Here is a 288358-nt window from a genome sequence, read left to right as displayed (position 1 = left end):
ACAATCATTATATTTAATTTTAGAATATTTTCGTCACCTCCACAATAAATGTGTATTCTTTTCCGATCATTCCTCATCTGTCCATGAACCTCAGGAAACCACTAGTCTACTTTTTGTCTTTACAAATTTGCCTGTTCTGGATATCTGGATATTTTGTTGAGTTAAACAATATGTGGTTTTTGCGACTAGCTTTTATCACTTAAAATGTTTTAAGGTTATATTTCATTGTGTGGATATACTACATTTTATTTATCCTTTCATCATTTGATAGACATTTGCATTGTTTCCACTTTTTATCTATTACAAATAATGCTGCTATAAACATTTGTGCACATATTTTTGTTTTTACACATGTCTTCATTCATTTTGGGTAGAAAGCTAGGAGTAGGGTTGCTGATCATATAGTAATTCTATGTTTAGCTTTTGAAGAAATGTCAGGCTTCCATTTTCCAATCAAAACTTTTATTTATTTTTAAAATACAAATAATATACAAGCACAAATTCTATTAACTGTAAAAAGTGATGCTGTTATGTTTTCCATATAAACTCTGGAGAACTTCACTATACAGCTAGGAAAGAAACAGTATGATTAAGGCAAATAACATATTAGTACAATCAGGAAAGTAATATGTAAAGAGTATGATAATTTTCCTATATGTGAAATCCTGGTGATGGGGTAGGATTGGAGTCAGCTTTGAGGTGGAAATGCTATGTTTGTGATAGCTGATTTCAAAACTAGTAGAAATGATGAGAGGTGTGTAGGATTCCTAAAGGGTGAGAAGGCCAGATGAATTTAAAATAGGGTAGGGTACTTGATATGTAAGTTTGAGGTCTATTAGCATATATATGGCATTCAAGTCATAGGTAAAAATAATATTACCTAGTGAGTGAGTGTAGATAAAGCAAAAGAGATACAAGGACTGAGGCTTATAACATTCCAAGAGTTTAGGAAACCATGAGACCTCAACTTGAGAGAGTTAAAAGCAGTAACCAACGAGCCTTCAGGGAAACTAGGTGAGAGTGCAGTCTTAGAAGCAAATTGAACAAAAAGCTTTGGAGAAAGAGTTACTGACTGTGTTAAATGTTATTGAAAGGTTGAGTAAGAGAATTGATTCTGTGCTTTCTTTGCCACAGAGAGATCATGTGTGACTGTGGGTGGTTTCAAAAGAGTGGTGATAAAAATCTGATTGATGTGGTTTCAAGAACAAATAGAACCAGAGGGATCTGAGAGAACTTCCTTACTCTTTGCTGCAAAGAAAGGCAGAAAAATGGAGTATAACCTAGGAGTTCAGTGGTCCAGGTCGTTTTTGTTTGTTGTTTAATTGAATGGCTTACTCCATGGGTTGATAATAAAGAAAATGATAGACTATAGAAGCAATCATTGATAATGAATTAAGACAATAAATAATTACTGGAGCAAGTCCTTGAAAATAAAAGAGGATGAAATCTAGGGCACAAGTGGAAAAGTTGCCATTAGATTAGGACATGGCCACTGATACGGTTTGGATCTATGTCCCCACCAAATCTCACATCAAATTGTAATCCCTAATGGGGGACGTAAGGCCTGGTAGGAGGTGATTGTATCATAGGGGTGTATTTCTCATGAATGGTTTACCACCATCTCCTTGGTACTATCCTTGCAATGGTTAGTGAGTTCTCATGACATCTGGCAATTTAAAAGTATGTGGCACCATTCTCAGCCCCTGCCCCTCTCGTTATTGCTCCCACCATGTGAGATGCCTTGCTCCCTCTTTGTCTTCCACCATGATTATGAAGTTTCCTGAGACCTCCCCAGAAGCTGAGCAGAGGCCAGCACCATGCTTTCTGTATAGCTTATGGAACTTTTAGCCAATTAAACCTCTTTTCATTATAAATTACTCATCTCAGGTATATATAGCAATGTGAGAACAGACACTGACCACACAGAAACATGAATAACCGTCAGAATATGTTATGAACACCTCTATGCGCACAAACTAGAAAATCTAGAGGAAATGGATAAAATCCTAGACACATACACCCTCCCAAGACTCCAACAGGAAGAAATTGAATTCCTAAACAGACCAATAATGGGTTCTAGAATTGAATCGGTAACAAATCAAGTTTTTTAAAAAGCCTAGGACCAGATGGATTCACAGCCGAATTCTACAAGAAATACAAAAAAGAGTTAGTACCATTTCTACTGAAACTATTCCAAAAATTTGAGGAGGAGGAACTCCTCCTTAACACATTCTATGAAGCCAATGTCATCCTGATATCAAAACTTGGCAGAGACACAACAAAAACATAAAACTTCAGGCCAATATCTTGTATGAGCATTGATGCAAAAATCCGCAATAAAATATTTGCAAACAGAATCCAGAAGTACAACAAAAAGCTTATCCATCCCTGGGATGCAAGGTTGGTTCAACATATTAGAATCAATAAATGTGATTCATTACATAAACAGTAATAAAGAAATAACCACATGATATTCTCAATAGATGCAGAAAAGCCTTTGTCTAAAATTCAACTCCCTTTCATGATAAGGAATCTCAGCAAACTAGGTATTGAAGGAAAATACCTCAAAGTAATACGAGCCATCTATGACAAACACACAGTCAACATCATGCTGACTGAGCAAAAGCTGGAAACATTCCCATTGAAAACCAGCATAAGACAAGGATGCCCTCTCTCATCATTCCTCTTCAACATAGTATTGGAAGTCCTGGACGGAGCAGTTAGGCAAGAGAAAGTAATAAAAGGCATCCAAATAGGAAGAGAGGAAGTCAAGCTATTCTTGTTTGCAGAAGACATGATCCTATACCTAGAAAAACCCATAGCCTCAGCCCAAAGCCTCCTTAAGTTGATAAACCCCTTCAGCAAAATCTCAGGATAAGAAATCAATGTATGAAAATCACTAACATTCCTATACGTCAACAAGATAAAAGGCAAGAGCAAAATCAGAAATGCAGTCCCATTCACAATTGCCACAAAAGGAATAAAATACCTAGGAATACAGTTAATCGGGGTAGGGGTGGAAAGCGCTTTACAATGAGAAGGACAAAACACTGCTCAAAGAAATCAGAGATGACACAAACAAATAGAAAAACATTCCATGTCCATGGATAGGTAGAATCAAAATTGTTAAAATGGCCATACTGCCTAAAGCAATTTTATAGATTCAGTGCTATTCCTATCAAACTACCATGACATTCTTCACAGAACTAGAAAAAACCTATTTTAAAATTCATATGGAACCAAAAAGTCCAAATAGCTAAGGCAATACTAACCTAAAAGAACAAGGCTGGAGGCATCATGTTACCCAACTTCAAAGAATACTATGGGCTACAGTAATCAAAACAGCATGGCAATGATATTAAAACAGACACATAAACTAATGGAACAGAATATACAGCCCAGAAATAAGTCTGCACACCTGCAACTATCAAATCTTCGACAATGCTGACAAAAATAAGCAATGAGGCCAGGATTTCCTATTCAATAAATGGGGCTGAAATAACTGGCTAGCCATATGCAGAGGATTGAAACTAAACTTCTTCCTTACACCGTATACAAAAATCAACTCAAGATAGATTGACGACTCAAATGTAAAATCCCAAACCATGAAAACTCTGGAAGATAACCTACGTAATACAATTCTAGACATAGGAATGGACAAATATTTTATGATGCAGATGTCAAAAACAATTGCAGCAATAGCAAAAATTATCAGAAGAGATCTAATTAAACTAAAGAGTTTTGCACAGCAAAAGAAACTATCAACCGTGTAACAGACAACCTACAGAAAGAGAGAAAATTTTTTTCAACTATGCATCTGACAAAGGTGTAATATCCAGCATCTATAAGGAACATAAATTTAAAACAAAAAAGGCCCCATTAAAATAAGGGCAAAGGACATGAACAGACACTTTTCAAAAGAAGACACATACTTCCAACAAGCATATAAAAAAGCTCAACATAACTGATCACTGGAGAAATGCAAATAAAAACCACAGTGAGACACCATCTCACACCAGTCAGAATGGCTACTATTAAAAAGTCAAAAAATAACAGATGCTGGCAAGGTTGTGGAGAAAAAGGAATGCTTATACACTGTTGGTGACAGTGTAAATTAGTTCAACAATTATGGAAGACAGTGTGGCAATTCCTCAAAGACCTAAAAACAGAAATACCATTCTACTCAGCAATCCCATTACTGTGTATATCCAAAGGAATATATCATTCTATCATAAAGACACATGCATGTGTATGTTCACTGAAACATTATTCACAATAGTGAGTGGAATCAATTCAAATGCCCATCAACGGTAGACTGGATAAAGCATATCTGATACAAATACACCATGCAACACTATGCAGCCATAAAAAAGGATGAGATTATGTCCTTTGCATGAACATGGATAGCCATTGTCCCTAGCAAACTAGTGTAGAAACAGAAAACCAAATACTGCATGTTCTCAGTTGTAAGTGGGAGCTAAATGATGAGAACATACGGACACATAGAGGGGAAAAATAGACACTAGGACCTACCTGAAGGTGGATGATGGGAAGATCTAGAAGAGCAGAAGAAATAACTAACGAGTACCAGGCTTGCCACCTGGGTGATGAAATAATCTATAAAACAAACCCCCATGACATGAGTTTCCTATATAACAAACCTGCATGTATACCCCTGAGCTTATTTTTTTTTTTAATATAGAACATGGACAGGTAAGTGGAAGAATATTAGTAGATCTGGTGGGAGAAGTAAAATTAATTTTACTTCTGATTGCTTCTATTTTCTTATTAGTATAACAATCAGTTATAAGTGAGAGGGGAAACAATGTGTTAAAAGTCTGAGGCTTGAAGAGAGATAAAATATTTAGGAAATGAAAGGATAAACATACTCAGAAAACACAGCGGATTGGCAGTCAATCAAAGTAAATAGGTATACCCAATGCCTGGTACATTGCAAGGACTGAATATTTGTAAGTAGTTTTATATTACTTAAGCCCACATTTTTTGTGACCACTTCTGATGTATATATCCCACTCATATTACACATCTATGCACCCGCATAATTTGTTGTTTTGCTTTAAGATATCTTCAAAGTTAAAGGGCCTTTTCTCCTTTTTATTCATCTTCTGAACCCTTACACATTCTTTAAAATGCAATTCGAAATCCTTCCACCAGGAAACATTCTCTGTTCCCTGTTAGCAACAACTAATTTTCATTTATTCTTGCAGGCAAAGTGAAATTCACTGACACAAAATTTTTATACCATTACTTTGCTTAAAATTTTCCAAAACCTCCTCTTGCATTAAAAAAAAAAAAAAAAAGATCCACATTTTTATATCTATCTACAAAGGCTCTACTTCGTCCTCTTCCATTGCACCTTTCTCCACCTTCCTCAACAAGTAGAACTTGTTCCTGCCTCAGGTCCTGTCATCTCAACAGGTACAACTTGTTCCTGCCTCAGGAACTTTGTACTTGATGTTCCCTCTATGCGGATCATGCAGGTCATTGCATAGTTGATACCTTCTTATTATTCAGGTCTCAGTTCAATTCCTTTTTTCTCTTCTTTCAGAGGTACTCTGAATGACTACACTATCAAAAGTTGCCTAGTATGTCATTTGCTGTGAAGGTAGCCTGTCTTATTCTCTTACAATTATCTATTTATGGTCTATCTATGCCATGAGTATGTAAATTTATACCTCATAAATATAGGTACTACTTCTATCTGGTTCACAGCTACACATTAAGGTCATAGAATAATACCTGAGACAAAATATGTTGTTAATACATATTTGTTTCAGAAATAAATATTGCACGACCCTCCAATGTATTTAGTTTGCTGCATATATCTATGTAGTAGCAGCAAGGTTTTGCTAGTAGTAATATGTATTACTAAAGATAATAGATCTTTACTTTTTTTTACAGCAGGTGAACAGCCACCAGCACAGCCACCAGCTGACCAACAGCGACCTCTAGACTGAAGTTGTTTTGAAGATAACAATGGAATATGAATTGCAAGAAAAAAAACTCCATTGTAACCTTTTCTAAAGACAACTTCATTTTCAATTTGATTTCAGCATGATGCTAGAAGAATGGTCATGCTTGGGAAAAGCATTGAATATCTCAGCAACTCAAATTCCTTGACATAAACAAACCATCTGGTGGAAGGACAACCTCCAGTGATGCTTGGTTTCCAAACAAACTTTCCATTGTTCCGAATAAGGAAACTTGAAGCATCTACTAGCATTTTCCCTCTATTATCTCCTAGAATCAGTGCCCACATATTTTCTCTTAGATATTCCTAGGACTAGATTCAGAAACTTCTCCTGGTTTGGCTATCTCTCCTGTGTGCTGTCAGTGCAATAATTTTAATGGGTATAAACACACCTGGAGGCCAGCAGAGCCGCTCCCAATTCCCTGTTCCTCTTTGGCTGCCTGCCCAAGGAACCGGCAATGCTGACCTCAAACATAGTGTGACACTTGACTTCACCTTTTTTTTTTTTCTTTTTAATTATCTAAAGAAAAGTCTGTTTATCTCTAAACACATTTTGTTTTCATAGTCTCATCATTTGGAACACCTGGTTAACTGTTACAAAATCCATAATGTAAGTTACAAGTGGGTATTTGGCTATAAGCTAAGTCTGTTTTCTTTCCTTTCTTTCATTTTTTTTTTCTTTCTTTCTCACATGTATATTTAGTACTTACTGTGTGCTGAGGATAGCAATCAGTATTTGTGACAGAGAAATGATTACCTGAGATCTTGCCTTTGAACTTAAGGTTAAAAAACAGGAGAAATGTGAAAAGACAATATTAAACAATATTGTATTTGCTATAATAACCATATCAATAGGGGCTTATGGGAAGACAAGCTCTTCCTAGTAAAAAGCCTTCAGAAGGAAGTTTGTACTGGAGTTGGGTGTGAGCGTGGCCTGGCCTTGACTTGCTTCCCCAGTTGATTAGCAGAGTTCAGGGGCTGTCCTGAAGGATCATCAAACTTAAAGTCCGTCTCCAGGAAACATTGTTTTCCTAGAACCTAAAACCAAAGTTTGACATATCTTTGTAGAGAAATTAATAGTAATTTTCTTTCCAGCAATATTACTTGTCTTTATGCAAATGATCAAAATCTTGAAGGGATGCCTTATCCAATTTAAAGACAAAAAGTCACTATGTCTTGAGCATATCCTATAAATGACATTTGAAAACAAGTGGAACCCATATTATTAAGTTCCTTATATGTCATGCTAACCCATTTGAAATTTCTGCTTTAAAAAGCATGAGTCCAACAGAAGTTTTTAGTCAGGTTTTCAGTTGTTCCTTTACTAATGAATGGCAAATGTCAAAACTTGTTTTGTCAAGAATTGGTAATTTCAGCATATGCTTGGTACAAAATAGGAGCTTAATATACATATTTATTGAATTAATAAGCAATCACATATTTATGTACCAACTCTGGTTAGCCAGATATGTGCTGTGTTTCATCTTCTGTTTCATATAAATTTGATTTCTGCACTGCCCTAAATCAAGATTCCTAAAATCATTTTTTAATATCTCACAACATAAGTAATATGAATCTCATCCTTCAAGCTTAGTAAATGTTATTTTATACTGCTGCTACTAATAATAAATATCTAAAATGTATATTGTGCTTTACTATTTTCAAAATATTATAATCTTCTTTATCTCATCTTATCCCTGCATTGATTTTATGGAATTAGTATTACTATTTTACTAGAGAGAACTCTGAGTTAAAATACGTGTTAAAGCAAGTCATATAGCTAGTCAGTGGCTGAGACAGGACTAGATCAAAGACTCATAGGAATTCATTGATTAACTTTTCTTTATCGAGAATTATCTGTTTAAGAGACCATTTGAGTGTGATATTTAAAAATTGTTTTTTGTTTGTTTATTTGTTTGTTTTTTAAGAAAAAAATTACTCAGTCTTTAGAGAAGGCTGCTCTAAGTCAGTGTATCACAAAGTGGTAGTGAGATAGCAGGGGATAGAGAGGTTTAAGAAAATTATCAGAATCAGTTGGCCCCCATTCCAGTCCCACCCAAAGAAAAATCTCTAGATGGGTCCTAGTATCTCTATATTTATATCTCCTGAGTGATTCTGATGATCAGACCTGTTTTATATTCCCTGGGCTGGCTGATGTCTATGATTATTTACTTCACTACAATTCTTTGAGTTTCTATTTTTTTTTAAGTTGTGGCTATTTTTTCTTAACTGATATCAGAACCCTATCATTTTTCTTAATTGATATTAGAAGCCTGTCATAAATTCTCTCTTTGCCTCATTTTTAGTTCCACAGTCTGTGAGACAAATGAAAAGCCATGTGACCTTTTCTGGACAAAAAGAAGGTACTGTCAAATTCTGCAGATGTGTACTCCTAAAGAAGCCAGATGCTAGGAAGTAGAAAATGGAAACTAATTGTGGCTTATTAGGCTAAGACATTTTCTGTGAGTCAATTAAGCCACCAATCTGACCTGGTTTCACATGAACAAAGGGACCTTATTATACCATGAACTTATATAAGGTAGTACTAAAATGTGTGCTTTGGTTGTCCAGAAAATAGGGAAAATTGAGTTGTTTGTGCCAACCAAACCTGAGTCAACTCTCTCCTGCTGACTTGGCCCATATCAGACTGTCATCCTGCTGAACACCCTCTATCTTCTCATAGGAGAGCTGGAATTTATAGCGTAGAGAAATCACAGCTGGATCAGCAGATTGATCAAATATTTCACAGGTGGTCAGTAGGTCTGGCAAAGTTTGGGAGTTACCTTGAAGCCAAACACAAAAGCTGGCTGTGAGTCAGGTGCATTTTCTGTGGCTCCAATACCTGAATATTTATTCCTGCCTGCAAGAGACTAACAACTAAATCAAACTATATTCCAAATCAAATATCTGTGCTAGTAGGAGATAAATTTAAACTTGATCTCTACTCTAAACCTACCTACCCACCCCCCAATCTAGTAAACCATCAGATAAGAACATATCATTAAGAATAAAGTATTGATTTTCTGTATTAGCTCAATCTGTCAGATATTCAGATGTTACATTTTTTTCTCAAATAATCTTTTCCATCAAGTGTGAGCAGATGTATCATGAAATAATAAGATGGGTGTTGGGATGAGGCAGTAGTTCTCGTAGCATTTCTCATAGTAGTTTGCACAGGTAGAATCAGTATCACCTGGGACTTGATTAGGATTGCAAATTGAATTTTCAGTCTTACCACAATGCTGGAACATTCACATTCTCCAGAATCATCCAGAGAGCTTGAAAAATGGAGAGTACAGTCCCTATCCTTAGAGTTTCTGATTTTGTAGGTCTAGGGTGAGACATGAGAATTTGCATTTTTTAAAATTTTTTTTCGAGGGTCTCCCTCTGCTGCCCATGCTGTTGTACAGCTTATGCTAGAGTGCGGTGGCTTGACCCAGGACCCAGTGTAGCCTCAGGAGCCTTGGCCTCCAGTGCTCAAGTGATCCTCCCACTTCAGCCTCCTGACAGCTGGGACCACAGGCACACCACCTCACCGGCTTTTTTGTACTTTTTGTAGAGACACAGTTTCACCATATTGTCCAAGCTGCTCTCAAACTCCTGGGCTCAAGTGATCCTCCTGCCTTGGCTTCCCCAAATGCTGGCATTACAGGCATGAGTCTCTGTGCCAGGTCGGAATTTGCATTTCTGACAAATACCCAAGTGATGTTGAAGCTGCAGGGACCACATTTTGAGAGCTGCTGTTTTTGAGAGGTGGATATAAACCTTCGTGAAATATGAGATTTATGAGTGGAACTTTTATAATTCCTCATGCCAGCTTTCACTTCAGACTAATTAAATCAAATTATCAGGATGGGGAGAGTTTTGGACTCAAGATCAGTAATTTTTAAATCTCCACAGGTGCTTGTGCTAGACAATCATGTTTGAGATCGGCTGCAATATAGAAGACACAGAATCATGAAAAAGGAGGATGGAAAGTATCAGATCTAACAAGGAGGAGAAGACGTAGTTTTTACTGAGCCAGCCGTTATTTAAAATATATTTTATCCTCACTTATGACTTTTATTATTTAAATATATGTAGCTACAAAATCTGTAGTTATTAAATAAAAACCTTTACATTCTCCTGGCCAGACACACCCATATATTCTCTCTCATACACACAAAAGTACACACACACATACACACACACACACAAATCCACCTAAGAAAAAGACACTACAAAGAAGTAAATACTAACATTACAAATGGCTTCATTCTAGAGCTGACTAGTAAGTAATTATCCAAAGAGAGAAATGCTTTTAAATGTATGCCTGTGGAGCATGTGTTCTTTCTGTGTTCACTGTGTATCTCAGAACAACACATGGCACGTAGTAATCTTTCACTAAATATTTAAGTAAATAATGAATTAATGTATCTGAGATGCATCAGATTTTAAGTAGATATTTCCAGAACTTTTATATGGCGACAATGTTTTTAGAAGTGAGTTTTTGCTGGCTATATGCTTTCCTATTTTCAACTTAAGACATTGACAGTGCTTGGGATAGTACTTTTGTGATTTCATTGGTTTTCAGAAAAATCCTTGCTTACGTGCAACAAAAATACCAAAAAGGCTCATGTTTTTCTTTCCTCTTTTTTTTCTTGTTGAGAAGTCATTCTTTGATTTGCTTTTTAGGCCACTATCTGTGAAAACAAATCAAACATTCATCATGTGCCATCTAACTCAAAGACATGGAACTAAATTGCTAAAAGAGGCTCTTCATGTTCCTTTTTTTTTCTTTTACAACAAAAAACACTGCACTCCAAGCCTTAAGCACAATTCTTATCTAACACGGCTATTCGCAAACTAAATGGATAAACTACAATAAGGAACACACTGTTACAATCAGGCTCTCCTTTGAGGTAGGAATACACAATTAGAGATATAATTCTCTAAGAGTGACTACCGGCTTTCTCCCCACAATTTCCAGAAACTGTGCTTTTATTACGGCATTTGCTGCCTGTTTGGTAATTTCAGTAGAGTCTCACATTGCTACTAATGTAAAAGGTTTGTCAGATTTTCCATGGTGAACTTCATTGTGTTGAGTGTTTAAACATTTCCAACTGTGTCAGACTAAAATTCTTCCCTGCAAGTTCCCATCTCAAATTCATTTTTCAAAATATTAAAAATGGTAAACAAATCAGTTTAGCATATTTCACTCTGAAATTCAAGAAACAAGTGAAAAATACAAATTGGGGCAATAGGGTTTGCCTCATTCACCAAGTGCACACAAATTTGTGCATGCATGCACTCACACAAATACATACATTTCACCTAAATATAAAAGAAAGAAAAAGAGTGGAAGATTTTTCTGGATAAAGAGGAAAACATTACTTAAATTTTTTAGGGAGCTCAGTGATTGCTCAGATCATGCGAGCCATTAAAATATTTGCTTAGTGACAATAATATTTTTACTGAGAACAGAAGTCATGAAAAAAGACCAACATAATCTGTTGCTGTTAGTATTTATTGACATTTTATTCTTTAATACATCATGTCTTTTAATCATTTATTGTTTCATCAATGACCCTCATGGCAAGAAGTATGACAGAGCACTTCTTTTGAATGAACATTATCCTTTCTTAGAATGCTAGCCAATCCCAACTTCCCCAGATCCTAACCTCTGGCTATCCACTCTTCACTTACAGCAGGGTTAGTATTTAGTTTCCCACCTAGATACAAACTTTATCCAAAATACAATAAATTGATGTAAGATGTTGTTGTGATACATTGAAGTATATTATAAGGTCAGAGGAGAAAAGAAATTTTCCTGAAAATACTTAAATTTGGTACTCTCAGAATATAGTGAGATAGAATATCATCTCTAAGACCTCTTGTATATCCTCGAGTATATGAATAACAGCAGCTTTATAGTGCTTTTCATATGCAGTACTTAAATTCAACACTCATTCTTTTCTCTTAACTTTTGACACAGTATAGTAAGCAAGTCTTCTTATTCTGATGTTTTGACATCTGGGCCTTACTGACTCTGGAAAGATTACTCCTTTCAGGGCTACCCAATTTGTAGAGATAGTGTGGGAAGAGGTAAAGGAGCAGAAAAGATAACTATTTGGTACTGGGCTTAATACCTGGATGACGTAATAATATGTGCAACAAATCTCTATGACACATGTTGATCTATGTAACAAACCTTCACATGTAGCCCCAAACTACAGTAAAAACCGAGAAAAAGAAAACAAGAATAAATTAATTGTGTGTACTTATACATAAAATATATTTATAGAATGATGTTCATCAAGCCATTTTAAATGGTTTCATTAACATTATATTTGAAAAATAAAGACAAAAGAAAACAATTTAAAAATAAATAGCCTGGGCACAGTGGCTCACGCCTGTAATCCCAGCACTTTGGGTGGCCGAGGCAGGTGGATCACGAGGTCAGGAGTTCAAGACCAGCCTGACCAAGATGGTGAAATACCGTCTATACTAAAAACACAAAAATTAGCCAGGCATCATGGCAGGGGCCTATATTCCCAGCTACTCAGGAGGATGAGTCAGAGAACTGCTTGAACCCAGGAGGCAGAGGTTGCAGCGAGCTGAGATTGTGCCACTGCACTACAGCCTGGGTGACAGAGCAAGACTCTGTCTAAAAAAAAAAAAAATTGAATAAACTCAAGGAAAAAAAAAAAAAAAAGCCTGCCTGCAAATGCACCTTTCTTATGCAAACCAACCAATCTGAAGCCCATATTTCAACCACCTTCTTTACTGGGCTGTTACAGAGCTCCCAAACACAGTGATATGGTTGCGCTTTGTGTCTCCACCCAAATCTCATCTTGAATCGTAATTTCATAATCTCCATGTGCCAAGGGAGAAACCACCTAGAGGTAACTGAATCATGGGGGCAGTTTCCTCAATGCTGTTCTCATGATAGCGAGAGAGTTTTCATGAGATCTGATGGTTTTATAAGGGGCTCTTCTCCCTTCACTCAACACTCCTCCTTCCTGCCGCCTTGTGAAGAAGGTGCCTTGCTTCCCCTTTGTGAGCCACCATGACTGTAAGTTTTCTGAGCGTTCCCCAGCCATGCTGAACTGTGAGTCAATTAAACCTCTTTCCTTTATAAATTATCTAGTCTCGGGTATGTTCTTATAACAGCATGAGCATGGACTAATACATGCAGAGTCTCTATCTCCCTGGCCTAATCACCCCACAACCATATACCAAACACCTATGGACATACTCTAGGGCCAGAGCCTGCAAAATTTTTTCAAACTAACCAATCCTAAGCCTGCTTACCCTGCCTTGCCTTGACTCCTTGTGAAAACTAAAATAGACCCCCTTGCTCACATTTCCTATTGTATCTTCTGCCTCCTGGCCAACCCTGGTGACTCTCTATGCTGCCTCCTCTTGGGAATTATGAGTAATAAATTAATAAACTCTTTAATAACAATCATCTCCTGATCTGTTGGTCTCACCATACCTGAATAATAATAAGGATACCTTTTAAGAAACATGATGTGAAAGACAAAGTGTGGTTTGGGGTTAGAAATATAACTAATTATTTCAACCAAATTATTTCATGCCAAGTGCTCTTAGACGTTCATTTGTTCAGCAGTCTTTTAAAGTCAGTTCTTCCAATAAAGGATAACATGATGAACAGGGAAGATATAATCTGAGTCTTGGAAAATGTACACTCAACTGTGATATGCAGATGAATGATAAGACAATTACAATATGATGTGATGAAGAAAGGGATGGAGACAATGAGAACACCATAGTGCAGTGCTTCCCATAACCTTCAATGTTGAAGGAAATCTTCCCTTGACATTTAAGGACAAAAGACAAAGTGTAGAAATTATGTGCCACCAATATTTTCTGAATATCACCTATTTAGATAATCCCTGAACACCAGTTAATAACTGAACATCAACTTCATCATTTGTAAGATTGGGATAAAAATATTTTCTGCAGTATTATTGTAAAGAATGATGAGATATTATAATTACACTCTATAAAATATAATAGGAATCTATAGTTGAAGACACCAAACCCATATCCTTCTCTTACTGACTTCTATTCTCACCCTTCACTTTCCTATAAGTCTTGCATTTAACACCAGTCTAGCCCATATAGAACCAGCTTCCCCTGTGCTTTGCATGACTAATCCAATTTAACTGATGCTATGACTTCAGACTGTATACCCTTGGGTGGGAAAACATGTGTTAAGTATTCTTTTAGCAGTCTGCCAAATCAATTCAATTGCATGTTTTGGAACACTAGACATCTATTTACCTAAAGTAAAACAGATCAGCAAATAATCTCTAATCAACCTGATATGTGTATAGCAAATACATTTAGAAATTTAACTAGATGACCACAGTGACAACCAACATTTATGATCAAATACTACCATTAGGAAAATTGGTAGGTAACACATTTAGCTCATGCAGTTTACTCCCTGAATTCCACTCTGTACACATACACAAACATATTTTACTAAACCTTAGAAGCCCTATTTTGCTGGGAAAAAAAAAAAACAACTTTTAAAATTACCTTCAAGGCAAGATCTTTTAAATACCAAGATACTACCTAACAAGTCTTTTAAATATACCTTGCTTGTACATAAAAATTATCAATAACAGCACTACATACTTTTCATCCATTCATTAATAAATACACATTGAGTGTTGGGTGGTAAGGACGGTGCTAGGAACTGATAATTCAAGAATAACAAAAGTAAAAATTTTCTTACTATGATAGAACTTACCATACAGCGGGAAAGATGGCAAACAACCGTGGAACGTGTAAAACTGCCATCATTATAAGGATGGATGATCAGGTAATAACATCTAATAAGGCGGTCTGGGGAAACCTTCTCAGATGATGATTGAACTGAAATATTGAGAATGATTAGAAGTTACCTGAGAATAGCGAAAACCGTGTTCTGGCACCTGTGAAGGACATGGCAGAAAAGCACATGGTGTGTGTAAGGGATCACTCTACGTCGTAAGTAGATGGAATAAAAACATATTGTGAGATGAGGCTTGAGTGGGAGGACCAGACCATCCACAGCTTTGTAAACTTTGCTGAATAATTTATTATTTTTCTCCTGAGAAAGGGGAAACATTGACCAAACTTAAGCAGGGATGTGATTTAATCAAATTTACATTTTTTAAAACATCACTCTGGCCTTTGTATGTAGATTTTATAGCATTTGGATGCGCTGGTCTGGAAATAAAAGTTTGTAGGTTGTATGTGCATTAACAGGTAACTGAAATACAAATGTCTAATGAGAGAGTATAGAATAAGAAGTAGAACTAGGCCCAACCCTCGAAGAACTCCAAAGCTGGTGACTAGATAAAGAAAGTTAACAGAAAAAAAAAAAAATTCCAAAGAGGAAGGAAAATCACTGAACAATACTACTTAAAAACCAATGGATGAGATACCATTGGTACCAGCTCAAGCTGTAGTTGGTCTGTAGTTGGTCTCACCGACTCAGGAGTAGATGCTGTGAAGCTAATGATGCCCGAGGCTTGAGGCCCTTCAGAGGCCTACATGGGCTCTATGAGTTTTGAGAGATACAGAGAATTACAGAGTTTTCCAGCTGGGGACAGCAGCCAGGTTAAAATCAGAAAATAAATATTTTCAATAGACAATTTTTAGAGCAGTTTTGGGGTTACAGCAAAATTGAGTGGAGGGTACAGAGATTTATCCTATACTCCCTGCCCCCAACATTTTTGCTTATGTAAGAATTTTTACAAATGCGTTAAAAATTCCTGGAATTAAAAGGATCTGACTCTTCAGGCCCATTCACTGGTTGAGACTTATTTCTCATAATAAATAAATAATTACATTTTAAATCTAATTTTACATTTGGTATTTTGTATTCTTTTTCTTATAAATCACATAAGCTCCATGGGGACACCTGATTCCACTGCTACATCAGCCCCTTCAGAATCCCAGTATTTAGCTATGTACACATTGCTATTTGATAATCTCTTCTTTGTCACCATATCAATGAAAACTTCCTCCTAATAGCAAGTGTCTCTAGAAGGATCCTGGTCAGTCCCTGCTGCCTTGGTCCTACCCTTCTGCCCTAAGTGTCTGAGGTGGAAGCATATAGATAGACATACCAGCATGGACATAAAGTGTAAAGATTTTGTATCACATGTTAATGCGAAGCAGAAACCATCCACCATGGATAAGTCACTGAACAAGCAAGCAGACAAAATGCTGTCAGCTGTTTGATAGAAACCAAACTTTGCCACTCGGGTGGCAAAGATTGAGATTATGTAAGGGCCTGACAGCGTAGATTCCCATTTACCAAGGCCAATCTATCTCTGGCTCCTTCTGAATATCCAAACCCATCAGAACAAACACCAATGTTGAGCCACCAACGTAGCACTATCCATTGATATGATCAAATGGCCAGTTGGTGGCAAGTGGACTATATTGCATCACTTTTATTTTGTTCAGTAGCCCAGTAGTTTGTTATCAAAGAGACAGATACTTAGTGTGTCTCTGTGTGTGTGTGTGTGTGTATGTGTGCCACCAAGCTCCAAGTATGCATGGTTTACAGAATTCCTGATCTACAGGCATGGAATACCACACAACATAGCATCTGACTGTGGGATCCACCTGTCAGCAAAAAAGTTATGGCAATAGGCCCAAAACAATGGAATCTGCTGGTTATATCACGTGCTATATCATCCAATAGGTAACACCTTCAGGAATGCTGGAACAGTCTTCTAAAGGTGCAGCTGAAAGACCAGCTCAGAGGAAGCCCTCTGAAAGGAGGGAGTGCCACCTGTCAGCGTGAAGTTCATTATATTGGAGACTTCAGTATGGTACTGTGTCCCACTTCCTAAAAAACCCCACATACAACATATATCCAGGGTACAAGATATGGAATCAGGAATGTCTCCATTGACCATAGCTCCCAGTGATTCACCTTTTCACAACTCTGGTTTCTATAGAATTGGAGGTTCTGATTCCTAAAAGGAACAAACTTCTACCAAGAGACAAAGCCAGAATCTCAGTGAACTACAAGTTAAGGCACATTGTACCCAAGGGCAAGTATGAAAAAACAGAAATCGCCATATTGTCAGGGATAATGTATCCCAATAAGCAGTGGGTAAGGAATCTTTTACACAATAGAAACAAAGAGAAATATTTGTGCAACCCAGGTGGTCCTCATGGGAGCACCCTAGTAATCCCTTGTTCCATTGTAATTGTAAATGGATGTGTGCCACAACCCCAAACAGAGAACAGTGTGCCTATCAAAGGTTCTGTCCCTTCAGGTATGAAGGTTTGGATCACAAACTGTGCACAAAGGCCAGTAGAGATGATTGAAGATGTGAGGAATTCAGAATGGATAGTAAAAAGAAAGATGAGAGCTCTGGCTAGGGATCAACTGCAAAAAAAAAAAAAAAAAGGAAAAACAATGGGTTGTAGTTCATTGAATCCATTAAATTCCATAAAGCTTTCCTCTTAGAAAGAAAGGGGAGCAATGGAGAGAGTCTCCCAAATCTGTGTGGGGGAATTGAGAAGAATAAGAGAAGGCTCCGTGAGATCATCAGATTGTAATGCATGCAAATTTGATACATAATAAAGGAGAAAGGGAGAGAAAGTTGGATGGAAATGTCCTGATTGTCGGACAGTCTCAGGCCGGTTCAGCAAAATTTTGGAAAGCCCTTGAGCCAAAGTTGTCCGTCAGAGTAGCTTGGCATCTCCCAGTCATGAGCCTGCCTTGGTCTTCCTACTGTATCAAATCATTGGCTGAGAATAGCCCTTTGGAAGCATTGCTTCAGGAAGCCACAGGTTTCAAAGCAGAGCAGCTGGTGCTGTCAATTGATTTGCTTCCTGTAGTTGGAGGTCAGCAAGCACGTTTTCATGGCCATCACAGTCATTTATTTATTTAAATTGCAGTGGTCATGTGAAGCATAAAATCCACCTGACTAGTGTTAAGAAATTCTAGGTAAAACATATAAAAATTATCATCTCAGTAGCATTCCCAGAAATTTCTTAGTTTGGTCTCTCTACATCATCTTCTATATTTCTTCAAATACCTATTCTGTCTCATCATGGCCCATAAAGTACTCCTGTTTTCATTAGTTCTTAGTTAGACTGCAGAAGCAAACTTCTAATAGATATCCCTAAATCTGGTCTTACCTTTTTCTAGAACATTTAGCAAACAGCTCTTGATCTAATTATTCTAATAAATCAATTTGATTGTTCACTACTCTGCCAAAAATTCTTAAATGTTTCCCATCTGTGATGGTTAATATTAAGTGTCAACTTGATTGGATTGAAGAATGCAAAGCGTTTTTTCTGGGTGTATCTGGGTGTTTCTGGAGATTGCCCAAGGAGATTGACGTTTGAGCCAGTGGACGGGGAAAGACGTGTATGCCCTCAATGTGGATGGGCACCATTCAATCAGCTGCCAGTGGGGCTAGAAAAGCAAGCAGAAGAAGGTGAAAGGAGCCTACTTGCTGAGTCTTCGGACCTTCATTTTTCTCCTGTGCTGGATGCTTTCTAACCTCAAACATCAGACTTACGTTTGTTTTTTTTTGTTTTGGACTCTTGGACTTATACTAGTGGTTTGCCAGGGGCTTTCAGGCCTTCAGCTAAATTAGACAAAACATGTAACACACAAAAATATCTTCTGTACCTGGGAAATGCCTGCTAAACCTTAGCTATGTTTTTATGTGTAGATGTATTACATGTATAAAACTCATGAATTTATTTTATGTTATAAGAACACTGGACTCAGTAGGAATTTTGAGAAATAGGTTGTGTTGTCTTTTCTTTGCAACAATAATGATAATGATTAAGATAAATAACATTTATTTGAAATATATAAAATATCAGCCCCAAAATGTCGGTATAAAATTGTAAACGCTACATAAACATATGAAAAAAGTGTAATAATAAACTATTTTAAAAGGATATTTTGTTGAGGGAAAAACGTTCCCAGTGAATTGTATTGTTTTTTGATAACCATTGAATTGTCTAGACTTCAGAGATGCCTACTTCCCTCATGGCTGTCACCAAAGCCTTTCTTGCTAGCTCAGATATGAGACTATAGAAGTTCCCCCTTATCTGCAGTTTCACTTTCCATGATTTCATGATCTGAAAATGTTATAGTATTTTCAGAGTGAGAGACCACATTCATATAACTTCTAATATAATATATTGTTATAATTGCTCTATTTTATTATTATTGTGTTAATCTCTTACAGTGCTTAATTTATAAATTAAATTTTATCATAGTATGTATATGTAAGAAAGAAACATGGTATATGCAGGATTTGGTGTATCTGTGGTTTCAGGCATTTACTGGAGGTACTGGAGGGTATCACTTTGGATAAATAAGGGCTGCTATATTTCAATATTATATCTACTTTGATGGAAGAGCAGGTCATTGAGTCCACTCTCTAAATTGTCTCAATATTCTTTGTATACCAAAAGTTGAAAATTTAAGAATCGATTAAGCACTTCAGTAAGCATTTCTGCTTTCTTCTTCCCAAAATTAATTTATAAAAGTTTCATATTTTTAAGAGAACATGGACTAGACTGGGTGTGGTGACTCACACCTGCAATCCCAGCACTTTGGGAGGCAGAGGAGAGCGAATCACCTGAGGTCCGGAGCTTGAGATCAGCCTGGTCAACATGGTGAAACCTCATCTCTACTAAAAATATAAAAAAATTAGCTGGGCATGGTGGCGGGTGCCTGTAATCCCAGCTACTCAGGAGGCTGAGGTGGGAGGATCGCTTGAACCCGGGAGGCGGAGGTTGCTGTGAATTGAGATCATGCCATTGCACTCCAGGCCTGGGTGACAAGACCAAAACTCAGTCTCAAAAAATTAAAATAAAATAACAGGGACTAAAACTTACATACAGACTGCTTTCCATATCCCAGCTCTGTTTTATAATCTCTTACCTCTTTATAAATCATTTTTGTTTATATAAAAGTTAAAGATTTATCATTTCCATTTATGTTCGCATAACCCTGTGAGATGAACAGGCCAGATCTTAATATCCTCATTTTACAGATCAGGAACCTAAAGTTAGACTCCTTTTCCAAAGTTAATGAAAGCAGTGAGTTACTGCATCCCAAGTAGAATTCAGACCTCCTCACACAAACACCCTTTTCCTTTCATCATATGCCATCTATTTTCATTTCACACCACTCTCGATTTTATCTTTTGGAATTATGCTGTATATTTGACCCTGCCAATAATACTCAGATATACTATAAACATTAGATATTTAAAAACAAAAATATCTTATTAACCATATAATGTAACTCTGATCATGATGTTATTCAATGTCGATCAGTAATATCTTAGTTTAAACCCCGAAGTACAAAAGGAATTTTAAAAAATACTTCTAATTATTCAGTGTTCAATAGAGCATATTTTCACAAAGTTCTTTGTCTTATATATTTTAAGCATCTGTAGATTTCCTTCTAAAAAAATAAACTAAAATACTGGTTCTCTGATTTTTATTCAAGGATATAGACTTTGATCATTCATAGAGAACTGATATGTTTTCTATCTTACTCATGCTAAGACACAAGATTCTCTTCATTTCATATTTAAAAATTGCAGGTTGAAATTAAGGAGAAAAATAGCTTTTTTCTTCCCTGTGTTTATTCAATGGGTTCAACTCATTAAGTGGGTTCATGAGCACCATGGGCAGCAGGTCGGTAGTATTTCAGCTGTCAGTCTAGCCTCTGACTTCACTGTGTTGTACAGACTATCTCTAAAGGGGTCCTGCATTTATACATTGAATATAAATACTGATGTACATCTTTTGGAGGCATCATTCTCTGCTTCAGAACTTATGTAGATGGGATTAAAGTAGGTTAAAGCAAGACAAAAGTGAATCCTTGTGCTTCATAAGATTTAAGGCATTAAATAGAATAAGCATGGGAGTCCAGAGATTCAAGAGTTATAGGAAGAAACAAGAATGTATTTAAATACAAAAATCTCCCTTCCCCAAACCTACTTGTTTCTCTTTTCTTTAAATTAATGTCTTGGTCTGTTGCCCAAACCCTAAAGCATGGTACTTTCCTCTGTCCATTTTCTTTCGTCTTTTCTTATCTTCCTGATAATTTCAAAATCCTTGAAGCTCTGATTCTCTGCCTTTAGCCAAATGATCTAAAGGAAGCACATAAAGACCACCCAGAGCAAAGCAGATCCACCCAACATGAGCTGATGTTGATATGGCCAATCTCAATTCTCCTGGTTCCTGGGAAGCTTTGTATTAAAAAATGCTGTCACATATTTTTAATTTCTCCAGTGAGCCAGCTCTCCCTCTGTGCTGCACTACCAAAGGACTAGATAATATCAGAATGTGAAAGAAGACACGCTGTTCCAGAACTCAAGTTTTCCTTTCTTCTTGATTCAAGAGTAAATTTGTGAACATGGGGTACTGTGTCACATGAGGAAATGAATTAGATTAACAAAGAATTAAGAACACAATATTATATTCACAGTTAGACCACTGTCATGTAGACTGAATTGTACATAATTATTCTAATGTGATTGAATTGGGAAGATTCAAGCACTGTGGCTAAATCTGTGTAATCTTTTTTGTTCTTGTTGAAGTAGTTACTTTGTATATTTGAGCATTGTCTTTTTGTCACCTTTACTTGAACCAAATTTATTCAAAGTCAATGGTAATTTCTACTCCTAGAAAGACACTGACATTTTAAGTCATTTCTTTAGGAAAAACTTAAAGTAAATCAGCAGAGTAAACAGACTACAAGACAGGGTAACCACAGACTTTTTCTATTGGAGAAAAATAGAATTAAAGTGAATCAATGTTTTTAATATATTTCCAGTAGTCAGATCAACTTCATGACTGATCTGCTCAGCTAAATAGGAAGCAATTTGTAAATCAGTTTACTGAAAAAGCAAAACATGATAGTGCCAGTCAGCTTTTCCCTGAATTTATTACCTAACTGTTTTAGATCTGCCTTCTCTAACTCTATAATTAGATAATGGCTTTAATTAAGCCAGTGAGCTTTTAACTATAGCAAAAGCTGCTCTGATGCAGTTTTCAAGCCAACTTAATGATAAATCAGAATAAATACAAGCAATCTCACTCACTCATATGACCAGCAATCTCCTTTCTTCCCACACTATCACTAACATATGCATAACCAGAAGGGCTTAGAATCAGTTCATCATATTGGTAGTTCATTAGATTTGATCTTGGGACTACTGCATTTTACTCAACAATACAATGTAATTCTGCTGCATCTCTTACAGAATTTCCAACACATTTTCAATTGTTATGTATTCCTAGATTATTCAATTGGATTATCTTTCTTGTTGTTAGTTATTGTCTTTAGCTCTTGTTTCAAAGACGCACCTAGCTCCCAAATACCCCTACAGTAAGGTTCCTTCTTTCATTTTGCCTGTCATACCTTGCTTAACCAAAATACTGTATCTGATCTCCAATTCATGCCTATGGCCTTGGTAGGGGACAAACCACCCAGAGGCTTCACCTCTTACACTCTGTACTGTGCCCAGTGAAGACGGCACAGGGACCGAATGATGTATACTTTAGATTGGACTACTAGCCTTTAGAAGCCTTAGCCATCTCATCTAAATTGTATGTTTCCCTCCCACTAAGATTGTACACATTTTCTAAGATATGCTCATACCCTACTATTATAGAAGTAGCTTTCTGAATTCATGGCATTTAAAATTTTAAGTTAAACGACAGTCAGAAGATTAGCATGTCTTCATGTGTTTTCTTTAATTCCACTAAAAATGAGAGGAAAGCTGTATGGTAAATACCCTATATGAAATAAATAATAAAAATAAAACAATGAGAAAGTTATAGTACACAGAGGGAATGATCATAAACAGATTTTTTTCAAACATGATCGATGCAAACAAAAATATTTAAAACTAAAATAATTTAACATTAATGATCTTCCACGTCATTTAAAACAATTTCATTTTACTTTATTCTAAACTTCTTGGGTACAACAAGAGCATAAGATTTGTAAATAAGGAAGGGAACATAAGACATTCCATAAACAAAACATGAATGGTAGAATTAAAAGTTATCAAGAAGCTTTAAATAAGTAGACCCATTTCAAAGATTTCAAAAGGAAACTGTAAAAACTATATTCCCTAGTGTAAACATTATTGCTTCTCAATAACTGATTAAAATATAGGAGGCAGAGCAAGATGACAGAAGAGAGAGCTTCACCAAACACCTTCCATGCAAAGACACCAAGTTAACAACTATCTACACAGAAAAGAAAAAAAAAAAAAAACACCTTCTAAGAACCAAAAATCAGGTAGGCACTCATACTACCTGGTTTTTTTATTTGTTTGTTTTTGTTTTTGTTTTTGACACAGCCTAGCGCTGTTGCCCAAGCTACAGTGCAGTGGTGTGATCTCAGCTCACTGCAACCTCCACCTCCCAGGTTCAAGCAATTTTGCCTCAGCTTTCCAAGAAACTGGTACTACAGGAACACACCATCATGCCTAGCTAATTTTTGTATTTTTAGAAGAGACGGGGGTTTCACCATATTGGACAGGCTTGTCTCGAACTCCTGACCTCGTGATCTGCCTGCTTCAGCATCCCAAAGTGCTGGGATTACAGGCATGAGCCACTGAGCCTGGCCAGTACCTGGGTTTAACTTCATTTTGCTGAAAGAGGCACTAAAGAGATAGAAAAAGCAGTCTTGAATCGCCAAAGCCATCACTCCCCCACTCTATGCAGCAGCAGTGTGCTGAGATCATCTCTGGGCATTGGGTGAGGGCGAACACAGCAACTGTGAGCACTGAACTCAGTTCTGTCCTGTAGAGCAGAAAGAAAAGCTGAACCAAACTCAGCTGATGCTCTCCCACAGAGGGAGCCTGTAATCAGCCCCAGCCAGAGGAGAATCACCTTTTCATGGTCTGAACTTGTGTGCCAACAAACCTTGTCACTCAGGGCCAAAGTTCTCTCAGTCTCTCAGTAAATTTGAAAGACAGTCTAAGTCACAAGGACTTCGGCTCTTAGGCAATTCTGGGGCTGAACTAAGCCCAGATACAGTGGAGTGGGAGGGCACACAACAAACTGAGACACTAGCTGGGGCAGCCAAAGGAGTGCTGGCATAACCCCTTCCCTAATCTCAGGCTGCACAGCTTGTGGTCCCAAAAGGGACCCCTTTTTCTACTTGAGGAGAGGAGAGGGAAGAGTGGGGAAAACGTTGTCTTGCATCTTGAATATCAGCTCAGCTATGGCAAAATAAGGCACTGATCAGAGTGATAAGGCCCCCATTCCAGGCCTTAGCTCCAAGATAACATTTCTAGACACACCCTGGGCAAGAAGGAAACCCATAGGCTTGAAGAAAAGGACTTAGTTCTACCAGCATTCATCACGTGCTTCCTGAAGAGCCCTTGGACCCTGAATAACCACCCAGGTACTCCCCGAAGGGTGTTGGGTGAACCTCTGAGGCTTACTGGCTTAATGTACCAACACAGCCACAAGGGGGAAGAGCACTAAGGAGACTCTTTGGGTTCACAATTCCAGGATTTGACTCTTTGATGGCAATTTCTGGACCTACCATGGACCAGAGGTGAATCCCAGGCCAGGCAACATTCACCACAAGCTGACTTAAGAGATTTTGGCCCTTAAGGGAACATGGGTGGTAGTCTGGCAGTACTCCTTGTGGCCAAAGATGGCAGTGGCTGCTCAGCAAGTCTCCTCTGCCTTTGGAAAGGGGAGGGAAGAGTGGAAAGGACTGCATTTTGTGTTTTAAGTGCCAGATCAGCCACAATACAACAACATACAAGGTAGACTTCTAAAGTTTTAAAATCTAGCTTAAGAATCCTGAATGGCACTTCTGGACCCACCCAGGACCTAAGGGACCCTGCCGCCCTAAAGGAATAACACAGGCTTGGTTGGTTTTGCCACCTGATGATTGTAGAGCCCCAGGACCTTGAATAAACACAGACAGTAGCCAAAGAGTAGTTACAGCAGGCCCTGGGCAAGTTCCAGCACTGTGCTAGCTACAGGTCTGACCCAGTACAGTAACAGAGTAATAGTGGTGGTGCTCACAGGGGTGCTTGTGTCACTCCACTCTCCTCCCAGCTTAAGGTGACTCAGAACAGAGGAAGAGAGAGAGAGAGAGAGAGAGAGAGAGAGAGAGAGAGAGAGAGAGAGAGAAACTCTGTATGTTTGGGAGAAAGTAAACAAAGAAAAAGAGAACAAGAATCTCTTCATTGGAATCTATAGAATTTCCTCAGATCTTATCCAAGACAATCAAGACAGTACCTCTATGAGTCCACAAAAATCACAGTGCTACTGGGTTGAGGTGCTCCTTAAAGCAGAAACAATTTAGATCATAACACACAAGTTCTTTCAAATATCTGGAAAGCCTTCCCAAGAAGCGTGGCAAAAAAATATGCCCAGACAGCAAAGACTACAATAAATATCTAACTCTTCAGTGCCCAGAAACCAAAGAACATCTACTTGCATCAGCACCACCCAGGAAAACATGACTTCACCAAATAAATTAAATAAGGCACCAGGGACCAATACTGGAGAAACAGAGATGGGAGATCTTTCAGGCCAAGAATTCAAAATAGCTGTGTTGAGAAAACTCAAAGAAATTCAAGATAACATGAAAAAATTCTGAATTCTATCACATAAATTTACCAAAGAGATTGAAATAATTTAAAAGAATCAAGCAGAAATTCTAGAGCTGAGAAATGCAATTGGCACATTGAAGAATGCATAATAATCTTTTCATCACAGAATGGATCAAGAAGAATAAAGAATCAATGAGCTTAGAGACAGGCTTTATTTGAAAATACAAATCAAGAGGATAAAAAAAAAAATGAAGCATGCCTAGAAGGTCTAGAAAATAGCATCAAAAGAGCAAGTTTAAGAGTTACTGGCCTGAAAGAGAAGGTAGAGAAAGAGATAGGAGTAGAAAGTATATTCACAGGAATAATAACAGAGAACTTCCCCAATTTAGTGAAAGATATTGATATCCAATTACAGGAAGGTTATAGAACACCAAACAGATTTAACAAAAAGACTACCTCAAAGCATTTAACAATTAAATTCCCAAAGGTTAGGAATAAAGAAAGGATCCTAAAAGCATCAAGAGAAATGAAACAAATAACATGCAATGGAGCTCCAGTACATCTGGAAGCAGACTTTTCAGTGGACACCTTACAGGCTAAGAGAGAGGGGCATGACAAATTAAAAGTGCTGAAGGAAAACAAGTTTTACCATAGAATAATATATTTGGTGAAAATATTCATCAAACATGAAAGAGAAACACTTTCCCAGGCAAACAAAAGCTGTTGGATTGTATCAATACCAGACCAGTCTGACAAGAAAAGGTAAAGGAAATACTTCAATCAGAAAGAAAATAACATTAATGAACAATAAATAATCACCTGAAGGTACAAGACTTCCTGGTAATAGTAAGTACACAGAAAAACACAGAATATTTTGACACTATAACTATGGTGTATAAACTATTCTTATCTTAAGTAGAAAGACTAATTGATGAACCAATCAAAAGTAATAACTACAACAACTTTTCAGGACATAATCAGTAAAATAATACAAAAATTAAAACAACAAATAAAAGGTGGAGGGATGAAGTTAAGGTGAATTTTTATTAGTTTTCTTTTTGTTTGTTGATTTGTTTATACAAATATTATTTAGTTGTTATCAGGTTAAAATAGTTGGTTATAAGACACTATTTGCAAGCTTCATAGTAACTTCAAACAAAAAAACATACAATGGAGATGCAAAACATAAAAGGCAAGAATCTAAATAATATCACTGGAGAAAATTACCTTCACTAGAGGAAGACAGCAATGAAAGAAAGAAGAAAGAGAATATTACAAAACAATCACAAAAAAAAAAAAAAAAAAAATGACAGGAGTAAGTCTTTCCTTATCCATAACAACATTGAATGTAAATGGACTGAACTCTCCTATCAAAAGACATAAACTGACTGACTGGATGGAGAAACAAGACCTATTGATCTGTTGCTTAGAAGGAACACACTTCACCAAAAAACACACAAAGAGACTGAAAATAAAGGGATAGAAAGAGATATTTCATGCCAATGAAAACCAAAAAAGAACAGGAGTCACTGCACCTATATCAGACAAAATAGATTTCAAAACAAAAACTATTTGAAGAGACAAAGAAGCTTACTGTATAATGATAAAGGTGTCAATTCAGCAAGATAATATAAGAATTTTAAATATATATACACAAAACACTGGAACACCCAAATATATAAAGGAAATATTATTAGGGCTAAAGAGAGAGGTAGACCTTAATACAATAATAATTGGAGACTTCAACATCCCTCTTTCAGCATTGGACAGATCTTCCAAATAGAAAAATCAACAAAGAAACATCAGACTTAATCTGTACTCTAGGTCAATTGGATCTAATAGGTATTTACAAAATATTTCATCTAAGAGCTGAAGAATACACATTCTTTTTCTCAGCACATAAATTATTCTCAAGAATAGACCATGTTAGGTCACAAATCTAGTCTTAAAACATTGAACAAAATGAAATACTATCAAGCATCTTTTCTGACCACAATGGAATAAAACTAGAAATTAATAACAAGAGGAATTTTGGAAACTATACAAATACATGAAAATTAAACAATATGCTCTTGAAGCACATATGGCTCAATGTGGAAATTAAGAAGAAAATTGAAAAAGTTCTTGAAACAAATAATTATGGAAACACAACATACCAAAACCTATGGGTTGTAGCAAAAGCAGTACTCAGAGGGAAACTTATTGCTGTAAGTGCCTAAATCAAAGAGAAGGAAAAAAACTTTAGATAGCTAGTCTAATTATGTATTTTAAATAACTAGAAAAAGAAGAATAAATTATACTCAAAAGTAATAGAAGAAAAAGAAATAATAAAGATCAGAACAGAAATAAATGAAATTGAAATAAAAAATTAAAAAGATCAATGAAAAAAAATTTTGATTTTGTAAAAATTAAACAAAATTGACAAACTTTTACCCAGACTAAGTAAAATAGAGAAAAGATCCAAATAAATAAATCAGACATGATAAGGAGAAATTACAAATAATACTGCAGAAATTTAAAGGCTCATTAGTGGCTACTCTGAGCAACTATATATCAATAAAATTGAAAATCTAGAAGGAATGATATATACAACCTACCAAGATTGAGCCAGAAATAACTCCAAAATCTGAACAGACAAATAAAAAGTAATGAGATTGACTCTGTAATAAAAAAAGTTTTCCAGTAAAGAAAAGCCCATCACCTGATTGCTTCACTGCGGGATTTTACAAAACATTTAAAGAAGAACTAATACTATTCCTATTCAAGCTATTCTGAAAAATAGAGGAGGAAGGAATACTTCCAAACTCCTTCTAGAATGCCAGTATTACTCTGACACCAAGATCAGACAAAGACATATCAGAAAAGAAAAGTACAGGGCAATATCTATGATGAATATTGATGCAAAAATCCTCAACAAAATACTAGCAAACCAAATTCAACAATACATTAGAAAGATCATTCATCATGTCAAAATGGGATTTATCCCTGGGATGCAAGGAGGATTCAACATATGCAAGTCAATCAACATGACATATCAACAGAATGAAGGATAAAAACCATATAATCTTTTCAATTGATGCTGAAAAAGCATTTAATAAAATTAGACATCCCATCATGATAAATGCCTTCAAAAAACTAGGCATAGAAGGAACACATACCTTAACATAATAAAATCTGTATACAAAAGATCCACAGCTGGTATTGTACTGAATGGGAAAAAGACTGAAAGTATTTCCTCAAAGATCTGGAACACAATGATGCCCACTGTCACCTCTGTTATTCAGCATAGTACCAGAAGTCCTGGGTAGAGCAATCAGACAAGAGAAAGAAATAAAAGGCATCCAGATTGGAAAGGAAGAAGTCAAATTTTTCTTCTTTGCTAATGATTTGATCCTATATTTGAATAAAACCTAAAGAATCCACAAAAAATTATTAAAACTGATAAATTCAGTAAAGTTGCAGAATATGGTATCAACCTACAAAATTTAGTAGCATTTTTAAATAGCAGCAGTAAACAATGTGAAAAAGAAATAAAAAACCAATCCTGTTTAAAATAATCACACATAAAATTAAATACCTATAAATTAACTGAACCAATAAAGTGAAAGATCTCTATAGTAAAAACTGTAACACACTGATAAAGGAAATTGAAGAGGACACCAAATGTGGGAAAAATATTCTATGTTCATGGGTTGGAATACTTGGATGTTGTTAACATATCTATACTACCCAAAGCAATCTACAGACTTAATACAATCCCTATCAAAATATCCATGATATTCTTCACAGAAATAGAAGAAGCAATCCTAAAATTTAAGCAGAACCACAAAAGACCCATAATAGCCAAAACTATCCTAAGGCAAAAGAACAAAACTGAAGTAATCACATTACTGGTCTTCAAATTATACTACTGAGCTATAGTAACCAAAACAGCATGGTACTGGCATAAAAGCAGACACAAAAAACAATGGAACAGAATAGAGAACCCAGAAACAAATCTGCACACTGGGAAAAGACAGTTTCTTCAATAAATGTGCTGGGAAAACTGAATGTTCGTATGCAGAAGAATGACTCTAGACCCCTATCTCTTTCTAAATACAAAGATCAAGTTGAAATGGAATAAAGACTTAAATCTGACCTCAAACTGTGAAACTACTATAAGACAACATTGGAGAAAATCTTCAGGATTTGATCTGGGCCAGGATTCCTTGAGCAATACCCTACAAGTAGAGGCAACCAAAGCAAATATGGACCAACAGGAATGCATCAATTTAAAAAGGTTCTACACAGCAAAGGATAGAAAACAACAAAGTTGGCTGGGTATGGTGGCTCATGCCTGTAATCCCAACACTTCAGGAGGCTGAGGCAGGTGGATCCCTTGAGGTTGGGAATTTGAGACCAGCTTGGCCAATATGGCGAAACCCCATTTTGACTAAAAATACAAAAATTAGCTGGGCCATGGTGATGTGCACCTGTAATCCCACCTACTCGGGAGACTGAGGCAAAAGAATTGCTTGAACCTGGGAGGCAGAGGTTGCAGTGAAACGAGATTGGGCCACTGCACTCCAACCTTGGTGACAGAGTGAGACCATGTCTAAAAAAAAAAAAAAACTCAAGAGACAACCACAGAATGGGAGAAAATATTTGCAAACTACCCCTCTGACATGGGATTAATAGCCAGAATATGTAAGGAGCTGAAATTCTTGTATAGGAAAATCTAATAATCTGATTTAAAAATATGGACAAATGATTTAAATAAACATTTCTCAAAAAAAGACATACAAATGACAAACAAGCATATGAAAAGGTGCTCAACATCACTGATCATCAGAGAACTGCAAATAAAAGTACAATAAAATATCATCTCACCCCAGTTAAAATAGCTTTTATTCAAAAGGCAAGCAATAACAAAGGCTGGCAAGGATATGGAGAAAAAGAAACCCTCATACACTATTGGTAGGAATGTAAATTAGTACAACCATTGTGGAGAACAGTCTGGAAGTTTCTCCAAAAACTAAAAGCTGAGCTACCATTTGGTCCAGCAATCCTATTGCTAGGTATATACCCAAAATAAAGGAAATCAGTATATCAAAGAGAGATATCTGCACTCCTATGTTTGTTGCATTGTTTATGATAGCTAAGATTTGGAAGCAATCTAAGTGTCCATCAAAGATGAATGGTTAAAGAAAATGTGGTACATATACACCACACAGTAGTACTATTCAGCCATTAAAAAGAATGAGATCCAGTCATTTGCAACAACATGGAGGGAACTAGAGACCATTATGTTAAATGAAATAAGCCAGGGACGGAAAGACAAACATCACATGGCTTCACTTATTTATGGGATCTAAAACTCAAAACCATTGAAGTCATAGGCATAGAGAGTAGACGGATGGTTACCAGAGGCTGGGAAGTGTAGTGGGGCCTGGGGGAGAGGTGCTGATGGTTAATGTGTACACAAAAAGTAGTTAGAAAGAATAAACAAGGCCTACTATTTGATAACACAATATGGGACTAGAGTCAATAATAACTGCACATTTTTAAATAACTTAAAGTAGTAATTGGGTTGTTTACAACTCAATGGATAAGTGCTTGAGGAGATGGACACCCCATTCTACATGACGTGCTTATTTCACATTACATGCCTGTATCAAAACATTTCTTGTACCCCGTAAATATATACACCTACTATGTACCCATAAAAATTAAAAATTATAAATTATTAGTATCAAATTAAAAAACTAAGTTAGGACTTCTATTTCCACATATTAAAACTTAATAAAAAGTATTGTTTTTAAAAGAATGTTATATTAATAGAGGGCATAACCAAAAAAGGAGGTACAATTACAAAAAAAAAACTTCCAGAAATAGATCTGCATGTATGTGTGATCTCAAAGAATGACAAAGCTGTTATTTCAAGTCAGTGGGAGAAAGCTGACTGAGTTAATACGTGGTTCTGGAATTGGATTAAACCTATTATAATTCTCTCCCTGGGGCTGTGGAAACTGGCTGTTTCCTCTGATGTACTTGGCCTTGTAAAAGAAGGTAGATATCTGAATTAAAATCATCTCCCAAATTGCCAGGAAAAAAAAAAAGTGGGTAGTAGGGTAGATTTCAAGCTGGCAATCAACAGCATCTGATACAAGAAACTTTGTATTCAGACCGAACTAATTCCATTCTAAACTATATGACCTCAAGTAAATTATATTTCTTGTAAAGCTAACCATTTCAGTGAGAGTTTCAAAATTATTAATATAAATTTAATCATGTTGTTTTTATTTTTTTTTATTTTTTTTATTTTTTATTTTTTTTTTTTTTTGAGACGGAGTCTCGCTCTGTCACCCAGGCTGGAGTGCAGTGGCCGGATCTCAGCTCACTGCAAGCTCCTCCTCTAGGGTTCACGCCATTCTCCTGCCTCAGCCTCCCGAGTAGCTGGGACTACAGGCACCCGCCACTTCGCCCGGCTAGTTTTTTTGTATTTTTTAGTAGAGACGGGGTTTCACCGTATTAGCCAGGATGGTCTCCATCTCCTGACCTCATGATCCGCCCATCTCGGCCTCCCAAAGTGCTGGGATTACAGGCTTGAGCCACCGCGCCCGGCCAATCATGTTGTTTTTAATACTTTAATGTTCTCTTTATTTATACTAATTACCTCGTTCTTACAACTTATGTGTTTTCTCTGTGCTTCTTTAATTCTTCCAGTTTTTCACTTTCAAAGTTGTGTCTTGCTTATAGGGCTTTACAAAGAACCCGCTACTCGTTTAATGACCAAATCTAAAGTTCTAATACACAATTTATTAATTTTCTCTATTACTCAAAATATTTTCTTTTTACATATTATTTATATAATTTCCAGCAGTATGAGATGAAGACCAATAAATTTTGCCTGCTGTATTCACTATTACCACGCATGTACGGATGTTTAGTCATCTTGGAATAGTTGTTTGAGGGTTTAAGTTTGTTCTCTTTCTTGAGCAATGGATTTCTTCAAATATTTAGGATCTGGGGAATATATACACATATATAGTATATATATTTTATACAACACATATACGTATATAATGCCTATGCATACATGATATATGTATATACTATATAATGTGTATACATATGCATTTGACATTAGTGATATAAATAGCCTATGCACCTGCCACTCTTTTCATATAAACATGTAGCATCCAATTACTACACCATAATAGTAGGACTCATGAGTTTCAAAGTCTCCAGTACTCTGATCGTTTAGAATGTCAGAACTACTTCAAAGTGCTCTGTGGCTTTATCTCTGAAAATGGGACTAAGCAGCTCTTCCTCAGCCTTTAAATCATAACTACATCAAACTCCCATCAGCAACCTTATTATCTCTGGCCCCACTGCAAGGATCTTGGAGTTCAGATTCTAAAGTTATTCCAAGGATGGGGCGAAACATATCTTTTTAAAGGTTTTCTACTTTACTTTCATGTAGTAAATAATTCCTCATATCTATTGGATATTGACGTCATTTTTGTCCTGTCTGTATTTTCTTTCCAGAAACTACTCACAGACATAGTATATTGATGAGTCCCAGAAAATTGGTATTGACATGGATTTATTTACTTCTTGTTCTGTTTGTTATTTTTGCTTTAAATATCTATGGTCAATTTGGTGGGATTTGGGGGAGAGGCAAGTTAAGGCATTGGTTCAGTCGTCTATTTTGCATTTAATACCTGTTGTTTGGTGAGAAAATGGTTCTCAAACTTCTATAATTACCTGAAAGACACAGATTGTTGGACCTATCTCTCAGAGGGGTGTGAAGCCTGATAATCTATATTTCTATAAAATTCCCAGGTGATGCCAGTGTTGCTGGTCGGGGATTCACATTTTGAGAATCACAGATTTAGACAACTCTTCAAGTAGACTGAGACATCTGTTCAAGTAGACCTAAACAGATATATATTCTCAAATTAAACTGCTGGAATCAGAGCTGAAGGCTTCAACAGATGCCTGGATTCAGAGTTATAAGACTGATTCATCTTACTGAAAACTGCATGCTGGTTACCTGTGCTAAAACAAAAAATAGCAGAAACTGGTGGTTTAGAAGGAAGGCAGGTTTACATTGCTTTGGGGATTATTTATTTATTTTTGAAACATTCATTTTCAAATGAAGAAAACTAGAATCAGTGAAATAAAGGCACTTTCACAAAGGTGACTTATGAAAATCCAAGTGACACATTTGGGACAGGAGATAAATTAACTGACCTGTTTTGTCTTTTGAAATGTAGGACTTTGCAATGAATTAAATAAGTGTATGAACTTTCCATGCAGTAGGATTATCCTGAATTTTATCAGAAAATTCTTGGGAACTTGAAATTAAGGTTGTCTTCTAGTAATCAAAGGACCTGTCCTCTGTTTGTGCTTGTTTTTCCATTTGTGACTCAGAGCACTTTCATAAACATGTTAGTGGCAACTCTAAGCTTACATGTGCCAATAAATATTCACTCCCCTTGTCTTCTTTTTTTTGACCCTTTGCCTTTTTTCTTCCTGTGTTTCAGTGAAGACCTCCTTATGATTCCTGTCTGGGTCACAGGATTTGTCCTTTTCCCTGCTGTTACTTAATTGATAGTTTAAACTAGATTATATTTAAATATTACACATACTGCTTACCATTAAGTTATAATTACAGTGAAATTTAAGCTAGAATCAATATTAAGTATTCACCCAAACCATTACATTTAACTTGATTAATGATTGCAATTGATGGATGCGAATTAAGAATGGCAGGGCATTTAAAATCATTACAATGATCAGCTACACTTAATTTTCACAGCAATACCCCGTTAGAATGCTTCACATGTAGCCTTGGTCTTAGAGTTGAGAGCTCAATCTTAGGATCCAGAAATTGTAATGAGAATTTTAAGGCAATACTGTTCTATTCATTGTTTAAAATACCCAAACAGGGCCGGGCGCGGTGGCTCAAGCCTGTAATCCCAGCACTTTGGGAGGCCGAGACGGTCGGATCACGAGGTTAGGAAATCGAGACCACCCTGACTAACACGGTGAAACCCCGTCTCTACTAAAAACACAAAAAACTAGCCGGGCGTGGTGGCGGCGCCTGTAGTCCCAGCTGCTCGGGAGGCTGAGGCAGGAGAATGGCGGGAACCCGGGAGGCGGAGCTTGCAGTGAGCCGAGATCTGGTCACTGCACTCCAGCCTGGGCGACAGAGGGAGACTCTGTCTCAAAAAAAAAATAAAAATAAATAAAAATAAAATAAAATAAAATAAAATACCCAAACATAAGAAGCCTAATTTCTTTAAGTTACTAAGAATACTTTGGCTTTATTGACTGAATTACACAAGTATTTTCTCTTATCTTTGAATTTCCCCTGAAGCTGTCAGATAACGTTTCATAATAATACACATAAGAAGAAAGGGGTTGACATGGGGTATGTTAAAACTACCATATTTCAACTATTCAGGAGCAAAATTTATATTTTGCTAAACTCGTTCATAAATAAAATCCAAAGACAATAATTTATAGCCTTGCTTTCAAATTTGGGCTTTGCTTAGCTCATCTAATAAGTAGAGGTGAAGGATGAATACAAACATACTATGCCTCAGACTTTAAATTGGCCTCCAAAGGTGACATACAGCTCAGTGTAATATGACATTTGGAATTATATTTGGTCTTTTTTTTCTCAAATACCAATAGAAAGATTACTTGATTAGGATATATAAATTAAACTGAATTTTGTATTTATAGTGAATTCAACAGCTTTTTAAAGGAAAAGATAATCAATTTGTCATAAAAATGAAATTGGATTGAAGGATTGATTTGGGGAGCATACAATCAATATTTTCTGCTGGATATTTCTTTTTCTTTCTCTACTTTTCCAGAGCTGAAAAGATTTCTGGTTTCTTAACTAGCTCTTGTTTTGGCTTTATTCATATCAAAAATGGAAAATAGCCAGTTGTGGAGAAAATGTTGATGGTTTTGCAAGGTACAGGAATGTAGTTTAAAGTTTAGCTACATATAGAGTCAGCCTTTTTCTCTGCCAAAATGAATAAACCTCTCAGTGAACCGCTGAAGTTCACCTTGAAGTTCATGGTGGAGTCAACAGAACATTTAAGCACAAAGGGAAAGCAGAGGAGAAGTAAACAGATTTTTGCCAATTACCAGTTACAGGGAAACATTATTAATTCTAACCGCACTGAACTAAGACCTTGTAATGTCATTTTAAGTGTATTCTTGGGGTGGAGTTAGGAAAGTAAGATATCTTTGCTAGCTGAAAATATTGCCTGGACATTTCAAAATGTTTATAAAGCACGTTCTCTGGCATAGATTGTTGAGGAAATCAAACCGTTTTCAAACACTTAATATAACATCAATCTGCATTGGAAAAATAAGGTAGTTCTGTATTATTACTCTTTAGCAATTGAAAACAGGCTAAAATTTTTTCCCATGGATGGCTTCAATCAAAATTCTATACATTCAAAGCAAAAATAAGTAATGTGTAAAAATTCCATAATTACCTAATTATCTTCAAAGGCATTTTCAAAAATGGATTAAAAATAAAGATATTTATTTCAAAATGCATTTCTAAACAATTCTGTGTATTTTGAAATAACATGCTATTTTTCTTATTGGCTTGTATTATAAAAATTTAAATATATCATATTATATAACATCAGAAGTATAAAAAATTGAATTGTGTTTTATATGTGACAGTAAGTAATATAGTAATTTAATGATTCTGATATTATATATCTCTTTTGGAATGATGTGAAAATAATCTGGTGCCAGCAAATAGCTATTGTGTTTACAAAATAAGCAGAGACTCCAGTGACTGTATCTTAAACTCAGAGTTCTCTAATGTTTGGCCATACTATTGCAGAGGTGCGGAACCAGAAGCTGGCTTGCAGAACTAGAGTGAGACTTGAGAACCCTGTGAGACTGTGCCGTGCCCTGATCCACAAAGCTGTCAATGCACAGCATCTTCAGATCTCAGCAAAAGTTCACTATAGGGTGTCAAGCACTAGGTGTCTGAAATGTATTATTTCTAATATAAGTGCCAAATTAAGTTTTCAAAAACAAAGTCATTTGCAATTGTCACAGTGTATACATATGCAGTTTATTAAACTTTGCTTTATGCGATAATGTTTTTAATTTGGTGACAATATCTGAACATATTTAGGATATTCGTTATGACTGAAGCAATGTTTCCATTTAGTGATAAAATACATATTCATATATTAAACCTAATTTGGGTAATGATATGTGCAATAATCCAACCTTGTTTTACTAATTCAATATGAATCATGTGTTTTAGGAATTGTTTATCATCTGTGATAGTCTCACCCTCCATGATAATCACAAAAATGTGATGCTTTGCATAAATCATTATTAAATTTTAGGTGAGAATATTGACCATTTATAAATATGCCAGCAATAAAATGTTTTTCAGAATCCTTATTAAAGTCATTTCTTCCTTCTTGACTTAAGGTCCGTAAATTACTCTTGTTCACAGAAAGGAAAATTGCTTTCTAGGACAGTTTAATATTTCAGTGTCACTATAACAAGATATCTAATGGTCTCATATGAATAACATGATATTCTTCCTTGGGTTTAAATAACAAATACTTATAGATTGCAGTGCATTCACTGACTTGTTGTTTGTTTGTTTAGTAATATGTATTCTTTTTGCAATTTTTGGTTCCTAAAATGGTATTTTGGAATTTCAATTTATAAAGTAATATCTAAACTCTGAGGATCAAAGAGAGTTAAAATTATTTCCTTTTCCAAAAATGTTAGCAAAGTGGAAAAAAGTCTTCCTGTTGCATAGAACAAGAAGAAAATTTGCAGCTCCTACTAATAATATCATTGAATTTAGAGATTTTTCAACCACAAACTGGATTTAGTTACCAGCGTGGCTACAGGGTAATTCTGAATAAATTCAAATATCCTGGAATATATATACTTAGCACTTCTATGATAATTTTTACTTCAAATGAACAATAAAAATATGATGTCTTTAAATAAAGAGTTACTTAAAAATTATTTCCCCCCTAAAGCTGGCTGAAGGCTTTTTTGCTAATGTTGGGACTTTTAATTTATTATTAATATTAATTTTGATTTATAAGTCATAATTATACACACTTATGGGGTAGAGTGTGATTTTTTTATATATGTGTAAATTGAGGCATGAATAAGTAAAGCTAATTAGTATATTCATCACCTAGCTTACCTATCATATTTTTATGGTGACACATTTGAAATTTATCTTAGTTATTTTGAAATATATAATTTACCTACAACCACCATGCTGTGATATATAACTCAAAGCCTATTCTTCTTCTATTTTAAACTTTGTGTCTTTTGATCAATATTTTCCCATCTTCCTCTACCTTTACCCTTCCCAGCCTCTGGTAAGCATTATTCTACTCTCTACTTCCATGAGTACAACTTTATCAGATTGCACATAGGGGTAAAATCATGTGATATTTGTCTTTCTATTCCCCATTTGTTTCTCTTAGCGTAACGCCCTCTAGATTCATGCAGCCTGTTGCAAATGACAGGATTTCCCCATTTTGTAAGTCTAAATAGTAGTTCATTGTGTACATATGCCACATTTTTTTAACGATTCATCCATTCATGGGCACTTAGGTTGTTTGCTAAGCTTAGCTATTGTGACTCACACTACAATTAACATGGGAGTGTAGACATTACTTTGATATGTTGATTTTAGTTCCTTTGGATATATACCCAGAAGTGGGATTACCAGACTGCATGGTAGTTCTATTTTTCATTTTTTGCGGATCCTCTAAACTATCTCCCATATTGGCTATACTAATTTACATTGCAACCAATAATGTGAAGGAGTGCCCTTTTCTCTCCATCGTCACCAGCACTTGTCTTCATCTTTTTGATAACAGCCATTCTAGCAAGTATAATATAATCATTCACTGTGAATTTAATTTGCATTTTCCTAATGATTAGTAATGCTGAACATTTTTTTCATGTACCTATTGTCATTTGTGTATCTTCTTCTAAAAATGTCTATTCGGGTCCTTTGCCCATTTTTAAAAAATTATTTCTTTTCTTGCTATTGAATTGTTTGGATTCTTTATATATTTTGGATATTTAGCCCTTATCAGATTTATGGTTTGCAAATATTTTCTCTTATTTTGTGGGGTGTCTCTTTGCTTTGTTCATTATTTACTTTGCTGTACAGAAACTTTTTAGTTTGATGCCATTTTGTCTTCTTATTTGGGGTTTTGTTGCTTGTGTTTTTAGTCATAACAAAAAAATCATTGCCCAGGCCAACGTCAAGGAGCTTTTCCCCTACATATTCATCTAGTAGTTTTACAATTTCAGGTATTGAAGTTCATTTTGAGTTCACTTGTCTGTATCACATAAAATATGGTTCTAATTTCATTCTTCCCCTTATGAATATCCAGTTTCCTCAATATCATTTATTGAACAGACTATTCTTTATTGTGTGTTCTTGGCATCTTTGTCAAAAATAAGTTGACCATAAATATGTGGATTTATTTCTGGGTTTTTTACCCTGTTGATGTGTCTGTTTTTATTTCAGTACTATGCTGTGCTGATTACAATCCCTTTATAATATGTTTTGAAATTAGGTCGTAGATGCCTCCTGCTTTGTTCTTTTTGGTCAAAATTGTTTTAGCTATTCAAGGCCCTTTATAGTTGCTATGTTTTGGGATTTTTTTTCCAGTTTCATATAAAACGACACTGCTCTTTTGACAGAGATTGCACTGAATCTGTAGATTGTTTGGTGTATTATTCACATTTTCACAATATTAATACTTTCAATCCATAAACATAGGCTATCTTTCCATTTACTGGTGTTTACTTCAGTGTTTTTTTTTTTTTTCATCAATATTTTACAGTTTTTAGTATATAGGTCTTTCACCGCTGGTTAAATTTACACATAAATATTTAATTTATTTATTGCTATTGTAAATGGGAGAGTTTTCTTAACATTCTTTCCAGATAATTTTTTATGAATATATTGAAATGGTACTAAATTTTTGTGTTTTTATTTTTATGTTCTGCAATTTTACTGAATTAGTTTATCAGTTCCAATCCTTTTTTATGGAGTCTTTAGCGATTTCTATATATAAGATTATTTCATCAGCAAATGGAAACAATTCCACTATTTCTTGTCCTATTAAAAATGGCTTTTCTTTCTTTCTCTTGTCTAATTGCTCTGGCTAGGAATTTCAGTACTATGTTGGAAAGAAGTGGAGAGAGTGAACATCTTTTTCTTTTCCCTGGTCTTAGCGAAAAAGTTTTCAACATTGCACCTTTGAGAATGATGTTAGCCACAGGTTTGTCATACATGGTCTTTATTATATTGAAGTATATTAGGTCCTTCTGGACCTAATCTATTGAGTGTTCATGTAATAAAAAATGTTGAGTTTTGTTAATTACTTTTTCTGCACTTTTGAAATGATCATATACATTTTATGCTTCAATTTTTAATGTGGTTTATTACATTTATTGATTTGCATATGTTGCACCATCATTGCATCCCAGGGATAAATTCTACTTTATTTTATGATTGTTATGATGAATGATTCCCTTAATGTGTTCTTGAACTTGGTTTGTTTACATTTTCTTGATAATTTTTACATCTATGTTCATCAGGGATATTGGCTTATAATTTTCTTTTCTTGTTGTGTCGTTGTCTGACTTCAGGTTCAGTGTAATGCTAACCTTGTGATGTGGTTTGACTGTGACCCCACCCAAATCTCATTTTGAATTGTAATTCCCATAATCCCTAAGTGTCATGGGAGGGACCCAGTGAGAGGCAGTTGAACCATGGAGTGGTTTCCCCTATCTTGTTCTTGTAATACTGAGTGTATTCTCATGAGATTTGAGAACTTATTTTTATAAGCATCTAGAATTTCCCTTGCTGGCAGTCATTCTCTCTCCTGCCACCCTGTGAAGAGGTGCCTTGCACCATGATTATAAGCTTCCTGAGGCCTCCCCAGCCATGCTGAACTGTGAGACTGTTAAACCTCTTTCCTTTATACATTAGCTAGTCTCGGGCAGTTCTTTAGCAGCATGAAAATGGACTAATGTACCTTATAAAATAAGTTTGGGAGTATTCTTCCTATTTCAAGTTTTTTTGAAGAGAGTAAAAATAATTCTTATTAATTTGTCTTGAAATGTTTGATAGATTTCAGTAATGAAGCCATTTAGTCTTTGGCTATTTGTGAAGGGTGATATTTTATCATTGATTCAGTGTCTTTACTTGTTGCTTATCTGTTCAGATTTTCTCTTTCTTCATGGTTCTGTCTTGGTAGGTTGCATACGTCTAGGAATTTATTAATTTCTTCTAGATTATCCAATTAGTTGGCATACCATTGTTCATAGTAGCTTTTATAATCCTTTGTATTTTCGTGGTACCAGTTGTAATGTCTCCACGTTTATTTCTGAGAGTATTTGAGTATCTTTATTTTTATTCTAGTCCAGCTAAAATTTTGTCCACTTTATCTTTTCAAAAAGCCAACTCTTAATTTAGTTGATGCTTGCTCTTTTTTGTTAAGTCTCGATTTCCTTTACTTTTACTTTGATTTTTGTTATTACCTTCCTTCTGCTTAGCTTGCTTCATTTGGATTTGGGCTTAGTTTGTTTGTTTTTTTTTCTAAAACCTCGAGGTATATCTTTAGATTGTTTCTTTGAGATATTTCTTCTTTGTCTCTTAACAGTTTTTAATTTAGTCTATTTTGTCTAATATAAGTATAGTTTTACATGCACTCTTCAGGTTTTGATTTGCATGAAATATTTTTTTATCCCTTTACTTACAGTCTATGTGTGTCCTTACCACTAACATGGTGCTCCTACAAGCAGCATCTGATGAAATCTTGTTCTCTTAAATCCATTCACTCACTTTACTTTTAAATTGGAGAATTTAATCTATTTACATTGAAAGAAACTTTTGATAAACTCTTGTTATTGAAATTTTGTAGTTTATTTTCTGTTTGTTTTGTAGGTTCTTTGTTTGTTTCTTTGTCTTTTGCTGTCTTCCTTTGTTGTTTAATGGTATGCTTTAACTCTTTTATATATTTTATGCAACTACTTTGGATTTTTGCATTGTGGTTACTGTGAGAATTACATATCCTTAAAATAGGCTACTTCAAGCCAATAGCAACTTGCCTTTAGTAACTTACTGCATTTTTACTCCTTCCCCCTACCTTTTATAATTTTGTTACCAAAATTTATGTTTATTTTTGTAATTTATATCCCTTAACAATTTGATATAGCTATAGTTAGTTGTTTTTATGTCTTTGTTCTTGAAGCTGTCTATAGGAATAAAATTGCATTACACACTTTTCTTACACTATTAGAGAAACCTGAGTATAACTATGTATCACTAATAAAATTGAGGGTTTTTTTTTTGCTTTCATTCTTTATTATTAATTAGCATTATTCTGTTTTATTATCTTAAAGAATGACCTTGAGCAACTCCTGTAAAGCAACCCCACTGTTAATGAACTCCTATAGCTTTTATCTGGGAAACTTTTTATGTTTCTCTCATTTCTAAACGACAGCTTGGCTGGGTAAAGTATTCTTGGGTGGCAGTTCACTCTTTCTTCAGGAATTTCTTTTTTAAATTATTTTTTAGTTTATATATAATAATTGTACATACTTAAGAGATGCATGTGAAATTTTGTTATATGTATGGGGTATGTAGTCAAGTCAAAATATTTAGGGTATCTATCACCTCAAGTACTTATCATTCTTATATGTTGGGAACATTTCAAGTCCTTTCTTCTAGGCATTTTGAAATATACAATATATTTTTATTAACTTTACTAAACTGACTGTGCTATTGAATATTAACATTTATTCTTTCTATCTAACTCTATGTTTGTACCAATTTACCAACCTCTCTTCACCCCTTCTCTCACATACAAAACATTCCCAGCCTCTGGTATCTGTTATTCTACACTTTATTTAAATAAGATAAACTTCTTAAACTCCTAAATGTAATATGTGTCTTACTGTGCTTAATTTATTTCAGTTAACACCATGACCTGAAGTTTTATCTATATTGCTACAAATGACATGAATTCATTCTCTTTTTATGACTACACACACACACACACACACACACACACACATATATATATATATATATATATATATTTTTTTTTTTTTTGAGACTGAGTCTCACTCTGTTGCCCAGGTTGGAGTGCAGGGGCATGATCTTGGTTCACTGTGACCACTGCCTCCTGGGTTCAAGCAATTCTCCTGCTTCAGCCTCCTCAATAGCTGGGACTACAGGCATATGCCACCATGCCTAGCTAATTATTGTATTTTTGGTGGCAATGGAATTTCACCACGTTGACTAGGCTGCTCTTGAACTCATGACAGGTGATCCACCTACCTCAGCATCCCAAAGTGCTGGGGTTACAGACATGAGCTACTGCACCCAGCCAGCCAGATAATATTTAATTGTGTATACATACCAATTTTTAAAATCCAATTGTCCACTGATGAGCACTTAGGTTGATTACATATCTTCTATATTGTTAATAGTGTTGCAATATAGGTTTACAGAAATCTTTTTAATGTGTTGATTTCTTTACCTTTGGATAAATAAGCTGTTGTGTGATTGCTGGATTACAAGTAGTTTTAATTTAGGCTTTTGAGAAATTCTCATATTTTTTTCCATAGTGACTATATTAATTTACTTTTCCAACAACAATATATAATGGTTCTTTTTTTCTACATCCTTGACAGCATCTGTTATTTGTTATCTTTTTAGTAATAGGAACTCAATTTGGGGTGAGATTGTATTTCATTGTGGTTTCATTTGCATTTTCCTGATGATTAGTGATGTTGAGTATTTTTTCCACACACCTGTTGCTCTTTTGTGTGTCTCCTTTTAACAAATGTCTATTCATATTTGTTTCCCAGTCTTTAATGGAATGTTTTTAACTGTTGAGTTTTTTTAGTTCCTTATATATTCTGAATATTAATCCATCATCTGATGAATACTTTGCAATTATTTTTTCCAATTCTACAGGTGGTCTCTTTACTCTGTTGATTGCTTACTTTGCTGTGCAGAGGCTTTGCAGCTTAACATAGTTCCATTTGTCTAGTTTTACATTTGTTATATTTGCTTTAGAGGTCTTAGCCATAAAATCTTTGCCTAGAACAATATTCTGAAATGTTTTTCTTACATTTATTTCTAGTAGTTTTATAGATTTTGGTTTTTCATTTACATTTTAATCTACCTTAAGTTGGTTTTTGTATTTGGTGTGAGATTGGAGTCCAGTTTCATTCTTCTGCATATGAATGTCCAATTTTTTTCAGCATTGTATGTTGCAGAGGAAATCTGTTCCCCAATGTATGCTCTGGGCACCTTTGTTGAAAATCAGTTAGCTAGAAATAAGTGGATTCTTTAGCTGGGGCATTCTATTTTGTTCCATTGGTGTATGTGTCTATTTTAATGCCAATAGCATGTTGTTTTGGTTACTATAGATTTGTCATATATATATATACACACACACACACACACATATAAAAAATATATACTGTTTTTCTTTCTTTTTTTTTTTCTTTTGCGACGGAATCTTGCTCTGTCGCCCAGGCTGGAGTGCAGTGGCACAATCTCGGCTCACTGCAAGCTCTGCCTCCCAAGTCGACACCATTCTCCTGCCTCAGCCTCCTGAGTAGCTGGGACTACAGGCGCCCGCCGCCACGCCGGATAATTTTTTTTTTTTTTTTTTTTACTTTTTTAGTAGAGATTGGGTTTCACCGTGTTAGCCAGAGTGGCTTCGATATCCTGACCTCGTGATCTGCCCACCTTGGCCTCCCAAAGTGCTGGCATTACAGGTGTGAACGACGGCGCCCAGCCAGATTTGTCAGATTCGTCATATATTTTAAGATCAGGTAGTGTGATGCCTCCAGCTTGTTTCTTTTTTGGTCAAATTTCCTGAATTGCTTTGGCTACTAGGGCTCCTCTTCAGTTCTATATTAATTTTAGAATTGTTTTTTCTATTCTGTGAAAAAATATCATTGATATTTTTGTAGGGATTGCATTGAATCTGTAGATTGCTTTGGACAGTGTGGTCATGTCAATGATGTTAATTCTTTTAGTCCATGAACATGTGATGTCTTTACATTTATTTGTGTCCTCTTCAAGTACTTTAATTAAAGTTTTGTAGATTTCCTTGTAGAGGTCTTTTACCTCCTTGGTATAATTTATTCCTAGTTATATGTTTTTGTATTTATTATAAATTAGATTTTCTTCTTGATTTCTGTCTCAGTTCATTATAGGTGTATAGAAGTGCCATTCATTTGTGTATGTTGATTTTGCATGCTGCAACTTTACTCTTTATTTATTGGATATAAGAGTTTTGTGGTGGAGCCCTTAGATTTTCATAAATATAAGATTATGTCATCTGAAAAGTGGAACATTTGATTTCTTCTTTTTCAACACTTTATTTATTTATTTATCGGCCTGTTTGTTCTGGTTAGGATTTCTGGTACTATGTTTAATAGAAGTGGTGAAAGTGGGCATCCTTGTCCTATTCCAATTCTTAGAGGAAAGGCTTTCAGCTTTTCCCTGTTTGGTATAATTTTCAGTTTGGGTTTACCATATATAACCTTTTTTATGTTCTTTCTATGTCACCTTTGTTGAGAGTTTTTATCTAGAAGAAGGAAAGTCGAATTTTATAAAATGCTTTTTTTTCAGCATCTATAGAGATGTTTATGTTTTTTGTCCTTTATTCTGTTGACGTGATGTTTCACAGTTATTGATTTGTATGTGTTAAACTATTCTTGCATTCCTGGGACAAGTTCCACTTGGTCACAGTGTATTACCTTTTTGACGTACTGTGAATTTGATTTGTTAGAATTTCATTGAGAACTTTTGTGTCTTTTTTCATCAGACATTGACCTGTAGTTTTCTTTTTTGTTGCATTTGTATCTGGTTTTAGTATCAGGATAATGTTAACCTCATACAGTAATTTAGAGAAAACTTCCTCTTCTTCAAGTTTCTGGAAGAGTTTGAGAAGAATTCACGTTAGCTTTTGTTTGGTAAGTTCAAAAGAATTCAGCAGTGGTGCTCTCCAATACTGATCTTTTCTTCAATGGGAGATTTTTAAAGTATTTATTAAATATCATTACTCATTATTGGCCTGTTTAGGTTTTCAATTTTGATAGGTAATATTTGTTCAGAGTTTTATCTTTTTTTTAGATTTTCCATTTTGTAGTGTATAGTTGTTCATACACGTGTTAATGATCTTTTGTATTTCTCTGGTGTCAGTTGTAATATCTCCTTTTTGTTTCTGATTTTGTTTAGTGAGGTCTTCTTTCTCCTTTTTGGTTAGTCTAGCTAGGAGTTTATCAATTTAGTTTATCTTTTTTAAAAAGTAACTATTGTATTGATGATTTGTATTTTTTTTAGTTGGTATTTTGTTTAGTTTTGCTCTGATTTTTATTATTTCTTTCCTTCAACAAATTTTAGATTTCGTTTGTACTTGCTTTTCAAGTTTCTTGAAGTGCATCATTTGATTCTTTACTTAAAACCTATTTTTATATAAGCATTTGTCTCTATAAAGTTTGCTCTTAGAACTGCTTCTTCTGTCACACACATTTTGATATGTTGTATTTTGATTTTTATTTGTTTCAATAATTACTTTGATTTTCTTATTATTTTCTTTTTAAACTCATTGGTCATTCAATTAGCATATCATTTAATTTACATTTATTTGTATACTTTAAAGAGTTCCTCTTTTTACAGACTTCTAGTTTTGTTGCATTTTGATCTAACAAAAGTATTTAGCAAAATTTTAATTTTTAAAGTATTTATTGCGAGTTTTGTGTCCTAACATATGATCTATTCTAAAGAGTTTTTCCATATTGCTGATGAGAAGATGTGTATTCTGTAGCTATTGGAATAAGTGTGCTGTATATGTTAGGCCTATTTCATCTACAGCACAGTTTAAATCCAATACTTCTTTAATATTTTTCTACCTAGATGACCTGTCTAATGTTGACAGTAAGGTTTTAAAGTCTCCAACTATTACTGTGGAGTCAGTCTCTCTACTTAGGTCTAATATTTTTCCTGTATATCTGGGTGCTCCACTGTTGGGTGCAAATATGTTTTGAATTGTTATGTCCTCTTACTGAATGTATCCCCTAATATTTATATAATGACCTTTATATAATTATTTATATAATGACCTAATATTTATATAATGTCTCTTTTCACTGTTTCCATTTAAGGTCCATTTTATCTGATATAAGTATAGCTATTTCTGCTCATATTTTTGTTTTTGTTTGCATGGAATATCTTTTTTCATCCCCCTTTTTTTTAGTCCATATGTGTCTCTATAGAGATGAGTTCCTTGTAGGCAGCATACAGTTGGATCTTTTTTTTTTTTTTTAAATCCATGGAGCCAGTCCATATTTTTTAAGTGGAAAGTCTAATCTATTTACATTCAAGGTTATTATTTACAGGTGAGAACTTATTCCTGTCATTTTATTAATTGATTTCTGGTTGTTTTGTAATTTTTAATCTTTCTTTCACTCTTATTTATTTTTATTTAATAAATTATTTATTTTCTTGAGACAGAATCACACTCTGCCTCCAAGGCTGGAGTGCAGTGGTACAATCTCTGCTCACTGCAATGTCTGCCTCAATTGTTCAAGCGATTCTTTTGTCTCAGCTTTCTATGCAGCTGGAACTACAGACACACACCACCACTCCCTGCTACTTTTTGTATTTTTTTTTTTTTTTTAGTAGGGACAGGATTTCGCCATGTTGGCCAGGCTGGTATTGAACTCCTGACCTCAGGTGATCCACCCACCTCAGCCTATGGTTTGGTGGTTTTCTGTAGTGATAACACCTGAGTCCTTTCTCTTTCTCATTTGTGTGTTTGCAGTGAGTTTTATACTTTCATGTGTGTTTATGATTGTAGAAATTACCCTTTTACTTTCACATGTAGTACACCGTTAAGCATTTTTTGTAGGACTGGTCAAGTGGTGATGAATTCTATTGGATTTTGCTTGTTTGGAAAATATTTTATTTCTCTTTAATTTAGGAATAGTAATTTTGCTGGGTATAATATATTTGACTGACAGGTATTTTGTTTTTCTTTCAGCACTTTGAATATATCATCCTCCTCTCTTCTGTCCTTTAGGGATTCTGCAAATAAATCTCGCAGCTGTATTAGGACTCCTTTAAATGTGACATAATTATCATATCTTGTTTCTTTCCTTTTTTTTTTTTTTGGCTTTAAGTTTTCACTATTTGAATCTGATGTGTCTTGGTGTGTTTGGATTGGATTTCACTGATGAGCTCTGAACTCCTTGTACCTAAATGCTGTTTTGTCTCCCCAGATGTAGGACATTTTCAGTCACTATTTTTTAAAGTACCTCTGTAGGCCTTTTCCTTTCTCTTCTCCTTCAGTTACTTCTACTATGCCAAGGTGATTCCATTCTATGTCTCATAACCCCTCTAGACTTTCTTCATTCTTTTTATTCTTTCATTATTTTTCACCTCTGATTGAATCACTTCAAATACTCTGTCTTTGAGCTCTCTGATTCTTTCTTTTGATTGGTCAAGTTTACTGTTCAAGCTTTCTGTTGAATTTTTTTCAGTTTAGTTATCGTATTCTTTATCTCCACAAATTCTATTTGGTTATTTTTTCCATTTCTTTGTCATATTTTCCATTTTGCTAATGAATTATCAAATTTTATTTAATTTTCTATGTATATTTTCTTATAGTTCCCTTAACTTCTTTATAAGTTTTAAATTTTTTTCTGGGTATATTATTGGAGTTTTCTTCATTTCTTTCAGTGGTGTCATATTTCTCTGATTGTTCAAAATCCTCATGTCTTGACATTGATGCTTGTTGTTTGAGAATGTGGTCCCTCTTCTGGCCTTTGTAAATATTCATAGATGGTGCTAGATCTTTACTGTTTAGTTTTGCCTGGGATTCTGGAAGGAATAGCTGGTAGCAATCTCAGAGAGATAGATCTTTGTGCTGGGTTGTGTAATTGGAGTGGGACACTTTCTATGCTATGAAATTAAATGGTATTGCTGACTGTATTCCATGGTCTGGTGGAGACTGCTAGCTGGACTCCATGATTCTTTCTGTTCAGGTAAGATCACAGGTTGTCTTCACTTTCCAAGTGGTACTATTGTTTGAAATCTGTGGTGAGGCAGGGCTGTGTAATGGACTCTGAGATGAGATGAGGTCTCTTGGATTTTTGCTTAGCTACACAGGATGAGCAAGACCAGAGGCTATGCTCCACAGATATGTGTGGACTAGAGTTTGCTTCCCAGCCTGTGGTAAGCTTAAGCAGAACACAGAGGTTTGGCGGAGTCACTGCTCTGCAGCTGAAGTTGGGTGACTTGCAGTTACTTCTCAGCCTAGGAAATACAACACAAGCTCTGGAGCTTAACTGGATCACCTTACCACCACTATGGTTGGGTGGGACCAAATGATTTATCCATGGGTAATCACTGACCTGTGGTAGCTTAATAATTATTGGATTGTGGCTTTTCTTGATTTTTCAATCTAAAAAGATGTCTCTTTCTCACTCCCAATTTCTGGGATACTGAGTATGTTATTCTTGCCTGTAAATAGTTGCTAGTTATGTTTATGTGTGGTAGGATTCAGGAGAAGCCAAGAACTCCAGTTTCACCATCTTGTTGTCATTATTCCAGAAATTTGGCCACATTTTGAAAGCGTTTTTTTCCTGTTAGTGAAAACCATTTTCTACATCATTTCAAAAAAAAAAAATTACTTGCAATAGCATTGTAACAAAATAAATGAAAATCAAAGCAATTATTAGTATTTATAGACAATAAACCATGTTCAGACAAAGAAAGAATAGATTTACTATTTAATGAAGAGAGTGTATTGTTAATAGCTAAGAAAAAATTGAAAACTATACAACAAATTTTACACCTGTGTTCTCCAGTTACAAAAACTAGAAAGGGCAGAAGAAATAAAGCAAAAGTAAAACTTAGATGAAGAAAGTATAAGAACTCATGTAATTGTGTAGATTAAATTAGGACATTAATCTCAGTAGATATATTCTGCAATGTCATTGAATTCATAGGTGTAATTTCAGAACACCTGTCAGTTATCCCAACAAAATCATAATAAAGGGGAAATATGCCATAAGACTAATGATAGGTAAATGCTTTCAAAATAAAAGAATATAATTCAGTAATGACAGGCAGATTTGGAGAAAAATTTAGGGCAGATTGTGTGTTTACAAAAGTTTTATTAGCATCATGAGAGGTGTGGTTTCAAAGGAAGAAAAAATATGAGAGATATTCAAGATTCAATAGGATGTCATTAAAATGAATACAGACTTGTTGCCTAAAGCTAAAGAAAAGCAGATTCCACTAAGGAATCAATAAAGTTTGCTAAGTATAAATAGGTTTTGAAGAATTTCATCTAACTATGTCAGACTAAAGAATGCCATATAAATGATATGCAACTTGGAGGCCCTGTTGTCTATAGAATGTCAATCTATAACAAAAGAAGCATCTTGAGTAGAAGTAAACGGTCTCCAATCTTTAATAAATAATGTCAATAATGTGAAATTATCTTTTCAAATTCCACTACTTTTTAAAATTAAATACAAAAAATGAAGTAAATTATATCTAGAGGACCAATGCCAATATATTCACAGATTTTTAATGATCAGGACTAGTCCTAGAAGGGTTGGGCATCATGGCTTATGCCTATAAAACCAGCACTTTGGGAAGCTCAGTTGGGAAGATAATTTGAGACCAAGAATTCAAGATCAGCTTGGGCAACATACTGAGATTCCATCTCTACTATAATAATAAATAAATAAGAATTGATCTGTTAAGTAATCTAATATACTTTAATTTGAATTAAAATATACAATTGTTGGATTTGGATTTCTGATTATATCAGTTAAGAGTATATTTGTTGATGTTTGTACATACCACTGGGATAATGAAAAGATCTGTATTGATAAAATGTATTTATTTAGTTCATAATATTACATGAGCTATTTAAGACTTGGAATGTTTTTCTTGTTAGGCTTGCTGGTTATCCCTGTTTAGCACTTCAACTTATTACAAAATAAGTTGTAATAAATAAATAAAATAAAATAATAAAAATAAAACTTATTAAAGTTGAAATGCATGAAAATAAAAATGTTTATAGATATTTGATGAACTAAGTACATGGGACTAATTTTTTATAAAATTAGTTTAGCTTGTGCAACAAAAATTTTTTTCATATTACTACAAAATAATACAGCTTCTTCTATTTTACTATACCTAAACATAGTGTAATAAGATATATAATTAGAACTTGAAAGTTTAAAAAACTAAATTTCAAATTTTACATTTAATGAATTAATGTTTATTTATGCCGAGGGAAATTATTAACCCTTCTGGCACATAGAGCCGTTTTTCCATCTTCAGAAGTTCACACAGGAAGATTGGTTTGTAATTGCTCTTCACCATAAAGATTGAAAACATCTGACAATTAAAAAATCAGATAAATATATAAAGCAATCATTTTTCAATGTTGGAAAACAAACACCACAAGGCTATAATCTGAGAGAAGAGAAATGAATGTACTGAGTTCTACAATGCCCCAGCTTGTTAATTATAGAGAGTTTCCAGTTGAAATTCTGATGGTCTTACTGAGTTGAGCATACAGAGATGAGAATTTAGGAAGTTCAAGGCAGCTAGAATTTGGGAAGCATATGGGCATGGTGGTGCACGTCTGTAAGCAATAGGTTGACCACTACTAAGACTCACAAAAACTGTTAATAGCATGTGCTCTTAATGGTCATGGTAGAAAGATATTGCAATATAAAGAAAAGTGGACTGAGTCTTCTACCTAGTGACTTCTGTCTAGTGTCATGCTTTAGTAGTTGGGATTAGATTAGTTGCAGAAAGAAAGTCTATGCTGAATCTTTCCAAACAAAGCTTAATGCTAGTTTTAAAGGGGTCAAACTGAGCCACAAACTACTTATCTATGTACCAGAAAAAGATCTAACACTCTTTTAAAAAATTCAATAAAATCCAGAAAGGAACATCATAAAATTTACAGTATTCTTACATTCAATAAAATATTATCAGACATGTAAAGAAACAGGAAAATATGACCCAAACCAGGAAAAAACTCAAAGTATAGTATCACATAATACATTTAGGGGAATAAGTATTTCACAATACAGAAGGAAATTATCCTTGGTAAAGCAGGAAGTTAAAGGAGAAATTAGTAAGGATTTTATATATATATAAATATATATATATATAGTAAGTATATATATACAGATATAAATAATTATATATATATAGTAAGTATATCTATATATATATAGTAAGTATATCAAAAAAGTATGCAGGTCAGGCCGGGCACAGTGCCTCACGCTTGTAATGCCAGCACTTTGGGAGGCCGAGATGGGCAGATCACGAGGTCAGGAGTTCCAGACCAGCCTGGCCACCATGGTAAAGCCCCATCTCTACTAAAAATGCAAATATTAGCCAGGTTTGGTGGCATGCGCCTGAAATCCCAGCTACTCGGAAGGCTGAGGCAGGGGAATCACTTGAACCTGGGAGGCGGAGATTGTAGTGAGCCAAGATTGAGCCATTGCACTCCAGCTTGGGTGATAGGGGGAGACTGTCTTAAAAAAAGAAAAAATACATAGTATGCAGGTCAAAAAACAATCAAATTTAGTTCCAATTCATCTAAAAAAGTAAAAAGAGTACCTTTAAAAAATGTTTTCCCATGAATACCTGATAACTGTTATCAATAAGTAAGGTTTTTTTCTTTAGGAGGAATTCATGTAGATTTTATGGGAGGGGGGATATTTCATTTTAAGAGATAACATGCTTTAGCATTAAGTTGTTTAATAATAAAATGAGATGTCTTTTGAAATCTTACTAGTGATATTTTTCCAGTACAGGCAGGATGCCTTCTCTAAAAAAAGTCTATCATTCTATGAAGAAATAATTCATGCAAAGATATGGTAGTATATAATACACTGAATATTTAGGAAATAGAAAATACTAATGGATAGCATAATCACATATTCTAGTGCCAATGAGAAGTGCTCGGAGATTTTGCTATCACAATGAAGAACTGAGATATATATTGACATTTTAACTAAATCCTGCTATTATGATGTAGAGTGTTATAGACCTATACAAGTAGTCCTACTTGAAATAATTCTAGGCAGTGACAAAATTTGGTGACATTTGTTGAAAGTCAACATTAAGGGCGACCATCCATTGATTCTCTGGCAAAAACAAGGAAGAATAAAAACATACAACTAAAATTAACAAAACATTTATAACAGCTATTATGCTTGACATATTTTATGTAATTTATGCATTCTTTTTAATAAGATAAAAAGCAAGCACTAAATCTTGGAGAAGCACATAATTTACCAAAACAATTCTACCTCTCAGATCTAGTTTAATTCTAATTTACTTCTGGCAGAAAGTCATACTATTCTTCATCAGTCGAGCCAAAATGGATACAAAATGCACATATTTTCTTGGGAAATCCACAGGAAAACAATATTGCTTAATTCTTTTAACAGAGTTATTTTCAATAACTCTTTCTTTTAGCTCAAGACCCTAGTCTCTCTTACCATGAGGAGATACAGTCCTCTAAATTTTTATCAGTAATTGGTCTTTCAGTATAAATGAAGGCCACAAAGGCAAGTTTTGATAAAGGAGGCTGGGAAAGAAAATGTATGTCGCCAGACGGCTGAATCACAGGACAAAATTGGAGTCCACAGTTGGAAAAGATGGATACGGGACAGAAGAGGAAACCTGAGAAACACATGGAAACTGCTTTAAATATTTGTCTTAAATATAGCTGTTCATTATTTTTCAATTATCTGCATGACATTCTATAAAATTATAATCATATGTTTTGAGTTAACACCATTCTTACCGACAATACAAGTACTGTAGCTTCTAATTCTTTCCCAGAATGTCTTGAATATATGATTGTAGGATGTGTATATAAAATACACTGCTCTTGTAAAATGTAAATCTAGTAACCAGAAGTTGTGTCTTTTGTGGGGAGGTACCTTGTATATATATTTTTTTCAATTAATAGGAAGAATTAAATGTATTTAATGTGTACGATATGATGTTTTGAAGTATATATACATTGTATTAATAGAATGGCTATATCTAGTTAATTAATACATGTATTACATCACATAGTTATCCTCGGTTTTTAAATTATTTTTTAGTGAGACCACTTTATATCCACTCTCTTAGCATTTTTCAAGAATACAATATATTTTTAATTATAATCAATTTATTGCAGTATTATTCACAACTGCCAAGATATGGAGCTTTTGCTCCTCCTTTGCCTTCCACCATGATTGTGAGGTCTCCCCAGGCATGTGGAACTGTTAATTTATTAAAGCTCTTTTTCTTCATAAATTACCCAGTCTTGGGTATGTCTTTAAAGCAGTGAGAGAACAGACTAATAAAGCAAACTGGTACTGGGTAGTGGGGCTCTGCTGTAAAGAACCCAAAAATATGGAAGCAACTTTGGAACTGGGTAACAGGCAGAGGTTGGGAGAATTTGGAAGTCTCAAAAGAAGATATTAACATGTGGGAAAGTTGGGAGCTTCCTAGAGACTTGTTGAATGGCTTTGAACAAAATGAAGATAGTGATATGTACAACACAGTTCAGGCTGATGTGGTCTCAGATGGAGATGAAGAACTTGTTGGGAAGTGGAAAAAAGGTGACTCTTTCTATGCTTTAGTAAAGAGACTGGTGGCATTTGCCCCTGCCCTAGAGATCTGTGGAAGTTTGATCTTGATATACAAAATTTAGGGCATCTGGTGGAAGAAACTTCTAAGCAGCAAAGTGTTTGATAAGTTACTTGGGTGCTCTTAAAAGCATTCAGCTTTATTCATTCACAAAGATATGGCTTGGAATTAGAACTTACATTCAAAAAGAAAGCAGAGAGTAAAAGTTTTGAAAATTTGCAGGTTGACAACGTGATAGAAAAGAAAAACCCATTTTTTTCTGAGGAGAAAGTCAAGCCCACTGCAGAAATTTGCATAGGTAACAAGGAGCCCAATGTTAATTGCCAAGATAATGGGGAAATGGGAAATATGCGCCTGGAAAAAACCATGCACCTGGAAAAAACCATGCACGTGGAAAAGCCACAGATACTCAACATCAGCTGTGAAAGCAGCCAGTTGCGGGGGGGGGGCTGTACCCTACAACACCACAGAGGCAGAACTGTCCCAGACCATGTGAACCCACTTCTTGCATCAGTGTGCCCTGGAGGTGAGACATGGAGTCAAAGGAGACCATTTTGGGGCTTGAAGATTTGAATGCCCTGCTGGTTTTCAGAATGGCATGGGGCCTGTAGCCCCTTTGTTTTGGCCAATTTATCCCATTTGGAAAGGGTGTATTTACTCAATTCCTGTATCTAGGAAGTATCTAACCCACTGTATCTAAGAATTAACTAACCTGCTTTTGACTTTACAGGTTCATAGGCAGAAGGGACTTTCCTTGTCTTAGATGAGACTTTGGACTATGGAATTTTAGGTTAATGCTGAAATGAGTTAAGACTTTTGAGGACTATTGGGAAGTCATGATTGGTTTTGAAATGTAAGAACATGAGACTTGGGAGGGGCCGGGGCAGAATGATATGGTTTGACTTTGTCCCTACCGAAATCTCATCTTGAATTGTAGCTCGCATAATTCCCACCTGTCATGGGAGGGACCCAGTGGGAGATAATTGAATCATGAGGGTGGGTTTTTCCTGTGCTATTCTTGTGATAGTGAATAAGACTCACAGGATCTGATGGTTTTATAAAGGGCAGTTCCCCTGCACATACTCTCTTGCCTTTGCTTCTCCTTTGCCTTCTACCATGATTGTGAGACTTCCCCAGTTATGTGGAACTGTGAGTCTGTTAAATCTCTTTTTCTTTATAAATTACCCAATCTTCAGTATTTCTTCATAGCAGTATGAAAATGAACTAATACAGCATATACTTTTAAAAATCTGTATATAAATGCCTAAAAAAAACCATTAATTTCATCTTACCATTCAAACCATTTTTTCAGGACCATTTCATATAGGTGTTAGAAAATTTTTAGAATATCATTATAGAAAACAGTGTATATGCATATACCACCATACATATACATCATATTTGGACTAATGAAAGCATACTACTCCACATACTACTTTGTGTCCTGATTTTTAATGTAATAAAAAATATATATTTACTCATGAAATTGTCACAACAACATTATGAGATAATTACCGTGATCTATCTCCATGGACAGATGAAGAAAATAAAATGCCTAGCAATGAGATGTTCAGTAACTTGCTCAAGGTAAGCTTTTATGAGGCAGAGTTACAGTTTAAGAACTAACATTCTTGACTCCACTGTTTGTGTGCTTTACTCATTATAATGTCTTAGTAATCATTCTCCATCAAAAAATAGAGCTTTAAAAGATCATTTTTTAACGACCATATGGTTTCAGAGATAATTTTTGAATACTTGATTATTTTCACAAGTTATTGAATAAGTATTTAGCATTGTCAGCATCCTTATGGTAGAGCAATAGGAACGAGACACCACCTGAGAAGCTTATCAAGTTGGCTTTCTAACTTGGCTACAATTGTTCTAACTTAATGAAATCCAACTTAGTTAAATGTAGCATCGAACTTAGTTAAATTGATTATTGATGCTAGCTGTCTCCACATGTTTTTAAATGACTAAGTTGGACAAAGTTTGTAAAATAGGAGTAAAATCATCCTTAACTGTCTCAAGGTGTACCCTTAGGATAGTGGTCAGAGAGTGCCCATACAGTTGCTTGCTGTTTTCTTCTAGTTGTTTATATTATGGCTATCACAGTGACGTTTTCCACAAGCTATGGAAAGCTATTTCAAATTAAACCTCCTGGCCAACTGTTCTCTTCCTTCAGATGAGGGCTTTGGACCCAAATCTGAGGTGTATGGTAAGAAATTGTAAATCAACCTATCTTGGATATGAGGATTTTTCTCTAGTTGAAGGCTTAAAGAAGACGATTGATGCTCTGCTTGGTTATTTTAAAATATTCTGTCAAAAACTTTCAAAAATGAGCCCCAAAGTCACCCTTTCATCTTCAACAATACCTATCTTAATGGCTATCTTTGTTCAGATAAGATAAAATGGAGTTTAATTTTCTTTTCTTCTGCAAAAGTAATGAGAACAATCCAAAAGTTACTTTAAATTTACTTATGGTGAGTAAAATAAAACTTTATGCAAAGTATAATGGGTATAGTAAAGGAAATTGCTAAGGATGACACAGTTCTCAGAAAGCCAAAGTATTCCCTAGCTTGTTCTCTCCCACATGGGAAGGGTGGTAGGCTCCTAATAGAGGAGCTGAGGAGACAGAGTATTTTGCCAATTATTGCTTTTCACATTTCATTTAATTTCTTACTACCAGATTTAATAAATAAATTCAAATTATTCTTCAAATTTTGATTTTTAAGAATGGTAATTTTACTTTATATTAAAATCCTTTATAAGTTGAATATTAAATATATTACCCTTTCTCTGCATTCTCCAACTTTTCTTTCCCTAAACATGTATTGCTTTTCTAATAAGAAACATGCACCACTTTGCAAATATTTCAAAGTATTTGAAAGTGACATCTCAAGATTAATAAATAGTCCTTAGAGAGTGTACTTGTGGCCTGTAAACAGCTATGGAATCTCTAATAAGCACAAACATCTTTTGCTTTTGATATTAAGCTTATTACAGTTACTCCATAGCATAGTTCAAAGCTACAGAAAAATAATAATATTTATTTTAATAATGTTCTAAAAATATAAACAACTACTCCAGAAGACACACTATTGTTCTTTCTACTTTTACTATAGCTGTGCATAAACTCACCTGTTTATGGCAGATTAATATTATGCAAGAAAAATGTAATATTTAAGAAATTTACAGGTCAAGAATATTTTTTATCCAGTTCTTATATGTGTTCTTTAACTTTTTGAATGCTATACATTTTTTTGAACTGATAAAATATGTATTAATGGTATACTTCCCCTCTCAAAAGACTTTATCTCTAAACGGGGAATACAAGTCTTTCAAAGAAATGACATTTTACCAAAAAGCTTGATCTTTCGTGACATACCATCTAACTCTCACATCGGGTGTAATTTACCAAATAGGTTTGAAGGCATTTCAGAAAAGTACAGGAGCCATGGTCTGCATTACTGATGGATTTATCCAAGTACTTGATAGTCCATTAGGAGAATGATTCATCTGAAAGCAAGGGCAGACCAATATCCATACAGCGCTTCAAACACACAACCAATTTGAGAAGCAACTAGACCGCTGTTACCTACTTAGAGTCTGCCTGTGACCATGTAAGTAATGCTTCAGATTTCCACTTCTACCAAGATTGTATTTGCTACTTTAAAAATTGCTATTTTCCCTTGAAGAGAGGAATGTCACTTATCCTGTTATTAGAAGGAAGCTAAGGAATATCCAATTCAGTGAAAAGAGAGGCATAGAGGGAAGGGAGAAAGAAGTGCTTGGATACAAACAGCAGTATTTGAACTAATGAATCAAAAATGCCTGCAATGTCTTAGATGATATTGTTATATACCTTAATTCACAGTACTCAAAAAAATCCTATATCTTTTTTCCTGTACTCTATTTTTCCAGGTGTTTACACACAGAATCTTAAACTTTCACTTTTATAATAAGCCATAATCACACTACATGATCAGGTAGTCCTACAAATACAGTTACAGATAATTGCAGTTGTATTTGTATTAAGTGTTAAGATATTTATTAATGCTCAATGGTGAGTAAATTTTGAACAATTAAAGTACTCTCAAATTTTATTTTTAACTTTTCAATTACAAGTTTCAAAAGAAAGCGTAGTGATCCATATTTTACTTTAATGATCTAATTGCCTCGTTTGCTTGCAATTTACTTATCCTTAGCTCTAAATCTTGTAAATTTCTGACTATAGGTTTGTATGGACTCGTTTCCCACAACTCTTCTTCAAGTCATTCCAAAGTTGGCTGAATACTATGCCACTGTGTTTCCCACCTCCAGTATGTATATTCATATGGTAGGTTATGTGAATGGTGTCCCTTGGAGCTACGCAAGGCACAGTCCTTTACATAAACTGCAATTGAAATATGCCTTCTGGATTTATACAGTAGTCATGGCTAGACTAGGGGTATGACTAGACTCATCACACCTTTTTTTTTTTTCATCTGTTCTGCTTATGTTATATATCCTGTGCCAGTAACCTCACCCCCAAACTTCCAGGTTACTTAAGGAAGTAAAATTCCTCTATATTCCCAATGCTCAAGTTAAAGATTGCCATGTCTGTAAAGCACACCTGATGAAGCTATGTTCTCTTCTGTGCTCCCATGGCCATTTATTCCTACAGGAGGTATATTAGTCCATTCTCATACAACTATGAAGAAATACCCAGGACTAGGTAATTTACAAAACAAACAAACAAACAAACAAAAACTTTAATTGACTCAGTGTTTCGCATTGCTAGGCAGGCCTCGGGAAACTTACAATCCTGGTAGAAGGCAAAGGAGGAGCAGGCATCTTCTTCACAGAGCGTCAGGACAGAGTGAGTGCCAGCAGGGGAAATGCCAGACACTTATAAAACCATCAGAATTCATGAGAACTCACTCATGAATTCTTATCATGAGAAGAGCACGGGGAAAACTGCAGACATGATCCAATTACCTCCACCTGGTCCCGCCCTTGACACATGGTGATTATGGGGCTTCTGGGGAGTACAATTCAATATGAGATTTTTGTTGGGGACACACCAAACCATATCAGGAGGTCAGCATTTCCTGTACTACTTTGTCTGTAGGTGTATGTCGCATGTGTGCTTTAGCCTTTCCTACTTCAGAATGAGATATTTCAAGACAGGTATCTTATGATTTGTTACTCTTTGAACACATATGTCATGGTTCCTGCTACATGGTTGGGCTAGAAATTGTTTGCTGAATTAATTTCAATAAGCTGAGAGTTCTTACAAGACAGATGAAAGTACTTCAAGAACCCCATTAGCCTGTAGGGTTTAAAGAAAATATCCCCAAATATCTACTTAAAATTTCATTCTTAAAAGGTATTCGGACTTTCGAAAGCATCGATTCTGTTTCATTTATTTTATTGAAGTCACTCCTTGCACAATATCAAATACAGAATTACCAGACTCATAGACAGGTTCCCTGGAGCAATGCATGCCTATCTCCCTGCTTAATTACATCTTCAGTGGTCACAGCAATGCAAAGCTAAACCCACAAAACGTACATAATTCTCTTTTTTAGTAATCCTCACAGAGAATAGGCCTGCCCTTTATAATACAAATTAAAACTTGCACATCAGAAATTCAGAGCGTTATTCTCTTGAAGACCAAAAAATATAAAGTAATCCTCTATTAAATGCAGAATTGGTCCTTGTTTTAAATAATCCTCTGTGGTCAACATATGGTAAGACATATGGCTCCCCATTTTCTAGTGTACACAAGAATTTCACCATGGTAATGGTGAGCAGATGGATCAGACAACTGATCATTTTTAAATTAAATCATACACCAAAGAAGGCTTAGAGTGGCTCTAAGAAAGACTATCGCAATACAAATAGTTAATTGATCTTTAATTATTAGACATCAAGGAAAATTGTAGATGGCCTTATAGGTACCATTTGGGCAGCCAGTTCCAAAAAGCTGATACATGAAGAAATATATACAAGGAAGAGAAAGCAAGCTCTGAGACAATGGTAGACAGTTTGGGTTTAATGGATACTTATGGAGAACCTATTATAATGCCAGGTCCCCTTATACAATTGGAGTTAAAACTGAAGAAAGCAGACAAAAATCTCTTCCTTCATGAAGCTTGTAATCTACTGGAAAGATAAATTTACCATGGATAAATAGGTTGGGGATTGATTATAAAATAAATGAACACTACACATAATTTTGTTCTTCCTAAACCAATCCCTGTCCTCCTTTTTTCTTTTTTTTTAACAGAAGTCAGCCTTTACTTTATTCTAAGGCAACAACAAACAGCAATAGTTGTCTAATGCTTCCTGGCACAACAGAGTTACATTAGCCTATGCAGTTCAAACTGCAGCCTTTGTTTATGCTTCACCATGTGATGGAGACACCAACAGACCCCAATAGATTGTGTTCACGTGGAAGCCAATTCCAACAGTTAGAAGCTGATCTGGCAGACATCCTTCCCTAAAGACTCTAACATCTGAACATGCACTTTTCTAGATGCTTGCACCTTTTCACACTGTAAACACAAGCTTTCTGTCAAACACTGGTGTTAAATAATCAACATCCTTCCCCAGCCAACACTTACTTGTATAGCAAAACATGTCAATGAGTCTCTCAACACTGATTACCAGCCACACTATTTCCAAAGGAAACAGGGATACTAACCCTGCTAGAATTTGTTCATTTTTTCTTATGCTAAATCAACACTAGAAAGGATGGAAGAAATCGGTTATCTTGGACTTTGAATTTAAAGACACCATCATTAATGCATAAAAACCACTTGTGTTAGAAGTTCACTGTTTTAAAAAAATATTTTTTAAAACAAATTTCATTACAACAATCATAGTGAAATTCCTTCAGGGTCTAATTCTGCATATACAAGAGTAAAGTGATGAAATTATTTGTTTTTCAAGATAATGTAAAATTAATTGATTTAACTTTTTCTGAGGGCATTGAAAGATTCATTAAAATAACACACAGCAAACAGAGATGACAAAGTGCTAAAGAACTTGATATTGTTCAAGAAGTTTGCATAAGTGTTTAAATTTTTATAACTCAGACTCCCTTGCTACCTACTTTTAGAACATGGTGAGGATGAGAAATGTAATTATCTGATCTAAATAGACACTTTTCTCTCTCTTATTAGACTCTAGTCTCTTAGAGTAACGCCATCTATTAGAAATATAATACAAGGCACAAAAGTATTTTAAAACACTTAGTAGCGATAATTTTTAAAAAGCAAAAACAAAGTAAAATTAATTTAAATATGAATTTTATTTAACACCCTTTATCCAAATGTTAACATTTCAACAAGTGTTCATTATAAAAAATCAAATGACATATCTTGGCCAGGCGTGATGGCTCACGCCTGTAATCCCAGCACTTTGGGAGGCTGAGGCGGGTGGATCATGAGGTCAGGATATTGAGACCATCCTGGCTAACACGGTGAAACCCCATTTCTACTAAAAATACAAAAAGTAGCCGGGAGTGTTGGCAGGCGCCTGTAGTCCCAGCTACTCGGAAGGCTGAGGCAGGAGAATGGCATGAACCCGGGAGGTGGAGCTTGCAGTGAGCTGAGACTGCACCACTGCACTTCAGCCTGGGCGACAGAGCGAGACTCTGTCTCAAAAAAAAAAAAAAAAAAAAAAAAAAAAAAGAAAATATCAAATGACATGTCTTAACTTTTCCTTTTGTAGTTCTGATTCTACATTTTCAAGTTCTGGTGTCAATTTTATATTAACAGTACATGTAAATTCAGACTGGCCACATTTTAAGTGCTGAATAGTCCCATGTGACTAGTGGCTACTCTATTGGATGGAGTTTTACAGGATTGAACCTATACCTGTGTCACTGATAGGTACAATGCCAGGACAACTTTTGTGTCACATCAGGGCCTAAAAATAATATAACGATGAAAGACATTTGTGAACTAATGTACAATTTAGATGCATGTCATGTGATAATTTATCACATCATCCCACAGTGAAAATGTTGATTTATGTTCCAATAGTAAGCAATGGACTACTGCTTACTGGTGGAGGAAGTGTAATATTCACCAACACTAAGAGGTGTTTAGAAAAAAAGACATTTTAAGACACCAGTGCTTTCCAATTTCCTTTCCCCTTTACGTAACTTGAAAACAACTGGGGAAACAAATGTCAGAGTTTTAGAACCCCAATCCCTAAGAAGTAAAAATGAAGTAAAATAACCAAGGACTAGTCAACATATTCAGAAGTATCGTTACTTAACAGATATGTCAAGTTTTGGGATGCTGCTTTAAAATTCAGGGTGTATCTTTCCCAGAGTATTTCCTCTAGAATAATTCCTTTCACTTTCTCTTTCATGTGATCCAAATGTCTTAAGCCTGATCATCTCATGGCTGTAAATGATTAGTCATAAATGTATTTACTGGCTTTGGCTCACATTTGCTCATGCTATAGCTTTGGTTTCCTGTAAATTATCCTTTAAGTTTTTTTTTCATGTGTCACAAGGTGTGTCTCACTGGTGCTCAGAAACCACCAGCATGCATTCCCTGTCCTCGTCCAGCTTTCTTTTGTGGTGTGTGGCTTTCCTCCATACAATGTTTGAAGGTAACTTGCCCTTTTGATGGGCCTTTCTATGGGGTATTTTTTTTTAACACCTTTGAAGCATATGTAGCAGTAAAATTGTTGTTTTGTCCTGCCATCAACAAGGCAAAGGAGTCTTCTTCATATGGCTGTCCTAACAACTTATGTTGCCAAAACTGATTTTGTACAATGCAGAAAAGATTGCCCTCTCCCTGGTGCTATGTGAGTTACTGTTTTAACTGGACCTTAAGGTGATTCTGAATGTGTCTTGTGTCTTACTTGCTTCTTAGCAAAATGGCCACTTAAACTTCTACTGGAAGCTTCTCTTTAGTGGGTCAGTCAGAGTAGGTCCCCAAGGCCAAGTGGTAATTTCATACCATCTTGTCTTCCAATTCACCATAAACCTGATTTTCCTCCTACTATTCATTGCTTGTTGTATTCCCAGTGCCAACAAAGGGGCTAAACTTACAGTAGGCAATAAATAATTTGAATAAATAATTAAAACTTTTTTATAATTCCACTTTCATATTATCTCTATAAAATAATATTTACTTGAAATTTCTTATTTTGACATATTTTAATATTACTTGGCATAGGTGATTCTAAATGATTTTTTAAATGAAAATGGCTTTATTATTTACTTTATTGGTGAAAGCAAGAGAAATTCATTGCACAAAATAAATCAAACTATAAAGATCTCTATAAAATTTCTTGCAATCCCTTACAGTGAAAATTTCTGTAATGGCTTGTTTAAAATCCTTTGAGAATTCTTTGTGTATTCTCTTTCTCATGAAGATTATATATTATATGTTGCATAATATGCCTTTTCATTTATTTATATATATAGTAGATATAATATCCACTTTGAGATTTTTAAAATGCCTAATATTTTATTATATATATGAACCATGAATAAAAAATCAATTCCTATGGTGAATAATTTGTCTCTACTTATTTTTCCTTAAAATTTCACTGTGAAAGATACATATCATAATGTATAGAAGTTGGAGTTTGTTACTTGTAATACCCTTTCAACAATGTCATCAATGTAAAACCTTTGTGTAAAATGTTATCACATTGTTATTTATTTATGCTTCCCTTTTATGTATGTTGTTTAAAAATGTTAAAATAATACAAACAATTTATCATTACAATGTCAAATTTGAGCATTTTTTCACATGCTTGTTGACCGTGTGTGTCTTGCTTCAAAAAGTGTCTGTTCATGTTCTTTTGCCCACTTTTTAACAGGGTTATTTTTTGCTTGCTAATTTGTTTCAATTTCTTGTAGATTCTAGATATTAGACCTCTGTCCAATGGACAGTTTACAAATATGTTTTCACATTCTGTAGGTTTTCTGTTTACTCTGTTGATAGTATCTATTACTGTGCAGTAGCTCTTTAGTTTAATTAAATCCCACTTATCAATTTTTGCTTATGTTGCAATTGCTTTTGGTATCTTTGTCATAAAATCTTTGTCCATTCCTCTGTGCAGAATGGTATTGCCTAAGTTTTCTTCCAGGGTTTTTAAAGTTTCGAGTTTTATATTTAAGTCTTTAATCTAGTTTGGGTTAATTTTGTATATAGTATAAGGAGGGTTTCCAGTTTTAATCTTCTACATATGGCTAGCCAGTTGTCCCAGCACCATTTATTGCAAGGGAGTCTTTTCCCCATTTCTTGTTTTTGTCAACTTTGTCTAAGCTCAAATGATCCCACGTGTATGGCATTATTTCTGGACCCTCTATTCTGTTCTATTGGTCTATGTATGTTTTTGTACCAATACCATGCTGCTTTGGTTACTGTTGCCTTGTACAATAGTTTGAAGTCAAGTTTCTTTTTGGTTAGGGTTGCTTTGGCTCTTTGGCTATAGGGTGCTTTGGTTTCATATGAATTTTAGAATCGTTTATATAGTCCTGTGAATAATGTCATGGGTAGTTTGCTAGGAATAGCATTAAATCTGTAAATTGCTTTGGGTAGTATAGCCATTTTCACAATAATGATTCTTCCTATTCGTGAGAATAGAATGTTTTTCTATTTGTCAGTGTCATCTCCAGTTTCTTTGAGTGGTGCTTGGAATTCTCATTGTAGAAGTATTTCACTTCCCTGGTCAGCTGTATTCCTAGGTATTTTATTCTTTTGGTGGCTATTGTGAATGAGATTGCATTCTCGACTTGGCTCTTAGCTTGGATGTTCTTGGTGTATAGAAATGCTACTGATTTTTGTACATTAATTTTGCATGCTGAAACTTTGCTGAATTTGTTTATCAGATCAAGGAGATTTGGGGCAGAGACCATGGGATTTTATAGTTATAGAATCATACTATCTGCAGAGAGAGATGGTTTGACTTCCTCTCTTCCTATTTAGATGTTTTTAACTTCTTTCTCCTTTCTAATTGCTCTGACTAGGACTTTTAGTACTATATTGAATGGAAGTTGTGAGAAAGGTCGTTCTTGTCTTGTTCTGGTTTTCAAGAGGAATGCATCCAGCTTTTGTCCATTCAGTATGATACCGGCCATGTATTTTTCATAGCTGGTCCTTCTTATTTTGAATTATGCTCTTTCACTGATAATTATAGAAATGCCACTCAAAATCACAATAAGACACCATCTCACATCAGTAAAAATGGCTATTACTAAAAAGTCAAAAAATAACAGATGCTAGCAAGATTGTAGAGAAAAGGGAACTCCTACACACTGTTGATGGGAATGTAAATTTGCTCAACTATTGTGGAAAGTAGTTTGATGATTTCTCAAAGAACTTAAAATGGTATTATTATTTGACGCAGCAATCCCATTATTGGGAACATACCCAAAGGAATATAAATTGTTCTCCTATAAAGACACATGCAAGCATATGTCCATTGCAGAACTATTCAGAATAGCAAAGACATGCAATCAACCTAAATGTCCATCAGTGATAAATTGGATAAAGAATATGTGTTATATATACACTGTGGAACACTATACAGCCATAAAAGAAAATGAGATCATGTCCTTTGCAGCAACACTGATGGAGCTGGAGGCTGTTATTCTAAGCAAACAAACACAGGAACAGAAATCCAAATACTGCATGTTCTCACTTTTAAGTGAGGGCTAAATGTTGAGTACACATGGACACAAATAAGGTAACAACAGACACCAGGGACTACTTGAGAGTGAAGGTTGGGAGAAGAGTAAGGATCAAAAAATTACCTGTTGAGTACTATGCTTATTACCTGGATGATTAAATAATCTGTTTACCAAACCCCTGTGACATGCAATTTACCTGCATATAAAACCTGCACATGTACTCCTAGACCTAACATAAAAGTTGAATAAAATGTCAAATTTAGTATTCATGTTTATCGTTTCTGAGATGTTAAAGAATTTTTTTAATTTTTCAAATAATAAAAGGAAGAGTAGTGTTACCCTCATTAAAATAAAAATAACAGTAATAGGGTAGAATAAGAAGGCTGTACAGAACCCTCTAGTTATCATCCTCAACCCCCACTACAGAAACACCAAATTGAATTATCCACACAAGAAATCACCATCGTATGTACCAAAATTTAAGTAAGTAATCACAGTACCTGGTTTTAACATCATATCAAGGACCGAGGTATTGAAGAGGCATCTTTCCTGTATCCCCTGGCAGCAGCCATGTGGCACAGAAAGATAATCTGTGTGTGTGAGAGACGGAGAGTGAAGGGGTAGTGGGATTTGCTTTGGAACTACGTACTGCACAGTAATAGTGAGAGGCAAAGCCAACTGGGCTTCCTGGGTTGAGTGAGGACTTGGACAACTTTTCTGCCTCACAAGAGGATTGTAAAATGCACCAATCAGCACTCTGTAGCTAGCAAGAGGATTGTAAAATACACCAATCAACACTCTGTAAAAATGCACCAATCAGTGCTTTGTACCTAGCAGGAGGATTGTAAAATGCACCAATCAGCGCTCTGTAAAAATGCACCAATCAGCACTCTGTAAAATGTACCAATCAGCGCTCTCTAAAAATGCACCAATCAGCAGGACTATAAAAGTAGCCAATCACTGGGAGGATTGAAAAAAGGGCACTCTGATAGGACAGAAATGGAACATGGGAGGGGACAAATAAGGGAATAAAAGCTGGTCACCCCAGCCTTCAGCAGTAACCTGCTCAGGTCTCCTTCCACGCTGTGGAAGTTTTGTTCTTTCACTCTTCACAATAAACCTTTCTACCGCTCACTCTTTGGGTCACTGCCATCTTCAAGAGCTGTAACATTTACCGCAAAGGTCTGCGGCTCCATTTTTGAGGTCAGCGAGACCATGAACCCACCAGGAGGAACCAACTCCAGACACAACAGCAGAAAACAACATGGGAGAATTCGGGAGAATTCAGCCAGAGCTCATAGAGGGAGCATTTACACCAGCTATCTGTCCCAACAGTCAGAACCTGAGTTCAACCTAGCCCCAGCACCAAAAGATAAAGTGTTCTAGGGTTCTAAATAAATTTCAAAGGCATTTTTTCAACATATTTACATAATTTGTCTTCCAATGGCTGTAGAATACGCACTCTTCTTCTCAGCACGTGGGTCAATCACAAGGACAGACCATATATAGCCAAAAAACAAGTATTAAAACATTCAAAAACTTGAAATCACATCAGGTATCTTCTCGGAACACAATGCAATAAAACTGAAAATCAATAACAAGAGAAACTGAAAAGTAAAACTAGAAATACAACATACCAAAACCTATGAAAAGCAGCAAAAGCAGTACTAAGAGAAAAGTTTTCAGGAAAAAGTGCCTACATCACAAAAGTAGAAAAGCTTCAAATAAACAACCTAATGATACCTCTTAAAGAACAAGAAAAGCAAGAGCACATAAAATCCAAAATTAGTAGAAAAAAAAAAAATGAAGATCAGAAGAGAAACAAATACATTTGAAACAAAAACAATACAAAGAGCAACAAAATGAAAAAGCTGCTTTTTGAAAAGGAAGAATAGAGAAAATCTTTAGAAAGAGTAGCTAAGAACAAATAAGAGCACAACAAAATAAATTAAGATTAGAGATGAAAAGGTATTACAACTGATACTGCAGAAATTCAAAGGATTATTACAGACTACTATAAGTAAATATATGCCAGTAAATTTAAAAACTTAGAAGAAATGAATAAATTCTTACATCTACAACTTGCTGAGGTTGAACTATGAAGAAATTCAAAATCTGAATAGACCAATAACAAGTATTGAGGTCAAAGCTATAATACAAATTATCCTATGAGAGAAAAGTCTGGAACCTGTTGGTTTCAGTCTGAATTTTGCCAAATACCAATTCTACTCAAACTATTCTGAAAAAGAGGAGGAGGAAATACTTCCAAACCCATTCTATGAGACCAGTATTACCCTGATATCAAAACTAGCCAAAGACACATCAAAAAAGAATACTATAGACCAATATCTCTGATGAACACTGATGCAAAAAGTCTCAACAAAATATTATCAAACCAAATTTAACAACACGTTAAACATATCATTTATCATGATCAAATGAGATTTATCTCAGGGATACAAAGTTGATTCAACATAAACATATCAAAGTGACATATCATCACAACAGAATGAAGGACGAAAACCATATGATCATTTCAATTAATGCTGAAAAATCATTTGATAAAATTTAACATTCCTTTATTATAAAAACTTTAAAATCTGGGTATAGAAAGAACATACTTCAACACAAGAAAAGTCATATATAAGAGGCCCACATTTAGTATTATACAGAATCAGTAAACTGAAAGCCTTTTCTGTAAGATCTGGAACAAGGCAAGGATGCCCACCTTCATCACTGATATTCAACATAGTACTGGAAGTCGTAGCTAGTGCAAACAGACAAGTTAAAGATATAAAGACCATCCAAATTGGAAAGCAATAAGTCAAATTATCCCTATTTGCAGATGATATGATCTAAATCTGGAAAACCTAAATATTTCTCCGAAAAACTACTAGAAGTAATAAATTTAGTAAAGTTGCCAGGTACAAAATCAACATAAAAAAATCAGTAGGCTTTTAATATGCCAACAGTGAACAACCTGAAAAAGAAATCAAGAATGCAATCCTATTTACAATAACTACACGTAAAATTAAGTAACTTAGAATAACCAAAGAAGTAAAAGATCTTGTATTAGTCCATTTTCACACTGCTGATAAAGACATACCCAAGACTGGGAAATTCACAAAAGAGGTTGATTGGACTTACAGGTCCACGTGCCTGGGGACCTGTAAAAATCTAAAAATTGAACTACCATATGATACAGCCTCACAATCATGCCAGAAGGTGAAAGTCACTTCTTACATGGTAGTGACAAGAGAGAGAATGATAACCAAGCAAAATGGGTGTCCCCTTATCAAACTATCTCATGGTAGTGAGACTTATATACTACCACGAGAACAGTATGGAGGAAACTGTTCAATTATCTCCCCATGATTCAATTATCCCCCATTGGGTCTGTCACGCAACACGTGGGAATTATGGGAGTACAATTCAAGATGAGATTTGAGTGGGGACACAGAGCCAAACCATATCAAATCTCTACAATGGAAACTGTACAACACTATTAAAGAAATTGAAGGGGACATCAAAAAATGGAAAAATATTCCATGTTCATGGGTTGAAAGAATCAATATTGCTAAAATGACCATACTACCCAAAGGAATCTATAGATTTAATGCAATCCCTATCAAAATACCAATGACATTATTCAAAAAGTAGAAAAAAGAGTCCTAATATGTATATGGAAACACAAACAATCAGAATAAACAAAGCCATGTGAGCAAAAAGAACAAAACTGGAGGAAGCACATTACCTAATTTCGAATTATACTACAAAGCTACAGTAACCAAACCAACATGGTACTGACAGAAAAACAGAAACACAGACCAATGAAACAGAATAGAGAAATAAAAAATTAATCCATGCATTGATAAATTGTAAACTCATTTTTGACAAAGGGCCAAGAACATAAATTGGGGAGAAGACATTCTCTTTAATAAATGGTGCTGGAAAAAATTGATATCCATATGCAGAAGGATGAAACTAGACCCCATCTCTTATCATACACAGAAATCAAAATGAATTAAAAATTTAAATCTAAGACCTGAAGCAGTGAATCTACTAAAAGAAAACTTCGAGGAAACTCTCCGGGACCTTGGCCTGGGCAAGCACTTCTTGAATGATAATCCAAAAGTACAGGCAAAGAAAACAAACATGGACAAATGGGTTCACATAAAGTTAAAAAGTTTCTGCACAGCAGACCAAACCATCCACAAAGTGAAGAGACCACACACGGTATCCAAGAAAATACTTGCAAACTATGCATCTGACAAGGGAATAATAACCAGAATATATAAGTAGCTCAAACAACTCAATAGGAAAAAATAGTAATCTGATTAAAAATGCACAAAAGATTTGAATAGACATTTCTCAAAAGAAGACACACAAATAGCAAACAAGCATATGAAAAGGTGCTCAACATCATTGATCATCAGAGAAATGCAAATCAAAGCTACAATGAGATTTCATCTCACTCCAGTTAAAATAGCTTTTATTCAAAAGACAGACAATAATGAATATTGGTGAGGATGTGGAGAAAAGGTAACTCCTGTACACTGTGGTGAGAATTTAAATTAGTATGGTCATTATGAAGAACAGTATACAGGTTCCTCAAAAACCTAAAAATGGAACTACTATATGATACAGCAATCCCACTGCTAGGTCTACACCAAAAAGAAAGGAAATCAGTATATTAAAGAGATATCTGCATTTCCTTGTGTATTGCAGCACTATTCATAATGGCCAAGATTTGGTAGGAATGTAAGTGTCCATTATCAGACAAATAGATACAGAAAATTAGAGTACTATTTAGCCATAAAAATGTATTAGATTCTGCCTTTTGCAACAACATGGATGGAACTGGAGGTCATTATGTTAAGTGAAATAAGCCAGGCACAGAAAGACAAATTTAACTTGTTCTTTATGCTTTGTAGGAGTTAAAATTTAAAATAACTGGACTCATGGAAATAGAGAGTAGAAGGATGGATATCAGAGACTGGGAAGTGTAGTGTCTATTGGGGAAGTGAGGATGGTTAATGGGTACAAAAATATAGGTTGATGGAATGAGTAAGATCTAGTATTTCAAAGCACAACAAGGTTACTAGTCAACAATAGTTTATAGTACCTTTCAACATAACTAACATAGTATAACTGGAATGTTTATAAAACAAAGAAATAATATATGCTTGAGGAGATGGAAACTCCATTTTCCCAATATGATTATTATGCATTATATGCCTGTATCAAAATATATCATGTACCCCATAAATATAAACACCTACTATGTACCCACAAAATTTAAAAATTTAATGAAAATAAAAATGTCAATATCATTGAAGTAATATTTTATATATGTGTGTGCATATATATATACACACATACATACCATATTCACACACACACACACTATATATATAGTATTACTAGAAAAATAATACTGTAGCTTGATCATCTCTTGACATAGATACATATAAGTCTACCTAATTCTTTTTAATGACTTCATAATATTTCATTCCATACATCTACCATAACTCATATTGTAATAATTGACTTTGAAAATGTTTAGTTTATGTTGTACTAAATAGCATAATAAAATATCCTGATGTATGTATCTTTATTCTTTTGAGTGAATGTAACTATGTCACACAGGTTTAGCAATACAATTGCTATATCAAATAGATCATGTTTTTCAATTCTGATGGCTATTGCAGAAATGTCTAAAAAATTTATGCACTTGCCAAAAACATATCACAGTGTCTGTTTCTTAATATCTGAAAACTGGAAAATGATGAAAATTTTTTATATTCTTTTTAATGATTAATTAAAATATTTTAATGACCTCATAGTATTTCACTTCATACATCTACCATAACTCATATTCTAATAATTGAATTTGAAAATATTTAGTTTATACTCTATTAAATACCATAATGAATTATCCCGATGTATATATCTTTATTCTTTTGAGTGAATGTAACTATATCATACAGTTTTAGCAATACAATTGTTATATCAAAGAGATCATGTTTTTTCAATTCTGATGGCTCTTGCAAAAATGTCTAAAAAATTTATACACTTGCCAAAAACATATGAGAGTGTCTATTTCTCAGTATCTGAAAACTGAAAACTGATGAAAGTTTTTATAGTTGTCAAATAGGTGGCAAATCATTTATCTTCTCACTTTAACATTTCTGAATATAGGACTACTATACTGTATTTTATATTTCTCATTTCCTAGCTTTTAAAAAATATTTTTACTACAAATTATACGTGCCAATATTTATTTATTTGTTTATTTATTTACGAGACACAGTCTTACTCTATCACCCGGTCTGGAGTGCAGTGGCGTGATTATGGCTCATTGCGGCCTTGAACTCCTGGGCTCAAGTGATCCTCCCACCTCAGCCTCCCAAGTAGCTATGATTACAGACATGTGCCACCATATCCAGCTAATTTTTATTTTTATTTTTTTTAGAGACTCTCACTTTGCTACCCAGGTTGGTCCTGGATTCATGGCCTCAAGCAATCCCTTCCATCTCGATTTATGTGGTCAGGCATGAGCCACTGTGCTGGGCTGTATATACCAATATTTATAATGTTCCAGATTTTCAGTTCTTGAATCAAATAATGTCATTGCAAATTTATTTATATTATTTATTTTCTCTTTCTCTGTATAATTCAAAAGTATTGATACATATCATGGTAGTTAATTAGTTTCTTTGTGCCATTGTGGCCCAGTATTGAATATATTACATTTCCTTTAATCCATCCCCGTTTTACATTTGAGTTCTTACTTTCCTGCTGCTCGAAATAATGCTGCTATTGGCATTCTTCTATCTCCTGGTGCAAGTATATAATTATTTTATCAAAGGAATATAATTTTTAACATGTGTAGGTAATTCTAAATTATTTTATTATTATTATTATTATTATTATTATTTTGAGACGGGAGTCTCACTCTGTCGCCCAGGCTGGAGGGCAGTGGCGCGATCTCAGCTCACTGCAAGCTCTGCCTCCTGGGTTCAAGAGTTTCTCCTGCCTCAGGCTCCTGAGTAGTTGGGACTAGAGGTACCCGCCACCATGCTGGGCTAATTTTTTGTATTTTTAATAGAGACGGGGTTTCACCGTGTTAGCCAGGATGGTCTCAGTCTCCTGACCTCGTGATCCGCTCGCCTTGGCCTCCCAAAGTGCTGGGATTACAGGCGTGAGCGACTGCACCCAGCCCCCAAATCAATATCTTTTCTGTAAGAAATTGTCATGATATTTTCTGACTTTCCAATTTTTGTCAATTCAGTTGTTAAACTGGTTTCTTACTGTGGTTTAATTTGTTTTTCTATGATTTCTAATAAGGTTGACGATTTGTTTTTATTTGTATTGGCTACTCATATTATTGATTCTAGGCAATGTCTTTTTTTCATATTTGGTCAAATTGTTTTTTTTTAATTGAATTTTTAAAGTGGTACCTGTTTTATATCTGCCTATTTTTGGTTATATGTGACAAGTTTAATCTCTCATTTAGAAAATTCAGTTTTCACTGTTAAAATTTATAGTTTTAAAAAACACATTTTAGTATGATCTATTTTATTAATGTTTTTATTTTTGTAGACGTTTCTGTTGACATTTTCTTCCAGAAATGATTTTCTACCTTAACATAGAAACTGTTTTCTTTTTCTTTTAAATGCTTTATAACATTATCACAAAGAAGTGCTTTTCTCACGAAGTGTGTGTATAATAGAAATCCTTTGTCATTATTCCACGTGATTTGGTGATTGCCCCAGTGCCATTATTGAATAGATCTTCTTTTCCCATTGATCTCACTGCTGTTATATATTGAGTCTTCAGATGTTTGTGTGCCCTTGACAATATATTTTTATTCAATTTCTCTCTTTTGGTTTCTCTATTTGCTCTCCCTTCCCAGTACCAACCTTGGAATATCTATTGTATAACATTTGCTACTTATAATCCTGTGCCATCGTCATTTTATCATTATTAATTTAGCTTCATTATAATTTTTATATCAGTTACAGCCAACCAACCTTAACATTTTGCTTCAAAAATGTTTTGGCCTACTCTAGTACTTCTACAGCTACTTTAGAATTAGTGTGTCAAGGACCATAAAAAATTATTTTGGAATTTTCCTTAGAATTTCATTGAAAGTATTATATTATAAGTTAATTAAGAAAAAGTATCATCTGTACTAATGGATAATATCGCACGTGAACACGAAGATATACCTCCATTTCTCTCAGTTCTTTTGCAGTTTTACTCATGAACATATCACATCCTATTTGTTACATGAATTTAACAATTTTTTTTACATTTTCTGTAATTAAGAAATAATATAGAAATAGTTTTTAATTTCTAAAACAAAGGATTTACTTATATTTTAATTTTCATATTTAAGTTAATATATCAGAAATCAATTTAAATTATTTAATTATTTTAAAAATTATATTAAGAAAATTAAATTCCTTTTATTTCAATTAAATTTGTGCTGACAGAATATTATCTGCATAACAATCTTTTTAATGTGTTGAGATTTTTATGATGTAGAATATGATAAATTATCATTAACATTGCCTCTGAGCTTGAAGAGAATGAATATTCTTCAATTGTTAGGTGGCAGGATCTACAGATGTTCATTATTTTAAGTGTGATAATATGTAGTTTAAATCTTCTTTATCTATATGAATGGTGTTAACTATTTAATATATCATCACTAGAATGTTAAATTCTCCAAATATATTGTTAATTTTGTCCATTTTTCCTTATAATTCTAATCAGATTTATTGATTTTCTTGGTTTTTGAAACTATATGATTAGACCCATGTAAGTTCTGAATTGTTACATATTCTTGATGTATTTAAATGAGATAACATTTATTCACAACTAGAGGGACTGTTTTCATATCAATAATGAAATCATAATTTTAATTATTTTGAGAGATATTTTTATTATTTCTAGCCTATGACTTTATTCTTTCTATTTATCTTACTTTTTCTGTATTTACTTCTTTGCATCTTCCTCAATTTTGGATTTATTGAATCATCTACACTAATACCTATATATACACAAAAATGTACACTATGTATGACACACATACAATAAGATGCATAAAATGTTAATAAGATAGTTTAATTAATGTTGATGTATGCACCTGTGTTATTACCACTCTTTTTGAAATATTTGAAAACATTAGAATTACCTCAGCATATTTCCTCATGCTCAATGCTGTTAATCCCTGCAATACTTTCACTTTTGGACACCTATAGATTAGATTATTATGTATCACCATAAGCTACATTTTCCTGTTCTATCTTCATATAAGCGGTATCACATAATTGATATTATTGTGTATCTAACCTAATTTACTCAATATAACAATGAAATTGAGAGTTACTTTAATTAGAATCATGCTAGTGGATGTAAAATGACATGTTATTATGACTTCAATTCGCATTTTTTAATAATAATATTGAGTTTATTGGTTATTTGTCTTTTTCTTGAAGTGTTTATTCACAGTATTTTTTATTTATATTGGATGGTTGAGTTGTAAAAGTCACAAATATATTTTAGATATACACATTTTCCCTGATATTGTGTTATAAATATTTTCCCCAGTGTATGACTTGTCTTTTTATTTTCTTAGTGGTATCTTTCAAAGAGCAGTTTTAGTTTTGATAAACTTGAATTTATTATTTGTTTCTTTTATGATTCATGTTTTCTATATTATAAAAAGATTGCCTTTGCCAAGGACATTATAATATTTTTCTCCCATGGATATGCAATTGTTTTGTTACAGAGCAATTGATGGGCTTTCTGCCTGGCATGCATAGAGAAGGCCAATATCATAGCACCAGCTTTTGAAAAAAGAAAAGCTTTATTGTGAGTCAACTGGCAAGGAGACAAAAGGAGAAGCTCAAATCTTTTTCCCTGAGCTGGGGTTTGGTTTGGGTTTTATAAGCATAAGGTAATGAGGTGTGATGTGATTGGATCTTACAATGAGGTGATGCTAGGAGGCACGATTTGACTTGATCCTGAATCCAGTTATGTAGTGTCCACTTCTTAACTCAGTCCCTGCTCCTGGGACCAAACACTTAGGTTCTCCCTGTGGTTGCAAAGTTGGTTCATCTGGACATGCTCAGGTTAAGTGATCTTCAACCTGTCAGTCCACAGAAACTGAAAAACAACTTACAAGTGCCGGGCGTGGTGGCTCACGCCTGTAATCCTAGCACTTCAGGAGGCCAAGGCAGGTGGATTGCCTGAGAAAAGGAGTTTGAGACTAGCCTGGGCAACATGGTGAAACCCCATCTCTACTAAAATACAAAAAAGTAGAGGGCGCCTGTAGTCCCATCTACTGCGGCGCCTGAGGCAGGAGAATCACTTGAATCCGGGATGCGGAGCTTGCAGTGAGCCGAGATCCTGCCACTGCACTCCAGCTTGGGCAACAGAGCGAGACTCCGTCTCCAAAAAAAAAAAAAAAAAAAAAAAAAAAAAAAAAATCACAACTTTCTTACATGAAAGTTGAACCAGATTCATCTGGTGCAGTTATAGTTTCAAAATAATTTGTTAAAATGACACCATATATGAAATTCTATTTCTATCCTATGGATCTATATGTCTATCTTTTTTGTTTGTTTGTTTTTGAGAAGGAGTCTGGCTCTGTTGCCTAGGCTGGAGTGCAGTGGCTGGATCTCAGCTCACTGCAAGCTCCGCCTCCCGGGTTCATGCCATTCTCCTGCCTCAGCCTCCCGAGTAGCTGGGACTACAGGCGCCCGCCACCACGCCCGGTTAATTTTTTGTGTGTTTTTAGTAGAGATGGGGTTCCTCCATGTTAGTCAGGATGTTCTCAATCTTCTGACCTTGTGATCCCCGGCTTCAACCTCTCAAAGAGCTGGGATTATAGGCGTGAGCCACAAGCGCCTGGCCTTATATGTCTATCGTTTTGCCATTTATGCTCTGTCTTGATGAGTGTAACTTTATGATAAGTCTTGAAATCAGGTACTATGAGTTTTCTAAGTATTTTTATAAAGGTCATTCATGGGCTTTGCACTTTTAATATCATTTTAGATAAATTTTATAATCAGAAATAGTATACACTAGAAGACAATATATTGATATTTTCTAAACAATGAAAGGAAGAGGGAGGAAAATGTTGAGTCAGAATTCAATATCTGGTGAAAACATCTCCAAAAACAATGGTATTGCCTAGGTTTTCTTCTAGAGTTTTTATAATTTTATGTCTAACATTTAAGTCTCTAACCCATCTTAAATTAATTTTTGTATAGGGTGTAAGGAAAGGATTCAGTTTCAACTTTCAACATATGGCCAGCCAGGTTTCCCAGCACCACTTATTAAATAGGGAATCCTTTCCCCATTTCTTGTTTTTGTCAGGTTTGTCAAAGATCAGATGGTTCTAGATGTGTGGTGTTCTTTCTGAGGCCTCTGTTCTGTTCCATTGGTCTGTTTCTCTCTTTTGGTACCAGTACTATGCTGTTTTGGTTACTGTAGCCCTGTAGTATAGCTTGTAGTCAGGTAGCGTGATACCTCCAGCTTTGTTCTTTTGACTTAGGATTGTCTTGGCAATGCAGGCTCTTTTTTGGTTTCATATGAATTTTAAAGTAGTTTTTTTCCAATTCTGTGAAGAAAGTCATTGGTAGCTTGTTGGGGAGGGCATTGAATCTATAAATCACCTTGGGCAGTATGGCCATTTTCACAATATTGATTCTTCCTATCCATGAGCATGGAATGTTCTTTGATTTGTTTGTGTTCTCTTTTATTTCACTGAACAGTGGTTTCTAGTTCTCCTTGAAGAGGTCCTTCACATCCCTTGTAAGTTGGATTCTTAGGTATTTTATTCTCTTTGAAGCAATTGTGAATGGGAGTTCACTCATGATTTGGCTATCTGTTTGTCTGTTATTGGTGTATAAGAATGCTTGTGATTTTTGAACATTGATTTTGTATCCTGAGACTTTGCTGAAGTTGCTTATCAGCTTAAGGAGATTTTGGGCTGAGACAATGGGGTTTTCTAAATATACAATCATGTCATCTGCAAACAGGGACGATTTGACTTCCTCTTTTCCTAACTGAAGACTCTTTATTTCTTTCTGCTGCCTGATCGCCCTGGCCAGAACTTCCAACACTATCTCTAGTAGATAAAATGGGCCCCAAAGACTAAATTTGTATTAAAACAGGGAGAAGCTGATGAGAAAAAGCAGGAATTGAATTTGTGGTAGAAGAGCGAGGCGTCAGGTAAAGACAGATTTCTTGAAATTATATTTTGGTGGATTTTGCAGTCCAGTAATCCTGGCTTCCACTACTTACCTACTTACATAAGCTCTTTTATTTTGGGCATATTATTTCAATTTCATGACTGAATTTTCTTATTTGTAAAATGGGAATAATTAATTCAGCTTCCTGGAATTTTATAAGATTATGAAAAAGAAATGTTATTAATTCCCAAAAGTAACAACAAGAATGTCTGCTACAGAAGATAGACTTGAGGGTTGTTAGCCCATCTTTTTCTGTTGCTTGTTGCGTGCTCTTATTTACTTTATGTCTGGAATTATGGAAAGTGGTTTGCAAAACTTAATATGAATCAATGATTTAGGTTGCATGCAAAATAAATAAGAGTTTAGGAAATAGTAAGCTAATATTCATAACTAACCATTGTATTTTTTCTCCTGAAGAGTCATTCAAACAAAGAAATAATAGACATTCAAGTGATAAACCTAGACAGTGGTCATCACTATATGGGCACTGGCAGGGAGCACAGGAGATACAAAAGCTGAGTGTAGATTTTGCATATTTCAGAAACTTGCTTACAGTATCATTTTCACTAATATAAAATAAACACATTTTAATTTATAGGAATTTTTAAAAATATGGGTCCTATAATTTAATAATGTATGAAGGTAAAAGTGGGCCAGGTAACACCTAAACACACAATGAGTTATGTTATAGAATGGGAAGCCTATGATTAGAGAACCCAAATCCTTTATAGTAGCCAGTAAACCTGCCTGATGTTTGCTCCAAAAGTATATGTTATCTTTATTATACTGGATAGCAAACAAATCTGCCCTTTGTTCTACAAGGAAATACTACCTCTATCTTCCAAGTATCTTCACTATACAAACATACTTGAAAATATAGGTCAAAACAAAAGCAGTCAGTATTTCGATAGACATGCAGAAATGACAGATTTAATAAAAGACATATACACACTGGAGAATTTTTTTCCAAGAGTGTCCAATTAATAACTCTATCACACAATATAAGTGTACCCAACTTTTGTTATTGGTAGCCTTCTGAGTTTCTCAATAATTATTTTTCTCTCTCCACTGTGGAAAATAAAAATAATAGGTTTTATACCCATTGAGCATCATTTCTGTAGTCCCTACTTTTCTGACTCCATGTAAACATTGAGGATTGTGAAAGAAAAATAAATTTGGGGGCTTCAAAATTACTAAGCTAAGGGGAAACGTCATTCTTGGAACTGCTTAGGGCAAACCTGCCTCCCATTCTATTCAAAGTCATCCATGCATCTGCTCACTGAGACAGATACATATCTGACTGCCTCTTTTGGAAAGGCTGATCAGAAACTCACAAGAATACAACCATCTATCTCCCAACTACCTGTGACCTGGAAGCCCCCTCCCTGAATCAAGTTTTCTCCCCTTTCTGGACAGGACCAATGTACATCTTATGTATATTGATTAGTGTCTCATGTCTCCCTAAAATGTATAAAACCAAGCTGTGTCCTGACTACCTTAGACACATGTCATCAGCACCCCCTGAGGCTGTGTCACAAGCACACATCCTCAACCTTGGCAAAATAAACTTTCTATATTAACTGAGATCTGTCTCAGATATTTAGAGTTCGCAGGATTAAATAGTAAACTAAGCAAACCTTTGGCCTAAGGTGCCTCGCAGTCAAGAAAATGAGCTAGATATGTAGTTAAGTCATGAGTTGCATTATAACAGAAGTACATACAAGGTTAAAATAGTAGAAATGAAGCACTCAGTTTTGCTTAGGAGGTCCCTTTCCGCATGGTTCTCTATCTAGAAAAGCAGACTCTTAGTTTTTCAAAGGAGGTAAATTTCAGGCTGTGTTTTGAAGGATAAGTAGATTTTTAGTAAATAACGTAGAGGGAGGGGATAGGAAGAAAAGGTGCAGGCAATAGAAACAGGCAAGATGTGCTTTAAGAAAAGCATGATACATTATAGGATTTGTAAAGGCTTGTTATATCTAGGACACAGGGTACGTATGAGAGGATAGAAAATGTTTCTGAAAATTATAGGCAGGCTACATCAGAAATGACATTCCATTCTAAGGTATGTGGGCTTTGACCTAAGATAGCAGAAACCAATAAAAATTTAAGGAAATATATCAATTTGATATGACATTACCACTTTCCAGTCCAGGGAGAGTAATGGTGACTCCTTATTCTGTATATGCATAGCCCATTACCTGATACACAGATGTTAATAAAAACTACAAGAGGTAATTTCTTACTCTTCTTGAAATCTAGTTCAGACAAATTACAGCGAATTCTGATAGCAAAAAAAAGGAGGTGGAGAATTTTGCTTGCAATTAAGGTTTTAAAAAGCTGGTTCATTCACACATGGTTGGAAAAGGTAAGATACTTAAGGTTCTTCATAATTTAGTCACAGTAGCACTGGCTTGCAATGGTAGTAGGAGTAGTAGGCCAAAGAGCCTATTTTAGTTGCCTCAGATTAGTCAAGGTTTACTGCCAATGTGCCCTTCATTATATAGGGTTAGTTGAATGTATTTCTGACTATTATTTTGGAGTGGTCAGGAAAGGTATTGAAAAGGCAGCTCAGTGAAATCAAAAGTGACCAGATGTTTAGGGATTATTTTCCCCAAGTGCATCAAGTATATGCAGACATTCAGGGAAAAAGTTTTTTTTAGGAGAAGCAAAACAAAACAACAACGGAAAACTGCACCTATCCTTTAAAGAGCACTTCTAAAAAATACTACTTGTCACTTTTGAGCACACGCAATGTCCCAGACATTAAAAGAATGATAAGAGTTTTATATATATTTAATATAATTATTGATATGACCAAAACAAAATAGGTATTTTTTTTACACTTTTTTTTTTACAACTGAGGAAACTGAGACACAGGTGTCAAATTATTTTCTTCAAAGTCATAAAAGGACTAAGTCAACACTCAGAGATTCACAATAAGATACTCTGCCTCTGGGAGCCATATTCTTAAAAGCAGTTGCTTGAATAGAAGACAACGATCACATTGAAATTTCAAACACAGTTGATAGCTATAATGTAAGCTATCAGCCACTTTACATATTGCTTGTTGATTATCCCCTTTATTTCTAAGGCCTACAGTCTTTAATTTATCTAGGGCAGAGTGTAAGAAAAAAAGACTTTTCTATTTGAAAGTGGGTTTTGCTTGGGAATTGTACAGAGAGACTCCTTACCAAGACGAGTTGTGACACAGAGCTGTTTAGTTTGGGGAACATCTCCCAGCTGCACTGTGGAAGCAAGTTTGGTAGGGATGGGCAATGTTATACACAAGGAGACTGGATATTCTGTAAAGTGAAAATCAATGTGTATTTAAAGAAGTTAGTGACAGAAATAGAAAGGCACAAATTATAAGTGGTATCTTGGCGATAAAACCAGAAAACTTAGTAAGTAATTAAATCATGAATTTATAAAAAGAGTAAGTAGGTCCTGTGATGACTGGAAAAACTGTGTTCTCAATGTAGAAGAGTTTCCTCAAAAGAAAGAGGAGGCTTCAGGGATTTCTATCGTTGAATTACTGTTGCCTGTTGGAAATGCAAGTAGAGATGTCCAATGAGTAGTTTTGAACATGTCCTTGGTGAAAGAGTAAAATCTAGGATGGATCTGAAATGGGTAGCCACAAGTCTATTTTGAGTGTGAGAAGCCACAGGAATGGGAAGATTACCTAGAAACAGGGTGCAGAATGAAGCAAAATAATTCTGAGGAACTCTGAGGAATGTCCTGGTATCAAAAGAAGATGGGAATCAATATTCATAGAGAAGAGATTGGAAATAGCATAGTCTCATAGACACCAAAGAGGTTTCTAAAAGCAAGATGCTTTCAACCAAGTTTGACTCCGATAAGAAGTAAAATTATTTTACTAATTGTGCCAAATATAAGATAGCTGGTGACCTTAGTAAGTGGCTCCCACAAGTCCTTTAAAAGGCACTTGCTAAGGCCACCAACAGTAAATTTGTGTAAATATGAATTAAAAATGTAAGAAAGAATTAGATTACTTTTTCAAGAAGTGAAAGTATTAGATAGAAGAATAATAATAGAGTTATATAACTAGGGGACACATTGTTAAAGAATATTTTTGTTTTACAGACAAAATATCTGAAAAAATTTTAGAGATATAAAGAACTGGTATAAAGTGGCAGTTTGAAGTTAGGAAACATGATAATTTATGAAGCATAAAATGTCTTAGAATAGAGCTGGAACACTAATATTCCATTTTATTCAGATGTGTTTACATTATTATCCCTGGTTTACAGATGAGAAGGCCGAGATGTGAAGCAAAAGACTCTAACAAAGGAACTTACCAAAAAAAAAGTGTGAGAGAGAAAGAGAAAACTCAAATATGAATTAAACCATTAAGGTTTGCTTTTCTATTATACAATGCACTACAATAAAAATATAGAATTGTAGCCTGGGCAACATGGCAAAACCTCATCTCTACAAAGAATAAAAAAACATTTTATATACAAAAAATTACCTGGATGTATGGTGGCACACACCTGTAGTGACAGCTACCTGGGAGGCTGAGGTGGGAGAACCACTTGGCCCAGGAGATCGAGGCTGAAGTGAGCTGTGATCATGCCACTCCTCTCCAGCTTGGGCAACAGAGTGAGACCCTGTCTCAAAAAAAAAAAAAAAAAAAAAAAAAAAAAATATATATATATATATATATATATACACACACAAAACATTTATATATAAAAAGTATATATATACTTAGATGTTTATATATAAAATATATATGCGATTCAAAATTTGTATGCTGCCATATGTACACACACATACACACACACATCACACTGACAACATAAAACAACATACACGTTCACTTAACTAAAAAGTATTTAGTTCAAACCACACTTCAAGAGAAATCAATTGTCTCTTTCTCTTTTTGAGCCCCTATATTATTTAAATTTTCAACCAACTATATTTCTTCAAATTGACTACTTTGATATTTAAAATTATTTAAATGAGCTTATACATGTGTACTCAAATAATGTCAGTTTTAAAATGATCACTATGTATTCCATTTTATTTGCTATGCAAATGTTGGTAACCTATTATAGCCATTCTTCCAACAGCAAAAAATAAAAATAAAAAATAAAATGGCCATTATAGCTGTTCTTCTATACAGTAGATGTGTATAAAAATGTAGGTATGTATCACCTTACATTAGTGGGTGCAGGGGACATGGAGAGTGAGATGTACCACCATCTCCTCAAATGTCTTGCAAACTGATTTAAAAAATATATATACTCAGCATTTGTTGGACGTTCTTTTCATCCCATTTTGTTTGCAAACAAGTTTATCTGCGTGACTTGTCCAATACCAGGTGTGGGTATGGCTGCTAAATTTGCATTGATTTATTTAAAGTACTTTTTGTGATCAAATGCAGATATTTGCAAGAAGGCTAGCTGAAATGAAAAGTCTATTTGTAGCCAAGTAACAAAATGAAGGAAGGCCACATCCATGACTTTGACCTTATTAGCATGGTGTTCTGAACCACTCCATTAACTGGCCACAGAGATATTGATAAATATGCACATATATAAAGACAGAGTGCCTAACATAACATGTTCTAACAGATTCTTCTATGAAGCAATTTGCATTTTCAAAAATATATGAATCTATTCATATTTTCAAAGTTGATAAGAAGATACTGTAAAAATATCCCTTTAACTTTCTACTAAATTAAATGTCAATGGAAATAAAAGAGCTGACATTTGAAATACAATAATCTATGCTCTTTGTTTAGACAAAATGTAATCTCTATTATACAAAAATGAACACCAGATTTCTAGTAAATTATTTATATTGACTGATACACATGATGGTCAGAGTTGCAGATACTGTCCAGCCAAAGCACCAGAATAAGCAATGGTATCAAGCACTATCAATAATGAGTTGCTTCCCTTTTAGGTTTCCATATTACTTTGTTCTTATATATACTAGTAAATGTCCATGCTGTATTATAATTTTTCTGCTTACATTTTATGCCATGAAGGGATGAGTCTCTAAATAGCTGTACCATATCTTTGTCTTCTTGAAATTTCTGTCATTTTCCAATGTTTCTGCCTATAGTATATTTTCAGTGAATGCTAATTTTATAAGGCAGTGGATTAGTATTTCATTCTGTCTTTCTATTATCATCATAAATAATCATAAGACATTGTAATAGACCTTATAAAGACTGCAACAAAAACATATATTCACATAATAAGAAAATATTTATGGTGGAGGTTTCAGTTCTACCAGTCTGGTCTGATTTAGAAACTGAATTATTTTTAGATGTGGCTCCAATATATTGCTTTTTTAGTTTTTATTTTAAGGTATTCAGAAATAGGTATTTAATTGTTGTATCAGTTATGATAAAGTTGTCTATTGCTGCCCCTAGAAGATAACTATTTGATCATTAATCCATAACTGGATACTCATCCAGTCCTATACATTTCCTCCCACTGAGGGATTAAGTCGTCTTACTAAGATTTTGTTGTTAATGTTTTTCTTGTCCTTTTTTTTTTCTTTTTCCTTTTCTTTTTTATTTGGCTTAAAGAGTCCTGTAATAACATGGATTAAACACAGAAATATATACATATTGACATCCATCTAACCAATCAGGATAAGAACAACAATACAGTTTTGTCTTACTTTATTGATTAGAGACATTAGAAAAAGAACAAAGGTTAATTTAATGCAATATTGGTTAGAAGATTGGAAATACTTTCCTTTAAAGACCAAAAAGACAATTATCATAATAGGATTCTCACTTTGCCTTAAAACAAGTCAGAATGATTCCATTCTATTTCACAAATGGCAGCAAATCTCTTAGATTTATTGTAATATTTTAGGCAAATAAATCTCTATAAATTTAGCACGCAAAAGACTAAACATGAGTCATAAAACTGAAAACAGAAGTGTAATAATAAATCAGAGCAATTATTTCCATCTCCATGGAATCTCAGGATTGCCAGGCCTTACAAGGTCCCTATGATAATGAGAGGGATTAAAGTAATTCTCTAACTAAGCATGCATGTCAAGGAAGTCACTCTACTCTGCCCATAGCCCAATTAACTAGCTTTGGATTCCGAGAGGTAATGATCAGCTAATTAAATTGTCTTTGAACGATCAACAAGAAAACTGCTTCTACCACATTTACTCACCTCTTTTTCAACAAGAATAATGCTTCATGATTTAATTGTCAACATCATTGACCTAATGGAAGGATCAGAGAAAATTCCTTAAAAGGTCTCAAAACTCATTACTATGGACATTTTTTCCCCTGAAGTAAAAATAACAATCATTTGTTTAGGCCTACAAGGTGAACCTAGGACCAGCGGAAGAGGGCTTATAGATATAAATACGATATCCTACTTTAAAATCCAATTTTGACCTGTAAGGTGAGAAATAATGGAATACTGTTCACATTTCTTCCTTTTAAATGCAATCAGTCTGGGTTCTAAATGGGAAGAGGAGAATAGAAGAGTTTTTTTTTTTTTTTCTCCCCCTTCTTAACATAGATAATGACTAGTTATTATTTAAGTCCACTCCCTGTATCAAAAACAAGTGACTGGAAGCCCATGATTCTTAACACTATAATTCTTTACTTTCACTAACTTTGCTTCTGTATTTTAAGGTAATACTAATCATCATCAAAATTATCATTATCACCATCAATTCAAAATACAGTATTTATTGAGTACTTATTATTTGCCAAACTACACTAAATAATTAAAATATAATATCTACTTAATTCTTAATTTACCATTGCTTTCTCCATTTTAAACTGGAAGAAACTGAGGCCGATGAAGAATAAGTTGTAAATCTAAAAAACTGAGTTGAACACAGAACGGTCCAGGAACCTGCTTTTTAACCACTTCCCCAAAATATAACGTAAATGGCTGAGCTATATCATGACGGGGAAAATAAAATTGCAATTACATAGCTAGAAGTACAGTGTCTTCATACATAAGAAACTGTAAGAAAAAAAGCCATAATATCCAAAATCCACTCTGCTTGCCTTTGTTTTAGCCTGTTTAATGGTCTAGCATCTCTCACTTTTTGGCCAATTCTAATGAGAGGTTAAAATAATCTGCAATAATAAGAATTCATTGGGTACAGAGTTAGATTTCTTTTAACCACAGAAAATAGAACCCTCTAATACTTTACACTACTATAATGTGCATCCATATGTTATTCTAAAGAGCTTTAAAGGAGAAAAACTGATCTGCTATGAAAAATTATACAAAGATTGCCAAACAAAACACACGTGCTTTGACTCTTGAAGAGAGCATTTCCTAAGATATGTTTCTACTCTTTAGCTGAATGTTAAATATTATCCATATATTCCTCCCAAAGAGGGAGATTTAAGACAGCAATTAATGTCGATTCTAGATCACATAGTTTGGTTTATAGCTCCCAGGTGATGGCTAGAAAATGTGACATTTATTTCTGCAGACTAAGAACATACTGAAAAACACACTGATGACTGCAAGTCTGTTTAGAAGGTGGAATGCAGCTAGTTGGAATGGAATAGGGTTGGAAAGTAGAGGAGGGACATCTGGGATAATTCAGTGGAAATTGTGCTCTTTCTAGAGAGGAATCAGGATAATTCTCAATAATAACCAAGAAATTGACTAGAAATTATTAAATCTAAAAGAGGAATCACTATACATACCAATGTTCTTGTCAGATCTTGTTTGTGTGTATTGAAAATCATAGTTTCATTTTAATATGTGAAACACTCCTTATAATACAATATAGGTTCAGCAGAATATTATACAAATGGAATGAATCCCCCTCCAAATAGGAGTACCTTACTTAATAATTATGCACAGAATTGAGAAATTACCTGTGAGCAGGAAACAAACAAACAAACAAACAAAAAAACACACTTCACGCAGATTATCCAGCAACAGCCTCCACATATGCACGCACACACACTCTCGAACTCATTATAACATGGGCGTGTATACACTCACACGTGAAAGTAAGAGATGCATATGTGATTTCCGTTTTCTAGATTAATAGCTAAAAATATAATAATGCAAATAAATGGACTACCACCTGTTAACAAAGTAAGTACGATGATCCTAGGTATACCCTGTTCCTTGGTCTACATCATTAAACTATATTTCTTCCTTTTATTGGCTTCAACCACCTGTATTGCATCCTCTAAAGGGCAAGAATAAATACTTGCTTAAATGAGAGTTGGTGCTATTTTGTTTAGAAGAGTGAAAGCAGAGAGGCTTTATAATGCAGAATACAATAGAGACAAACTTAAAATTTCAGAGGCAGTTAGTGAAGAATCCTGTTTTAGATAAGCTGATACTAAAAAAGTGTACAGAAAATGATGCAGAGTTTTTCTCATTCTGTGTAGGATATTTTCATCTCTGTTATTTCAAATCTTTCACAATTCTAAGTGTTTCTAAAATCCCAAATGCAGCAAGTAAGGAGATTTTCAGTTATATAATACAGTTTTTCTTTCTCAGGGAAATGTATATCACGTGAATAAGGTAAGGATGACAGGGAACATATAACAGTAAACAAAATATAGCAAACCAAGTATTTCTTAATTTAATGACATTCTTACTCTGTAATAATCAGTCCTAATTTTTCTTTTATCAAACTACTTATGTAGTGTTATGAGCTCTACTTGGAAAGCTAATTTATCTGTTTTATTTTCTTCCAAGAAGTCTAGGAGCCTATTTAGGCATCTATAACAAAAAACATTGGATCTTTCCAAATTAGACTTAATAAATCCTCATTCTCTACTCACTAGAAAAAAAAAAAAAAGTCATGAAGGAATGAAAGAGTATCGGCTTAAATCTCTGTCAAACATCACATTTAATTTGCAGGAACATTGAGAAATGTGAAACTATCCTATAACAGGTTTGACTTTTTAGTCCAAGAAACATTAAACAGACCAAATTGAATGTGCAGTCAAGGAGGAAGTGGAAGCCGCTCTGTGGCAGGATGCACATCCACAAACACTTGTGAACGAAGTAAACATTGGTTCTAGGTTTTCTTTTTAGAGTTATTTGAGTATCTAGTGATGTTAGAAAATAATGAAGTTTTTCATATCAGGAAATGTTCAGTACAAAATCCTAGCCATCAAATTAGAATTCACACATATACTCACACATGCATATATCAAGAAACTTGGGAAATTATGCTATTCATTATTTAGAATTTATTTCTTCTTATTCTTAAATCAGAATTATGGAATCTGTGAGCCAGGAACGTCATCAAATAAATTATCTCTTTTATTTAACTTACAATCAGTTTTCTCTTACCTTTGAAACCATATACTTCCAAACCATCTCATTTTTTTATTCTTTTCGGGTTTTGCTGATTAATTCCAGATTATATTTCCGTCAAAAATTATTTTTTAATTGATTTCAAAAAGAATCATGGGGAGAATTTATAGTGCTCTCTTCACATAATAAGAAAGATTACTTTGACAGATGGTCCTTCTGTGTTTATTAGTAGGTGAAGCTGAGTTTGAACACCTAAGAGTTAAGAGTGGAAACTGAAGAATTCAGATGTTATCCAAAAATATCCTTCAGCCCAAACTCATTCCACTTTCCTACGTTTTATTCTTTAACAATATTTCTTCCAGAAAGATAACAGTTTCTCAAAAAACTCTTATATACTTTTCTGTCTTTAGTAAGTGCTAGATGAACCAAAAAGGAGTGACACATTATTGATTACAATCTGAATTTCTAATAAGAACCCAAAGTATATGTTTAATTCAAAAACACCTAATCAAATGGTGATATGCATTTGATAGAAATTGTACTTTGAATACCCATACAACCATTTTGTTTTTCGCCTTCAGTTCAGCATTTAATACATTATATGAGATATTCAATACTTTATTACAAAATAAGCTTTGTAGTAGATGATTTTTTTTCCCAATTGTAGGCTAATGAAAATGTTATGGCTCACATTTAAGGTAGGCTAAGCTAAGCTATGATATTTGGTAGGTAGGTGTATTAAATGCACTTAATGATATTTTATGATGGGTTATCAAAATTTAACTCCATTATAAGTTGAGGAGCATCTGTAAGCATATTTGAAGTTATTTCCAATAATTTTTGTTGTAATACTGTCTTTAAATTTATATTTTATAAGGTATATTCTATGAGAACTTATCCTTTGTAAACATTAGCAAGTGTTACATATCTACACAAGGGTATTCCATTATATGACGGCATAAAATATATATACATGGATAAGTGGATATGGGTTTCATGAGTTGTTTTGCGTATTCTGTCTAACTTAGTTTATAAATTATTATTAAAATTGTAACAACAGAATGGAAATCAATTGACATTTTTCAACCAATTATCAGTTTAAAGGGAATTTGTGTTCTCCATGATAAAGGCAATGACATTTACTTGTGATTTTTAAAAGTAAGCCTAAAAAACTTCTGAAATCAGTTTATTTTCCTTGACGTTTACCAAATTTATTATATATAGCTCTGAATTATTTTATTACCAAGATAGACAATTATGCTACTATTGGATTATTTGTATTTTGTCCATGTATATCAAAGCACTTAGTAAACATAAAGTTCTTTTTTCAAATAAAGTCTATAAAAATGTGTTGACTTATTAAGGCACTGCCTCTGGGAGGCAAAGGTTACTAAAATGGATTATTCATTGGCTTGATATTCAAGACTACCCATTTACTTATCCATTGACCCACTGTCTCTAAGGCAACAAGAGCTGTAGCATAGCATTGTGAGCAAGCACCCATTAAGAAAATGCTTTTCACACAAGAAAGCCCATCTGATTCTTAAACACGTTCTAACAGAAGAGATCTCAAATGCTCATAGAAAATTGTCTTGTTTCCAGTAAATGGAACCACCCTTCAAGTATGTTTACTGAATGCAGTAAGGCAACTTGTGCCCATATATGAAAAGTTCCCACCTTTTGAAAAGTATGTCTAGAGCCTTGTAAAGTACAGAAACATATGAAGATTTCTCACTTTTATTCCTTCAGAAAATTAAGATGGAACTTTACAAAAGGTCATAAGAAAAATCAGTGAAAGCTTTTATGGATAGTTTCTACTTCCCTGAAGTAGAATCTGTCAAGAGATGTATCAGATTACTACCATTGAAACAACTGCTTAGATTTAGTTCAACTAGAATCACTAAAGATACATATTCCCTGATTTTTAATAAAGAAAAAAACTAAAATTGTACCTAATATCTTACATACAAAGTTTTAAAGTACAGATTAATCTGTTGCCTACAAAGTAAACTGCATATTACCATATATATGTATATTCTCATTGTGCTTTAAAATTTGAGAGCTTACTGTATGCAATTGTATTTAAAAGCTGTCACAAATTATGCATTTTTCAAAAACCCAGCAACACAGCAAAATGTAATGTTGTATAAATCAACAAGAACATATTTCAGTGCTATTGTGAACCATTTGATTGAGGGACACTATTTTAATGATATATCTTCAGACTAATTATTTCCTTCAGTTTAATAAAGAATATATGTTGTTCCAGTCAAAAAGTTTACTTATATGCACATTCACGTAATTTCAGAATATTTTAGAAAATTTTTTAAAATGTTGGCCTCATAGTATTAAAATATGATAATTATTACACAAAGTATACACAAAGTTTTCTTTTTATAAAACCTTACCCAAATAAAAGAGATCAAAGTGAGTTTAAAGCTATAGGTGGTAACGAAAACCTAAATGGAACACAATGGATGTATAAGCCTAATTTCAAATGACCAATACGATTTATACACATGTAGTATCTACATTTATATAATTGATAGGTAGCCATTTTCAAGTCTTTCAGAGAGATGTTTATGATACATAGTTAACTCATAAAAACGTGTTACAAAAGGCCATTTGCAGATGATCATTCATAAATGGAAATATTTGGAATACATAGAGACGAAGTATAGGAATAGCATTTTGAAGCATTTTTTAAAGTTCGGTTATTGGTTATCTAATTCTATTTCACATCCTTTATCAGCAACAAAACTGGGAGTTTGTGCTAAAATGTTGCAGAGAAAGGATGATAAATTATCATATACTACTGCAAAATAAGCTAATTCATGACATTTAAATTCTAGGTAAGCTTGGAATTCTTAGTTATTGCCATGAGGAAAAGTTTTTGCGTGACAAGAACCTGATTTCTTTTTTTTTTAATTTGAATGTTTAAGCCTTACAAAGTTCCAAGATAAGCCATATGGTGTACATGAAGAGGTAGTATATGCTATCACATAAATAAGATTTTCCATAAACTCTGGGTTTGGGAAGCAGAAGGGAATGTACTGAGAAGTCCTATACCCCGTACCCTGTACCCATTCCCCAGCCCCACATTTCTGCAGACTTCATCTATTGAAGAAGGGATTATGAAATTGGTACACGAGTTTGAGTATCTGAGCACAAATGAGATGTGTATCTTTCTTCTTTAGGGGAGTCCATGAAATACTAGGATCTAGAACAACCTATCCCCCCAAAATCTTCTCAACAACCATATGATGACCTAGGAGTGACAGATGTAGTGGCATGGAGTGCCTAAAGATTAGTTCAAAAACAGTCTGTTATATTTTCTAAGGTCCCAGAGTGACAGAGACCAAAATCTAACATTTTTACACCCTCAAGAAAGAATGAAAGCCCAAGATAAAAGTGAATACCTGAGGCAGCAAAGCAATAAAAGCTAGAGATTTTGCCTTCTTCAGCTTCTGTATTGAGAACATTATTTTCTGTATGTGGTGTGTATATGTGTACATGTGTTATTAGAAATGTAGAAAGGCTACTATAAGACAAATGCTGAAATGTTAAGAGTGGTATTCTCTTGGTGAATAAATAAAGCAATCATGTATGATTTTTATTTTCTGCTTGTTTCTATAACTTAATTTTCATATATTTCCTTTGTAATAAATTTAAATTAATGTAAAAGCTAAATTGCTAGCTACAAAGATCGCCTGCTTTGTACTCCTTATTATCATAAATTTCTTTTTTAATAAATACAAATTAACAATTAAAAGTAAGGGGGAAACCGCAATAATGACACCAAGAACTATAAGCCAATAGAAGGAATGGGCTTCTTGGAATAATTTACCAGAGATTGAATAAGGTAATTTTTCTTATCCAGCTGGGAAAAGAAAAATAATGGAGTAACTTTCTATGTGTGAAGACATTCCTTGATTGCAGCCATCAAGGAGCATATGTAAAATTAATCAGGAAAAATATAGAGAGTTCACCCAATGACGCAACCTGTTAATTTGGAGCAATCTTTTGAAAATTGTCAATAAAAAGAAAGTAACAAATGTGCATAATAATAAAATAACATCAATATTTTAATTATAAAGACCTAAACAAGTTTATAAATTAATGCAGGTTTAAAAAAAAAAAAAAAAACAGATAAACAAACATTACCTTTAGCCCAACAGTAATAACGTATTATGTTCCTAGATAGTTCATGGCATCCTAAAATTTTCTATGTCAGTAATGGTTAGGCATTACCATCTCCAAATACACATCCATTTACTCTCAATGTAGTTTCACATAGTTTTAAAGGATGTGACATCCTTTAGTCCTAACTTCCCTGGTATCAGATTATGCCTGCCATTATTTCTTTCCCATAGAAAATAAGAAATCATCTTTGCTGTCTAAATGTATCATATTAGGTTATTTCTGATATCTATTATTCTCCTTTAAACTCGATTATGTTTTTTATTATTTCTGAGAGTTCTCTTTTTCTCTGAATACAGAGGTTAATATTTTTCTACATTAAAATAAGCAACATAGACATAGAATAAAGAACATAGAAACATAGAAACAGAGAGGAGAAGGGTGGTTACCGTGGTTCTGGGCCTAAGAGAAATAAAGAGAGATGATCCAATGGTACAAAGCTGCATTTATAAGACGAATAAGTTTTGGAGAGCTAATATACAGCATGATCATAAATAGTAATAATGTATTATATACTTGAAATTTGCTGATAGAGTAGATCTTAAGTATTATTACCACACACACACAAAAGGTAACTATGTGAGGTGATAAATATGCTAAGAAGTTTGGTTGTACCAATTATTTCAGGGTTAACATATATCACAACATCACATTGTACGTCATAAACACATACAATTTTTATATTTCTGCTATACTTCCATCAAACTGAGAAAATACATATAAATAAAATCAAGCAAATAATTCATCAGGTAAAATAAAAGAGGGGAAGTTGAAGGAAATACTTTGCATAAATATCAGTGAATAAAATCACAATTTGGGATGAAATATTTTTATTAATGGGAAACATCAGAAGATTATAGGGAACACATGGTTTATATAAGGCCACCTTGAACAAAAATAAAGTGTTACAAAATGAGAACTTGGCCAGGCTTGGTAGTTCACACCTGTAATCCCAGCACTTTGGGAGTCTAGGAGTTTGAGACCAGCCTGAGTGACATCATGAGACTCTGTCTTTAAAAAAAAAAAAAAATAATAAGAAATTAGCCAAACATGATGGTACCTGCCTGTAGTCCCAGCTATTCAGGAGACAGGAGGATTAATTAAGCCTAAGAGCTTGAGGCTGTAGCAAGATGTGATTAGGCTACTGCACTCCAGCCTGGGCGACAAAGTGAGACCCTGTCTCAGAAAAAAAAAAAAAAAAAAAAAAAATGAGGGGGAACCCTTTTATTTCAAGTCACTGATTACATAGTGCCTCTCTATGTAGGGAAGATAAACATTCCAGTGTTCATAGACCACGTGGAGGAAAGAGTTCAAATGAACTTGTGAAGATAAACCTGGAGAGACTAAGCAGAGCAAATTGAAAAACTATGGAATTGAAGGCTTTGTCCTTGGTCTTTGTGAAGATAATTTTACTTTCTCTGTCTCCCTCTGATGCAATATAAGTCATAAAATGTTTGTGACCTTAAGGATCTTCTTTAGGTTTAATCCATGGCAATAAGCATAACATAAATAGAAATATACAGACTACGCCTACTACATGTTCTCCATTCTGAAGTGCATAAACCAAGTGTGCTGAAACAGTGAATAGAACCCTTTCAGATCCATAAGTTGTAATCATTATTAATTAATTCTCTTTCATTTTTATCATGCCATTCTGTACTTGATCTTTGTAGAAAAGACACAGAAAACTGGTCTTACAATCCACAAATCTCATGAGAACTTCTGTTTTGTGAGGCTCTGGGATCCAGTTTTTCTCACTTGACAGCATTGCTGTAGATAAGCTTTAATTAAATCTTCCGACATTTTACTTGGCTGAACTGAACTTAACCCAGTCAACAGATTTCTATATGTTACTTGAAGTTTATTTATCTAATACATGGATTTTAAGTAGACAGTATATGTAAAAAGCATAAATTAATAAGTTGGCCAGAATTACTTATCTCAAGGTACAATGTGCACCATATGACTGCTTTGCTCCAAGCTAATATGTTATAATTGAATCATCTCCATATCTAATAAAACAGGAAGTCAAAAGAAATAGTCACGTATAATTTAACAAGCGTTAGGTTTGTGTAGAAATATTTTATGGCAGACTGAGGGGAACAATACTGACAGTGTATATCACTGTAATGATAAATCATACTGGTTTTGTTCAAGAATGATGATTGAAGCTCAACCTGCAAATCTAAGGCAAATCAATGTAGTGATTTTAATTTCATTCCTTTAAAGCACTTATTCATATTTGAAAATTCCCCTCCCCAATGAAAATCATTACCTGCATTCGAGCTACTTATGTAGTTTGAATATATAAAAATATATACAATAAAAAGTCAATGCTAGGCACACAATGAAATCCCTTGGAATATTAAGGTCATTCATTAGGCGTCATAGAGAAAATTGTAATGTGACTTTGTATATCCATTGATAGTGAATAAATGGCTAATTTCACTATATTCACCATATGCACAACATTGGTAGATATAAATTTTATTTCACAAGCTATGGCTATTAACCTTCAGGATTTTAGAAATCAAGTCACTAAATCACTCAGGACACATATATACACACATTTGACATGAGAAACTAAATAGAATCAATATTCAGGCAACTGATTGCAATCATGGAAGAGGCTCTATATTTACGGTGAAATCTGCTCTATTTTATTATACTAAACCCAGTAAAGCAGAATGGTGCAGGGCCATAACTAGCCTACTTGAATTATTTTCTCTTATTTGTCAATTTCATGAGCAAAACACCATGCACGTGGTAATTAAGGCACATGTCTTAAAATAAATAAAATTTAACTCCTAACATTCTACACAAACCTGCTTTACCCATGACCTTTCTCCTTCATGTTGATGATTATTCCATCCTTCCAGTTGCTCAAATCAAGTAACCTAAAAGTCATTCCTGACACACCTCTATTTTTTACGTCTTCCATCTAATTTATCAGGCAATCCTCTTGTCTCTAATTCCAAAATATACACAAAATCAAGTGGCTTCTAAGTACTCCCATTTTTAACTCCACTTTCACCTGCATGCTACAGTAGCTTCCTAGCAGGTCTCCCTGTGTACCCCCTTCAACCTACTCTCCACATGGCAGTGAGCCTTTAAAAATCTATAGTTCTTCTTTTTTTTTTTTTTTTTTGAGATGGAGTTTTGCTCTGTTGCTCAGGATGGAGTGTAATGGCATGATCTCGGCTCACTGTAACCTCTGCCTTCCAGGTTCAAGCGATTCTCCTGTCTCAGCATCCCAAGTAGCTGGGATTACAAGCACACTCCACCAAGCCCAGTTAATTTTTTTGTATTTTTAGTAGAGACAGGGTTTCACTCTGTTGCCCAGGCTAGTCTCAAACTCCTGAGCTCAGACAATCCACCCGCCTCCGCCTCCCAAAGTGCTAGGATTACAGGCGTGAGTTACCTCGCCTGGCCTATAGTTCCTCTCTTAAAAACTTTCCAATAGTTTTTGGTTTCATTAGACTGAAAGCAAAAAGTTTTTAAAATAAATTGTAAGGCTCCACATGAACTTTGTTTCCAATTCTGAACCTCATTTTCTACCAGAGGCTTGTGATATCAGCTCTCTTGTACTCCCTCTGATATACTTACCTCACGTGGCCAGTGTCATCTAGTCAAAACATGAATCAGATGATGTTTCTCTCCTACTTCAAAGTCCTTAAAGCCTTCCACTTTCTGTAAAAATAAAATCTGAGCTTTTGTATAGCATATAGGTTTTATACTCCCTTATCCACTCTGACTTCAACCCTGGTCATACCGGCTATATTTTTTCTCAAACTTGCTAAGCTGACTCCTCCCTCAGAGTTGGAGTTGGTGTAGCCCATTTCATTTGTATGAAATATACTTCCTCAGATAACTACAGGTCTACTGTTTTCTCCTTTGGATCTTAGCTGAGATCATTTATGTATGCTATCTCAGAAAATAGTTAATGACCACATATTATGTATGTGATTCTGATTATGAACATTCATAGGAAGTATTTCGACCTTTTAGTGAGACAGGAATTTATGTTAAGACTGATTTATAACTACAGAGCTAATACTTCTTTTAATTCTCATTTATTTTAGGTTTAGAGTAACTGATCTTCAGGAATACTGGATCAGAGTCCATAAGCATACTCCCTATAGTGAACGTTTTATTTCTGATAGCCTGGGGAAGAGTGTTTTATAATTAATAATTATTTTGTCTTTCCAATTATACCATATGTTGTAATTGAAAATATAGTACATAAGAGTATGCTATTCTGCAGAACACTGTTGATCTGGGCCCTCATCCTTACTTGGGTGAAGATTGCTCAATGGCCTTTGTTCCTCACATCACTCTTACATGGCTTCAAGAGCAATGAAAAAAGTACCTTACGATAGCACTGCTTTTGTTTATTCTTTTAATAAAAGTTATTATTAATAAAATTCCTCTTCAATAACCCTCGCATGTTGCCTCAGAAGATCTTCCTTAAGACAACTGGTGAGTATCAGCTTTTAGAGCAATCTGATAATGTCAGGAAGTCTTCATTTTACATGTAAAAAGATATATACATGCAGTGAGTTAAACATTATTAAGATAGACAGATAGAAAGATAGATAGATACATACATACATACATACATAGACAGACAAACAGATAGATATAGAAATTTGGCAAGAGTTAAGGAAAATATACTTAGCACTATTTTTTATTTCTATAACACATTCGTGCTACAATGCTGAAGTTTTGTAGCTATTTACATGACCCCGATACTAGGAATAATGGCATATGGGAGAAGTAGCCCTGAAATAGATATTTGTTATTTTTCACAAAATGTTCACAACCATAAATAGTCAATCACCTTAAATATAATCTTTTGATTATATTATTTGTTAATAACATCAACAAAGACTGTATAATTAAGGCATTAAGTTTATATAATTGAGTAAAATTCACGACATGTCATTTCATTACTAATTTCACGAAGTTCACAGTCTGTTAACTCAGGCTTAGTATTTTTAAAGAGTAGTAGCGGTATTTCTCAGTATAATCAGTATTATCATCATTATCATCTTTTTAATTAAAGAGCCCATTCTTCCAATTGCCATGCATTTATGCGCTATAGAAAATGTAGCAGTATAACATTGTCTTATTAATTTAAAACTAGTAACTTTTTGTTTGGGATTCATTTGTACAGGAATAAGTTTGGAGTAATGTTTTCTAAAAAGGAATATGATTGAGATTTGGTTTTCAGATCAGTTCCTCAAGGTCAGAGTAAAGAAGTTTTGTCACTGAGAAGTACTCTGCTTTATTTCTTCGCAGGTTTCTTTCATAGGATGCTAAAATTACACATTGTTCCACATGCAGAATATGTGTACAAAAATGTTCAGAGCCCCCAAACCTTAAAATGCAACGGAAATACATTGAAACGGTAGTAAACAGTTAAAAATGAATAAATATGTATTTATCTAGAAAGTCATTTACTATACATTTTTAGACAAAATAGTTTTTAAAATTACAAAATTACTTGTGAAATATGAGTCAATTTGTATTTTGAAAATAATATGTGTAAGTATATAAGTAAACAGCATGTTAATAATGATTACTCCTGAGTGATGTAATTGCAACTTTTAGATATAGGTATAGATATTTGAGTACATGATAATTTTATTCAGTGGATATATATGTGTGGATATAATTTTAAAAACTATTTAAAAAAAGAACACAACAAAGATGCAGAGAGTTAATTTATGTCATCTACATTTTACGCCGTGCTACTAACCAACAGACTGTGTTGGCTGTAATGCTGAAAGATTTTTAAAATTCGATAACTTCCTTCCATCAGTGACCAGAATCAAAAAGGGACTTTAGCCTAATATCCTGATCAAAAGGTGACACCACTAGAAGTGCAGTGCTCACTCCCCCTGCTTCTAGAATAGTCCTGCTGTATCAGCACAACAGCAACACAGAGGAATGAAAGCAGAAGAGATGGGCCTCGCCTGTCTGTGATATTCCACATAACCCTTACCCCTGTAAAATTGCTTTTATCATTGAACCTTAACTGCGTTGCAAACTGAAAACATAGTGAAATCATTACATATACAAAAGGAGTTCCCCTTTTTGTCCTGTTATTATAGGAGCTCCGATTTTTTGTCTTGTTCTTGTAAAAACAGATGATTGACCTGAAGCATAGAGAAAGAACATTTGCATGATTTTGCATCATTTAGTTTGCATGTGGTTGTTTTCATTGCTTCAACTTTAACATTTGTGTTTTCAGTGAAGAAATGTTTAATTCCTAAGAAAACTATTAATAGACTCTCCACATTAAATCATTTTATAATTGTGCTGGTAAAGGTTGAATTTGGAGCATATGGTTTATAAATGTGTCTTGAAATGACCCTTAGTGGAGTATGTATCAGCACTGAAATTCTTAGACTTTCTAGAACCAGCTTCAGTTCCTGGCAAGATGGACATAGCTCCTTAATTTTCTGAGAGATTAGATACATTCCTCGTAGTCCAGTTTATTTGGGTCTTTTGGAAAGAAAAAAAAATCCTATTTCCAAAGTTCTGAATTAATCACCTAATTAATGATGAATTTCTCACTGGAGTTTTTTCTTAAGAATGATCATTTTTAAAATCCTAAAGCTTCTCAGAACTCGACATTTTTTAAAATGTGAAATATTTTAAATGTATGGAAAAGAATATAACACACTCTTATGCACCAAACACTATCAATTAGCAGATGTTAATATTTTACTATATTGGCCTCAGTTTTTTTTTTTTTAATTTATTTAAAGACAAAATATTTGAGATACAGTTTAAATCTCATATCGGTTTTGACCTTACTAAATCCATTGTATATTATTTCCAAAATTGTTTTAAACTTTCATCACACATTCATATTCATAAACAGTATGACCAAAGATGGAGTTTTTTCTTTCATTGTTTATATTCAAAAAATTGTTTTCTACGGTTTTAACTGTATCTAAATACAGTCAACATTACACAAACCCTTTGGACACATCATGATTTTTTTTTAGCTCAACAGCATGCTTTGGCAATGTATCTATGCTGTTACTTGTACCTCTACTCAATTTAGGTTCTTTAATATATTCCTTTGTATGTCTTAACTTTTCGTTTATCACAGTTGGTATAGCTATTGAATAGAAGATTCATTTTATTTCATTATTTCAGCCTTTCATTCATTCATCACCTCAGTCCTTTTTTTTTGAATTATTTCTCTTCATCACATTACCCTAACTCACCCTATCTACTTATAATGGAAATCATACTAGACATATGCTAAATCTCACTTTATTCCCCATATCTCTTACCAACTCTTTTTATTGTTATCTCCTTGTGCTGTGTTCATGGTAATTGTATCCACAGCTCCATCTATTTAGCTCTTAAATTCATCTTTGTGTTTTTATTACATATTGAACTTAAGCAAAGAGAAAGAATATTTGTAGTGTTATCATAGTGAACTTGTATATATATGTATATGTATATTACACACATATCTATGTATGTACTACTATAATAATATGCTGGTATTATGTATAAGATATATACATATATACACACATACACATACACATAAATATATAATATACCAGTATATTAATATACATGTAAATATGCATATATCTATACATATATGCATCTAATAAGATGCATTAATGTGCTACATTTTTATAAAAATATGCTTTTTATATTGGTTTTCAGGGTTTTTAAAATTTTTGTGGATACATAGTAGATGTATATATTAGTACGTGTATAAAATTTTTGTGGGTACATAGTAGGTGTATATGTTTATACATGGGGTACATGAAATATTTTGATACAGGCATCCAATGCATTGTAATCACATCAGGGAAAATAAAGTATCCATCACCTCCAGCATTTATCCTTTCTTTGTGTTACAAACTATCCAATTACACTATTTTTATTTTAAAATATACAGTAAATTATTGGTGACTGTAGTAACTGTGTTGTGCTATCAAGTACTAGATCTTATTCATTCTATCTGACTGTAATTTTGTACCCATTAATCATTCCTACCTCCCCCCATTCCCACTACCTTTTCCAGCCTCAGATAACCATCATTCTACTCTACTCTTTAGCTCCATGAGTTCAATTGTTTTAATTTTTAGCTTCCACGAATAAGTGAGAACATGCAGAGTTTGTGTTTCTGTGACTGACTTATTTCATTGAACATAATGTCCTCCAGCTCCATCCATGTCTCAAATGACAGGATCTTACTCTTTGTTATGGCTGAATAGTACTCCATTGTGTATATGTACCACATTTTCTTTACCCTTTCATCTGTTGATGAACACTTAGGTTGATTCCAAATCTTGGCTATTGTGCATAATGCTGCAATACACATAGGAGTGCAGCTATCTCTTCAATATACTGATTTTTTTTTAGGTACATATCTAGCAGTGGGATTGCAGGATTATATAGTAACTCAATTTTTAGTTATCTGAGGAGCCTCCAGATTGTTCTCCACAGTGGCTGTATTAATTTACATTCCCACCAACAGGGTACAAGTGTTCCTTTTTCTCCACATCTTTGACAGCACTTGTTGTTGCCTGTTTTTTAGACAAAAGCCACTTTAACTGCAGTGAGATGATCTCTCACTACAGTTTTGATTTGCATTTCTCTGATGATCGATGATGCTGAACACCTTGTCATATGCCTGTTTGCTGTTTGTGCGTCTTCTTTTGAGAACTTTCTATTCAGGTTTCTTGCCCATTTTTTTTTCCGTTTTTTTTTTTTTTTTTTTTAATTATACTTTAAGTTCTAGGGTACATGTGGATAACGTTCAGGTTTGTTACATATGTATACCTGCACCTTGTTGGCATGCTGCACCCATCAACTCGTCGGCACCCATCAACTCGTCATTTACATCAGGTATAACTCCCAACGCAATCCCTCCCCCCTCCCCCCTCCCCGTGATAGGCCCCGGTGTGTGATGTTCCCCTTCCCGAGTCCAAGTGATCTCATTGTTCAGTTCCCACCTATGAGTGAGAACATGCGGTGTTTGGTTTTCTGTTCTTGCGATAGTTTGCTGAGAATGATGGTTTTCAGCTGCATCCATGTCCCTACAAAGGACACAAACTCATCCTTTTTGATGGCTGCATAGTATTCCATGGTGTATATGTGCCACATTTTCTTAATCCAGTCTGTCACTGATGGACATTTGGGTTGATTCCAAGTCTTTGCTATTGTGAATAGTGCCGCAATAAACATATTTTTAATCACATTATACATCTGACACTTTTATGCTTTTTTAACAAACATTTTATAGTTTCTGTTACCTTGAAGTATGGCTAGTACTTGTTTTATTCTTTGCTTCTTCAACATGCAATTATAATAATGATGATAGTAATCTACTTCTATGGAACACCTACTATATGATAGGTATCATTCTAAGTGCTTTATACACATTTACACTTGCAATTATTAAAACAACTCAATATAGCCACTTTTATTATCCAACTTTGCAGATAAAGGAACTGAAATTTAGAAGACTGCATGGCTAACAAATACATGTGAAATATACCTTCAAAGCCCTTACTCTTAACCAGTAGGCCATGGTTCTCCTAATTATGTATATATGCATATTTTATTAATTCAGTTCATTGGTCTTTAGTTGATTCTTAAAGATTGATCTATTAATCAGAGACATTCAGCCAAAATATATACAGATAAAGACTGTATATAAATATTATTTAAATATGTATTTATGTATCAACACAGTTGTATAGAGGAATTGTGTAAGATACATGAAATTATTGTGGTCCACCCATTAGAATTTAAGTTGACTAAAGCTAGAGGATAAACCATATACTCCAATCAACAAGTTCAATAATACGATATTTCTATTTAATTTGCTTTATCAAAATATACATAGACATAAAATTTTACGCTTGGAAATATTCGCTTTACTTTCTTGCTGAAAAATGTTTGTCCATTTGTAAATCTTTCTCAATTCTAAGATAAAATATTCAGAATAATCTAATAGAATCAGTTGTCAGCCATAGATAAGTAATTGTTTTTGATTTCAAAGTACTTTCTAATAATGCAGCTTTGGGCAGAATCTTAGTTTTAATTTAATTTACTTACATCATTCATGAAAATTAACCTGTAAAATTATGTCAGTTTCAAAGAGAAAATCATATAACCAAACAATTGTTTGTTAATAAAATACTATTTCTTTCCTAAATTAATGCAGTGAAAGTAGAAAAATAAATAAAACTTATCTTGACCCAAGGAGAAACTGGGAAAATATCCTTGGCTGTCTGAGATGCAAAAATTTATTTTTGAATAAAATCATGGTAAGTGTTCTAAAAACTTTTAGAAACAAAATTAGAATTTTAAAATATTCAGACCTAATTTGTTTTATGAAAAAAGGTATAAATATGACTTGTTTGCTTACATTTTTATTACTAAGGGAATATCCTTTAGGTGAGGCAGGTTCACAGTTTGAAACTTAAATGACTCCAAGGAGGCTTTCCGGTTTGTGGGCAGCGGTAGAAGGCATATGACTTGAAGAATCTCAGAGAAGGATCTGGGAAATGAATGCAAGGTCAGCCCTATGTATATAAGAGTTCAAAGAAAGCCCAGCCTCCTTAATTAGTACCTATCATTTAAGGAACCACCTATATCTGGATATGTGAAATAATTAATCCATTACAGTTAAAGCAATTTTCAGTTAGATATTATGTAACCAACAGTATAAAATGAGACTTGGCAAACGTTTTCTAAGGACTCTATCACAAATATTTCAGACTTTGTGGGTCATAAGATCTCTGTCACAACTACTACACCCTGCTGTTGTAAAGCAAAGTCAGCTATAAACAATGTATCAATGAATGAGCATGGCTTTCAATAAAACTTTTTATTTACAAAAAAGAAGGTGGTCAGTGGCTATGGCCTGGGGACTGTAGTTTGCTGCACCCTGAAATACAGCATGCTAAATTTTATCTATAATTTGAAAATATCACCAAATACCCTAGTTTCCCAACTAAGGAAGCTGAGATGGAGTTTAAATAACTTGTTCACAGTTACAAGCATATCTAAAAATTATGCAGAAGTTATCTCTTAGAAGTGAAGCAGTATTACTTGGGTTTCCATGTGATGAAGGATTCACACCCAACATCCTTAGGAATGACAAAAAAGGGAAGGGATTTTCTCATTAAATGTCAACTTTGTCATTATTCTATTAAAATGACAAAATAGGTACATGAATATATTAAGACTTTGCATATTTCTCTTTCCCAAAGCTGAAATACCTTTATTGCACTTAATAGGAAAGAATATGACAACATTATTCCTTCTTTGGTGTCCAAAGGGGAGGGACAATTTTCACCGACACCATCAACTTTCATTCAAGAGAAGTCAGTAAGTCCAGCTCTGAATTGCTGTTTTGCCACAAGCATTTTATTGCTCTTTCCCCCATTATAAAAATGGCAAAGTGCTCTGAAAATGAAAGTATTTCCTCAGGGACAAATTCATAGAGATTTATTATCTTGCCTCAGAGGGATGGGTTTGAGTCATTTTTATAGCCAAAAGTTACTTTTATTTTCAGCATTGGAAGTATTTCTCTGCAGTCTTGAAATGTGTAAAAAGATCATTCTCCTGAGGACTTCTGCCACAGATACAGCCACCAAGAAACTATCACAGGATATTAGCCAAGTGCTTTGGTAGCATTTACTGACTCTCAGCAGGAAATATGAATATGCTCCCAGGCAGCATCTGAAACTCTTGTGAGACACCAAAAATACATAGTCCTGGGCCTTTCACTCCTTACACTTCTTGGACTACCGAGTCCTGGGTCTTATACACTGTATTTGTCAGGGTTCTCTAAAGGGACAGATCTAAGAGGATATATGTATATATGAAGGGGAGTTTATTAGGAAGAATTGACTCACACGATCACACGGTGAAGTCCCAAGATAGGCCATCTGCAAGCTGAGGAGCAAGGAAGTCAGTCTGACTACCAACACTTCAAAAGCAGGGAAGCTGACAGCGCAGCCGTCAGTCTGTGGCCAAAGGTCTAAGAGCACCTGGCAAATCACTGGCGTAAGTCCGAGAGTCCAAAAGCTAAAGAACTTGCAGTCTGATGTTCTAGGGCAGGAAGCATCCGGCACAGGAGAAAGATGAAGGCCTGAAGTCTCAGCAAGTCAGGTCATTCCACCTTCTTCTGCCTGCTTTATTCTAGCCATGCTGGCAGTTGATTAGATGTGCCCACCCATATTGAGGGTGGGTCTGCCTCTCCCGGTCCACTGACTCAAATGTTAATCTCCTTAGGCAGCACCCTCATAGACACACCTAGGAACAATACTTTGCATCCATCAGTCCAATCAAGTTGATGCTGAATATTAACCACCACACACACCTTACCTCAGTTACACTGAGCTACACTTTTCAGAGATGACTTTTGGATACCTGTATATTTTAAGCAATTCTTTCAATGACTCTCATGCACAGCCAGCATTGAGAACCACTATTAAAAAAGAACAAAGCAATTTACTTGATAACATGTAATTTTAAACAGTCAATATCTAAACAATGGTTATTTATCAGCTTATAAATAATGCTGTGTCTAGAAAATATGCAAAACTATACACCTTCATAACATTCATCAGACTATCAAAGGCAGCATCTGAAGCTGATGGCATAGGTCCTGTCAGGCTTTCGTGAGATCTGCCCTTGGGTGATTCCCTTAGGCTCTATCTAACACAGTGTTGATTTCGCTTTGTTCTGGGAAGACTAATGTCAGAATGGTCTTCGGTTTCCCATGCTGGGTCAGTTAGAGCTACTCTTAAAAAGGGGAAATCTGAGCAGTTCCAGAAAGTACTCCCGCCACAGAAGTATATACCAGCCAACAATAAACAAAATGCCTTGCCAACTGCCTGTCATATCTGCATTATGATTAGAACAATTTTTGAATACTAAAGATAATTGATCTTCAGGGGTTTATCCTTAGCAGGAAAGTATACCTATAATACAACTCTTTTGAGCCAAAGAGATCCCATATAAAAGGTGCCTATCCCTAGGGTGAGACTCACATGGAATCTACCAAAGAATGCTTTATGAATTTATCAGGCACACACAAAGTAATAATTTATGTTTAGATTTATCATCTCTCTTTCTTCACGGAGAATATAAGGGTACTATATGAACTGGCAGACTTCCAGTGCTTAGCCAATTGTCTGTATCCATAACTGTGATGACAGCTGTGAAATATCATTCTAACAAATTTGGATACATTTCAAATTCATTCCATTCATGCTGCTGTCACAAAATACTGGAGACTGCATGATATATAAACAACAACATTTATTTACCACAGTTCTGGAGTCTGGGAAGTCCAAATCAAGGCCCAGGCAGATTTGGTGTCTGGTGAGGGCTGCTCTCTGCTTCTAAGATCATGCCTTGGTGCTCCATCTTCCTGAGGTGATGAACGCTGTATCCTTACACTGTAGAAGGGACAGAAAGGCAAAAAAAAAAAAAAAAAGAAAAAAAAAAAAAAAAAAAAACTAACTCACCTGCTTGAGCCCTTTAATAAGGGCTTTAATCTAATCCACAAGGGCTCCACCCAATCACCTTCTAAAAGTCTCACATATATATATCATAAAGTGTACTTAATCATTTCACAAAACCCCTCCTCCTCCAGCATCCCCACCCTCAATAAGTTTCACCACAATCTATCTAATCACTGCAGTCACAATCTTGGGAGTGACCCACATCTGTTCCCTCTTCTCATCTTCAATAATCTAATCATATCTGAGCCATCTTCTACAGCCTCCTTTAACATTGTCTTGCTATAGTTCAAAGTATCATCTTTTCTGGTTGGTAGTGTCAGTATCCTCTTAAATGAGCTCCTTGTTTCCATCCTTGCTTGTCTCCTGTCTGTACTCAGCAACTGGAGTATGAATCAGTTGTTCTAATCACTGCTTACAAGCTTTCAGTGGACCCCCATTCTCAAAATATTTGCATATTTAAAAAAAAGCGGTATTGCTTGGTTCTGGCCTTCCTCTAAAGTTGTATGGCTTGCCATTCTCCTGGAGCTACCTAGGCTGCCGTTATCTTCTTTTATGACCTCCTCCATTTACTCCCCTAGCTGTCCTTTTTGTCTGGCACACTCTTCCTTCCATGATTCTCTTGTAATGCTCTTTATTCTTTTAAAATTTTGAATTTCAATGCTACTTTCTTCAGGGAAGTGCTCCCTGTATTCCCAGAGAAGCTGAGATGCTTATTTTCCTCCTGGAGAATTTTTTACTTCCGTTTTTGTTATGCTACATGTGTAATAACTGGTACACATTACACATGTTATAATAGTAGGAACTTGTGAGTGTAGGGAGCTTGTTTGTCATGTTCTTTGCATTGTCTCTAAGACCTACTTTTATCCTTAGCCCTAATTCATATTTTTGACTGGACAAATGAGAGAGTACATGATGCTCACATATGTACTCCTTCATGTTCACCAGAAAATTATTTGTGTTTTTTGGTTCATAATTGTTAGGAAGAAAGAATGAAGCGTGTATTCTGCATATCTGTGGATTTATGATCATATTGACCCATATTGGACATCATTGTCAGTAACAGTTTTCAGTTAACACCTTACAATGTATTATTCATATATTTGGAGAATACGGTGAAGGGGAAACTGAGAAGAATTTAAAGGGAAGATGGGGGAAGATAATAGACAACTTGTTCTTTGTCATTGAATTTGTCACTGAATGCCAGTTAGTTTACTCATATTTCCCAGTGCATGTTTCAGAATATATAGTAGTTCTCACTTATTTGGGAGGAACACATTCCAAAACCCCTAGCTGATGCTTGAAACTGCAGATATTACTGAACCCTGTATACCTTATATTTTTCCTATACATATAAACCTATCATAAAGTTTAATTTATAAGTTAGGCAGAGTAAAAGTTTAACAATCACTAATAATAAAATTGAAAATTAAGGAAAATAAGGGTTACTTGAACACAGATGCTGTGATATTGTGGTAGTGGATTTGATAACTGAGATGGCTCCTAAGTGACTAATAGGCAAGTAGTGTAGATAGCCTGGATACACTGGACAAAGGAATAATTTTGAGCAGGATGAACAGGATGGCACAAGATTTTATCATGCTACTCAGACTTGTGTGCAACTTATAACCTAGAATATTTTTATTTCTAGAAATCTATGTAATATTTTTGGACCACAGTTAACCTCAGGTAACTGAAACCATGAAAAGTGAAACCGCAAATAAGGAGGGACAGGTGTACACACTCTGTGTGTGTGTGTGTACATGTGTGCATGTGTGAACACTTCATCAGACACAAAACTATGGTCAAATCAATTACTAGCTGTCTAACTGTGATCAAATGACATACATTTTCTAAACCTGTTCAACACTACCATACCGTAAAAAAAAAAAAAAAAAAAGAGAAATAAGCAAGAAGAAAAAGGCAACAGGTACCAAGTAAGTTCAAAACCCAACAGAGAAAGCAATATTAAATCTCAATGCTTGAGAATAATCTTCATCCCCATGTCTAATCTTCCAGACAGACTGAGGCATGGGTTGGAAACCTAAGGCTCCTAGTGGACCTGCTCTCATGGATTTGTTGGATACAGCCACTCCACATATATCAGGAATTGGAGTCAGGTGCCCGCAGCTCACCCAGGCTGGCATGGTACATTGGGAGCCTTACAGGTCGGGGTTCTTAAGGACAACCTTGACACCATGGTTCCACTAAGCATTGCCATAGTTGAGGCTCCCTTCAGTGGCCCCAACCAGGGCTCTGCTAGACATTGTCCTAGAGGGGACACTATGAGGTTGACCCACTTTTGTGATAAATCTCTGCCTGGGCCTTGAGACTCACTGAGTAACTTTCAAAATCCTGGTGGAGAAGTCATGCCTCCACAACTCATGTACTCTGCACACATGCAGAGTTGGCACCTTGTGGATGCCAACAAGACTTACTGCTTGTACCCTCTGAAACTGAGGCCTGTGTAACACTTGGGCATTCTTGAGCCACAGCTGGCATGGTCAAGGAGAGCTACATTGAAATGTGGGGAACTGAGACTTGAGGTAGCCATGGGAAGTGATCCCCAAGTTCCCATGGGTACCCTGGAACCCTCCAATTTCCAATAAAATAGTTCTCATTTCTGTCTAAACCTCACCAGAATGGCTTTTACTCTTCATGTTTCTACCAACTTTCTGTTAATGACTACATCTATAATCTCTAGGACCAATGCTTTCTCTGCAGCTCTCTTTTAAGCCCTCACCAGAGTTTTCTTTAATGCTTCATACATGGCAACACAGACTTTTTCTGTGGCTTTTTCTGAAGGTGTTTTTTTTAGCATTCACTTCAAAACTGTTCCAGCCTCTACGCATTACCCAGTTGTAAAGATGCTTGTACATTTTCAGGTATCTGTTACAGCAGTACACTCACTTCTCAGTACCAATTTCTGTTGTCGTCTGTGCTGCTTTCACAAAATATCAAAGGATGGGCAATTTATAAATAATAGAAATGTATGTCTCACATTTCTGAAGGCTGGGAAGTTCAACATCAGGGTGCTATTATGTTTCATGTCTGGTGAAGGCTGCTGTCTCTGCTTCCAAGATGGGGGAAGCCCTCAGGATGTAACTACTTCCTCCAAAGGCCATCCCTCTTAACATTGTTGCATTGGGAATTGGGTTTCAATAGGAATTTTAGAGTGAAAAATATCATTTAACCATAGCATAGGCAATATGACTGGAAGTTTCAGAATATTTCACATGAATCAAAGAATAGTGAATATTTTTAACTCTACTAAATTTTTATGGTTTCCACCTACATTGATCCATGATGCCCATTGATTTGTTCTCAGTCCCTTTACCTACTTTATGGAGAATAGATACAAAACAAATGCCTTCAATAGATATAGCACACATTTTACCAAATAAAACTTTTTTTTTAAAGCTGATAAAAAATGCATTGTGTGTTATGTTTGTATTAACTGAATTATCTTCATATCCAAACTGTTTGGTCTTACCAAATTAACTTTGAATTTCTGCTTTATCAATTTCTAGACTATTCAGAAGCATAAATTCAAATGTCAAATCTAAAGCAAAATTAGTGCGGTTATAACAAAACACACTCATTTAGATCTAAAATGTGATTCTTACTCTTACGAACACTTTCAGAGCAATATTTTAGAGAGAACTTATAAAGAAGCCTTTTTCCTCTACATTCACTTCTAAAACTTTGAGTAAAAGACCCACAGCTTTTTTTTAATTTTTATTTTTTTTTAGCTGTTTTGGAAAAGGATGGGCTGTGGATTTTTGTACAACGAAATTTAATTTCATTCAAACATAGGGATTTTAAATATATCTTTATACTGTAATTTCTTGTCACCAGAGGACAGTGCCTGTCAACGCTTCTCTGGCTGTCAGAACCTTGCTATGGAAACATTATGTGGCGTTTCTTCACTTGATCTAAATAAAAAGATGGGTTGGATGCTTTTTTGGGCTCCAAGTGTTAATTGCATCCTAATAAAATTATCCAGTTAAACTGTCTGCTTCGTGGTACATTGCCACAGAGAAAGGATTTCCAAAGGAAGCCTGTTCAGTCGATTGTGCTTTTAGATGATTAATTGAAATGAGAAAAATAACCCCCAAATGAGGATTCTGTAATGCTGACTTTTTAGCTCTTTTTAATAAAAAAGTTTCTAAGATTACTTGCAGCTGATATGAAATTCTCCTTCAGCTGAGTGTATGTCATTGCTTCTCAGTTCATCAGCTTTGACTTTGCATTTGACCAATCCCTTTGAATGTTCGAGGAGTGAAACCATGAGGATAAAAGTTATTAAGATACCTTGAGAAAACAATTAATTCACTTACACTAACTGAGAATGTATGTATAAAAAATCTGTGACTTTTGTTAGCTTCAGATTGGTGATGATTTATTGTGTTTGTTAGTGTGCTTGCTGTGTTTTATTTTGGTTGTAAGAGCCCCATTTATATCTATCTTCCAGAGATCATTTAGCTTTTATTGACTTTTGGAAGCAGGTAATCAAAGTGTTAGTTTTTTTTGTATCGATATTCATATATTATCAGTGCCTTATTCCCTAAATTCTTAATATTCTGATATTGATTTCATATTCCTTTTCATCTGACATTAGTTACAAAATAAAATTACACTTTTCTCATTCTTAATTAAACATTTTAAAATAATTCATTATATCAGAAATTGATCCCAGCCAAGAGCCAAGTCTTTCTTCAATCTATGGTATGCCTTTCTCCTGTTTTACTCTGATATTCTGTAGAAGCAAGTGTTTCGCTTATAACATATATTCTTTAAGATCATAACCTGTTATTAGTAAAAATTCAACAACACGTTTTAGTCCACCCTAAACATACTTATCTATATCTTCAAAAATATAAGCTTCGATTCACACCATATATATTTATATGCTTTTACAAGTCCTATTGCAGCCTGAGAATAAAAGCGTTTCCCTCAACAGGGCTATTTAAATGATAAGGAAAAAAAAAAAAAAAAACTTGCAAGAAAATTACTTGTTGATTTTCCACCAATTTTTTTCTTTTGAAACAAACTTTGCTATTTAATTTTAATGACAGTTTCTCCATAATCTTATACATAGATTCATTTTAATAAATTTCAGTGCCCCTTAAATTATTGTAATTTTTATTTATTTATATAGTTCACATTAAGCAAGTCCTGCATGATGATTCTCACTCATGTCCCTCTAAAAGGATTGTGGGAATAAAACATAGTCTTAAAGCTATTTGATTTGTATAAAGTAACTTTTTCAGCTATAAATGTCCGAGTGAGATGCTTATTGGAGACGCGAGGCTTTCCATTCAATATATGAACACTGAAAAAGTATTTGTTTTCAGACTGTTTCTGTATCTGCACAGTGCAGATGACGCTACTTCCTTCTCTGCCTGTGATCCATGGACAGGTTCACATTTGACCCTACACACAAATCAATCTTGAGAAATCATTTGACAATCCACTAGGCTGTAGTCTCACTAAGAGGGAAGATTAAATCATATTTTTTCTATTATTAGACTGGCCTATAATAGATGCTTGATTAATATGGTAGAAAATATAGTCAGTATACAATTGTCTAAAACAGCCTAATATGTAGTTTAGGAAATAGTCAAACAAAAGCAATTAAATTGGGCTCAGGCTTTTCTGTGTCCGGCTTTAATTGCCTAACTTTTAGAAAGTAAGGTCATATGTTAAGATGTCTGTCTAAAGAGTTACTTACATTGCAGCTGTTATCTAGTTGGGGTCCAAGTAAACAAAGAAATGCCACTCCAGTTTGCCACTCCAGTTTCTAATTTGAAGATGAGGAGCCTGGATACACAATATAGAGGAGATATTAAAACTATACAGTCAATGAGGTGGGATGAGATAGCTTGTGTTTTAATACCAAAAACCATTGACTTTCTATTAGTAATTATATCACTCTTGGTTTCAGTAATTGTATCCTAGTTATACAAGATGTTAACATTAGGACAAATTAGGTGAAGTGTGTACGGGGTACTCTCTGTTTCTGCAACTTTTCCATGAATCTAAAATTATTTCAAAATAAAAAGTTGAAAAATAATCAAAAAATGGTTATAGCACACATTTACATAACATTTAGCAGGACTTAAGTTTACTTTTTTAAGTACTACACCTGTATTAACTAATTTTACCATACAGAGATAATGTTTCAGATTCAAAGTGTCAGATTACAAAGTCTAAGGTAAGTCATTTAATATTTTGCCATTATTAAAATGTGTCCTTTAAAATACTCTGATGCATGAAGATATTTGTAGCCAATTGTTACCAAAGAAAATATTATTAAAATATGTCTGAAGTTTTATACACACACACACACACAATATGTATAATTACTGAGTCACAATAATTTGAAAAAAAAAAAAGAGTGGCAACTTTATAAAGTACAATGAGATAATGATGAAATTGGCAGTTGTAAAAGGAAAGGGCTAGGCAACAAAACCATCAGATTATACATGACACTAAAATCCGATTTATGCAAAAGGAACTTTAAGACTCCCTGATTACGAAAAGAAACATATTAAATTTGAGAAATGCTTCAATCTTTTAGCATCATCCTTTTAATTTTGACCTCTTCGCCATTCCACCCCAATCATTTCACCTTCTCAAATTCATAGTATGAAAAGAGAAAAAAACTGATCAAACTTTAAAGTGCCATATATGGCTATGTCCTAGACTGATCAAACAATTAACAGATTGATCTATTATGTGAACTTCATGCAGGTATAATTTCCCATAGACAACAGGACACTCTGAAGCATGACTCTATTTGGAGCTGTTTCTTTTTATTTTTTTTTTACCCCTTTTTAGGTTCAGGAATACAAATGCATGATTGTTATATAGGTAAACTTGTGTCACAGGGCTTTTTTGTACAGATTATTTCATCACCCAGGCATTACCAGGTATTCCGTTTAGTACCCAATAGTTATTTTTTCTGCTTCTCTCCCTCTTCCTACCCTCCACCCTCAAGTAGGTCCCATTGTCTGTGTCCTTCTTTGTGTCCATGGGTTCTCATCATTTAGCTCCCACTTACATATAAGCAAGAATATAAATTATTCTACCATAAAGACACATGCACATGAATGTTCACTGCAGCACTATTCACAATAGCAGACATGGAATCAACCTAAATGGCCACCAATGACAGATTGGATAAAGAAAATAAGATATGTATACACCATGGAATACTATGGAGTTATTTCTTAATGTTGCTTTCGTTTTAAGAAGACTGAATTATTGAAAGCAATGTTGACATGATTCTGAAGCTCAACTTTAACAGCTGAAAATAATCAACATTTATTTGCCTAAAGAACTGTAAGGAAGTACTCCATCCAGATGACAAAACCATTTAAAATTGGAAATTAATTATCCTAGCCACTCATTAACATACTGTGCATGCAAGTATGCATGTCTTTTGTTTGTTTGTTAGTTTTTATAGAGACAGAATATCATTCTGTCACTCAGATTGGAGTGAAATAGCATCATTACAGCTCACTGCAGCCTCAAATTCCTGGGCTCGAGTGATCCTTCCACCTAAGCCCGGTAGCTGGGACAATACGTACACACCAACACACCCAGGTAAGTTTGTTAACATTTACTTGTTGTAGAGATGCGTTCTCACTATATTGCCTGGGCTGGTCTCAAACTCCTGGCTTCAAGAGATCTTCCCATTTGGCCTCTCACTGAAAGCCAGTGCACCCCAGCTCCCAGAGCATCTTTGAATCACATTTTACCAAGGTAGGTATATAAGAAATGGTCATTTATTTTTAGTAGCTCAACTTAAGATCTGACCACTGAATCCTTAAGATTATAATCTTAATTCTATTTTGTTACCTCTTCTGCTCACCCTTTCTTTTTTCTTTAGTCATACCAGAGATTTAGAGTCCTAAACTGTACTAAGACACAGGGGAGCTTATTGTAGACAAGAAGTGAAGTGGGGACTCTCTGGATACTGAGATTACACAGCTGCACACATGTTACTACAAGATATCCACTGTCCCTGCCATCAGGCCCTTAGTAGCTTTAGTGTCATGCATGCAAACAGACCAATGATCCAATTTTTCTAGAGTAATGACCATTCAGCTATTCCTTTTGCACTGTTCCTAAGGAACGATTCACATTGCCCAGAGTCACAGACCTCTCTACTGTGCATAGCCACAATAAATCTCTTTTCAGCTTTAGAGGGAGAATGCTTTTTTCCTTGTGCATTTTTTTTTCATACTAAACTTATTTTCTTTCACACTCCCTATATCACTTCTATCTTCTCAATCAGGTATAGAAATTCTATCTAGAGCTTAAGTTTTGGAGGTAAGGTGGATTGAGTGTACCGATAAGGAGAGCGTTAAGAATCCCAAACTTTTGAATAGTGCCCTTGGTCTTGCTTCATGTCTTCCCGAGGCCCTGCCATATATCTTGCCTGAGAAAGGAAAATGTCAAACCATACAGATAAGAAAAGCATGAAATAACATACTCTAAAATATTACCCAGCCACAAACGATATTTTTTAAACAATTTGAACGCTATCATCCACTTGTGGGTATTCACCAAATGCAAAATTTTATTTAGAATAAACTGTGGATAAAGAAGACAGCAAGTTAGCACCACTACCATAAAAGTTAATCATACACACCAGGGCTGGAATTTTCCTTATCATTAAACCATATCCCATATGCAGATACCTGAGGAAACTCAAACAGTAATATTAATAATCTTTTGTTGCTCCAGGTACAACTAAATCAGCACAAACATCATAATGTTCTGCTATGAGCTATTTCACAAGCTTTTCAGGCAGCCTTTGCTTTCTCTTCCTCCCTTCGATCTGCATTTTTAAATCAATCAATATGCATTGGCCAGTCCTCTTCTCCCTCACTCAACTAATATCATGAGAATAATTGAAACAACTGTTTTTCTGCTGAAATCACCTATGCTTTTTGTTTCCCTTTACACTATGCAACATTAGGATCCCTTTGGAACAAAAATCTCAAGCTTTGCAAGTTTGTAGACTTGAAATGTTTAGAGTAGACTGTAAAGAGTGCAAATACAATTGCTAATGTTTGTAAAAATATCAGCACTATCTGTTTAACAAAATAGGCCATTTCCATCCCTTCCGTGTATAATCCATTAAGTTATGATTCCAGAGTTAGAATTTTGAGAAGCTTGATGGTTAGGTTCATGTCCCCATAACAGCTATTTCCCAAGGCTCTGGAAAGAAAGCGGTATAATTAGATTACTATCACAAAGTATCTTGTTTTAAATTTAGAACTTTTGAGACTGGTGACTTTTGAAATAAGAATAATAGTCAATATCCTGAAGGAATTGGTAGGCTGGTAGATTGTTTATAGCTATGAGAATGAGAAAGAGAGAGAGAGAGAGAGAGAGAGAGAGACTACCTTCCCTCTAATATCCTTTTTATTTTCTTAAGAAATGAAGTCATATTCAGAGGCAAATATTTCTAACACCAATCTGCAGGATATACTTCACATAAAAGTTATTATATACTAGAATAAAGATGAAACAGTTTTGAAATATGAACTATAATTTGATGTATGGCTTAATACCATGTATTTTTAAAATTGATGAAGTGAAGGAATAATTTTTACTTCTAAGCCACCAGAGAATACAAGACATCATTTTCTTCTGTGTTGTATAACTATGAAATAAAAGCAGTTATCCTTTGGAGCTCCTCTTACAAAGAAGTAACTGAGTCAACTGGAAAAATGCTGCTACTGTCAGAGTGTTAGCTAGCGAAATGACAGAATATGAGAAAATGCCAGGACAAAAATGGATGATTTCAAACAAAGTATAAAATACGTATTGTAAAATAAGGCAATAATTGTTTGAGTCTCTTACTAGAAAGTAAAGTAAGTATTAGAAAAATATTCCAAGGGATAAAGACAGAATGTGTGTTTTAGAGAACACTAGGTAAAGAATGGCAAGTTACAAGAGGTGATCTGTGTGTGACAAACACTTACTCTAACTTTAAACAAGATAGTAGATGCTCTGGAATAGAAGAAGCATATGCCATTATCTAATTGAGTATTATGTTATAATAATAACTGTGTTAAGACCAGGGAAGGAGAAATCATAACAAATCAATAATTAATAAAATATTGGTGATTTTCTACCAAAACAAGGGAAATTCAGATAAACATTCAGTGTAACAGAACATTTTAATTACTTTCAAATTTAATCACATAGTTACTTCATGTATTGTTTTTGCCAAGAACATTTGTTATGAATAAATTATCCAGAGACTTTAATGTGTTCATTACTGGTTAGTAGATTAAGTGTAAATACGTATCCATTTCTAGGAATCATGCAGGAATTTTTTCAACATTGTTTTAAAATACAAAAAGAAATAGGTAAGATAGCAGAAATATGCAGTCATCTCATTGTGAGAATAACTTCACAACCCAATAAATTAATCTAATGAAAAAGAAAAAATAAAAATAAAGTGAACATAGTTTTGCAATAACATATTAGACTATACACTTAGCTAAAAATATAAAAGTCTGGTAAAGTGTCACTCCCGGTTTAAGTGAAAACAAGTCATATAGCACAGAAACATTTTATTTTGTTAAAATCTATTAGGAAATTGAGGCCAAAAAAACCTGAATGAACTAAAATCCAAAAAAGTTATAATCTTCTGCCAGAGGAGAAAAGATCTTAATCACCTTCATGGTGGAGCAGTGGAAGGGGGGGGAAAAACACCACAGATGAGGGTTAGAGGAAACTTGGAGTAGTAGAGGAAGGATTGCACAGACAGCCCTTTGAGGCATCAGTGCATTGCAGAGAATTGTAGACAGAAAAACAGAACGAGGAAAAATACATCTAAGACATTTGAGCCCCTTCCTGAAGAGCCTATCCCCTGCTGCAGCGTTCCCCACTCCAAATCTGGGGAATGGGCAGCCGGAGTGAAGAGATCTGAGAGACAGACCTCCATGGCAGGAGAGAGCTCCTCACCAGCTTCAAAAGCTGACAGCCAGAATCTAAGGCAGAGTGAATATTCTCACAGTTTGGAAAGCTTGTGGCTGGGCTATGAAGCATAAAGAGATCTTTGGAGTGTTACCAGACTCAAATCCCAAGTCCTGCTGAAAAGAGACTCATATCCAGTGCTAAAATTATTTGAATACAGCAGTAAATGTTTCTAGCTAAAGAAATGACAAAGCCCAGGCCCGGCTTAAGTACAGATTAAGACTGCTGCCTAACAGAAAGCTGCACCCTTTTCTAGGTGTAAATAATAATTTATTTCAGTCTCTGTAGTTCTTTTCCACATAATATTCATAATATAATAAAATATTGTAGGACACATAAAGAAGAAAATTAATGTTACTAAATAAAGAAAACTGTCAAAATAACCAAATATAAAGATGGACCAGATGTACAAATAGCCTGAAAGAAGTTTATAAAATAACTATGATGATATATCAGGGTTAGGGGGAAGATGATACCTGTGAATAAATGAAAATTTTCAGCAACAAGTAGAAACTTATGGAAAAGACCCAAATATGAATGCTATGAATAAAAGTTACAATATGAGAATTTGAGATTTAATTTGATAGATTAGAAAACTTGATGTAGAAGAAGAAATTATCAGTTAACTGAGGAAATTTCAATAGAAATTATTCAAACTAAAACAAAGAAAGCAAAAGTGTAATAAAAACAAAAAGACTTGTAGGACAGTATCAATCAAATGTTTATATAATTTTAGTCATAAAAGGAATGAAGAAAGAGAATAAAACAGAGGAAATAGCTGACGATACAATAGTAAATAATTTTTTTTTTTTTTTGAGACGGAGTCTCGCTCTGTCGCCCAGGCTGGAGTGCAGTGGCCAGATCTCAGCTCACAGCAAGCTCCGCCTCCCGGGTTTACGCCATTCTCTCGCCTCAGCCTCCCGAGTAGCTGGAATTTTTTAATTCATAAAAAATATCAATCCACTCATCTAAAAAGTCTGTGAACCCCCAAGCAGAATGAATACAAAGAAAGCCTCACTTTCACGTAGCATAGGCAAACTACTGAAAACCAAGCATAAAGAAGCACTCTAAAAGCAGTTGGGGAAGTGAGTAAATTCATTACATGTGGGTATATAACACTAAGAAAAATAGCTGACCTTGCTTCATAAACAGTGAAGATTAGAAAAAAATATGGGACATCTTTATTTTTTTGAGATGGAGTCTTGCTCTGTGGCCCAGGCTGGAGTGCAGTGGTGCATCTCAGCTCACTGCAAGCTCCACCTCCCGGGTTCACGCCATTCTCCTGCCTCAGCCACCCAAATAGCTGGGACTATAGGCGCCTGCCACCACGCCCGGCTAATTTTTTTTTGTATTTTTTAGTAGAGACTGGGTTTCACCATGTTAGCCAGGATGGTCTCGATCCCCTCACCTCATGATCCGCCCGCCTCGGCCTCCCAAAGTGCTGGGACTACAGGCGCGAGCCACCACACCTGGCCGGGACATCTTTAAAGTGCTAAATTTAAAAAAAAATTTACAATTCTATACTGCACAAATTTTCTTCAAAAAAAACAAAAGGTTAAAGACATTTATATGTGGACAAAACTATTGAGAATTCATTTTCAGTAGACTTGTCCTAAAAGCAATACTTAAAGAAGTTATTTAGGCTGAAGCAAAATGATTTCAGATACAAAGGCTGATCTGTGTGACAAAATGGTAAGATCAGAGTAAATAGTTTGATAAAAATAAATAACTTTTAAATCTGATTTTATTAAATATTTGTTTATTAGTTTTGTATTGCTGCTATCACAAATTATCACAGTGCAGTGGCTTAAAACAACATGAACTTGTTATCTCACATCTGTGTAAATAAGTCGAACCCTGACCTTACTGGGTTAAAATCAAGGTGTTGGCAGAGCTGTATTTGTTTCTGAAGGCTCTAGGGGAGAATCCATTTTCTTGCCTTTTCCAGCATCTAGAGTCTGCCTTCCTGCTTTCTTTAGCACATGGTTCTCATTCACCATTTTCAGAGACAGCAACAGTGGGTTAGGTCTTCTTTGGAACACATCACTCATCTCCTCTGCCTCTTTCTTCCACTTTGAAGGACCCTGGTGGTCACACTGGGCCAACCCAGATAATCCAGGACCAACTCCCTATCTTAGGTCAGAGGGTTACTTCCCTGGTCTGTTTGTGCTGCTATAAGAAAATACCACAGACTGAATAATTTATAAAGAATAAAAATTTATTTTTCACAATTCTGGAGGCTGAAAAGTCCAAGATCAAGGTGCTGGTATGTTTACTGACTGTCGAGGGTGACTCTTGGCCTCTGAAGGAGACGAATGGTGGGTCCTCACGTGCTATAAGAGATGGAAGCGTAAAAGATATAGACACAAGTTGCCTCCACCTTTCATAAAACCCTAATTCTACATAAGATGGCTTTGCTCTCATTATTTAATTATCTCCTAATGGCCTCATCTCTTAATACTGTTGTATTGAGGGTTAAGTTTCAACATGAAATTTGGAGGAAACACAAACATTCAAGACCTGGTGACCATTTTTTTTTTCTCAGATATAAAATACATTTATTTCATCTTAATCCAAAAAGTCTTAACTTATTCCAACAACTACTCAAAATTTCAGTCCAGTATCTCACTTAAATATCATCTAAATCAGATGTGGGCAGAACTGAAAGGTGTGTTTCATCCTGAGGCAAATTCTCCTCTAGCTGTAAGCCTGTAAAATCTAACAAGGCGTGTGCTTCCAAAATATGACGATGGGATTGGCATAGGCTAGACATTCCCATTCCAAAAGGGAGCAAGCAACAAGAAAGAAGAAAGCGCTGACAGTTTTCAAGTATGTCTAAAACTCAACAAGGCAAGCAACATTAAATCTTGAGACATGAGAATAATATTCTTTGACTCCATGCCCTGACTTCTGAACATACTGGGGTGGAGGTTGGTCCCACAATTCCCATGACTTTGCTGAGCCCAGCCCATGCAGAAAATCTCACTTGTTGGAGTCAGATGCTTGTTACTCTCCTCAACTGGCATTACAGGCTGGTGGTTCTACAGATCTGGACTCTTGGGAGCAGCCCTGTGCCCACAGCTCTACCAAGCATTGCCCTAGTGGGAGATCTCTGTGGTAGCCCCTCTTCTGCAGTGGCTCTGTGGCCCTGTGTCCCTCTGATGTGTCCTTTGAAATGTAGATTGAGGTAGCTATGTCTGTATGACTCATGCATTCTGATAATCTGGAGTTAGCTCCATGTGGCTACTGCTAAGTTGTAGCCCTTGTGCCCTATGGTGTGGTGGCCCAAGCTGCACCTGGGTCACCTTGAGCCAGCTGCAAAGCCAGGCATGCTGTGCTGGTATATGATGAGCACAAACTTGAGGTTGTCCTGGACAGCAAACCCTGAGGTCCCATGGGAACACTGGGCCCCTCCCTTGAAACCATTCTGTCCTCTCGTTCCTGGCATTCTGGGCTTATAACGGAAGTAGCAGTCTCCAAGTTCTCCAAAATGCCTTCAGAGTCAGTCTTTCATTTTCCTGATAAACAGCATTTGCCTTCTTATTCATAATAATCTTGTCAAATGTTCACTTGGCCAAACCCTTAGTGTCTTCTCCCAAACATACCTTTTCATTGTAATCTGGCTAGGGTGAGAATTTTCTAAATATTTGAGTTATGTTTCTCTTTTAATTGTAAATTCCATCTTTAAAACATGTCTGTCTTCTTGCATTTTACTATAGGAAGTTAAAATAAGCTATGCAACACCCTGAACACTTTGCTTAGAGATTTCTTCTACTACCAAATATCATAATTCACTGCTTATAAGTTCTGCCTTTCACAAGATACTAGGCTATGGAGATAATGCAGCCAAGTTCTTTGCCCCTTTGTAACAAGGATGGCCTTTGCTCCAGTTTCCTATAAGATATTCTCTATTTCCAAGACCTCATCAGAATGGCCTTTACTGTCCACATTGCTACCAATATTTTGATCATGACCATTTAGATAATCACTAAGAAGACTGAGGATCTGTCTACAGCTCTTCTTTTCTCAGCCCTTCATAAAATAGTGCTTTATGGCCTGGCCTCTACTCATTACTCACTTTCAAAGCTGCTTCCACATTTTTAGGTATGTGTTTATAGGAATATCCACCTTCTTGATACCAATTTCCTGGTCCATTTTTGCTGCTATAGCAAAATACCATAGACAAGATAATTTATAGGTTGGTGCAAAGGTAATTAAGGTTTTGTTCATTAAAAGTAATGGCCAAAACCGCAATTACTTTTGCACCAACTAATATAAATCACAAAAAATTATTTCTCACTTTTCTCGAAGTCCAAGTTTAAGACACTAGCAGGTTTTGTGTCTGGTAAGGGCTGCTGTCTGCTTCCAAGATAGCAACATGTTTCTGCATCATTTGGAGTGGAGTCTGCCTTCATAACTTAATCATCTCCTAAAAGTTCTACTTTGTAATATTGTTGTTTTGGGCATGAAATTTTAACATGAATTTTGGAGAGGACACAAACATTACCTTAAATCTCCTTTGCTAAGTAACATAATATACTCATGAGTCCTGGGCATTAACACAGAGACATCTCTTTAAGGCTATTATTTTGCATACCATAATATGTATATTTTATATGTAGTATATGTTTAAAACATAAAATGTTTATTAGATATTATTTTATTTGAACTCTTTTAAAAATTGACTGCTCAAAAGTAAAATAAAAATACAAGAATAATATGTTTACTGAATGTATAGAAGCATAATATATGACAACAATGAGGAAATAAATATGTTTTTTAACGTTCTCTCATTGTAAAGTAGCTGATAATTTTTGAAGCTAGACTGTTCTTAGTTGAAATGCATTTTGTGATCTCTAGAGAAACTATCAGAAAAAGATACAAATAAAAAGGTGATAGACACGCAAAAACAAATCCTCAAGTCATCCTTCAAAAAAGATCAGAAAAGGATGAACAAAGAAATAAATAATTAAATGGATAAATAGAAAATGATCTAGGATGTCAATAGTTACATTAAATACAGATGTTTAAACCACTACTTAAAAGAGAGACAGCTAAAAAAAGGAAATCTACTAAATGTTGTTTACAAGAAATACACGTTAAATATGAGCGAGACATGTTAAAAAGAAAATGATTAGTATATAGATAATAATAACATCAAATATTAATATTTTGTATAGCTATTTTAATGTACAATGAAATAAAAATGAAGAAAAAGAAGCACATTTGTTTACATGTTCTAAGCTGTACACAATCATTCTTCTAACTACTTAATGACTAAATTAATTTTACAATTAAGTAAATAAAACATCTTTATTCCTACTCTTTTGTTTTGTGTTTTTGAGGCAGGGTCTTGTGCCATCGCCCAGGCTGGAGTGCAGAGACATCACAGTTTATCATAACCTCAAGCATCTTGACTCAAGTGATCCTCCAACCTCAGGCTCCCAAGTAGCGAGGACTCCATGCATGGGTCACCATGCTCAGCAAATTGTTTTTCATTATATTTTACGGACAGGGTCTTGCTATGTCCCAGGCCAGTCTAGAACTCCTGGCCTCAAACCAACCTTGGAAGGATTGTCCCAAAGTTCTGGGATTACAGGCATTAGCCACCACTCCCAGCCACCACTTGGATATATTAAAATCTCAAACATTTAATAGAGAACCAAAAGCCTCTCTTTATATATTTTAAGCCCTAAATCGCAAATTAATAATCAATTGACTATTTAAAATGTAAGAATATAGAAACCATTGTGCCCTTCAAATAGAATAAATATTTTCAGTATTAATTTAACTATAGCTTCTCTTTTTATAAGTGACTCCTTCAATTGTATTGACAAATCTTGAAGTTAGATCCCATTATCAACATGTAAACAGCAAATTCTTCCAGCACCAATATTTTAGGACTTTAAGATTTATGAATCCCATTTCTACAAAGTAAATTTTAAAATTAGCAGGCATGGAGGTGTGCACTTGTGCTTCCAGCTACTGTGAAGGCTGAGGTGAAAGGATTGCTTGAGCTTGAGAGATAGAGGCTGCAGTAAGCCACAATCACACTACTACACCCCAGCCTGGATGATAGAGTGAGACACTGTTTCATTTAAAAAAAAAAAAAAAAGAGTTATGATCAGCGATCACCAAAAAATATGATGTCAGTAACAAATTTTTCTTATAATTTAAATATGTACAAGAGGCATATATATAAAATAATTCTACATGGGTTATTATATAAAAGTGTTTTAGTATTAATTAATTATCTGTCACATATAGTACTTGAGCTTTCTTTTACCCTTGGAGAAGATCTATGAAATTTTGTTTGTGGATTTGTAGATATGTCTGTGATTAGAGTTAATAAGCAATTTCAAATAGAGAGGGGTTCTAGGATTAATCTCCACTCTTCACCAACTACTTTCTCCCATTAGGGGATGTCCTTCTACTTTATTATCCACTTCCATTTGTATAAGAACTATAATAAATATGTGATTACCAAACATATGATATATTGGGAATATTAGAAAATGTCTACACTGTGGTCGTAAGTTGAAGTCACAGCAGGTTCTCATTTAAATCAAGTGGAAATGTAGGGGAAATTTATCATGTCTTCAAGTTTATAATATTTTGCTAATATTCTACAAGCTTTAAACTTCCACTGTGGTTTTGGAAAGATCGGTCATATATTTACTGGTAAATCAAGGCTTATATAAATTTATCAAATTTTTCCCCAGAGTCAAAAGCTTGAAGAGATCTGTCCATTTCTACTGTAGGGAACCACTATTATAAACTGAAAGAAAACCCAATGTAGTCTCATAAACTTTTCATTAACTTCTTCAGGCTTTTCCAGGATCAGTGACAATTGATGTTTTCTAAGAGAATGCATGTGTGTAAATGCAAAGAGAAAAATAAGTGTCATCATTTACATTATATATGAATTTGAGATAACCTCAGAAAGTTTCATTCCTCTTACTCTCTCCCTTATTTGTATAGGATTTACAGGATGATTGGTTTTTATAATTTATAATTATAAATAAATATAAATATTTATAGTTTTTCAATATAGAATTGACCCTCTTCTGATGAATGAACCACCTCTAATATTTATGCAATTATTGACTGGTTGTATATTGCAACCGTCCATGACTCACCCAATTATATTAATTTTTAAATGATCTTTCTCATTGAGCCAATAAACTTAACTGTTGATGCTCATTAGATTCTATTCTTATGTAATTTACAAGTGCTAATTGTGGTAAAAATGACTAATGTTTCACAAGGTTTCTGGTTCTCTTCTCCTGCCAGAAACATGCTGTTTGAGTTCTGCCCTGTATTAGGAACTGAATGTTTATGCCTCCTCAATACTTACGTTGAAATCCTATCCCTGAAGATGATGGTATTAGGAGGTAGGGTCTTTGGAACGTAATAAGGATTAGATAAGGTCAACAAAATGGATCCTTTGTGAATGGAATTCGTTCCCTTATAAGATTGCCTAAGGAGTGTGCTTCTTCTTTTTGCCATGTGAGAATACAGTGAGAAGATAGCCTGCTGTGAACTAGAAAGTGGGCCCTCACCACACACTGAATTGGCTAGCGACTAGATCTTCGATTCCCCAACCTCTAGAGCTGTGAGAAATAATGTTTGTTGTTTAAGCCACCCAGCTGATGATATTTTGCTATAGCAGCCCAAGTTAAGACACCCCATAACTAACTTTGAGCAATGAAAAGTAAGCAGAACTTATATGCATTATTTCTAGGTAGAAGACTTACAGAGCCAGCACATGATTCTTCATGATTTTCCAAGTTTACAGGAAACAGAGCAGTATGTTTATATGGCAATGAGATCAAAGCATCCTGAAATGCTGAGCCAATTAATGATAGACAACTGAAACTGAGAAGAGAGCAATGGGAAGGAGGGGGGATGTGTGTACATGCTTGTGTATATTTTATTTAGTCAATGAAGATTTATTGAGACTCTACTATGTGCCATCACTTTAGATACAATACTGAATGGAGCCTCATCCCTAGGAAAATGGTCCTTTGATAAGCAAGAAATAAACATTTTTTGTGTGAAGGCACTAATCTTTAAAGATTATTTGTTAATTGGGCATAAAGTAACCTAATATGACTAATGCAATCCTAAAAGTTTAAACAGTGAATTTCGAGTTTATGTGACTCAAAAGTCATTACAATTTTTCAGTTCTAGATAGATCATACAGATGACTAGGTTAGAAAAAAATGTAATTTTATAATTTAACAGAAAACAAATTCAAGATCAGTTAGGAATAAAAATAGAAACACAGTGTAACACAAACACAAATCACCCAAATCACCTATAATCTCACCATCTGAAATAACCTTTCAAATTGTTATTGTATTCTCTCTCTCTATATATATATAGATATATACACACACACATTTAACTAATAAAACTTTTTAGTAGTAAAATTGGAGGCAAAAAGACTCAATAAGAGATTCAAAAAGATTCAAAATTGATGCCAAAGAGATTCATTGCAAAGCTATTCAATAGATTTAGGGCAAATAACAGAACTGAACTAGAATAGTGAGATTAGAAACGAAAAAGAGTTAAAAAATTTTAGGAAGCAAAATCAAAATGATCACATGTTGTGGTAGGATAGTGAGATTAGAAATCAAAAAGTATTGAAAGATTTCAGGAAGCAAAATCAAAATGATCACATGTTGAGATTGCAGCAAAACCGAGGATTACTACAAGTGTGCTATTAACTCATACAAGGACCATATCTTCAACTGAGACAGATATTTTAAAAGAAAAAAACTGATTAAGTCCTCTCCATGGCCCAGGAACATTGCTTTTTAAAATTTTAAGTAGAACCCTTAAAATGGGCTTGACCACTCTTATTCATGTTATACCCTCACACCAATATTTTGTTTCCCAAGGACAAAAATCTATATATATTGGTCTAAAATGCAAGACGACAATTTTTAAAAAATGTAATGGCAATGTGGCCTCATTAGTTCCTCTAAACCCAAATTACAAATTTGTAAATAGCACGTCTTATAGTTATTTTGAAATGATTATAAGGCCATTGAATTTCTCTTTCCTGCCAGATGCTCCATCATTTGAATATTTTCCACAATTTATAAAAAATTATTTTATATCTGCAACTGCATGGAACATATCTCCTCAAAAACTTAACTTCAAGATTTTTATACTTACCAACTATTCCAACATTTCTTTAGCCATATCTTTTAACTAAACCACATCCATTATTCTGTCTTGAACCATGTCTATCTTAATTGAAACATACCTGTGTCTTCAATATCAATGCTATCAGGTTTTCTATCCATGCATTTAGTTTGTAAACACCACAGCTCTGTAACGTTTTCACCAATTTAAAAAATCAATTCTATTTTTATTTGCTATCCTGTAAAATCAAGATGACATTTGAATAGCAATGTATTTTTAATTAAAACAATCAAAATTTGAGGACAAAAGAAAAACATTTCTCTTGGTTTATTAGTCTAATTTGTCAATAAGTTGAACTATGTCAAGCAAATGTCAAAAGAATGGTAACACATGGCCCACACATCTTTTCCCCTCCAAATATGCACAGCGCTATCTTGGTAGCAAAAACCAAGTTTTAAAACTGTTCTTTGTCTTAGAAATTCTTCTGTGTTCAAGGCTTCTCAATTAAAACACACTAGCAAACTTCTACAAAGTTATATGCATGGCATTAAGCAATCTTTTGTTCTCCAAAGTATAAATAATTTAGGGTCATTGTGCCCCACACTGAAGATAAAAATAAAGATATCTCATGTTAAAAGAAAGTACTTTGTTTCTAAGTTTTAATAGAAAGATAATTGAAAAACTCCTGTTCTCTAAAACTCAATTCCCACTTTAACGATCATGCAGAATATGCTTTGTCTTGATATCTTCACAATGTTAGTAAGTCAGAAATACTCTTATAGACTGAACGTTTACGTCCCCCTCAAATTCATATATTGAGGCCTAACACCCAATGTGATAGTTGTATGTGGAAACTTTGGAAAGTAACATGAATGGAATTAGTATCCTTATAAAAGAGCTACCAGAGGGCTTCTTTACCCCTTTAGCAACGTGAGACCATGCTTCACACGTAAAGATAAAAAAGCGAAAAGACAGTTGTCTATGAACCAGGGAGTACACCCTCACCAGAAACTGAATATGCTGCTGCCTTGATCTTAAACTTCTCAGCCTCCAGAACTGTGAGAAACAAATTTCTATTTTTAAGCCACCCAGTCTATGGTATTCTTATAGCAGCCCAAATGGACTAAGACAGAAGTTGGTACACAAGAGTTAGGGTGTTGCTATAACAAATACCTAACAATGTGTGAGCAACTTTGGAACTGGGTAATGAGTAGAGACTGGAAGAGTTTTGAGGTTCATGCTAGGAAAAGCCTATGTTGTTGTGAACAGACCATTAAGGGTGATTCCGGTAAAGGCTCAGAAAGAAAAAAGGAGAGTTCTAGAGGAAGTTTCAGTCTCCTTAGAGAACATCCCAGTAATTCTCAATAGAATGTTCATAGACATATGGGTGGCAAATGCCAATCTGATGAGGTCTCAGATGGAAATAAAGAATGAATTATTGGACTCTGTAAGAAAGATTATTCTTCTTTTAAAGTGGTAAATAACTTGGGTGAATTGTGCTCCTGTTTTAGCATTTTGTGGAAGGTATAGCTTGCAAGTGGTGAAACTAGATATTTGTCTTCAGAAATGTCTAAGTAAAGTGCTAAAGCAGTGGACTGGCTCTTCTTGTCTGCTTATGGTAAAATTCAAATTCAAGATGGAAATGTTAAGCAAAAAGGAACCAGAAATTAAAGATTTGGAAAATTCTCAGGCTATCTATATTGAAAAGAATGAGAAAAGCCTTTGCGGAAAGGTCACCCCAAGAGTGACCAAAGTCTCTTTGATAAGGAGACCAATCAGCCAACACAATAGAAGCCCAGGACTACTGTTCAAGACAATGAAAGAATAACTTTAAAGGCCTGTCACTCATTCCTTCTTTCCTATTTCTCCCTTTTAGAATGGAAGTGGCTCTTCCATGCCTGTTTTCCCCATTGTATTTTGGAAGCATACAATGTTTGATTTCACAGGTTCACAGCTGGAGGAAAAATCTGCCTCAGGATAAATCATACTTTGAGTTTCACTCATATCTGATTTAGATGATACTTAAATGAGATGCCAAACTTTCGATTTTTCAGTTGACTCTGGAAAAAGTTAAATTTGGCCACCAGGACTGTTTGAATGAAATGAGTATTTTGTAATGTTTTTTACATATGAGAAATAAGTTAATTTGGGGGGCCCAGGATAGAATGCAAACACTTATGTACCATAAAATTTGTATGTTGAAACCTAATCACCAGTGTAATATTTAGAGGTGGTGCTTTGGAGAGGTGATTAGTTCATGAGGGCATAGTCATTATAAATGGGATTAGTACCCTTATAGAAGATACCCAGGGAGTTATCTTGCTCCTTTGGCCATGTTAGTATGTCTGGAATTGGTGGGTTCTTGGTCTCACTGACTTCAAGAATGAAGACACGAACCCTAGCGGTGAGTGTTACAGTTCTTAAAGATGGGCTGGAGATCGAGACCATCCTGGCTAACACGGTGAAACCCCGCCTCTACTAAAAAATACAAAAAACTAGCCGGGCGAGGTGGCGGGCGCCTGTAGTCCCAGCTACTCGGGAGGCTGAGGCAGGAGAATGGCTAAACCCGGGAGGCAGAGTTTGCAGTGAGCTGAGATCCGGCCACTGCACTCCAGGCCCCGCAAGACTCCATCTCAAAAGAAAAACAGGGCTGTCCAGAGTTTGTTCCTTCAGACCTTCAGATGTGTCTGGAGCTTCTTCCTCCTGGTGGGTTCGTGGTCTTGCTGTCAGGAGTGAAGCTGCAGACCTTCGCGGTGAGTGTTACAGCTCATAAAGGCAGCGTGGACCCATGGAGTCAGCAGCAGCAAGATTTACTGCTAAAAGCCAAAGAACAAAGCTTCCACAGTGTGGAAAGGGAGGCCAGCAGGCTGTTCCCTTATCTGGCCCCACCCACATCCTGCTGATTGGTCCATTTTACAGAGAGCTGATTGGTCCACTTTACAGAGAGCTGATTGGTCTGATTTGATAGAGTGCTGACTGGTACCTTTACAATCCTTGAGCTAGACACAGAGTCACCGAGTGCTAGTTAGCTAGATACAGAGTTAGCTAGATACAGAGTACCAACTGGTGCCTTTACAAACCTTGAGTTAGACACAGAGTAGTGATTGGTGTATTTACAAATCTTGAGCTAGACAGAGTGCTGATTGGTGCATTTACAATCCTTGAGCTAGACAGAGTTACAGAGTGCTAGTCCTCCAAGTCTCCACTAGGTGAGCTAGATACAGAGTACCAATTGGTGTATTCACAAACCCTGAGCTACACACAGTGCTGCTTGGTATATTTACAAACCTTGAGCTAGACACAGAGTGTTGATTGGTGCATTTACAACCCTTGAGCTAGACACAGAGTGCTGATTGGTGCATTTACAATCCTTGAGCTAGACAGAGTTACAGAGTGCTAGTCCTCCAAGTCTCCAGTAGGTTAGCTAGATACAGAGTACCAATTGTTGTATTCACAAACCCTGAGCTAGACACAGAGTGTCTATTGGTGCACATATGATCCACTGGCTAGATATAAAAGTTTTCCAAGTCCCCATCCAGTTTAGGAGCCCAGCTGGTTTCACCCAGTGGATCCTGCACCAGGGCTGCAGGCCTAGCTGCCCGCCAGGCCCGAAAGAAGCCTGCACTCTTCAGCCCTTGGGCTGTCCATGGGACCAGGCACCACTGAAGAGGGGGTGGCACCCGTCCGGGAGGCTCAGACCCTGCAGGAACCCACCGCAGTGGGAGGAGCTCAGACACGGCGGGCTGCAGGTCCCAAGCCCTGCCCCACTGGAGGCAGCCAAACCCTAAGAGAATTTGAGTGCAGTGCCAGCAGGCCGGCAACGCTGGGGGACCCGCACAACCGCCACAGCTGCTGGCCCAGGTGCTAAGCTTCTCAATGCCCTGGGTCAGCCGCTCTGTGTGCTGGGGGCCGTGGAGCCCGCACCCGCTGGAACTCACACTGACCCAGGAGCGCAGCGCGCAGCCCCGGTTCCTGCCCTGCGCCTCTCCCTCCACAACTCCCGGCAAGCAGAGGGAGGGGGCTCTGGCCTCAGCCAACCCAGACAGAGGCTCCCACGGTGTGGCGGCAAGCTGAAGGGCCCCTCAAGCGCCGCCAGAGTGGACACTGAGGCCGAGGAGGCGCTGAGAGTGAGGGCTGCTAGCACTTTGTCACCTATCATTAGGACACGCAAGAAAAAAAAAGCAGCTAGGAAGCAGGCCCTCACCAGATGCTGAATCTGCTAATGGCTTGATCTTGGACTTCCCAGACTCCAAAACTATAAGACATAAATTTCTGTTGTTTATATTCCATCCAGCCTATAGTATTCTGTTATAGCAGCTAGATGAAGAATTCCCATTTTTGTAAACCCTTGTTCAGCTTTTTCTATTTCTATTATTGGCAAACAACTGTCAGTTATTTGGAAGGAGTAGGTTGGCAGTAGGGTTCTTAATATTGACTATACTTTTAAATAATATTGTTCATAAAACATATCTCCTGTTGCAGGTTCAGGAGAGAATATTTTTCTTATAATTTTTCCTCTTTCATTATTGAACCTCCTTTCCTTGTCTGTGTTACACTCTTCAAATTTTTATTCTGCACAGAAATATAGTGCTTATTCCTGTCTCATGATGTGAATTGCTGTACAGAAGCAAATTTTGCAATAGCATACCCCGAGCTCTTTACTCCTAAGAAATAGCCATTCGTTCCTAACACTTTCCAGTGTGTTATACATATGTTGTCTTCTGGTAAAATCTGTTGGCTTAGGGCTCTATTTTTTTTCAGTATATTTATTTGCTTTCATTGTTCTGATGCTGAGTTTGACATTCTGCTTTTTTATGCATCTTTCCCGAGTCTTCTGCTCAGCTTTATTCTACATCCTTCCTTGCTGCCTCTGTACTGGTTATTCATACTCTGGCAATGTGTGTTTGAAACCCTGGCTTCAAATTTGTCTCCTTAATCACTTGTTGAGCAGGGCAGCAAATATTCTCTCTTGAAGCCATTTGAAACACTCTCCTACTTTGAAACGTATTAATACTTTTCAAAAAACACAGTAATGTTTGCCAACCTTATGTTCAATAATATGAAAATCTGCTTTGGAAGAAATTATGTATATGACTCAGCTTGTATACTACACACATTAATAAGTGCCCTTGAATCAGTCCTTGAATTCAGCTATTTTGTATCAGTAACCTTCCCTCTGGTCACTATGTCATTAGAGTGAACTTTATTTTTGGATTGTGCTTATCAAACCATGCCTTTTTGATGTTTGCTCATGTCATGCCTTGCTCGTCTTCTCATGGTTTCTATCATGTTTCTGCTTTAGCTCCTACTGTCCTGCTGAGTAATCAAACAAATCTCTAGATACTGTGGTCTTGCTGCTCATCTCAGTAAAGGAAAAAAACAAATAACAGCTGCTGAAATTGTGAACCTTCCTTCCTAGCTGTCAAATTTAGTGAAAACAGATGCTTCAAGAAGTCGTTTGTAATTCAAGCAGGCAGAGAGGAGAAAAAGAAACCCCTTATTTGCTGAAATTAGAGAAGTTTTGCTAGGTCAACCTAACTTCCATCTTACACACTGGCTGAAAGAAACAGTGTATCCTTATTGTCTTGCAAGTGCCCAGAACTACCTTTCCAGAATAGGGTCATCTCTTAATTAACAATGCCTAAAAATATGTCCATGAAAAGTATATGTTATAGAAGAAAAATAATTATAACTAAATGAAGTAAATGTTTTAAAATATGAATTATTCTTCTAGAAAGATAAAGCATTTCTCTTTCTACATGTCTTGGCAAGAAACAGAATACCTAAACCATGGGAAAGAATATTAAACCAGCTATTGGGAGATGTCAGGTCTGGCTAAGTAAGATCCCACAAGTCATTTGTACCCATGACCCTTATATTTTTTAATGGTGAAATGAGTGTCACTGAATCTGATAACATCCAAATTTTCTTACAACACTAAGTTTCCACAATTTAGTAAATTGAATGCCACTTTTCATACTTTATCAGCAAATGATTGCCACATAGCATCGTCATTCTAATGAGGCCAAAAGTTTGATAATATATGATAACAGAAAATGTTATTGAATTTACCAAAACATTGCCTGTGCCCAGTTTTTTTAGTAAGAAACATTTAGCATAAAGCCTATTATGACTGCAGTTAATCTTGTAGCTAACCAGCTAATAAGTGTGTCTACTCTTTCATACAAGTGGGGGTAAAACCCCTGAAAACAATAAGAGACACAAACTTAAGACATCCATTCCTTTGTTCGTCTTGAAGAGAAAATACAAATTCTAAATATATTAGTGGCCTTATACAATTAGAGAATTATAAAGGAACCTTAGCATTCAGGGATGTGGAAGAAGAGAAGATGGTTATGAGTCTGTTAGAATTTCAGAAGGACCAAAATATAGAAATTCAAAACTGGCTGGCCCCTGGGAAAAAAAAAAACAGTTTTGGGGAGACCATTAAAATGATTAAAAGTGACAGGATGGTAAATAAGAAAAGAATGAAACTTCCTCTGAACTACAGATAATCACCGTTCATACGTATTTCTCAATTAACATATATTTGTTGAACACTGAGGAAAGTTAGTCACATCTAGACTTTCCTGTAATCATCTTAATTTCCCATTACAGGTCCCAAGAAGTAGTAAGATTAATATAGATGGTCATAAGCAAGGGGCATTTACTGAATTCTGTTGGTATGCATTGAAGCGTAAGTGCAATTCAGTTAAAACCTTATGCTTCCATTGAGATGTACTCTGATATTTTTTCTTGGGATCCAGCTTCTTCAAAATTCTTGACTTTTTGGTCAACATTTAAGAAGTTCTAACTCCTTAGTGGATTGATGCAACTAGATGGGGTCTTAAGTCTCCTTTATTCTAAAAGAAGCTTTCCCCTCTAAACTTCTTCTCATAAAAAACTAATAAAAATTGATAATAATCAAGATAAGCACCAGGATAAACAAACTTATACAGGCATCTATGCCTTAGAGAGAAACTCAATTTTTCCATCATTTTCCTTTGTATGCTTTTCTTAGTGTCACCTACTTCTCTACTCGGTATGAAGCCAAGTGCAAAATAGCATCAGAGGATGCCTTTACTTACATTTTCATAACATTTTACCTAACACTGGCAAGTTGTTTGCTTATTTCTCCAAGGATCATCCCTAGATCACTAAGCAATTTCACTGGAGATGCATTCAATAAGCAAACAAAACAAAAACAAAAATCTTTATAGTAATAAACATATTTTATTTTTCCTAATGTATCCAGTTTCATATTTCCTTCAAGGACCTGTGGTTGTAATATATAGCCATTTGAAGGCTGTGTTCAGGGATCCTGAATGACAACCAAATGCCATACCTTCATAACTAATTGCTTTCAAAAGAAAAATAAATAAATATCACTCACTGTAGCCTTTCCTTTAATTTATTCAAATTTATCCAAATCTTCAAAGATAAGGAGGAAGACTCAACTTTAAAAAATGCAGCCCCAGGACAATCCAACTGTGACCTCTGTTGAAACTGCTATTGTGGAGATCAATGACCATTAATCTACTAAATGTACTAATCTAGTCTCAGTTCTCTTCTTACATATCCTATCAATAATATTTGACACAGTTAATCACTCTCCACTCTTATAAACTCATTTTTCACTTGGATTCCAAAACAGCTTATCAGTTTTGTTTTCCGTTTACCTTTACCTCTCCCTAATATCTCTTCCTGTCTTGTTTCTTGGTTCTTACTTTGCTCCCCAATCTCTTAGCATTGAAGTGCTCATAGCTCAGTGTTAGCATTACTTCTCTATCGACACACACTATTCTGTTCACATTATTTAAAGCTTATGATGCTCAAAGTTTTATCTCCATCCTAGACCACTAGTCTCAAATCCTGACTTGTATATTCAACTTCCAATGCAATATCTCCATTGGGTATTAAAATACATCTCAAATTTTATCTCAAATTTAATTTTCAAATTGAATTGCTGATCTTAATTTCCAAGCCCGTTTTACCTGTAGCTTTTCACATCTCTCTTAAAATCAATTCTGTCCTTCTAGCTGCTCAGGCTGAAAAGTCAAAGACTCACCATTGATTCATCTCATTCTCTCACACACCGCATCCAGTCTGTCAAGAAATCCTGTGGGTTTTATATGCAATATGGATTCGTATTCTGATCCCTTGTCAGCACCTCACTGCTATCACTTTGGGTCAAACCATATCATCTCTTCTCTAGATTATTGCAGTGCCTCTTAAGTGGTCTTCCTGCTTCTATCGTTCCCCCATCTGGAGTTTATTCTCAACATAGCAGCAAAAGTAATCTTTTAAAAATATTTATCATATTATGCTCTCATCTGCTCAGGTTCTTCAATGTTTTCTTTTCTCACTCAAAATGAATGACAAAATCCTTACAATAGACTATAAAGTCTTACATTATTCAGCCCCCTCATAGTTTTCTGACTTTATCTCATTCTACCTATTCTCTTCATCTGTTTTCCTGGAATCTTCCTGTGCATATCTGCATGACTCACTTCTTCTTTTATTTTAAAACTTTACTTACGTTCTCAATGAGGACAACCTTACCTGATTTACAGAGGCAATCATTTTGGTACACGTTTAGTTCATTCTTCTCTTAACATCTGATCAGCTTCCAACAGACATATATTATTTATATATCTATTAGGTTTATTGCCTGACACCCACTATAAGGACAGGGATTATTATCTGCTTAAGACTACAATGCTGAACAGAATTACTCAAAAAATAGGTATAGAATCAATGAATAAATTAAAACAAGTGAAGACTCTATGGGGGGCTGACCATACCTAATAGAGTAACACTGACCTCAAGAGGAAACACATATAGCAACTTCAAATGTAGTGCCCCCAAAAATCTAATTTGCGCCATTAAATCCAACAAGTAGTGGGATTAGAGTAGAATTATTCTTTGCTATTTATGAGGTTTGACTGCATGCAGTCTACTTTCCATTATTCACACATTAGTTTTATAATTCATTTTCTTTCTTGGTACAAATGTTGCCTAGCATCCATTCCTCTGTATTCCAGTTTATCTCTAACTCCAACTCCAATATTTTACTTAGTTCAGTTTCCTAAATGTAAACTTATTTTGTGCAGCGTATCTCAGTCTCAGATTGGTGTGTTGTCCCTTACTTTCTATTTACTTCTGATTACTTCTAGAATGAACAAGGACTTGCTTAACTTTGTATGACTCTATTTCGTATCTTCACACATTAAAACCTGTGTAATCTACTGAGAAAAAAAAAGTGCAATAATAACAATAATAAGCACCCATTTTTGTTTGTTTGTTTTTGTTTTTTTGAGACAGAGTCTAGCTTTGTTGCCCAGGCTGGAGTGCAATGGTGCGATCTCGGCTCACTGCAACCTCCACCTCCTGGGTTCAAGCGATTCTCCTGCCTCCGCCTCCCAAGTAGCTGGGATTACAGGCGTGCACGCCACCACGCCAAGCTAATTTTTGTAATTTTAGTAGAGATATATTTCACGATCTTGGTCAGGCTGGTCTTGAACTCCTGACCTCAGGTGATCTGCCTGCCTTGGCCTCCCAAAGTGCTGAGATTACAGGCGTGAGTCACCGCACCCAGCCCAGCACCCATTTTAAAGTTACATCTACCCTGTGGGTTGGATAATAGTGTTACCATTTTCCAGATGAACAAAGTGAGATCCAGTTTTTAATTGACTTTTCTGACTTCACTTAGCTCGTGTGTGTCCAGCTTTCAATGCCAGGTATCTGTGCCTTCAAAACTGAAGTTCACTGTACAGTGTTACATTGCCTCTTTAATGCATATATGCAAACTCACACTCCAGTGCTTTTTCCATTACATAGGCATTCTTCCTTCATGTTTTAGGAATATACCATTTGCTGTCTCTTCACCCTTAGGCATTCAATAATCATTTATTCCTCACACTTCGCTTCAAAATCTATTTTATATACAATGCATTCATTATGCATGCTGAAATTGCAGCCAAAGTAGGAAAACATCCAAATATCTGTCAATAAAAATATGTGAATATTTGCTAGTGTTAGAAACAGTCACTTTTCCACAGATGACATGTTTTTTTCTTTTAAATTAAGGTTACTGCCCAGCCCAAACATGATCTCATCAATAGCTTTAGGTTTTTGTCTTTTTATTTTTTTGTAATTGTCTTTTCATGAGTTAACAATTCAGTTAGCAGCAAATATAACACAGGCATTCAAATCAATATAATATTTATATCCATTAAATTTAGATTACTTCCCAATAAAGAAACATGTTTTTTCTCCCTTTGACCTCAAAGGAAAAAAAGAAAGCCTCAAAGCTCAGAATATTTATACTGCTCTTATTGAAAGTGAAATAATATCTGAATGTAGGCCAAAGTCACATTTTTCTTTTCATCTAGAATAGGGAAAAGAAGCTTTCTGGATGTCTTTTAATCCTGTCTCTGGGAAAAGAGTAGCTGATTGTCACTTTGACAATCCTGAATCTGATTCTGTGAGGTGAAATGAAGAAGGGATAAAAACTAGACCTGTTATACATATCCTCCCACTCCACTACTGCATGATTAATACAAAAATAAAATCATTTACTCATAGTGAAGCTGTTACTGAAACCCCAGGGGTTCCATCTAGGTCCTGTTGTTCACCATACAGAAAGCAGATAACTGAGGCAGTGAGTACTGCTAAGAAAGAAGGCTTTAATTGGGTGCTACGGCCAAGGAGAGTAGATGGGAGATCAGTCTCAAATCCATCTCTCTGACTGACTAAAATTAAAGGTTTATATAGCGAGGAAGAAATGTCACCATGTATGGGAAACCGGGAATTAAGGAGGAGTAAACAAGAGGAGTTGGTCAACCGGAAGAAGGTGGTCAGTTAGGCAATCATGATGGGTGAGGGATTTGACATCTCATTGTCCAGATACAGTGATCCGGTCAGTTTTAACTCCCTGATACTATCTAGGAAGCCTGATGATTGGTTTCCTGACAAAGGAACTCAGGTAAGACAAATGTAACCTTCTTAAGTTTTAAGACTAGGAGAATCCATTTCCATGTTTATTCAAATAAACTACAAACATCAGCTTTATGGAACAATTGAGTGAGTTTCAAAGCTAATCAAATCTAGAACTTACAAAAGCCTTGAAAATTCTGTGATTTCTCTAAATGTGTCCTCTAAAGTCAAATCCCCAATTTCAACTTTTGATTTTAAAATTAGAAATTACATTTTGATTGTCCACATGGCAGCTCAACTAATTTAGCATGCTGATTTAAAAAAAAACTAATCAAGCTTTACATGTTGTTGTCTAATCATGTGTTTAGCTTTCTACTTGACTCTGGGGAAACTAAAATATATGAAGTCTATTTGCAAAGAAGGACAATCAATGTAGCACACAGGGAAAGAACAGTTAGAAATCATTCTATTCAAGAAAAAAAAATCACTAGATAAATGGGGAATATATACGTTAGAAAGGAGGAAAGGCAAAGGCAATCAGCAAGAAGAATGAGCATAGATAAATTTCATTGTTTTAATCAAATAAGTAACATGAAAGTGGTGTTTGAGGAAGACGAAATTAATAATCTGATCCAGAGAAAGAATGAAATTTGCTGAATCAGAAAAAAAATGCTTTCGAATAAGAAATTAAAGTTTGGATTTATAGTAGCAGAAATGAGATTTTATATGAAAGAAAAAAATCTATAGTATATGGAAAAGAGCTTGATGAGGAATATAAGAAATAAATATGAGTCAGTGAGAATCTAAGATAGACTTTTACACAAGACAGCCTATGGGTCCAAACCTAGGAAAAGAGCTCATGAGTTTGGCTTAAGAAAAGGACTGGAATAAGATAGTCAATGTAGCTATAGAGATGATCTGGAAGGTGGCATGCAAGGACAAAGCCAGAGCACAGAGTAGGACGCACCATAAAACTGGAACATCAGTGAAAAGGAATTCAGGCTTCAGATTGGCATCACGTTTTCTGATACTTGATTATCATTCTTATTTTAAAGCATTCTGTTTGTGGCTAAAAATGAATATTTATCTTATGCCTCAGTAAGTTAGAAAAGAATAGGGGAAAAAAAGTATAAATAAGAAAATAATAAAAAAGAATAAATTAATCAAATATTAAATAAATGTGGAATTAAAAAAGCCAAAATTAGTTTTATATCTGTTTAAGATAAAAAGAAATGTCATTGAAAAGAAAACAAAAAATTGGGCATTTCTATAGATTTTAAAGCAGTACATTGATAGCATAATATTATAAACATCTTGATAATAAATTTTTAAAATATAATAAGACAAAAATTTTCTGGAAATAAACACATTTCTGCTAAAATTGAACAAAGAATAGAAAATCTGAATAATTATATATCTAATACAGAAATTATATTTGTTAAAATGGATTGGTTAGCTCTGAAAAAAAATAAGAGAAATATCAATAATCTTCTGCAAAATATTCTAGCAATAAAAAAAGAGGAAATAGTTTCCAAACCATTATATGAAACCAGTATATAATTGATAGCAAAATTTTACAAGTTAGAAAAAGAAATAAATATTTTCATGTTCATGAGATAAAATTTTTTTAAAATAACATATTAACTAAATTCATCAAGTTACCAAAAAGATAAGGTATCTCAAATGAGGTGTTTCTCTTTTCGAAATGACTCTTTGTTTTAATAGAAAAAAAGTCTACGTAATCCACCACGTAAATTAAAAAATAATAATAATAAATAATATGATCATCTCATTAGACAAATAATAAGCACTTGAGAAATTTAAGGCAAACTTCCAAAATGATTCTTACCTCCCATAATCTCTTCCTCTAGAATGTGGACTGAACTTATGAATGCAATGTGATACCACCCCCATGATTTGGTTACTTTACATAGCAAAGGGATTTACAGATAAAATTAATGTCACAAATTAATTGACATAAAATATGGAGATTAACTAGGTGAGCTTTACCAAATCACATGAATAGTATAAATAGTATAAAATATAAGACATAATATAAGATATATATCATATATATAGCTTATATATATTAATAGCTATGTATAAGCTATATATAGTATAGTACATAAGCTATATATAGTAGCTTACATATATACACTGTATATATATAGCTTATATATATAGCTATTGTTTTTTCACTCCAGCAATACAGTTTATAAGATTAATGTCAATTTGATTGTTACCCTTTTGTAACAGATCTATTTTTTTCATCTTGAAGTTTTTTTTTTAATTATTATTTCTTTGATTATTTCTTTGACATCCAGAAATTTTTGCTATATTGGGTCTAAGGATAAATATTTTTGTAGCTATTCTGTATAGCATTCTATGTATTCTTGTAAAATATTCTTGCATTTCTATCTATGAAAAGAATCATTTTTTATTTTTTTAAATAAATACATTATTTCCTCTGATTTCTCTTTTTTTTCCATCTGAGATCCATGTTGATTGATGCAGGCACTTCTACTTCTATATTTTGTGTTCCTTAACAATTTCCACATCCTATCTTATTATCCCTTCCTAATTTTCCTAACCCAATTTTCTAATTCACAATTTTCTCTATTTTTAACATGTTTGCTATTCAGTTCACCCAGTGAGTTCTTTTTCAACAATTATGTTTTGGTGTCATCATTTCTATTTTGTTCTTCATTACTTCTTGTTACTGCTTTATTTTTCCAATTCCCTTTACCTCTACAAAAATGTTTAACAAAATACTGTTTTATAAGTAATAGTTTTGTTAGTTCATTTCCCATTGTGCTTGTAGATTCCTTCCTTCCCTCCTTCCTTCCTTCCTTCCTTCCTTCCTTCCTTCCTTCCTTCCTTCCTTCCTTCCTTCCTTCCTGCCTGCCTGCCTGCCTGCCTGCTTTCCGTTCTGCCTTTCTTCCTTCCTTCTTTCCACTTCCTCCCTCCTTTTACCCCTTCCTCCCTCCCTCCCTTCTTTCCTTTTTTCTTCCTTCTTTCCTTGCTTCCTTCTTTCCTTCCTTCCTTCTTTCCTTCCTTTTTCTTTTCTTCTTTCTTTACCTCTTTTCTTTTTTTTTTCTTTCTCATGTTCCAAGACACATAGAGTTACCTTGTAAGCTCATTACATATTCCTTTTGTGTTTTCAGAGTAGGTGTCTATTAATTTCTGGGAGAAAGATGTTGGTGAAAGTCTGGATCTTAGTTTGTGTTTATTCAGATGAGTTCAGGTTTAGTGCCATTAGTTTTGTTCTTGTTCGCTGAATTTCATCCTCAAGTATCTTCTGATCCCTGTATGAAATTTCTGGTGTCAGGAGGAAACTTCCTCCTGTGGCATTTGCTCAGCCTGTGGAATGACAGTAGTTCACAAACCAAGAAGTAGGGCTGAAGTTGTTGCTATTGTTTCAATTGCTCTCCACCCAGAAATGATCCAGATTCCAGTGCTGTCTGGATGTTCCTCTGTCCTGAGGTCACCATAGATTGGTACTGCTTCTATTTTGCTCCATTGGCAAAAAGTTTGGTAACAGTCTCTCCAAGATCAATGAGGAATGGTTTTTTTTTTTTTTTTTTTTTTTTTTTTTTTTTCAGTTAAAAAGTTCTTCCTTCAAGCCTGTAATCCCAGCACTTTGGGAGGCCAAGGCGGGCAGATCACGAGGTCAGGAGATTGAGACCATCCTGGGTAACACGATGAAACCCCATCTCTACTAAAAAATACCAAAAAAAAAAAAAAAAAAAAAAAATTAGCCGGGCGTGGTGTGGGCGCCTGTAGTCCCAGCTACTCGAGAGGCTGAGGCAGGAGAATGGCGTGAACCCGGGAGGCAGAGCTTGCAGTGAGCCGAGATCGCGCCACCGCACTCCAGCCTGGGCGATAGAGCGAGACTCCGTCTCAAAAAAAAAAAAAAAAAAAAAAAAAGTTCTTCCTTTTGCTCATGCCCTTGATTGGACCTTGTACATCTTCTATTCTGGTCATCTAAGCATATCCCTCCAAATCCCTAAAATTCCTGTAATGACAAACCTTGGCACCTTGTGTCTCCACAAGGGTTTCTCCCAGATTTTGTGTCAATTATCAAGCACCACTCTAAATGTATCTATTCTCTATAAATTCCGTGGCATCTCCAGGTCTGGATTCTGACTTCTCCAGAACGAGTGTTTCTTAGGATATTTTCTAGTTTCATATCCATAACTTTAAAACATAATTTTATGCATGTGTCTCCTCATTATACTGTGAAACTAGGAATAGAATTTAATTATTTTGCATGCCCTACATCTAGTAATATGCCTGAACATCTTTAGGAACTTAATACATATATATTGAATGCATAATCTTTCCGTGTTTTATGAGAAAAATATTTCTTCACCCAAAATGTACAAATTAAGGACATACATTTAATAGGTTATTGATTGACATTTGTTAATATCTCAACTTCTATAAAAGGAGAACACCTTCACATGAAGAAGCCAGATTAATTTCTACTTCAAGTCACTTGGACTTCCCTTGAGTTTTTTCAGATTATTAACATAGCCTATAGAAATACCTGATTAGAGAAATTATTCATAAGTTATTGTTCCCTCTTTTTTTAAAAAAAAAAATCAAATAGGAAATTGTGTGGAATCCTCTGTCTTTAGGACTTGTTTAACAACAAATAACAATATTTAATAAAAATATCTGGGAAACTTGTGCATCCTATAGGAAATGATTAAAATTATCTAATTAATGAGGAAAGGTTGTAGAAATTGCAATAATGTAAACAAAGCAAGGAGAATGGATAATGTATTACATGTATTATATTCGTTGACAAAATGCATTAAAAACAGTGAGGAAAATGTGTTTTTTAATGCTTAAGATATAAGATTAGGCAAAAAAAGAAAAAGAAATCAGAACAATGTTCACAAAATGATATTAATAGAACTAAAATTATTCTATATATTTGTGTATATACATTCAAAGGCATTGAATAAATTCAGGAAAAAATATTCCAAAGGTTAAACAAAGCATACTGGGAAGGAATAGTATTTGACAGCAGGGTTGTGAGAATATTGCCTTAAATATGTATTTTCTGTTTTTCATGGGTTTTTTTTTTATTAATTATATCTATTTATCTCTGTATGTGTGTACTACATAGAACTGTCAAGTTATTTAGAGTTATAGAAATTGAAGAGACAGAGAAAATTGATAATGGGTACACTGAATGAATTGTGGAGACCTGCCGACATCTAGCTTCCCTAATCCCTTCTTGCTATCCAGAGTTGGAAACCCATGCCAAGTAACATTTTTGGACAGGAAATGGTCATTATTTTATAGCCACAGTACCAATCACCACATCAACATTGCCTTCTTCCTAACAAAATGAAAAAGTTCCTTACATTATTTCTTGCCAAAAAATGGAACCTTCTACTATATTTAGAATTGTTTTAAAATAGCAATAGAAAAAAAGGAACAAGGTGGCAGGTTGGCAGTGTTTCTTCTACAACTAAGTAAAGAAAAAAGCTCACAACTCTGGAACTAAAGGGAATCCTGCTCTTGCTTCTTTCCCAGGCTCAGCTCCCTCTGGGAAAATGGCCCTTTGGGAGAAACCCTAAGTGGCAGTCACCCAAACTCTCCCTCTGTAGACTAAAGCAATGGGCAAATTGCCCCAGTAGAGAGTAAAGAAATGGAATATAGAAGAAGTTTTCCCTCTCCCATTCAGCAAAAGCACGAGCCCTCAGGGAAATATTCCTTGTGGGCCAAATGCCAGGACAGAAGAGCTAGAAACCCCTGCTTAAGATTCAATTGAAAGTAAGGTTCTATTCAAAGATGTTGGAATGTAAAAAAAAAAAAAAAAAAAAAATGAAAAGGAGTTCATCGGAATGTGAAGGAAAGGGGGAAAACATTGAGGCAGGCAGATACATAGAAGTAACAGATAAGATCTGTTAAGACAGAGTTTATAAAAACTTTCTACAGTGACTAATAATATTACTTGGAGCTACAGGCAATGAGAGAATCGTGATTCTTTACAGAGAGAAAAAAGATTCTTATTTTATGTTAGTGATGGTATTTCCTGGACGTCTGCAGCATTTTTTCTTCTTTCACATTCCAACAAGAGATTTTTCTTTTCAATTTGTTTTTCCTTTAGAGTCAGCTATATTTGGAAACAAACTATACTTTGATACATGATTTACTTATGTGATAGGACCTTGAGACACTCCTTATTTTCATGGACAGATGTGAATCATCTGGAAGAATCTAGAGGGAAGTAATTAGAATAATTAAATAAATGACCTATGTATTTCACGCCCTCCTTCTCCCACACCACCTCCAGTGGCCAAGTCACAGCCCTTTAAAAGAAAACAGGAATTCTGTGAGGATAACATGAAATGTGTAGCAATTTACTGATGGAAAATTCATTGGGGTGAAGTTCTTCAGAAATGAATCTTTGAAAAGGCAAAATGTTTACTGTAGTACCCTTTCTGGTCTAATGATGCCCAGTTTGCTTTCAATTATTATAGCTCTATTGCAAAATATCCTTACAGCAAAACAAAGAGGCTAGGAAGGCAGATGAAGTTGGAGTAAATGTCTAATTGCCAATGGGAGCTTGTATCATCAAAAAAAAAAAAAAAAAATTCCTGGCCTATTCACTTGAAAGATAAAGGAAAGCGTGCATTGCATTTGAACTCTCTAGTCTGGTACGAGGTTGTGTCTTCTGACTTCAAAGAATTAGATCATTCTTTTTATCTGGCCACACACGAAGTCTCTGAGTCAGATAAGAAATCATTTTATGGGAAAAGGGGAGTTTCCCAAGGTGTTCACAGCATAAATCATATAAGAATAAAGTATACACGTATGGGAAAATTAAGCGACTTGGAACTTACTATTTATTTTTCTTCCCAGAATCTCAAGTTATTTCCCTGGCCTTAATAAGACTGTGATGCTGAACCTACTCAAAGAGAACAGAAAAAGAAAAATTAATAGCCTCAGATAAGTAACAAATTGATTGCAAAAGCAATATATGATCCAGGGAGTGTTAGGCACCATGTCATTGCACAAGTTCAAAATCGGCACTTTATTATTATTCTCTAATGATTTCATACAGAAACGCTTACGGTAATATGTAAAGTTCTGCTGCAACACTGGAAGGCATTATCTATTTGTTTTTAATTACCTTATGCAATATTATTCCAGCTTTGTGCTCTGATGGCTTCTGTTCAAATGAGAATTTTTTCCTTTTTTAGCAGATTCCCTTTGGGAGTTACAGCAATAGCGAGAAACGGTACACAGATAACAATACTCAGAGTGATAAGAGTTTAAAGTACAGTAATTATAATTAGCAAAGAGATAATGACATTTGAAAAAAAGGATGAACAAAAAACGACACGACCATGTGAGCATGAATTTACAGAGTTTGTTGTGCCCAAATATTCTTCCAATAATTGCTGTAAAACTATAGCTCTGGAGTTCTGCTTCTGAGTTCAAATTATTTACAATTATGCAAAACTAACTCACTGGAAAAAGACATGTGCAGGGCAGAAAGATTAATTGCAGAAGCACCATGCTAACTAAAAGTTGAAAGGTCCATATGAAGAGCCCTAAGACCCTCAAAACCTTGTATTACCAATGGCTATTGTTCATCAACCACTGTTAAGTTCTATTTCAGCTTTAAAATATAAATACCATGGAAACTGTCATGGTTTCAGAATTTCTTCACGGAAGAGGCTTAAGAGCTGCAAATTGCCCGGAAAGGGGAATTGCATACAGCGATGAAAGATTTGGAGGCCCACTGACTTCTCTTGTTTTGTATGATATAAATATACAAATCTAGTTTTAATATAGTGATAGTAGGAAGTCTAAAAAGTATTTTAAAATACAATAAAAATATTTCATACTTAATTTTTAACTGTGAAATAAAACAAGGATACAATTATAAGCATATTTTATTTACTTCAGTGTGATAATCAAGATTTCTAGAATCAAAATATATTTCTTTTTTTCTAATAGCTAAGTGACAAATTAAATAGTTTCTTCTCTGTCCATATTAAGTGGTAAAATCAGTTAGTCTAAGGACTTTACACAAATAATTTTTCAGTTTTTATGTCAATTATTATGGTCAGTATTCATATTATTTCCCTTTTACTTTATGTGAGCTGCTGTATGCAAATATACCTCCCAGCAATAAATGATAATATTAATTATCAACAAAATAAATTAGAGTATTCAAGAGGAAATGCCAAAAAAGTCCACTTTTGAACTGAGTATGCTTATGAAATAAGTCACCATTCTGGTGGCCTCAGACATGCAAGTAACCAACTCAACTGACAGAAATGACTCTCTGTAGTGCTGGAATCTTTAAGCTGGAAAGAAATCAAGTCTTGAAAGGTAGAATCTACAAGTCATCACTAAAAGAAGGGTCACAAAGGAGTTCTTGGCGAGGGAAAATGGTAAAGTCCAATCTTAAGATTAAAGATGATGGCTTCAGTCTACATCATCATTTATCAGCTTAGAAGAAAGACAGAAAGAAAGGAGTCCATCACCATAGTAATAAGTATATGATATTCTAATATTTGTTTATTTTATTATTAACCATTTCTCTGTTTAATTCAGTATTTGAGGTCTCAGTACTAAATAGTGATGTGTCTACTTTTAAGAGAAGAAAAAATTAAACATAAGAAGAAAATATGTTCTGACACAGTTATGCTTAGTGAATAAAATAAACAACTCCAATACAAGCATAGGGAGGAGTAGCCATGAAAAATTGGAAATTAGACCTGGGGTCATTCCTAGATGATGTTAAGTATGATTTGAGCATTGCTATTGGGATGGGACTATAAGTTATTCTATTCAGCCACTTTTCAATTGGTATACCTTGAAAGAAAATCCAAATAAAAGTTAGCTATTCTTTTTCTTGTCTTCCTTTGGAAGTCTTTGCTTTTCTTAGATGTCTTGGCACTTGAAATGATTAAAAATATGCATTTATTGAGATTTAGCCTCGTACATAGCTAGGTGATGATAATTTGATATTTCAAGCCATCTTAGAGAAACATGAAAACGTCAGAATTATTGCATTTACAGATTAAAAAAATGGAAAAGTAGAACTGAGATATATCCAAGATTATACAATGTGATGAAACTTGGATTTACTTGTGTGGTTGCTGATTTTTAAGTCCATGGTATCCCAGTAGATCATCCTAAATTAAAGGTAAGTGTCATGAGAAAATTATTAAATCCAAGAAATACAAGCTATGAGAGGTAAAACTTGTTTTATTATTCAATTGTTTATTTGTTTGCTTATTCAAAGAAATATTTATAGATTTATCTTTTGTCCATTCATTTCACAATATATATTGTGGTATACCAGACATGTAGTTGAAATATAGAAAAATAAAATCTATATCTCTATTAGAGATACAGAAAAAATAAATATATAAACAGAAAAAAATATAAAAACAAAACATTTTAATTATGTGATTTCTGAAAACATTTTTAGTACAGGTTTCCATTAGAATTATCAGTCTGTCACAATTCTAAGCAACACCCAGTATGGGTCAGCAAAGAAAACATGGCTCCATTCTAAGGATTTTTCAGGTTCATGTAAGCACTATCTAAATAAAGCAAAGAAAACCCATCAAAACATGCACACATTTACACAAATACACATATTTAACACATGTACACCAGGGACATTCTTACTGCATACTGCTTCTAAGAATTTCTATTTTTTATCTTACTGACTATACTACACTGTGACTTTATCAAGATAAGTTATTTAATTTGTGAAATGTTGTACAATGGGAAGAGAAGGTATAAATTTTAAAATCATGAAGATTCTTCAGTCTGTTTCCTCCTTTGAAGGCACATTATTCTTCAATAGGGTAAAAAATATCTTTCAGAATTTGTATTTTTGAAATCTCATGAGCCTACATTTATGCCAACTCAGAGCCTATAAAAATTCTCTGAGCTAAAACATCTGGAAATTGACTATGTCATTCATAAGTTGAAATACAGCTTTATTTATTTTAAAGTTGCCAGAAGACTGTTTTTCATATTTCTACACACTAAAAATACCTGACAAAAGTTTCTGTGGCCTTTGCAATGTGTATAAGTTGATTATAGTACTTTGTTGACAGACTGCTGGTTTCAAAGTCAGAATGACTAGCACATTGATTTTCTTGTGAGTGATTAAGTCACCCCACCTAGCAGCCTCACTGAGACCTATGCATCCAAGCCAAGTGATGCTCCTAACAAGCTGTGACACTTGCACTCACCATCAATAGATATTAGGGACTACTTGCAGGAATTTTGGTATTGCCACTTAAAAAAAAAAAAAAAAAAAAAAAGCCCATGATTACTATCAGACACCCTGTCATGTCATAGAGTTAGCTATTTTTTTTTTTTTTCTAGATTTTGGAGAACAGTCTACTACTTGAAATTTGATAGATTGTCTCATCTGGTGCTCATAATACCTCCGTAAGAAAGAAAAAGTGGTCATTTATAAAATGAGGTAACAAGTTTAATATGATCAAGTGGCTTGAGTATAGTCCCTGCTGATGAGGACTCCCAGGCCCGTCAGCTGGGATAGTGTACCTGAGCAATGAACCCGGGAAGCTGACCTTCAGCACATCCTGAGTAACATGTTGAGGCAACCTGATGTACAGGAAAACATCTAGGCAGAGTTTCCATAACTGCAGAGAGGTGCCAAGAGAGGATGAAAAATAAAACTTATAAGGATGCCAAAAAGAAACTTTTTAAGAAACCTGAGCAAAACTGTGAAGCCTTTTCAGCAACAGCCAGGGCTCTTATGGAGAACTGAAGTCCAGAGAACCTTGACCAATTCATGAGAATGGATGATAAATTATGAACCGAATCTTTATTGTCTTCCAAAACAAAAGTTGAGACATGCGTTACAGATTTAGAAAACACAGAGGCAAGAGAAATCAGAGTACAGGATCAGAGTTGAATCTTAGGTCTTCTTATCTGGCCTCTTTTTAATTTTTTTTTACAGGTGAGGAAAATAGAGTATAAGAGTTAAACAGATAGCAAACTTGATAAAGCAAGCTAATGGTGGAACTTAGACTGAAAGCCTGATTCTTTATCCTAATCCAGTGCTCTTCTTACCACACAGCTCAGCTCTAACTGTCTGCTACATATAGGAAGGCAGTTACAGCTTCTAGAAATTCCTCCCATATTCTGGTCCCAGAATTTTTGCATTAGATATACTACAGGGTGGTCTTCTCTTTCTGTCTCTCTCAAGATTTCAGTGCTTTGGACTGGGTTTTTTCATGAAAACACCGAAAGATCTTGCATTGAAGTGCAAAACAGCCATTATTCACACATATGTGAGACAATATCAGACTTAGATCTCTGTTTTATTTATGGCTTAGATCAAAAGAATAAAGTTCTTACAAAACCTCTTCACAAGAGGTAGTACTTGTCAAAAAAATTATCTCTTTTGCTCACTGACTAATCAGGTAGAGCATCTATGAGTATATTCTTCAAAAGAGGTGCATTTTCACTGTGTCCTGGCATAAATACAGCGTATGTGGCAGCCACATGGAATTTCAGGGATTTTCCCAGTACCAAAATAAATACTAGCTTTCACGGGTTTTTTTCTTTCAAAAAGGAGGAATGACAAGTATCTTTGTAATTTTCCCTCTAATTTATTTAATACTTTTCATGAGAAGGTCTAAAAGAAAAACTGAGGAGGCACAGAAATTGCTATTGGCAATCATTTAAGTACGTGCGCTTTGGTAACACAGAGAAGCATAAACATTATAGAAACTACATTTTTAAATACATTGTGTTCTTCCAGAGGAAAGAAATTTGGCAATTTAACTTTAATTGATGCCCTGAGAACATAACTGGAATGTAAAATGAAAGCCAAGAACCCCCAACCAACAAAATCAACTCAGAAATACATCTGTATAAAGAACCTTTGGAATCAGAACTGAACAAATAACTTTACAGACAAAGTTAAGCTATATACTTAAAAGTAGGCACAACTAGTATAAAAAGGTATTATTATTATTCTGTTTTTCAGATGGAGTCTCTCTCTGTTGCCCAGGCTGGAGTGCAGTGGTGTGATATCTGCTCACTGCTACCTCTGCCTCCCAGGTTCAAGCGATTCTTCTGTCTCAGCCTTCCGAGTAGCTGGGATTACAGTCCCATGCGCAACCATGCCAGGTAATTTTTTGTATTGTTAGTAGAGACGGGGTTTCACCATGTTGGTTAGGGTGGTCATGAAATCCTTACCTCAAGTGATCTGCCCAGCTGAGCCTCCAAAAGTGCTGGGATTATAGGTGTGAAGTACCCTGCAACAGGCCTAAAGAGGTAATCTTAATGTATGACCTGCTGTGTGGCACTTGGTAGTTGTTAAATGAATATTTGATGATGATGCTAAAAGAATTCACTACAACAATGAGAATATATATAGATAAATAGATGCACACATTTGTAACATCTGTTGGGTTCAGTGCCAGATACTGCATGAAGTGTTTCAAATGCACTATCCAAAATTTTCTTAAATAGCCAGTGTTAAAACTAAAAAGCAAATTCAGGGCTGCTAACTCTGAGGACCAAAAATTAAACTACTAAACTGTAGTGACCTCCTTTTATTATCACATCTACCATAAATAATTTTCAATCAATTCTTTTTGCTTAGAAACATCAAAGGAAATAATTCTTGCTATTTCTATTTTAATAACATATGCAAAAATTTGTCCTTTGCTTTCACAGCTTTTCTTCCAGGGATACCACATTCAAATTCACTAGGGATAAGGGTTGAAAAAAAAATTTACAAGAGAGAAAGCCTTGCACAGCCAAATCAGTCTACAGTTTCACAAATACATAAAATGGTACAATTCATTATGTCTGACTATTCCATTATTAGACATATTAAAAAGATGGATAGTGTCAGCTCCAGGGTATGTTATCTCTTGTTCAGTCTCAAGCTAGCATGTCTATAGTGCACCAAATGATTCATAATATAGACCTTCAGAGAAGCTGAATGTAACTAAAACATGAAATAGGTTTGGCATATTAAACTAATCTGCTTTGGTAAGTGACCTTTCTGCAGCAGGCAAGCAACCATTCCGTGGGTGCCCTGTTGATGTTTTCACTCCGATAGGCCTCATCACACAGTTTCGTATTGTTTCCCCAGCCCCCTTCCATTGATCATTTCCCTCTTGGGATAATGTGCTCAACAATTATGTAAATCAAAGTGAAATATCCTTAGTTATCTACTGTTTCTGTTACGTTGCCTGGATTTAGGCATAATTGCTCCTTTTGTTCATTATTCCATGTTGATGAAACTTAAACTGAAAATGTAAAACAAAAAACAATGTCTACCATAGATACAAATATCAGTACATAAGAAAATATCCAAAGTTTCTTTGATCTTGAGAAATTTCTGGAAATACCTGGTAAATTCATGATAAATTTCACCCAGAATTACTGATTTCCAAGTACAAGTAACGTGTTGAGAGCTGGACTCTAGAAGCGTTTTGTTCTACTACCCCTCTGAGTTTTCTTTTTCCTCTTTTCACTTAGATATCAGAATTAAAATAAATATATTATTATAAAGTTGAAAAATATACAAACATCCAGGAAAATGATTTTAAAATCAGATATTATCTTATAGTTCAAAAATAGTAAGTTATCATTTTATTGATGTTCTTTCTCCTAGACATTTTTAGTGCATGTGTGTGTGTGTGTGTGTGTGTGTGTGTGTGTGTGTGTATGAGTAGTTGTTTTTATACCTAAACTGGGATGATAAATTGCCTTGTTATTACTTGGAGCACATTTTTCTCACTCATCTATATAGTAAGTTCATTTTGCATGTTTATTAATTTTCCATGCCTACATATAAAATTACCTCAGAATTTAGTAGCTTAAGATAACCCATATTTATTGTCTTATGGTTTATGTGGGTCGGGAATGTAGGTATGATAACCTGGGTTCTCTAGACCAAGGTGCCATACAAGACTAAGACCATGGTGTCAGCCAGGGTCACAGTCATCTGAAGGTTCAGTTGGAGCATGGTTCAATTCTAAGCCATCTTAGTGATTCTTTTTGGGTTGCTGGATTGAGGACTTCAGTTCCCCACTGTCTGTTGGCTGGTAGCTATCAAAGAGATGAAAATTAAACATGAGACCCTATTTTTTACCAAAATATTAAATATTAAAAGTGATTAAAATGATAAGAATACCCTTAGTGAGGGTTTGAGGAAGTAGGCTTTTGTCTCATGTATTGTTGATGGGATTGCATATTAGCAATATAATTCTGGATTGAGATTGGGAAGAATGTTTGGAAGAATGCAGCTACCTTCAGTTCCTTGACGCATGGGTCTCCTTGTCCAGAAATGCAGAGCATGGCAACTTGCTTCATCTGAGCCAAGTAGTGAGAAGAGCCAGAGAAAAAGTGTGAGCAAGATGGAAGTCATAATTTTTCAAAGCCTAATTTCAGAAGTCAAAACGAGCCATCACTTTCATCGTATCCTATTATCAGAAGCAAGTCGCTATGCCCAGCCACACTTAAGTGGAAGGGATACACACAGGGCATAACAGGAAGTTGGGCTTATGGGGGCCCTGTTAATTGTTGAGCATAATAAACTTTCTTTTATAAATATTCTTTAGGCATTCATTATTATTTCCTTAAGATGTTTATTGACTGGAACATCATTTGCTGAAGATGAGCACAAATTTTAAGACTTATGAAACATTCTTCCAAATCTCAATCCAGAATTACATTGCTAATACACAATCCCGTTAGCAATATATAAGAGAAAATTCCACTTCCTTAAACCCTCACTAAGGGTGTTATTGTCATTTTAATCACTTTGATATTTTAGTAAAAAAATAGGGCTTCACATTTAATTTTCATCTCTTTGGTAATTCATGAAGTTGAATGTTTGTTTCCCATATGCTTTGCTTATGAAACATTTGAGTATTTCTCATTATAAATTGTTCATATTCTTTTCAATTTTCTTATTGAGTCATTATGTATTGATTTGTCAGTGAACTGTATATTAAGAATATTATGCAGTTGTCTACCTTATGTCAAGTTAACATTGATTGCAAATTTTTCATCTGCCTTTTCAGCAAGTAAAAGTCTTTCTATATTAACATATTCTCTTCATTGAAATCTAATATAATTACCCACTTGTGTTCCAATGATGTTTCTTGCAACAACAGAAACACATAAAAACAAACAAATACAAAACATATTTAAAATTGGACAATTCAGTGCTTTGCAAGATCCCACAGAAGCAGAGAGGTTCAGAAACTGAGGTTTTTGAAAGAATACAGAAAAATAACTATGCAGCTAGAAGCTGCCTAACCTGAAAATGAAGAATTTATGTAAGGAGAGAGAAGAGTATTTTATACTACAGGCCAGTTTTCCATGTGAACTTGGATCAACCCAGTTCTTCCCTATTTTCTGCTTGTAGTTCTCGGGAATAACTGTAGAACATGCTGGGAATGCTAAATCCTGAGATAAGGAGGGATTGACCAGACTGTTCCAGTCGCCCCTAGAAACAAGATGTTCTTCAACGCTTCAGCTCAGCACTTTATGTGATTCCTGGGGTATAAAACCTAGGGCAGGTTACTTTCTAGGTTTCCTCAGTTGTGGTTCAAGTGGAGCAAGTGCAGACAAGATTCCATCTACCCTAGGCAGCTTTCCTGGGCCTTTGGAAAACCATTTCTGTTATCTCTATTGCTTGTCTGTAAGTAATAAATCCATTTTATGTAACCAACTTATGTTGGTCTTCTGTCTCACTGGACTCAGACAAGTTGGTAATCAGTGCACAATGAACCATTTTTAAACAAACAACTGCCATGTGATGTTAAACTTTGAAAAGAGAGAGGAAAAAAGAGTAGCAGTCTTATTTTATTATTGTCACTGTAAGTAAAACTTACACCAGCAATCTACATTATTTAGCAAAAATGTTAGTGTGAGATCTGTGTATCTTTACGCTGTGACACTGAATGAAGAATGGCCATAAGTGGTCTAAAGTTTTTGATGGTTAATACTCTGTGTCAACTTGATTGGATAGAAGGATACAAAGTATTGATCCTGGGTGTGTCTGTGAGGGTATTGCCAAAGGAGATTAACATTTGAGTCAGTGGGCTGGGAAACACAGACCCACACTTAATCTGAGTGGTCACAATCTAATCAGCTGCCAGCACATCTAGAATATAAGCAGGCAGAAAAATGTGAAAAGAGAGACTGGCCTAGCCTCCCAGCCTACATCTTTCTCCCATGCTGGATACTTCCTGCCCTCAAACATCAGACTCCTAGTTCTTCAGTTTTGGAATTCAGACTGGTTCTCCTTGCCCTTCAGCCTGCAGAAGGCCTATTGTGGTACCTTGTGATTGTGTGAGTCAATACTTAATAAACTTCCCTTTATATATCTCTCTCTTCCCTTAGTTGTGTCCCTCTAGAGAAACCTAATACAAATACCAACTTGACTACCATATATGTTAAACATATTGACACAATTATAAGACAATGTGGGAGGATATCATCTATTTTTAGAATTAAAGTTATAATTAGCCAATTTGATTCATAAATTGAATTTTATTAGTGGAGTGTATTAGTAGTTAACCAATTTGATCAATTCTTTTTCTTTAAACATTGTAAGCACATTAGTAGATATATGTAATTCTTCCCATTATTCCCCATCCTTAGGGAACAGCCTCTGCTCTTTTTGCACAGTAGTCAAGGCATATTTAACTATCATCATATTGACACATTGTCTTTATTCTTACCCTCCTAGATGAGAACAGTCTCTGAATTAACAATTCATTTTTCCACCATTGAATTCAGATTGTTTACTGTCATTTTTAATTGTTTTGTTACTGTTTAAAATGATTATATTTAGAAATGAAACGATATTTTCAAACATATTTGATACGCCTGAGAACTACTAAAGAGCTGCAACGTAAGCCTAAACCAATGCAACACCTTCAGATACAAATGGCAGATTGAACCCATGTTTTCATCTATACTCCCTTCCAAACTGTTTAAATGAATTGTGATAGAACCACATGGTGGAGCGCTAACCACTGGTCAAAAACAAGAAGGCAGCTGGGAGCAGTCACTCATGCCTGTAAACCCAGCACTTTGGGAAGCCAAGGCCAAAGGATTGCTTGAGGGCAGAAGTTTGAGACCAGTCTGGTCGACATAGTGAGATCCAGTCTTTACAATATATATATTTTTTAAACAATTAGCCAGATATGGTGAAATGTACCTGTAGTCTCCATTATTCCACAGGCTGAAGCAGGAGGATCACTGGAGTCCAGAGTTCAAGGTTGCAGTGAGCTATGATAGAACCACTATACTTCAATCTAGGTGACAGAGGGAGACCCTGCCTCAAAAAAAAAAAAAAAAAAAAAAAAAAAAAATTGGAGACTATTTTAACATACTGCTATGAGCAATTTTTAGCATATATTTGGTGAAAAAAAGCGGGAAAAAATAAGTGTGAAAAAATATATCATGTTACTTAAAATAAGGAATATAAGTACATACATATTTATTTGTTTTACATAGAAAAATAAAGCAAAGCTAACAAGCAAAAATGACTGGCAAAGATAGAAAACAGAATGAACACAGGATCTAAAATCTTTAAATATACCTTATTTGTATATTTGACTTTTGAACCATATTTTGATTTTAAGATTTTAAAAAATTTAATGTTTTACACAAAACACTTAAATATTTTTAAAACCCTTAAAATTTAAAAGATTAAACGGAAGAGCAAATTGGTGGCCTAACTAAATGGAAATTTCAATTCAGTTAACTTTCAAAATGGTAATTTTACACATACATCTTGTAGCATATATCCTAAAATAAAATAAAATACAAGTCTTGAAATGATTTAATATTCATATCATTATAAGTAATTTTGTATGTTGAAACAAACACAAATGCACGTATATAACATAGAGCATGCTTGTATATACATAAGAATATATATATATTCATGAATATATATTATGTATACACATACGTGTGTATATATGTACAATTGGGTTGTTTTATATATGTACATATGAAACATATACACATATACATATATGAAACAACTCAATTGTCTAATAATAGGAGAACTGTTGAAAACAACAACAGCAAGAACAACAATAACCAAACCATGGTATATCTGCATGTAGGTATATCTATGATTAAAGAAGTTCATAAAATTACTTAAATTTGTTAATGTGGAAGAGAACAAGACTTTCAGCTTATAGAAAAGGTATATAATGCAAAGCACTGTTAAATAAAAATTTAACAATTTAAATATGAATTGGAAGTATTAATGGGAATTCAAGATGCACCAACTGGCTCCCAGTACAGATAAGAATATTTATATTAGAACCTTGAACAACAAAAAAACATAGCTGGCTAACAACTCACAAGCATCTATTTTACCTGTTTAGGTATAAAAACATGTATTTCAGGATTATTTATAATGGAACTATTTGTACTGAAAAATGAGTTAGGAAAAAACACAAATGTCCAATAACAGGAGAACTGTAGGAAAAAACAGCAACAACAATAACAAAACTTGGCTGGACACCCTGGCTCACATCTGTAATCCCAGTACTTTGGGAGGCCAAGGTGAGTGGATCACTTGAGCCCAGGAGTTCCAGACCAGCCTGAGCAACATGGAGAAACCCTGTCTCTATTAAAAGACACACACACACACACACACACACACACACACACACACAAAATATTGTCTGGATATAGTGGCAGTGGTGTGGGCCTGTAGTCCCAGCTACTCAAGAGGCTGAGATGGGAGAACCACGTGGGCCCAGGAAGTTGAGGCTGCAGTGAGCCGAGATCACCTTCACTCCAGCCTAAGTGATGGGAATCAGACTCTTTCTCAAAAATAAATAAATAAATAAATAAGTAAATAAATAAATAAATAAATAACAAGTGTCATATCTATACCAATGGTTCTCAATGTGAGACGATTTTGCTCCTTACAATATAATTGGCAATGTTTGGATAGATTTTTGATTGTCATAATTGAAGGGAAGGATCCTAGTGGCCTCTAGTCAGTACAGGCTGGTAAATTTTCCACAATGTACCTTCAAACTCCTCACAAGAAATAGTATTTGGTACGAAATATAATCAGTCCTTCATATCAGCACGATTCACATCCTCAGATTCAACCAACTACAAATTGAAATATTTAAAAATAAAAAATAACAATACGGCAATAAAAATAATACCAATAAAAATGCCATATAACAACTATTTATATAGCATTTAATTGTATTAGTTATTACCAGCAATCTAGAGGTGATTGAAAATGTGTGGAAGGATTTGCATAGGTTATATTCAAATACTGTACCATTTTATAAAAGGGACTTCAACATTCAGGGATTTTGGTGTCTGTAGGGGGTCCTGGAACAAATATTGCCTCTCTCTTCTTGTAAATACCAAAGATTGACTGTAGCTATAGTGCTGAGGTTGAGAAACCCTGATGTATACTGGTACTGTACATCCACAGTAAAGAATAAAAAGTTGTCTTCCTCTATTAATTTAGGCGTATCTACAGCTTATAATAAAGAGAAAGATCAAGGTACAAAACAGTGTATCTAAAAAACTAACTTTAGAATTTTAGGTGGGATTTGGGATGATAACAATCTTTTTCTTTATATGCCCCCAAAACGACATACACATATGCTTTTATTTACAAGAAGTAACAATGGAATTGATAATAATTACTACATATGGGAGAGAGAAAGAACAAGGCAGAGAAAGCAGAAATGGAGGCAAGATTTATCTGTGTATATTATATAACTTACTTAGGAGTTTGACTTGTGATTAGGGCAAATGCAATACTTGATTAAAATTATTTAAATATCAAAAAGAAAATCAAAATCAAAGGTAGAACAATATAGTCAAAATAAAATATTCTTAGAATACTTGTAAGGGTCAAGAAAATCATCTAGGCAGACAAACACAAAGGGAAATATGAACAATAGTAGACAAAGAACAGAAAATTATGGGATTAATCCATTTTTAGAAGGAGTTCCTGAAATACAAGACAGAAAAGTGAAGTAGGAAGGACTTTTCAAATACATTCTTGAATATTTCCCTGAACTTAACAATTGAACCTCTAAATAGAAAGGGACTCTTAAGTATTAAAATAAATTTTAAAAACCCACACTAAAGCACATCATTGTATAATCCATAACACCAAAAAATGTTTTAAAGGAGGTATGGACTTCAAAGCATTTATTTATTTTATTTATTTTATTTTTTGAGACAGAGTTTCACTCTGTCACCCAGGTTGGAGTGCATTGGTGCGATCTCGGCTCCCTGCGACCTCTGCTTCTAAGGTTCAAGCAATTCTCCAGCCTCAGCCTCTCGAGTAGCTGGGATTACAGGAGCCCACCAACACGCCCAGCTAATTTTTGTATTTTTAGTAGAGACGGGGTTTCTACATGTTGGCCAGGCTGGTCTCGAGCTCTTTACCTTGTGACTCACCAGTCTTGTGACTCAATCCCGAAGTGCTGGGATTACAGGCGTGAGTCACTGCGCACGGCCCTTCTAACTCTTCAAATAATTTATACACATATACACACACACATACGCACACACATACACACAACCTACAGAAAGAATTAACTATTGAAAAAGCGTCAATGCTCTTAAGAACAATACTAGTTGTTAAGGCATTGAAGCAGCATCTCCAAAATTCTGAGGTTCAGTGGATGTTGGCAGAAGTGGGGTATGTTAATTGCAGATCTGATCCTCAATGATGTCTTAGTTTTCTCCATACTCTTCCTCTTTTTTTGACTGCCAGGCACATGTAGAAAATTTTGTGCAGGAATCTAGATGTCAGCAGATCCCCATAGTGCAGAGTCAGTCTCAGCTTTTGGAGCTGAGTCCTCACTCTGATCTAAGTTAGATAAGAAGTGGGTGTGAAATACTATTTTATTATTTAAAGCCACTAAAATCATTGAGTAGTTCATTTCAGCAGTTAGCATACCCTGACTGATACACACAGGATTTAGGTAAGAAGATCCTACACAGTGGATAGCTAATGGGAAGTCCAAGATCAAAAGCAGTTAAATAGGACTGAAAGCAATCAATCCAATTGAACAATCCAGGAAAGGAGGTCTCTGGGTGAGAAATGGTTAACTGATAGGTTTACATGGAAATTTACTTTCAACAGCTGTTGGAGAGAATGGGAAGAAAATTCAGAATTGTATTTTTTTTAATGAGGAAATATTAACTCCAGGAAAAGCAACGAGAAGAAAGATAATCATGCTACATTACTTGGATCAGCAATGACTAAAAAAAATATAGCCAAAATTTGTGATGGTGAATAGAAAGACCATAGGTGATTTGAAGGTAGATTTATAAAAATAATATATTCATATTAACTGGAAACATGTATGTAAATATCGAAATCATCAGCTAAGATTATTGAAAGTGGCTCTGTCTCGAAAGAGCAGGCTAGTGTAACAGGGAGAGAAGAGGCACCCCATCTTTCTGTTGCTTCTCTTTATACAATATTTACTGCTATTTAACTATGTGTGTGTATACATATGTGTTCCTATATATGTGTGCATGTATAAATGTACAATTTTAGATTAAAATTTAAATTTATTTGATAAAATAAAATTAAATTTGAATAGGCAGAATGCGGTTTGGAGCAACAATTATAAGAAAATGTGGATTGAAAGCAGTCACTTTTGTATTCACATTCCTCTCCAATTTATTGTTCAATCTTCTGTCCACTATGCACATCTGGATAATATATTTTCTTGTTCTCCTAACATAGTTTTCTTTGTTGACCCTTTATTTATACCTATTAACATTTTTGTTGGAATACTATCTCTTTTCATCTATACTATTGAAAGGTGAAGCCAGCTGAACTTCCTGGGTTGAGTGGGGACTTGGAGAACTTTTCTGTCTTACAAGAGGATCGTAAAAGGCACCAATCAGCACTCTGTAGCTAGCAAGAGGATTGTAAAATGCACCAATCAGTGCTCTGTAAAACCCACCAATCAGCGCTGTGTAAAACACACCAGTCAGCACGCTGTAAAACACACCATTCGGTAGGATCCTAAAAGTAGCCAATCACAGGAAGGATTGAGAAAAGAGCCCTCTGATAGGACCAAAACAGAACATGGGCTGGGACAAACAAGGGAATAAAAGCTGTCCACCCCAGCCAGCAGTGGCAACCCACTGGGGTCCCCTTCCAGGCTGTGGAAACTTTGTTCTTTTGTTCTTCACAATAAACCTTGCTACCACCCACCCTTTGGGGGTCTGTGCCATCTTTAAGAGCTGTAACACTCACCAAAAGGTCTGTGGCTTCATTCCTGAAGTCAGTGAGACCATGAACCCACTGGAAGCAAACCAACTCTGGACACACTATTAAATCTTATTTGTTTTAAAAATACAACCAGTTTCTCAAATACTACAAAAAATGTCTCCAAGTCTAAAGTCTGTTATTCTTATTGTGATTCCCTATAGCTTTTTCATACATTCTGGCACTTGACAACACTAAATATTTTTGAAATTAATGACGTATTTATTCCTTAATGGGTTTTTAAGCTATATAAGAGACCATACTATCTCCCTGTAGACACATAATAAATGTTGGTTGAAATAAAATTATATTAAACCAAATAGTGTGCATATGTCCCATTCAGCCAGCACATTTTTAGGCACAAATTTCTTTTTTTTTTTTTTTAATTAGAAATCAAATGAACTTAAATGAACTAGAATCAGATATGAATGTCTCTAAGAAATTGTAAAATCTCTGTCTTCCTATTAGGCTAGGATATGGGTGATATACATTGGAGAAGCTGATAGAGTTTTTTTCTTATATTTAAAAAACTGTGATACTTTCCTATTTACTCACTACTTTCAGTGGTTAAAAATTTTAGAAAATTTCAAAGGAAAAAATGAGTCAAAATGAGTTTTTAAAATGAGGTAACATTTCAAGAAGAACATATTTTTATCTTTGACAAAAATCTCCAAATAACAAACAACTACAAACACAATGTTTTACTACTTTTCATTTATATTTGGATTTTCTACTTCCCAATGTGTCAGCTCTCCCAGAAGTACCCTACATTTTGGCTTCTGTCAACAATGCAAACCGTATCCAACTTTTAAGGTAAACAATGTTTTCTCTCATTAACATTTATGGTCTTTGGTTTGACTAATTTCAAATAAACTTAGATCTCTAAAATTAATGCCACAAGACAGGCACTTTACCCATTATCAGTAGGGGAAAAAATAAGCTGTCAACATCAATTCCAGTTTGAAAAAGAAGTTTAGTCTATATTTAAATACAGATGTTGAGGCCTCCAACACAAAAATACTTTCTCTTAGCTAAGCCTTTATTTTTCCTAAGAAGGACAACTGTGTTAGCAGCTTGTTTATTTAAAAAAAAAAAATTCAATATAGAAACACATAGCAGCATGTGGCCTGAATCTGACAGCATGAGTGCTACATAAAGGGACAATTAAAAAATGTAATAGATGTTGCCACATCTTGCATAAGAATGAATTCATTTCCCAGGGTCTTTTCAGTTACAGCAGCCTTAATGCTATCAACACAGGTATGGGGAGACTGTAGGTATCCTATTGGTGCAGTAAACCTACTGGAGAAGGACCAAAGCATGATGTGTTTTGTGTTTTACAGAGTTAGGAAAGTGATTTAATATGACATTCCTGTCACTCACAAGGAGTAAGCAGAAAAATTTTAAAATGCTTTTATTTAATGATCACAGGCTAAAAAAAAAAAATAGAAGTATGAGTTTTATGTCTTTACCCTGAGGTTGAACTTAGCCTGGTATGCTAATTGGAAATTATTGCATCATTAAGAACCCAAAATTATAAAATCAAGATGAGGTCAGAATTGGTCACAAGGGTGCAGGCACATTCTTATTGATTATCTATGATGTATCCTGCTCTTTGCTTAGTTCTCTATGTAAGTTATGACTGCCTAGTGATTAATTCCAAACACATTTCAAAGGTCAACAAAGCCGAAAATATCAAAAGGAGGAGACCAGTAATCTTTGCTCTGTAACCAGAAAGGAGTATCCTAACGGATAGGAATTATGTCACTGAATCTGTATTCATGCAAACAAGAGAGAAAGAGAGAGGCCTGTTAAAGGAGAAATTCTAATAAATTACAAGATAATATATAGCTATATGTGGAAATGCAGAGTTATTTCTAATGCAGGGTAATTTCTAAGGACAAATGTCCTTGAAGTGTCACTAATCACTTTCTTTCCATTTTGGAGATTTTAAGCTTGTTTAGACTATTTTTCCAAGTACAAGTACAGTGCAAGACTTCCCCTGTTACTACTTTACTAGGTTTCTAGTTTACTTAAAGACGTCTGAGGAAAATTGTCCACACAGACAGAGACACAGAAATACCCTTTTTACAAGGGGTCTGTCATTCCTGCTGTTCAGTGAACAGGAGCAGCGGTAGGGAAGTCTTCCATACAACCAACTGAGTAACCACTGAACAAGACATGGTACAGGGATGAGAGGTTCATGCTCCAATGAAGCTGAGTGGTCTGGGATGCTAAATTTCCCTGGGCCTCTAGGACTTTCAAATGGGGTTGCTCGTAGTGATTCTTCTGTAGGTCAGAGCACCTAACTGACATGAAATCGGTTTCCAGCCTCCCAAATGTGCTTTGTCTGCTCTGTTTTTCTCTGTTCCTTCCTACATTCCTTCACAAAATTTTGTTATTCCTCCACAGTTCACTCTTTCTTAAATGCCCAATGAATACCCCAAGTCTCAATTTTTCTTAAATGTTACTTCTCTTTCTCATTTTCAGGATTAAACAAGAGAGCCCATAAAAGCAAGAACAGAGAGGAGATTAATCATCAAATATCCCCAGAAGATAAAATAAAATATTGATGTTTCACAGAATAAAAAATAAAACTAAATAGTTGTTTCCCTATTAAAATAGGTTGTCCTATTTTAATGTGTCATAATAATAGCATGATAAATTCTAGGTTATTGGATTATTATCAGGATGATCTTTTATCATGAAAATAATGGTGAAACTACACAGTAGATATTATTAGATACAGCCCAGAGATCAGAAAACTAAGGCTCAATGAAATAACAGGTCCAAGTCTCAGAGCAAATTAAGCAACCAGCTTTACACAATCTGTAAGACTTTAAATTCTTTTTCAGTGAACTTTAGCCAAATTAGCATAAAGTACAAGAAAGGAATCGGAAGGAAACCAAGCTGTATAGCCTGAAAATGCACAGATTTTAATGATAGAAATAGAGGCAGTTCTAAAAGCAAGAGTAGAAGATGGTCTTTTTGAAATAATAGTAGCAAAGTCTTATAAGATTCCAAATACTGAGAAAATGTAATGCCATGCAAAATGCCACGATGAAACCAAGGGGAACCATGAAGCCCAACTCAGTTCAAGCCTCGTTAGAGCTGAAGAGATTCCAATAGCTCCTCACAGTGATTGGTAGTTCATAGAGGCACATGTTTACATATATGAATATCGTTTTATAAAGCTGCCATGATTTACTCAGATAGTTGCTTTCAATGTTAAGTCTTCTCAAACAGATATTATAGTTTTTCTCAAGTTCTCCCTCGCCTCCCTCTGGCCCATGGCATCTTATTCTGTTGGCCAGGCTGTAGTGCAGTGGCATGATCTCAGCTTACTGCAGCTTTGATATCCTGGGGCTCAGGTGATCCTCCCCCACCAGTCTCCTGAGTAGCTGGGACTACTGCATGTGCCACTATGCCCTGCTAACTTTTTTTTTTTTTTTGGTGTTTTTTTAGAGACAGGATTCCATCATGTTGCCCAGATTGGTCTCAAACTCCTGGGCTCAAGCGATCTACATCTGCTTTGGCCTCCCAGAGTGCTGGGATTACAGACATGGGCCAACAGGCTGGAGCTCAAGTTTTAACTTAGAGATCGTAGTAGATGTTATAGCTCAAATGTACGTAACCATAATAATGTTAATCAATTTAGCCTTACAGAGGATGAGTACCAAGATGGTCATGACCAAGATACTGTTAACACTATGGTTCATAAGTAAAGATGATTATTCATGTGGAATTAGATTAATTTCTCCAGAAAAAAAAAGTCTATACCAGAATGATAATGTCTGAAACAAGTTGTCCTTAAACAGAGAGAGTCCCTGATTTTAGGGAGTCAATGGAATAGTAAATACTTAAAATTTATACTGAATACTCAAGTCCACTTCTTGCCTCATTGTTATTCCTTAAAACAAACATTCTGTTGGACACCATTTCCTTGATTTAATTGGCCATTTTCAGAAGGAAGAGAATAATCATTATCAAATAAGAATTAATATGATGCCAGAGGAGATTATCTCCTCAGTGACCTCAAGAAGATCATTTCCTAAATCGGTCATTAAAATTAACATGTCCATTATTCCAAAAATACAAGACAATTAATTGCTTGAAGCTAATAACTTTATACATTAAAGGAGTAAGTTGATGAATATTTTGAATACCAACATGCTATTCTTACTGCCATTTATTATTTCTTTGAAAATGTTGGGTAAAAAGCCAAAATAACACTTCTGAAGCATTCACACATATTCTCAAATTTTCTCAGCAGATCTTTGTAAAAGCAGGAGATGGACAAAGATAGAATTATTATTTATTCACACAGCAAACTGTCATCTGAACATCTCCTTATGCTTCTGAAATATGTGAAAATGAAATGACTCAGAATATAGTAGCCACTTACCTATTACCCCTATATTTAGCTAAATTATTGCTCTTTTTTTTTTTTAACTCAGATGGCTCTCATGCCACTCATACACTGAAATATATGTATTCTAGCAAAACACAATTCGGTAGCATTCTAGAATTGTGGGGTTCTATTGATCTGGTGACCAGGAAAAGTAACCAGTCACCATTATTAATAGTGCATACAGAATGATGCTAAATAAAAAAGAATGCAATAATTACACTTAATGAAGTCTAACTGCTGCATGTACACACATATCACATGCATATACACACACACATAGAGAAAGTGAATACTTATTATTGGATTGAGAGCCCATGATCATGATCCAGGAGGATCCCATCAACATCTTTCATTTAATTACATTTGAATAGATGCTTTTTTCTAATAACGTAACTTTCACTAGTTCCAGGGTTTTGATGTAGATATTCTTAAGGGGACCATATTTCTGCCTATCACTCCAACATAATCATTATCGATCTCAAGTATTTTCCCCTCATTTATATGAAGAAATAAAGTAATGCACATTGTTTCCAGAACTAAAGGTTGATTTTACTTCCAATATTGTTGCTTATTATACTTCAGAGCTGAGACCTATGCACTAGGATGAAATATTACAAGACCAAAGCCAAAAGTAGATCTCAAACTTATTGCTCTTAATTGATAGCATATTACTTCTGAGAGTGATTAAACTTGGGGGTGTGTGTGTGCATGCACACGTGTATACACATATATATATTTAAATGTGTGTATACACGCGCACGCATACATATATAAAATTTGAAACAGCATCAGGAGATGTGTTATTTGTTAGCAACATATGAATCTATAATATCCACACAATACATATGCCCTTTCATTTGAGGACATATTTGAGACTCCCAAGTACGTCTGACTTTCTTTGCTTATTGGAGACAGCTCTGGCATATGTGTACACTTTATCTTTGTTTCTCTGTAACTGGACATTACATATCACTAACGATTCAGATATATCAAGTCAAAAATTATTTCTGATTTCACAGCAGTAGTCGAATTTTGTTATATAATTTCTAATTTATTTAAAACAATGTACACTTACATATTTAGCAGGCTTCACTGATAGCCAATTCCCCAGGCACTGATCCTGGTTTTGAGTCTCTACTTCAGAGGTGTATAGCAATCTCTCCATGAAAATATTGGAAGTTTAGTATACTCTATTTTTAAGGCAAAAACAGTTTGAATTTACTATTTTTATTCATATGAGTGGAGGAAAAACACTTATGGTTAATAATAATTATGTTAGAGTGGTAGGCAGAAATATGGTCTCCGAAAACATTTCTGTATCAAAACCCTGGAATTAGTGAAAGTTACCTTATTAGGAAAAAAGCCTCTATTCAAATGTAATTAAATTAAGGATGTGAATGAGGTCATCCTGGGTTACCATGGTGGGCCCTAAGTTCAAGAATAAGTGTCTTTATAAAAGACATCAAGGAAAGATTTGACTGGCAGAAGAGCAAAGGCAATTAGGTCATGGAAGTAGAGACTGGAGTGATGAAGCTATCAGTGACCAGAAGCTGGAGAGGCAAAAATTGGAATCCCCACTTAGAGCCTCTTGGGGAATCAGGGCCCTGCTGACACACTGACTTCACACCTCTGGCTTCAGAACAGGCAGAGATTAAATTTCTGTTGTTTTAAGTCACCCAGTTTGTAGACATTTGTTACATCAGCCTCAGGAAACTAATACAGGTGGTAAACCATTTTACAACTGATATACTGAATGACGATTAATAAAAGTACTAGGAGTTGTAGGGACCAGGGAACAAGGAAGAATGTAAAATTAAGTGCATACTATGTGAGAAGAAAAGCATAATCAATTTCTATGCTGTGCTGTGAAGTAAAGAAATTTATGCAAGATGACTCAGGAGGGGTGCATGTGTGTGTGTGTGTGTGTGAGAGAGAGAGAGAGAAACAGACAGAGAGAGAGACAGAGAGAGAGGGAGACAGAGAGAGAGAGAGAGAGAGAGAGATTGTATAAAAACACTCTACTTAGGAAAACCACCAAAGCAGTGAGGCAAGTTGCATGGTCAGGGGAGGTGGGTAGCATGTGGTTTAAGGGATAATGTCATTTTAATTCAGTCAGAAATGAATTGGGGTGAAACAATTGAGTGTACCAAAAGCATTAGATCTGAAAATGAACTTCTTTCCAGGGTACAGATACTGGTGTTAGAAAATTGTGAGTTATCATATTAATCTATTCATGAATTTTAACATGTATTGCTTTTCTAAAATACCCATAGACCACAGACAAATATTTCAATGATATCAGAAGTTTTCATAACCAAAATAAAATTTTACTTTCTGTTCAACAATTGACACTTTCAGTGGAGGCCAATATATAACAGAGATGGGCTACATCATTCTTCATTATCCTTTAATGTACTCCTTTCCAATCCATTATAAAGTGGGACTATACCCTAGTTGTACATAGTTAGAAGTAGGGGGCATGATTTAGTTTAGCCTGTACCATTAGCTTTCAGATTTCAAGACCAAGTAACAGACCAGAAAATCAGGGCTTTATGCAGTCTACCACTGAAGGTCATTTAGGTTGAGTCCATGTATTTGCTAATGTAAACAGTACTGAGATGAACACACATGTGCATTTTAAAAACGAATGAGATCATGTCCTTTACAGGACCATGGACGGAGCTGGAGGCCATTATCCTCAGCATACTATCACAGGAACAGAAACCCAAATGCCACATGTTCTCAGTTATAAGTGGGAGCTAAATGATGGGAACACATGGACATATAGAGGGGAACAACACACACTGGAGACTATCAGAGGGTGGAGAGTGGGAGCAAGGAGAGGATCAGGAAAAAAATAACTAATGGATACTAGGTTGATGAAATAATCTGTACAACAGACCCCCATGACACAAATTCACCTATGTAACAAATCGCACATGTACCTCTGAACTTTAAAGTTCAACAAAACACAGCAAAACAAGAACAACAAAGAAAATCAGGGCTATGGACTGTAGCATAAATCCAACAAGTACCTTTTCTAAGCATTATTTTCTCATGTGTGAAATAATCATAGAGGAGGGCCAACATTAAAAACAAACAAATTGAAAACATTTCATAGTAATAGATGATTCTATCAATTGCAATACTAGAAATGTGTACAATATGCTTAAAATGCCTCAAAATTTATTTCCACTGTGAAGTGAGTAGTGTCTAGGAGCCCCAAATTCAAATTAAATAAGGATTCCAACATAGGCACTCTCTTTTCGGATAACCAGTTCATACTGGGACAATGCCAGCTATTGTCTCTCCTACTAGCCAGGATATAAGAGCAACTTTTGTGTCTGCACTGGTTGAAGGAAGAGGAAACTTAGAGCAAATGCTAAAAGGTTATATGATTAAAGATTGTTTTATGCAAGGTTATGGAGGGAGGGTTTGTTCTCATGGCACAGAAAGTGGTTGACATAAAAAATTGATAATAATGCCTTATTGAATCCCTGCAGATAAATTCAACCCCATGTGACAGCACATATATATTGGACACCAATTTATGCATGTTAATTTTTTGTACTCATGCCATGAAAAAAGACAATAGTCACATCACAGACTTAGGATTGGTATTAGTATTTAATTAGACTGTAGGTATTAACATATATAAAAAATGAAAGCTAACTTTGGAAACAAAAATATACCCCAAAAATTTCTCCTCATTTTTATTGAATAGCTTAAGTTTATTTCAATATACTAAATAAAGAGATAGCTTACAATATTTTTAGCTATTTAGGTGTCCAAATATTTTCAATCAGATGAGTTATAAGAGATTGGGAATTTAAAGACATTTCTTCGCATTTGATTAGAAAAAGAAATATTCATTTATAATTAATACTTTCTGGATAAAAAGCTTTCATAACATACAGCGAATTAAAAACTCAAAATGTATTAAGTCTTCCTTGGTGGCCAGATAAACAGAGATTTATGTTTTACTTGGAGCATGACACATGTTCTAAGATACATTTGTACAGTGTGATAATTTATTGTGGCAATATATTATAATGCTGTTCAGCAAGTTTAAACATTCCACAGTAAAAAAAAAATTGCATGTGAGTGGACAGGGGTATGGAGAAACAGAAATGAAATACAGTTCCAGATCTCTGCTGAAAAAATGGAATGGTTTATAAAACTTTTTACATAAGTATAAAATATCATTCGGGAATCTTAAAACATGTACTGAGGCACTTTAATATTTCAGATGATTTGCTTCAAAAGCAACTTCTTATTTGTTAAAATATTAAAAATCACCAAAATTGTATATAAAGAAGAGTACACTTAACCTAAAGAATAATTTTAGTACATTTCTATGAACATTTCAGATACATATATGAAATTGATAGTAAGAATAAACAATCCTCTGAAATTTTTATTTCTGCTTTCAGTAAAGTAAGATCTCAATTACTTTAAAATGTATAGTGATACCTAAGTACATATACTCTACCTCTAATCACACCCCCTTAAATCTCACGAGCAAAATTGGGATTTATTGCTTACCAATATACCAGCATATTTGCGTATTCCATAGGAATACAGATTGTACAAAAAGAAGAAGGAAGGAAGGAAGGAAGGAAGGAAGGAAGGAAGGAAGGAAGGAAGGAAGGAAGGAGGGGAAGGAGGGAGGGAGGGAGGGAGGGAGGGAGGGAGGGAATGAAGGAAGGAGGGAGGGAGGGAGGGAAGGAAGGAAGGGAGGGAGGAAGGAAGGAAACAGAAAGAAACAAAAGAAAAGACAGAGAGAAAGGGAAAGGAAGAAAGAAGGAAAGAAAGAGAAGAAAGAAGAAAGAGAAAGAAAGGAATAAAGAGAAAGAAAGAAAGAAAGAAAGAAAGAAAGAAAGAAAGAAAGAAAGAAAGAAAGAAAGAAAGAAGAAAGAAAGAAAGAAAGAAAGAAAGAAAGAAAGAAAGAAAAAGAAGGAAAGAAAGGAAGGAAGGAAGGAAGGAAGGAAGGAAGGAAGGAAGGAAGGAAGGAAGGAAGGAGGGAAAGAAGAGAAGAGAGAGAGAGAGAAGGAAGGAAGGAAGGAAGGAAGGAAGGAAGGAAGGAAGGAAGGAAGGGAAAGAAAGAAAGAGAGAGAGAGAAAGAAAGGAAGGAAGGAAGGAAGGAAGGAAGGAAGGAAGGAAGGAAGGAAGGAAGGAAGGAAGGAAGGAAGGAAGGAAGGAAGGAGCGAGGGAAAGAGAAAGAAAGAGAGAAAGAAAGAGCATGAAGTATACTTGAAAGAAATTTCCTAAGAATTGAAAAGTATATCTGACAGTGCAAATTTTCGAAAAGGGGGTGTCCTGAGTCAAAGGTGACGGTTGCTTTAGGTTCAGGGTATGGATGCATTTGATTCCATTTAGATTCAACATTTCTGCCAAACCCAGCAGTGTCTAGAGGCGATTGAGGTAATTGATGAGTCAGAGCCACCATCTGTGTTGCCTCAGTGGGGCCCAAAACAGCAGCAATAGCTATAGGAATTAATACAGCAACTACATGCTGGAGGTACAGATGCTGGTGGGTTCAAAAGAAACCGTGCCTCAGAGGGGTGTGGAACTGTAGACAGTTGCTAAAAGATGAGAAGCAAGGGCTGGGATATGTCCATTTGACATGTAAGACTTTTAGATGGAGAAACTAATGTGATTTTTCCTGTAACATAGAACATGGTGAGGTCAAAAGGCATTTATGTTGTATATGTGCTAAATTTAAGTCATATGTCTCATTGGTTATTATTCCTTTATCTGCAAAAATCTACCTTATTTCTTTAAATTATGTTGAAACCAATTCAATGAATACCAAAATGAGAATAATCTGAATTTATAGAGCAAGTAGACAATTCAACAATCCACTCATAAAATTCATATTTTATCAATTATATGCAAGGAATAATTCTAGGTACTATGAGAAATTCAAAGATGGCAAATAAACACATTGATTAAACATCTGTATTAAGTCATTTATTTGCTAGCTTGCTAGGTGCATCCAGAAGATCCTCAGTTTTTTCTTTTTCTTTCTTTTTATGTGGTGATGGTAGGAGTATATGAGTAAGTGAAGAAATGGACAGATAGAGATGGAGTGAGGTAAAGCAAAGAAAGCACTTAAGCTTAGGGGTGCAGGTTCCTATTTCATTGCTCTTATAGCACACTAAGCTATCTCAGACTACATGCTATATACATATCTATGCATATCAAAAAATATCATAAAGCTATTTTATAAAGAAAATCATATTTTAACGTATAAAAAATAGGAATAAATACACAGTAACTGATTTTCTTAAATCATTTTTCTAATCTCCAGTTAAAAACTAAATATATTAGTAGTAACAAAATATGTCACAACTGTAAGGTGGGTGGAAATAGACATATAAACTCTGTATACTTAGATCACAGACAAAGGAATTGAAAGAAGGAACTGGGACTTGCCAGACTCAGTCAAAAATGTGGAACCTCAATTCATTTAAACAATCCAATTACCTACTTTTACTATCCTTTTCATATGTGTGTGTGTGTGTATATATATATCTCCCCATTTTAATGATGTCATATAACAATTAGAGCTGCACATTTTTAGCAAGTCATTTAAGAAATTCTGCTTACAACAGGTATACAATTGCATTGCAAGAAGTACAAAACATATATATATATATATATGGTGAAAACTGCAATTACTTTTGCACCAACCTTGTATATATGTGTGTGTGTATGAAGACACACACACATATATAAACTAATGCATTAAAAGTACTCATAAGGAAAATCTTTTAAACATATTTTAGTTTTCTGTTGCTATGTAGCAAATCACCACAAATTTAGCAGATTAAAACAACACACGTTTGCTACCTCACTGCTCTGTAGGTCATTTTTAGTGGATTCAGCTACATTCTCTCCTCAAGGCTAAAATCAAAATGTTAGCCATGCAGGGCTCTTACGTAGATGCTCTGGAAAAAATCTACTTCCAAGTTCGCCCAAATCTTTGACAGAATCAAGTTCCTTGAAATGAGAGGATTGAGATCTCCGCTTCCTTCCTTGATTTGGGGAGCTATGCTCCTTAGGGAAGCTCTCATTTTTTCTCACTTGATTCTCTTCACCTTCTAACAAGGTTGTGTTTGATCCTTCTCATGCTTCCTATTTCTCTGACATTTCCTCTGCCACCACCCCCAAGAAATCACTATTTTTAAGGGCTTATGTGATTACACTGGGCCGACACAGATAATCTACCATAATCTCCCCATTTTAATGATGTCATATAACAATTAGAGCTGCACATTTTTAGCAAGTCATTTAAGAAATTCTGCTTACAACAGGTATACAATTGCATTGCAAGAAGTATAAAACATAGTGACCACACAATACTGATATATTCTTTTATCTCATCCTTTCCTACTTTAAAAAAAGAACTTCAATCAGTAGTAGAGTACAGGGGCTATCCATCTAGCTGTAGCTTTCTCTAGAAATGAAGAATGAAGACATAATCGCAATTATCTGGCACTGGAAAATCTCAGGCTGCCTCTCTGGGAGCATTGCCGAGATCAATGACTCCTTCCCTCATGTCTTCCATGTTTAGGTTCGTAATCCTTCTAAACTACCAGGATTTCTAGTATGTTGCTTTGGTACATGGATTTAAACTTCCGTATTTAATGGGCTTAAGAGATAAATGTAGAAAAATTTTGTTATCATAAAGGGTTCTTTTTACCCTGTAATTACTACTCTTTACTGAAACTTAGAGACAGACAGAAGCCTTTTGAAAGTGAGCTCATTAAACCTCAGCCCAATCCCTTTGCCCATGTTTTAAAACGTGGTCTTCATATCCCTAGCAAAAAACTTTTAAAAGAGGAAGAAATAGGACTTTATGATCTCATGTTTTTAATAGAAAGTTATGCTGAGTGGACTCTTTAAAAGCATGTTTTCCATATATTCTTCAAGTGTTTTTATCTACCACTTAGAAAAATGTATTACAGAAGAATCATAAAAGTTCTCTTCTACTTTATGTTATTAACTTAACATTATGCTCAAGGAACACCACAAAACTTCTACTATTCAGCATTTCAGATTGTTTAATTAAAACACAATGTATTTATCACACAGCACACAGAGACACAAAATTGTCAAACATACGTATGCAAATTTGTTTATATTTACATGTATATTTACATATTTATGTGTATATATTCTAATAATCATCACATACACTAATTCACATTTATACATTTGCATAATTATCTGAAGAAGCATCCTCTCAAGTGTTTAGACAACCAGTTATAGGTTCCCAAAAGATACGTAATTTTTCAGACTGTCTCTGTGTATTTTAAAAATTCACTTTGTTTGTAAACACACGACAGTAGATATGATAAATTACATTTGAATACTTCAAGCAGGTCCTTAAAGTGACATATTATATGTTCTTGAAATAATTATATAACATTAAAAATAATTTTCTGAAAAATAAAAATATTTCCTATACCTTCTACAAAGCTTTGCTCTTTATCTATAATCCATGTTTAATTGCATACATATTTATAATGTTTCTTGGTTTTCAAATATTACTCAAATAACATTATTTCCATAGACACTGCCTATGTTTCTTCCAAATGTGACATAATTATGTTTGACTTTCATTAGTTAGTTACCACATATTTTTCATTCAGCATTTTAAGTGATTTCCAGTTTGGGTCCACGTGTTTCGTGTTTTTTCTAGTCCATCTCAATTACTAAATCATTACAGATTCTAAAAAATTTTATGTAGGTAGCTTTGCAAAGTACCTGGTTGAAATTAATATTTTCTATTATTTTATGTTTTATCTTTTTGGTTCCTTTTCTGCTTCTCTCTACTTGACTGCTGGCCCAACTGATTCCAGCGAAGGTTGCCCATTTCTAGAATACAGAAGCACAACCAGGGGCTATGATGGTGTTTCTCCATGTGCAGTCCACGCACGTTTGGCTCAAAACACTCACGTGCTCTCTGAAATAAAAGCAACTCTGGCCCCATCGCATATTTATTTAATCAGAATCCCTATAGTGAGGGTAGAGGTTGTAATTCCTGAAATCTTTTTTTAAGAGTTTTGTTTCTTTGTTTTGTTTTTGTTTGTTTGTTTTGAGACGATGTCTTGCTCTGCTGCCAGGCTGGAGTACAGTGGTGCGATCTCGGCTCACTGCAACCTCTGCCTCCTGGGTTCAAGAGATTCTACTGCCTCAGCCTCTCGAGTAGCTGGGACTACAGGCACGCACCACCACACCCAGCTAATTTGTGTATTTTTAGCAGAGACGGGGTTTCACCATGTTGGCCAGGATGGTCTCAATCTCTTGCCGTCATGATCCACCTGCCTCAGCCTTCCAAAATGCTGGGATTACAGGCATGAGCCACCGGGCCCGACTTTGAGATTTTTTTTTAAGGTTCCTTCCCTTTACATGTTATGAAAGTATTTTTATTTCTCCATTTTGTTTCTTCAATCTATTCTAATTTATTGATACAGTTTCTTTCAAAATTTTTAATTTTTAAAAGCAAACTAATAAAAAAATGATGATCTATTGGTCGCTGCAGAGCACATTCTCTAAAATGGTCTTTCATAAAATCAACATCTATATTCAGACCTATTATTTATAAATGCCTTACAGAAAAGCTAGTCTACATTTTCTTTCTAAAGCTGAGTTTGCTTAATAATTTGCTTTCTTTTTAAGTGCAGAACTTATTCTCAAAGTGACTTTTCATGGTGTTCTAACATCTGCTGTAGCTGAATCTGAAATGGCATTTGCAATTTATTTAATACTTGCTAACTAGTGCTGCATTTCACAACAACATCTACGGTCCAGCTTTTTGTGGGTTTATTTAAAAAAAACAAAAACAAAAAAACCCCTGTTTTTCAAAACTAAAGGATACTACCATTTATCTAAAACGGGTACAGAGACTGAGTTCAGGAGGCTTCCATAGTCTCACTCAAGAATTCAAGTTTACCTCTCAGTCTTTCAATCATCACAATTATAACAACTTTAAAAAGAGCCAACACTGATATTTTGCCTATCACTTTTCTTAGTGTCAAAACGACCTTGTGATAAATACTATTAATGTTATCATTCCTACTACACAGATGATGATGGTGAAACATAGGTTAAGTTGCCCAAGGTCTTATTATTAAGGATCATAGCCAGGATTGGATCTCTTCAGTAAAGTTCTAGTCAATGCTCTTAACCATTAAGCCATGCAACACACCCAGAAGCAACTGGGTTGTGTTGATGATTATAATCTTTGTTTTAACCAACAATAATTTTTCCTAAATATGATATAGATTTTCCAAAAATACCATAAATTCTTGATTATTTATTTCACTTTATTCCAAAAGGAAGTTGAATTCTGAAATTTAAATGAATAGCAAACAACAGTTGCTTAATTTCACCACTTTTGTCACTTGTAGCCAGTAATTAAAAAGAGATATATAATTTATTTTTGTTGATTTGCATTTCACATATAATTGTAAGATCCTAGAGAATAAAGACTATATGTGTTATACCATCTTCCTCTCTCACATAGTGTGTAGGCCTAGGCTTTGTGCATAGCAAGTGTTAAAAAAGTAATGTGACTCATGTGAAAGTTATTAATTTTATCAAAATTCAGAAATTTAGGGAAATGCACAATAAAATGTATTTTTGTGATTCTGGTCAAATTACTTAAAAATTATATTTTTCCTATGAATAATTTTTATTTCACTTAAATTATTTATAACAAATTAACATATACATAATTAAACATTTACCACAAAGAAAACATTTGTACTATTGTTATCACAGTAAAGAATTTGCTACATAAATTCAATTACAGTTTTGTGGAAAGTATCTTCATTATATAAAAACAATCTACGTTTGGAAAAATTGCACAAAACATGAAAATATAAACTAATTAAGCAAGAATTATCTAAAAAGCAACTCTTCAGAATTTAGAATTATCTAAGAAACAGCCATAAATATTCTGATGTATTTAAGACTCATATTCTAGAATCCTATTATTTTTTATGCTTCTATCGTTAATCTCAAGTTTAGCTTTATTTTTCTAAAGCAATGAGGTCTGTAAAATATTTTTTCAGAATTCTCTGAGGTTTTTTATTTTTTGTCTTTCCTGTCATAGTATGCCAATTATTCGTGGGTTTATAAAGTATATATGCACTGCTAAGGCAGCAAAACAAAAAATACATATGCTATTTATTAATTCATGTTGCTTTATTTAAATTACTTGAAAATGATAAGAAAAAAACTATTGTATTTACAACAGCAACCAAATATAGATAACCTGCACCTACATCTAACAAAATAAATAAAACAAAATATAACATACATTATGTAGTAAATATATTTATAATATATGTTCACTAGTTAACCGTAACTTACTTAAAGTAAATATATATAATATCTACTGGGATATTACCACATTTTATTACGGATTAAACTTTTAATAATTCAGAAGAATAAATGTGATAAATTTAACTTACCCTCAAACTAATGCATGTTTTATTTGTTTGTTTTTTGTATTTTAATTTGACAGTAATTCCAAGATATTTGAGGGTATATAAGGATGTGATAATTGCAAAGAAACTTCTGAAAAGAAAAAGACTAAGCGTGAATTGAAAGTACAATTCGTTAAAAGGTATAATAAACTGTGATACTGTAACAATAATTGAAAATATATAAAAGGAACAAAATGTAACATCAATAAATAGATCCTATTACATACGTGAATTATGTTAATAAAAGTGACATTTTATTTTCAAACCACATTTCTTGAAATATATATGGCAATAATTTTGTTTTATTTTTTCAACCTCTACATTATATTTTTTTCTTTTTCTAGAATTTACTTGTATTTTCTCTGTGCCTAATATGTTTATTTTTGTGCTAGCATCATTGGTCCTGGAACCAGATTATATTATCATCAAGGTAGAGGATCAAAATATAACAATTAAATAAAAATATATATATTAAATAAATTAAATAAATATATCTTTTAGTTTTAATATCTGTTAGAGTGAATATATATATATATATATATTTGTTTTTGTTTTTTTTTTTGAGATGGAGTCTCACTGTGTGGCCCAGAATGGAGTGCAGTGGCGCCATCTCAGGTCACTGCAGCCTCCGCCTCCCCGAGTTCAAGCAATTCTCCTGCCTCAGCCTCCCGAGTAGCTGGGACTACAGGCGCCTGCCTCCAGGCCCGGCTAATGTTTTGTATTTTTAGTAGAGACGGGGTTTCACCGTGTTAGCCAGGATGGTCTTGGTCTCCTGACTGCATGATCCACCCGCCTCGGCCTATCAAAATGCTGGGATTACAGGGGTGAGCCACCATGCCCCGCCCGAAGATATTTTTATTAAAGTCAAACAGGTATACTTGTTCATTTTGTTCCCATGTTGTTCAGCACAAAGTGATTCACAGCATTGATATCTTCAGTCTGAATTGTGTACTGTAGCAATCTAAATCCCTTAATCCTTTGCAGGTTGATTTTAATTTTGCTTGTCTGCTTGTTTTTCATGGGAACATAGGGTTGACGTGACCTTGTCTGATTTTTGGTCGCAAGCACTCAGGAGAGTATGGAATAAGACTCCACGTGTCCTTTGACTAAATTCTCACAATTTTGTACAAAAGTGGCAGGTGTGTTCTCTACACCCACATACACATTGAGCTAGTCTCTTGTCTCTCATACAGCAGGACAGCCTGACAGAGGGCAAGGATAGCTTGCCATGTTTTGTCTTCTGAACACAAGTTTATATAGTTTGTCAAAGATTTCTGAAGGTCATTTTATTTTAGCTCTTCCTGTTTATACATTTTTGCTAGAGATTTGAGGAGTGCTTCTGGAGGGCAGGAAATGTATTTTGAATGTTAACTGAGGGGAATTTACTTGTGACTTTTGTTTTCAGTTGAGTTGATTCTGTGTTGGGTTAGAGACATGAATTCTGACCTACTCATAGAGTTAATTTCACTCTGTCTACTGAAGAGATTAATTAAATACACCATTATAGTGACTATATTTGATCTTATATTTGCCATGTGGTTCTGTGATGTCTGCTTATTGCTCCTTTGTTGTTTCCTTTGTTTATTATGATGCTACCTGGTGTTATACCTTCTCTATAAGTTCCATCTGGGATGTATAGGCAGCCAACTGCTATCAGTTGTTCATTCCATATTACCTCTGAAAAGCATTCATTTCTAAGTATTAAAAAGTAGTCAGAGTTGAAGACATGATTCAAATACGACTAGTTTAGTTAAGCATGAAGTTTTAACCAACCAGGATCCATGATGAGACAGTATTTGTCTAAGAAAGGAAAAAACTGGGTCCAGCTACTTCTGCAGAAGACATAACTTCATATAGAATACATAAGATTCTCATCTTTCCCTGCCATTGACCTATTTATTTGAAATATTTTTTTAAAGAGTGGTGGTCAGATTATTAAATATTCTGCTTCAGGCAATGTGCAATTCTAATATGCCTCTCCAAGGTAGTAAATGAACGATAAGAGGTGGGGCAGTTTTGTATGTAGAACGTTTAAAAGTCCAATAGTGAAAATGACAGAATAGGTCTCAGATAGCTCATCTTCTTTTACCAATTATTTTGGTCAAAAATTGAAACAAACAGCCATGGGGTGATTAATTACTCAAGGATAAATCCCAGTTGCTATAAGACTATGTTTTGACTTGACAAATTGCAGCAATGCAAAAATAAAATTGTTTACTATCATGTTAGCTTATGGGACCTCTAAAAGTCATAGCTTGAATTCTGATTTCAGAGTTCAGTGATTCAAACAACTCCTGAAGTCAGAAGTCAACACTTCAATGAAAAATTATTGCTAAAGTATTCATCAGATTTTATTTTCAATGGTTTAACTTTTTATAAATGTATTGGATCAGTTTATTTGCTATCTACAATATGCCAAATCAATTTCTGAAACAGAAATGCACTCATTCTTAATAGGGTAGCTGGCTTTGTATCATTGTGTGCCTTATTGTCAGGCATAGCAATCAATACTACATAGTATGATTTGAGCAAAGTAGGGAAAGCGATCTACGAAAGTACTTTCTTTGTTTTTTTAACCTGGTTTTAAAGTGACTGAAAGTCTACTACTCAAGACTAATTTTGTTTGACAGGTAAGTGCCCACTCTAGTTGAACTGCCTTAAATGAAATATCTCTCACTGGCAAACACTTCAAGTCACTGGCACTTTGGTGTTACATATTTTTCTCTTATTTTCTCATGTTCGTCGCAGGGAACCCAGTCTCATCAGAATCCTTAGCATGGACTAAAGAAAGGAAAGTTAAAAGACCCTGAGAATTAAGTGACACAAAAGCAGCATGAGGAAGTTGCAAGGAAATTCATTCTTTTTCAAAATGTATTTAAACATAGATCCTCCAAATCTGTCAGTGGTACTGATATTCCTAAAACTCATTTGCCCAAGAGTGAGTCACAACTCTTACTAGACTTTCCCACAGCTCAATTCATTGTAGGCGGTAATGTTTTGCCAGAAATTTACTAAAACCTCTCACTTTATAGAAGAAAGTTAAACACAGAAGCTAACATAATAACCCTGATGACCAGATATGTCATATTCTCAATAGTCCTTTGGGTGCCTTTCTTTAGTGTGTTTACATTCCAGAAGTTATAAACTTTTCACCTTCTGTTTCTTCTGTACGCCTGCCACTGACTTTATGGAAAACCAGTAGAAAAATCTCATCTGTTCAGAAGCAGTTTCAAGTTGGTGCTCTCTATCTAAAATATCTGTGTAGCAAAGTTAAAATGAAAAATTAAAGATACTTATTTATCACTAACACAAACACAGAAATGTACCTCGAGCGGAGGCAAGTGATATAAAAACAGAGACCAGTGTAAATGACCGACACATTCTGAAAATGTGCATACTTTCCGCTATTGTTGTTAGTGTGGTTTTATACTTATTAAATATGATGATAATTTTTATTCACATAGGACATAGTTCTTTGGAGATCTGGGGAACTGATGAAGCTCAGCTATTGTAGCATCTAAAATTCACAGGTTCATGGTGACTTCCGCTTTCCAACTTGGTCTTGACTTTTTTAAATGACTAAATAAAACGAGTGAATCAATATTTAAAGGAAGTTTTTCTTGACTTGATTTGTTTTTATTAAACTTTTGAAGTTTGAGATGAGGAGAAAGATGTGCTTTTAAAGAATGAAGCCTTCAGTGGGATGCTTAAAATACCTTAGGACTTTTCTTTTTTCTTCAGTGCTTGATTAAAGGTACAGGCTGAAGCAAGAAAAAAAAAATGAGTGAGGTCAACTCATTCTTTCTAGATTTAGTTGCTTAACAGTGCCTGCTGCATTCTGTTGGTAAGGACCAGTTTGACCCCACTCACAGATAAAGAGGTTAAAGATTATATAAGGCATAGAAAAGTCCTTGTTGCTCAGTTAGCCAAAGTGATATACTAGCCACTTTTTTTCTCTTTGTAAGTTAACTCTTTCTCTCCCTTCTCTCCTTATCACTGATAGGTAGTGCTAACAAGTGATCTGATTCTTTGTCTTAGATCTACATTGAGGCCCTAAAGTAATGCCTGCATATATAGTATCTTTAGTACATTTTTGCCCCTTCTTTTACTGCAGTACCTGCATGTTTGTCCTCACAGCTTACATAGGAAGACAAGTACCATCCACATGCAAATAGCCACCATTAGCATGAATCATACAATACGATGCTGCCATTGATTATGTATCCCAGGCGAGAGATACTGGTGTTAGCCTCAGTACTAGGGTTGGGTGACTAAACTTGCCATAATGGGATGAAACTCTATGCATAGATAATTTATACCCATATCTTTTCATTTGGGTAAATAATAATCATAATATATAATATATATCATAATATAATAAGAATATAATTATTATTATATTATTATTTTGATCTTCAACTTATCATCTCCCCTACTGAACTCATTCTGAATAAGACATTAATTATGAAATACTTAGCATTTTTAATGTATAAAATATTATATGCTAGGTCCTACAGTTCCAAATGGAAAACCGAGGCATAGAAAGTTTATGTAACACATACTATAATTATTGGGTGTAAGAAAGAAAAAAAGGGAAGAAAGGAAGGAAAGAAGCCATGTCATATTGTTGGCTCCCAGAAAACTTAATTGCAAGACAGAAGCAAATTTTTTTCCAATAAAATTTAATTAAGATTTCTTCAATTTTAGCTAAAAAATAAAATTTAGGACTTTGGAATTTGCTAAAAAAAATAGTTGATTACAACTCTGGAAGAGACTATTACTTCCTTCAACTTTTTCCCCCTGTTTGACTTAGAATTCTCTGTAAGGACAGCTTTTGCTCCAGTGTACAATTGACCACATTAAAGTTTGACAAAGAGAAGAGACTGGTTGGGGGTGGGGAGAAGAATGGAAATGAAGAATAGGCAGTGGAAAGTATCTAGGTCAAGAAAATGAGAAAAAAAAGAATTTAGAGACAAAGTATCAGCATGCAAGTCTCAATTGTCTTTGTTACTCACTGTGTGGTCATTAGAAGGGTATTTTTCTTTGATAAAAGCATTATATTTCTCTGTAAATTTAATATAATAATAATAATAAGACATATGTCTATTCTTCTATAAGTATTTTTGAATGCTTACACTGTGGTATGCTCTATGTTTAATTCCTGGGATACAATGATGGTCAAAAATGGTCACTTGCTCAGCATTCAATGAATTTACAATAGAGTAAAGGAGAAATCCTGTAATTAAATGATCACAACAATATTCCAATATGTGCTATTAACAAGGAGTACATGCTATTAAAATTTTAAATTAGGAGTAATCACTTAAGGAAATATGAGGTAGTTATGAGTAGAGGGGGGATTTGAAAGAAGAGTAGAAATTAACCAGATTAGTCTGGTTTGGGATGACAAGTATTTCTACCAGGAGATAGGAATAGTTTAAAGACCCTATCATAGGAAAGAGCATGCTTTTTTTTAAGAATTGGAAAATTATGAGCATGGTGTAAAAGAAAGATCGAAAAGAAAGATGAAACCCAGATTGTCAACAGCAATTTACTTCATAGGCATCATGGCTACAATACATGAGAAAATGCTTGTCTAAGTACTTGGCAAACATACAGTTCTACATAAGCATTTGATATTTTTGTGATGTTAATCCAGAAAGATTAGCTCTATTCCAGCAAGTGTAGTAAGACTGAAATGTAGGAACACAGAAATTAATTTTAATTTGAGTAACCTATGAGATTCTAGACTGGCTTAATATTATATATTGTGATATCTGTCTTAAATCGATCCAAAAACAATTTTCATAATCACATTGAAAAACATTGCCTTTTGACCACTGAGGAACTGCACAAGTGATTCCCAGATCTGACTTGGTGCATTATGTTTAGTAGGAATGAGAAAGAAAGCAACAAGCTATAAAAAAGCTGTGCAACAATTATGATGGATACACAATTGCACTATCTACCTTTGATTTATAAAGGATACTTACTAATCATTAAGGAATATGTGTGCTTTCTAATAAAAAACTGTTATAAGAATGTCTGCTTGTAATTATCCCAAGAGGAAATCTGAATGACCATTAAATGCAGATTCCACACAGGAATATTGCATTTGCTTACATTAATAAATAATGCCCTTTCTTAGTTTCTTAAAACAAGTAATTGAACACCTTTTTTTGGGTTAAATTTCCTTCTTTGTTTTAATAAACACTTCTAGGGTCATACCATGTGATAGAACGAAACCAATCAATGCTTTTGGGCCCACAAGTTGTTGCTGCAAGGCTTAGGACTAAAAGGTTGACTATTCTGAACCATCAGTGAAAATTTTCTTAGCCTATTTTTGATTTGAAGATGTTTATAACTCATTCATCCCTCACCGTTTCAGAGACGTCCAAAGCCTTTGGTGGAAAGAGCCTTAAAATCGTCAGATGAATAATAATGAGTTTAAAACATTTTCACATTAATATTGTTATAAAATTATTTAACTGATACAGATAGTTTTATTAAAGACACCTGGGAAACAGGATAAAAAATAATTCATCTAATTTCAAGTGTTAGAATGATCCATGGAAAAACATTTTAAATGGGTACTATGACTTTTTTAGAGCTCTTCTGTGAGGACAAAATCTAATTTAAAGAGAAATCTAGTTTAGTAGCAAAGACTGAGAAAGATGTTCAACCAAAGAAAATATTGAATATGGACATTAGAGATAAAGGAAAGCATACAGATATTCTTATAACAGCTGATGAATTAAAAACAGAGAGCTCAAAAATAATGTGGCGCTACTTTGGAAAAAAAGGCCTGTTGCTTGGGCATGTAGGTCTTGGCTCTGCCTAACATCTTTCTGCCTGACATGCAGCCAGACACGAAACACACATCACTCTGGCATCTTAGTCTATCTTTATTTTTCATTTCAGCATCCCAGTCCATGCTCACGCCTGAAATTGCAATATTGGCACAATTGGTCTGGCAGCCCCCCAATCTCAATTTGCAATTGACCCTAGGCATGTCAATACAATCACCTAATCAGAACAAAATTTATCCCAACTGTTCTCTATGCTCAAAAGCCTTCAATGGCTGACGCTTGCATACAGGATAAGTTCAAAATATTTAATAATATCCAAAGTCCTTCTCGGTTGAAATATTATCTTCCTTTTATATGCCACAAAGATAAAATTTACACTAATTTTGAAGAGAAGAGTGATTTCAAAAAAATATAAAACGATTGGAAGGTGATTGCCTCAGTGCCTTGTGTTTAGTAGACATTTGATAAATGTTTGCTGATTAAATTTAATTGTACATTCTTTCTTATTTCTTCCTGCCATAATATTCTTTACCACAAACATTTCAGGGTACTTTTCTTGCCCATAACCTTTGCCGTGAAACAATTGTATTCAGTAAAATGTTACTCTTCCCCACCCCCACCCACTATTCCAGCTGTGGAGCCATCTGTGGAAATTTCATCCGGAGAGGACTCTCTGTATATTTTTCTCAGAAGCCTGGTCACTAATCCTCTACAAACAAAGATGTGAACTCAGTCTAATATTATAATGATTGAGCAGGGTAGGAGAAGGGGAGATAAGTGAATTAGTTCACTTAAAGGAGGAAAGAGAAGAAACAGGAGGTATTTTAAGACTAGCACTTCTTCTAGCATCTTAAAAATGAGTCCAAAAACATCTATTACTGAGATCAATTAATTTATTTCTAAACAACCAATTCTGTGACTCTGAATATGACTCTGAATGTAAGAAATTGTTTATTCTCTGCTTAATATAACTTTTATTCTAGTTCTTAACAACTACTGTTGTTACACTAATAAAATACGTGTTCTGGAATAAAATATGTGTTCTAGTTCTTCGTTAATTCTCTGTCTTACACACACACACACACACACACACAGCCACAGAAATTCTGAACTGACTTGATCATGCAAATAGTTATGTCTGTATTGTTCAACAAGAAATTATGGTATGCATGGGTGCTTCCTTTAACCCCACACAAATATGCACAATATTCTATGAGGTAGGCACTAATTTACCCCATGGTGAGAGAAAAGGACAGAAAATAAAGAGCAGAATAAACTTGTTAAAATGCAGAAATCCCACTCATAGAAAAGAGGAGACTTCATGTCTACACAGCCTTTGAAAGAAAGCAAGTATTTTGGGCACTGAAGTCTTCCAAATTGCAGTTTTCCTAAAACCTTTTATTATCTTATAAATCTCTCTTTTCTTTTTTTATATTTAATTAATTTTTGCTCCTTTTAACTGTGGACATCTAACAGATTATCCCATCATTCTTCCCTAAATATCAGATATTCAATATGCACTTCCTTAAGAGATGTGTCTCACTGTCTTACCCAGGCTGGACTCCATCTCTTGGGTTCAAAGGATTCTCCCACCTCAGTCTCCATAGTAGCTAGTTAATATGCATCTTCATCTCCATTTATTTGTTAATTCCTTTTTTCTTCTAAAGCTTCTTTTCCATTCTGTTCAGCTCTTACTTCAAAGATGAAATAAAATCTCTTTCTTCTAGGCTTTCTTCTGGGAAGCTTTTCTCAACATCTGCAACTTTAAGTGACCAGTCTCTCACTGAACTGTGACATTTTTATATGTACTATTCATTTAGCACCTAATTTTCACTCCTTTATTTGACGGTTTTGTCTGTGAATATCTATCCTCCTACATCTGATTGTAATCCCTCAATGGTAGTTATCAGGTTTTAAGCATGTTTCTGTATTGAATGTAAACTGCAGTGCTCTGAAACTTCTTGATGCGTCACAAAACTTAGTTGACTATGAAGATGATAAGAGGACTAAGAAAAAGCTACAGGAATTTCAAATGACCTCGGGGGCAATGCTTCTCAAAATGTGATTTGAAGAAGACCTCTCCTTCGAATTTGAAAAACTGATTATCAGGGATCTAAATTTGTTAACAGGTAGTTCTACTTGATTAATATGTACCCACTACGTCATGAACTGACCAGATAGCCATGAAATTGCCCAACTGGCAAGAGCCATAAACGTTTGTTACTAATTTCTCACTAAAAGCAAGATAAAAATAGTGAACATATATGTATTATATCAGTGAGGTATAGGAGCACTAAGTTTTGGTCATTGGGATTGGGATTCCAGATTTTTCACATCACACTGTGTAGTATCTTATTCCACCCCTGTTACAAAGCTGAATCTGCAGATACTGTACAAAAACTTTATGCCACAACCTACAATGGAGAAAATATTATTTTCAAGCAACTTTCTGGCTAGTATTGTAGAAGGACTTTGAAAAAGAGAAATATATTGATTTCCAATGTCACTGTGTTTGGCTTACAAAGGAATTTTCAGAATTATCTCAAATATTGGAAACACAAGAGATGAATATAATTTTTAGTGAGTATAAGTCTCCAAAAATACAACAAGAAATTTCTGATTAGGCTCTTTACCAAACATAGCTTACAAAAGCATGTTTTCACCTCAGACATCCCATTTCAATGATTCTGCCTATTGTTAAGTTGAATTCTCATTCATCCGCTATAGATTAATCCATTTCTGCAATTAAAATAGTGCTGGACACCAACTGACAAGGGAACAAAAAAGCGTAAAAACAAACCCACTGGCCAGAGAAAGTGGCAGGTGATGGTACACAATGAAGCTGTTACACCTGGCTGTTAATTTGGACAATTAACCTGCACTTCCTAAATTTTCCATTTTCACATGAACCCGAGTAAACATGCACTGATCTCTCTCTCTGAATTGTCAAGGCAGATGTTGGTGTAAAGCTGGCTTGACAGGTATACAAATATGCCGAATTATCCATCAACTAATTGCAGCAGTTGGCTGGAGCAGAGGTTAGCTCTGAGTGGCCAACCAGACAGTCAGACGCACAGTCTATCACCTAAAGAAGAATACAAAGGATGATGCTGTTGATTGATTTAGAGAAAAAGTCTACTGTGATACATATGAAAACTAAATAAATTATAAAATGTGGATAATTTGCTACACTGACAGCAGCAAAATTAAGGGATTTAGTTTCCCACACCCGTTTAATTCACTAATGTCCCTACTGAAACCATTAGCAGGGTGGCATTTGCTGTAATTGTAATTTTTTTCCCCCTACATGTGCTTAATTTGCAGGAAGTTTAGCATCTGTGAAGCTGCTCATCTGACGGCCCCAGAGATTAGGGTCTGTTTATTGGCATGGGGGAGAGGCTGAGGCAGCCTAAAATCTAGGCTAATATTATCACCTTTGCCATGCATGTTATTCCTCAATCTGGAGACCGGTGAGCTGGGAGAAAGAGGCCTGTGCGACCCATTAGACAATGACTAATCCCATCTGCAAAAGTATGCTTTTTGAACTGGGCATGATGAGATTACAAAAATCAATTTCGTTGTTCATTGCAAAGCAAAATATTTTCTCCCAGAAACATCTTTTTAAGGACATAGTAGCTAGAATCCAGGAGTGTGATAATTATTGGAAAGGGTTGAATTAGAGTTCTGGGCCACTCGAAAAACATTTTATAATTTTCTGGCCAAAGCCTACTTTTGCTAGCGAGACAATGAAGTGTGCACTGGTTAAAGCCTGGGCTCCATCTTCAATTCTCAGGGTGAACCCTGCTTCCAACATTGACCATAGTTTTGCCAAATTATTTCACCTTCTGTGCCTTTCTTTTGCTTTACACTAGGCAATAATAACTAGTACCTACATTGTACGTATTTGTGAGGATTAAATGAATTAATACATAAACAGTACTTAATGTTTGACATAAAAATACAAGCCATATTAACTATTATTGCTATTCTCATGCAACAATATCAATAACTGCCCTAACAAATACCCTATCATGGAGTGAGACTCTTTTTTCCTTAGTGATATAAATAGGTAATTTCTCCATGCATGTCTTTCAAAAAGTATATCCATTCTTGTGCTCTCTCACCCTCTCTATTTCCTTCTGTGTCTCTCTCTCATTCTCCCTCTTGTTCTTTTTCTATCTCTCATTTATATCTCAATTTCAAAAAGTTAATATGGATTTTTCAAGTTTTGTCTCCTTTTGTTCAATTTTCTTTCTCTCTCTCTAGGTGTACATAAAGAAAAAGCAACATCTGTGATACTCCTTATACCACTTTGTGGCATGTGGATACTTCTTATACATCATTTATGGAATGAGGTGATCATACATGACTAAAGATGGCCCCACACAGTTGTTATAGATTTTGTAAAATTATGTTTCACATCCAAGAGAAATGTATAGATCTTTCAGCTCTTGCTGCTGATTACGCCAGCACCTTGATAGCATTGATTCTTTAATCTTCTCTTGATTCTTCCTTAAAAAGTGTCTTTGAATAATTAATTTTGTGCATGGCCAACCACATAATTTATAGGGCCAGTGAAAAATGACAATGTGAATCCCTTGTTAAAATTATTGAGAATTTCAATACGGTGGCAGCAAAGTGTTAAACCAAGTACTGGTTCTTCTGAATGCTAGGCCCTGTGTGGCTGCCCAGGTCACGTGGCCATGAAACTGGTCTTGATTTTAAGTGTTTGGCCCTTAGATACAGAATCCGAACTTAATTATAGTCATCTGTAACATTTGTATTGGTGGCTTACCAATAAGTATTGTTTTGTCTGACATGTGGACATAGGCTCTTATTTATAGGACTTTTTCACAGGTTGAAAATTGCTAAGTAACTACATGTACTTTTTAAAAGCTGCAAATTTTCCTGACTCTTCAAGAGGTTCCCTGAATATTTTAGAAAAAGATAATATAAAAAAGAACACAAATCTCATACTTAAATACAAACCTTTTGTGTCAGCTCTAAAAGAAAACTACCAGTTGACTGGTTGCGGGGAAAGAAAATTTAGCATAAAGAAAATGAAGGAGCAGCAAAAGAAATAAGAAAAAAAAAAGTGATGTACCTGAGGACGCATAAATTCTCCTCTGATTTAGCTTCTGTTTATATATCTCATTAATATTTTTGTTGTTTAATCTATTGCTTTTATTACCTAACCTTGTTTACGAATGGGATGCCTTAATTTTTTTCCTTCTTATACTGAAAAACCAAAATATTTCAGTAACATTTTCTTAAATGTATCTGTTATTTTTCACAACTGTTATTTTTATTTTGAGAATTTTTCATGACAATAGAATTTAAAATTATAACATCGTTGACTGTCGTTTCAAGTTTCACTGCTCAACTTTCAACATTATTATTATTATTTCTAAGAAAATCAATGGAAATACTGCAAAGCAGAATATTATGCTGTAAGGTAAGAAAACTATAGAAAATTCTAACAATAACCAAGAAATAATACTAATGGCCTTAGATCTCTACATACCAATTCACGAAGCATTAGTGACTAAAGGAGTATAGTTACGGTTCTAATACAGTGACATAAATGAAATATTTCAGGTATTGCTGCTCTGTGATTTTCAGTATTATTATATAGACGTATTACCTTAAACGTTATTAAAAGATGATATATACATTTTAATGTACATATTGAAAAAGACCTGTGAAGACATCAATATTATGGCCAAATTTGTGGAAAATGAAGCTCAGAAGAGTTAAGTGATATTTTCCAACATTATACAGCTAACAGCAAAACATCCTTGGAGAACTTATGGGAAAGAGTGTCAGAATCAAAGAGCAGAAGTGACATCGTTGTAATAATTTATTGTAAGCAATAAATTATTTGGGGAGGTGGAAGGAATAAATGATTGGCTCATGAAACATAAAAGAGAACTGCCACAAGTCTATTTACTGATTAATTCGTGTTTGCACTCATTTATACATTTATTCAAATACTCTTTCCTTTAATAAATGCACACCGTTGAAAACTGCAACGAATGCAGATGGTTGTCTCATTCAACTAAAAGTGGTGAATTGAATACATTCTTGACCTTTCTTGTTGACAGTTTCATCACTGCAAGGCTAGGAAATGATGAGAAAACTTCTGCCATGAATAGAATTCTGCCAAGCAGGAAGAATATTTGCTGAAGTGGAGATCGTGGGAATCTCATGAAGAACGGGAACAGCCAGTAAAAGTCATTACAAAAGGCAGATTTGAAAATCTTTAAAATATTTTTCTTCAGACTCAGCTGCAAATTAAAATAATCCAGGGAATTTGTTTTTTTCAATAAAGTATTCATAGAACCCTTCCCCAGATATTTTGTTTTAATTAAATGAAGCCCAGGTGAGTGTGTGTGTGTGTGTGTGTGTAGATGGTGTGTGTGATTCTGTTGTGTGTTTGTATGCTCCCTTAGGTTTCAGAAATAAATGCAGGAAGGATAAACCAGAAACAGCAGAAAAAGGTGCCTAAATGGTAGAGTGGAAATAAAGAAGAGAGACTAAAGCTGGGAATTAAGCTGCTCTAAGAAAGCATTTTGAGCTCTGATTTTAAAACGTATAAATGTCATATAAATTTTAAAAACAAAATTAAAAAGGAAGGGAAACAAGGGTAAATATTAAATTAAAAATAAACAGAAACCAGTGAGCAAGAAGTCTAATTGCACACTTAGTAGGCTATAGTGTAAAAACAAAAATGTTACAAACACACGTGTAGTTTACATAATAGATTTACTTGATATGTGTATTTTTATCATGATCTTGGTATAGTAATTCTTAATTTTTTTTTGTTTTATTGTAGCATACAGCAAAATAAACACAATTATATTTCTAATAGCCAGGGTTGCCACCGTGGGTGAATAAATGCACAAATATGGAATGAAAGAGAATGTGAAAGAACCCTATGGTGTTAGATTTCAACTGGACTTATTAATACAGAGTTTTGCTCAGATGTATCCCTCATTGTAGGTCTGCTTGCTGAAAGGACATAGAAACAATAAAACCATAGTAGTCACAAGCACTCACAGTAGTACTCAGATCAGGTTTCTAATCACTGCTAAAAGGAACTAGTACTCTTTGGAAAGTCGAGGCAGGGAATAACTTCTTTTGCCAGAAAGCAAGGAAGATCTCAAAGAAAGATGAGGATATCTTCACTCAGTTTGAACAGAATCCCCAGTAGCCAAATTTGGGAAAAAATTAGCATAAAAATGACAAAGATAGATTATAATACATTGAATAAAACAAAAGTCTATTAATCTCTAATACTCAAAGTAAGGGAGAAGAAACAGGGATGACAATTTTTGTTTTGTTTTGTTTTGTTTTCGAGTCTCGCTCTGTCGCCCAGGCTCCAGTGGCTCACTGTAAGCTCCGCCTCCCGGGTTCACGCCATTCTCCTGCCTCAGCCTCTCGAGTAGCTGGGACTACAGGCGCCCACTACCATGCCTGGCTAATTGTTTGCATTTTTAGTAGAGACGGGGTTTCACCGTGTTAACGAGGATGGTGTCGATCTCCTGACCTCGTGATCCACCCACCTGGAGGGCAGGTGGATCCCAAAGTGCTGGGATCACAGGCATGAGCCACTGCGCCTGGTCCGACACTGTAAGTTTTTAAAAGAATGTCTGATAATAAAGGTAGAGGAAAAAATCGAGTTAAAAGGTCACCGTTTTTTTAACCACCAGTGTAATAATTGGTAAGGGTCATCATTAATTAATAAAACTATTCTGATATTTTTACAGTCTCATGTCATTGCACCACAAATAGCTTATTTGTTACAGAAGGGGAAAGACACTTTTGGAAAGGAGAACTCTAGTGGGAAACATGTGAACATAGGACCCAAACTTACCATCGCCAGAATTGAGACAAACTACATCATGCATTTACTGATATGATGCAGTGGGAATAATGTACTAAGACCTGTTGAGCAAAAGTCCTAACTGTTTGACTTGAATCTAATCATGGGGAAATAATCAAACATGTGGGATATTTTATGGGTCAACTACCTTAGACTTACAAAACATCATTGTTATAGCAAAAAGTATTCAACAAATCAAAAAAAGAAAGAAAAAGGAAAGGGGAAAAGACACAGGTATTGTTCTAGAATGAAAGCAATTAGAGATATTACAACCTAATACGCTATGTCTTTTGTTTACCTCTAGGATATAAAAATTAAAAAAAAAACAAACTATAGAAGAAAGTAAGTTTGGGGATAAGGGAAGTAATTGAAATATAAATTATATTTTAGATTATATTATTTTATCAGTATTAAATTACTGAATATATCAATGGCCATGTTATATAAAGAAATGTTTTTGTTCTTAAACATGTGTTAAAATTTTAGAGCAAAAATATTGAAACTTCAAGTGCCTCTGTGCATGTGGAGAGAGATTATGGGGTGGAAGACAAAAACAAAAAATGTGGCTTGTTTGGAGGTTCTAGCAGGGCAGCACAACTACTCTAATATCCTTGACCAAAGAATAGTCTTCCTCCATTGAAGAAAGTCCTCCCCCTCCACTGAGCAGGCAGCTTGGGAAAGACACACATGGAGCAGTAGGGGAGGAAGGCAGCACCTGCCTAGCCAGTTACACCAGCTGAATCAACCTTGGCAATTAGTGGAGTAACAGAGGTCATTATGTTAAATGAATTCAGCCAACCACTTAAAGACAAATTTTGCATGTTCTCATTTTTATGTGGGAACTAAAAAAAGTGGACAAGTATATCCACTGTTGCCACTTTTATTCAACATAGTACTAGAAATCCTAGCCAGAGCAATTAGCCAAGAAAAAAGAAATAAAAGGCATCCAAACATGAAGGGAAGGAGTAATATTGTCTCTGAAGATGATGTAATTTTATACAGAAAACTATCAAGGACTTCACCAAAAACTATTAGAACTGATAAACAAATCAGTAAATTTGGAGGATGCAAAATCAGCTTACAAAAATCAATAGCATTTCTATACATGATCAACAAACTATCCAAAAAAGGAATTAAGAAAATGAAAACAATCAACAGAGTGCAGAAACAACCTACAGAATGGGAGAAAATATTTGCAATCTGTACATCTGACAAGGAGTTAAGATAAAAAATATATATAAGGAACTCAAACAACAGAATAACAAAAATACAAATAGGCAAATTAAAAAATGATGAAAGTCTGGAATAGACATTTATCAAAAGAAGGTATACAAATGGTTAACAGGTTTGTAAAAATGTTCACCATCACTAATCATCAAGGAAATGCAAATCAAAACCACAGTGAGAAATCAACTACCCCCAGTTAGAATGTCCTTTATCAAAAGACAAAATATAACAAGCACGGGAGAGGATGTGGAGCAAAGGGAATCCTTTTCACTGTTGCTGGAAATGTAAATTACTAGAGCCATTGTGAAAAACAGTATGAAACTTTCTGAAAAAAATGTAAAAATAGAAGTAGCTTATGATCCAGCAATCCCACTTCTAGGTACATATACAAAAGAATTCAAATTAGTATATTGAAGAGAGAGCTTCACTTCCGTGTTCATCACAGCGCTATTCACAATAGCCAAGATGTAGAATCAACCTATGTGTCCATCAGTGTATGAATGAATAAAGAAAATGTGTCATGAGTACACAGTGGAATACTATTCAGCCATAAAATGAATGGAATCCTGCATTTGCAATAACACAAGTGAATCACATAGAAGTGCAGAGTAGCATGGTGGTTACCAGGGATTGGGGAGATGGTGGTCACAGGGTAAAAAGATTCACTTAAACAGGAGAAATAATTTTTGTGATCTATTTCTCAGCATGTTGACTATAGTTAATTATAATGTATATATTTTAAAATTGCTGAAAGAGAAGATTTTAAATGCTTGTAATACAAAAGAATGAAAAGTATGTGAGGTAATGTGTATGTTAATTATCTTGATTTAATCATAAGTCCATAATATATATTTATTAGCAGATAATATTGTACCTGATAAATATATATAATTATTGTTAATTAAAATATAATGATTAATACAACAAATAAAAAGTAATATAATTTATCAATTAATACATAAAACTTTAACTTCACCATTAATTTTTAAAAAACACATAAATTAATGCACTTTTAATACCCATTATGAAAGAAGTTCAGTAAAATTATACTTATAAAATCTCCCTGGAAGCCAGCTTTGCAAATACTTATCTAAAGCCTTAATAATACACTTTTTTTTTTACTTCAACTTAAACCTGGAAATTTTATTTCAAGAATTAGGAAGTTCTAGCCAGAGCAATCAGGCAAGAGAAAGAAATAAAAGGCCTCCCAATGGGACAGAAAAGATGTCAAGCTATGTCTCTTTGCCAATGATATGATTTTATACTTAGAAAACCCTAAAGACTCTGCCAAAAGTCTCCTGGTAAATGACTTTGGTAAAGTTTCAGGATACAAAATTAATGTATAAAAATCAGTAACATTTCTGTCCACCAATAACATTCAAGTTGAGAGCCAAATCAAGAACACAATCCCATTTTAAAAGCCAAAAAATAAAAACTAAAATACCTAAGAATACATCTAAATGAGGAGGTGAAAGGTCTCTACAAGGAGAACTACAAAACACTTCTAAAATAAATCACAGGTCACACAAGTGAAAAACATCCCATGCTCATGGATAGGAAGAATCAATGTCATTAAAATGGCCATACTGCTCAAAGTAACCTGTGGATTCAATGTTATTCCTGTAAAACTACCAATGCTATTTTCCACAAACTAAAAAACACTACTACAAAAATCGTATGTAACCAAAAAAGAGCCCTAATAAAGCAACAGTAGAGCAGAAAGAACAAAGTCAGACATATCACACTGCCTGATTCAAACTATGGTATAAGGTTATAGTAACCAATACAGCATGGTAGTGGTACAAAAACAGACACATAGACCAATGAAACAAAATTTAAAAACCTAGAAATAAAGCCATACACTTACAGCTATCTGATCTTCAACAAAATTGACAAAAATAAGCAGTGGGGAAAGGACTCCTTAATAAATGGCGCTGGGATAGCTGGCTAGCCATATGCAGAAGAATAAAACTGGATTTCATCCTTTCACTACATATAAAAATTAACCCAAGATGGATTAAATATTTAAATATAAGACCTCAACTGTAAGAATTCTAGAATAAAACCTAGGAAACACCATTATGGACATCGGCCTTGGAAAATAATTTATGACTAAGCTCGCAAAAGCAATTGGAACAAAAACAAAAATTGACAAATGGGACCTAATTAAATTAAAGAGCTTTTACATGGCAAAATAAACTGTCAAAAGAGTAAACAGACAACCTAGAGAATGGGAGAAAATATTCACAAACTATGCATCCAACAAAGGTCTAATATCCAGAATCGATAAGGAAATTAAAAAATTGAACAAACAAAGAACAAATAATCCTATTTAAATATGGACAAAAGACATGAACAGACACTTCTTGAAAATATAACATAACCTGGCTGAAGTGGCTCATGCCTGTAACACCAGCACTTTGGGAGGCTGATGTGGGAAGATCACTTGAGCTCAAGAGTCAAAGAACAGCCTGAGCAACATAGGGAGAACCTGTCTCTAAAAAATAATAATAATAATAATAATAAATAATAAATAAAAAAGAAGACATGTAAGTGGCCAAAAACCACGAAAAGTGTTCAACATCGCTAATCATCAGAGAAATGCAAATCAAAATCACAATGAGATACCATCTCTCACCAGTCAGAATGGTTATTACTAAAAAGTCAAAAAACAACAGATACTGGCGAGGCTGTGGAAAAGGGGAACACTTGTATACTGTTGGTGGAAATGTTAATTAGTTTAGACACTGTGGAAAGCAGTTGAGATTTCTCAGAGAACTTAAAAGAGAACTACCATTTGGCCCATCAATTCCATTTCTGGGTATATATCCCAAGAATTGCTCTGCCAAAAAGACACATGCCTTGTCTGTTTGCAGCGCTATTCACAAGAGCAAAGACATGGAATCAACCGGGGTTTCCCTCAGCAATGGACTGGATAAAGAAAATGTGGAGCGAAGGTTCCTACTATGGCTTCCAGCGGGGTCCCGGTGAGCGCTGCTGGCTCGGCTAATGAAACTCCCGAAATACCGGACAACGTGGGAGATTGGCTTCGGGGCGTCTACCGCTTTGCCACAGATAGGAATGACTTCCGGAGGAACTTGATACTAAATTTGGGACTCTTTGCTGCGGGAGTTTGGCTGGCCAGGAACTTGAGTGACATTGACCTCATGGCACCTCAGCCAGGGGTGTAGCCAAGTAGACAAATGGAATCCTGTGCTGAACCCGAATCTTCCAAAAAACAGCCTACAATCTGTGACCACCACAAGATGTGCCCTGATGGCAGCTGAAGTTTGATTCAGATGGGCACTTTTCTTCCCTCTCCCTGCCTAGTTTCCTTTTGTTCCTTGAGTCCACCCAGAATTCCATTCTCTGGTCAGCAGACAGGCTTAAGCTAAAGTATGGCCTCTGTTCTATAAAGTTCTGTACATAGTTCCCAAGCTTCTGCAGGGAGTGATCTTTGCTCTTGTCCTGAGAAATAACAGTGCTGTTTTAACAAACATTTGAAATAAATACCGCACACACACACACACACACACACACACACACACACACAAAGAAAATGTGGAACACATACATTGTGACTACTACATAGGCATAAAAAGATAATAAAATTATAAAATTATGCCCTTTGCAGCAACACGAATGCAGGTGGAGGCCATTATCTTAAGCAAATTAATGTAGGAACAGAAAAACAAATACCACACGTCCCCACTTATAAGTGGGAACTAAATATTAGCTACCACAGGATAATAGACACTGGAGACAAGTAGAGGGAGAGGGTGGGAGGAAGAGAAGCTGGGGTTGAAAAACTATTGCGTGCTATGCTCAGTACCGGGGTGATAGGATCAATCATACCTCAAACCTCAGCATCATGTCATATACCCAAGAAACAAACCTGTACATGCACCCCCCCAATCTAAAATAAAAGTTGAGGCCGGGCGCGGTGGCTCAAGCCTGTAATCCCAGCACTTTGGGAGGCCGAGACGGGTGGATCACGAGGTCAGGAGATCGAGACCATCCTGGCTAACATGGTGAAACTCCGTCTCTACTAAAAAATACAAAAAATTAGCCGGGCGTGGTGGCGGGCGCCTGTAGTCCCAGTTACTCGGGAGGCTGAGGCGGGAGAATGGCGTGAACCCGGGAGGCGGAGCTTGCTGTGAGCTGAGATCCGGCCACTGCACTCCAGCCCGGGCAACAGAGTGAGACTCCATCTCAAAAAAAAAAAAAAAAAAAAAAAAAAAAAAAGTTGAAATTTTTTTTAAAAAGAATTAATGATTTGCAATTAAGGATACACTTAAGACTTAAGTACAAAAATGTTTACCATAGCATTGTTTATAATTGTGACAAATTAGAAATAGCCTAAGTAGCAAAAGTAAAGGCTTGGTTAAATAAATTGTTGCACATATATACAATCGAACTTCTCGTGGCCATTAAAATATACATAGAACAATTATATTTATTAATGTGAAAATGTCAGCATATAGAAAAAATAATAAAAGGTTATAAACTAGCACAAATCTTTTTTATTTACAAAACAAGTTTATGTAGTATATATAAACAAATAAAAGGAGATTCAGTAAATTATTATGTTTAGCTAATTTTGGTGAGATGAAGGTGTTTTTTCTTATTATGTATTTTTATTTCCCAGCATTTAAAAATATTAATGCATATGACTAAAAAATATTATCAAAAAAAGAATATGCAAATAAAAAAGATTGTAAGGGCAACTAAGGGAGCTCTAAAAATCACTCCAATTTTGAAGACTTTATTCAAATGAAATACAGGAGCATTTCTAACACTATCATTACGTAGTATGAAGGCAGTATCAGGAGGGTCGAGGTCACATTGAGCTTAGAATAATACAAAATAAGATAAAAGGGGATGATTTTTTTTTTTTTCAGAGCAGGAAGAGAAAGAAGAGAAAGGGTGAAGCAAAGATAAAGAAGAAGGCAAGAACAAAAAAAGACAGAAAATAGGAACCCTTTATGACATTTTTCTGTCAAGAAAAGTGATGTTCAGATTTTTAAAGGCAGAACAAAGTTTACTAAGAGAATCAATGCCTGTAATATGCAAAAAAAATTGCAAGAAAGCACTTACATATTAGGGACTCTGATACATGGGCAAAGGTAGTAACAGAAGGAAATGGAGCAAGGAAACTGGGACAAGTCAAAGTAAATAGTTATGCAAAAATTTAAAGGACGGAATGAACTGAAGGGAATGTCTAATATTTGCAAGTAAATGGAAATTCCAGGAGTACAAGACCCTGACAGTAAATACAGCTGCTCTGCATGGAGGCTGCCTTAAAACTGCTCAGCAAAAGAGCTGCAGGGCCCTCTCAGTCCAACTAAGGCTTCAAAAATCTCTCTGTAATTCATCGAACTAGTCGTCCAGCTAACTGATTTGTTTGCAATATGGCCTGCTTGCTTTCAAGGATTTACTGGAAGATCATCTATTAAAATAAGAACAATCTTTGAATAGGCCATAGCTCTCATTATAAGATATATTAATTAATATATTTATTAATTGATATTAATATTATTAGTTGATATAAATAAATAAATAATGTATAATACCTTGTGATTATTAATGCTGAGCATTTATCAAATGTTTATTTCATAACAGACAACCCTAATGTATGCTTTTATTTACATTAGAACACTAAATTATTGCATCTACACTGTGAAGTAATTGCAGTTATGTTGTCCAGTTTTACATAAAAGAAAACCATCTGTAAAATGGAAACATTTAAATGACTACCAAAACATTGTACTTTTTACCTTCCTTGATGGATGTCCTAGCATTCAAGAGTCCTTAGTGAATAATATAAGGGAATTTCATTTGTCCTAGTAGTCGGCAAATATTTTATTTCTAATTGATTAGTTTTTGTATGTTCGTTAATTGTTTTTGTCATTTTACTTATGCTTCATTGTGTAACATAATTTGATGTTCTATGCCATATCTTTTAGGTTACAAAAAGAAATGTAGGGTGACATTGTGAAATAAAATACATTTTAAGTAAAGATCCCTGGTATGAAAACTAAGTTGGAGTTAGACAGCTAGATAGCAGTCTATTTGCAGCTCTGCAAATGACTTTCTCTAGTACATCTGGTTCAAACTGACAACACTTTTTTGATGCTCTACATGCATCTGGATCTTCTGTAGAAAAACATTTCCTCACATTACATTGCACTGCTGCAGGAATCAAACTGATTATAAACTGATAAACAGGCTGGTATACAGGCCACATGATTGATTTTTAATTGTCACAGTTACTTTCGTAAGACAGCCTGTCAGGAGAGTTTAAGTTAATGACAATAATTATGTCTCTTATTTCTAATAAAAATATTCCATGTACAATTATTCTATCTTGACTATTAAGTGGATCGACAAAAGAGAAAATATATCTTTCTACAACAGTGTCTTCTGACCTATTAACATAAAAGCTACACTATTTTCATTGTACATGCTTGTTAAAATTAGAAAATAAACACATTTGAACATTTTCTACCATGTCTCATCTCAAATGATGTTTTTAATCTCAACAGCTGACTTGAAGGAAGTGAGTTTTGCTTGATTTGTTTGTTGGTTTTTGTTTTGTTTTGTTTTGTTTTTACTACCAGATCTTCTTACCTTTCCTGTTAGTGTGTGTTTATGAGAAATCAGTGCTTTCTTGTTCTGAGATAGATAAAAATGAATATTGTCACGCAACTGTGCTGGGTGTAAGTAGAATGAGAGGCATTAGAACATGTCCACTGTACTACCCCAGCAGAAATGTTAAGTCTGAAGAAATAGCCTACTTCAGACCTTCCTAACATAAAAAATTGTGTGGGAAGTCAGTGGGCATCCTTGGTGGACTCTCAAAACTCCAAGGATACTGCTTTTAATTAATGTGATGTTTCACAAATGGGTGGATTCTAAGGGAATTTTGTAACAGCATCTGAAAAAATTACAAAAGTAAGTACTAATTTGGACAAAATAATCCATCTCCAAAAATACTGAATAATGGATGCTGTGAATAACTTCCCAGCTTAAGCTACCTTCCTCCCACTGTCAGAATGATTGCTTTGTTTGTCGTACCTAAACTGCATATGAGAAACTATCCATTTACTTGTAGTGGCATTAAATCCTCTTTCCTACAAACTGTAAAAGCTCCATTTTCTCAACTTGCCAACTTTTATCCTACCTACCAACTATGCAACCAGAAATAGTAAAAAATGTGGGGCCAACAAATTGCTGAACTATTCTATCAAACAATATGTCAAGGTCTAGGTCTTTACTGCCTTTTAAGAAAATTTACTACTTTTCTTGTGCGTGCTGATAATCTATAGCTCATACAGATGGCAGTTATACCACTCTCATTGCCCTCCATTCACCACTACCTTAAAAGACACACTGATATTTATGAACACATAAAATCACACGTGACCTATTTATCTAACCTATATGTTCCATTATAACATCAACTCAATCCTCAGCCATGAATCGTTTTCTGAAAAGTTGCCAAAATTTAAGTATTCTCTAACAAATTTGCCAGAGGTGGGTAAGAAGTTTAAATTATCCAAATATATACAGGTTTCATGAGAAAATAATAATGTATTAAACTAAAAATTAAACCGTGATTAGAACGTTGGAAATGTTTTTCTTTACTGGCAAGTGGTAGAAGATAGAAAATTGTAAACTAGTTATTTCTGATTATTTCATAGTTTTTACATTATATTTTTGATACAGAAAAAATATGATTTATATATAAGCATATGTGTATTTACCATGAGCTTCTTTACATAATGTTTATATGCACAAATTATGCCTGTAACTACTCAAAACAGTTTTCTATAGAAATTATCATTTCAAGGAAATATACTCTGATAAAATAGTAATTGTAATAATAATCATAGCTAACATTATTGAAGTATTATTTAGGAACTAAGCACAGTTCTAAGGGGCTCTCTGTATTAGCTAATTAATTACAACATTGCTATGAGGTAGGTACTCAGGAACTACATTTTACAGATGAGTAAGCTGCAAAGTTGAAAAGACGATTTGAACATTAGATAAAGTACTTCCTCAAATTGAACTACTCCTTGTGTTTAAAGCAAGCATTTTAGTAGCTGTGTTATTACCTATTCCAAGACATTAGGTTGCCTTAGTAAGTTATGGCTCAGGGCAGTAAATAGTCTAGATGATTTCAACTCATAAACAGAGTATAATTCTTGAATATGTTTTAAATAGATCATCCTAAAACTGAACCCTGACTTGACTTGCAACTTGGTTCTGAAATGGTACAATGGTCCAATAACAGACACATTTGGCAAAAAGTAAAATGTAGGTTTTTATTAGGCAGTTTTTAATAAATGAATCGAAAGAAATAAACAACTATTGACCTGAAAATATTTCGTCAATTTATTAAACATATTTGGAGAGCTATAGAAGAAAAAGCCCCTGACATAACAGATAAAATAAACTATGTCTGAAAGAAATATTAAGTTTCAAGCAAAAATAGTAAGCTGTAGGAGTTACTGCACTGTCCCATATGGGAGTCGCTGTCCACATGTGGCTATTGGACACTTGCATAAGTGGCTAGAACAAATTTGGATATGGTGTAAGTACAAGTAAGTACAAGATCCTTAATTTCACAGACTTAGTATTAAACAAAGGTAAAATATCTCATCAATAATTATTTATATTGATTACATTTTTAAAATATACTATTTATAATATATATATTGGATTAAATAAAACATATTATAAATCAATTATGACTTTTATTTTACTCCTTTAATGTGCCTATCACAAAATTTTAAATTATTTACAAGCTTCTCTTGCTCTAAAACATGTGGATGGTGCAATAATTTTCACTCTTGCTTTAAGGATATGATAATATATTAGTCTCTATAGATAAGAGCATTATAAGAAATTATGTTTAAAAGTCTTAAGATAGGAAGCCTTTAGAAAATCATATGCATAATATACTACTACTATAATGTGCTGTTTAATGACAGTTTAGTCAATTATTGACTGCATATATGAAGTTAATCCCATAAGATTATGATGGGACTAGCCTCACTGTATTTTTACTGTACCTTTTCTATGTTTAAGTAGGTTTAGGTACACAAATACTTGCCATTGTGTTACAATTGCCTGCAATATTCAGTTTGGTAACATGCTGTACAGATTGGTGTCTACCAGTAAAAGGCTATGCCATATAACCTGCCTTTGTAATAGGCTATACAATCTCGGTTTGTGTAAATACACTGTAATGTTCACAACAACATTACCTAGTAACATATTTCTCAGAATATATCTCTGATGTTAAGTGACACATGACTATATATAGGTCACTTTAAAAATTGAAATTAAAAGCCGAAATTGTAAATTAATCTGTATTTTTTTTTCAAAAGTCATTACATGGTAGGCTTTTTATAAAGAAATGAAATGCGTTTACTCAAAAGCAGATGCAAAAACAAATCACAAACTATGACACATGCTAATCAGAACACATACACACACAAAGAGTTGTCATTATATGAGAGAAATAAAAGGTGACAAAGAGGATCCAGTTGCTTAAAGACTTTTCATGGTACAAAAAAGAATACAAATTATAACAACAAATATTAAGGCTGTGCTTAATAGTGGTTAGGGGCATTTTTTCTGCCCCTACTCTTCCTTGATTCTAGATCTGCCACAGAAACTGTGTGTCCTTAGGCTGGTTGCTTAGTGTTATATTCCTGGTCCCAGCTACGTAGAGCCTGAGACAAAGGTTTGTATGCCAGTGGTTTGCTTAATTGTCTGACCCAAGGCAGAAAGCATTCAGGACAACTGGAATAAAAGAAAAGGAAGGAAAGCCAGTGCAAGAATGTCTTAGCAAGTTGGATACTGACTTCAAGATCTTCTAAGAAATTTTATAAAATGTCAGAGCTGTCTGTATCAGGAGGAAATGGGGAGAGCACATTTCCCATTGTCTCCTGGCACCCATGGATTAAGAATAGATGCACAGTCCTTCAGATTTTATTGGTTCATGTTCTGGTTACATGGCCCTGAGTTATGCTTGTACAAACGTAGAGCTGTGGTTGTTTCATATTGTCATGCAGAGAAGAGCTAAGAGCAAGATATGAGAGGTATGCTCACCAAGAAATGGTGTGACTTCACCTTTGTTAAGCCAAACAACAGCCTTTTGGAACTGGTCACTGCAGCAGTGGCTGAAAGAAGAGGTAAAGCAAAGGAATTCTGAAATGATGTACAAGATGTGAAAATATTAAATATTCACTTTCCCTGCTGACATCCATGCAAGATGAGACTTGCTCCTCCTTGCCTTCTGCCATGATCGTGAGGTCTCCCCAGTCATATGGAACTGTAAGTCCAATTACACCTCTTTTTTTTTTCTTTTTTTGCAAATTGCCCAGTCTCAGGTATGTCTTTATCAGCAGCATGAAAACAATCTAATAGAGTAAATTGGTACCAGGAGTGGGGTGTTCTGAAAAGATACCTGAAAATGTAGAAGTGACTTTGGACCTGTGTAACAGGGAGAGGTTGGAACAGTTTGGAAGGCTCAGAATAAGACTGGAAAATGTGGGAAAGTGTGGAATTTCCTAGAGATTTGTTGAATGACTTTGCCCAAAATGCTGATAGTGATATGGACAATAAGGTCCAGGCTGAAGTGGTCTCAGATGAAGATGAAAAACTTGTGAACTTTAGCAAAGGTGACTCTTCTTATGTTTTAGCAGAGAGAATGACAGAGTTTGGTCCCTGCCCTAGAGACTTGTGGAACTTTGAACTTGAGAGAGATGATCTAGGGTATCTGGCAGAATAAATTTCTAAGCAGCAAAACATTCAAGAAGTAACTTTTGTGCTGTCAAAAGCATTCAGTTATAAAAGGGAAAAAGACTATAAAAATCTGAAAAATTTGCAGACTGACAATGTGAAAGAAAAGAGAAATCCATTTTCTGAGGAGAAATTTAAGCTGGCTGCAGAAATTGGCATAAGTAGCAAGGAGCCAAATCTTAATCCCCAAGACAATGGGGAAAATGTCTCCAAGGCATGTCAAAGGTCTTCACCACAGCCCCTCCCATCACAGGCCCAGAGGCCTAGGAGGAAAAAGTGGTTTTCTGGGCTGGGCCCATGGTCCCCGAGCTGTGTGCAGTCTAGGGACTTGGTGCCTTGTGTCCCAGCCCCTCCAGCCATGACTGAAAGGGGCCAATATAGAGCTCAGGCCATGGTTTCAAATGGTGCAAACCCCAAACCTTGGCAGCTTCCACATGGTGTTGAGCTTATGGGTACAAGAAGTCAAGAACTGGGTTTTGGGAACCTCTGCCTAGATTTCAGATGTATGGAAACACCCGAATGCCCAGGCAGAAGTTTGCTGCAGGGGCTGGGCTCTCATGGAGGACTTCTGCTAAGGCAGTGCAGAAGGGAAATGTGGGGTCAGAGTCCCCAAACAGAGTCCCTACTGGGGCACTGCCTAGTGCAGCTGTGAGAAGAGGGCCACCATGGTCAAGAATGCAGGATGGTAAATGCATCTACAGGTTTCACTCTGTGCCTGGAAAAGCCACAGACACTCAATGCAATCCCATAAAAGCAGCTGGGAGGGAGGCTGTACCCTGCAAAGCCACAGGGGCAGAGCTGCCCAAGACCATGGGAACCCACTCTTGCATCAGTGTGACCTGGAAGTGAGACATGGAGTCAAAGGAAATCATTCTGGAACTTTGAAGATTTGACTGCCCAACTGGATTCCAGACTTGCATGGGCCCTGTAACACTTTCATTTTAGCCAATTTCTCCCATTTGGAACAGTTGTATTTACCCAATATCTCTATCCCCATTGTATCCAGGAAATGACTAACTTGCTTTTGATGTCACAGGCTCATAGGAGGAAGGGACTTGCCTTGTCTCAGTTGAGACTTTGGACCATGGACATTTGGGTTAATGCCAAAATGAGTTAAAACTTTGGGGGACTGGGGCCGGATACAGTGGCTCACACCTGTAATCCCAGCACCTTTGGAGGCCAAGGCTGGCAGATCACCTGAGGTTGGGAGTTTGAGACCAGCCTGACCAAAACGGAGAAACCCCGTCTCTAGTAAAAATACAAAAATTAGCCAGGTGTGGTGGTGTATGCCTGTAATCACAGCTACTCTGGAGGCTGAGGCAGAAGAATCACTTGAACCAGGGAGGCGGAGGTTGCGGTGAGCTGAGATAGCGCCATTGCACTCTAGCCTGGGCAACAAGAGTGAGACTCTATCTCAAAGAAGAATAAATAAATAAATAAATAAACTTTGGGGTACTGTTGGGAAGGCATGATTGGTTTTGAAATGTGAGGATATAAGATTTGGCAGCAGTGAAGGGCAAAATGATATGGTTAGGCTCTGTGTCCCCACCCAAATCTCATCTTGAATTGTATTCCCATAATTCCCATATGTTTTTGGAGGGACCTGTTGGGAAATAATTCAATCATGGGGGGCAATTTCCCTCATACTGTTCTTATTATAATGAATAAATCTCATGAGATCTGATGGTTTGATCAGGGGTTTCTGCTTTTGCATCTTCCTGATGCTCCCTTTGCCTGCTGCCATTCGAGTAAGACATGACTTGCTCCTCCTTGCCTTCCTCCATGATTGTGAGGTTTCCCCAGCCATGTGGAACAATAAGTCCAATTAAACCTCTTTCTTTTGTAAATTGCCCAATCTCTGATATGTCTTTATCAGCAATGTGTAAAAGACTAATACAAATGCCTATAAATCCTACTTTTTCACTTGGAAATGGGACTGAGAATGTGGGGGTTCAGTCAGGGTGGTGGCAGAAATTGTAAAATCATAGGAAATAACCCAAACCCTCTTGGATGGCCTGAGGGTTTGCATAAAGTGTTTGACTGAAGGTAGCTGGATTCTCTTAAAATCTTAGGGCATATATACATACGAATGTAGAGTAGTTTATCTAAATAGCTTGTTTACTCATGTGGTCCTAAGACCAACCTTTGGTCAACTACCAGGAGTATAATTGCTCTCTACTCGGGAGGTCGGCAATATCAATTACCCTCTAGTGGTGTTTACTCAAGGCCTTTGTCATTTAATCTATACTGAATAAATGTGAGTTTTGCTGGCTAATGGGCTGCAACTATTAACAGCATCCTCCTTGGTGTCTGTGAGTGGCCTGGACCCTCAGCCAGACTGACAGGCAAAGTATCTGTTTCAGTATATGTCATTCATCTCTAATTTGGTCAGGGTCTGCGGGACTGACCTCTGCATGAGGATCTTTCTCTTTCTTTTCTTTTCTTTTCTTTTTCTTTTCTTTTCTTTCTTTCTTTCCTTTCTTTCTTCTTTTCTTTCCTTTCTTTCCTTTCTTTCTTCTTTTCTTTCTTTCTTTTTCTTTCTTTCCTTTCTTTCTTTCTCTCTTTCTTTTTATTACTCAGATCAGCTATATCTGATCAGTATAGCATGTGATCTGCAAATTAGTGGCTTAAAATAAAAAAGCTTTTTTTGTTGTATTGTTTGTCCATTGTGTGTCGACAGGAGGAATCTCACTTTTGTAGCCACCCAGGAATCAAGACTGATAAAGGAGTCACCATTGTAACAATAAGGTTGACAAAGAAAAGTCAAGATGAGGGAAATAGAAAATAAAGTTCAACTTTTATTTGATAACTTTACCTATGCAAGAAGCAGCTCAGAGAATGAAAGGACATCTGTTCTCCCACTATCTTCTGCATGTATGTGTCCAAACGACCCTGAGTCCTGGTGTGGCCAAGGACACTGAAGATTATGTATCCATCATATCGTATTGAATATAATTGTGTTTGCACCAAGATTTACTATGAGGAAAGAGAGGGAAAAACTATATGCTCCACAACTAGGACTTCGTGGTAGTTTATAAACACTATAGGGGTCAAACTGATGAATGGTCAGAAAAAAAGGGAAGAGGTTGCACGGGAAAGAACAGCAGTGCAGAGTTAGAGGGAGAACACAGCTGGGCCCTTTCTCTGTTATTCAAAAGAGATGCTAGCAAGCCCCATGGTTTCTGCTGGCATCTTGTTTTCCAGAGCCCCCTCCTGCTGTGCTAATGAGGTGAAAAGTGACCTGCTTGTTCATTTTCTGGCTCTTTACTTAGTAATGGTATGACATGCTGAAAAACTGACTGCTTGTGCTGTGTTAGAGATTAGATTATGCAATCTCTAACAGATGCTCTTAGGGTTTTTGAAATAGCAAATCTGAAATTTCAAAACTGCATGTGTTTCTCATCTAAAATGCAGAAGGTGTAACAACACTCCTGTTAATTTCACACACTTTCACATATGGTTCTTCAATACAATGTGTCACAAGCTACCGGCCTACAAATTACTCAGTTTGCTATTCCAATCAATAATTATGAGCTATGAAGAGCCCTCAAGTGTCCAATTTCATTTGATGACATATTTTGCACTCTGATCCTTCTATCATAAGAAAGTGTTTTTCTTTTGATGGCATTAATATCACCTTTTAAGATCAGTTTTGCAAACTCAGCCCTCAAGGGGCATTTTATACCTTTTGTTACCAGATGAAGGGCATCTCCTTGTTTATGACCTTGAGGTCAGTACAGACAGAATATAAATGCATCCGTATTCCTGTGTTTGCATGTGAGGAAGTCAAAAAGAGGGGAGATAAGTTTACCTAGAATTGAGAATAGCATAATTTTTCATGAATTATGTTTTAAAAAGCATAGAGTAAAATACGGTTACTATAAAACAAACAAAATTTTATGCATCGGAAAGCAATAGTTCAACTGGGGCTATTAGAAAAATGTGACATAAATTCTGGGTCATTCAGTCATAAAAACAAAGATTATCTTTATTCTACCAGGAGTACTAATGAGAGAAACACCAATAAGATTCCTAATTCAAGTAATAGAACTTTATAAGCAAGACTGACAGAGTAGAGGCTCAAAAAATTATATTCAGCTTACTAGTGGGGTATCAGAGTTGTATTCTAGCTTTTAAATTAAAGAAAATTTTTAAAGAATGCACAAATTTAAATTCGTACAGAAAGAGACCTGGTCTCTGAGAAGAGAAGAATGTATATCTTCAGATTCTTTGAGTGGGATTTCTTTTCTTTCTCACTCTTTCCAATGTTACAAGTATTTGAGGTTTAAGCTCTCTTGGTCATCTAGGGAGGAGATATAAAACTTCTAGTGATAAAACTATTTGATTATTTAAAGGAAAAAGATGCTTACTGTGTCTCATGTCATACAATCCAAACTTTACCACAAAATAGCAATGGATCTCATGAGGGTCCTTGCTGATGTACTTTGGAATCAAAGGGGAGCTGAGCCCATGCCAAAAGACTAGCCAACCTCTTGAGCACCAACCACTTTTGGAGCACAGACTAGCTTCATTTGATCAGCAGCCTGATTCTTTTAGCTCATTGTCTTGCAAGAGGCATACCTGAATGCTTAGTTCTTTTCTGACTTATTCAATCTAGATATACTTCTTCATGATACTTCCAGGAAACCTGTACACCCAAGGAAAAGAGAAAAATATTCTACCGTACCTGAGAATGAGAAGGAAACTAATACATCTTGAAATCCCCAGAACTGATAATGTGGTTGGTTGGTTAATAAAACCCTTTTCCACAAACATAAAAAAGCTAGTGTTTCCATTAAAATAAAAATTAATTCATTCACCATATGTGATAGGGAACCTGAGGTTAGTGGGATGTCAAATGGAGGATAGGTGTTGGCTAGAACATAAAATCTGCAAAGATGAAATCTTCTTGGGGAAATATCTGCTTGCTACAGATAGGTATATATTAATAGATAAGTAAGCAGTTTTAGCTAAGAACACAAATATGATTTGACAAAAAGAAATATAAGTAGCTCATATTTTATGGAACTTGGGGTGTTTCAGGCAGCGAGGACATGTAAACATTTTCATAATTTATAAAACTCAGGTTAGGAGTATTGTATTATTTCAAGCCTGATATTATACAACCTACAAAAATAATTGTCAAACCAATAGTGATGGCTATGAAAATAAAAAGAAAATTTTAAAGCAAAATGCTTAAGAAAAATCAAGATGGTCCTTTATGCAAATATAAGAACTCGTATAAATACCTAAGGATAGCATCATATAGCCAAGTAAATTTGAATTTCTATCCAGAACAATGTTTCAGAACTATTCCACAGTCTAAGTAATCTAATGATATTACAATAATGTCACTATCCATAGATGATACACACATATGCAGACATAAACACTCACAAAGAGTGTACCTACCATCAAAGGCTAAAATCTCATCTGTTTCGTATCTTAGGCTCATTATATACAACTTATCTAATTCAATCTTCTTCAATATCATAAACCTTTAAAAATAAAATGTAAAAAAGAAGACTATTGGAAAACCAAAGTTCTCGTTATTGCAATTATTGAACTTACCAATACAAGATCTTTGAGGAGGGATTTGATCTTGACACAGAAACTTATCAATTCTGTTTCCATAGAAGTAATCATTTTAGGGCTCTTGATGCTGAAAAATGTCCTAATTTCTGTCTCGTTGACCATGTACTCATCTCAGGTGCACTAATCCACCCATCACATTTGGTAAATTGATATATAGTTTTTTTTTTTCATTATAACAGAAAATTTTCTTTGATGTATCTGGCTTCCATGGAGAAGATAAGATGAAAGAAACATTGAAAAATGGTCTGGAGTAGGCATCAACTAGTCTGTGTGAAGCTAAAGGACTAAACAAAGTCAAGGCTAAAGTTTCTTACAGATCTAATATTCTGATTTTTTTTTTTAATTATATCTTCTCTTTAAAGTAGGCACTCTCATCCTTTGTGACAAGATGTTTAACTACAGGTCATGTTCTTCAGTTAACAATATCAAATAGCATCACTTTGTTTTCAAGTAGTCTCAAGTTCAGTCCCACCTTATAAGAGGCACTGATACAATGTATTATTTAAACAATTCATGAAAGAAATTCAGGAAGATTCATAAAACCTAAAATTGATTGACATTGTTTAACAAGTTGAGAGATGGGAGTGAACTACATCCAGAAAAATTTGGTTCAGATCATTCAATGAGATATGATATTTGAAATATTTTGTATTCATTCACACCTAAATTGCACTCACAATGTGTGTTTCTTCAAAATATAAATTTGTTTATGTAAATGGATGCTGTATATGCAACATACAGGCAGAAAAATTCTATTTAGGCATAAAAATCTTTATTTTATGTGCCTAGGAAGAAGATGTAAACTTACACACGGAACCTAAACTTTGAGCATCTGAAAGTGGTTAAAAAAATGGTAAAAAGTTCACCTACTAGCTAACTGGTAGGAAAAATGTGCTGTGATTTTCTGTTCATATTCTAAGATAGCTTCAGATTGGTCTTAAATTGAGTTTCAAATTATAAAATAATGACCGTAGGTCACTCATGAATTTCTTTAATTCCCTGCCTAGATAGACTCACATATATACCTAGCCTGATGCTAGGCAGGAGAGGCTTTCCAATCTACACTAGTCTCTTTTCATCCTTTTATATAGCTACAGATAATATCGCTACTTCTTCCTTTGGCTCATCTGAAAATCATATGAGGTATTATTGTTTGGAAATTTAAACCATAGTGGCACATATCATTCAGTTTTTCTTTCTTTTGAGTCATACTCTATTTGATTTTGACCACTGAACTAATCTTTTCCAATGATTTTCCATTATTTCTTTTGTTAGTTACCACCCTATCAATAACTCAAGTATATCAACCTATTGCAGGTACATTATGATCTTCCTTATTCAGAGCTTTTCTTCTTAAAATAATACCCTTTATTCTAATAATAACATTGTATTTTGCAAATGTCTCAAATGTTGGAAGAAATATCCTAAAAGGGAATGAGTTCTGTTTTTCATTGCATTCTTATAAGTGCATTGCCTGCACACTGCCTGACAAACCTATTAGGTGCCCAATGAATATCTAATATTTTGCAAGTTTCACTGGCTTTGTAAAAATCAAATAAAAAATATCCTGCAGGACTTCAGTAAAAATACATAGGTTTTACTGCTTTTGAAGTCATGTTTCATTTCTAAGCTACATTACTATTTGTGCATTTCACTCAGCTTTAATTAAAGTTAAACCCAAAATACCTTTACACCTATACAAAAGTTATCCTGGACTCTACTATCAAAGAAAGACTCAAAAGTGTAAGAGAACAAGTATAAAAAAATAGAAGAAAGGGAAAATGGAACATAAAACAGGTATTATTTTAATTTTCTACTATCAAGAAATCCAGACTTTTTTTGTGGTGACAGGACGAGAAGGAGTAATGGAGATATGCAGCTAATTATGAGGACACAAAACAAATCTGCATATGAAACATGTAATACCTTGAACAAGCAATTTTGCAATAAGATAAAATACTCACAATGTTTCCTGTAAACACTGTGTCACATCAAAAGCATATTTCTTTTGAAGCTTATTTCTGAATCACCAAGAAATATTCTGTTACTATCAAAAGTAACTTTGTCAAATCTTTCAAAAAATTTAATAAATTACTTATAATTTACTACCCATGACTTTATGTATTATTATTCTTATAATTAAATTAATAGTCTAAAGGATTCTGTGATAACAGTGGTATTTTTGTATGATAACCAATGATTGATGATCAAATGCAAAGCGAACTAGTAATTTACCTCAGCAAATAATCCACTATACCCACATTTCATGGCATCACAACTTACTTGCTGTAACTCAAAGGAGTATCTTTTGACAAGGTTTCAGTAGTGTTTCTTTAATTAAAGGGCGCCTAACACAATACAGGTTAACTCTTCCAATCTAGATGCTAGTAGATATATCCTGGGATTTGCCACAGGCAAATGCGACTGTATGCCTTCTTCATTAGCATGCAGCCTGGTAGAAGAAACTAAAAAAGCCTGTGCATGAAGAGGTAGAGGGACTCCTAGTACTGCATACTGATGGCTATGGAGAAATGTGTATGCCTAAACTTTCCTAGGGAGCAGAACAGAAACACTTGACAATTCTGAAGCACACTCGTCATTTTTGAGTGACATTATTTAATTTCCGGTGAAAGCACTGACACGATTTTTCCAACTTGTGATTTGCCGAATGGTTTACAATTGTTTTCCCCATCTGAAGAAATCCATAACATAATATTTATTTACTTTTTAAATTAATTTACTTTTTTATTTATTAATTTTTTAGAAACAGAGTCTCACTTTGTTGCCCAGGCTGGAGGACAGTAGCACCATCATACCTCACTACAGCCTCAAACTCATGGGCACAAGCGATTCTCTTGCCTCAGCTTCCTGAGTAGCTGGGACTACAGGCACACACCACCACACCTGGCTAATTGTTTTAATTTTTTATAGAGATGGCATCTTGCTATGCTGCCTAGGCTGGTCTCAAACTCCTAGCCTCAAGCAATCCTCCTGTGTTGGCCTCCCAAAGTGCTGTAATTATAAGCAAGAGCCACCTCGGCCAGCCAACATAATGTTGATTTATATTAAAGAGTTTTGTGTGATGACAAAGATAATAGATGAGTGGGAGAAGTGAACATATAGATGTATCTTCAGCCACGAAGGGTAACGTAAGAAGCATCTGACCGTACTTGTGAGAGGTGACAATGTGCTAGTAGCCCTCGCTCGCTCCCTCTCGGCGCTTCCTCGCCCTCCGTGTCTGCTCTGGCCGCGCTCGAAGAGCCCTTCAGCCCGCCGCTGTCCTGTGGGGGCCCCCTCTCTGGGGCTGGCCGAGGCCGGAGCCGGCTCCCTCTGCTGGCGGGGAGGTGTGTAGGGAAAGGCTCGGGCAGGAGCCGGGGCTGTGCTTGGCTCTTGCCAGCTGGCGCGGGTTTCAGGTGGGCATGGGCTGGCCTGGCCCACACTTGGTGCTGCCGGCCAGTGCCTGCTGGGCTTGGTCAGAGGCTGAATCCCTTGCGTGGACTGCCGTTCCCTCCAAGCGGGATCATTGGCCTCGATAGCAGGTCTCAGTCCGCCTCTTTCTCGCTTCCCCTCTTTTCCTCTTGATTGTCTGGGACTAGCTCCCTCTGGGCTCCCAGAGTGCCCGGGCAAGGTGCTGCAAAGCCCTGCAGCTGGTGCCAGTGAGAGGTGAAGCCAGCTGGGCTTCTAGGATGGGTCTGGGATGGGTGGGGACTTGGAGAACTTTTCTGTCTAGCTAAAGGATTATAAATGCACCAATCAGCACTCTGTGTCTAGCTAAAGGTTTGTAAATACATCAATCAGCACTCTGTCAAAACGGACCAATCAGCACTCTGTAAAATGGACCAATCAGCTCTCTGTAAAATGGACCAATCAGCAGGATGTGGCCAGATAAGGCAATAAAAGCAGGCCACCCTAGCCCTAGTGGCAACCTTCTGGGTCCCCTGTGGAAGTGTTGTTGTTTCGCTTGGCAGTAAGTCTTGCTGCTGCTCACTCTTTGAGTCTGTGCAGCCAGTAAGAGCTGCAACACTCACTGCGCAGGGTCTGCGGCTTCATTCTTGAAGTCAGGGAGACCAAAAACACACCAATTCGGGACACACTTGTACTAAAATACAAACAACTTTTCAGCTGAAGAAGTGCTTTTAAGCTTTCTACATACATTTATTTGTTCACTTAGTCAACAAACTGACGTAATCTTAATCCATTCCTTCTACTGCTGACCCACTAAACATCCCTTCCTATAAAAGGCAAAACCAGCTAGAAGCGTTTAAATGAAACTGCCTTTAGAAGCCTCAAATTCTTATTAGACAGAAAAATGGACAATATGAAGAAGGAAGATTGGTTTTTTTTTTACAATGAGAAACTTTTTGCGTATTATTTTTTGAAACGCCTTACAAAACTGCATCCTATAAGCACATTTCCAAAGCTTTCACTCAAATAATAGTAGTGACATTTTCGTTACATTGCTCAAGTTTGAAGAAATCCCAAAATAGCTCAGCACTAAACACAGATGATCTGCCAAATTCCAAATCTGCAGTCCCAACAACATTCAAAGATAAGTTATTTTAAATATTTTACACACAACTAGCATGGTTACCCGCCACTTTTTGGAGCAATTTGTAAAGCTTGATAGTGGATGGTCTTGGATGAAGATCTGCTGTAACACAGTTGAGCATTTCTGCTCCTTAAGAAAAGTGGTATTCAGGGAAGGATGACATTATACTCTGGAATTAAACTTGGGAAGGAATTGGTTTTATTTTTTGTTAATACAATTCACTACATCCTCTGGCATTTTCATCCATCAGAGAGTAAGAAAGATAAAGAGTAAATCAACATTTTGCTTTACTTTTATTCAACTCCCAGATATTATAGAATGAATACTAGAACCCTGTTCTGGCCTTTAAACAATTTTACTTCACATTGAAGTGGTGATATTTGGAAGACAAACCTCGTTTTCATCAACACATGTCTTCTGAGTGGTGTTTGAGTAACTACTAAGTAATTTCTACAAAGTTTTGTAGGAATGCTGTGAAATTATGCTGAAAACAGAGTTAAGTGGTTGGGAATAGAATGAAGGTGGAGGTAATCAGGAGGCACTCTTGACTACTATTGTTCTTTTTTAAAATTATTTTAACTCTTATTTTAGATTCAGGAGTACATGTGCAAGTTTGTTACATGGATAAATCGCTTGACACTGAGGTTTGGGGTAAGATTGATTCTGTTGCCCATGTACATATGAAAAAATGCTCAACATCACTAATTATTAGGGAATTGTGAATCAAAACTATAAGAAGATACTACCTTAGACCAGACAGAGTGGCTGTTATTAAAAGATCAAGAAATAAAAGACATTGTTGAGGTTGCAGAGAAAAGAGAACACCAAAGCTACCAAATGTCTGGACTTAGTCTGGTCTACCTTCATTGTGCTTAGCACACTTACAGTAACCTATAGTTGGGCAAAATTATCCAACACAAAGCCTATGTTACAATAAGGTGTTGAATATCTCATGCATTTTATTGGACACTCTACTGAAAAACAAAATGGTTGTGTGAATACTTGTAGTAGTTTCTACTGAATACATATCACTTTCACATCATTGTAAAGTCAAAAAATTGGAAGGCAAGTCAATGTAAGTCACAAACCATCTTTACTCTGCTAAATTCAAAGGCTATATTCTTCTTCTCCTTCACTTTGTTCTTCTTTTTATTCCTTAAACTTTCCTTCTCTGTGGTACTTAAACTAGTAACAAACCCTTGCTACCTTTTATATGTGAGTTTAGTCTGCCTTCTCCTTGATATTTTCTTACGTAAATGTTATCTTCCTTCCTCTTTGACTAATTTCTTTGCTAAGAAAACTCTACTCCAAGTAGGCCAAACTGAGCGCTTTAGGGCACTGTCCTCTGGACAGACAAGTTTCCCAAGACTTATGATCCCAACTGTAAGTACAGGGATTTCCCAAAACCACTCTCAAGTTTGACAATTCACTAGGGAGACTCACAGAACTCACTGAAAGCTATTATGCTCACAATCATGCTTATTACAGAGAAAGATTACAAATTAGAACCAGCCAAAGGAAGAGACACCGAAATGTGAGCAGTGAGCCGAGATCCAGCCACTGCACTCCAGGGTCTAGGAGGGTTTCAAAGGCAAAGCTTCTGCTGTTTTCCTGCATCAGTATGTGAACATACACATGGAGTACTGTCAACCAGAGAAGCTTGGCTGGGCTGAGCTGTCCAGAGAGTTTATTGAGGCTTCATAGGTAGGCATGATTAATTAATTAATTGCCTACATATTTGAACTCAGTCTCCAGCTCCCCACCAACATTTAGATTAAGATGATATAATATGATTCATAGTTGCCACCCTAAACTACATGGTTGGTCTTTGTGATGTGGCCAGGCCCCCACTCTAAGACTGCTGAGTGTGATAATCCTCACCATGAATCATCTTAATTGCATAAAATAACAGGTATAGTTTCAAGAGTCCACCTTGGATAATGAAGACATTTCCGTAACTCTGAAAATTGTAAGTGTTTAGAGGTTGCCATCTAGAAGCCGAGGACAAACTCCAGACTTCTCTTTGGGTGAGGCCACATTTTTCATCACACACACTCCATTGAGGCCCTCTTCTCATCATCCATCACCGTCTATATTCATTTCTATTGTGTCAACGGATACTAATAAATGATTAATAAATATTAATCATTTGAATTTTATATTTCCATAATTTCATCTTTGTGCATCTGTTTCCTCATTAATAGCAAAACCAAATATTTTCAAAATTTATTTCTGTGGTAAAACAATATGATAATGGTTGCGAGGTGCTTTGTAAATTGCAAAATACTATTATGCGTCTTTCCAGAAATGACTAATAAATGACTCTCAAATCTGTATCCCAGAGTCCTCTCCTGGGCTTTATTTTTAAGTATCTGTTGGGCATTTTTACCTATGTGACTCACTGACATCCTTAGATCTGTACTTTCAAAGTCAAACTCATTATCTTTCTTCTAAATCCTTTCTCTCATGGGTTTCTTTCTCTATTAATGACAACATTCTCATCAAAGTTGGAACCTGGAGTCATTTTTTTTTTCTCTCCTTTAGGTTTCATTTCTAATCAGTTGCTTACATTCAATATAATCTGTCTCTACGCTGTATGTAGCTGTGTTTTAAATCTCCTTATCTTTCATTTGAACCAACATAATAGACTTGTTTATTCCCATGTTATCTCCCTCTAACTTTGACCAATAAATGGACAAAGTTAGAGGGAGATAACTTGGATTTCCAAAATAAGGTTATGATTATACTCTTTAGCATCTCAAAATTCTTCAAGAGCTCTCTGGTGAATTGAGAAGTAGTAATCCTTTACAGTTGCATAATAATGTTTTGCAATTTACAAAGCACCTCACAATCATTATCATATTGTTTTACCACAGAAATAAACTTTGAAAATATTTGGTGTTGCTATGAACGAGGAAACTGAGACGCACAAAGATGAAATTCTGGAATTTTTTGGTAACTGACAGAGATTTACATCTCATCTATTATATTCAAATCCACTCTTGTATGAGACAGAGGAATATTCCTCATGTAGTCATCCAGTGTCTTCTATTGTGAAGGCCTGCTGTACCTCTTTGATCTTACGTGCCATCACCAACACCCACTAATTCTATATTTTAGTTAAATTCTACAACTCACATATCTTAGTTTTGAATCACTGCAATTTTATGTTTTGTGTGATATCTACTCTACTTTTCCCTTTTGTTATCCTATACATTATCTCAATTCTTCAGAAAGTCTTTACTGATATTGAGTCTATGTGATCTCTTCCTTGTGCTTTTTACTTTTTCGTGTATTACTTCCTTATGTCCACAAGCTTGAAGGTGTATGTATTCCCAAGTGATGAGTACACACAGGACCTTTCACAGATATGCCACAAATATTTAACTGACGTATTTTATTTGTTTCTATACCATGTTTCAAAGAGTATGAGAATTCTTATGATGGATTTGACCTAAGCATTCTATATTTGGCAGAAGAAAGAAAAAAACAGATATATGTTAAAGAAAAAAATATTCTGAGACTTGTTCAATTGGTAAGAAAAATTTTATATAGGACTATTGCAGTAGATGTCAAGACTATTGGCCGAGTGCAGTGGCTCACGCCTGTAATCCCAGCATTTTGGGAGGTCAAGTCCAGCAAATCACTTGAGTCCAGGATTTTGAGAACAGCCTGACCAATATGGTGAAACTGCCTCTTTACTGAAAGAAAGAAAGAAAGAAAGAAAGAAAGAAAGAAAGAAAGAAAGAAAGAAAGAAAGAAAGAAAGAAAGAAAGAAAGAAAGAAAGAAAGAAAGAAAATAGTGGGGTGTGCTAGCATGTGTCTGTAATTCCAACTACTCAGGAGGCTGAGGCACGAGAATTGCTTGAACCCTGGAGGCTGAGGTAACAGTGAGCCAAGATCACTGCACTCCAGCCTAGGAAACAGAGCGAGACTCTGTCTCAAAAAAAAAAAAAAAAAAAGAAGAAGAAGAAAAAAGATGTCAAGAATATTGCAATAGAATAGAGAGATCAACTCAACTCTCGATACAATAAAATCATCTGGAAATTTATAGCTGTAGGAGAGGAAAGGGTTTTGTTTTTGTTGTTTTTTTTTTTAAACCTATCATGAGGTTTATTGTTGAGTCCCCTATAACAAAGGGCAGATTAAAGAGAAAAGCATACAAATTTATTTAATATAAGTTTTCTATGACAAAGGAGCCTTTATAAATAAAGGGCCAAAGAAACAGGTAAACTTGTGTATTTGTATGCTTATGTTTGATGAAAAGTGGATAGTCATAGAGAAATATGATTGGAGGACAAAAGGATATGACCTAATGGTAATAAACTGGGGGAAATTTAGCAAAGCCTGTTTGTTCAGATTTTCCTCTGAGTCCCTGTGTCTTCACAGATAAGGGTGTTTCCATCCTCCTGGGATAAGGAGGGCAACTCTTCAATGGGTATTTTATGACCTGCTTTAGGGGAGAAGGGCAAAAGGAAAGATGAGACGGAACTTCTGCTTCTGCTTTTTTATTTCTCAAAATGCCAAGGTTCAATATTTTGGGGTAGCATGTCCTGAACCCTACCATAGCCAAGAAGAAGTGGGAGGGTGTCAGTGGATGGAAAATTACTAAGAGGGGGTCATCAGGGTAGGGGTGCCCTTGCTAACCAATTAGTCAGAATTCTTGCTGAAGGAGGCAGGGGGCATCAGATATCCAGGGTAGGGGTATTCTTCCTAACCTGAGTCAGCAGAATTCTGTTGCAGCTGAACTAAGGAGGACAAACAAAAAGCTCAAAGGCAAGGTTTAGTTGCAAAGAAAGCTCAAAGGAGTCTGTCTAAAGTTTGGTCAAGTAGAGAGTTTTTGTCACATGTTAGGTAGGACAGGAGAGAATACTGGTTTTCTTACCCTGAACAGCTACATTTCCCTTAGTTTCCCTTTTGGATTAATGACTAATGAATTTTGCCTAATTTATTTTAGTCCATGTATAGTTTTATCTCATCCACATTAAGGAGATATTATCAGTTTTATGTGAGGCAGCTTAACCCCTCATGGCTATCAAGGGATGCCCAGTTGAATACTATACCAAGCTTGGATATCTGCCCAATGTATAGTGTCCATATGTTTCTTTATATTAACCTCACTTCTTCTCCCAGAGTTTGCTTTTCATAGCCAAAGAAGTCTCACACAATATCTCTCCCTATTCTCTTTTTCTGCATTGTTTTTACAACCTTTCTTTAGACTTTTTCTATTTCAATTCTAGCTGTCTCACACTGTGACAATTAAAGCTGTAAACATTTTTCCAGATGGCAAAGCACCAAGACAGTTTTAAAGTTTGAGATAATATCTTATATGTTCCTTTCAATATGACACATGTCCGTGATTGATAATTTAGTTGTATTCTTGATCAAGTCAAATTCTAAAGTTTTATCTTTTAGACTGACGTCTTAAGTGATAGCTTGGAGTTAACAATTCTATGCAGATTAGATTTTCATGTTGACTAAATTGTACTGCCCCCATAAAAAAGTAATCTGCTGTTTGTATGGCACTCAAAATTCTCTGAGGATTATTATCTACTATCCTTCACTAAATTAACACAAATTTCATTTACCCGTTTACCAGGTCATATTTCCTGATACTTTAGTTATATAAAAGATTTTGCCTTTTTGAAATTTTAAGTTGATATTATTAGAGTTACCTTCACTTCTTCATTTACTAACGCTTATTGTTTTAATTTAATTTTACAATTTCTAAATTCAAGTATACCTGGAAGCACAGAGAACGATGTTCATAATATTTATCCAACATCAAGAATTTTTTTAAAGTTTTGTCATACTACCTTTATTTTTAACAAGGAATAAAACAGTATGGAATCAGGTTACATCTCTTTGTTTTCCTTCTAAAACATGCCCCCTCATTGCTTTCCCAGATACAATCACTTGTTAAAATTGTTTTTCATGGAGTGTAAAAAGACAGTCTTGGGAAGTTAACACTATCCAGTTTTCTGGGCCAGATGATCACCTCTCTAGACAAGCCTGCTGTATTCCTATCCCTACCAAAATTCACGTGGTTTTTCACAAAGACAAATGAACCTTTTGAAATTATGGGCACATAATAAGTATTTGAATTTCATGTGTCCCATGATTTCACCTCCTGCTTCAGCTTTCACATTATAATTAACCAGCCATCTCCAGGGTATATATACTTAAGAAAATAAAACGTCATTCTAGTTCAGCCTATGTGACAGCAAAAAACTTACCTCTAAATTATAATCAAGAGCAAGTCACATGCTGAGAGAATGACAGGGGGGCAAAGACTGTGAGTATATTAGATTGTCATAAAATGTATCTCTTTCAAGCTAAATTAGCTCCAGCAATAATCATTTAAGACATCAAAAATAACTTAATAAAATGTGTTTTCAATAACTGCTCTGATTCCTATTAAGAGTTACAAGCACAGTAATAATGATTCATGTTAGAAAAATATATTTGAAATTTTAAAAGTTAATCAATGTTTATTACTTTTATTTCCTATACATTCTTTTCAGTAAGAGTAAACAGTGAAAATAAGTCATGCCACAGGAAGTCTAGAGTCGGGAATTACCTCTATTTAGTCACGAATTTCTGCAATATCACAGCCTGGCTCATCAACTACTGCAACTATTCAGGGAACCATTATATTGTGGGAAGTAATAAACAGAGGTCAGAAAAACAAATTTGTATATTGTAGGAATTTGCTCATTATGATCTAATAATAATTGTCAACCGTAGTAATATCATGATTACACAGAGGGTTGGAAAATGTGGATCCACCAATGCCCATCCAGAGTTACCCCACAATTACATCAACAAAAACAAATGAAGGAAGAGAAAATGAAATACCACATGTTCTCACTTACAAGTGGGAGCTCCATGATGAGAACACATGGACGTAGAGAGGGGAACAACAGACACTGAGGCCTATTGCAGGGTGGAGGGTGGGAGGAAGGAGAGGATAAGGAAAACAAACTAATGAGTACTAGGCTTAATAAATGGGTGATGAAATAATCTGTACAACAAATTGCCATGACACAAGTTTACCTATGTAACAAACCTGCACATGTAAACCTGAACTTGAAATAAAAGCTAAAAAATACATAAAACTTAAAAGAAAAAACAAATACAATGTGTAAAATAGGAAATGCAAAAGTGACGCTGAGCAATGAACACTGAATTCTGGTTTTTGAAGGTCGCTTTGTTTCATAAACAAATTTTAATGTTATAAGCCCCTTGCAAAGGTGAAACCACAATTTTTAAATTATCAAGATGACTCCTACGCTACATTAATGAATTGACAATTTAAAAGGCATTCCTACTCTGTCTGAAACCTTCCCTGTACAATTTCTCTATTGGCTTCATCTAGGTGATTTGTAGACTCAATATAGAAGCTACCTCAGTAAACTTTTGGGATGACAAACCGGAACTTAATCTGAACATTTTTAAATATACAAACCACTGAGCTAGGGATGCAAAATGCAAGGGATGCAAGGGATGCAAAAATGAATAACAGACACGCAGCTTAAAAGTTGAGAGGAAAAAAAGTATTTAAAACGATCAATAAAATCCCAATATGACAAAGGGTTTTAAAAGTGGAATATACTAAATGCAGTGAAAATGAATCCTGGTGATGTGGAAAATTCTGGTACATTTTCATCTTATTTAACATGTGTGGACTCTGGGAGTACAAAAGAAAGATTTTCAAATATAAGAAGTAACAAAGTTGAATGATATTTATATATTAAACAAATGTCATTCATTTTAAGAGAACTCTGCTTTTCATTACATAATTTCTCTGGAGTCTTCTCAACAGCTCTATTAAAGAGCGACACATGTCACATCGCTTTGTTGCAACCACCCACCTATACTCTGAAATGTGAATCTTTTATTTAATCTATCCAAGATTCCACAAATCTTTACTTCTACTTTCTTTATTCTTCGTATTAACTTTCAATCTATAAACTATCAGCATAAAGCGAACTAATTTCAAACAGATTGGTAAGTCACTTTCGTACATTCACTTTTCTAAGTGGTGAAAAGCATTCTTAGTCTATTTACTGTGCCTAAAGTTTTAAAAGTATTTTATATAGAAACCCCTTGGCAACAGTAGATGTTAATGTAATACTCTACCCAAGCAGTCAAATGTAGAACTTAGGGTGACTGAGTGCTTTTCATAAGTTTTAATGTGAGATCAAGAAAGTAGAGGAGTTAAATATAGAGGAATACTTTATTATCTTTAGTATTTGTCTCTACAATTCCGTAGACATATATATGTATATTCCATAGACATAGATATATGTGTATGTGTGTATGTGTGTATACACAATTCCATATACATATACATATATATTTTTTAAAAATTTACAGATTACTTTTTTTTTTTTTTTTTTTTTTTTTTTTTGAGAGGGAGTCTCGCTCTGTCACCCGGGCTGGAGTGCAGTGGCCGGATCTCAGCTCACTGCAAGCTCCGCCTCCCGGGTTCACGCCATTCTCCTGCCTCAGCCTCCCGAGTAGCTGGGACTACAGGCGCCCGCCACCTCGCCCGGCTAGCTTTTTGTATTTTTTAGTAGAGACGGGGTTTCACCGTGTTAGCCAGAATGGTCTCGATCTCCTGACCTTGTGATCCGCCCGTCTCAGCCTCCCAAAGTGCTGGGATTACAGGCTTGAGCCACCGCGCCCGGCCAGATTACTTTTTATACATCATTGGTGCAAGTTTTGTTTTTCAAAGTTTAAATGTAATATTACATGTTTGCATTTAAGCAATATTGATCTGTTACTTATTTTGGTGTCCATCTTTGATCTGTTTACAAATTCAACAGGCAGTAAGAAACATAAAATAAAAGTACAAAATAGAGAAAGAAGAAAAACACCACAAATTCAAAACTTGGAGAAATAGCCAGGAGTGGCATGTGGGTGGAGGGAAGGAGAGAGGGGGAAGTGTCAACAAGCAAATAAAACTAAAACTTATTTATTAAACAAAAGGGAAGATTATAATTGGAAAACTTAAGGTCACTTTTTAAAGACTATATGTTAACTTTGAATCATATTTTTTGAAGATTTATTCTATGGGTATAATGGGACAAATGAATAAATATATATGAAAAGGATATTCAAAATAAGTCGTTTTTATTACTGAAATACTGGCAGAATCCAAATATCCAAGTGTAGGATGTGATTTTTTTTAATTTTGAGACAGGGCCTCACTCTGTCACCTGGGCTCGAGTGCAGTGGCATAATCAGGGCTCCCTGCAGCTTCATACTGCTGGGCTCAAAGCATCCTCCCATCTTAGCCTCCCGGGTAGCTGGGACCACAGGTGTTCACCATCATGCTGGGCAAATTTTTAGAATTTTATTATACGGATAGGTTCTTGCTATGTTGCCCAGGCTCTTGCGCTCAAGTGATCCTCCTGCCTTGGCCTCCCAAAGAGCTAAGATTACAGGTGTGAACCACTATGCCCAGCCAGGATGTGCTTTTTTAAAAGTATGCTTCAGTCATATGAAGGAATGAAGGCAATGTTTGAAAAGGAACTTCAACTTATTAACCTGAGTGAATATTCATGACAAATTCTGCAGGGAGTAAAACAAATTACAAAACAGTATGCAAAGCAGGTCCCCCATTTCATAAAGATAAGACATATATTTCTTTGTATTGCGTAAGTCTAGAAAAACAAAAATCAAAAATTTAATGATGTTATCTCTTGTTCATACAAATATGTAAAATTTTCCCTTTTCTTTTAGTTTAAATAAGTTTTTCAGGTTAATTTTTATAATAAACACAGGTTAATTACTTTAAAAAGTTTTAAACATGTTCTTGATAGCACAGCTGCTGGAAAGAAAATACAGATGTGGTAAGGAATTATCTAACATTTCAATTCCATTACAGATATAAAAAATGTAATGCCTTAAGTGAGTGTGTGTCTGTTAGATATACATGAAGTAAAGCTTCTCTGAACACTAGAAATCAGATAGAGGCCAATACGGAAAATCTCAATTTCTTCAAATATTGACATAAATAAAACAATCCACTGTTTCAAGCTATGAACACTAGGATCAAGCAGATATTGACTATGAGGCAGACTCCATGAAAGAGTTGGACAGTGATTTCAATTTAACAAGCAGGTGCCAGAAAGGATTGGAACTGAGGGTTCAGTAATAAGCAGGTTCTTGCTGTCACTCTTTAACAGCCAAAAGTGACTTTCCAAGCTGTACGTCTATGATATCTTTTGACATGCAGGGCACATTTTAAAAGAAATGCCACCTAGTTAGGTGAGAAAATATGATCCCAATTACCTGTTTATTCAGTGGTAGTATCCAACATGTTTTAAGAGATCTCAGATCATGAAATGTATAGTATAAAAGGCAGTGCCCTTGCCAGCAGGCAGGTATTGCTTGTCAAACTTTTGCAGAGGAAAGATAAAAATACACTATATTTTTTGTCCCTTCTCTAAAAGTTCTACTTCACAAATTGTTGCCACAGAATCTTACCTGCAATATTTACTACAATCTGTCTCTACTTAGACAGGGATTTAATAAATGGCTATATTAAAGGATAGGAGGGAAGTATAATCTGATCTATTCTAATGAATTCTGACAAATTTATGTTTAAATTAGATTTTAAAAAGTACCTTTTCCATGAACATAGATGCTATTTTTCATTATTAAAACATAAAATTAATAATCACTATATAACATTCTGAAATATACATTAAAAATTGTAAAGAAAAAAGTCATTATTCTTAACACTTACTCCCAAAGAAGATTATGATGATCATGAGAACAAAAACAATAGTGACGGTGATAACAGTGACAGCAGGAGCTAAAATATATTATGCATTTCCATAATTCTGGTGCTATGCTCGGTGTTTTATGTACATATTCTTATTGATAATGTTTTTTAAAAATCCTGATACTGTTGAAGCAGTAAGGAAGACTGTATTCTGGACTACTATAAATGGTGTTAAGACTATCATAATAGTGGAGAGACATCAGGCTCAACTCCAAGTATGGCAAAGACAACGGGGTACTTAGAGCTATTGAGTAGAATGGAGGGTTTGGCAGACAAAAGTTACTTAGAGAAGACATCAAGGCTAGAGGGATTCCTGCTACATGGGCATAACGTGATTTTTCCTGAAGGTAGGCCAAAAATTTTACAACAAAAGTGGTGAGGAACTTGATCAGATATTGAGGGTGATCAGATGCCAAGGGTGGGAGAATAAGGGCAGAAAGGTACCCATCATAAAGGTCACACTGAAACTTTTGTGACAAAAGACAGGTTGAAAAGAGAAAAAAAAAAAATTTACTTATTTAAAGTTTTATGTGACATGGAGGGTTTCAGAATGAAGACCCAAAGGAGGGCTGTCCATTTTTATGCTTAGTTTTGATGGGGGAGACAACTCTGTGAAAATGTGATTGGACAAAAAAGGAAAGATCTAACAGTAATAGACTTAATGTGGAAACCCAGCAATATCTAACTGTTCAGATTCTTCTGTTCCTCTGTGTTGGAGCATTTCTTCCTCCTGGGTATAGGACCTCGCTGGAATGAAGGTCTTAAGACCTACACTCAAACAAGAGCAGGTCAGATAATCTCTTTATGGCCAGCTCCTAGGTCAAAAAGTGGGTGAAGGTTTGGATAATATTCCTCAACTTATGGCTTGCTTTGGGGAAAAGTTTCTGTGACCTGACTTGGGAATGACAAATCCTGGTTTATATTACTTACTTCAGGAGAAAATGAGAGTTGAGGGGAAGAGAAGGTCACAGATACCTTGTTTCTGAGGATGTTTCTGAGAACTTTCAATGTTCTTCAGTTTAAATTTCAGCATGCCAAAGCACTATACTTTGGGATATCATTTTCTGTGCCTCAACAGGAGGATACTTGCTAAATTGAGTTTAAAGGATTCTCACTATAACAAGATGAGGCAGGCCAAAGACAGGACCCAAAAGTGAGACCTAGTGAAAAAGAGGACTCAAAGGAACATGAACAAAGTTTGATCAAGGAGAGTCTTTGTGAAAACACAGCTGTTGGTATCCCATTTTACACGCAAGAGACCTTAAGCCTAGAAAGTTGATTTTTAATCAGAAGAGGGTAGAAGCTTTGAGTAGAGTAATGGATATGTCCTAGTGCAATACTTTCAAAGATGACGGCACAAACAAATTTAAGGGTTTTCTTTTTTCTTTTACTCCTTGTTTGTTTGTTTGTTTTAAAGACAGGATGTTGCCCAGCCTGAAGTGCAGTGTTGTGATCAAAGCTCACTGCAGCCTTGACAACCTGGGCTCAAGTGATTCTCCTGCCTCAGCCTCCCTAGTAGCTAGGACCATAGGCATGCACACCCATACCCAGCTAATTTTTTTTTGTTTTTAATTTTCTGTAGAGACAGGATTCTGCCATGTTGCCCAAGCTAGTGTCAAACTCCTGGACTCAAGTGATCCACCCACTTCATCCTCCTAAATTGTTGAGATTACAGGCATTCGCCACTGTGCCTGGCCAGATTTAAAAGTTTAACAAAGGTTGAGCCACTAGTGAGTTGCAGAGATGAAATTACACTTTTGCTTTCTAACTCTCAATCATGAACTTGTAGGAGAAAAGGGATTTCTTTCCTCATCAATTGCAAGATTCATGGCGAAAACATATAACAAAGCACAGATAACAATAGAAAAGCATACAAATTTATCTAATAAAACTTTTATGTGACACAGGAGACTTCAGAAATGAATACTCAAGCAAACAAGGAAATCTGTATGCTTTTATACTTAGGTTTGATGAAAAGTGGTGGTGGCAGGGAAGTATTAGACAAAAGGGGCTATGAACTAAAGGTGATTAACTTGAGGAAACTTAACAACTTACACGGCCTATTTGTTCAGATTCTCCTTGGCATCTTGGTGACTTTGGCTCCTTTCTATACGGAGAGTCTCTCTGGAATGAGGATATTATGACCTACATTAGAAGAAGGTCAGATAATTATATTATAGCCTGCTTCATGGAAGAATGGTGGGAGAAATTCAGAGAGACCTTTCTATTCCACTTTTTTTCTTTTCTCAAATGCTGAGATGCCATATTTTAGGGTAGCATGCCCTGAACCTCCTCCACCCCATCAAGAGAGGAAAATGAAGCCGGACTCCCACTACCAGTGTATGTTCATACATCTATTCACACATGGGCACACACACACACATATATATAATATATAATTCATTAAAAGAACAATGTGGTCTCAATTCCTACCGCAAACTCCAAATTATTTTACTATTGGTCATTTCAAAATCAACGGCCACAGTAAGATTCTGCATGCAACTATCTATACTTCACTGAGATACTGCAGTTTGTTTTCAAGATTGCTGTCATTCTATTTGTAATCTATTCGCCCCACACATGCTTCCCCACACATGCCTAATTTTGAAAATTATTCAAAATACATAAATATTAAATATCTGGGCTTTTTCTAAATTTAACAACCCCTTTTCACAAATGTTTACACAATTTATTCAAATGATATCATATCATCTGTAATAACATGCAAGAAAATAAAATGTAATAGAAGTTAAAAAAATTGTACTGGTTATGAAGACCTTGTTCTTGAAGTGTAAGAGTTTAAGGTACAGCTCCACTCATTTCCAGGGTCAAGTTAACAAATTCTTCTTGATTTTTCAATACATCAGGGCCTGTACATAAATTGTTTCACTGTGCCCTATTGTCCTGACACCTACATCTATACTGAACCATTTTGTTTAAATGAATAGAGCATGTTTAACTTTGTAATACAAAACACAGCTGAATCATTGACACTTCAATCAGCCTTTTTTATACTGAAATCACAGTAGGATATCCCTTTTACTGAGAATGTATTGACACTAAAGTAGAATTGATTGCAAACTAAAAATGAAAGGCAAAACACATCAATATCTGTGTGTATTCGCATAACAATCCAGTGTAATTTTATTATAACTGTGTTTCCGGTATAGAGAACTCAAAGTTAGACCTGTATCCGACTCGTCTATTTCTAGTTTTAGAAATTAGAAAAATAAAAAAGAAATTGAGACAACTTTATTTACGGAAAAGTTTAGTAATTCATCTTCTAGGAGAGTATGCAGTGAGGAGAATGTGTTAAATTTGTAAAGCACTTTGTTCCTCCATACCCAGAGTGTTGTTTACTGTTAAAATTTTCAAAAGTTTGCTGAAGGTTATTTTGATTGTCAGATAGAGACAGACACTTTCATCAATAGCACAGTCGGAAGAGTTCATGAGATACAGGAATCTCAGGTTCTTTGAGTCAGAAGTTAAAACAAGATTTCAAAACTAGATTTCTCCTTTGGCAACAAAATAAGCTTGTAGATAAATAAATGAGATATATAATTAATATGTACAGCATGGTAGCATGATCAAATTAAAATTTATGATTCAGTGTGGTAAAGCAAAGAAAATAAAAAAATTAATTAGTTAATGTGACTAAGTAATTTTAGTGCCCTTTGTCTGAAGTCAACACTCTATTTTCTAAGGGAAAGACTAGGAATATGAGAAGCTTCCCAATAAGTTTAAGTCCTGCATTTTAGCTTGCTATCTGAAACAGCAAGATTCGATGTTTCTTAAGTGCATTCAAAGCTCTGTTTGCTTAATCTGAATGCCGCATAAAATGTCACACAAGTCTATGAGTTGGTGAGGGATGGATTGGCTTTTGTCCACTAATAAAGTTGAAACAAATCATGTCATTGCCTCAAATGTTTCCTGGACCAGATGAAAACAGAGACTCCTACATAATGCATATGTTCCAATAATTGCAGAAAAAGAAATTTTAAAAAATGTGCAGTTTGTGAGAGCAACAGTGCTCATAGCATAAAAATGCCAGCATGAGCAAGAAAAATAAAAACAGACTTACAAATGAGTACATTTACATGCAGAAAAAGAAGATAATTTAAATAACCAAAGCAGGTGAGCTGGTTTCACAAAGAGAACAGTGTGTTATTTAACAGAAGGCATTACTAATTCTACACTTAAACACGTGGTGAAAGGTGAAGGAAAACCAGAAGCAACCTCCAATTGTCTGTAACAGAATACTCCCTAAGCAAAGTCCTTAAAGGGTCTAAAACCTGCAGCCACAACTTAAGTAATCACAAGAAATCTTATTTTGAGGATGTGAATCTGGAAAAATCAAAGAAAAAAATTCTTCCAACATTTCTAAAATTAGCTTGAATTTGCTAATTGCAAACAGACAAGAAGAAGGAAGACTGTTGAATTGACTTATAATTCTTGCAAAGGCACCCCTTTATCTATATAAAAAAGCAGAAGATTAAAAAGTGGTATCTATGTATTTAACATAATTTAGTGTATAAATAGTTTTGGCATCTAGCAATAACTGATCAGATAATTACATGAAGTCATGTTATTAAACATGATAGAATCTGACTAATGAAGATATATAACAAAAATGTATTTTCATCAATAAAATAATTTTAAGTGGTTATGTATTATTCAGAAACTGTAGACTTTAGTATGCTAATGAAAAAGCCTTGACTCCCCAGCTATTTACTTGGCTTTCAGTTCTCCAAAACCAGTGACCTAGTCAAATTAATGTTGGCTTCAACTTAAAAGTCATCTGTATAAATAAATAATTTACATCCTCTGCATACTTATTGCTTTAGCAGTTTCAGTGCAGTGCAGACGTCTGCTGGAATTATGAGAAGCTTCCAAAGAGATTAAATGAAGAACAAAATTAAAATATATTTTAGAGGATAATCTAGATTAGAGCACAACATTTGAAGATCAAAGCCTTAACATAATAAAGACTAACAACTAAACATGAAGACTTTTTTTATTATAATGTCAGCTAAGATTGAGTTATTGAAATATATGAATATGCAAATATATATCTCACGTTCCAACACAGGAACTATCTGAGAAAATGTGATTTGGACAGTAGTATAGTAAGGAAGAAAAAAAAAAAGCAGAATCCTGGATGGAAAAATATAGTTTATAGTAGAAATTCATGCCATGTTTTGTTTTCTTTGTTTTGTGTTTTCAGATCTGTATTAGAAAATGTACTAATCATTCGAAACTGGAAAAATGCAATTTACGTTATCTAGATAATTTACATATTTGCATATGTACATTTTAATCTAATTTATACAGTTTAATTACTATATCAAATTGAGTGTCCTAAAGAAATATTGACCATTCTAAGTTTTTTGCCTAATTATATTGTAATTCTTATTAGATGATACGGTTTGGCTCTGTTTCCCCATCCAAATCTCATCTTGTAGGTCCCATTATTCCCAAGTGTTGTGGGAGGAACCCAGTGGGAGATGACTGATTAATGGGGGTGGATCTTTCCCATGCTGTACTTGTGACAGTGAATGAGTTTCACGAGATCTGATGATTGTAAAAACAAGACTTTCTCTGCACAAGGTCTCTCTTTGCCTGCTGCCATCCACGTAAGATGTAATTGCTTCTCCTTGTCTTCCGCCATGATTGTGAGGCCTCTACAACCATGTAGAACTGTAAGTCCAAAAAAGCTCTTTCTTTTGTAAATTGTTCAGTCTCAGGTATGTCTTTATCAGCAGCATGAAACTGGACTAATACAGTAATTTGGTACCAGTAGAGTGAGGTGCTGCTGAAAAGATATCTGAAAATGTGGAAGTGACTTTGGATCTGGGTAACAAGCAGATGTTGGAACAGTTTAGAAGGCTCAGAATAAGACAGGAAAACGTGGGAAAGTTTGGAACTTCCTAGAGGCTTGTTGAATGGCTTTACCCAAAATGCTGACATTGATATGGACAATGAAATCCAGGCTGAGATGGTCTCAGATGGAGATGAGGAACTTGTTGAGAACTGGAGTGAAGGTGACTCTTGTTATGTCTTAGCACAGAGACTAGTGTCATTTTGCCTCTGCCCTAGAGATTTGTGGGACTTTGAACTTGAGGGAGGTTATTTAGGGTATCTGCTGGAAGAAATTTCTAAGCAGCAAAGCATTCAAGAACTGACTTGGGTGTTGTTAAAGGCATTCAGTTTTATAAGGGAAGCAGAGCATAAAAGTTCAGAAAATTTGCAGCCTGACAATGTGATAAAAAAGAAAATTCCATTTTCTGATAAGAAATGTAAGCTGGCTGCAGGCATATGCATAAATAACAAGGAACCAAATGTTAACCTCTAAGACGATGGAGAAAATGTCTCCAGGGCATATCACAGGTTTTCACAGCAGACCCTCCCATTACAGGCCTAGAGGCCTAGGAGGAAAAAGTGGTTTCCTCGGCTGGGCCCAGGACCCTAATGCTGTGTGCAGCCTAGGGACTTGGTGCCCTGCATCCCAGCCACTCCAGCCATGGCTAAAAGGGGCCAATGGCTTCAAAAGGTGCAAGCCTCAAGACTTGGCAAGTTCCACATGGTGTTGAACCTGCCAGTTCACAGAAATCAAGAATTGGGTTTTGGGAAACTCTACCTAGATTTCAGAAGATGTATGGAAACAACTGGATGCCCCAGCAGAAGTTTGCTGCAGGGGTGGGGCTCTCATGGGTAACCTCTGCAGTGCAGAAGGGAAATGTGGGGTCAGAGCCCCCCACACAGAGTCCGACTGGGGCAGTGCCTAGTGGAGATGTGAGAAGAGGGCCACCATCCTCCAGACTCCAGAATGATAGATCCACTGACAGCTTGCATTGTGATAGCTGGAAAAGTCACAAACACTCAATTCCAGCCCTGAAGGCAGTCAGGAGGGAAGCTGTCCCCTGCAAAGTCACAGAGGCCGAGCTGCCCAAGACCAGGGAACCCATCTCTTGCATCAGCATGACCTGGATGTGAGGCATGGAGAAAAAGGAAATCATTTTGGAGCTTTAAGATTTGACTGCCCCACTGGATATCAGACTTCAGGTGGCCTGTAGCACCTTTGTTTTGGCCAATTTTTCCCATTTGGTATGGCTGTATTTACCTAATGCCTGTATCCCATTGTATCTAGGAAGTAAATAGCTTGCTTTTGATTTTGCAGGCCCATAGGTGGAAGGGATTTGCCTTGTCTTAGATGAGACTTTGTGCTGTGGACTTGTGAGGTAATGCTGAAATGAGCTGAGAATTTGGAGGACTGTTGGGAAGGCATTATTGGTTTTGAAATGTAAAGATATGAGATTTGGGAGGGGCTGGGGTAAAATGATATGCTTTGACTCTGTGTCCCCACCCAAATCTCATCTTGTAGCTCCCATTAGTCCCACATATTGTGGGAGGAACCCAGTGGGAGATGATTGAATGATGGGAGCAGGTCTTTCCCATGCTGCTCTCATGATAGTGAATGGGTCGCATGAGATTTGATGGTTTTTAAATGAGAATTTCTCTCCATAAGCCGTCTCTTTGCCTGCTCCCATCCACGTAATATATGATTTGCTTCTCCCTGCCTTCTACCCTGATTGTGAGGCCTCCCCAGCCATGTGGAACTGTAAGTCCAATAAATCTCTTTCTTTCGTAAATTGCCCAATCTTGGGTATTTCTTTGTCAGCAGCGTGAAAACAAACTAATACATTAGGAAATAATTTTAAGGCCAGCTAAGGTCGAACATGTATTTCAGCTTGGGTGTTATTAAAAGAAACAAATCTACACTAATTTCACAGTGTATGTTGCTTTGTTCCTTGTGAGGAGAGTCTAATCCCTAATCTTCTCATATAAAGAAAGTCTTAATTGCTTTGTCATTTATAGAATATTTGCAGATCAATAAATAATGAGCCATAAAAAGTAAAATAATTATGGGGAAATTTACTTTTGTTTGTGCATTAGCAATAACTAATAAACTAATAAATACTTATTAAAAATAAATAAATAAATATTTATCAAATACTATTTAAAATAGTTGAATATATAATATATAATGTTTTATATATACTATATATAATGTTTTATATAATATATATACAATGTTTGAAGAAGGGCCATATTTGGGAAATCTCTAGCAATTTTAATAAATAGAAACAGAAATGATTTTACTAAAATTAAAATAAATATAAATTCATATCCGTAGACTTTTATTGAACACAACTTTCATATTTATTAGTTTGAAAGGAATAACATTAAACATTTCCAATAATTATAATAGGTAGGCAGTCACAGGAGATTTGACTTAACAAATTTATGTCAAGAAAATTAAGACTATAAATAAAAATCAACTTCCACAATATTCCAGAAAAAGAATAAAGTATTCTTTTTTAAAAGAATGACCTGAAGAATGGAATAGAAGTTGTTATATGCTTTCCATATCAGTTAAAATTTATTGAAAATATAGTTAGTCTTTGCAAATTTAGGGTATCCCTTTATTCTCTGACTTTAAACTTGTACCAATTGATTGAACTGTTTGGAATCATAGTCTGTATGCCAAACCAGAATTTGATCACAGGTGGTGGCTCATTGACTATTTCATTTGGGCCACTGGGTGCTATTTATGAAAATTAAAATTAATGCTGCTAGAAAGGCTGATTGTTTAATTATTACTAAGTTCTACATCCCATTAAGTCATATGACCAAATTCAAAATCTGTTAGTCAGGTATTTTTTCTTTCAGTTGAAGTCCTGGATAGAATAAAAAGACTGAGTAGAGGAAGCTCCTTCTGCCTGGCTGCATGAACTGAAACATTGTTCTTCCCCGACCTTCAGACTCGGATAATCATTAGTTGTTGGGTCTCAAGCTTGGCAGCTTTCAGACTGGAATTGGTACCATGAGCTTTCCTACTTCTCAGGCCTGTGGACTTGAACTGGAACCACACGTTGGCTTTCCTAGGTCTTCAGCTTGTAACTGCAGATCTCAGTACATTTCAGTGTTCTCAGTTGCAACAATTCCATATAATAAATCTCTCTCTCTCATATTAAAGCACAATTTTTAAAAAGAAGCACTGATAGATAAGTGCTAGTAGTAAGAGCTAATGTTTCAGTGTGTAGTATACAGTCTTCCCTTCATATGCAGTTTCTACATCTGAAGATCAAAAATATCAAAGGAAAAGAGGAAAAAAGAATAATACAATCATAAGAAAATATAGATTTTAAAAACAATATAGTCAGTCAGTTACATGCTGTTCACATTTTATGAGCTATTATAAGTAATCTAGAGATGATCTGAAGTAGACAAGAGGATAGACATAGGTTTTATGCCAATACTATGACATTTCATATAAGAAACTTCAGTATCCATGGATTTTGTTATCCACAGGGGTCCTGAAACCAATCCCCTGTGGATACTGAGGGATAACTACTCAAAACCCTACTCAGCACTTCATATGTTGTAATTTATTTAATCTTCCTGTTATATTAAAATGTTACTACTTTCTGTTTTACAGATGAGGAAACAGAGGCACAAAAAGTTGAGCAACATGCCTAATCTCATACAATTAATTACTAGTAAAGCCAGTTTTCAAGTAAAAAGTGAAGAGTAACTAAATTCAGAAAAAAAAATCATAGACTTATTTAAAAGATTTGGATGAATTATGAGGCTTGAAATAGAGTAGTAATTGTAGAAATGAAAAAAAGATGATGTGAAAGAGTTTTACAGTTAAAATATGAAGGACTTGTCAGTAAATTGGGTATAAAAGACAATAAAGTATGAAGATTCAAAATGTGTCAGGGAAAATTGTTATGCCATTAGACAAAATGGAAAAACCATAACGTAGGAAAGAGAAGGCAGCAAATTTCATTTTGGACATTTGTATTGGAAATAAGACACACTCTTCCTGTATATCAAAAGATAAAATAAAATTGTCTAAATTATTGAATTAACCATGGCTCAGTGTGACTGAGATTATTACTGTAAACCAAATATCCCCATGTTCCTCTAAATTTCCCAGTGGCATGCATCCTGGTTGAGTTATATGACTAACTTACTGAAAGGATGTCAGCGAAATTGAGAGCATTAAGAGCAGGTGATTCCTCTACCTGCTCTCATTCACATGAATGGAAATGAAATAAACCTACAGGATGTTGTTGCAAGATGGAGGTGGACTGGATCACTGATTCAAACTTAGGAACAGAGCCCTGATGAGTGACACCTTACAATGTTTTCTGATGTGAGTGAGAAATAAAACTTTTTTATGTTAAGGGGTTCATTTTGATTTCAAATGTTTATTGTGATTTGGAGGTTTTATATGTTAAAACGTTTATTGCAGCATAGCCTAACATCTTGACAAATATGCACAATAACAAAAATGTCTAGGTTTGGGTTTTAACTCATATTCATTGTGAATTTTCTGATATCTTTGATTTTTTTCCTTAAGAAATGGCATAAAATATTACTAGTGTTAAAATCTAGTGAGCTAATAAATATGAATGTGCTTTGTAAATGAAAACATCTATTTAAATACAAATTATTTATATTCTGTTTATTGAATACCAATTAGAGATATTATTGTAAGTAATGGCTATCAGAATAAACATAAGCATATTGGGCTCTCAAAAAATTCATTACAGCCTGTGAGAACTGTGGTGAAAATAAGTAGAATCCAGAATATCTGCGGAACTGCATAGCTAATATGGCAACCAATAGCCATATGTGGCTACTGAACACTTAATATATGGATATTTTAAATTGAAATGTGCTGTAAGTATAAAATACACAATACATTTTGAAGAATTGGTGTATAAATGTAAAATAACTCTAATAATTTTTATATTGATTGCCTGTTGCCATGAAGACATTTTGTACATATTGGGTTAAATTAGATTATTAAAATTAATGTTACCTGTTTCTTTTTACTTCTTAAAATATGACTACTAGAAAACTTAAAATTGCGTAAGTGACTCATATTTATGGCTTCCATTGCCTTTCCTTTGTAGAGTACTGATGTATGTCTTTCCTCATCTCTGCATGAGCTGGGGGATATCTCACACCAGAGCAGAAAATCGCTAAATGAAGGACCCTATTTGAACATCTTCCACCTGAAAAACATCCATGAGTGGTAAGGAAGTATAAAAAATAGGGAAAATGGTTTTCCCTTTTCTAAAATGTATTAAGAGTCACTTTTTTAAAAAGGGTGAAATTATGGCTCACATACAAGTATAGAGTGAACACATATCAAAGATTCTATCTAAATCATCCATTACTGTGAGAACCAGTAAGATATTACAACCAATTCAAAAGAAAATTTTAAGAATAATACATACAAAAAGAATAAGGAATTCTGAATTGAATATACAAGTAGATGCAAAATGGGTCTATCCACAGGGCAATAATCACTTGCATTACCCTGGAAACAACTGGTTTGCATTTGTATATGCAAGAATAATTTGCAATATAGTCAGTATTTAATAATTTATGGGCTCAAAGTCAATGATAGGCAGAGATACCTGTATAAGTTAACCAGTCAGAACATCAATAATTTTTTCCCCCGTTTCAAAGACTTTCACAATTTTTCCTGGCAGGATGAATAAAATAAAAAACAAAAGAGTTTTAAATTATTTTTCAACATGACAAGGCCAATTGATAGGATTTCTATGTCCAAAATTATTATCTGTATAACTATGCATTCTGTGCCAAATATTTATCTTTTTATTTTGTTTTAGAAAGTTTTATGTTTTATGAAGAAATTGCACAGAAATTAACAAAAATCATATCTTTTTAAAGAAATGTATTTAAAATTGTGTTTTTCCTAAAGCCCTTCTTTGGTAGGTATAATGGTCCCCCAAAAAGCTATCTACAGTTTAATCCCCAGAACCTGTGAGTATGTTACCTTAGATGACAAAAAAAAAAAAAAAAAAAAAAAAAAAAAAAAAGACAGGACTTTGCAGATACGATAGAGATTATAGGGTTTAAATGGGGAGGTTATCTGGGATTATCCAGGTGGGTCCCAATCTAATCACATGAGCACTTAAAAACAGATAACTTTATCCAGCTTGAGGCAGAAGAAACAGATGTAGCCAAAGCCATCAGAAACACTCACTTCTACTTACATTGAGAAAAACAAAAAATCAGACACTTACTTGTAGACTGCTGATAAAGAGGGATGACCTCCAGAAGCTGAGGGTGATCTTGAGTTAGCAGTGTGCAGGAGAACAGGACTTCAGTTCTACAAACACAAGGAAACAAATTCTTCCAACAACCAATGAGCTTAGAAGAGGCTTCTCCCAAGCCTCACATGAGAATCAAAGCCTCAGCTGATACTTTAATTTCAGATTGTGAGAGCTGAGCAGAAGAAACAGTTTATCTACACCCAGACTCCTGACCGATGGAAACTGTGAGATAATAACTTTGTCTTCCATTAAGGCACAAAGATTGTGACAATTTATTACAGCAGCAACAGAAAACATATATACCTACTTTCATTCCAAACTTTTCTTTTGATTTTGGGTATTTATTGTTGCTTAGATTGCAGTCTTGTTCTTATTTATGGATGACATACCATACAATTGTGATGCAAAATAAATTAAAACTCTTGTCTGGATTATTAATCGAAACAACCTAAATTCTCTAAAGTGTACAAAAGGGCCAGGGCCTTACAGGACAGCTGCCAGATGCAGTTTACTTTTATTAATAGATGAGCTCAGTGCAGAGGTTTAAGGTTGGCAGAGTTTGGTTGTTCATTTTAAAAGAGAATAATAAGCAATTTTGCAAGTTTGAGTGATTGGACTACTACAGGAAATATTGAAGTGTTCAGCGGTCATAGATGGCAGGTTCATGAACTTGATGCTAACTTCCTATCAGCTTTCTACTGCTATAAACAGTTTCGATACTTGAGTCCCAAGTGATGTTGTCAAATAGGAGAAAAATCAGAAAGTATGCAGATTAAGAATCTGGATATGAGGTAAGATTAAAATTGCTAAATAACACACAGACTAGCCTACTATAATGGGAAATGTGGTTAAAAGCATGCTATAGACATCTGAATTTTATTCAATAGCAAACTAAAGAGGTAACTGGGAAGACTATTTCAGTTCAATTTCAGGTTAGATCATAGTAGGATTAAGCATTACATAAATGAAGATATATTAGACAGGATAAAGTAATTGATATAACAGAGAACCTTGAAATCTCAGGAGTTTGATGCCTTGTGGCTTGCATCATAATCCACAGTGGGTTGAAGAGAGGTGAAGGGAATTCTGTTCCATATAATTTATCTACCATCCTCCTTATCGAGAGATAGAAAACTAGAACTTATGGGCCAAATTTGGCCTCAAAGCTATCTTTGTATTGCATATGGGCAAAGAAAGTTTTTTGCATTTTTAAAAGGCTATTTAAAAAACAGGAATATGGAAGCAATGAATTTACAACTTGGCCTTTTCAGGGAAAAAAAAAAGAAAAAGAAAACATTGCTGCTGACCATAGCTCTATAACCCTGGCATCTTGAACTAGATTTACTTCCTTTCACATACCAATGACCATAACTATTTAATGTGGCCCTACCACTCTGTTGCAAGCATGATTGCAAATACACTTTAACTCTATGCATAGGTGGAAAAAAATAAAGCACTAAAAATTCTTTGTTAGCAGTGTTTTGACAGGGAAAAAATTTTATAAGACTTGCAATATTCCCAATTACTGGTTAACATAATCTAAAATAAAAACATTTTAAAAACATATGATAGAAAATAACTAAATGCAGATTTGTAGAAAAAAATAACAGCAGGGTCCAAGATTCTCCAGGTAACAGATGCCAGGCAAGTGTGACTTCTACATTTTTAAAAAATATATTAATCTAAGATAGTCTTACATTGGCCTAACTGTTGAACACAAAATCTCTGGCAATATAATTCCTAAAGATTGGGTCATCCAAACAGACATTAGACCTTTTCAGAACCTGCAAGAAATGGAAATGAGATTATTCTCTAATTTTTACATAATCTGTGCCAAAAAATATGTCAATGGAATTGTCAGATTCTTCTTATTCAGGTAACTCTCATTTTTATTGTCTAAACATTATTTTTTATGTATAATTTTATAGTAAAATTATAAATTTAGTTCAAAATAACCAAATTCACACTGAGAAATGAGCAGGTTTTAATAAACACTAACCGTAATCCTAAATATGTAGAAAAAATTTAAAATGCCTGCATCACTGCAGTATGATTATGCTAACCACAAATCAGTCTTCGTTGGGCTTTTGTGGAAACTATTAGTCATGAACACCCAAGAAAAATCTCTGTCCTTACCTTGCAGAGAAGTTCTTCCTTTATTGTGTTAATCTCTTTCATCTGCTTTTATACATATTTCGTTCATGCTAAACACCACCAAACTGGTTGCTTCCTTTATTCAAAGCCAGTATACTAATTAAAGAAAATTATCTTGCCCTGTGAAACTGCTTAAAACAGTCTCTAAAGCAGCATTCTTCGCTGATTAAAAAGATTTCATTAATCATTTCTCTTCTGGCTATCACTATAACAATTTATATTTCTTACACCTGTTACATGACAAAGTTAGGGAAAGAAAATCTGCTAATGTCTTTTTAGAAGCAGTTTTTTAATGGAATCCCTTCTACAAAGTGGTCTTGCAGATTACTTCAGCTGTGGTGGGAGTGGTTTAATTCATATGCATTCTTGGCGGGAAAATGACACCTTAGATATTAAATGTTACTTGCAACCACTACCCATATTTCTCATCCTTCCTTCCCTTTATGGTTGTTTTTGCTTTAGTTATTAGGAAGCCATCATTGTTCCACTATAACAGTTGTTAGGGCTTTACCTTATCTGCTTACTGTCTTCCAGGAGCTTATTAATTGTTTAATGCTCACTAGCATGTGGATTACACATTTATCCTTTCTCTCCTAGACAAGCCATAACATAGCCTCCTCAACTGGCATCTCATAAAAGCATGAGGTGAAAAATTCAGGGAAGAGTATCTTCCCAGGATTTGTAGAAAGTAAAATACCCTTTAAACCTGCCAGTCTGGTTCTCTTAACAGTATCTAAGCAATGACTGTAGAAACACTAATTATAGGGTTCTTTTAATGTAAAGAAAAAAAAAAAAAGATTCTACATCGTGAAGCCCTTTACTTCCTAAATCTCACAAAGAAGAGATTCTCCTTTGGCTTCCATCATCTCCTGTGGATTACAATTTGCCACATTGCAAAAGTACACTGTGGTTCCTTGAAAGGCTTGAGTTTTCCCATGCTGTTTTGTGGATGGGTTCTCAACTATCAGCCTTGTGTGAGTCTGATGATGTCACACCATGCACTACTGAAAATGTGTTACAATTCACATCCTTAGGGAATCTGTGCAATGTGTTTAGAGAAAGCCTTATGGAAGAAAACTATCAGCCTTTAAATCAAAGAAAAGAAAGATTATGGAGATTTTCCTTGATACAATGCTAACTCTGTGTAAAGCTAATAGGCAAAAGTGCTCTATGAAATGTAGGGTACTGGGTTGAAAAGCTTTGCTAGTGTCACTGGAAGCTATCGCACTTGTGATGGCTTTTTAATAAGATTTTAAAATCATGAAAATCTAGAATTGCGCATCTTATACATTGTCACAGTCTCAATCAACACAACCAGCCAGTTATTCCTGGTACTTATTCCTGTCTAATATAAAACATATTATGTATATTAATTCACTACATTGAACCATTCCTTGGTATAGGCATAATCTTAGTTCTAGAAGCACTCAAACTGCTCATACCAGAAAAAAGATCTCAATCTTTTTTACTTATAATGAACATGGTAAATAATATGCCAATCAAGCTCATTTAGCAGATCATGTCTCGGTGATCTTTTCATCCCTCTCCATCAGCTACATGAAATGCCGATGTCATATGGAAGGTGCTTTGATTAAAGTACCAGATTAAAAGTAAAACTATATAAAAGTATAAGTCAATTTATGAATTCTCCGTAAAAGACAGTTTTTCCTGAATGTTACTTTGGAGAGTGGGATAACCTTCTATACAGGCAAATTGTCTTTTTTAAAAAGTGCTTTGAGTCTCAAGTGACATCCCCTGTCACAACTGGTATCCTGAGAAAAACAGCAAGAACAAAGAGTGCTAAGGTGAGCAATGTGGGGCAGAATCAGAAGGCAGGAGATCAAATCATGACATAGGCATAAGCCATGATAAATACCTTGTAGAAAGAAAGCTTCTGGGAAAACATCAGGAGTATTCCAATAGTAGACAAGATATGTGGAATCCAAGATTTATCTGCTTAATTGAATAAAGGATGGGGAAAGATCGCTAATTATCTACATTTAAAAAAAAGAAAGAAATCAAAATAATGGAAAATGAAAGAAGAGAGAAAGGCAGATTGCAAAGAGAAAAACATTATAATAAGGAAAACACAGATGAAAGAAGTGTTCTTATTTGTCAGTATTCTTTCTTTTCACAGAGAATGAGATTTCCAAAGACAAACAGAAGAAAATAAACAATGGCAAACCCTGTGGGTGGGGAGAAGGGCTGAAAGACTCCTGTACAGACAGAAGTTATCAGAGTTATTTTCATACATCTTGGCACAACTTCCCAGAAAGTAATAATATATTGGTGTTAGACATTTGGTCAGTTTTGATGAAACCAAAGTTGCCAATAAAATAATTATGTTGCTCAAAAGTTTAATGAAAGATTCAAATTAAGAAAAAACAAGAATAAAGTCAAATATTTTATCATCAAAAAAAGAATTTGTTTAATATTGATGAGATTCAATTTAGTAGGTCAAAACAAAATTTATTATTTTTTTTACAATGAGACAGTGGAAACAGGACAGATTGTAATCTAGTTAAGGAAGATGGGACAAATTAACAATCATGGTTAAAGTAGTATGTAGGTGAGGTCTTGACCTAAGTGATATTAGAAAATAGAGCTTTGGCAAGTAAAGGATAAGATAGTTACCTTATAGGTAACCTTGCACTGAATGAGGGCAGAGGATAATTACAAAATGATGCCCAAATATTGTTCAATATGAGGTTTAGGACATAGGACATCATCTTAATGTGGTGTGTAATCAGAGTCTATGAGACAAATCACAATTACATATCAAAATAGTAATTTCTAATTAGATAATTGATTTATTGTGCTAATGTGCTAGGCATTTAGTAAAGTGTTTTATTAATATCAGGTAAGGCCCACATGCATGCACACGCTGTAAGTTATATGTACTAAAAGTTGAGTTTCTTTAATCTGAGATTCTTGGGACCAGAAGTATTTTGGATTTGGGTTTTCTTTTTTCAGATTTTGGGATATTTGCATATACATGTGAAATATCTTGGGTATGAGACTCAAGTATAAGCATAAAAGTTATGATTCACCTACACTTTATATACACAGGTTGAAAGTAATTTTATACAATAATTAAAATAATAATTTTGTGCATGAAAAAATATTTATGTACGTTGAAGCATCAGAAAGCAAAGGCATCACTACCTCATCCACCCACGTCGACAATCTGTGTTTGCTTGCCATCACCATCATTCCTGACTCCAAATTTAGATGCTACCAATAAGTAATCATTTTCTTAAATTTATTCATATGTAAGTACTAAACAGTAAATAATGTGACATACCATAAATATGGTGAAAAAATAATTTAATCAGAGTAACTAAGCAGCACAGTAACATCACCAGAATACCTCTATCAGTTATTAAACAATAGTGACAACAAACAACGGCAAGATTTTAGTCTTCACATATGATGATGAGTTTTGATTAAAAGGTTACTGTAGGCCAGGTGTGGTGGCTCACACTTGTAATCCCAGCACTTTGGGAGGCCAAGTTTGGAGGATCGCTTGGGCTCAGGAGTTTGGGACCAGCTTGGGTAACCGAGTGAGACCTCCTTTCTACAAAAGTAATTTTTAAAAAATTGGCCAGGCATATTGTCGCACATCTGTAGTCACAGCTATTTGGGAAGCGGAGGCAGGAGGATCGTTTGAACATGGAATATTGAGGCTACAAGTGAGCTGTGATCATGCCACTGCACTCAAACTTGGCCAACAGTGAGACTCTGTCTCAAGCACACAAACAAACAAAAGGTTACTGTGTACAATAATCTCCTTGGGGACGCTGAATAAACTACGTGTTATACACCTACCTTTTGAACGTAACCCATCACATGGGGTCAGATATGGAATTTTCCACTTGTGATATCATGTTGGTGCTCAAAACTTTTTAGATTTTTGAGCATTTTGGATTTTGGGTTTTTGGATTAGAGATGTCCAACCTGTAGTATTATTACAAATGAAAAAAATGCAAGCTGAGAAAGGATAATGAATTTCTCTAAGAATCAAAGCCTGTAAATGATAGAATTAGAAAAAAAAATGAGGTTTGAGTCCAAAGCCAGTGTTCTTTATACTTATTAAATTACCACTTAATTCTCCCTCTAAAATTGGAAATGGATACAACCATTATGATTGAAAGAATATGGCTATTCAAACTTCCTCAGAACATGTCTTAATATGTCTGAGCAGGCAAAGTGTAGCCAGTTTCATGGACCTAAGGAAAATAGATAAAATACATTTCGCAGTTTATATCATCTTCAGGGATCTTTGGGGCCTCTAAAAGACAAAGGAGACAGGAGACGTTTTAAGAATTGATGTGAAAAAATAAAGAAGAGAGATTTTATGTTGTGATGAGAAAAGATGAGAGGTGCAATGTAAAGTAACGGGGTAAACAAGAGATACAGAAAGAAAACAGCAGGGGAAAGACAGCTCTTGCAGAGTAAGTGAGATAGAATATGTTTATTTTGAGCACAGAGATTTGCACGAAGTCTAAATATGAGAAAAGAAAAGGGGAATGTGGAAGAAACACCTTAATACAAACAAAAGCAGAGTAACTCAAAAGAAAATGAGGCAGAAGTCAACTACAGATGGAAGCCAAGTTTTTGATATAGGATAAGAACCATAACTTAGAAATCAGGTAACAGAAAATAGTCACATTTGGAAAGCTGAATGTGAAAAAGAAAAATGTAAATAAAACTACAGAAAGTAATGCTGTTATGGGTCAAGTAGTTCTTGAAGTAGGGGAACATGAAACCCGAACAGAATAACTAGAAAGAAGACATGGAAATGTAATTTATGGTTCTCTAAGGAAAGAAAAATCAAAATGTCAGCACAAGGAAAATTCATATGAAAAAGAAAATATTCTGAAAGAACCAACTAGATTTGGAGCTCTTTACAATTACTAAAAGAAGAAACACAAGCATACTAAAGGAAAAAAATGGTATTTTAACAATAACGTCTTCAATTAAGTTGACCCCGCAATGTGAATCTAATAGAATGGGTGTGCTCATAACATGCACAGTTAGTATATTTTCTCAATCCGTATCTTTCCTCTAGTAAATGTTAAAGTGAAAAATTTTAAGAGTAGGTAATTTTTGTACAGCCTTTTAAGACATATGAGATGGGAGGTTATTTAAAATGCAAGTTAAAAAAAAGATGACAGGACTAAAATGACCTACAGGGAAAAATATTTGAAATCAAATTTAATACACAAATTGATAGTTTATATGCTTGTCAATTGATTTATTTGAATTTCCAAAGCAATCTTTTTTCATTCTTCAAATTTAAAACAGTACTTCCCACAGCAGCAATACAAACCTGCAGGTGTGACATGGTATTCCACAAACCATCATAATCAATGCAAGTCAATCTATATATCCCTGCATTCTACCTCCATAGTTTGAGAATGCCTTCCCTGGATCATCATTTTGGAGTACTTGTTCCTAGATCAAGTTTCAGAACAGCCATTCATCAATTGCCATCCTTTATAAGACCAATTTGTTGCATGATCAATTTGACAAATTAACTCCCCCAAAACATGTATCTACTAACTAGTTATGAAGTTCATAGCAATTCTTGTTTTGCCAAGGCCACTTATTTTTCAGTTTCAGTTGAAATATTTCACTTTTTTAAGAAACCTTGAATTTTACATATAGAATACAGTAGTTACATCAAAGAATAGTTGGGTTAAACTGAGTGAGTATCTTACAAAACATTTTGAAATAAGTTTATTGAACTTTATAATTTGTGAATGTAGATATCTTGACTGGGGAACTGTATATCTGCATGTTATATTCAGATAGGCATGAGAACTTAAACTCATTTGTATGCTATATAAACAGAATTGAAGCAATTGACAACAAAAAATAGTTTACAACCATCAGACATACAGGCTCTTTGCGACATAGGAATTAATATTGTATATGTACTGTTATTTCTACTAGAACTGTCTGCTTTATATGTATTTGCCAAAAAAAGAACAACTGAGCTGCATCAGCTAGCAGCTATTTTAGTTGACTACAGAGATGAAAGAAACAGGACTGTACATTTCAAATTCTTAAGTACTCCTGAAATGCCTAGTGTTTTATTTACAGAGAGGGTAGATTTTTTCCTTAATTACATTTCAGACTGACATATATGTGTGAAAATAAACACCCAGGTGTAACTTTCACTTGGTGGTCTAAAAAACAAGTTGGTCTCTATGTACATCTTTATCAATGTGTACACAGTGGAGTGTGCAAAAATGAGGCATGATTTTACTTCCTGATTCAGTGGTAAATAATATGTGCAAGTTACTGTCATAAACTGGATTCATTAGCTAATACGTTTAGGCTCTATTTATTGAAAAATACAAACAATTACTATAGAAAATTGAATGTAAATGTTAAAAACCTTGAAAATGTAAAAATATCTATCAAAATTTTAGAGGAAGGACCAGAAATAAAAGAAAGAATAAGCACATAATTTGTTTCTTTTTTTGTAGCTTTGTAGACTTGTCTTTCTATAATTATTTTTGAAATTATAAAGATAAGTACTCACAAAACCAAAAATTAAAATATAGTAAGTCCAGAATTTGTGGGAGAGTAAATGTGCCCTAAATTAAATTCTCCAAATTCATACTATGAAGCAGAATATGTCTACAAAATGTAAGTAGAGAAACAGAAATTTAAGGGTTGTTTTTAAGATAATCTTTAGAATAACCTGAAAGATTTATTCTAACTAGAAGGTGTGGAGGGAGTAAAAGAGGAAAAATACAGTGTAAATAGATTAGTTGACTCAATATATATTTCTAGTCACTACCTAAAGTTGATAAATCAAACAAAACAGGTTTACAATTTTTATAGTTAAAATTAGTAATTAAGAGTTCCAGCTTCTTTATTTACCAAAAAAAAAAAAAAAAAAGTATATATTTTTAGGATGTAGCCAACTGGAGAGAGTGATGCTCCCATTCTCTTAACTAGAAAAAATCATGGCAAGTTACAAAAACCACATATTTTCTTGAACATATCAGAGAGCTGAGCTCACAGGACAACCAGCTAGGCTGAAATCTAAAGAAAAGCAGAAACCGTCAAGGAGAAATGTGGAAACATGCACTAAGTTACCTGGGACAGAGCAAGGGACAAATACATGACTTTCATAAAAGTGGATACAATTTCAGCACAATTTATTAACAAATTTCCTAAAGTTTGATGTCAGCTACCACCAATAGTAAAGAACCTGTCTGGGAGCTGCAGACACTCACATACAACTCAGATATTGAGACTATAAGCCAGAGAAAAGAAAATTACTATGATGAATATGTTAAAGACTCTACTATAGAAGGAAGACAACATGTATGAACCAATGGAGAATTTCAGCAGAAATATAGGACCTATAAAAAAAATCAAATGGAAATGCAAACCAGAGAGAGAGAGACAGAAAGGACACGTTCTAATAGGCTCATTAATAGATTCAATAGAGTTAAAAAAAGAGTAAGTGAGGTTTAAGATAGATTAATAGAAATCAGTCAAACTTAAAACACAAAGAAAAAATGAGTTAAAGAACTGAATCTTCAAGACATGTGGGACAATATCAAATGAGGTCCTATAAGAGGAAAAGAGAGAATGAAGCAGAATAAATGTTTACAGAGAAAATAGAGGAAAATTGTCCAAAAATAATAAAAAAGTTTCAAACCACAGATCTAAGAAGCTGAGAGAGCTTTAAGGTCAATAAATACTCGTCACCCAAAAACGCACCTAAACACATCCTATGCAAATACCTGGAAACCAAATCTAAAGAAGGATACCAGGGAAAAAATTGATAAGATTCTAGCTAAGACAACCAAGAAAAAGGAGAAACAACACTAATTACCAACATCAGCCATGAAACAGGGGACATAAACATAAATCTAATTTTATTTAATAAGGGAGTTTTATAAAATTTAATAAGAAATATTACTAAAAGTTATGTTGATAAATGTGACAACATAGATGAAATGAACTATATATAAGTGTATATGTATGACCTCAATAATTCCATACATTTAAAGATATCATATTTATAGTTGAAAATCATCAAACAACAACATCAATACTCTAGGCCCATATGACTGACTTGGCAAAATCTTACAAACATTTAAAGATGAAATAAAACCAATCTTATACAAACTCTTTCAGAAAATTAAAGAAGGAACACATCACAAATCCTGTAATAAGAGAAAAATTATAACGTCAAGACAGAAAAGAAAGAGACTACCAGAAAAAAAAAACCTACAGTCCAAAATACATATTGAACAAACATGCAGAAGTCCTCGATAAAATATTGGCATATCTAATTCAGCAGCACATTTAAAAACGTAAAATATATCATGATCAAATGGAGTTAATTTCAGAAATGTAGCGCTGGTGTGACATTTTACACCCAGTCAATGTATTTCCCCCATTTGAAAAGATAAAAGTACAGTCACATATTTATTTCGAAAGATGCAGAGAAAATATTTAGTCTTCAGTTATGTGTGTTTCATTGTTCAACCTGGCCACATTATAACGATAAGCTAAAAAATTACATCCAAGAAATATATATACATGCACACATGCACACAATAATACTAACAGATTAAATGTATGCATATATTTGCATATACACAGAAAATGTCTTATGTAAGAGCGGCCACAGCTACATCTTGGGGTCATGATCACATTTGGGAAGCTACAGGAAAAATCAGGAATTGTATACTTTTTAAAAATAACTCTCTGCAGTTTGAATTTTTTTTGTTAAAGCAGATTTATTACCTATATAATTAGTTTTAATATAAAAACATTAATTATAACTGCTTTTTAAGTGACATATCCTAAATGAAGCAGTGTATTAATTAGGGGGGAAAAGGGAAATTTTCTAAATAAACATCTTGGAATTGGCCAAAACTTAATGCCAGCCAATTTTTTTCCCCCCACTAATAGAGGTGCATTAATTGGGACATGGAATAGATGATTAACGCCCTTTTGTGAATGCTTTACCCTGTGAAGAGCGTTATGGCTGAGAATTATAGCACCTTGTGGTATAGGTGAGGATGAAGCTGGCATATTAATCAGTCACTTCATTTTTCAAGAAAAATTTTTCTTCCTTATTAATTTATGCACAATTGCGTCTCATTTTTCCATAGTAGATGGATTTTTTAAAATGTGTAAATGTGGCATTTTGTAAACAGAGTGACACTGTTAATAACCCGGTATGAGAACTTTACAAAGAACTGAGGGATCCATAAGGTTGAAAAAGACATTTGAGGGAACAGCTGTTTCAAAAGAGGTCAACAATTCTTTCAGGTACTTCGGAGGTGAGAATCTGGGTGGGAGGAGGTCAAAGAAATGATCAGGTAGATTTAACTGTGACATCTCATCACCCTCATTTTTTAAATTGCTTTTATTCTTTTGTCTTTGGAGTTCTCTGTAAAATCGTATTTACTGAATGTGTTACACAGCATTTAAACATTTATAAAAATTTATCTCATCTACTAGATTCATTTTAAATTAAAATATCAAGTCCTGGGTGCTGCCTTTATTTCATTACACTGTCTTTAATTTGTAACCTAACTTGTTTCTCATGTTTTGCTTTTTAATAGAAATTATTGAAGAGGTTATTAAGTTTATTTTTATATCACATTTATATTAAACATAGTTATACAATTAAAGTTAATTTAAAACTCTAAAAATACCACTTATGATACAGTTTTTATTCATGTATTTTTAGTTTTAAAAGGAATATTCATGTTAATAATAAAAATTCAAAATACAAAAAATAACATGGTATAAAAATGTAATTATCTTTCTTTCTCACTGAAGTTCCTTGACCCCTTTTCAAGATGCAATTACTTTTAACACATTTGTGAAGATATCTCTAGAAATTGTATATACAAATGCAAGTTTGTGTATGTATACAAGTATAGATATTAATGAATATAAATAGCTTTTTACAAGCCTAAATGTCTGTATTCAACTTTCTTTACCTGGCCTTTTTATTTTATTTTATTGAAAAAAGAAAACAGAGATGGGGTTTCGTCATGTTGCCCAGGCTGGTCTTGAACCCTTGAGCTCAAGTAATATTATTGCTTTGGCCTCCCAGAATGCCTGGATTACAGGCATGAACCACCATGCCAGGCCTGCCCTTGCCTTTTTCTAATCATACACATTAGAAGTTGTTTTATAACTGATATTTATGGTTAAAATAAAGAGATGTTTAAAATATAATTTCAAATCACACTATTGCATACAGTTGGTTTGTCTTTTCTTTTTGTTCACAATGCTTAAATGGGAAGGATAACGAAAACAAATTTCATAGGGAATATACACTATAGACGAAGTACATTAACTACACAGTGAGTTCCAAAATTATTAAAGTCCAGTTGCTCACTTAGGATGGAAGCAGGCCTCTGTGGAAAGTACAGTCTAACTAAAGTTTGAGTTGTGCCTTATACCAGGGGTTCTCAGGAGAGATGATCTGACCCAACACAGCAGAGGTTCCTAGATGCTAGAGGGTGGTTCTGGTGTTGGTGGGCAAAGCTTTGGGGGTTAGCTCGAAGGCAAATAAGGTATGGCCCTGACAGCATGAGCTCTCTCTTTTAGAGAGGCCACTAACATTGCAGCCTTTCTAGGACCTAAGCTCTCAAATTGTCTGTGAAACTTTTAGGATTATATGTGTTTTTGGATTCCCGTAGTTGAGGTCAATACTCAGCTATGGGGCCTGATAAGTTGTGGCCTAACATTCTTGAGGGGAGAGGGCTTATCACAGCAAAACACGTCACTCATGCAGCAAATTGTGTAAGTGCTGGAAATCATTTTAAAGCTACAAAACAATAACATTACGTGGATTTCTCCAAGTGCTGTGGAATATATCATTGTTAGATATATCATAATTTGATCATAATTTAAGCTGATCAAATAATGTTTTTTTAAATTTAGTTGATCAAATGAAAGTCATTTAATAAACATAGCTGGTGAAGTGGAGGTCATATTGGTTAGTTTTAGTAATTTCCTATTACAAAACATATTATCAGTTTAAGATATCAGTTGTTCCAGTAATCCTGAATAACAAACCACCTGAAACCCAAAGGCTTAAAACAACGATCATTTAATATTGTTCATGAAAACACAGTTTAGGTAGGTCATTATTATGGTCTTCGTTAAACTGATCTGTCTGCCATCAATTGCAAATTGAGAAGACTACTTTCTTGATCATGTCTGAGTTCTCTGACATGTTTATGCATGTTTGAGGGCTGAATGGATTTTGTCTAACCTAAAATGGCCCTTGACTGAAACAGCTGGGATGACTGAAAATAAGGAAGCCCCAACTCTTCTCCTTATCTCTCACAGCCTGTTATGTTTTACTCAGTTTTAGTTTAACGAGAGAAATGTCTTTGGAATGTTTCTGAGGATACTAATAAAAATTTGTTTTTATGTTTCTAGCTATATTATCTTTTCCCCTAGAGTCAGTCTCTTTGGTCATCTTGGGCCTTCTCTTATGTGCTAATGGTTTTTACACAAGAGAATTGTGTTCTTGCTTGTCCAGTTGTGTTTATGAAAGATTACATTAGAATAGGTTACTAGCAAAAGATATTAGCACAAGTTACAGGAATGCTTTCCAATCTCTCTCTTGAATAAGAGTGTGAACTATCTGTTTATAACTGGAGCTGACATTTCAACAGGTAGAGTTGACTAGAGGAAATCTGGGAAAGAAGCAGGGAGTGTGAGTGTGGACTCCAACTGCCAAATAAATGGGATTTTACTCTGGAAAGATGAAGTAATTTGACTTATTTTATTTATCTGCCTATTTGTCCCTGCCCCTTACCCCACCCTCTCACCATATACATTTTTTTTCTTTTTTTCTGTTTAAGAGATTCAGCTGATACTTCAATATGTTTGCTACTCTATCAGGACAAACACCCTATCTAATTTCTTCTGAATTTATATCTATCAATTAATTTAAGCAAAGTTCTCGAGATTTCTGCTGTGGGCAAGAGTTACTATTCTACTCATAGAGAGTAAAGTGAAAGTGTCCTAACAGTCAAGTTATTTTAATACAGTTTTTAAATATATTAATCGGATGCTTCCTGTCCCAAACCCTCTCCATCCTGCACTGTTGATTCTTGACTTCTTTCGCTGAAGTTTCCTTGAGTAGAGCCTCACTTAGGTCTAGTGACTGGAGTCATGATATCCTTTGCTCTGATTTCTGGCCCATTCACATTCTATGTTCTATCAGCATTCCTAAAACTACTCAGGACTCCTGAGAGAAACCTCTCATGTATACAAACATTGCTGCTGTTGAAATAATTTTATAATTATTAACTAACAACATTTATATGTAATTTCTGTAATGTCTTAAAGTGAAAGAGAGACATTCTGGTTTCACCATCAAGAACTAGAAGTATAAATTAAATATGCAATGAAATGATTTTAAAAGAAAGGTTACTATTAGAAGAAAACTTACTGATTCAATGAAAAAATAACTCAGAATGTGCATTTAACATATGAAATACTTCGCCCTTAAAACTTGTTTAATCAATGATCTGACTCTGAACAATAATTTTTTATTGGTATATTTTCTGATGGCTAATCTATTTTCTATCTTCCTATTTGTCAACAGCAAATGAGGTCTGCTATTGTCTATAATTTTCCATTAGAGAGCAATAGATTGTAAATCTGCCAAACAACATTTTTAAGTAGAATTAGAAGTATAAAATCTGATTTTAATTGTTCAAGATTTCTAAACTTGACAAAAATATGGCCTAATTATAGAACTAGATTTGTCAAATCTATAGGATAGAAATATTTTCTTCTATCTTAATGCTCATATGTGTAAGATACCCTTATATCTAAAAAATGCAGCTTTCCTTAAGATGACTGCAAATCTGGAGTCAACTAACTCAGAGAATCAAGCACTTAACTGTTCATCATTCAGAATCTGACAAATTAAGTACTGTTACCGGTATCTTTGGAAATGACCATTAAGATATATCATCCTCTCTCTAATAAGCTTGTAACAGATACAAAATGCTTGTGGGAATTCTTCCCAGAATACCATCTCTAAACTGGACAGCTGGTAAGAAAACTGGTCTATGTCATCTCAGAATAGATCATTTATTTTTTGACCTTCTCAAGAGATTACCCCTTTGGCAACCAAACAGTTATTGCCATCTGCAGCAGGTAAACAACATAAATACCATGTTAAATTCTGATGAATTTCCATGGTCAAAATAAATATTTGCAGTTTTTCGTTGAAAATTGTACATATCTTTACAAATTGCCCCCCTCCCCAAGATCTCTTTCCCCATCTGTTTTTCAATTATGTTACCACCTTTCTTCTCAGAGATGTCTACATTAGTGTCAGGAATTAGCCATTTAATGTAATCATAAATCATCCCAAGAGATATTAAATAACCATATTTCAAACTGAGAGCTGTGGTTTAAGTTTCATTATTATAGTATTCTGATTTAGTCAGCATCCAAAAGATACAATCTTATATCAAATTTCATGAATTTCCCCGCTTTCCTCTTCTCTCTCTTTGCTCAGCAATAAAGCCCATGTAATCATTGTACACTATACATATGGGTTAGCAATGACTCAAAACTACCATACTTGTTTTGAGTAATAAGACAATTTTGAATTTTCTACTTTCTAAGGCCACCTATACTTTAATACTTCATTCAGGGTTTTTCATGACTATAGTCATGATTAGAAAAATGCCTAGAATCTTGAACAATTGCTTATAGAAAAGCCCCTTCCTCATCAATAAAATGTGAGTGGGAGGCTTTACATGAGAGAAAAATAAATGTATTTTGTTAACTCACTGAGATTTCAGAGTTTATCAGTTACAAAAACTAGTGTTGTTCTCTCTAAAACAGATATAGTTATCAGAAGTGGCAGAAGAAACTTAAAATATATTTTATTGTTTTCCTAACTAAGAAATGGGTGGTAATGAATTTTCTAATAAAGACTAAAAAGATGGACAACCATGAAATGCTTGGAAAAACATTTGGAGATGTGTGCCCTATGATAATTTGGAAGGTAGACTGTATATTTTCTGGGACCGATACTCAGAACTCCAGTGGTTAGGAAGAGTCAGTACAATGGTATATACATTGACTTCTGATTTTGATGAGTCATTAAATGATAGATACGACCTCAAATAAGAATGTTTTTTATTTCAGTGGCCAAAATAAGTGTAAATAAGTTTAAGAAAAAAAAGAAAAAGACCCTGTAACAGAGAAGAATCAGAAAATCTAATGGGTTGTAGACCTTAAACAGTAAGATATAAGACTAAGGGAGACCTTAACAGTCAGACCTATGAAGCTTCAACTCAGCAATAAAAGTCAGTTTATTCATTATCTGACACTGCATAACAAATTACTCTATGTAATGGTCTGAATTATTGTCCACAAAGACATCAGGTCCTAACCTTTAGACCCTCTGAATGTTACCATATACAATAAAGCTTCTCTGTATCTGATTAATTCAAGGGTTTTGAAATGAGATTTATCTTGGACTATCTATGCAATGGTTAAATTTCACCACAAATGTCTTTATAAAGAAAGGCAGAAACAAATTAGACACAGGGAAGGCAAACTGAAAATGGAGGCAACAATTTGAGTAAGGAATGCCAGAAGCCACCAGAAGCTAAAGGAAGCAAACAACAGATTCTCTCTAAAGTTTCCAGAGCAAGTGTGGCCCCACTAGTACCTTGACTTTGACCCCCTAGTGAAATTGATTTCAGGTTTCTAGACTCCAAAATAGTGAGAGAATAAATTTCTGTTGTTTTAAGCTACCAAGTTTTGGCAATTTGTTATTGCAGACATAGGAAACAAACACACCTTAAGATTTGGCAACTAAAAACAATAAATATCTACTTTCTCATCATTTCTTTGAATCAGGAATTCGACAGTGCGCTATATTCTGGCTAAGGGTCTCTTACAAGTCCATGATGAAGGTGTCTGTGTTAAACTCAAGGTTCTACTGGGGAAGGATCTCTTTCCAGGCTCACTGACATGGCTATTGACAGGCCTCAGAAAATCAGCATCTAAGTTCACTCATGCAGTGCTTTCCAGAGACACACCATGCATGGCAGCTGTCTTCCTCAGAGTGAGCAATCAGAAAGAGCACAAGAGATCACTAAGATGGAAGTCACATTCTTTTTCTAACTACATCTCAAAAGTGAAATCTTTTTATAGATGTATTAGTTCAAAGTGAGTCAATAAGTCCATCTTACATTAAAGGAGAGTAGATTGCACAGGGCATGAATACCGGGAGGTAGGAATTACCGGGGGCCATGTTTCAGGCTGCCTACCACATAAGCATAGGTTTTATGTGAAAATACTTAGAAACACTGAATAAAGTGTGTTTCATTTTAGCCCAGGAGTGGGTGGGAATAAGAGGACTGGGTGTTGCGGTGGGTCCAGATAATGGGTTGCATGTCAGAATCCAGGATACAATTCTGAATATTCCAAAAAGGGTAAAACTATACAAAGAAAAACCAGATTATTGCTTGCCAGAGGCTGAGAGTGGGGATAATAGACAACTGACTATAGAGTGGTACTTCTCGGTAATGAAATATTCTGAATCTTAGTTGTGGTTGTAGTTACCACAACTGTATACATTTATCTAAAGAAATCAAATTATGCTCTAAAATGGGTCAATTCAGAGTACATAAATCATAAACAAAAGATATTACCTCAATGCTAACCGCACCAATATTCAAAGTACAAGTAAGTTGACTCATATGCAAAAATTTCTGGTGAAAGAAAGATGAAAATATTCCAAATTAATTTGTAATGTTAAAATGACCTGAGCCTCAAAGTCAGAAAAAAAGACTAAACAAAAATCAGAAAATTAGAGGAGTATCTCTTTCATAAACATGGATACATAAACCCTAAACAAAATATTAGCAAGACTAATACTTTAAAATATAAAAAGAGTAAGATATCACAACAGAGTTAGATTCATGCCCAGAATGTCAAATTGGTTTCTCAGTTTAAAAAAAAAAAAATCGATTAAAGTGACTTATCAAGATAATCTTAGTAGATAAAGAAAAGGAATTTACTAAATTTCAATACTTACATTTTTTTTAAAAAAGTACCTCTCGACAAATTAGAAATAGGAAGGAATTTCCTTTCATTTACTTTAAAAGTTTCTAGTTTCTATTGCCTACCAGAGAGTGTTTTTGCAAACAATAACCATGATGGATTTAAAAAGAAAAGAAAACAAAACTTTTTTTCCAAGCTCAGAATAATAGAGCGCTACTATGAATGAATGCATTTAATTTGTCAGATCATTTTGGTTGTGTACCTGTCATCATTTATTTCTTCTTAATAAAGTCCAATTTTGTTCAGAGTGGCATTTGTGTCTTTCTACACATCACGAGGCAAAACCAGTTTCAGCTGTCAATACAATCCTGTATTCCTTTGTGAGATGTAGGACTTACCAGCTTCCCATTGCTACCAGTTATGGCCGTATGACCTTACTGTGTCAAATGGAACATAGGATATAGACACTATTTGATTGAAGTTGCTTCTAGGAAAACTTACTAAGAAAAAGAAGCATACATTTTTGCTTCTTCGCAAACAGATGGCAGCCCCTTTCCTAGCTTGAACGTGAATGTAATGTCCAAAAGTGAAGCAGTCATCTTGCACTCATGATACAGAGAATAACTGGCTGAGGATGATATACAGAATAATGACAACAGCCTAGTTACTTGAAGGCATTGTTAAGCCATTATACAGTACTCAGCTATCTGTCTCTAGACTTCTTATCATGAGGCATTAGTAATGCCTTTATTGCTTTAAGCATGTTTAAGTAGAAAATTTTGCATTGCAAGCTGAAAGTGCTCTGATAGAACTACTAATCATACCAAGTTATCTTCTAATTAAATTATCCTTATTTCTAACTAATGAGAATGGAGACAGTGGTGGCTTGGTCCTTTTTCCTTGCAGTAAAAATTATTCAATTCAAAAAATCTTATGCTTGAAAATAATCTATATTCTCAAAAAAATATGTTTTAGTCATGGATTCCCATGTAACACACTAATCCTAAATTAAGTGGCTTAAAACAACGATTTATTATTTTGTGACTTAGCTGACTTATCTAGATATTGTTTCTGTGGCACAGGGAGTAGGCTTAGGATATAAGCATGTATTTAGCTGCTTTTTGTGAGGTGGGTGACTGGTACAGCACTTTCAAGGTGGCTTCATTCACACTCGTGGCACCTCTGCTTGGTGTCTAAATGCCTGTGGGCTGGCTGGATCTTTTCCTATCTCATCACTCACTTATCTCGCCAGAGCTTCTTTACTTTGTGACTGGTTTTCAAAAGAGTGAAAATGGAAGCTGCCAAGTTTTCTTAAGGGCTAAACCCCGGGACTCACACATCATCACTTCTGCCTCATTCTCTTCGTCAAAATAAGTCATAAGACCAGCAGCAATTCAAGAAAGGGGAAATAAGTTCCATATCTTGGGAGTAATGAAGGAATTTTTGGTGGTCAACTGGTAATTGGATAATCCATAAAAGATGACTGCCATTAAGTCACTTGTAATCATAATTTCTTCTACCTTCATAATACTTTCTTTCATAACAATATATGTAATCTTATTGTAGTGTTTAAAGTAAAAATATTTTCCATGAAACGAAGAATTGCTGGAAAAAAGGGGGAAGATGTGATATAGATTCAAATATATATTACTTATTCTTTACAAATTCAAGATAAATTTGATTTTATTTCAGAATGGAGATACAATATAAATTTTTTACATTGCTATTTTACAATGAAAGTTTTTCTTTATTCAAATAGAAAACTTATTTCTGAATCATTCAGAATATGAAGGTAATTGAAGAAAATTTCTCTATTACCCAAAAGAGTACTTGAAGAAGTACTAAAAGTAACAAGAGAGAGTCCAATAATGTCAAGTATGCTTATATATGCATGATTACATTATTAAATTACAATACATGTCTTTTGCTTTGTTTTAAAGAACTGTATGTATTTTAGGGCTTCTAAAGGACATTTTGGGGTAACTTACTATTTTCTTTTTTAAAGAAAATTCCTGGAAGATCAATATGAGAGAATTATCTAAATTACCATAACTTATCAATTCAAATATCTTTTTAATGGCACAACAAGCAGCTTTTACATTCTATAGAATTCACTTTATCCAGTCCAGGAAATCTTTATCATCCATATCATATCATTCATGTCAACTTGGTTAAAAGATGAATACTTTAAAAATCCAAAGTATGAAAATTACTAACACTTAGATAATATCATATTTACCATTTTATTTTTTGGCACTACATTCTACAAGCCCCAAGTCTCTTCTACACACAGGCATGTGCTAATATACATATATACCATAAATACATGTGTATGTATACACCCACACATGCACACACATATGATCCATACAAAGAAAATTTAAAAATAGACCAGACGTAGAGAATTATTGTCACTACATCCATCAGAGTACAGCTGAGCTGGTAATTAAACCGACACTCTCACAGACAGGCCTGCAGCTATGTAGCACACATCCCAAGAATATGACTGGATCTAGATTCATATTAAAAACCACAGTTAAATAGGCTTACTCAGACAGATTCAATCTCTCCACTCATAGAGTGCAAATTGTGAAATTTTGGCGAAGAGGAGTAGCAGAATTCCCAATCACTATCAAACAGTATGTACAAGGATAGAAGCTAAAAAGGATATTGTGTATTTTAAAGCATTCACCCTTCAGATTATGACTTAAAACTTTACAAAAATTGACTTGTAGCATTGGAGTGTATAGCAGTCAACTACAATAAGATGGATAGTCTCATAATAATAATGTCTACTGGTGCCTATTAATAATATTCTAGCTTTATTTTTGACCTAAGAAAGTTTAAGTCAGAATCAATTCCCTTGGCCATTCCTAGAAAAAGTTGAACTAAAATTCAAAATGAGCAACAATATTACATTGCACATAGGTTGCTACTACGAATAAAAACTTCAGTCCTTATAATCTCACTGAAGTCTACATTGTTCCCCAAAATAGCAATCACATCAGAGCTATTAAAAGGTAGATTTTCATAGTTATTATATGTACATAGAGCTTATTTCCTTTTACAGATGTTGTTCTACCCTACATCATTCTTTTGTGTCAGTAGGAAAAAGTAGCATTCACACATTGGATGTAAACTTATGCAAGAGAATAGCATTTTTCACACTGCCTAAAATAAAAGAAATTATAGCCACAAAATGTATGTCCCTTAAACTTCCTGACCAATGCCTTCCAACTCAAGTACATCATCACCAACTCCCTTTTAATGGAATATTCCAAAAAGTTTCCGGTATAGTTTGTTGCCACTCTTTGCTTCCAATCCCAGTGGAAACTTAGTATAGCGAAATAAGATACCAGAATATGCATTACTAGCATATCTCTGCTTTCATCCAGTTGATTGCTGACACAGTCTCCAAACAAGAATTTCATTCCATTGATTTTGAAATTCTATAGAGGGTTCTTCTTGGGTGTCTGACCTAAGAGGATAAATAAGAACCACAGCAGACAAATTGGAGCTATAATTGTTCTGTAACTTATTCTTCCCTATTGACCTCACTGTTGTGCATTGCAAGTTAGGTACTTGTGGATTTTTGCCTATATAATCTTTGATGGAATGATAAATGTATTCCCTCTTTCAAAATCATTATTGTGATTTTAGTCCACAGTCTTCCTCTGACTTATGATGCTATAAATCAGGATTCATAGCCTATGTCTAGATCCCAGCAACATTTTGACAACAAGCTGTTGGAAACTCCTCAAGTTTGACCACCCTTTCTGCATTTCCTGTCTGACTTTTCATTGACTCTTCTGTTTTTAGCCTTCAGCAATCTATATTTTACCAGTGATCCTTTGACGCTACCAAGAACAGTCAGCATCTTGACCCTTTCCTTTTCATCTCCATCATTTGCATAACATGTTTACCATAATCTTCCTTATGGTGTAAGTCAAGTCAGTTCAAATCTTCCAGTAGGCACCTTCTTCAAATCATGTTCCTATCCATTGCCTAATAAAGGCAAAATTCTCCATAGGGTGTATTTTCTACAAAGGGGACTCAAAGCTATATTTAATACTCAGATATATTTTGTTTAGTTAGCACACTGGCATTGACAGAAAAATACAATTCGAATGCCCTTTGTCACCATCACTCACTACTGCCTTTTGTGTGCCCATTCACAAAAGTACATTATTCTTTGAGTTTGTGATCTCTATATTAATGCTGAGGATAAGAAAGGTTACTTTACTTAACCTTCCCCACCTTCTTAAATGCAAACATATGTCAACTGTGTCTTAGGAATCCAGACCTATAGTCGGATTGTCTCCTACAGAATGATAATGTTCAATTTTCTCCCAGTGGATTAGGGTCATATGATATGAAGCTCATACATGGGGATTCATCTCACCGCCAAGGAGCCCTTAACTAAATGCCCCTTTTTGTGAACATATGGAGATTGAGAGCAGGATACAGGGAAGGTCTAGGAGTGGAAAATAACTGATTCAGAGTGGAAAATGTGCCTCAACCAAGGTCTCCCAAATAAAAAGAGGCCTCCAAATGAAAGTGCCTGGAGTAGGAGTGCAGATAGGCATATGAGTATGACTGACCCAGGGGAAGAGGTGTTGAATTCCTGACTGCAACTCTCTAAGATGCCTGCAATTCACTGGATGTACACCAAATCTCACGTGAGGAGGGCAGCCATTGCCTTTCCTACTCATCCATAGGCCTGTCAGGCAAAGCCTTGCAATTTTCTGTAGCTAGGCCTATAAGATCATACTTAGGGTTTTGGCCTGGAGCTGCACTTCTCAACAACTTGCAATTTTTTTGTTGAAAACCAGACCTGTCATTTTCAGTAATAGAAACTGAGCTAAATAGGCCTTCACTCAGTGTGAGATTTTATGTGAATCTGACTAACAGGCTGTGTTTAATGGTTTTTCTACCTGTAGGTACCAAGGTGTTCAAATTCCTCTTGGGTCCTAGTTATTTTCTCTCCTTTTGACTTTGGGTTTCCCTAAGTATGACTCACGAGGGTTCTCTGTGATATAGTTTGAATATTTGTCCCTACCAAATCTCATGTTGAAATTTGATCCTCAGTGTTGGAAAGGAGCCTGATGGGAGATATTTGGGTCATGGGGGCAGATCTCTCATGAATGGCTTTGTGCTTTCCTTGAGGTAATGAGTGAGTTTTTGCTCCGTTCATTTTTGAAGGACCTGATTGCTAAAGAGAGCCTGGAATCTCTTCACCTCTCTCTCATTCCCTTGCTTCCTTTCTTACCACCTACTTCCCCTTCAATTTCCAGCAGGAGTGGAAGCAGCCTGAGTTTCCCACCAGAAGCAGATGCTAGTGCCATGCTTCCTGTACAGCCTACAGAACTGTGAGCCAAATAAACCTCTTTTCTCTATAAATTATCCAGCCTCAGATATTCCTTTATTGCAATGCAAAACAGACTAATGCACTCTGTCTTGCAACTCTTTCAACTGTAATCCACTGTTATTATGCTGGAGTTTTCTTGGTCTTTTATTGGGCCTATGTTTCTGGCCTGTGAATATCACATGTATTTTGGAAATCAACCTGATTTCTCAAGTTGAGAAATCAACTTTTTTGATTTCTCCCTTAGATGAGACAGAAAGGTTAGAGGACACACGATTGGGAGTAGTGTCCTTCCCCAGCTGGAATAAGGTCTAGTAAATTATTTTCCCATGGAGAACAGGCTCTTGTTATTGCGAATACCTGGCATAATTCACAGTGATTACTCTTCCCTTTCTCCTGTCAAAGACACAAAGAAATCTTTCTTGGATATTCACTGTGCGAACCTGTTGGTTTCCTGGATGTAAAGCCCTTGAAAGTATGGAAGATTCCCTCAAACTGTGGCTTTTAGAAGTTCCTCACTCTCATGCTAATCCACAGCCTCTAGCAATTCATCAAAATTACTATTTATGTGTGTGTTATGGCTTTTATACCTTGTAATATAATATACACATACCATTTATGTGTCAGGTTATGGCTTCAGTGGCTTTTGCTCCAGGAAAAAAAAAAAATCTGAGCTGTGGATCTTTTCACTTGCCTCTCCAGATACCAGAATGACAATTTGCCTTGCAACGTTAGTTCTATGATCTGTCCAAGGAAAGTCACTGATTTTAAGTGTGTTAAGCTGTTTCTTGTTATATTACGATGGCTAAAACTGGAAGCTTTCAGCATATTTTTTTCTCCCCTTTCCAATAGCTTGAGATGTGAACATGATGCAATGTAGATGAGGAAATGGAAGTTACATTTTGAAATAGGCAGCACACCGAAAAAAAAGGAGACTGGGTCTCCGATGACGTACATCATGGAGAAACAACTCAACCAGCTCTGGACTCCTGATGATTCAAAACATTCACACTAAAGAGAAGTTGAATTCTATCTTGTTCAGGTCATGGCATTTGAGGATTCCTTTTTATTTTTATAAAAGAAGCCTAAACAAACCCTGACTCATAAAGTGGTATTTACATTATTATTTTGCATCTACCATTGCTGATCTTGTTTTCTTTTCCTTTTTCCTGAATACTATTTTTACAAACAAACATTTCTTTTTTCACAACTCTATATAGCTTATGAAACATCCACTTTAGTTTTATTGAGAATCCTTAATAAATCTCCTTCAAATATTTCTACTCCGGAATTTTATTCACTAAATATAACAAATTCTTAAGATTCTGTAATTATGTCATAGCAAAGCAAGTACACCCTCTGCAGTCTGAAATAAGCACTCTAATTTGTAGTCATGCTTTAAAGTTTCCTTCCAACAAATATGAGACAAACAAAATTTTCTCTTGGGAAGTATTTGCCATAAACCAGATTTTTCTGTGTGTTCCAAAAAGTTCTGATTTCCAGAAATGTTAAGAAGTGCTCCCCAAAAAAGAAAATCATGCAAAAAAAAAAAAAAAAAAAAAGATATGTTCGTGCAATAAAATACATTTAGGCAGTACTGCAAACTAAATTCTCTTTCTAAGATTTACACTGCTCTTTAGTGTATGCTTTAAAATTTGAGTTAGTTTATTCAATTTATTGGGGACTTTCTGTTTGTTGGATTATAGCCAAGAATTATTCCTATATTTTCCAATAAGTATCCCCCAATACCTTGTGCCAATTCCCTTTTTTAATTGGGTAGATATTACATTCTAAAAAGTATGACTCAGGGGCTGGTTGCGGTGGCTCACACCTATAATCCCAGCACTTTGGGAGGCCGAGGCGGGAGGATCAGGAGGTCAGGAGATTAAGACCACGGTGAAACCCCGTCTCTACTAAAAATAAAAAAAATTAGCCGGACGTGGTGTCGGGCGCCTGTGAGCTACTCGGGAGGCTGAGGCAGGAGAATGGCTTGAACCCGGAAGGCGGAGCTTGCAGTGAGCCGAGATCGAGCTTGCAGTGAGCCGAGATCGAGCCACTGCACTCAGTGAGCCGAGATCGAGCCACTGCACTCCAGCCTGGGCAACAGAGCAAGACTCCGTCTTAAAAAATAAAATAAAATAAAAGTATGACTCAACTTGATAGCTCTATATTCAGTTTGCACAATAAAGAATAATCTCAGTCTAAATACTACTGTTTGTTTCAAAATTTCAATTTCAAACTCAATTGAAACTTTCCTCTTTCCCTTCCACAAGCTTAGGCTAAAGTGTGGTTCTAGCACTTTGTTTAGAGGAGAAAGTACTAAATGTAGCCCTTAGATGTCTCTTACTTTTCCTCTTTAAACTTTGTCAAGCTTCTTCAGTATTGAAATGAAAAGGAGGGAAATGTAATATTTCAAAAAAAAAAAAAAAAAACAACCCATCTTTCTTGATTGAGTGAGCTAGCAAGCATCTCTCTGTTGATACTTCTACTTCTCTAATACTGACATAGTGCTCTTTAGGCCACAAAATGAACATCAGTTTTTGGAAGTGACAGGAAACTTCAGGACATTCACACAAAAGAAAAATGGCAATTTGTGGCAGTCACCTAAGTTCTAGCTCTACATTTGGACATGTGTGGATACTTTAGCGTATATGAAAAGAAGCCTTCCTACTGCATTTTCTTGATGGGTAAAAATTCCACTCCACTCACTTCTTTTTACCGAAGTCCCTTTAGTCAGGAAATATCCTACTTAGGTGGAAAATTGAGATGACAAGGCCTGGCTATCTTCCGTGCTGTTTGCTTAATTCGGGAAAACTCACTATCTATCCGGTTTTTAATGGTGAACATGAGACATACTAGCTCCTTTGCTCCTGACTCCACCATCTTTTTGCTAGTTATTTTCTTCTGAATAAGTAACACAGCAGTAGGTCAGCAAGTTGGCTGTTTGCATGAAGATGTCTCCTGAGCTCTTCTTTGCTCTATCACCCTGAATTCTGCATTCTTCTTCTTCCCAGTTTGACTTTCATATTGATGTGGGTTTGGGGGTATTTTGAAGGTGGTAAGACCATTTCTAATATCTCTAAAGGTGCAAAGAAGATGGGTAAGTGTTCGGCTCAAATTGCTAAAGAGTCTCTAAACTTAGAATATTGGAATATTTGGTGCTCAGTGCCATTGGTGTTCAACTTTGGTCACTATTTTTAATCCAGAAAGAAACAAAAATATAATAGCTTTGTTATAGTTTTAAAAGAAAAGACGTCACTGGTAATTGTTATTTTCCTTTTTAAAAAAATTATGATTCTTTAGAAATATGTAATAAAGGGTTCTCTTTAAAACAAATTCCTGTGAAATCGGATTCCTCTCTGAAACTCAGAGAATCTATAATCTAATCTGCCCTTTATCATAGATAACATTTAAGTTTATCTTACTAATATTCAAGAATCGAGCATCCACATATTTTTAAGGATCTGAAAACATTCAGCTTAATTTTAAAGATACATTTTCAAGATTCTCTGAAGTCTCAAAAGCCTTTCAGCAGTAATTATTCACTGGCAGAACAACATTCTGTAATCATTTTATTCAGAGCATGGGATGCAAATCTTGACTGGAGTGGATGAAAAAATACTTGGTAATTTATGAACTGTGAAGAAAATAAACCATAGACATTCAGTCCATCAGTGGTCTCGTTAAGAGAGTGGCCTAAAGAGGCACACACAAGACCCAGAGTTTCACCTTCTGTAATCAGTAAAATTAACTTGTAGATGTAATCTTTATGTCTATTTTCTCTATATCTATTATATCAAATAGCCAAATTTTACTATATAAAGAAGAGAAAACTATACAGATGACAATAAAAATCATTGTAGCTAAACAAAATATTTAGACTGTTAAAATTATAACTAAAAAGCAGGGTAAAACACATGTATATTTTTTAAAACTGTAGAAAGGGCTATAAATCTTACCCTTAAACATCTTGTGTATTTATTAAAAGCATAATACCATTATATAAATATTAATCTTTCAATTATATTTAAAATGACTTTATATTTTTCAACAGTGCGTTGTATATAAAGAAGGTTCATTTATACATAATGTCTAAATCAGAGAAAATTCGATAATTTGAGGATCATTTTACAGAATCTTGGCTCTTTCTTACAGTAAATGAAGTTCCATTTGTCCATTTAAAACGTTGAATTTTTAATATGTCCCTCTGCTCTTTCGCTGTCTCCTCTTCCCTTCAGCTTGGAGAGTCCAGTTCTCACATCTAAAAATCCATTAACTTCCACAACATGTCACAGAATAGGAGTGGTGTAGGGGGAAAAAAAAAAAAAGCTGTTTGCCTTACTATTGACCTTTGTGTTGAATGCAAAGATAATCTAATTTTGTCTTTTCTCATCGTGTACATTTTACATGACAGAAGTTCACTAGTATGTTACTTTCACATTTTCAAAATAAAGATTTGAATTTGACCTGTATTTTCTGCCATAGAGACAACCTTTCTTACAACAACAACTAAGGGCAATTTAGGACACGTCTCCACCAAGTAAAACCTGGTGGGCCATTTAATTCAAGCATAATAGTGTTTTTAAAAAGAAATATGAAGCAATTTCTTTACAGATTTTTTAATTTAGTTATATAAAACTATTCCGTTTGTAATGTGTACTTTGAAGCCCACATTCTTTCACATATTAAATCCTGCAAACATTTCTCCAAACATGAATATAAACTTTTATTTTAAAAAGTAATTTCAAAGAGAATAATAAAGTAAGAGTAATAATAGCTATTATGTAATTAGTGCTTACTCCATGAGAGCCACTTCTAACACTTTACGTCATGTAAGCCTGACAATAACAGAATGTGGTAGTTACCACTGTCCCCATTTCCAGACGTTAAAACAAAAACTTGAAGAACCTAAGTGACTTGGTATAAAATAGCTAAGTCAACAATCCAAAATAGCTTACCTCCAAAGTCTGACCTCCTTACCACTCCCATAATATGCCTGTAAATAAATGTAATTTGCAAGCAAATTTCAGGAGAACAAATATTTCATAAAAACAGTTTTTGTTAAAGCGCTTCTCTTATAGATCTATCACTTAAATTAGGCAATGCAAAAAAAAATCATTTTCTAACAAAATTTAGATTATATACTGTATCATTATTGCAAAATGCATTATTTCCTCTTCAAAAAGCAGTCTATAGTATCACTGACAATAGTAAGATAAACAAATTTGAAAAAAAAAAAAACTTGAAATCTTTTAATGTCTTGGTCTTTTTTTTTTTTTTTTTTTTTTTTTTTCATTTTGACCACATTAATGAGCCTACTGTGTACCTATGCAGTCAAAATAGGGCATAGTGTAGGTATGTATTAGTGAAGACCTCAAAAATACTCTGCGGTCTAATTTTTACTTCGTTGCAGAATTCTGCACCCAGTCTTCAACCTCTCTTCATCACTATATAAAACAACTTACCATTAAGTATGTTTTCTCTTCCCCAATCTCTATAGCAAAAAATAAATATTTGAAAAGACGAATTTTTTCAGATAGCATTATAACGTTTACAATCGCATGCCTTCTCTCCAATAGATGGGAAACCACTTTTGTTTTTCTGAATTATTATTTCACAAGAAATGAATTTTTGTTTGATGATGGGACAATCCTTTTTTTAAATAACTGAAATTACTTGGTGATCATCTTAATCTGCCCAACTGTAAGAAATAAATGACTTAGAAGGAAAAAAAAATCACCTGCCAGATTCCAAGAATAGTCTAGATTTTGTACTAAATGATACATTTATCTGTTTGCATATTCTAAAATTGATTAAAACATATACAATATGTCTGGAAAAGAGAACAGAGAGAATTCCATTTGGGCACTTTCAGTAGAGGCTAGATATATTTTTCCATGAATTTAATTGAAAAAGAAGCCGCAATTCTACCCTGAGTAGAACCTCATAACACTAGGGGTAAGGAACCAGATTAAAATCCTTCATCAGAAGAAGCTCAGAAAGAAGTAGCACAAAAGGGTGAATAACAGTGTATTGAACATGTTTGATTTGTGACATAATAAAACCAAATTACTTTTGTTTTTCATTTTTCCTTTAAAATGTATTAGTAGAGGTAACCATCCCCTGCTTCTGAATCAAACATAGAAGATCCCATGATTTTTCTTTATTCTCTTAGAAAATGAAATACACTCAGTTTATAGAACCAAAAGCTTATACAGTTTGGAAAGTCACCACCTTTTTTCTTTTTTAGTACTTACATTACCTCGTTATCTTATATATTTAGTGTACAATGTGATATTCTGATATATGTGCATTGTGAAATCATGAAATCAACCTAATTAATATATTGATCACCCCACATACTTAGCATTATGTTTCAGTGAGTACATTTAAGATCTAATCTATTAGCAATTTTTAAGTATAAAATACATTGTTAACTATAGTCAACATGCTATGCAATAGATCTCCAGAACCTACTTATCCTGTCTGACCGAATGTTTTCACCCTTTGACCAACATCTTGACATTATGTCTCACCAACACTGCCACGAGCTCCATTCCTGGCAACCACCATTCTACCCCGTACTTCTACAAGTCCGACTTGCTAAGATTCCACACAGAAGTGAGATTATGCAGTATTTGTCTTTCTGTACCTGCCTTATTTCACTTAGTAATAATGTCCCAAGGTTCATCCATGTTGTTGCAAATGACAAGAGTTCCTTCCTTTTTTTTAAGGTTGACTAGTATTTCATTGTGTGTGTACTAGTATTTCATTTTTGTCCCCATCTACATATACCTATTTACATACATACCTATCCATAAATATCTATTTTATACATATACATATATGTGTGTGTATATATGTATACATCCTTGATTGACACTTAGATTGAATCCATATCTTAGTTATCATGAACAGTACTGCAATAAACATGGGAATAAACATCTCTTTAACATACTAATTTCATTTTTTTCGGATATATACCCAGAGGTGGGATTGTTGGATCGTATGAAAAGGACTTTCTTTGTTTCTTTAAGGAAATGATAACAGAAATACAAATTACATTCAAAATAAATATTTACTTAGATAAAAAGAAATCATGACCAAATGGAATTTTTAAAAAACTTTCAAATATCACAAACATCACAAAAAAAATCCCACCACGTATGTTTCAGTTAGTTGCCTGAAACACATGTGATATCTTTTTTCTTACATTTTTTGACAATATGCTTTTGATTACTTGCATATGCCAGTAACTTTGTAATGTCTTTTATCATAGACATATAGAGAGTTTTGATCATGATTTAGCATAAAAAATTATTTTAGAATGTTTATTGAGTTTCACACCTTGTTTTTAATTTTTAAAATCACTTCAAATTTGGGGAAACTTCTACCAGGTTTTTTTTTTATGTATGAACCATCAGATATGGAATAATTTCCACAGAGAACCTTCTGAGTCTTCATATTACAAATGTTGCTGCTTCTTTCACTACCCATATACTTCTATGCCAAGCACATATTACTCAACTTACAATATGACATGTGACTTTGCACCTTCCTGTTATGGTGCCAGATGAGTTTATGCACTGGATGGCAGGACTGTTGTAAGGAGCCATTTTATACACTTGGATAGATGGCAATAGGTTCATCATGCATGGAAGCGCATGAAAACATCAATATATTTTACAGAAGCTAAGTGAAAGCTTCCCCACCTCAACTTCTCATCTGAGTCCTAAAGCCACTTACAAGGCACCTGACCAGAACACAAATGTGATTGTGGGAGGTCAGAGTGGAAAGAAACAGCAATGCTAACTGACAATGCTTTAAACATTTATGAAATGTATGTCAGTCAGTGACCATGTGACCACATTGCTAAAGCCAATTTCAGGTTTGTGGCATTGAGAGGCCCTGAAGCTTGCCTTCATGTCTCAGTAAATCTGCATCCGTTCTTGGTTTTAACAGTCTATGGCATTAAAGCTCACAGGGGTCAGCTCAAAGACTGGAGAGACTGGACTGTGCTCACCTTTTCCCAGCTGTGTTCAATGACTTGATGTTGGTATTTAGAAACGTCATGGTGGAAAACTTTACACCACAGAAAAGAGTAAATGCTACAAATCAAAGCTGTTCTTTGGAGGAGCAGCCAGTTGGTATTTACCAGAATAGTACATGACGTGCTGTCACTTCAACCAGTAAACTGAAAAACTGGAATGACCAGTTCAAGACAGTAGTAAATATTCAAAACTGGAATTAATATTAAATATCCCAGTCTCCCTAAATTCCAGCCCTTTTTAAGACAAGAAATCAATCATGGGAATGGGGTTAGTGCCTAAGTGCCTTCTCTTGTTCCCAGTTCTTCTTTTCCACTTACCAACAGCTTCAGACTCTGGGAATAAGGATGAGAAAGATAATAAAAAAGTTTTCTATATTCTAGTAGTTTTCTGTCATTTGAACTTAAACTGTCTCTTTTTCTTACGGGTATTTTTTGTTTTGTTTTGTTTTGTTTGCTTATTTTTATTGCTGATGACTTATGTCCTGCAGTTCCATTAGGTGGGCTGATAAATGTAGTGCTTATTTCTGGATGGCATTTTCAACTTTTTCCATAACCCCTAGAAATCTCAGATTTCACTTCCAGCTTTCTTCTACCCTACAGGTGCTCTCTTGAACAGGACCCCAGATAACCTCTGCTCTTCAGCCCATGTCTAGCCAATCTCTCCTTTTTAGCCTATGTCTATCCAACAGGAAACATGCATACCTCTCTTACCAGTATAAATTTTGAAAATTCAGATTGATCTTCACGTAGCCACTTTTGTCTTACTTGTACGTTACACAATTTTCAGATTCATGAGTCAGCTATGAGCCTTGTGTTAGTCTTCCAACTTTACAGAACACATTTCAAACACTTCAAGCAGCTTTCTGGAACTCTCTCACACTTTTCTGGAGGGGAAGAAGGTTCCATTCTTCCTCTCAATTCTCCTTGACTGGGGATGTGTTATGGACTGAGTTGTGCCACTCCACAATTCATATGTTGAAACCCTAACCTCCACTACCTCTGAATGTGACCCATCACCTCTTTCTCACCCCTTTAAAATTGAAGATAGGTCCTTGAAAGAGGTGGTTAAGTTAAAATAAGACCATGAGTGGCTCTTAATCTAATATGACTGGTGATCTCATAAGAAGAGGAAATTTTGACACACAGAGATTCCATAGTTCCTCTTGTGGTGCACCATTGGAAACACTATGTAGGAACACAGCAAGAAGGCAACCATCTGCAAGCCAAGGAGAAAGACCTCAGAAGGAACCAAATCTGCTGACACCTTAGTCTTGGACTTCTAGTCTCCAGAGCTGAAAGAAAATGAATTTCTGTTATTTAAGCCACCCAGAATGTGTATTTCTTTATGACAGCCCTAACAAACTAGTATAGGGTGAAAGCAGGAGATCTCAAGTCCCTTTTTTCTCTGATATCTTTTTCATATCTATAGAGTATGACAGTTTTAGAATTGGTCTTCAAACACTTCCCTAACAATTTCAGAGATCTGGCTTTGGAATGCCGAGGTTCTGTCATCTTGTCACACATGTACCACGAGTTCAGAGCCCACAGCAGGAGGACGGTGGATGGACACTTGGGAGGCAGCAAGACTAGTTTTTTCCATGAGGAGGTAGCATTATGGTTACCCACTTCCTTATTCATAATTCTTGTGCTAAAGGCAACCACTATGGTTTTGAGAAATCAAGCTTTCATTTTTCTTCATTTACTCACCCATCAAATCCAGAGTACTGTGTGTGGTAAGTGGCAAAAGAATGAATTAGTGTTAACTTGCTAACATGATACATCATCTTTTAAAGAACGTGAAACAGGCCGGGCGCAGAGGCTCAAGCCTGTAATCCCAGCACTTTGGGAGGCCGAGGTGGGTGGATCACGAGGTCAGAAGATCGAGACCATCCTGGCTAACATGGTGAAACCCCGTCTCTACTAAAAAAATGTAAAAAACTAGCCGGGCGAGGTGGCGGGCGCCTAGTCCCAGCTACTCGGGAGGCTGAGGCAGGAGAATGGCGTGAACCCAGGAGACAGAGCTTGCAGTGAACCGAGATAGCGCTACTGCACTCCAGGCTGAGCAACAGAGCAAGACTCCGTCTCAAAAAAAAAAAAAAAAAAAGGATCTGAAGCAATGTAATTTCTCATATAATTTCTTTATACTCTCACTGGGAAAGATATATTACATTTTTAGAACATCTATTTCCCATTGATAAAACTATGATTAATATAAGTTTATAAAGTAGAAATTTTATTCAGTTTGCTAAAATTCTAAAAAATCTATACTTTCAGTTCAGTTTCACTTTTCTCTCTGTTACTTTTTAAATTCTTTGAAAAAGCTTTGAGGCACAATCTGCAAACTCAAGCATATAATTAAAAGAGCCTCCTTTATTTTCTTAAACTCAGTTTCTGCTGGTTGGCAGAGACTTACACATTGTCAATTTGGGGCTACACTCCTTTATCCAAGAAGTTTGGCTCTGCCTCAGAGTATGGCCCATGTCTCTATTCTTGGATTCCCGTGGCATTTTGCCATTTATCTTCTTCATGTCAGCTAGGAGGTGGGGGCAGAAATCCCCCAGGGTCTGGGGACCTTTGATCACTCCTCTATCTTTTACATTTGAATATTGTTACCTTTCCATCTCTTTGCCCCTTTGTTCTTATTTCACATCTACCTGTGAGCACCTAACCTAAATATAATGCAAAATAAATATATATATGTCATTTTCTACAGCAGTGCCTTGAGTAGAAACTCAATCAATGGATTGCTGGGGAAAAAAATACCTTCATCTAAGGTTGAGAGTAAAATACAGGGTTTCTATATTTAACTACCCTCCCTGTTTATTGACAAATATTTTCTTTGCCCCTATCAAGTCCTCTGTCACGCACCACAGCCTCTAACATAAATTTTCCCAGTGCTTCCAAATCTACATTCATTTTCCTATTCTAGCTTTTATTAAGTAGCCTTATGTCTCACTTCATGGAGAAAATTAATGTCTCTCATTCATGTTCTTCTTTAATCTCTCATTCCTGTATCTTCAAGTCCAACTGTATCTGTATCTATTTGGCATGCTTTTCTGTACTTTCAGAGGAAAAAATTCCACAAGCTCCTGTTCAGGGTTAACTTCTGCTCAGGACCTAACTCCACAACATTCCCTTCACTGTTCCAACACAGGATTCCCTCACTAAGTTTTGTGTTCATCCTTTCCCTTTCAACTAGACAATTATTATTGTGTATTATATACAGGTTATATTAGTTTCTGATGACATACCAAATTATCGCAAACTTAGTGGTTGAAAACAACATACGTTTATTATTTTATAATTTTGGAGGTGAAAAGTCCAAAATGGTCTTACTGTGCTAAAATTTAGGGCTGTATTTCTTCTAGCTGACAACGTATTTTTTTGCCATCCCCAACTTCCAGAAGCCACCTGTATTCCTCAGCTCGTGGCCCGTTTCCTCCATCTTCAAAGTCAGCAACATTGCATCTTTGAATCTCTCTCACTCTGATCCTAACCCTCTAGTTTCCTTCTTATGAGGACACTTGTGACCGCATTGGGTTCACCAAGTAATAATACAGGATGATAGTCACATACCCAAACTCTTAACATAATTATATTTACAAAATCCCTCTTGGTTAACATATTCAGATTCTGGAGATTAGAGCATGGAAATCTTTAGCAGGGAGGAGGTCTTCTTCTACCTACCACATAGTCAATCAACATGCTCAATAATGTTATAGTTAGGAGCTTGGATTTTATATTTATACTGACCTTTGTTTAATTCCAGATCCGTAAAAAAATAAAAATATGAAAAACTCTGTCACCTGGGTAGCCTACTTAATCTTTCTAAGTTGCAGTTTCCTTTGAATAAAAAAAAAAATAGTGCCTACCTGACAGGTTGACTTTTAGAATTCTATAAGAAAATGTCTATAATATTATTTGCATAGTGTCTGGCACATAATAAATACTGAAAAAGTTTTTGGTATTATAATATTTGTTACCAATAACTGAAAAAAAATAGATATACCTCATATCTTCAACTATGCTACAATCTGAGCTTATATGGCCTTTGATCATCTTCTCTCCTCAGCATGTTGTACTTCATTGTTTCCTTAAAGCAGTAACATGAGCTTTCGACAGCTTTTGAATTTCTGATTAGCCATCTCTAATATGCTGTACAGTACTGCATGTTCTGATTTATTTGGATTATAAATATTCCCTCAGAATTCATAAACATTATAAAATGTCAAACATGATAGACAAAAATATAAATTTCCCATGCATTTCTCATCTTCTCAGCTAGATAACCCTTCTAAGCAAATATTTTCAAAGGCAATTCTGGTTAAGCATTCTTTTAACCTTCTTTAAGACTAAGTCAACCTAATAGCCTTTAGTCCATCTAATTTCTAACAGCATCTCATTTAGAACCTTTTTCACATTTTCTTGTCTCTCCTTAATGACCTCATTTAAATGCTGCTCTCCCTCAAATACATATGCCCACTGCAGTCGTGCCCCTTAACCACTCCAGTAAAAGGGTAACACCTATGCTGCCCAGGAATAGAGTGTTGGAAAATAAAATAAAATAATGAATGTAATGGTGTTTTGAAACCCACTGAAGAGTTCTACAAATGTAGGACATAATAGTGTTTATCACTTATAATTGCTATTAATAGAGGTTTAATATGTTGAAGAGGCTGTCTTACTATATCTCACCACATGCATACACCGCTATCCTAAAACTTTGCTAGCTATATGTATTAATAGTTTTATAACAAAAGGGGTTTCTTTATATTACCATTTATTTTTTCTTAGAAGAATATTATCTTAAGCCTTGTCAGAATACAAAACAGAAAATATCCATGTTCACATAAAACATTCATGTTGGTTTAAAGGTAGTACTTTAAGAAAAGAGCATGTGTGAGTATTACATATACATGTATGTGTATATTCATACACATATATGTGTATAGCGATAAATATTGTAAAGAAAAATGAGTAGAATAAGAAGCTGTAGATCCCAAAGTATATTACAGATGTCTTCTGATTCATGATAGTATTTGGGGATGGACTTGAGGGAAGGTTTGAAGGAGCCAGGTAATTAACTGTGGAAGAATACACTAAAGATAATGCAAGAAGGAAATACCCTCAAGTGTGCAGGTAGCCTTGGTTTGTATGAGGGATAGCAAAGAGGCAAGTATAAGTATATAAGGGAAAGAATAGTTGAAGATAAAGAGGTAATCAAGGTTCAGATTATTTGCAATCTCAAAGGCTATGATAAGAACTTGGGGTTTTATTATGAATGCAGTTAAATTCTGATTGCCGCAGAATGACATAATCATACCCAAATTTTTAAAGGATCACTACAATTGTTTTTTGAAAACATTGGTTGGCAGCGGGTACAGGAATTGAATTAGGAAACGCAGACTTTTATTGAAAGAATTCTAGTAAGAGATGATGGAAACTTGGTCTGTGGTTTTAGCAAGTGGTAAGAAGTGATCAAATCTCGATTTATTTTAAACACAAATCCAAGAGCATCTGCCCTCATATAAGATAAGTGATATAAAAGAATATAGTAAGTCAAGGATAACGACAAGGTTTCTCATCTATATAACTAAAAATATGAAGTTTTCCTGCGCTGTGATAGGGATCCCAAGGAAGATAAATAAATGGTTTTCTCAGTTAAAATAAAGAATCAATCAGACTTCAAATAGATACACATTGCCTGAGATGTTCTGGGATTACAACTGGCCAAGATGGGGAAGAATTAAGAGCATTCAGGTAGTTCACCTCTGAACATGAAAAAGCTGAAATTCTAATGAATGTCCATTTGAAGGTGACAGCAGTATGTTAAAAATATAGAACTGGATTTTATGAAGAAACTTCTGTGTTGGCATTATACATTTGACAACTGTCAGTGCAAATAGGATATTTAAAGCTATATGACTGGATGAGATCATCTAGAACCCAAATGTAAACAAAGAAGAGCAAATGTTCAAGAACTGAGCCAATTTATTTTGATGAGTATATTGAAGTTCAGACTAATTAAGAGATTTCTACTAGTTCAGTTAATGATCTCTAGGGCCAGGATTAGAAATGCAATCTCCTTAATATCCAGCCAGTGTTCTTTCCACTAAAGTTACCGCTGCTTTGAATTAAAATGTAAATATGTTTCCTACATGGACACATATTAACACATACAAAAGTAAATAAATCTTGAGATATCCAAATATTTTCAAGTAGGTAGATTCCCAAAGGTGTCCTTCACCTCTGAATACTATGCAACCAACAGTCATTGTGCAGAGCAGATTAACATATCCTAAGAAAATATACTTTCATCTTATTGTAACTGCTGCCAAAGGACAGACATCTACTATAGTTCCCAAATAAAAATTCTAAGCAGAAATGTACAAGTGTTATTGCATAAAGGAAACAAAATAATCTTACTTTTATGTCTTTTAAGGAAATAATAATTTTCCTCTTGTATCACAGTGAAATTAATCTTTTTTTTTTTTTTTTTTTTTTTTTTGAGACGGAGTCTCGCTCTGCCGCCCAGGCTGGAGTGCAGTGGCCGGATCTCAGCTCACTGCAAGCTCCGCCTCCCGGGTTCACGCCATTCTCCTGCCTCAGCCTCCGAGTAGCTGGGACTACAGGCGCCCGCCACCACGCCCGGCTAGTTTTTTGTATTTTTAGTAGAGACGGGGTTTCACCATGTTAGCCAGGATGGTCTCGATCTCCTGACTTCGTGATCCACCCGCCTCGGCCTCCCAAAGTACTGGGATTACAGGCTTGAGCCACCGCGCCCGGCCGAAATTAATCTTATGTCTCATAATATGGTTTGGACATTTGTCCCCTCCACATCTCATGTTGAAATGTGATTCCCAGTGTTGGAGGTGGGGCCTGGATTGAATCATGAGGTTGGATCTCTTGTGAATGACTTAGTGCCATTCCCTGTTTGATGAGTGAGTTTATGCAAGATCTGATTGCTTAAAAGTATGTGCCACCTCCCCCTTCTCTCTCTCACACCGTTCTTGCCATGTGATGCTCCTGTTCCCACTTCACCTTTCACCAAGATTGTAAACTTCCTGAGGCGCTTGCCAGAAGCCTAGCAGATGTTGGTGCCATGCTCATACGGCCTGCAGAGCTATGAGCCAATTACAATTTTTTCTTTGTAAATTACCAAGCCTCAGGTATTGCTTTATAGCAACACAAGAACAACCTAACCACACTCATCAAGTAGACAGCACCTTCTTGAATGACAAAGATCTTTTGTTATAGATCTTTTGTACCCTCCTGATTATAAATCCTGCTACCTGTTTGGTTTTCAACAAATAGTTTCTGAGGAGACAAATGAAAGAATGAAGGAAAAAACAAAAAGATTTAAAAATTGTGCTATCAATGTTAAGAAATGTCTTATTCAGTTCAGCTGTTATACCAACTAGGTGGCTTATTAACAATAGAAATTTAACTTCTCACAATTCTGGAGGCTAAAAGTCCAAGATCAGAGGGCCAACCTAGTAAGGTTCTGGTGAGGGTCATCTTGCAGGTAGCAAAATACTGACTTCTCATTGTATCCTCACATGACAGAAAAAGGGTGAGGGAGCTCCGTGGGATCTCTTTTATAGGGGCACTAATACCCTTTATAAAGGCTCTACTTCCATGACCTAATTACCTCCCAAAGCTGCCACTTCCCAATACCCTCACATTAGGAGTTCAAGATACGGAATTTGGGAGGTACACAAATATTCAAATATTCAGTCCATTGCAAGAAGTTTGGGCATAATTGACTCTTATTAGTTCATTCTGAGAACGGAGTTTCAATCAAGCAGGGGAGAAGGAAAAGATAGCCAATCTACGAAATAGAAGAAAAAAAAGAGGAGTAGTTAGGAGAAAAAAATAGAATAATTTCAGGATAAGAAAAATTTGGAACCTTTGAATTAACATAAAGAATTCAGTCAAGATGGGAGAGCCTGAAGATACAAACAAGTACAATGGATTTCTTAAGAATAGAAGGAAATAAAACAGGAGAGGTTTAAACGGTTTGGGGCATGGAGTAGTTAGACTTGAAAGAGTAGAGAACAAAAATTCATGAAACAAGAGGAAAGAAAATAAAGCAAAAAATTTTTGAGATAGAAAACAATTCAAGGAGAAAGATGAACCTAATCTTAGTGAAGTAGGAAGTTGAGTCATTCTTTGAGAGTGAATAAGATGGTGGAGTCATTGGATATGAGAAGTTTCAGAAAGTATTAAAACAACCTCTGTTAGAATTATGGTGGGAAGCCCATAGGAAACAGATAAATCAAGGTCTAAGTTGTAATAAAGGATGAGAACACTATGAATTGGAATTGGATACAATATAGTTTCAACCCAGGTTTTATGAAAAGACTTTACTAGCACTAACTGTACAAAAAAAAAAAAAAAAAAAAAAAAAACTGTACAAGTACAATTGAAAATAGTCTCCAACCTTGGATTGTATAATTTAAAGAGATTTCAATGCAAACACATCACAGATAGGTCACTTCTTGAGCAATTTACTGTGTAATAGTCCCTAATCTAAACACATCTCATCAATTAACTGACTTAATTCTTTCAATAATTCAATGAGACAGAATCTATTATCATCTCTATTTTAGATACGAGTAACTGATACATAGAAATGTTAAGCTATTTAATCATGGCAAACTACTAAGCCAAGTTGTGAACTAGAAATAACCTGAGTTCAAATGCCACGACATTATACATAAAGTAATGGAATGACGAAAAATAAATATGTGTGTATGTGTCTGTGTGATACCATTTTTTTCCCCCAGGATATGATAGCAAGAAAAATCAATAAGATAAATCAAAAGCAGATCAAGGCTGAAAGATGGTAGAATAAATGGTATTACATTAGAGGTCAATATTTTGAAAAATAAAAAATTCCAAGTAAAAAATAGCACACATAAAGGCTTAAGAGTTAAAATTTCATGTACATGTTGTGTCAACATATTTCACCTCAGCAAAGCAATAATACTTTGGTAAAAGCTACTCTTTAATAGTCCCAAGTTCTCCTGTCCCAAGAGCAATAATGGCCCCATGTAGAGATGGAACCCTATAATAATGCATCAACCTGTTTTGACTTTACTTGGATTTATGGAATTATGTTTATGGTAAAAAGATACATTTGAAAATAAAACAATATGTGCTTTCATTCATGATCTTGGAAGAAATACTTCCTGTTATAGAGAAAGTTTTCAAGCAGTCACATACAAAACTAAAACTAATGCCCAAAAATATTTTGTGCTAAAAAATTATCTGAGAAGGGTTCTGCGTGCATGGAAGATATTTCACAGGTATGTTGGTAGAAATTGCCATGATGATTATAAAAGTCATAACTATAGAAGGACTTTTGCTTTCTATGAGCACATTCATAGACCTTTATTTCAGACAATTACTTCAAATTATTGAATTTTTATATTCTTATATAGGCCAATTATAATGTAGGAACTTAAGAATACCAAATATGATTTCATTATATTAAACACATTGACAAAAATATGAACATATATTTTCTGACACATCTGGAACTCATCCAAGCTGTCACCTTCATTCTTATTCATGATTTGAAATGACATGAAGGGATAAATAGAAGGAAAATCTAATTCACCTTGGAAAGGAAGATGAGAAACTCAAATGACAACTAAAATAGATTTATTGCAAAATATACGATAAAAGAAGAAATAAAAGAAATGTATATAAAATTATAAAGAAATATTTAGAATATAGGGTAGCATGCTTAAAATGGTTACATATAGTATTTATATATTTAATATTTACACATTTATTATTTGATGTTGAAATAACCTAAAAGAATAGGCCAGGTCTGGTGGTTCACGCCTGTAATCTCAGCACTTTGGGAGGCTGATGGGTGTGGATCACCTGAGGTCAGGAGTTTGAGACCAGCCTGGCCAACATGGTAAAACCCCGTGTCTACTAAAAACATAAAAATTAGCTGGGCGTGGTGGCAAGTGCCTGTAATCTGAGTTACTTGGGAGGCTGAGGCTGGAGAATCACTTGAACTTGGGAGGAAGAGGTTTCACTGAGTCAAGATCATGCCACTGCACTCCAGTCTGGGCGACAGAGTGAGACTCCATCTCAAAAAAAAAATAGCTTGGAGGAATAAAAAGGTACAGATAAAGGAGGATACATAAGAAAATGTTGGTGCATAGTAGGTGACATACAGGTAACTCTAAAAGCACTAACAAGGTGAATTTCATTCATTTTATGACTACCATGGAGATCATTAGGATTTTGGCTTTATTCAGTCCTAGATCAATTGCCAAAGTATAAAAGATCTGAGTTTGTTTCATATTTTTTTTCAAAAGCATTTTTATCTCTCTGTAACTTACTGTCTTCCTAAATAAGTTTTTCTTCTGTATACTAAAATCAAGCTAGCTTGATTTCAGTTTGCTGTTAATATATTTCTGCTAAGCTTAGTATGTCCTCCAGGATAGCTGCAACTTGAACAAGATTTTATATTATACAAAGTTTTGTCTGTATACACTATTATTAAAATACTATAATAAAAAAGAATTTCAAAAATAAAATCAAGTAAATAATAAACTCCACACAGTAGGCCAACAGTTGTTTTTGTAATTTGTGTTACCCTTTAGTCTTTGACCATAAACATACATGATATTCATATAATTTTGAACTTTGTTTTCTTTTACTTGTTTTATATTAAGTTGTAAGATTTTTCACATATTGGGTTATTTTCCACTATTTTGTTGAGTTTTTAAAAACACCAAATAATGGCAAATAAAATACTAGAGATGAAAAGTTGTTTTGCTTTTTTATTTTTAAACTGATTCAAAAATGGTTTTTAAGAAATCTACGTGTAGAAACAGTTTTTAAAGTATTCGGAATTACTATAATACTGCTTTTCAAAATTTTGCACCAATTTACAATACTATTAGTTAACGTAGAAATACACTAGTTTTACCCAACATCATTAGCATCAGGTATTGTGTTAATTTAATAGGTTTTAAATGTACCTTTTTATTGTTTTAATTTGCAATCTTTTGATTACTAAAGAGTGTGTTCATGTTCGCAGATGCTTATTTTCCACCTGGATTTTTCTTTTAATGAATTGTCTACTCTTGTTGCAGGTCACTTACCTACTGTTAACACTATCATAATTTTGAATATATATATACTTTGTATTTAAGACAATATCTATTTTTTAATGTTTGATGCATTTCATCCACTTCTCATTTTCTATATGGTTTAAATTTGTTTGTACAAACTAGATTAGATTTCCAGTGGCTTTAATTTTTTTTTTGTTTGACCATGATAGTGCAGGCATTGAGTGACATTTTGAAGATAGCTGAATCTTTCTGGTACTGTCCAAAGAATGTCAAACAGGCAGCAACCTGATATGCTTCTCTAGCATCAATAACATCATAGATTTCAGTTAATGGGCTCTTCTCTGCAGGTTTATAGACATGCTGACGCCTGAAGATAAATGCATTCAAATAAAAATGCATATTTAAATTAATAAACACACTGAGATAATGTATCAAAAATGGCTAGTTTAAGGAACTGAGAAGGAAAATCATGGTAAAGTTGTTAAATGTATAGTTTCTCTAACTGGGATAAAGTCGAGAAAAGACAAGTAATACTTTAATGTTAGGAGAATGTAATCAAAATATAAAGGAATATAACTACAAATAATCAGATGACCTGAAGAAAAATTAAGACAAGGCCGGGCGCGGTGGCTCAAGCCTGTAATCCCAGCACTTTGGGAGGCCGAGACAGGCGAATCACAAGGTCAGGAGATCGAGACCATCCTGGCTAACACGGTGAAACCCCGTCTCTACTAAAAAATACAAAAACTAGCCGGGCGAGGTGGCGGGCGCCTGTAGTCCCAGCTACTCGGGAGGCTGAGGCAGGAGAATGGCTAAACCCGGGAGGCGGAGCTTGCAGTGAGCTGAGATCCGGCCACTGCACTCCAGTCTGGGCGACAAAGCGAGCCTCTATCTCAACAAAAAAAAAAAAAAAAAAGAAAGAAAAATTAAGACAAATATCAAGCATTTTATAATCAGCTCATATACATTATGTATACAGAGAGCAGCTATTACTGACATTTGGTTTCAGTGATTTTCTAAACATTTTTAATGGATAGAGAGGAAAGCAGAGATCTAGTAACTCAAAGTTCACAGAGCAAGATAGTGACAAAGTCAACATCTAGCTCGTAAGTATTTTGTTTGCTTTCAACTTCAGTTCCAAGTCTTCCCTCAAATTATTCAAAATATTTCAGAGGGCGTAATGGAAAATAAAGAAAGTATATGGGACAGATGCAAAGAGTCTGGGAGAAATAACAAGCAAATAAAAAAGAAACGATAAACAGTGAGAAACATTCTTGCAGTGGTTTCCGTGGTTTGGCTAATTAGAGAATTGAGTCAGTGAAACCTGTTTCAGTGCACCTGGTGAATCCAACGCACATCTCAAATCTCACAGCTGGGAAAATCATCTTAATTTGACTTCTCTATTCTTCTTATCTGAAGGTATTGTTCATCTTGGTTAATACTTTCACTAAATATTAATTGGTGAAATTGTACTAACTTCATGGGTGCTTTGTGGTTATGTGTTTTCATTTTTATTTTCCTCTGAGATGATTATATGTAAAGTTTTGTATAATAAATACAGTATTTGCAAGTTCTCCTTGAAGACTTCATGGGACATCTGACTAACCTAGAGTTAGCAGAATTCCAGGCTTAAGCCAAGTTGATGTCTAACTTACTTACTAATGACTCTATAATATTAACAAATCTTTTCTTCCATCCTCTAAATTCTTCCTTCTGTTTTTCAGTATTCTTTCACTCTACTTTTTTTCTTCTCAGGAACTCTAAGTTTTCTGGTTGACTTTGTATTTAATCCTTGATAAAAATTCTCAGCATTCTGGAAGATATTTTTCAAAACAATATTTTTCTACATTTTATTTTTACTTTGACCACCCTGAAGGTGATTCTACTTTCAGATACCTGGAATTTGATGGAGTTAAGGTTTAGAGAACCAGGACAGAATTGAGAAGTTTGAAAAGGGAAAAAAATGAAGTGGTGGTAAAAAGGAACATCATCTTGGGTAATACTCTTTTGAAGTCAGGAGAGAGAGAATGGGAGAGAGAGAGAGAGAAAAAAAGGAAAGAGAGAGAGAGAGAGAAAAGAAAGAGAGAGAGAGAGAAAGAAAAGAGAGAGAGAGAGAGAGAAATACTTTCTACTTTCTAATTGCTAGGACTTAATGGTTTATCCTCAAGTGCAAATACCATAAAGACATTTTAGTTCCACCTTCATATTCTCTCCTAATTTTTTCAATGAATTCAGTAAGTTGAAGAGTATTTATTTAAACCTAAAGTAAATATGTGGCTGTTTTCATGACAAAATCATTACCTATTTTGTCTTGTGAGAAAATCTGGCAACTCCAATGGTAAGATAATAGATTCAAATTAGATCCTGATGTTGAAAGTCTAGATCTTAGATCCTAGGGAATATGATATCAAGAAATGTTAAGTAACAATTCCAAAATAAGCGTGAATACATAAGAAAAAAAGAAACATCTCATATCTATCACATCAAATAACCCAAAATAGATAAAGAAAGATAAAAGAGTAGAAATAACACAAAAATTGAGGAAAAGCACAAAAAGAAGGAAAGTAATTTTAAGTAGCTGAACATTACAACCCAAGAAATTTTAAGAGACTATTGAGGTGAAAAGAAAGATTTAATATACTTAAGTGTTTGCTGTTTCACAAACTAGAGAAATAAATTAGCTACAACTCAAATAGCCCTCATTTGTTCTCTTTCCTTTGAAAGGAACACTTTTGCTTGGGGCTCTAAAACCTCCAGAATGTACTTAGAGTAGGTATCAGTGACTGTTTTTGGTTGCTTGGTCAGGTCAGAAAGGTGAAAGAGAATATTTAATGGGCAATTCAGATGTCTGCCAGTTCAGGGTCACAGATTTGCTTTTATTGTAGCAATTCTCAACTAGATGCTATGAAACGGTATGAAACAGATGATACGCAGAAAGTAATTAGCGTATCTTCAAGCAAACATGGATTAGGGAGCAACCTTGATGTTGGCATGAGGAAACTGGACCCTAGTAAAAGGTACATTGAAGGAAATGTACTGATGCAAAGCCCCCAGTAGATTTACCACAGTCTTGACATGCTACTTACTGTTAATCATCCAAACCAGGAGTTACTAAACTCAAAGCTATTGGCCACGTTGGATAAAGACAGGGTCTTCCTGGCCGATGTGGGAAAATGAAAGAAAGAAAAAGAGAGGAAAAACAGAACCTAGCACAGTCTTTTGAAATGAATTTGTAGCAATTAGTAGATTCTGTGGGAGAAAGTAAACTAACTAGAGTAGTAACGATCCCAGTTCTAAGAAAATTAAGTCTTAGTTTGTTTTTTATTTGTTTTGTTTGTTTGTTTGTTTGTTTTTGAACCACTGTCTCACTCTGTAGCACTCTCCAGCATTGAATCAAATCCACATGAACCTCGTTTGTTTTTCTCATTTAAAAATGAAACCATTTGGACATGGTGAAGATCAAAATCCCATGATTTTCAATGACTTTGAGATTCTCTACCCTATAATCCTTTCTACTGGAATAACTTACATCATAAAATTTCTAAACTATGGAAATTTAATACTCAGATAAAATTAAAGGCCCTCAGTCTCTTCCATGACACTCATGAATAAGAATTATAAATGATAAATCATACTATATATCCAACTAAGGATACATGTTAGAATTATTTATTTTCTATTTTCTTCATGTGTAAATAAACTTGCTTAACAAGTATCATGCATAGCCTATGAAATATTATATAGTAATAAAAAAAGAACAAAATCATGTCCTTTGCAGCTGGAGACTATTATCCTAAGTGAATTAGCATAGGAACAGAACACCAAATACAGCATGTTCTCATTGAAAATTGGGAGCTAAACACTGGTTATTCATGTACATAAAGATGGCAACAATCAATATTGGATATTACAAGGGTGGGGGGATAAGGAGGGAGACAATGATTGAAAAGCTAACCATTGAGCACTAAGCTCACTACCTGGGTGATGGGATCATCCACATCTCAAACCTCAGCATCAGACCAATATACCCTTGTAACAGACCTTCACATGTACTCCCTTATTTTGTTCTAAAAATAAAAGTGGAAATTCTTTTTTTTTAAATGCAAGTAAACAAACAGAAAAACAAATATGGCTCATACAGACTTTTTAAGACTTTTTAAATGTAGTAAGACATACTTATTTATGGCATCAGGAAAGCAAATTAAAATCTCCTTATTATGCACTTTTCTTAACTAGTTCTTTTATTTTTCAGGTGTGATAATTTCTGTAGTATATCAACTGGGCATAACCATAGACATACTATGACTTGTTATACCTTCTTATAAACTCATTTATTTATGTATTCATTCATTCTATTCATTTATTGAGCACTTACTAGGCGCTACTAACTATGGAAGGCATGGCAGAGGGTGAAGGAGGCTTAACTACAAATAAGATAATTCTTGGCTTCAAGGGTATTAGTATTTAATTAATTTTTCTATGCAAAGTATGAATCTCCCAGGGAAAACTGAATTATTTTAGCTATTTTTTTTTCTGGTAATGAATGTATTTCTTTATTTAAAAAAATAGAAGTGATAATGCTACTTCTACTGAGACAATATTCTTTTATGTTACCTTCACCACTCATTTTTCTCAGCAATCTCGCAGACCAATTTTATCACCAAAACTCATATATCAACAAGCTTAATGTTATTTCGACAATAGAGAAACCACATGCTTCACCCTTCATTGATCAATTGTTAGGAGTGGAATTGCTGGTAAGATGCACATAATAAAAATAATAAATAATACATTTTAATGTCTGAGCCAAAGACATTTGGATGGACATGTGAGATAGATATATATATATATATATATATATATATATATATATATATATATAAAAAATAAGGAGGTGATAGCATGTTTATGAGAAATAGAAAATTAAGTAACAAAGACTAAGAGGTAATTGCAGAGCAAGGGGAATATTTAAAAATAATAATAATAACATAACTCGGGTCTTACTTGTATAGGAAAGATGCCAGAGAACTACTCTAGTATCTGTGAGTAACAAGAGATGAAGCAACTTGATGAATGTTGCCCTGGGCCCCAGTTCATCCAGAGGTCATGGAGGCTTATTACTGACATCGGAGGGATAAAAACATTAGGGAAAATAATTACAGCACCAGTAGTGATTACAGAATCTGTATTTCTATAATTCTCTAACTTACTTACTGGACTGTGGCTATAATTATCTTGGTTAACATCATTGAGTTATTAATTTGATTTTATATGAAAGAAAAAATTATAAAAGACAATAAAATACATTTTGATGACATAGACTTTTAATAAATATGTTTTATTTACAAATGTAAAGAATCAGTAAATATTATTTTGTTTTCCTTGGACAGAGCTTCTACAAAAGCCAGAGGCTCTCTGGGTCGCTGTTCTAAGCCTTGAATTGCCTAATCGTGAATATCCCAGACATTTCAGAGGAACTTAATTAGGAAGGGCTACGAATCCAGGCAGGGTAATGAGCTATGCTTTTCACAAAGAAAAACATCAGGTCCAGGCCTTTAGTTTTCTGTAGATTCTTCATATCTTCGTAAGTTTGATTTCTCATGAGTTTTAGGAGTTATTTATTGGTGCTTTCAAATTTTCCTCCTCTTATTGACCTCTATTTTCCTAACATTGTCATCAGAAAATATAGTTGAAATGATTTAAATCTTCTTAAATTTGTTAAGATTTGGTTTTTGGCTTAATATATGAGCTATCCTGGAGAATATTCCATGTTTGCTTGAAAACAGGGTGTATTCTGCTATGGAATGTTTTGTGTAGAACTGTTAGGTTCATTTGTTCCACAGTATAATTTAGATCTCCTGTTTTTCTTTTTGATTTCCTTTCTGGATGACCTTTCCATTGTTGAAAGTGAGTTAAGACCCTTATATAACTGCATTGCTGTCTATTTCTCCTTTAGTTCTGTTAATATTTCTTTATATATTTAGGTGTTTCAATGATGGGTGCAAATATATTTAAAATTGTTATATAACCTCTTGATGAATTGATCCCTTTATCATTATAGAGTGGTCTTCCTGTCTCTTGTGACTGCTTTTGACTTAAAATGTTTTTTTCTGATATAAAAATGGCTACTTCTGTTCTCTTTTAGTTACTGTTTGAATGGCATGTCTTTTTCTATCACTTTGCTTTTAGCCTATATGTGTTCTTGAGGTTAAAATGAGTCACCTGTAGGCAGTATATAGTTGAGTCTTGTTTTTTTTTTTTTTTTTTTTTTTCTAATTCAGTTATTCATTCTATGCCTTTTGATTGAAAAATTATTCTCTTTACATTCAAGGTAATTATTGATAGGTAAGGATTTACTACTACCATTTTGCTAATTGTGTTCTTACTATTTTGAAGTCTCTGTTCACTTTTTCCTTTCTTTCTGTCTTCCTTTAAAATATTATTATTATTATTATTTGTAACAGAATGCTTCAATTTATTTCTCTTTATGTTTTGCGAACCAACTACAGGTTTTTTCTTTGTGGTTACCGTGAGACATACATAAAATATTTTATAGTTCTCAGTCCATTTTAAACTGATAACAATTTAACTTCAACCACATACATAATCTCTTCACTGTATTGATTCCAATCTACACTTTACAGATCTCAATTCATCATTGCTTTGACACATGTCAATTACTATGTAAAAAGTCAAATGCGATGTCAAAGTACTTCATCTCTCCCCACATTTTATGTTACTGATGTTACAATTTACATATCTATATATCATGAATCTATTAGAAATTTATTATAGCTATAATTACTTTTACTACTTTTGTCTTTCAACTTTTATAATAGAATTAAAAGTGATTTAAGCACCACCATTACAATGAGAGTATTCTGAACTTTACTATATTTTATCTTTGCAGTCACTTTATACTTTCATATATTTTTATGTTTTTAGTTAGCATCCTTTCATTTCAACTTGAAAAGCTTTCTTTTAGCATGTTTTGTAAAGCAGGTCCAAGGTTAATAAACTACCACAGCTTTTGTTTTTCAAGGAAAGTCTTTATCTCTTTTTAATTTCTAAAAGAAAGCTTTACCAAGTATAGTACTCTAGTTTGGTAATGATTTGTTTGTTTGTTTGTTTTTCAGGTAATTTGAATACATTATCCAATTCCCTGCTGGCCTGCAAGGTTTCTGTTGAGAAGTCTCCCTATAGTCTTATGAGCATTCTCTTACATATGAGTTGCTTTTATCCTTCTGCTTTAAAAATTCTTTTGCTTTTGAGAATTTGATTATATTGTGGTTTGGTGAAGATTTCTTTATATTTAATCTATTTGAGGCTAGTAGCTTCATGGATCTGGATGTGATTTTCTTCCCCAGATTTGAAAAGTGTTTGTTTTTAATTATGTAAACAACCTTTCTACCTCTTTCTCTGTCTCTGCTCCTTCTGGGACTCCTCTAATATGTTCACTGGTCCACTTGATGCTGTCCTATAGTTGTATTGGGTTTCTTCACTTTTTTTGTTGATGTTGTTAATCTGAATGACTAATTTAAGTGACCTTTGAGCTTGCTGATTCTTCAGCTTGGTCAAGTCTGCTGTTGAAGCGCTCTCTGATGTTTTTCAGTTCTGTCACTGTGTTATTCAACTCCAGAATTGTTGTTTGATCCTTTTTTATGATTTTTATCTCTTCGTTGAAGTTTTAATTTTGTTTATGTATGTTTTTTCTGATTTTGTGTATTTGTCTTTGTATATGTCTTATAGCTCACTGAGTTACTTTAAAATAATTATTTTTAATTTTTCATCAGGTTATTCATAGATATCTTTCTTTAGGGTCATTTACTAGTGATTTATTTTGTTTGTTTGGTGGTGACATTTTCCTCTGGTTATTCATTGTCCTATGGCCTTGCATTGATATCTGTACATTTTAAGAAGTAGGCAACTCATTCAGTTTTATCACTAACTGACTTCAGTAGAGAAAGCCCTTTACCATTCAGCTAATCCAGATATTCTGGATGAGCCCATGTTTCAGAGGTCACAGTTGGGTTTGGTGTTGGAGTCCTCAGGTGAACCAGCATAATCCCTGTGCTAGCAGGTGGACAGGCCTGATGACTGAGTCTCCTGAAGTGGACCTGCAGTGTGAGTTTATGTGGCCAGACCTGGTGATTGAGTCTGCAGTGGTGGGCCCAGATTTTAGACACACAGGGGATAGCTTGATGCTGGTTTCCACTGGGGAGAGCTTGCAAAATGTGTCCCTGGGTGAAGGTCTGGAACCTGTGTTCACTAGGAGGGGACTTGCAGCCTGCATTTGTGGAGGCCAGCCTGAAACCTGGGTCCACAGGGTCCCACCAGTGCTGGGGTGGCTTTTGAGCCTGAGTCCAAGGGGGCTGGCTTACTGTTCATTCAGACCTGGTAGTTAGATCTATGAAGATGGGCTTGGTTGTGTGCTTTCAAGCGCTGGTCTGGAGCTTGGGAGTATAGGATGGCCTTGTGCCTGGGATTTTTGTGTCAGTACTGGACATTGGGTTCATGGGAGTCAGTCTGGTGCTGGGGTCTCCCAGGGAATACCTGAACCATAATTCAGCTAGAGCAGGCCTGACCTCATGTCTGCTAAAGCTTGGAGCCATGGGGGCTGGTCTGGAGCCTGAAGCTATAGGGGTCAGCCTGGTGCCTGGGCTGAGGGTGCTGGCCTGGTGCTGGGGGGTGGACGAGTCCAAGTCTGTGGGGATTATCCTAGGCCCTGGGACCACAGGGGCTGGCTTGGACATAGGGGTTTACTAGATTTTACCCAGTTTACTGGAGCTGGCCTGGTGTTGGGGACTGCAGTGAAGTCAGGTGCTTACTTTATTCACCTTCTTCCACATGAAGGGCATATGTGTCCATGCTCTACTCCACTGGCTTGGGAGCAGAGTGACATGGGTAATGTACAATCGTTCTTCCTACCCTCTTCAATGCATGTCTTCATATTTCTGTGCTCTACCCCAGTGCTGTAATCTCTCATCTGGATTCCTTCATTCTTAAGAAGGTATTTCACAGGTGGATAGTTGTTCAAGTTGATGTTTCATTGAGGGAATAAACAATGGACTCTCCTATCACATCATTGCTGATGTCACTCTCCAGAAAATCATCATTTTAAATAGTCTTTCACATCTCTATATTAACATGAACTCAAAATGGTAAAATATGGAAAATTTTGATTCTGTGTTAATCATAGAGTGGGAAGAGACCTTAGACATTATGCATTTCAATTTTCATTTATTTTTTTTTTTTGCATTTCAATTTTCTACTTTCTTCTTTAATATCTTTAGAAGAGGAGCATCAATTGATATTCACTTTTATTATGGACAGTATAAAATAATGGTTAACAATGTAGGCTATGGCTTTGTGGTGCTTCCTACCCCTGCTAACTTGTTCAACCTTAGACAACTTATTAATTTAATTTTTGAAATATTAGACAAATAACTTATTTAATGTATTTTCCTAACCATTTCCTTATTTATAAAACAGAGCTTATAATAGTACCTACCTCACTGGTCAATAAGACATTAAATGAGTAAAGCACATAAAACCGTTTCTGACTTACAGTTAATTCTCCAAAATCTTTAGCCATTATTAAAAGTGTACCTTGTAAATTCACAAAGTAACTCAGTATTTTGTTGAATACTTTTTCATATGGGAAACTATTCTATATATTGTGTCAAACCTGCCTGACTGGCACTTTGGTGCCATTTATATTTTCAAAGGAAGAAATCTAGTGTGTGTGTGTTTTTTTTTTTTTTAACCTAACCATTCATAAGTAGAAACTAGTACTCATGTCCACTCTCTTTTGTGTGTGTAGGGTGAAACAAATCTAGTTCTTCATTATTTTCTGAAATTCTTTAGCATTCTATCTGCCGTCCCCTGTTTAAGTCCAACTCACTAATATTCTTTAAACATAACATTTAGAAAACAATATGGAAATATATACACATTTTTCAGCATTTTATATTAGAAACCCTGTCTACCTTGATCTACATTTGCTTAAGACTGCACTGGTTGTTTAGATATACATCATGTTTTTAATATTTTTATTTGCTCATAAAATCAGAAAATAGAATATCAGAATTAGAAAAGACTTTTGACAGAACATTATTCAAATCCCATTTTTACCCATGAAGAAA

General features: G+C 34.9%; 1 protein-coding gene across 1 annotated transcript; it reads left to right on the top strand.

Moving 5' to 3' along the window:
* Positions 1-194504: 194504 nt before the first annotated feature.
* Positions 194505-195077, top strand: LOC126947843 (mitochondrial import receptor subunit TOM6 homolog). Its single transcript, XM_050778925.1, has one exon. It carries the CDS (start codon positions 194523-194525, stop codon positions 194745-194747), a length of 225 nt encoding a protein of 74 aa, XP_050634882.1. The 5' UTR covers positions 194505-194522; the 3' UTR covers positions 194748-195077.
* Positions 195078-288358: the final 93281 nt, after the last annotated feature.

Source organism: Macaca thibetana, chromosome 2 (genome assembly GCF_024542745.1).
Source record: "Macaca thibetana thibetana isolate TM-01 chromosome 2, ASM2454274v1, whole genome shotgun sequence".
NCBI classification, from domain to species: Eukaryota; Metazoa; Chordata; class Mammalia; order Primates; family Cercopithecidae; genus Macaca; species Macaca thibetana.
Note: the sequence above shows the minus strand (reverse complement) of the source record. Positions and strands in the feature narration are given on the sequence as shown.

Excerpts from the sequence above, each read along its gene's own strand:
- LOC126947843 (XM_050778925.1), top strand. The coding sequence starts at position 194,523 with ATGGCTTCCAGCGGGGTCCCGGTGAGCGCTGCTGGCTCGGCTAATGAA.